This window comes from Cottoperca gobio, chromosome 17 (genome assembly GCF_900634415.1).
Source record: "Cottoperca gobio chromosome 17, fCotGob3.1, whole genome shotgun sequence".
In the NCBI taxonomy this organism is placed as follows: Eukaryota; Metazoa; Chordata; class Actinopteri; order Perciformes; family Bovichtidae; genus Cottoperca; species Cottoperca gobio.
Window position 1 is genome coordinate 11,335,003 of NC_041371.1, and position 209,348 is coordinate 11,544,350.

General features: G+C 39.9%; 17 protein-coding genes and 6 non-coding genes across 29 annotated transcripts; 6 read left to right on the forward strand and 17 right to left on the reverse strand.

Moving 5' to 3' along the window:
- Nucleotides 1-9,318: 9,318 nt before the first annotated feature.
- Nucleotides 9,319-13,180, reverse strand: tmem275a (transmembrane protein 275a). Its single transcript, XM_029452784.1, has 2 exons — nucleotides 12,671-13,180; nucleotides 9,319-11,863 (listed from the first exon to the last, which is right to left on the reverse strand). The coding sequence occupies exon 2, from the start codon at nucleotides 11,750-11,752 to the stop codon at nucleotides 11,135-11,137; it is 618 nt and encodes a 205-aa protein (XP_029308644.1). The 5' UTR covers nucleotides 11,753-11,863; nucleotides 12,671-13,180; the 3' UTR covers nucleotides 9,319-11,134.
- A 2,181-nt stretch (nucleotides 13,181-15,361) lies between these two features.
- On the reverse strand, nucleotides 15,362-21,387 carry kncn (kinocilin). 2 transcript variants are annotated; one of them, XM_029452788.1, is made up of 5 exons: nucleotides 20,963-21,387; nucleotides 18,926-18,961; nucleotides 18,745-18,816; nucleotides 17,587-17,680; nucleotides 15,362-15,532 (listed from the first exon to the last, which is right to left on the reverse strand). In XM_029452788.1, exons 1-5 carry the CDS (start codon nucleotides 21,108-21,110, stop codon nucleotides 15,460-15,462), a joined length of 423 nt encoding a protein of 140 aa, XP_029308648.1. In that variant the 5' UTR covers nucleotides 21,111-21,387; the 3' UTR covers nucleotides 15,362-15,459. The 2 variants fall into 2 exon arrangements, with proteins under 2 accessions (XP_029308648.1, XP_029308647.1); XM_029452787.1 differs by having other exon boundaries at nucleotides 18,926-18,994.
- Nucleotides 21,388-22,733: 1,346 nt separating this feature from the next.
- trnag-ucc (transfer RNA glycine (anticodon UCC)) lies at nucleotides 22,734-22,805 on the reverse strand. The gene has a single exon. It is a non-coding gene; the product is annotated as a tRNA-Gly (tRNA).
- A 621-nt stretch (nucleotides 22,806-23,426) lies between these two features.
- Nucleotides 23,427-23,500, reverse strand: trnai-aau (transfer RNA isoleucine (anticodon AAU)). The gene has a single exon. It is a non-coding gene; the product is annotated as a tRNA-Ile (tRNA).
- A 204-nt stretch (nucleotides 23,501-23,704) lies between these two features.
- Nucleotides 23,705-23,776, forward strand: trnaw-cca (transfer RNA tryptophan (anticodon CCA)). Its single transcript has one exon. It is a non-coding gene; the product is annotated as a tRNA-Trp (tRNA).
- Nucleotides 23,777-23,960: 184 nt separating this feature from the next.
- On the reverse strand, nucleotides 23,961-24,032 carry trnap-agg (transfer RNA proline (anticodon AGG)). The gene has a single exon. It is a non-coding gene; the product is annotated as a tRNA-Pro (tRNA).
- A 2,482-nt stretch (nucleotides 24,033-26,514) lies between these two features.
- Nucleotides 26,515-44,625, forward strand: gigyf2 (GRB10 interacting GYF protein 2). Its single transcript, XM_029452722.1, is given in 30 exon segments — nucleotides 26,515-26,623; nucleotides 29,314-29,365; nucleotides 29,535-29,694; nucleotides 29,858-29,953; nucleotides 30,198-30,306; nucleotides 31,304-31,409; nucleotides 31,514-31,554; nucleotides 31,651-31,686; nucleotides 31,854-31,955; nucleotides 32,441-32,652; nucleotides 32,855-32,990; nucleotides 34,296-34,538; nucleotides 34,650-34,819; nucleotides 35,044-35,191; nucleotides 35,298-35,464; nucleotides 36,411-36,505; nucleotides 36,818-36,946; nucleotides 37,607-37,655; nucleotides 37,657-37,750; nucleotides 37,871-37,971; nucleotides 38,248-38,388; nucleotides 38,491-38,649; nucleotides 38,741-38,992; nucleotides 39,075-39,197; nucleotides 39,333-39,653; nucleotides 40,039-40,244; nucleotides 40,397-40,548; nucleotides 40,651-40,868; nucleotides 43,555-43,690; nucleotides 43,771-44,625. Coding segments are annotated over 29 exon segments (4,008 nt in total). The 5' UTR covers nucleotides 26,515-26,623; nucleotides 29,314-29,327; the 3' UTR covers nucleotides 43,839-44,625.
- Nucleotides 44,626-45,099: 474 nt separating this feature from the next.
- snorc (secondary ossification center associated regulator of chondrocyte maturation) lies at nucleotides 45,100-52,804 on the forward strand. The gene is made up of 4 exons (XM_029452789.1): nucleotides 45,100-45,487; nucleotides 46,290-46,427; nucleotides 51,549-51,710; nucleotides 51,797-52,804. Exons 2-4 carry the CDS (start codon nucleotides 46,352-46,354, stop codon nucleotides 51,904-51,906), a joined length of 348 nt encoding a protein of 115 aa, XP_029308649.1. The 5' UTR covers nucleotides 45,100-45,487; nucleotides 46,290-46,351; the 3' UTR covers nucleotides 51,907-52,804.
- A 1,901-nt stretch (nucleotides 52,805-54,705) lies between these two features.
- On the forward strand, nucleotides 54,706-58,708 carry LOC115021996 (G-protein coupled receptor 55). Its single transcript, XM_029452775.1, has 3 exons — nucleotides 54,706-54,809; nucleotides 55,549-56,323; nucleotides 57,108-58,708. The coding sequence occupies exons 2-3, from the start codon at nucleotides 55,592-55,594 to the stop codon at nucleotides 57,312-57,314; spliced, it is 939 nt and encodes a 312-aa protein (XP_029308635.1). The 5' UTR covers nucleotides 54,706-54,809; nucleotides 55,549-55,591; the 3' UTR covers nucleotides 57,315-58,708.
- A 710-nt stretch (nucleotides 58,709-59,418) lies between these two features.
- Nucleotides 59,419-67,348, reverse strand: itm2cb (integral membrane protein 2Cb). Its single transcript, XM_029452776.1, has 7 exons — nucleotides 67,102-67,348; nucleotides 64,551-64,824; nucleotides 62,351-62,488; nucleotides 62,027-62,218; nucleotides 61,810-61,920; nucleotides 61,516-61,666; nucleotides 59,419-60,667 (listed from the first exon to the last, which is right to left on the reverse strand). The coding sequence occupies exons 2-7, from the start codon at nucleotides 64,635-64,637 to the stop codon at nucleotides 60,576-60,578; spliced, it is 771 nt and encodes a 256-aa protein (XP_029308636.1). The 5' UTR covers nucleotides 64,638-64,824; nucleotides 67,102-67,348; the 3' UTR covers nucleotides 59,419-60,575.
- Nucleotides 66,197-68,700, forward strand: hes6 (hes family bHLH transcription factor 6). The gene is made up of 4 exons (XM_029452779.1): nucleotides 66,197-67,019; nucleotides 67,114-67,200; nucleotides 67,346-67,427; nucleotides 67,768-68,700. Exons 1-4 carry the CDS (start codon nucleotides 66,945-66,947, stop codon nucleotides 68,193-68,195), a joined length of 672 nt encoding a protein of 223 aa, XP_029308639.1. The 5' UTR covers nucleotides 66,197-66,944; the 3' UTR covers nucleotides 68,196-68,700.
- A 2,203-nt stretch (nucleotides 68,701-70,903) lies between these two features.
- Nucleotides 70,904-87,366, reverse strand: per2 (period circadian clock 2). The gene is given in 26 exon segments (XM_029452720.1): nucleotides 70,904-72,782; nucleotides 73,166-73,322; nucleotides 74,450-74,582; nucleotides 74,877-75,129; nucleotides 75,469-75,585; nucleotides 75,962-76,750; nucleotides 76,752-76,864; nucleotides 77,215-77,419; nucleotides 77,421-77,455; nucleotides 78,220-78,344; nucleotides 78,693-78,867; nucleotides 79,022-79,112; nucleotides 79,392-79,511; nucleotides 79,687-79,801; nucleotides 79,921-80,074; nucleotides 80,164-80,270; nucleotides 80,419-80,497; nucleotides 80,695-80,837; nucleotides 81,388-81,427; nucleotides 81,730-81,931; nucleotides 82,091-82,212; nucleotides 82,699-82,853; nucleotides 83,086-83,178; nucleotides 83,677-83,964; nucleotides 83,966-84,224; nucleotides 86,811-87,366. Coding segments are annotated over 25 exon segments (4,119 nt in total). The 5' UTR covers nucleotides 84,106-84,224; nucleotides 86,811-87,366; the 3' UTR covers nucleotides 70,904-72,614.
- Nucleotides 87,367-93,720: 6,354 nt separating this feature from the next.
- Nucleotides 93,721-101,586, reverse strand: LOC115021974 (solute carrier family 12 member 9-like). The gene is made up of 14 exons (XM_029452731.1): nucleotides 101,248-101,586; nucleotides 100,513-100,647; nucleotides 100,096-100,233; nucleotides 99,820-99,914; nucleotides 99,277-99,478; nucleotides 98,932-99,039; nucleotides 98,516-98,627; nucleotides 98,014-98,171; nucleotides 97,489-97,571; nucleotides 96,504-96,628; nucleotides 96,180-96,372; nucleotides 95,923-96,097; nucleotides 95,514-95,660; nucleotides 93,721-95,387 (listed from the first exon to the last, which is right to left on the reverse strand). The coding sequence occupies exons 1-14, from the start codon at nucleotides 101,456-101,458 to the stop codon at nucleotides 94,447-94,449; spliced, it is 2,823 nt and encodes a 940-aa protein (XP_029308591.1). The 5' UTR covers nucleotides 101,459-101,586; the 3' UTR covers nucleotides 93,721-94,446.
- Nucleotides 101,587-103,395: 1,809 nt separating this feature from the next.
- Nucleotides 103,396-105,276, reverse strand: thpo (thrombopoietin). The gene is made up of 5 exons (XM_029453304.1): nucleotides 105,177-105,276; nucleotides 104,971-105,095; nucleotides 104,736-104,822; nucleotides 104,335-104,568; nucleotides 103,396-103,539 (listed from the first exon to the last, which is right to left on the reverse strand). Exons 1-5 carry the CDS (start codon nucleotides 105,187-105,189, stop codon nucleotides 103,396-103,398), a joined length of 603 nt encoding a protein of 200 aa, XP_029309164.1. The 5' UTR covers nucleotides 105,190-105,276.
- Nucleotides 105,277-113,475: 8,199 nt separating this feature from the next.
- Nucleotides 113,476-145,851, forward strand: clcn2a (chloride channel, voltage-sensitive 2a). Its single transcript, XM_029452723.1, is given in 26 exon segments — nucleotides 113,476-113,534; nucleotides 122,373-122,480; nucleotides 122,482-122,542; nucleotides 127,297-127,428; nucleotides 128,386-128,514; nucleotides 128,867-129,000; nucleotides 129,267-129,347; nucleotides 131,028-131,051; nucleotides 131,500-131,578; nucleotides 132,357-132,482; nucleotides 132,834-132,918; nucleotides 133,901-134,002; nucleotides 134,891-134,975; nucleotides 136,070-136,225; nucleotides 136,312-136,381; nucleotides 136,899-137,009; nucleotides 137,470-137,683; nucleotides 137,838-137,971; nucleotides 139,740-139,984; nucleotides 140,321-140,432; nucleotides 140,577-140,623; nucleotides 141,557-141,619; nucleotides 142,161-142,199; nucleotides 142,291-142,395; nucleotides 143,492-143,578; nucleotides 143,925-145,851. Coding segments are annotated over 26 exon segments (3,054 nt in total). The 5' UTR covers nucleotides 113,476-113,525; the 3' UTR covers nucleotides 144,441-145,851.
- Nucleotides 119,621-122,028, reverse strand: LOC115021988 (zona pellucida sperm-binding protein 4-like). Its single transcript, XM_029452764.1, has 8 exons — nucleotides 121,696-122,028; nucleotides 121,409-121,596; nucleotides 121,099-121,196; nucleotides 120,854-121,011; nucleotides 120,572-120,764; nucleotides 120,339-120,486; nucleotides 120,173-120,248; nucleotides 119,621-119,787 (listed from the first exon to the last, which is right to left on the reverse strand). The coding sequence occupies exons 1-8, from the start codon at nucleotides 121,967-121,969 to the stop codon at nucleotides 119,669-119,671; spliced, it is 1,254 nt and encodes a 417-aa protein (XP_029308624.1). The 5' UTR covers nucleotides 121,970-122,028; the 3' UTR covers nucleotides 119,621-119,668.
- Nucleotides 145,852-146,949: 1,098 nt separating the features above from the next.
- Nucleotides 146,950-152,392, reverse strand: fam131aa (family with sequence similarity 131 member Aa). Of its 2 annotated transcripts, none has more exons than XM_029452774.1 (5): nucleotides 152,250-152,392; nucleotides 149,694-149,805; nucleotides 149,438-149,614; nucleotides 148,043-148,180; nucleotides 146,950-147,895 (listed from the first exon to the last, which is right to left on the reverse strand). In XM_029452774.1, exons 2-5 carry the CDS (start codon nucleotides 149,782-149,784, stop codon nucleotides 147,366-147,368), a joined length of 936 nt encoding a protein of 311 aa, XP_029308634.1. In that variant the 5' UTR covers nucleotides 149,785-149,805; nucleotides 152,250-152,392; the 3' UTR covers nucleotides 146,950-147,365. The 2 variants fall into 2 exon arrangements, with proteins under 2 accessions (XP_029308634.1, XP_029308633.1); XM_029452773.1 differs by having other exon boundaries at nucleotides 146,950-147,898.
- Nucleotides 152,393-154,713: 2,321 nt separating this feature from the next.
- Nucleotides 154,714-173,128, reverse strand: eif4g1a (eukaryotic translation initiation factor 4 gamma, 1a). 3 transcript variants are annotated; one of them, XM_029452710.1, is made up of 32 exons: nucleotides 172,695-173,128; nucleotides 170,699-170,825; nucleotides 170,512-170,598; nucleotides 170,242-170,274; nucleotides 169,614-169,634; nucleotides 169,098-169,277; nucleotides 168,718-168,817; nucleotides 166,429-166,580; nucleotides 166,087-166,179; nucleotides 165,132-165,207; nucleotides 164,122-165,045; nucleotides 163,945-164,033; nucleotides 163,575-163,755; nucleotides 163,261-163,394; nucleotides 163,052-163,171; nucleotides 162,556-162,945; nucleotides 162,182-162,328; nucleotides 161,859-162,092; nucleotides 161,571-161,675; nucleotides 161,072-161,371; nucleotides 160,110-160,227; nucleotides 159,923-160,025; nucleotides 159,275-159,687; nucleotides 159,027-159,148; nucleotides 158,734-158,906; nucleotides 158,494-158,619; nucleotides 157,819-157,900; nucleotides 157,541-157,639; nucleotides 157,104-157,247; nucleotides 156,887-156,968; nucleotides 156,558-156,698; nucleotides 154,714-156,176 (listed from the first exon to the last, which is right to left on the reverse strand). In XM_029452710.1, exons 2-32 carry the CDS (start codon nucleotides 170,771-170,773, stop codon nucleotides 155,995-155,997), a joined length of 5,226 nt encoding a protein of 1,741 aa, XP_029308570.1. In that variant the 5' UTR covers nucleotides 170,774-170,825; nucleotides 172,695-173,128; the 3' UTR covers nucleotides 154,714-155,994. The 3 variants fall into 3 exon arrangements, with proteins under 3 accessions (XP_029308570.1, XP_029308569.1, XP_029308571.1); XM_029452709.1 differs by having other exon boundaries at nucleotides 166,387-166,580; XM_029452711.1 differs by lacking the exons at nucleotides 169,614-169,634; nucleotides 170,242-170,274.
- LOC115023192 (small nucleolar RNA SNORD66) lies at nucleotides 161,788-161,837 on the reverse strand. The gene has a single exon (XR_003834004.1). It is a non-coding gene; the product is annotated as a small nucleolar RNA SNORD66 (small nucleolar RNA).
- LOC115023193 (small nucleolar RNA SNORD66) lies at nucleotides 162,460-162,519 on the reverse strand. Its single transcript, XR_003834005.1, has one exon. It is a non-coding gene; the product is annotated as a small nucleolar RNA SNORD66 (small nucleolar RNA).
- Nucleotides 173,129-174,901: 1,773 nt separating the features above from the next.
- On the reverse strand, nucleotides 174,902-184,549 carry tfa (transferrin-a). The gene is given in 18 exon segments (XM_029452737.1): nucleotides 174,902-175,251; nucleotides 175,409-175,601; nucleotides 175,817-176,001; nucleotides 176,094-176,161; nucleotides 176,847-176,997; nucleotides 177,402-177,566; nucleotides 178,302-178,322; nucleotides 178,421-178,517; nucleotides 178,634-178,794; nucleotides 179,580-179,733; nucleotides 179,891-180,054; nucleotides 181,108-181,163; nucleotides 181,320-181,449; nucleotides 182,013-182,204; nucleotides 182,327-182,429; nucleotides 184,276-184,305; nucleotides 184,307-184,410; nucleotides 184,510-184,549. Coding segments are annotated over 18 exon segments (2,061 nt in total). The 3' UTR covers nucleotides 174,902-175,204.
- Nucleotides 184,550-188,925: 4,376 nt separating this feature from the next.
- ubxn7 (UBX domain protein 7) lies at nucleotides 188,926-200,540 on the reverse strand. Its single transcript, XM_029452751.1, has 11 exons — nucleotides 200,412-200,540; nucleotides 198,302-198,455; nucleotides 197,974-198,038; nucleotides 197,789-197,854; nucleotides 197,554-197,666; nucleotides 195,844-195,990; nucleotides 195,350-195,440; nucleotides 193,949-194,079; nucleotides 193,145-193,649; nucleotides 192,963-193,042; nucleotides 188,926-191,587 (listed from the first exon to the last, which is right to left on the reverse strand). Exons 1-11 carry the CDS (start codon nucleotides 200,515-200,517, stop codon nucleotides 191,426-191,428), a joined length of 1,620 nt encoding a protein of 539 aa, XP_029308611.1. The 5' UTR covers nucleotides 200,518-200,540; the 3' UTR covers nucleotides 188,926-191,425.
- A 433-nt stretch (nucleotides 200,541-200,973) lies between these two features.
- Nucleotides 200,974-207,818, reverse strand: ppp1r7 (protein phosphatase 1, regulatory (inhibitor) subunit 7). 3 transcript variants are annotated; one of them, XM_029452769.1, is made up of 11 exons: nucleotides 207,688-207,818; nucleotides 206,861-206,956; nucleotides 205,984-206,039; nucleotides 205,605-205,670; nucleotides 205,239-205,369; nucleotides 204,933-205,095; nucleotides 204,673-204,789; nucleotides 204,468-204,572; nucleotides 204,239-204,325; nucleotides 204,108-204,163; nucleotides 202,985-203,116 (listed from the first exon to the last, which is right to left on the reverse strand). In XM_029452769.1, exons 1-10 carry the CDS (start codon nucleotides 207,725-207,727, stop codon nucleotides 204,116-204,118), a joined length of 909 nt encoding a protein of 302 aa, XP_029308629.1. In that variant the 5' UTR covers nucleotides 207,728-207,818; the 3' UTR covers nucleotides 202,985-203,116; nucleotides 204,108-204,115. The 3 variants fall into 3 exon arrangements, with proteins under 3 accessions (XP_029308628.1, XP_029308630.1, XP_029308629.1); XM_029452768.1 differs by lacking the exon at nucleotides 204,108-204,163 and having other exon boundaries at nucleotides 200,974-203,116; XM_029452770.1 differs by lacking the exons at nucleotides 204,108-204,163; nucleotides 207,688-207,818 and adding an exon at nucleotides 207,506-207,619 and having other exon boundaries at nucleotides 200,974-203,116.
- Between the last annotated feature and the right edge of the window lie 1,530 nt (nucleotides 207,819-209,348).

Here is a 209,348-nt window from a genome sequence, read left to right on the forward strand (position 1 = left end):
GCTAACTGCCCACTGCGAACGCCTACTCGCAGAGTTGTTGTAAGATGAACTTTTCAACTCTCTCCAGGTCATTTCGTCTTTTAGTCCCTATTGTCTAGCTCCAGTGAGAATGAGATAACTGGGACTGTCATTAATGAATGTGAAAACAAGAGCTTACAGTCACGCTATAGCAGCTCTGTGAGGTTGAACTGAGGCATGCTTATGTTCAGCAAGTATAACGTTTACCATGTTCACCATCTTAGTTTAGCGTGTTAGCTAGAGTCGCAGCGATTACTTGATTTATCAGCTAGTCGATCAACAAAATCAACCAAAAAATAACCAATTGTTTATTAAAGTAATTGTTGATGCAAAAATGCCCGAAAATGGTTTTCAGCATCTCAAATATCGAGATTTCCTTCTTTTCTCTTTTATATCATATTAAACTGAATATCTTTTGGACATCTAAAGACATCATCACTTTAAGAAACTTGGAGGGACATTTTTCACTATTTTCTTCCCAAACGATTAATAAATAAGATAATTGGGAGGTTAATCAATAATAAAAATAATTATTTGTTGCAGCCCAATTGTTCACATGCTAATATTTGCTAATTGGCACCAACACAAACCCCATGTGAGGCTGAGGGAAATGGTGTTTGTACTATCGGACATTAAATTGAAGACAGGTTAAGGAATGACCAAATTTATTACAAATCATCCTGATGGGGATATGAATGTCTGCACCAAATTTAATTGCGATCCATCCATTAGTTGTTGAGACATTTCACCCAAAAACCACAAATGTCAGCCACAGGAAAAGTCAGGACATCACCAAAGTCCGGTGTCTTCATTCTATGGGGAGCAGGATATTTCATGTCGGCATAAATGCAGAAACACAAATAACAAATGAATCTAATCATTGTTTAATTAAATATATATTGATTTCAGTTATTTCCCGTAATAAATTAGAAAAGAAAAAGCTAATCAAATCAGATGCATGTTAAAGATACACTGAATTGAAACAGATAGTTAGGACAGGTAGACATGTAGTTCATTAGTTCATCATACTTTCACTCAGTCCTATGAAAGCAGCGGTGAGCATTTTCCCAGCATGCATTAGGCAGATAGCAGGGCAACGTCCTCAACAGCTCCTCCATCCATCACGCAGGATTTTAGATAACAGAAGAACATCCAAAGATTAAAATATGACCTAGTTACCTGCAGCTGCAGCAGAAGTTTTCAGTATTACTTTACAGTCATATTGTATGACACTAATGTTTTAAAGGAAAGCTTAGACAGAGCACATACCTAACACACATACCCTCATGATTGGTTACAATACACACACACACACACACACACACACACACACACACATAGAAACACACACACACACACACACTCACGTACACACACGTACACACACGTACACACACGTACACAGTAGGCTCAGTGAGGATTTATAGCTACAGTGTGGATTATTTTTTATTACACATGCCATCCCTGGCTGTAATCCACTTTAACAGGGCCTTGTTTGCTGACACATTGCAGAAAGAACATACAATTGGAAGAGAGAAAGTATTCACTTAGTAGTCACAGCTAAAATTAGCATCGTAAACCTATGAAACCTTGAACCTTGTGTCATTGTGACTCACCACCTGTGCAACTCAATGAGACATCGTGTCTCAAACCAGGAGTTAACAGTTAAATAAAGTTGACAAATATTTGACTTGCTGCTGACCTTTCACTTGAATAAATGCTTTTATTCACTGATGAATCACTCGATGATTAGCTGATCATTCAGATACGACAAAACAGGGTAATCACAATGAATATAAATATTTTATATATATATAACTATATATATAATAAAATAATAACTTTGATAGTGATTTATAAAAATAATAATAATGATAACAAATAAACAAAACTAAAACAACACCAATATATGTTTATACAATTAAAAATACATAGATATAAATATACATCAATCAGGAACTGCAGGGAAATGTAGTTTCTCAACATAAGGAAAAAATGGGGCCTAAGTGTGTGTCTGATTTTGAGTAGGTGTAACATTTAATAAGGCTTAAAAACATGATTTCATCTATTTATGGCAGTAACATGGTTTATACTTGGTATATTCAGTTTTCTCTAGCGATTAAAGTTGGAGAAAGAAGCTACAGTACTTTGCTTGATACGTCTTAGAGGTTACATAACTTGCTTTGAAATCAACATTTATCATGTGGATTGTTTGGAGCAATGCTTACATTACTAAATGTGTATATCAGTCCAGAGTCACACTTTGGTAATCATTCATTTGTTCATCTGTCAACAGGCGACTCCAGCAAAACAGATGATCCTTCGCAAAATATTTTTTGGAAGGAGACAGTGGCCATGTGATCGTAGCAAGCCACTTAAATCACAGCTCTGCATATTTGCTTTTATAAACCTGCCAACAGAAGATCTAAACAAGAACAAGTACCTGGAAACAGACAGTTATGACATTAGATGTGAGGGAACACATTGCCTCATGTGTTTGCTTTAAGCTGGCTGGCTGATGGGTCAGGGTTTGTTAGTGGCAGTAGGTGCACAAACCCTAGTTTGGGTTTGTGGAGGTTTTGCAACGTGACCATGTGTTGGATCCAGAGGAACAATCAAACCGGGATAAGAGAGGGAGCTGTGGGGACAATACCGAGGCTGTCCCCTGTAGGCCCCATGCCACATAAAGACCTGATTATTCCCCCCCCCCCCCCCTGTTGGCTGGCCTTGCCGAGTGGACAGACAGTGGACTCAGTATTTCCCTTCCTCTGTTGAGCAGTGGGGACTCTCCTCTAGGCTCAGCCAAGGCAAAGCAATTTAAGGGGAGCTGTTGTTTTGGAGAGCCACTGTGGGAAAGTCATTAAAGTGTAAAGCATCTCTCTTTTATTGTGTTCTAAAGGAGTCCTGGAAGAGAGGTCCACAAGGCGGTGGATGGTAATGAGTGCTGACACAGACCGGCCACCCCCACAGTGCCGTATGTGCCGATAGCCGCTGCCATGGCAAACCGAATCTCTGCTATGAAACTGGCCTGAGGGACGACACGGCAAGAAGGACTTCCCCTCTGTCACAGGTGGCCAGTGTCTACCAGCAAAACACTAAATCAGACCTTTTCTTACAACCGGAAAAGGACTCTTTTTTTCTTCTTTATATTATATATTTGTGAAATTGTGATCCATTACAGAAGTTACTTACAGAAGAAATAAAAAGAGAAGTATCAAACAACTATATAATAGCTACTGGATATCCCTCCCACCCTATCCCACAGTCCCAAAATCTAAAAATAATCAATAGTATTAATGAAAATAAATCAATAAAGAATGATTATAATAATTATAATAAAAAGATGAATGAATAAAACATTCATTAAATAAATAAATAAAAGTAAATAATAATAAATAATACATTAGATTTGGTTCAGGGAATATCTTAAAGTATATAGTTTTATATTTATTCTATAATATTAGTTTTCTGTATTGTCTTCCATCTCCAATCAAAGCTAAATTTCTAATCCTTTGATTTATTATCTCCATTTTATAGATTTCGTTAATTATATCCTTCCATTTGCTTAGTTTTGGCGCCAGTTTCTTGTTACTGTATCTGTTTAAAAAACTAAAAGACATACTTATCAATTTGTTGAGACAGTGGCTGCGACCCTTTTGGTCGGGCCCCAAAAAGACTGCGCATGGAAAAGTGGTAGCTATAGCTTCACCTATTTCTGTCCAATATTGCTGCAAAACCGGGCTGGAAAAGAAAAAAAGGTTGTGGTTCAAGATTCAAGATTCAAAACTATATTACGATACAACTTAGTTGTTAGGAACGTGTCTTAGTGTGCTCATGAGAGAGCAGCAATAAGACACATAATAAGAAATAAAAACACATAATACATAACCCCTTTTCTTAGAAAACATTACATACATCCATGGATGTAAGATATTGTGATATGGACAGTCCAAGAGGAGCCTAGTGCAAAATGAGAGTAAAGTGACTTTAGTTAGTTAGTTAGTGCCTTGCTTGGTGTTGCCTCCTTTATAGTACTTTTCTTGGATGACAGGTGTTATAAAGAAACATAATTTTCCAAGAGTGCTCTCCCCAAATATTGAACTTGAAGAGGGTTTCAGCCACTTTGTTGGCCTTTTGTAGTGTGCATTCTGCTCCAAAGATCAGCCTGTCATTATTTATTTACTGGTGACTTAGTGAATACCTGATACGCAACACATGGCTCGTAGGGATCTTGAGATGAGACCTTTAATTTAATCAAGGGGTCATTCCTCAGCCGTCTCCTCTTACTGATCATATGATTATTATTCCATGCAATATATATTTAAGTGGTGAACTGAACAGTGCACAGGTACAAAACTACCTATCATCCTTTCTCCAGTGAGATGACCCACATGGAAGGCTGTTATCATGGCATTAAAGAACCACAAGAGGAGACGTAACAGCATGTGAGGACAAAGGCACAATAAGTAGCTATTTGCACTGCATTGTAATGACAGGAGATTGTCTTTACTGCAAAAAAACACATCACGGGAGTTCCCTTTATGCAACTAATGCTGCATGTAAAACAATCAGAGGTGATTCACTTGTCAATTCATAACTTATGTCCAGATCACATTGGTGCAATAAGGCACAGAAATAGCTGACAGCTGAGTCCAATGTTGAATTTCGGAGGATGACGACCTCCCTCAAATGTGGAGCACACAAACCGGTCTGAAGCAGTCTGCTGTGGGGAAGTGTTATTCATTCAATGTCCCTGTCATTTCTTTGAAAAATGGGGGCCTCTACTGGAATCCTTTGGGACCACATGTTGTTTATCAACGCTTTCGCACACCAGGTCCTCCCAATACAGTATTCGATTGACTCATATTGTCTTGCATCATAGCATAGCGCTACCTCAGCAAACATTATCCAGACAAAACAAAAGCTTTCCTGATCTCACACCAGGGATGTACAGTTTTCTAAAAATCATGTGCAACTCCCCTCTGTAATAGTAATGTCAACTTCACAGACTCACTGAACACCCAATGTTGTTTTGACTCACAAGTTAAGTATTTGTCGAACGGTCATGTTTACATATTGGCACACCCCCGTTCTACTTCCAGTCTGTCTATCAATTGGCTTGGTTTTAATAGTGGGCCACATGCAACAGGATAACATTCACAGAAAAGGTCAAAGACGCCCAGTGATGGTGAAGAGAAACAGGCCGAACTGTCCACACAGCGTGCATGCTATCCGAGCATTCCTAAAGCAACTGAAAGCATTGAGCGGCTTTGTTAATGACTGGATATAGGAAAGAGTGATTGATTTGCCAACCCTTACAACTCACATCAAGCTTCACTATGTCCTGGTGGTCACATTGTTACATGCAATGTTTTCTTGTGCTTTTATATTTACCCGGAACTGCAATGTGATCCTCTCTCTCTGTGCACTACTGTGTATGTTTTCTTCTCCCAGGGCCCACTTATAGATGTGAAAAGCAAGGTTATGCAACAGCCCGGCCACTTGAATAAACTGCTATTTACTGAGAGTGAATGGAGGAGTTAAGAATGCAAGGGACCCATTGTCAGCAGCTATTGGTATGCAGAGTGCTGCAGCATTACTATTAGGCCCGTCGTTGGTTTTGATCAAAATCTGCTGTATCTTTACCCTTTGATCTTTGGGGGGCTTTTTTCTTCATGTCACCCTCAAACTGCTCCTTTCATAGAGACCAACATAAACAGCACAGTAGTCACAATGTTTGCACATGCATCAAATCCAATAACATCTTATGTATATAGCCTAATATCAAAAATCTAAATGTTGCCCTGTTGGGGGGCTTCTCAATCTGTACAGCATAGGCGCCCTCTGTCCTTCGTCCTTGCATGGTACATGCAGGACCAAAACACCACTATCAACATTTGGAAATAAGTCTGTCTGATATGTTTTCTGATCATATCACGTGTTCAAAGGTACTCTGAGACCAATCTTGAGTAAACACCTGCAGGGTTGCAGACCTGAAATATGTTGTTGTACTCACCAGTGCAATGAAGCAATAACCAAAGGTTGACTCTAAAGTCAATAACAACAAATCATTAGCATTCACTCCAGCTCTAAATAAGGTAAATGCTTTTATTGTGACTCACTGTAACCTCCTTATTGACCTGTAGAAACAGAGTTTTTAATAAGAATTGGACACCCATTGTCATCTTAACCGACAGCGTGTGCATATAACCAATGGTCACGGTCATTTTGGTCAAAACACAAGGATTCTCCCCAGTTCAGTAAATCCCCCATCCCCTCCCTCCCAGTCCGTCTTTAGAAGCAGAGTGAACTGGGTTAGGGTTATATAACCAATGTCTGCTCCCATAGATACTCAGCAGCTCGTCTTCCCCTAATCTTTTCAGCTTGATTACACCCTCCATCCCCCTTCTCTGCCGACTCATTCAACTGAAAGTGTTCTCACACACAAGCACATCCACACAGGACCACATCAACAGCACGTTGAGATCCGCCACGCTCCGGTTTAGAGCGGATGGGATGCTTGTGATTGCAGGTTGTGTGTAGCTGCAGCAGTGTTTTGTCTTGTGTGCAGCATCTCGTCATTATAAACAAGAAGACATCTGAGGTTAGCTGTGCATGTTTGCCTCTAATCTCCAGACCTTTACAGCGTACACTAGCATCATGAACAGTGTATCATCGCCGCAACTTGATATCTGTGTGAACAAGAGCGATGTTACAATCTGCTTAAAAATGTCAACAAAGAGAGACTGTACATTGATAATATTTGACATAGTAGCAGCCTGTCAGTGGTTTTGCTGAGGGAAGCCTGTTGATACCGGAGGTGTTTCTGCAATTCATCAATATGGATGCAACTTGCAAACAGAGTATTTTGAAAGAGACAAACAGTGGTAGTGTCAACATTTACTATTTTCTGAAAGAAGTCAAACACAGATCTCTGTTGTTGTTGTAAAGCAAACATTTTGCAGTCACAGGGTACATGTGATAGCTGCTGTGATAAAAGAGAAATCCAGGCCAAAGGTTTAGACAGTGTTTCTGCAGAAAACAATTTACCTTTACCCATAATATGGCAGGAAACAGTCACATCGAACAAGCTAACAAAGAATAACTTCATTTAGTAATAAGGAAGACTGTAGTCTTGTACTGTGGAACTGTGAAACGTGTTGGCCTTTGCTAAAAGGGATTGAAAGGCCAAGAGTAGTGTATGGAGTAAAAGTGCTTATAAAAATGGATTTTAAAAGAAGTCTGAGGACACAAGGGAGACATGGAGGTCAAGGGGTGTGTTCAATTTGGTCCCTTCTTTTGTGAAAAGTAAGCTTAACTGCAGTGGCATGACCCCTCTCCCTGACCTTTGCTCACCAAGAGCATAAACATGGGAATATTCTCCTCAGGCTGCAGTTTACCTGCAAACCCGTCTACCTCCAGACAGCAATAAATCTTCCAACTTCCAGCTGGCTAAACATTTAATATGTTTTATGAGCCTCTTCGGTGAAGGCCAACAGGCAGAAGATGCAGGAAGTGGGCATATTTCACAGTTGTAACGCAACATAAACCTAGAAGCAGTTGAAAGGCGGGGAGAGAGGGGGTTTGAGTGGAATAGCAGTTCAGTAGTTTTCACGTGTAACTGTTCTGTTGCCAGCTTAATCACAGAAAATCCCATTATGTGCTGCCGTCCGGCCTCAGTGTTTTGGTCAAACGGTGACTGGTGACAGTTTTACTTACCTCGTCGTTACTGTATTTAAAAAGCATCATTGGGGGGGCACAATCTTGTTGTTTTTGTATGTATTATAAAAGCAAAGTAAAAATAGCTTTTCTTCAAAACGTCTCCTTATAAATCAATGTCTCTAAATCCCTATAGCCTTTAATCTGTTGCACTGCCAACCAACACTCACTGGATGTAAAACTCACACTGCATACTTCTGTTACATACTTAAAATAAATCGTTTAAAAAAAGAAAAAAAAGATCCTGATTCCTTTTTGTCATCTGTGGGCTGCCTCAGAAAGTAGGCCACCTCAGCTATGTGTTGTCATCATGTTTGTGAGCACTGGGGGAGCTTTATCAGCATCTTGGATACTCAAAATGATGCTCTCATCATCTTGGTGTCATTAGTGCTATCAACTGAGATTACTAAACACAACCCACTCTAATGTTCTCACACAACGATTAGAAATCTTCTCGAAACATGATATAGACGAACTGACACTTCTGGCAGGTTTATCTTGCAAACTACTCATCGCAATGTTTTGTGTAGACAGCAAACAATTGTGCATAACAATCATCAATGTGCAGTTTACTATGTCACCAAAACCACTTAAATGTAATCTGCTACAGCATTTGTTCTGTTGACAGCCTCAACAGAGGTTTGTGATGATCTACTGACATCTATTGGTGTGATATAGGATGACGGACACATTTTATATAACTTCACTGAAACTCGTAGATGTGGCTCTGCCGCCCTCCAGTGTTAAAAACATTAATCACACATACACACTTGTAGAAGAGCCAGATGGAGCTCATATTGAGTTCTTTACTCAAGGGCATCTTGATGAGATGTGTTAAAGGATGAGGAGCATTTCTTGTGCGCCTCTTCAGAACACATTTTTCAACCTGCCAGCCTTAGATACATTTTCACAGCAGAGGTAAAGCTGATAAATGATCAATCGATTGACAGAAAATTAATAAGCAACAATTTGGATAAACGATTAATTAATTTTTAAAAATGGAAGGAAAGGAAAAATGCAAAATATTCCAGGTTCTCTCATGAGTTTTGTAGCTTTCCTCTGTTTTATACCACTGTTGGACTGTTTGACCAAATGGTAAATCGAGTATTTGAGAGAATAATCAGCTATCACTAATGAAAATAATCGTTAGTGGCATCCCTAGATGTGAAACTGGAAGGAGCCTTGCTTCAAGTGAACAGGAGGCTGGTTTGGCACAGGCAGATAAACTGAAGCGTAAAATCTCCAGCTGTTTTGCACCTTCTTTCTGACACATCTGGAGAATCATTTATGCTTTAGGTCTTGTTGTTTTCCTACAAACAGCTGTTAAAGAATCTTTATAGACTCCCTCTTGGAATAAATAATGCTTGTACAGAAGATCGCGCCTCAACAAACAACTGTTGTCCTATAAGATCACACTGAACTTGTTTAAAATGTAAACATATAACCAATCTAGTTGGACATTTGAATTCATTTAATTTCATGGTGACACAGAATGCAGTGTAGCAAGAACATGTCGCCATGCCACGCATACATAATGAGCAACCTCATGTTCTACTGAAATAACCTTCTCTCGCCTTTTGTTTTGGAAAGAGCCTTTTTTATTTATATCTTTTGAAGGATTCACAATTGGATCGTCATTTTTAAAATAAACAAATTATAATCTTCACAAAAATATTCTATCCTTTACATTTTTTGAGATTTTTGTAGAAGTGCTACACAAATTAAAACACACAGATAACACCAATAGTTCACAACAGGGTGTTTGCAAATTCCATGACTCAGTTCTCTGAACATGCAAACAAATAAGCTCAGCACGACCGAGAGCTTTGACAGATAAAACTGGTCCTTTTGAGGAGCTGTGTCACAAAAAAATGAAGGTTAACACTGTATAAGGAAACGCTCTGGTCACTGCAGGTGTTCACTCTCCTGCTACTCTATATACATTTCTGCAGAGATGGAACATTGAAGCCATTTGCACGCATTTGTCAACCCACAAAAAAACAAACTTGTTGAGGCTTTCCTAACAATGTGGAATAGAAATCCAGAGCCAAACAGAGGCTTTCTAAAGAGAAACGCTATTGTGCACTTTTGTTATAGCCCTCATTAGTTTGATCCTGATGTCTCAGTCTAAGGCAACTTTCCTTTCAAAGGAAATCAGGGTTTGAATGTCTCTTGTCAAGAAGACATCACAGTGATGGGGAACAGATTTTGTTATACAATCTGAATATCTAAAATGTGTCAGATTTCTTGGCTTGCCCATTGCGTGTAGGCTTACAAGGTCCAGGTGGAGGTTAACTTATGTTCAACATGAAATTCAATTTGTCATATCAGACATTAAAAATAAGGATTAAATACTGTGAATTACACATGTTCACATTTGTAAAACATTCCTGTGTGGAGTTCCACTGTAAATTCTAATTCATAATGACAAATATCATCATTATGACACATTTCTAAGCCTAACGGTGAGGTAAGTCCCTATTCCCCTTGGATCATGACCTAAACTGCATTGCACTTTATATAAATTAATGAAAATATCATGATGAGCGTGACCTTAAAACTGACACTACAGTACCTTCAATGAAAATGTACATATGAAATTGAAAAAGAATGTGGTGAGGAACATAATATTCACAGTGTTGATGTTGTTGTAGTGACAGATGTTTGTCAAACTGCAAGAAAAACACTTCCATGATCCAACATTGTACACAGTTACATATAAATGTACTGTAACATATGCACCATTGTTCATCACAAATGTATTGACGAGTAGACGAGTAGACGAGTAGTGTGTACCTGTGAAAAGAACTATAAATGCAGAGGATTTAATCTCAGGTGAGAGGATATTGCTTTGGGACCCCTGTGACCTATAATATCTTATGCCCCCAAAACAAGTTCAGCACTGAGTATGGCACACAAAATGCCAAATGTCACTACAATTGTAACTGTACATTTCACTATTGACCTTTCACATCTAATCTTAAAGTTTTCAGAACAAATCCACAATCACATTTTCCACTCCAGCCCTCTGAAATCACTGCTGACAGGTGAGTTTACTGCAAACCAGAGTAGCAGTGAGAGATAAATGTTTATGGTTTCAGACTCTTCTTTTCATAATGCCCCACTTTAAAAACAAAGACCTGTAGGAAAAAATAAACGGCACAAGAGGTAGGAATTTGAATTCCAACACCTACGATCCAAAAACACTTGGATGTTTCATTAACTTTGCATGCTAATTACCAGTTGGCTGCACAGCAAAAAAAAATAAAAGCATACTGTTCACAACCAGAAATATGGCACTACGTAAACTAGAGGAAACAATCACACTCAGCAAGCCCTCGGCCCAGAAGAATATTTACACTGGCAGTACTCCGGCCTTGGAAGAGTTTCTGCTCTGCTAGGCGACCACTTCTTCACGTGGCAGGTTGAGCCTCACCTCCCCTCCTGCTGCTGTGGAGGCTGAGTACACTGCGGTGGCGGACACAGATGAAGGACCATTGGTCTCCATGGTGAAGAGCGTGCAGGGTCCTGGTAGGGCCGCGTCCGGAGACTCCTTCTCTGGGCTGGACGCCTGGGATGATCCAGGAGAGGATGTGGGGCTGAGCTGCACGGCTGTAGTATCCTGCAGCGTGTGCTCGCTGGTCTCTATTTCAAACGCTGCCCCACCAGCCAGCTCACCGTGTCCCATCAGCCCTGCACCCCGGCCACCCACCTTGGACCTTGAGCTGTGGGGAGGGGGGAGGCGGCTGCACACGCAACAGGCCCCGAAAAAGGAAAAGGCCAAGAGCAGTAGGATAGGTCCGATGATGATCGGGGGATTGGCAGAAGGCACCAGTGTTTTGAAGGCGAAGGCTCCCACCAGGGTGATGTTGAGTCCAGCAAGCATGATGCACAGGCCACAGGCACAGCAGAGAGCCGGAGAGGGCAGGCCATGAGGGCGAGTCTTCCTCCTCGTCTTCTTTTGGGGTTCCTTTTTAGGTACAGGGGTGGCGGTGTTTCTATCAGTGATGACCATGTCTTCACCTCTCTCTCTTCCACCGTGTTATCAAATCTCTCCGCGCTTCAGTCCAAACTCTTCCAGCATGGCAATGTTTAAATAAATTCACAGCCAGGACAACATCTTTGTCTGTAAAGGACAATACATGACAGCTGTAAGACTTTCTCACAATGAAAGAAAATAAACTCTCATAAGGTCACTCCTTCACTTTGCCCTGCTACTCCTATAAATTATGCATATCATGATTAATATCTGGAATACACTGGCCACTATTTGGTACAGTTAAAGTTGGCTCTTACAGTAAAGCTGTAGTCTATGGCGACAGAATAAGCTGTTCCCATATTTGAAGGACTGCAGGGAAAAATGTACATTGAAGTTAAGACTGTTTTAAAAAACAATTTTGCTCAAATTCTATGTAAAACAATACATAAGACTTAGGAAGACAAAACACATTGAAATAAGCAATGATAGTAGAACAGTTGAAAGGTATTGATGGGATGTTAATAGGGAATTCCACTATCTATACCACAGTATAAATGAGATACATGTATTCTGTGACTCTCTACCAAAAAAAGTCACAAGTTCTGCTTAATAATTTTGATGCTTGATCAGAACGGCTATTTATTGTTATCTTGTTTTGTGAGGTGAAATGTGAGCAATGGCACTGCAGCTACTCAGCCACTATGTGAGTGTCATTTCAGTGTTTAGTTGCAATCAAATCAGCCCTTTCATTCCAGCATGCAACCATTCAAGAGCATGCAATGCAGATGAAGAGAGGGGATGTGAGGAAAGAATATCATCTTTGTTAATCACTAAATCTATGACCCTGAATATATTGCAAACAGTACGTTTAATAATAAACTAGGCTTTGCTAAACGCATGCTTATTGCAGATGTTGCATTCTTGTCAAATGAACCCGTAAAAAAATCATCTTACCCTTTATGTCGATATACTGAAGGTGTTTCCATTGTTTGATCAGTAGATTTTGACGGAGATTCCCAGTCTAATTACCAGGTGTAAATACTGAGAGGTTGAAAGGACGCATAAAAACCAAACGAGGGGTTTTCCTCCTGCTTTCGTGGCGTCACAGTCCTCAGGGCACAAGTCATGACAGCCATTCAATCACAAAAACGGGGCGATCCGACCTGATGAGGAATATAACCTCCGAGGAGAAGAGAGGAAAGATCACTTATGTGAGATTGCATTTCTTCTGAGTGAGACACACAAACGCAACACCGTGCGCATCTCCTGATGTGGACCGAGACGCACGTAGCACCTGACAGGTCATCCTGCAACGGAAATGGAGGGAAAGCGCTAAAATATGCGAGGCATCTCTCCGGTAGTCGGTGTGAAGTCGTCATATCTCATCATTACATGTATTTGATTTGCCGCGCAGAGCATCTTTTCTCTTCTGTGGACCTCTGGATGCGACTCTCAGCCTCCTCCTCACCGATCCATCCTCTAGTGTTCAACCTGTGTGTGCATGTGTGTGTGTGTGTGTGTGTGTGTGTGTGTGTGTGTAGGGGGTGATGAAGGTGAAGGCTGTTGCATCTCGCTTGTAGCTCTAGCTCACCATCTCCCCTTTATTTACTTGTTGCTAATGTTTCGAGAGGAAGACACATTTTAAATATATTTAACCTTTTTTTTTTTTATTTAATTTACACTTAATGGTGTCATACCCTTAAATACTATGGTTGTCACTTTTTATAGAGGGTTCAAAAGCTGTAACTAATGGCTAGCCTTAATTAATGGTTAATAAGTGAATGTTAAGTCATTAGTTAGAGTTGCCAGGTGGTGAAGAATTTATCTGGCTGTTGAATCATTAATAAATAAATAGGACAACAAGTGTGCAGTTATAAAAGTTTGCAAGTCATTATAAAATGGTCAAGTCACCAAATCAGCCAACAACAGGAGTTAGTAAGTCCTGTGTAATTAAATGTTTTTAAATTACTTGTAAAGTGTTCAGAAGAGATCAAACTGTCATGCGTGAGGAGGATACACATCACCTGGCAACCCAAAAGCTGCTCTTAATACGGGCTGATAAATGTTAATAAAGCATCAGTAAATTATTCATTAACCATTATTGGGTTGAGTTTGTTGCAACTTTAGAGAGGTTGCTGTATTAGAAATATAAAAGCCAATAATACCTTAAAGCCTGAGAGTAAACAACAGAAATCTTTGTAACTCAAGGTCCACTTACTAACTTATTTTTTTATTCATTGCATGTTTTATAATGTCAGTTAAAGCAGAAAATGGGACGACTTCACCTACTTCCAAGGTGCATGGAGCAGGGAAATGAACTTACCTCTTCAGTTTGTGAGCCAAAACATCCCAACACAAGGTTCCCTTGCACTCCGGTGCTTTCAACCAAAAGACCATAAACACCATATGGTTTGCATTCTAACCATCGAAATCCAATTTACCTCCATTGTGTTGTGCAATTCTAATAGATGGACACCTGCAAATCACTTTACATCAAACAAAAAACTATATGTGGCTGCTATTTTCTTAAGTAAAAAACACTGTAAAAAAAATACTCCAATACAAATTATAGTATACAAGTTCTTTTTTTTTATAGTAATGATTATTATAATAATGAATTAATCTGCTCATTATGTTTATCTCAATTAATCTATTGGTTAATTGTTTGGTTTGTAAAAATATTGAGAAATGCTGTCACAGTTACCTAGTGTGTGACACCTTCACAGTGTTAAACAATCTAAATTTGTAAAGTAAAATAATTGTAGTGGAGTAGAAAGTTCAACGTAGTGGAGAAGAAGTACAAAGTGGCCTGAGAAGAAAATAGTAAAGTTCAAGTACCTCAAATTTGAGCTTAAGTACAGTACGTGAGTGAATTTCCTTAGTTACTTTCCACCACTGTGTGGCTGGACACTCTTGGAGTAATTGGGACATTTTGGGGTTTTGTTTGTAATTTGGGTGAACTGACACTTTAAATGGTTCCCATTTCTGGTTTCAAGGTGAGTTCAGGGTGTTTCACTGCCTTTTGACAAGAGCATGCTGGGACAGAAAGCTGGGTATGGCTGGTTTTCATGCTGGCTTTTATTAAGGAGAGTTTTAATTGTCAATAACTTGAACACATTCATGTGCAATTAAGTGTTTGCTATGTGCCCTTCCGTTGTTAATCTCCACACCAAGTGATTTGAGGCCTGACAATCAAACTGCCAGTTGTCATCAAGGCCCCTGCGGAGACCTCGGGCTTCTGTGGCCGACATTATTCAGCCTCACAGCACGCCAAAGTTTTTGTCAGAGCACAGCGTTCTTCCCCACGCTACTTCCCATTCTGCCTGTGCTGACCTGAATATCAATGTTTTATGTTTCACTGCGGGGGTGCAGTTCACTGTGTGCATGCAACGGATGTAGCTGTTTGTGTCTGTCTGTACACATGTACCCCACTTTGTTATATGTTGCTCATGACAAATAAAAGCAGGGGAATTGAGACGATTCTGGTACGAGTCCCATCGTCACATAACGACCGTAATCATTTCCTAATTGGAATCTGAAACATTGTGAGATGATGAGATGAGCGGCACAAATGGGATTACTGGGCTTCATTTGCTTCAATCATTGGCAGGAAGTTTGGAAATACAATCACACTTTGATCTTTGGAGATGTTTATTAGGTCACATAAGTACAATACCGTGAGGTGATCTCAACAAGTTCAGGGGAAGTTGAATAATATTGGTCAGTCAGGTCATGTGACGACGTCATGGCAGGTCTTGATCACAAGGCGGCTGCTTAAGTTTTCGTCTGGATAAAACATCTGGCATGTCTGAAGTCCTGCAGCACACCAGAGCATTTCCTTTAGTTTGTGACAACCTTTATTACGTTCATCCCCCATATATATATATATATATATATATATATATATATATATATATATATATATATATATATATATATATATATATATAAATCGGTCCTAAGACTAAATAAAGCATTTTACATGATCTAACACAATTTATGGCCTCTTTGCATCGTAGCTGCAGCTGATGTAACCAGTAAAGAAGGCTTTCGAAGGACAATGTACATATGTACTGTATATCCAAACATTCCAAGTTTGACTGTGAAAATGAGGTGATACAGTTTGTACAGGCAGCAAAAAGGCATGTCTTATGTAAGGTGTTATGATGACTATTCTATCAACAATTTTGCTATGATGAAAAAAGAATATATTAGTGCAGCACATACAGATTAATAGAGACGAGATTCACTTTCTCATGACTTAAAGCATAAGACATAAGGCTCGTACATACTTTCCATGTTGATCAACACAATGCCCTTTGTATTAAGTGATTAATCTGTTCATTTCGGCACCTCATCACCTTTTTCTTTAAAATAAACTAGAATTACTGCCTCATGGTTGTGTGCCTCCGTCAACCAGTCAAATTGCAGTTTACAAACATGTCTGTCCAAAATGTCATCACTTCATCATTTTATCCTATTAGATATTTGTGTGAAATTGTCATAATTAACATGTGAATTCTTGAGTTACAGCCAAACGTGTTTTGTGAGGGTACAGCGACCTTTGACCACCAAAATTTAATGAATGCATCATTAATACAGAAACATTAGATAAAGCCAGGTTCAAAATCCATTTTGTTGAAATATTAGAGTCAAATGTTTTTACATAAGTAATTTTGGATATCTCTTTTTATCACTCCTAAAGCCATAAAACATTTGTTTTTTTAAATTTCGCCATGTTTTTATAAATAAAATGTTATAGAAATCAAGCTATGAATGCAATATGAACAAAGCCCTCTGGTAAACCTCCAGAATATACTGTATATAGGTATCAATAAATAAATGTCTAAAAACATACAGGTATAAATGTATAAACTAATTAATAAAATAATAATTATATGCTGAAATAAATACGGAAACAAGTAAATGCATAAATAAAAGTTGATCATTAAACAGGACTGAAAAAATAATAATATCTTAAATCTATTTTTACACTTTTGTTCACCTACTTCTATTTATTATTATTATTTTCTCTTTCCCTTTCTTCCCTTTCTTCCCTCCCCCTAACCCCTCCCCCCACTTCCCCTACTATTGTAAAGCGGCTTTGAGGTCTTGAAAAGCGCTAAATAAATTCAATTTATTATTTTTATTATTATTTTAGTATTTCTGTATCTTTAGGTTAATGAGGTAGGAGGTCCTAACCTCAGAATACAGCAAGATTCGGCTCTACTACTTCTGCCTTGATAGGGGTGCAGGCACAGCAAGGGTTTGCCGCCTTGTCGAACCTTCTCCATCGACCATGTGTGTTTGTCACACAGAAACAGGCTGTAACTAGTACTAGAAAACTAGAATTACTGCCTCAGGGTTGTATACCTCTGCCAACCAGTCAAGTTGCAGTTTACAAACATGTCTGTCATCATTTAATACTATTAGAAATGTGTGTGAAATTAACATAATTAGAATGATGAATTCTTGAGTTACGGCCAAACATGCGTTTTGTGAGGTCACAGTGACCTTGACCTTTGATTAACAACTTCTAATTAATTCATCCTTGAGTCCAAGTGGACATTTGTGCCAAAATGTAGATAATTTTACATAATGCTACTGTCACTGGCGTGGAGGCACAATAAGACTGCAGGGAGCTTCAGTTAGTATTGCACACTTTACTCACTTTTACTGTTTAAACTTCATAAATATATTATCTTATTTTTTCCCATTTTATTTTTAATTCTCAATGTATCTGCACTTATTTCTGTCTTTGTGCTGCTGCAACACCTGAATTTCCCCTCTGGGGAATGAATAAAGGTTTAACTAATCCTAATTTAGTTGCAAATGAACATAATTCCCAGGATATAATATTTGCCTCGTACCCCTCCTCTGGGTTGGTCTCAGCCATCGGTCCGCCCTCCACAAAGGTTCCCATTCGACTCTTCGAACGCTCCAGATTGAGTTGACTCTGAGTCCCTGCCGAGAGCAAAGGAGAGCACATCAACACGCTGCAACATTCAGCCAAACATTTCATGTTTCACCGGTCTGTGGCTGTCTGAGAGCCGTATCGGGCAATGAAGGCTGGCAGGTGAGAGGAAACATGATCCCAGGGGAAAAGGCACACACATACTTGGTTTTTCCCATTATGTTGTCGTCACTATTTATCCGTCTTCACCACTTAAAACTAGATAAATGAAAAGCTGTTTCTGGCACGTACAGGCAACTGCAGCTTCTAAAAACAAAGAAAACATCTCCATCTCATTTGAGTGTACGGGTGCAGTGAAATACTGGATTATATAAATGAGATAATGCCCAAACAATATAATAAAAATACTATTAAGATATGTATTTTTCATTTCCTTTTCATGCAAAAAAAACCCAGTGTGTTGATAACCACCGATTATTATGGAGAGTTACTTTAAATGTCTTCAAAATGTCTAGAATCTCTGAAATGAATTAAAAATCTAATATTCACTTATTCACGAATACATAAGATAGAATTGCCTTGCAGCGTTTGAATATGCATACATTTCATTGGAGCACTTTTCAACTTTATATATATACTATACTTGGTTTGCTGCTAAGTACTAAAACAGTATGTTATGACTTGTAATCACAGTGCATTGCATTATGATGCTAATACATTTTAATGAACTACCATAATATGAACAGGTTTACTATGTGTCACATTGGCACGGTGGCTCTTTTCTCTCACATCTCTTGATCTCATAATGTTTTCCATCTAGGTCAAGAAAAAGTGGTTATGAAAGAAGCAAACATGTTTTGGTTTTTTTTTACTTTTCAAACTGCACCCCATGAGATATTAGAGAGATGACTGATGCTCTGCAATAACTAGACACAACACCTCTCTTGCTGGTGTTAACTCTCCAGTGAGCAGACAGGTGTCAGATATGCTATCAACAAAAAAGGAACATGATCTTGACGGATCACTATCAAGTAGAAAACAGAAAAACATATCTTTGAATGTTATGATACCTGCCTTTCTGCCGAAACATTAAGGAAAAGGATGGCTCACTCACCTTCTCTTCTTAGTGTGTCTACAGGTTGATCGGGAGCAGGATTAGCAGGTGAGGGGTGCACTCGGAAGTTTCCTGCGAAGTAAAGACATTTCCAAAGCCAAAATAAGGTTTTACTTTAAATACGGTTCAAAGTATATAAATTGAATGTTCAAACAATGAATAAAAATATCAAACAACTTACCAAAAGATGGAAGAATATGGTTGATGTTCAGCCAGGCTTTTATGAAGGGATAGATAGATATGAGCAGGCCTGGAAAGCAGATAGCATGAAACTACTGTAGTGTCCTAATCACTATTGGATGAATAAATAAGAAGTAAGAGCAGATTATCTGCATTGTTAATGTGAATAGTTTTTACAATCTTGGGTTCTAAATGATAATCATTATTCTTTGACCAAAGTTTGCACTATAGTCGACTGAAACAAAAGTAGAAGTGCAGAGATATCTGCTAATCAATCTACTAACCGCATTTGCTCGAATGCCATATATTGCATGCGAGACACACCAGAAGGTATGAAAACTCTCTTCCCCTTTTTCATAGAAGTGTCCATGCTTATAGACACGACAATAAGACTCCTCGATGAAACAGCCTTCAGATTATTTTTAGTGTACCAGATACAGTGTGTGATGTTTCTTCCTGTTCAACTCAAAGTATAAAGTAATATCCGCAGGGCTTGTGTGCCTCTCAGTGGCACTCTGCTCCAATTCAACACAGTTATTGATTTCACTTATAAGCCACAAGAGCTGGCATTAAACCCTGGCTGGTCCTGAGGGTGACTGTGATGCATGCATGTGCTTAAAATGTCATGAAACTGCAGAAGGAGTGAAAAGAATCTGCCGAGGACACTCTGTTCATATTCATTAGTCAGACTATGTGTCGGAGGAGGCATGAAGGCACATAAGCCCCAAAACACATAATGAGATGCTACTTAGTTACACAATGTCTGCCAGAGTGAATATCTCAGTCAATGCTGCTAAGCACAGTTTTTGATTTGCCAAACTTTTTGCGCACATTAGAAAGAAAAATTCATTTTTGAAAGCTGATCAAATCATCATTGAGAAAACATTTGGCATTAACAATGCATGCTGACGTTGTCGTGCTCGGATCAAAAGCCTTGCCCTTAGCTCTTTCTCTTCCTCACTCCTTTATCTTGGCAGTGTAACTCCTCAGGCTGGCAGTCGGTTCCAGTTACACTGTTGTATCAAATGATCACATGGTGTGTTGGAGGAAGAATGTCACAGGCCACATGCTTTCACTTTAATATTTATTATATGGGGTTTTTGACAAACATTCCTCATTTTGAGATTTAAAAACAAATGTTTTACTTTGTCATTGTTTGGGGTCTAAGGTAAAATTATAATGATCATTGTTATTTATAAAAAATATATATATATATTTCTTATTTACCATAAAGCAATGTTACAGAAAATATGGAAACGTATAATGTTTTATGGGCTATGCACGAAAAAATATTGTTTTACTTTTGTTTTCTTGCAACTCATTTGTAAAGAAATACAGAGTAGGTTTTTCTACATTAGGGCTGCAACTATTTTCAATATCGATTAATCTGACATTTATTTTCTAAAATTAATCGATTCATTTCCATATTTGAGAGGCTAAAAACAGCATTTGGTGCCATTTTGCAAGAAGCATTACTTAAATGACTTACTCACTAAATTACTTAAACGATTAATTGAATCGAAGTAGATGCGGATTATCCTTTTGATCTACTAATCAGTTATTCCAGTAAGTGTTGCAGCTCTATCCTACATAGTGACGTAACTTGATGTTTGGCCTCAGTCATCTCCCTGTTCGAGCAAAATATTATAAAATTCAACTTTACTAATTGTAGTGCACCGTAAAAAGTGCTTTCAACACCAATCACAGATACAGATTATGTGACCATGAGGTTTTGGGGTTATTATGGAGTCTCTGAGTCTACGAGCAGAAGTAATGTGACATTTTCTATATCGGCCTCCCTAAAATTGTTATCAAGTCAAATCATAGTTAAAAGCTTTTCTTGTAAAAGTTAGGAAAAGTCATGAAGTATCAAGGTGATGTTAATTATGTTTTTAAAGTTTTTAAATGTTTACACCAGCAAATCTTCCATCAAAAGACTACAGAAAAAGATTCATGCAATCATGCAATCAAGACAACCCATGACTTTGAACTATATTACCTTTCTGTCAATAGTTCCTAAAAGGTTTCACACACTCACCAAGGCCTCCCGCTCCCAGGAAGATCCCTCCTACAGCATCAGCGTCACACTCCCTGGACACCCCAATGATGATGCAGCCCGCCACAATGCTGAGCACGGCTGAGCCCACCCGCAGCCCATGGTACTCCCCGACACTGACGGGGTTCATTCAGCAGGTGGAGGCCTTCGGGCCTTCACTGCCACTGACAAATACACTGTCATCTGCACAAGCCTCTCCCCTCCCTTACTTTCATTCTCTCTGACACAGAAACACTTTCTCTGGCGGAGCCTCCATCTCTATTCTCCGTAGTTCAAGACATCTCATGCATCTTTAAAGATGGAGCTCTGGTTTCTATCGGCACCGAAAATTAGAAAGCTTGGGTCGCTGACTCTTACATGACAGCGATACGCATGCTACAAATCTGATCACAGCCCTCTTCCTACCAGCACTGGCATCTAGTATCACGTACGCAGTGAATGGCTGGAGTGTAATTTAGGAAATATGAACAGTCAAAGGACAAACAGCTGTGTGGCATGTCTTGAGCATGGGCAGTGCATCAAGGACTCAGTGGTGTGAGTACAAGGGCAGAGCAGCACAGAGTCACAAAGAGAGAAAGGGGGATGGAGAGAGAAAGAAGGGGAGACAGTTAGAGAGACAGAGTTAGAGTATGTGCTACTTGTGAGATTTGTCTCCAAGCTTGAAGAGAATGTGTAATGAAAGGTTCAGAGAGTCCTCTACGGTGGGGGCCCGAGGCCATCCACAAAGGCCTGCAGTTGCCATAGGAATAGCATATCCATGGCAACAGAGGGAAAAAGTGGGTAAGCAGGATTAACACCGGTGATAACAAATGAACTAAATGGGGAGAGGAGAAACAGTGACACATTTCCTGTTCAGCAAGTCTACGTCCACATCTATTATTATCAATCAATGCTGATGATATGGTGTGTGTGTGTGTGTGTGTGTGTGTGTGTGTGTGTGTGTGTGTGTGTGCGTGCGTGCGTGCGTGCGTGTGCGCGTGCGCGTGTGTGTATAAACAAAAGTTTATATTCTATGTGTCAGAACTTGAAAAAGAATGTTTGTTACCTTGTTCAAAATTCAACTAAATTTTAGAGAGGTAAAACTATCCACTATTTCAAAAGAAAATAGCAAAGATGAGAGAAATGCTTGAAGAATAAACACACTTTTATAGCCAATATGTATTGTTAATCATTACCGGACCCCAACAAATCTATCTTATCTTTCTGAAGAAGGTATGGTTTTGCTAAAATTATGGAATTATGTTTGAACCGCATATCCAGTACTCTAAGATGCTCCCACTTTATTTAAGTTATTATACTGACTATGTTCTCTAATGTCTATCAGAGAGTCAAACACAACTCCCTTTAGATGTGAGTGCATAAGCTATCTGAGAAGGGAAATGTTATCATATTGAAGCAAAATCAGTTTTAGGAAAATGTCTGCGCAACTAAAAAGAAATCTGTGGCCTTGAATGGAACACAATAATATGAGATGGTAATTAAATACTTACAGACCAACACCTACAGATGTACTAAATTAGCACTACGTTTAAATCAACCTACCTTGAGCTATCAGTGTGGGAGGCTGACCAAAACCCATTACTTGTGAAGCAATATTGTATGTATTGCATATATTCCTTTTTTATATGTTAAAGGAATTGTTATTTTTCTACATTAGAATTGTGCAGTTTAGCTCCGTATTATGATGTATGCACTGACGTTATAATTTGTTGTAAACAACTTTGCAGCTGCGAAAAACGAAACGAAAAAGGTTTGCGTTGGCCGGGAATCGAACCCGGGTCAACTGCTTGGAAGGCAGCTATGCTAACCACTATACCACCAACGCGTTCATATCTTCCTAAGAGAGATGCATGATTTTTTCCATCTTTCAGATGATATGTTGTTTACACCGTGCAATGTTCTTGCTACATATAAAAAATGTTAGTGTCTCTTTCCTCACATTTAAGTAAAAACAGTGATAAGATAAGAAAGTGTGGTCAAACAGATGGAATACTTATTTTTGACATACTTTAAAAATGATTCCAGTTCTGCACATTATAGTTGTCAGTAAATGTTGTATACACATGTTGTATTTAAGCACTTGATATATTCAAATACCAAAATATGAATTGAGTTAATTATGGATTTTATTGTTAAATATTGATATAGTCCACCAGAGGGCGATGTAGGCTTTTGAAACTGTAGACACGATAGCTGTGTCTCATTTCATTTGCAACAAAGACACAGTCACTGCCAATTATAGATTGTAAACTATGCAGTTTTACGATTACCGTGCATCTCAAGAGTGCACCCTTACTTTTATAATTTGTATACACCAATCAATAACTGGTGACGTCCTCGAATAATTCTATTTATATTTTGAATTTGTATATAAATAAACAGGAATACCAAATACCGACTGATTGTAATGTATAATGCAATCAAGGTAGTAGCTCACAAAAAAGGTTGGCCAGTACGGGGATCGAACCCGCGACCTTGGCGTTATTAGCACCACGCTCTAACCAGCTGAGCTAACCGGCCAATGACAGGACCATTTCCGGTCGTATTCACATATGACAGTAGGCTATATGTGGTGATATCCATGACTGTGATCCATCCATGATATGTCTACACATTACAATCCATTAAAATTGATAATCTGCTACTTCTCATCATTTTTAAGTAATAATTATTCATATAGTGATATGTCTATTTAATGTCTACGCTGTCCATTAGCTTAGATTAGACCTCGTGGCGCAACGGTAGCGCGTCTGACTCCAGATCAGAAGGTTGCGTGTTCAAATCACGTCGGGGTCATTTCTTTTAACCTTTACTTTGTCTTTGTATTTTCTATTTTTAATACATCATACATCAACTCACATTAGCTGTAAACATTGAACTTTGAGTGATTGCCAGTTCTACTCTCAACACTGCAGTACAAAGGGGGGATGAAAGGGAGAAGCAAGCAAGAAGCAAAAACGCATGTACAATGCAAAAACAAGGGCTCGTCCGGGATTTGAACCCGGGACCTCTCGCACCCTAAGCGAGAATCATACCCCTAGACCAACGAGCCAATATGCATATGCACGTGCTGTTCGGCATCAGGAAATTGCCAAGTGCAAGAACTCTTTGTTTTATGCGACGTGTTACTAAACCTCTTTTTAAGTAGGCCTACCCACGAACACAGAACTCAATCAATGTCACCAGATCCGCAACAACTACATAACAATGTGGATTGACACACAAGTGACGATCATTCATGTTTTATTAAAACTAACAGCGCCAGAAAACCACGATATATTAAAATATAATATGGAAATTTAATAAACATTTGTGAGAAATGTACCTTGAGTTTTGTTTTTTAAACACTTAAGGGTGACATTAATGTTAAAGTTACCCTTAATTTGGCGGTCCCCAAACAGGTAGCTAATCGACGGGAGAAAGTCTTACCTAATTATTAGCATTATGTTAGCTAGCTAGCAACAGTATTGACTTCTAACGTTAGTTGGTTAACATATAATAATGAATGCATGTATTGTTAGCAAACGGTTTGTAAAAGTGTCGTTTGCTATTAGCAATATCACATACCTGAATCTATAACATTCGTTTGCTTATATATTCGTTACCACGCGAATAGGCGCGCCTACTTGATGGCTAACTTGCACCTGGCTGTTTGTTGGCACCTGAATAGGTTAGCACCTGTTGGCACTAACTGCATTTATAGCAGTAAGAGTTTAGGAACAATTCAGCAATCAGGTCAGCCGAAAGGTAAATGTATTATACTGATGCTGAAGTTACTAGACAATAATATGGTATAATTAGAGCTAGCCCACTATGCCAACTACCTAACTAATGACTTTAATAACTAATATAAATAACTAATATAACATTAACTTACCTAATGACCTGTGTTATAGCTTGGCCGACCAACATGTTGGAGGGCCAAAGGGCAGAAACTTGCTGTTTGGTTTATTCTCCCAACTCAACTCAACACAATTACCTCCAGGTCTTCATTAAGTAAAGTACAAAGCAGACTATACATCGTAGTAAAAACTATTAGGACTACTCCTGTAGGGGAATAATACAACTTTACTACAGGTTTCCTGTGTATCAAATGTTTTTGTGGTAATTTCTGGAATATGGATCATGTGAGCACAATATTACTAAAATAATAAAGTGTTAGATGTTGTCACACAATTAGCTAATAATGCAGGGCCCACCATGGGTGATATTGTGTTTTCATGATGCAAAATCCCTAATAAATTAGCTTGTAATCAAATGACTTAAAACCAATAAACATAGAGTGGGTTTTCAGAGCAGAACCATAGCTACAAGTGTTACGGACGTAACCGTGTTTCCTTACCCAATATACTGCCAAAAAAAGCCACAGAAAAGGGTTTCACATGGCAGTTTCCCATGAGGTTTCTGTTTGATGAAGCTACATGTATGACAATTACACTAGGATCATGAACATGTATCAAATCAAATCAAATCAAATGTATTTGTATAGCCCAATATCACAAATTATACATTTGTCTCAGTGTGTTTTACAGACTGTACAGGATACGACACTCTCTGTCCTTAGACCCTCGCATCGCACAAGGAAAAACTTCCTAAAAGAAACTTCATAATTAATTAATTAATTATATTGGAAGAAACCTCAGGGAGAGCAACTGAGGAGGGATCCCTCTCCCAGGACGGACAGACGTGCAATAGATGTCGTGTATACAGGATAAACAACATAGTACAAATACAACATTTGACAGAAATGATGTCCAGGAAAATGTCAAAAAGGCTTCCCGGTGTCCAGCAGGACCAGGGCAGCAGTATCTTGTAGCAGTATCTTAAATCCTAAACATTTAACATTGTCAAAACCCTTTGAAAAATAGACCCAGTACATGATTGTCATTCTCTTCTCTTGCATCAGGGACAATGTTTGGTTAAAAGCAAAGTAACTGTAAATCATTATATATATATACACTAAAATTAAAAAATGTAAATAAGACAAGAGTGAATCAAGAAATTCCTGTTATGTTAATGTTAAGTTAAAATGCTTCTAACTTTTATCTTATTGGAAATTTAATTTAATTTAATTATAAACCTGTGGCAGACAACATACTGTTCATAGTCTATCTTTGTCATCTCTATGTGTTTTTAGCTAGACTTAATTTATTGACCATAGGATGAACCAGTAAATAAAGCAGCAAAGAGTTAGTGGGGTCTTAGCATTTTTGTTAATTAACTGGTATAAACATAGTTGTTTTGGTGGAGCAGGATGTTATCATTTGTTATGGGGAGAAAAGTTTTAGACTTATGTTACATTCAAAGGGTGTATATGAGAAGTCTTATTTATGTCCTGTTTAATTATCACCTTTACTTTATTTCCGGATTCATTTATTTATTCATGCATTTATTTATATATTGATACCTATCATTTGTGTGTCCTCCTTACAGGCGCATATAACATGAGATGAGCGATAAATACAATGGTAATATTTACTTCGTTGTTTGTGAATACTGCACAAGTCAGCAAATCTGTCCACGGCATACGGGTTTTTATCAGTTGTCATGTGACCAACACTCAGCCATCTTGTGGAAAACGAAGAGAGAGAGAGAGAGCCACACAACTCGCATACAAACCTTGTGCTGTCAGAACAAGCAGAGGTAAGACAGCCAAAGTTTAATACACTAGCAGAGAAAAATCGTACATTTAGGTAAAGTGCCATGTCAGAGAGTCATATTGTGACGAGCTGGTGTGTTTGGGACTGTTGTTAAACCACCATGTTTACTTGGCCTTGCAGCACCGTGCTCCAGTGACTCTGTATGCGCGCCCGGACCGAGTGAAGTGCGGGACGGTTTGACGAGGAAATGTTGTTATGGATCCAGGCTGCTCGAAGGCCGCGTGTAGCTAGTTAGCATGCTAGTGTTAAGGATAGGGATTAACTCATGTGTCAAATCAGTGTTACATTTGTTATAAACGTTAGACTATGTGACAAGGCGTCTTCTCATCTGTTAAACTAAATTAGTGTCGATACATAATGTATATCTTCACGTATGACATGCATACATTAGCTACGTTTGGATATAACGCTTATAGCTAGCTAGTTGGCCAAATGCAGATAGCTAGCTAACGCGCTAGCATAACCAGCGAAAATACCCTGGTGTGGCACCAGCATGTAGCAAGTGGCACTTTAAGTATAACTCTGCTGCCATTTTTTAAATATAACAATAACTCTACGATCAACTTGTATCCCTTAGTAAATGTGTTGGCTAATGTCAATTACTAGTGTCATGTGTTTAACTCAATTATCCATGTTGGCTTTTTATTTGACTGGTTAGCTTGCTACGTTAGCTAACGTTAATGTTGGTAACCGAGGATTTCCACTTAACCTTCCCGAGTGACCATCACGGCTCTAGACAACTTTAAAATCATCACTTACGTTAGCTTCAAGCTACAACAGCAGGGCGGGTCGGAATGACTAACGTCAGGTAGATGTGAGTTAGATTTGCGTTAAAGTTACACGGTGTACTTAAACGTTTTAAGTTAACAATCCAGACGACTATGAAAGAACATATGAAAGAACATAGTGGACCGTCATTGTTTTCTAATGCCGTTCCCCATCATAAAAAAATAAAAGTCAGAAGTAAACTTATAAAAGTTCTGTTTTGAACACCTTGTCCAGTTGACGAGTTTTGGCTCTTAAATCATTTCAAACAAGACACAACATGATGTAAACGATTAGTTTTTACTGTATGTTAACAATGGTAAATGTGCGAAGTGTGCAGGAGAATTGCCACAAATGTCGCTGACTTAAGTTGTCTTTATTGCTTTAACTACCAAGTTACACGTGGCTTATCCTGATTTCCATATGGTCAGTGGTACTGTGTTTCTACTGTCGCCGTTTGTGCCCGATATTTGAAGCAGTCTCGCTATGTAATAAATCATTGCTTTCAAGCCTAAGTGTTCAAGGAAAGTCTTGGCAGTGGGTATACATGTAAACAAACTGCTAATCTTGTTGGCAAAAACAATGATTATTTCTCTGAAGTTTATTAGCCAAAGGCAACCTCCGTTGTCAGTTACAGGTGTCTGACGATCCCTCTTTGCAGAGGGAGACTTCCTAAAATAGCTTTAGCAGATTGAAATTGTACCCTGCTTGTGTGCTGGTTGGATGGGCTATATATCCTAAGGAGTTATAATAGATTAAAGCTGGTGATACAAACTTAAGTATTTTTCCAAATTATGTTGACCGTATGCTATGATAAATTAATTGTGAAATAAAACATTTACTTAAAATGGTATGGTAAAACAATGTAGGTTAGGTAATAACATCTGTGTAGATATGAAATGATTGCAAATATCTTTGTGATAGTAAAATTATTAAATTTTTGTTGTCCTGATTTTAAGATATTGTAATTTATTATTAATGTGCTCAACCCGGGAGCAAGACGGCACTGTAGTTAAATTGACAATAGCCAAATCTAGTTTTCCCAGGGAATTTTTGAAGAGGTAATACAGCTAACTGTAGGGATGGGTATCGTTTGGGTTTCAAAGATTCCCATTCTGCTTATTGGTTTTGGTTCTTCGTTTCGATTCTTTGAGGTGGTCAAAAGAGGTCATATCCTTATTTGGCAGAAAAATGTGTTTATGAAGACCTTTACACAAATGTATATTCACTCTATAGATTGTGGAACCTGTAAATTAAATCCATACAATTGAATTTGATGTTTAATTAAATAAGATGATTCTATAATAATTATTTTCTTCATTCACAATTTAGTTCCGATTGGTGCATTTTGAGATGCTACAATTTACCCTGATCTCCCCTACTATAACACTGAAACTTTCCTAAGTGACACAGACATACAAACAAAACATTTGACAGCGTTGAGAATAATGACTGGTGTTATACAAGTAGCAGAGTCGTTGTGGAGCGAGCGAGTGAGAACCTGCGGTCTATGGCGCATGGTCTCCTGTGCTCGCAACTCTTACTAATCTTCCTATAGTGCAGAGACGAAACAAAATGCATTGCTTTGAGGAGAGTCATCCAGTTGAAAGAGAGCGCCTATGCGCGTGTTTCGGAACTGATGAATAGAACCGTAATTCTCTTTTTCTTTTGGGTACCTGGCATTTTGGATTTGGTTCCCCAACCCGAGCTAACTGCTGCAGCAATAGCATATGAACACAACTAAAATCACAGACCACTAAACGTTTCGGTGAAATTTGTGGGAGAAACTACCACACACTAGTGATGTGTACTTTTACTTTGCATTTGTTTTTCAACAATAGTACTACTATACCATAACAGTATATATTGAGTGATACTAATGCTTTTCTTCCTTTTCCATATTTGTAGAACTTTGAGGAAGAATGGCCGAAACCCAGACACTTAACTTTGGACCAGAATGGTAAATGAACTGCCATGATTATACAAATTTATTGAAACTGATTTTCTTTTACGGCCCCATGCAGCTTTTCTATACATGTTCAGACATGTCACGTGCCACCTCAGCTTTTTAAGTGTTTTCTCCCCTTCCTCTGTCCCTTCTGCTTTTTCTATCCTTTCTCTCTCTGCAGGCTCCGTGCCTTGTCTGGAGGTGGTAGCAGCGGTGCTGGTGGAGGAGGCGGCTGCGGTATTGCCTCTCCACCCCTCTCACCTGCATTGCCAAAGTATAAACTTGCAGACTATCGCTATGGAAGAGAAGAAATGTTAGCACTTTATGTAAAGGATAACAAGGTTGGTAGTCCTATAGCTTCTCAATTTTAGCTATTGCATACAAATTATCTTCCTGCCGAGATTAGATTTACATCCTCCTTGATTTAATGTGTTATAACACATTCTTTTAAACCCTTATGCATCTTGACGGCAAAGCCTGTGATTGTTTATTTATCTCTGCCAGATCCCCATAGACCTACACGACAAAGAGTTCCTGCCCATATTGCAAGAGGAGCCCTTGCCGCCTTTGGCACTCGTGTCTTTTACAGAGGAGGAACAGGTAGGAGTACTTCTATCAGGTCTTTATCTTGATGAGAGATGGTAAGATCAGAAACAGTTTCTGAGTTATCACTCAGACCAAAAATAAATGTCATAATGTCATCCGGCCTGTTGGCTTCTTGTAATTGCTGAGATTATACAGTACTTTTGGCAATTTGGCTACCAAATACAGACCAGGTGCAAAGAAGAGAGCTGAGAGCTTGTCTTTTCTCCCTCTTCCTCCCCTCCCCCGTTTGTGTTTGCAGAGAAATTTTTCCATGTCTGTAAACAGTGCAGCTGTACTTCGGCTGACAGGGCGAGGAGGCGGTCCGATAGTAGGGGCACCAAGAGGCCGAAGTACCTCAAGGGGTAGAGGTAAGAATTTAACTAAGATTATACATGGATCGAGTGTTCTGTTTCCTTTCTCATTTCAGGATAAGTAGCTACAGGTGGAAGCACTATGGTGGAATTTTTTTAAATGAGCCTTTAAAAAAGCTATTTAGCTATTCTGTCTATGTAGTTTCAGAAGTCGCATCAACTGCCTATAGTTAGATGCCTTTGAAGAATCCCACCAACTGGGACAAGGAGTGTAATATTAGCACTCTGTAGGTATTGTGCCTACTCAGCACCCTCTTCTGCAGCTGCTTGAACTATTGATGTCTCAAACATGGAGAAACCTGTTTGAAATCAGACTGTTGGTAGCACACGCACACTCAGACGCTGATATACATCCTCCAACGAGTTAAAGCTGCATTCTGTATTTTACAGTTGTGTTTAGACTGCTTAAGTTACAGGTGAATAGCCCTTAGTGTTAAGAGAAGTTTAGTAAATAGGTGCACTGTTATCGGGTGGCCCATGTGTTTACTGCCACAGAAAATAAATGAATCTCTTTATGAATCTCTACTGACCAACTCTCAGCTCATCATAATGTTGCAAGTCATTGGCCACGCCTTTTACCAATTTATAATGTGCATGTTACCCATTTTAAATTCACTATATCTTCACCACTTAAGGTCATGTTCTCTGTACTGTTGGCACTGATGGGACATATTACTTAATAACCACAAGAGCTGGTATATTGTACATCCTTGGATGAAAAAGGAAAGGGAAAGTACAGCATCATGATTCAGCAGAGTTTGTGCAATTGTTGATGTTAGTTTAGTGTCTGTGTGTCTCTGTCTGTCTGTCTGTCTGTCTGTCTCTGTTCCTGATCCTCCTTCCAATTGGTGGTGGAAAATCCAAAAAATGGTCTTTGGATCACAATGTTAAATATCCCACCAAAATCTAATTCATGCTTAACAGTTGCACATAGTCAATAGCATTTGACCTCTTCAGCTCATGTTAGGTCACGTCAACCTGTGGTTGTTTTCAGGCCGGGGAAGAGGAGATGGAGGGTTTTACCAAAGAAGTTTTGATGATGTGGAAGGTTTTGGTCGTGGAGTGAGGGAGATGCATCGCTCCCAAAGCTGGGAAGAAAGGTATTAAAATGCCCATTTGTGGTGTCAAGTTTTGTTATAGAAATCTGCCCTTGTTTTGACCATGTAAAGAAGTTCATTCAATATGATTTATTTGTTCTCATCAGGGGAGAAAGAAGGTTTGAAAAGCCAGGTCGAAAAGACCCAGGTTGGTGTTAAATTCTGTTGTCCCAAATAATCAATAATTGATGTATTCATTGGCAAATGCACTGGCTTATCTACTTGTTGCTCTCTGTCACCTCAGTAGAAGTTGCTCCAGGACATTTCCCGATGAATCACAGTAAGTGTGCCTTTGCAGTTTAATAATTGCCCTGTGAGTTCAGATTTCTTTAGGTGTGAATGACACAAATTACATTTTTTTTTTTATAATATGATAATCTATCTTTAAATGTAAACTAACAATATAATGTTGACGGATTCACATTTTAACTATCCCCAACCCACTAGTCGCTGTAGTTCGAAGCAACTATGAGGATGGTGTGACGGGCCTACCGAGGAAGCATGACTTCACGCGTTCAGAGAGTGAGAACTGGCGTTCTGCTCAGAATGGTGAGGATGACGAGGGGGGCTGCCGTCCGGCCGCGTCTCATTGGGACAGTGACCGGTGGTGCCCCCCGAGCCCAGGTGGGGCGTAGCACTGACCATATGACCATTACGTTTATTATTTAAAACTGTGTACTACAGTGTTTGTTGTATGGCTCGTTTCAGTTTAAGGTACATTTGTGTACAGCCTGTAAACTGTTGTATGGGCTGTTATTTTCATTGCAGCACACAGGAAAATATATGTATTTCCATATAAACTACTTGAATTAAGGGGTATGCTCCACCTCCACTTTTTCTTTCTGTATAGTGGCAGGTTTGTCCGCTTGGCTATCAGAATAATATTACACATACCTGGTACTAATTAAGAGCACATGTTTAATGTAAGAGGGATAATTCAATGGTGGCCAAAATGTTTGCTGTCCATCTTGATGAAGCTAAGGTAGATAAGGAGATTAAAATTGGTTGAAAACGCTAACGTATTTTTGCCCCAGATGGGCCTCGGTCTGCAGGATGGCGGGAACACCCAGATCAGCGGCGCCGTTTCCCATTTGATGCAAGAGAAGATGAGCGTGGCTACAGGAGGCCACGATCAGGCAGCGGTAGCCTGGATGACGAGAGGGACAGCCTCCCAGAGTGGTGTCTGGAGGACGCAGAGGAGGAGGCGGGCACCTTCGACTCATCAGGGGCCTTTCTATCACTCAAGGTGAGAGGAGACCTGAGAAGAGTTTTGAATAAATCCATTAATTACTTTTTAATGAAGTATTGATTTGCCATTTATTTATATAAATGGCTCGCCTTCACAAGATAATATGGAGCAGATCATCCAATTGCTACAAAGGTTGTAGGTTTTATGGGACGATACTAGTGTCAGAGTTACTGTAATTGTGTTCTTTTTGCGTATTCAGAAAGCCTCCAAGGAACCAATCCTGGAGGAGGGAGAGCTAGACTTCAAACCCTTGGAAGAGTGTGAAGAGGGCCTGGAGGAGGACGACTGTCAGCTCAGAGAGACCAAAGAAATGAAAACAGAGGCCGAACGAAAAGGTCAGATATGGTGTTTTCCATACACATGCTTTGACTCTGCAAATCAGCCCAGTATGGCAGGGATTTACATTTCCATTACAACAGGGCTACCTGCTCCAAGGTGTGTCTAAACTCATTCATGGCTGTGACTAGTCAAAGGAGTGGCTGTAAAATGATGGATAAACACAATTAATTTTCTATATATTCTTCACAATTATAGTCCCCCATTACTCTTCCTCCTTGCAGTATTAGTAGTCTTGTTTTTGTTGACGAATAGCCGCTAACAAAGCTCTGCTAATTCGATGACTCATTTAATTTCCTATGAATTCTTCACAATAACATTCCCCAGTTATTTTTGTTATTTAAAGGCTTTTATTATGACGCTGCAAATCAGAAAATGCTGGCTTTTTCCTCAGTAGAAACTTTACACGACTCCTAATACAGCTGAAAGCAAAGGTGAATTGGTAAAATATAGCGGATAAACCGAATGTGTAAGCAGGAGAGAAACGACATTTCTAGCAACACTGTTACAGTTAGAAACTACAAAAGTACTGAGAGCTGAACAAGCAGACTTTTAAAAATGTCTCTCTGACGGACACTGATTTCTGAACCTGTTGGTCTTTTGACAAAATTGGTAAGCTGCAACTTGCAGCATGAGAATTTCCTCTGGTGTTACTTTTGACACATTTACCTATTCAAAAGAAACTATATGATATGTACAAGTTCTAGTCATTTGTAAATGGGATGCTGGCACAGTTAGCAATCTGCGTGTAAGCAGTACTCTCAAATTATTTTTGTTAAACGGGCCACTGGGTCTCACAGCTGAATGGTATTCTCTTAGTGGACAATTTCTTTCGGTTGCTTTGACACCAAAATTTGGCCCAAATGATCTTTTAGAAAACGGTACAGTAACATCTCAATTACTACTGAAATAAGATTTGAAAGCCACACGGCATTAAACAAATCTTTTTTTGACAGGTAAAGGTTTTTGTTAAGGACACACTAATCTTGCCTCAATCTAGCTCTCTAAAAAACACTGACGCGATTTACTATTTTATTGGGCTTTATTTTATTACAGGATGAAGTTGCCAAGGAGGAATAAAAAAAAAAATGGGTTTTGTTTTTACAATGGGTTTTTTTCAAAGGTGCTCCCAGGTCCACAATCGTGCAGCATATGTTTAAAAAATACTTTATTTTAATTAAAATGTTAGAACCAGAACGTGATCGATTGCTCGGCAGATGGTGGCTTCTTTGTCTTTTTTACTTGAGGCTCATAGTTGGTTATGATCCCATCTCATAACTTTTTTTCTCATTTATTTTTTTTAGAGTTTTCGAGAGCATCAGAGGAGGCTTTACCTGATGAAGCCCCCCCGGTTTCGGAGCCCCAGGCTTCTGCCCAGTCTCTGTCCCTAATCCAGCCCAACAGAACCGAAGAGGCTGAGAGGCCGACTGAACGACAGCCACCCATGGAGCTCCCACCAGAGCCCTGCAAAGTCCCCCTGCACGTCCCCATGTCTAACACCATGCTTGAGTCTCTACCCATGAACCACATTTCTACCACCCTTGCAGGTGAAATTTGAGTCTTAATTTTCACTTTAAATAAGACTTTCTTTGCCAGTTGGTTCCACCTACCAGGAAACCTCCTAACATCCCTTTTTCCCCTCATGCTGTTCTTTGCAGAAGTATCTGCACCATCACCCAGCGTCCAGCTACCGAAAAAGCACATGGCGGTTCCTGTGGCGATGAACAATTGTTTGTCCTTTTCTTCGAGTATAATGGCACCTATTGGAAGGCCCACCGCTGTGCCACACGACACAGATGAAGATGAAAGACTGAAACACTTTGAGCAGGTAAGTTAGTAGAATTTTGAACATGAAAATCTTTCATGAGACGGTCGGGCTGCCCTCTAACAGTCATAAGATTATCTTAATATAAAATTACATTTCTGTGCTATAAAACCCCAGCAGCCAGCAGCCCTGTTCCGTTTGGTCTTATTGGTTTTAAACGGGGTTATGAGTAATATGATATCTATCTGAAATTCTTTCTCTGTGTCTTTGCTCCGACGCTTTACCAGGAGGCAGAAAAGATGGTAGCATACTTACAGGTGGATGATGACAGACTTACAGCAAAGACTTCAGAGAAGCCCAAACCTGCAGGCCTGCCGCTCACCCACGAGGCTGCTCTCAAGTGGTTCTACAAAGACCCCCAAGGGGAGATGCAGGGTGAGTGATTGGAAAAGGTTTCATCTGCTCAAAATGACTAAAATACTGTACACAATATTTTCAAATCTGCTCTAGTATCGCCCCTGAATCTTCTCTGCTCTCTCAGGTCCATTCAGTAACCCAGAGATGACTGAGTGGTTCCAGGCTGGTTACTTCACAATGTCTCTCTTAGTCAAAAGAGGGTGTGATGAAGTATTTCAAGCACTTGGAGAGATCATAAAGATATGGGGGAGAGTACCGTTCACTCCAGGCCCTGCACCACCTCCTCTACTGGTATGTGTTTGCCAAATGTGGCCCGTTTAATTCTTTCCAACGGTTTGCTTTGTTATCAGCACTAGTTGCAAGTACTAACGTTGACCTGCAGGTGGTGTGATGGTCCACTTTTTTTTACGAGTAAAATGTGTTAGAGCAGGGGTGTCAAACTCAATCACAGAGATGGCTAAAATTAAAAACTGGGAGAATGTCGAGGCCCAAACAGGGTCATTGAACAGGATGGATATATTGGATAATATTCATATTCAATATTATTGTGGGCCAGATATAATTGTACGGCCTTGAGTTTGACATGTCTGTGTTCGAGGAATCCCTCATGTATTTAATAATTGTTTTAAGACCTTTTTTCTCTTTGAGTTTGATTTTATTTTATTTTGCAAAAAATGCATCTGTCTTTCCAACCCACATACACAATGTTTGCCCCACCCATAGTATTATAATATAAGCAGTTTGATCTTTGTCTCCTTTTTCCTTTTAATGATAGTGGCAGCTAAAGTTACACTTCAATTGAAATTAAATTTGCCGTTCTGTCACTTTACATGTAAAAATGTCTCCAGCCATTTTATACACACATCATTTAAATATTAAGTTGTTTGTTTGTTTTTTACATTGATATGGTGACTGTGAATATGTTGTTTTTTGGTGACTAACTGACTTTGATTTCAAGTGAGAACTAAAGAAATGTTAACTGATTTGGTCTATATCAAGTACAAATGGGAAAAAATCCATTGAATAAGTAATGTCCTCCCTTGAAGTTGATATTTGGTAGATGCACCTTTTTAGTGTCAATTGCAGCATTGGTCGAAGGAAAGGTCTGTATTAGCTTTTGAACAACTGAATGCTGCAGCTCTGTCAAAGAGACTGAGTGAACAGCAGTTTTAAGGTCTAAACTCGTTTGCTTGTTTGTTTCTATGATTTATTCCGACTGTCTTCTTATGTAATGCAGGGGGATGGTGATCAAGAGAGGTTGAAGAGGCAGCAAGAGCTCACTGCTCTCAACCTTTACCAGTTACAGCAGCTCCAATATCAATACCTCCTCAGGTACACCACGCTCAGATCTGACACTTTTTTTGGTTTGCCGTTGCAGCATGTCATGTATCATGATGGAAATATGCAAATGCACACGTTTATAAACTGCCTCACTTCCTGGGCTTAATACAGGAATAGACTTGATCTATGCCTCACGCATCAAAATGCAAATAAAGTAGTAAAGAATATACTTCATAACATTCAATCACATGACTGCATATATAATATAAACATCTAACATGTAGTGTGCATAATTCATGCACTGATATTCTCTTTTTTGCTGTTTGTCTAATTTTTACCATCTATTTGTTTTCCACCGGTCAGGCAGCAGTATGCTCAGGCCCTGGCCCAGCAGAAAGCGGCAGCTCTTAGCTCAGCTCCTCTTCAACAGCAGCAGCAACTCCAACAGCAGATCAACCTGCTTCTACAGCAATACCAGGCTCTGAAGCTAAGGTTAATACCCTACCTCTAAATACATCTGTACTTTATAAATCTTACCTTGCATTCACATGAAGAGAGTATTGCATGTATTAATAGGGCTTGAGCGACTCATCGACATAATCGATTATGAAAATTTGGATATTTGCACAACGTGCGTACGTGGTCCGCAGGAAGTGTTGCTGTGCTCGGTCAAAGCATGGATTCCCCTAGAGAACAAGCTGGAGCTAAATGAAACCTGTTGCTGTATTTTAGACATAAACTCAACAAATTGCTTATCACAGCAGTACAACTGTTATGCTCACTAAACACTTCCAAAAGCAAAAGCCTTCCAGAGCACTTTGTTGAGATGGCTGTGGCAGCAAGACGACACCGTGTCCCGTTTACTGCAAGTGATCATCCAAACTGCTTTTTACTGCAGCGAGGAAAAAGCATGCACATCATAACTATATAAGTCAAGTACTTAAGTAAAAATACTGATTCTCCATTTTAGGGAAAGGGTTTATATGACATACTGTGACTAAATTAATCTGTGACAAGTTTTTGATATTTATTTCAGTAAATTCATTTTTTTATTAATTGGTTAAAGAATAAATAATCTTTAGATGAATTAGACTTATCGTTAGGTTCAGCTTTATTTATTAATATGTGTATTTTCTTATGTTTTTTTTGTAGAGCGTCTGAGAACCTCCTACCTCCTGTTACCCGGTCCCTGTCTGTACCAGGATACTGGTTCTGTGTGGGAAATGCAGAACGCGTCCTCTCAGGCTTCCTGCACACCAAAAGTTCAAAAAGCTGTTAAAAAAGCTGTTCCAAACAGTGAGTCTCTACCATAAATATTCTGCTGTGTTTCTTTTTGACTCACATTAGAGAAAAAGTCTATATCATGTTACAGCATCATGATCTTATTATAACGCATCATGTTATATCACTCAACAGCGTGGGATGGCAGCAGCGTGTGGGATTTACCTATAGACTCCGTCGCACAGGCTCCAACCATCGAGCAGATGCAACAGTTGGAGAAGTCAAAGTCTGCAAAGGTAAACAGTATTTCTGTTCAGTTTTGTTGTCCGTGTGAAATTGGTTCTATAAAAACCGCAATACAGCATCTTATGTCTGACTGTTTTCAAAGGCTGTAGATGTAGTTTATTGCTTCTTGATTTGTAAGATGAAATTGATCGTGTTAAAATAGTCAAATCTTAAAATCAAGACTGTGAATTTTCACTTTTAAGATATGGGATTAGTCCGAAATATACTGTAATCTCACATCTCTGCAGATGATATCATGAGCATGGTTTTATTTTCCTATCCAACAGTTGGAGTTGGAAAGACGTGAAGCAGAAATGAGAGCCAAAAGGGAGGAAGATGATAGGAAACGACTGGAGGAGGCCCTGAGGGCTCGACAAGAGGAGGAACGCAAGCGCTTGGAAGAAGAGGAGCTGGCACGGCAAAAACAGGTCCAGCATTCAAACAATATCAAACACTTAAAGCCTTTTGAGCTGTTTCATTATGAGCCACGTTTCTTTGGCGTTGAGGCTGACAGTGTTGTAAATCTTTAGGAGGAGGCATTAAGGTGGCAGCGAGAGCAAGATGAAGTACAGCGCAGACAAAAAGAGGAAGAGGAAAGAATGGCACAAGAGGAAGCTCTCCGTAGATTAGAGGAGAGGCGGAGGGAAGAGGAGGAGAGAAAGAAGAGGGAGGAGTTCCTTCGCAAACAGGTAAGCTAACAAAAATATGTTGCATACTTCCTACCTCCTTTCTGGATTAGTGAAATGTCTCCCTAAATTGCAGTGTTTTTTACCTCAACAGGAAGACGAGCGCAGAAAGCAGGAGGAACTTGAAGCATTGAGGAGGCGTGAGGAGGAGAAGCGAGCGGAGGAAGAGGCAGCGGCTGCTGCGGTGGCAGCTGCTCTAGCCCAACAACAACTGGAGGAGCAGAAGAGGAGAGAGCAGGATGCCCAAAGACAGCAGGAGCTTCAGAGACAGCGGCAGCAGCAACAAGAGGCCCTCAGGAGACTTCAACAACAGCAGCAGCAGCAGCAGCAGCTTTCACAAATGAAGGTAAGGGCACGGAGGATTAGTCAGCAAAAATAGACTGTACAAAATAAATGTAGTTTATAAAACACCTTGTCCTGCTCTGCAGCTTCCGTCCTCTTCAAAATGGGGCCAGCAGTCAGTCAACTCTATAAACCAGACTCAGAGCGCCCTGTCACTGGCTGAGATCCAGAAACTGGAAGAGGAGAGAGAACGACAGACGCGCGAGGAGGTAAAGACGGCGAGCAGCCTGCTTGTGTTTGGTGGCTCTATCACCAGCAATGTATAATTATTTTTCGACTCACCAAATGTCATTTTTATGCACACTACTAACTCGTGTCTTCCTTTTCCCTCCTCACCTCCAAAGCAACGACGTCAGCAACAAGAGCTGATGAAGCTACAGCAGCAGCAGGCCTTGCAACTGGCTCAGCAGCCCCAGGCCAAGATGTCTAGTTGGGGTAGTTTGGCCAAACAGCCAGCTGCTACCAAATCTTTGCTGGAGATTCAAAGAGAAGAAGCCCAGCAGATGAAGCAGCAGAAGGAGCAGCCTCAACAGCAGCAACAACAGCCGCAGCAGCAGCAGCAACAACCACAACAACAACCGCAGCAGCAGCAGCAGCAGCAACCACCGCAGCAGCAGCAGCCACACCCCATTGTCCCCCAACAGACCCGCGCTCAAAACAGAACTGTATGTCCCCGATATGATACCCTGTCTTATTGGCTAAAAGAGGACATTAGAAATTTAAATGTCCAAAATATTACTTAAATGCAGTTTACATTTCATTTGGCCCAGTTACTCTGAGCAGTTTATACAGTTTAGGAATAGCTGCTTGAGGATATGACTGAATAGTTGTGTCGCTATGTTTTCCTGGCTTCAAACCTTTCCACTTCCACGCTGAAATAATTAATAGATCAATTGATATGCTTTTTGAGTATTAAACTGATGGGACAACCTTGGGTTTTAAGCAATTGTGACGGGCATTTTTATAAACCAAACAACTGAAAGTAATAATAAAATGTATTGTGGCCTAGAAAGGAGCGTTGTGTCTAACATTATCTTGCTCTTGTCACAGACGTCGTCTCTGAGTAGCTCAGTGTGGGGGTCTATGAACACGAGCACCTGCACTAACTGGGGCTCAGACTCCAGCAGTATCTGGGGTGACACCAACAACTCTAACATGGGCTTCTGGGATGAAGCTGTGAAAGAGGCTGTCCAGCAACCTCCTCCAACCAAGAAAAGCAGCACGCAGAAGAACAATAAAGGAAATGCCAACCTCAGGTATTTATTAAGAATGCCAAAATAGAAAAAACCCTGTCTTAGTCACAACTTCCTGATGAGAAGCATGACTTACCATATGAAGGATATGAGTAATACACAGATCTTAACGACTTTTTTTTGTCTTTGTCCTCGATTTTTATGTACATGTAAAGTAACTCCGGGAGTGGGCGGGTCAATAAGAAAGTAGAAGAGGAGGAGAAGCTGCTAAAGTTGTTTCAAGGGGTCAATAAGAGCCAGCAGGACGGCTTCATGCAATGGTGTGAGCAAACCCTGCACACCCTCAACACGGCCAACAATCTGGATGGTAAGACTTTTTGTTCTTTGCAAAGACACTCCACCTACGACTATTGATTAACTATTCTTGGAAGCCAAACTCACAAATATTCTCCATCTGTCTCCCTGCCAGTTCCAACGTTTGCGTCCTTCCTGAAAGAAGTGGACTCTCCATATGAAGTGCACGACTATGTCCGGGCCTATCTGGGGGACACTCCCGAGGCCAAGGACTTTGCCAAGCAGTTCCTGGAACGTCGTGCCAAACAGAACGCTAATCAACAGAAACCAGCTCCGCAGAACCAACAGCAAGCCCTCAAGCAGCAGCAGCAGCAGCAGCAGCAGCAGCAGCAGGTGAGCAAGACTGAAATGATACCAGCGAGTTAAAGCCTCAGCATATGAGGTACCATGTGAGTCTTGTAATGTGATCAAAAAGAGAGACCTCTGTCCCTCTCTGTCCCCAAAAATAGATTGCGCTCTGGGGCATTTCTGCCTGGCATGATCAGAGCAAGTCATCTCTGACAGTCAATACCGTCATACTCTATGGCCACATCTGCTATTTACATTTCTGGTGTGACTCTCTCGCTTCACCCCTTTTGGATTGGCCCCAAAAGATGTTATTGGGACATCTTGGGATGAAGACCAAACATGTCCATGTGATTCTATTGCAAAACCGGTCTGGCTCTGTATCTTATACTTTGATACTGCTAACATGACAGATTTTTCTGGTCTGTCTCCCTTTTAACATTTCTAGGTGTTAAATCACTGATCATAACGACTGTATGGCAACATCTTAGGAATGTTTTTTGCGGTCTGAATATGCTTTACTCAACAGCTTTTGGATTCCCTTTATTATATCGCACTACATTTCGATGAAGCAATATATAAATCACACTTACTGTTATGACGGACTTTATCCATAATCACTTTTGAAGACAGCATTGTCTTCATCTTTAACATTCTGACTGTCTTGAGGCAGCTACTTTAACTCTCTTCAACCATCAACACTTCCTCTTTGCCTGGCACAAGTGGTACTTTGACTCATTGAAATTACATAATCGCCACACTGAGATAATTTATTCCAGCTGGAAAAGTTACTTTGTCATTTGTTGGCAAACTATCTTGCCATTAAAGAAGCATCAAACACCACTGCTTGTGACAATATCTGGTGCTAAGAACTTAAAATGCACTTCAATACATGTTTAAAGGAACAGAATGTTGCTGTGTATCTCAATCTGATACTATCAAATCAAATTTATTTGTATAGCCCAATATCACAAATTATACATTTGTCTCAGTGGGCTTTACAGACTGTACAGGATATGACACCCTCTGTCCTTAGACCCTCGCATCGCACAAGGAAAAACTTCCTAAAAGAAACCCCATAATTAAAGGGGGAAAAATGGAAGAAACCTCAGGGAGAGCAACTGAGGAGGGATCCCTCTCCCAGGACGGACAGACGTGCAATAGATGTCGTGTGTACAGGATAAACAACATAGTACAAATACAACATTTGACAGAAATATGTCGTGTTGAAAAAGAGAAAGTATGGATGAATTCTGGAAAATGTCAAAAAGGCTTCCCGGTGTCCAGCAGGACCAGGGCAGCAGGCGCAGCCACGATTCCTGATCCTGACGTAAACTTTATCAGTGGCAACCTGCCACATGAGAGACAGAAACTCCGGGGATGATACCCCGGATGATGAGTTAGTAACATACATTTACATAAATGCATACAGATAGAGAGGGAGAAGAAGGGAGAAGAAGAGAGGGGAGGGAGGGGAGGAGGGAGAGAAGGAAGGAAGCAGGGAGGTGTCCCCCGACAGTCTAAGCCTATAGCAGCATAACTATGGGCTGATCCAAGGCAAACCTGAGCCAGCCCTAACTATAAGCTTTATCAAAAAGGAAAGTCTTTAGCCTACTCTTAAATGTGGAGAGTGTGTCTGCCTCCCGAACACAAAGTGGAAGCTGGTTCCACTGGAGAGAGGAGCTTGGTAGCTGAAGGCTCTGGCTCCCATTGTATTCTTAGAGACTCTAGGAACTACAAGTAACCCTGCAGTCTGGGAGCGTAATGCCCTAGTTGGGTTATAAGGTACTATGAGATGTTTAAGATATGCTGGAGCCTGACCATTAATTGCTTTGTAGGTCAGGAGAAGGATTTTGAATTCTATTCTGTATTTTACCAGGAGCCAGTGCAGAGCAGCTAATACAGGAAAAATATGATCCCGATTCCTTGTTTATGTCAATACATGTGCCGCTGCATTTTGGATCAACTGAAGAGTCTTAACCGACTTTTTGGACAACCTGATAACAATGAGTTGCAGTAATCCAGCCTTGAAGTAACAAATGCATGGACTAGTTTTTCTGCATCATTTTGAGACAGGATGTGTCTTATTTTTGCAATGTTACGTAGATGAAAGAAGGCAGTCCTTGAGATTTGTTTTATGTGGGAGTTAAAAGACAGATCCTGATCAAAGATGATGCCAAGATTCCTTACGGTGGTGCTGGAGGCCAAGTTAATGCCATCCACAGCTTCTATGTCATTAGAAAATGCGTTTCAGAGGCGTTTATGGCCAAGTATAATAACTTCACTTTTGTCTGTGTTTAACATCAAAAAGTTGCTAGACATCCAAGTTTTTATGTCCGTAAGGCATGATTTGAAGTTTAGCCAATTGATTGGTTTCATCTGGTTTAATTGATAGATATAATTGGGTATCATCCGCATAACAATGAAAGTTTATAGAGTGGTTCCTTTTAATATTGCCCAAAGGAAGCATATGCGCTATGTTTTGTGATCAGGTTGCATGAAATTCTGAAACCAGTGTATCACGCTCCACATAACTTTGAATAATCATGAACCTAGCTCAGTCTTTGCTGTTTTGTGTGAGACATGAGTGGTTTTGGTATCCCCCTCTTCCACGGCGCATCATGATTGTCATGAAGATTTTCAACTGGTAGTGAAATCAAAATTGCCACAAATTGTCACAAAGTAACATATTGACTTTGCTGTCGTATTAAATCCACATTTCTCTCTTGCCCAGGATTCTGTATGGGGTGGATCTTCATCACTCTACCAGTCAAACCATACGAGTGCCCAGCAGCAGCGCTTTGAGACCGTCACCTCAGGGAAGAAGAAAAAGAAGCAGAAGATGGTCCGGGCAGATCCCAGCCTTCTAGGTAAGAGCAAACATAAATCTTCATTGACGTCACTGCTTTTTATCTCATCTGCTAATTCAATCTTTCTTTCCATTCTTCAGGTTTTTCTGTGAATGCGGCATCTGAGAGATTGAATATGGGAGAGATTGAGACTTTGGAGGACTTTTAAGGGACCACAGCCAAACAAACCCCACTGACTGTATCCGTTTTGAACAGCAGCTGTTTTACCCGAACCCCCTGCCACAGCCCTCCCCCCGACTGCTTCCACAACTTTCCCCTTTTATTTTCAGTTCCATATTTATCAGACAAACTGGTAATCCTCCATAAATTCCAAATTGTCAACAAACGGTGATCTCTGAGGCAGGGTGTGTTTTCCTTTTGCTTACGGACCTATAATCTGTTGAAAACCAGACTGGAGCAAACTGGCCAGTGAAACATCCCACAAGCCAAGAGAGCAATCGCCAAATGAACTTCTCGACTGTCTGTAGGAGCGATAATATCTGTTTAGGCTTCAGCTGCTTGGCCCCAAATCATGTCCTGAAATTCAGTGACTTCAAATTTCAAATTTGGCCTCCATTATATGGGATTTTAAGTGGATATATGGGTAGGGTGGTTGGGGTGTTATGGGAAAGGTTAGAGAGATTATATTCATTGTTTTGTTTTATTTATTGAAAGTTTACACTTTAATTCCCCCCCCTTCTCTTACCCCTTCCTGTTTTTCTGCTGGGTGTTCATGGATCATGAGGAGCCCAAGGATTCGTGGCCACTTATGTCCTGTTTTAAGGACATATCAAAAGTTCCAAGTAGTTATCTATTTCTTGTAAAATACTAGGCTGTTTAAAGAATAAACTTTCAATTCTGCATCTGTATTATAATATATGAAAATGATCTGCTGGAGTCATACTTTTTTTATTGCAGTATGAAATAATAAAACAGTCTTATGTGTTGGCTGTTCACACCTGTGTCTGAACTATTTAGAAGAACACGTGCAAAATCTGATTCACCCAGAACTCGGTATAATTATTTGTATTTTACACAGATCCTGTTAAGAGCTGGAAATGTATAAATGGAAATAAACCTTTGTCAGGTATTAAAAAACATGAGTGAAACCAGGTATTGGTATTCACAATGTTAATGATCTAAAGAACATTTTAAATTACTCTAAGCAGGAGAATTGAAACTGAGTAAATAGATCACATGCCTTTTATGCCATATTCTGCTGATTTTATTTAAATTTTTCTGATTTATTTGTGTTAAACCGATTCAATCCCATTTCGCTACAGGACATGAGATTGATGTTCAAATTGGAAACTAACAAGAAGTGAACATATCCTCTCACCGCTCTGTTGTAGTGCATAGTAGACATTAAATTAGTCATGGTTGTTGAATCCACAAAGACGAAATGGAAAAACACCAAATGAACAGCAACAACTTTCTAAGCATGCACAGAGTCACCATACTGAAGTTTCAACCTTTATAAAAAGCCTTCACTGCTAAAGATGAGATGTAGCCCCTTGGCCATACACCAAACCTTATTTTGTAGGACTAATTGCTCTTTAGGTGAGACGACATTCTTGACTTGATTCAAATAAGTAAAAGTGAGTACATTAACTACATTATGTACTTGTTTACACATGGGATACTTGAATGGCAAACATTTGATTTTTTACTCCACTACTTTTATCTGACTGGTATCATTTTGTTATGTTAATTAGTTGCATGGGAGATGTAGGACCCACCATTCTTACAGCTTGATCCACGCTGGGACGAATGGTCAGGATATCTCGGCACCTATAACTTCTGTTGGATCTGTCTCTTGTGAGTCCCCCAACTTTTTTGGAAGTGCAATACTAAATTGCTGGAGCACTTCTTTCAAGTGTTGTTTTTGTATTTATGCATCAGTAGGGCTGTACCGAATAGTTTGAAAGCTTGGAAGCTTCATTCATAATATTCAATGACTGCTGCACAGCTCATTTTCTTTTTTGCGTGTCTATTGATTCTGTCGGTTTATACTATTTGTAGAATTAGATTCCAGTAGGATTGTTTCCGACTCTTGCAATCCAAATATTTCCAATAATTCCTGAGTGTTCAAAAGTCTTTCAAAAACAACAGTTTCATTATGGTCAAAAGACTGTTTGCTCTCCAGAGTTATTTTCATTAAAGAAAGTTGATTTAATAAAAAGGACACTAATTTAATCTGATAAATCCCTTAATTGGTGATAACGTCATAAAATAATCCAATGATATAATGCAGTACAAGTCATTCTGTATCATGAGTTTATTTTTGAAATTTAACATGGTGCTGCTAATATTCCTTCTAGATTTTGGTACTTTTAGATCTCAATACTTCCTCCACTGCCATCTTTTGATTACATTTCTTTGCTGTCACATTTGTGAGGTGACCTGGCCAAGGTCAGTGGCTACCAAATGTTTACCCCTCACACCCAACTATGTGGCCGGAGGAGTTTGGAGTGGGTGGGCCCTGCGATGATGTGCTCACAAAGTCCACACTGTCCAGACAGTCCTGTGCACACCTAGTCCCACCCCTTCGCTCACCCCTCAGTTGCCTACCTCTCCCCCTCCTGCGCTCCCCTGTTCTCTTCTCCTGCTCCTCTTCCAGGGTCAGCTACTCGTTTGAAGTTTGAGGAGTTTTGGAGACTCATCTTATCCCTCACAGCCACCATGGTTCACAGCAGCAGTATCTGTAGATTCCTCCTCCTGGTGCTCCTCGGCCTCTTGGTAGCATTTGTACACACAGGTAAACCTTTTTTTGAGTGTGATTGATATGTTTATTTCCTCTCTGTGGTTGGGTGACAAGTATACAACCTTACCTGTGTGTGCTACAACTATTTATGGTAGAAATATTGCAAGAAACCGTAGAAGATAAAGCATGCAAGACCTCAGTCTGATTTATAGAAATAAATTGTTACAAATAACGTGACAAATTGTATCAAGAAATTCTGAATGAAGTCAAACGCCTCTTGTTACAGAAAAATGGGGTCATTTTAAATCATTGCTGATCTTTTTTTGCACTGAATGCTGTGACCTAAACATTTTAGAATAGGTAGGTTTAAGGTTGTATATTCTAAACCCTTATATTTTATTATCTGATGTATGTGATTCATGGGTCCTGTGTAGGTATCAAATCAAAGATGTGTGTGTACGTGTCATTTTTGCCCTCTTTTTCCATACACACACCCACACATTCACAGGCCTGGATGTGTCTGCAGTCCGATGTAAATGATGCAGTTGTTGAGACTCTGAGAGCTGTGAAAGCTGCTCTTTGACAAACAGGATGATTTAGTTGCTTTCATGATTCCTGATGTTCATACGGAACTGAATACCTGCCGCCCTCTGACTCCAGCTATTAAGTTAAAGTGATTCTGTGTAGTATCGGTTTGAGGTAGTGAAACGTCCACAGGTTTGGAATTTATTTCATATATGCGGAGAGATTTGAGAGGAAGAAGCAGGCACAGATTTAATGTCCTCATCTCAACAGGTCTCCGCATGAATGCTATTTAGAGGGGAATCATGCCCATTTAAAAGATTCATGTTATTACTATGATTTTAGACAATCAAAAAATATTAGTAAACATGAACAACTCTCCCTAATCCAAAAACTAGAGACTTTGTGATGTGATCAAGTATAAAGTCGGGATATTCTCCATAGACAATGAATTGGGAAAACACTACAATAGAATAAAGCTCATTTGGGTATAAAAAGAAAACAAACATTCTTAGGGTCCACTAAGTCAGTCTGCCATTCATGTATATGGGGCATTTTCAGGTTTATACTTGATGACATCACAAGTTTTAGACTTACTGCGCTGGTTTCTGGCTTTGAGAGTAGCTAATGTTCACAAATATTGATTGAACTTTCCTAGGCCATAGAAATACCATTTTGTAATTCTTAATTTAGATTCTGTTTCCCTTTAATATTTGACAGATCAGCACACTCACTGGTCTTTCTTTCACTTTCACTTACTGTATTTCTCTGTTCCTCTTTATAACATCTCTCAAATATACTTAAAAAAAAGCTTTGGACATAGTAGAGCAACTCTCAGGCACAAAGGTCACAGTAGAGGTCAAGAGGGCGACGGGACCACAGGGGTGTAACAAGTCGATGATGTCCACCTTGTCCTGTGAAAAGAAAACACGATGTCAAGGTTTCTAACATTGAGGTGCCATGACCTGCCTATACCTTTCTAAAAATATCTTGCGGCCTCCTCTGCCTTTGAACAACTTTAAGGTGGAAACATATGTTTAATGCACCACAACACTTGGTAAACACAGACAAGAGAAATGTTATTAAGGATGTTCTGCTTCACACGGAGTCTCCACCCTGCAGCTGCCTCTTATCTGTCTGTTGTTGGCATGTAGAGTAGGCTATGTGATGTTTTCAAGTAGTGCCAGCTAGCTTGACCACATCACCAACCAACCCAGTGACTGAACCAGCATGACATCTGAGCCTTGTACTGCAATACAGAGAAGGGTTCATCATTGTGTAACCCCACGCTGGTGATTTGTCAAATATTTTACTATGGAAAATTCGGCCACCACTTATAAGTTAAAGAGGGTAAAGCAAGGACACACAACACCACCGATGTCATGTTTGGCCTACGTCGCTCGCGGTTTCGATGCTTGGCCAGGTTGCTTTTCACACACACCCGTCTGCGCGTTTTGTCATCTCTCTGGCTGGTGTGAAATCCTGACCGAAGAGGCCAGAGGTAACAACAAATGGCCTTCTGTGTTTCCAGTGTCTGAAATCAACCTGACAGTCTGTCAGGCTTTTATGAGTCTGGACTTGTGTATAGAGGGTTTTTGATTGACACGTGGAGTCATGTCTTTAAAAAGTGTGACTTTAAAAGTGTGCAGTGATTCCCAACCAGAGGTAGCCTACCCTAGAGGGTAGCCTACTTCTGTGGTTACCAGGTGATACATGGGAAGCTATAGCCTACTAACCTCAACTAAAAAAAAACAATCATATGAAATAGTGAGCTGAAAGTAATGGATAAACAGTTAGCTAAAAGTAATGGATAAAAAGTTAGCTAAAAGTGATAGATAAACATTTAGCTACAACTAATGGATACATAGTTAGCTAAAAGTAGTCTAATGGATAAACAGTTAGCTAAAAGTGATGGATATACAGTTAGCTAAGTGATGGATATACAGTTAGCTAAAAGTAATGGATAAAAGTATGGACAAACAGTTAGCTACAAGTAATGGATAAACAGTTGGCTAAAAGTGATGGATATAGGCTTACAGTGATCTAGAAGTAATGGATAGGCCTATACATTTTTCTAAAAGTGAATGGATAAACAGTTAGCTAAAAGTAATGTATAAATAGTTAGCTAAAAGTGATGGATAAACATTTAGCTAAAAGTAATGGATAAACATTTAGCTAAAAGTAATGGATAAACAGTTAGCTAAAAGTAATGGACAAACAGTTAGCTACAAGTAATGGACAAACAGTTGGCTAAAAGTGATGGATATAGGCTTACAGTGATCTAGAAGTAATGGATAGGCCTATACATTTTTCTAAAAGTGATGGATAAACAGTTAGCTAAAAGTAATGTATAAATAGTTAGCTAAAAGTGATGGATAAACATTTAGCTAAAAGTAATGGATAAACAGTTAGCTAAAAGTAATGTATAAATAGTTAGCTAAAAGTGATGGATAAACATTTAGCTAAAAGTAATGGATAAACATTTAGCTAAAAGTAATGGATAAACAGTTAGCTGAAAGTAATGGACAAACAGTTAGCTACAAGTAATGGATAAACATTTGGCTAAAAGTGATGGATATAGGCTACAGTTAGCTAAAAGTGATTAATAATTTGTTTTTAAAGTTAGCTGAAAGTAATGTAAGCTATAGGCTAAACAGTGATCTAAAAGTAATGCATAGCCTATAGGCCTACAGTTAGCTAAAAGTAATGTATAGGCCTATAGCCTACAGTTAGCTAAAAGTGATAGATAAACAGTTGCAATAGTTAGCTGAAAGTAATGTATAAACAGCAAAAGTTAATGATAATGATAATAAACTGATTAGTTATTGTTAAACCGTGAGTGACACACCATGATGGATGATGATGAAGAGGTAGGCTCCTTGAGCTCCTCTGATAGGGCTGTGGGCTACATGAGACAAGAAGTATAATGTTGTTTTTTCCTTGAGGCCTCAGTTATGTTAATTCCATGAAACAGAAATTACAAGCTTGAGTGACCTCCTCGTGGAAACAAACATCAACGGAAAACATTATGTTATTATTTTTTGCCTTATTAAATCAAGCTGTCCAGAAGGCACAGCCTTTTACACACATGGACTGTTTAATAAACAAGTTTGTTTGACATCCAGTGCCCAGCCGGTGCCGGTTTGGGCCTGGCCGGTTGTTACTGGTTGCAGCCCGCCGCCCTCCATGACCGCACAAGCTGCCTTTTGTGCCCTCGGCTGAAGGCCTCATTGATGGCTGAGCTGGCCAGAGGCCCGGGCCTCCAAACCTCCAGCCAGCAACAGGACAGGAAGCAGCACACGACTCAGAGTCAACACATCAGCATCAAAATACTCACATCAGAAGTGCATATCAGAATTTAAAAGATACCGCAGCTAACATGCTGACATTAAAGACTCAAGAGATTATAGTATATGCACTAGTTTCATAGTAATCTTGAAGAGAGATACTAAAACACTTCTTTGACAATAACAGATTAAGACAGCAAAAGAAAGATGTAAAGCAGGGTGAAGGAGTTTACTTAGGGCGTCAGAGGCTACAAAGTAAATATGTATCATTAAATAAACTGAGTGTAAATATGTTTGGATAATGGTTTTGTTGGTATGAGTAGAGTTGAGGATAGGATAAGTGAATCACTGAGTGGGTGGGCTTGTGCGTGAAGAGTTTGTTTTTTGAGGGGAGATGAAGATCAAATGTTTCCCATGTTCCTCTGAATTTCAAAAGAAAAACTATACAACTGCCCTTACCATAAAGATGTCAGCAACCGTAATCGTCTTTTTGGTGGTATATCAGCTCTAAAAGCCATGCTAGGAAATAGAAATGTGGCCTAGAAAGAGACCTTGTTTCTCTGGCTACTGCAGAGGTGTGAAAAGTCTCAGGGTAACTTCATGCTCAGATGGGAGGAATGTCAGAAGACAATTTGGGATGGAAAGAGAACAGACGTTAATTTGGCAGAGACGGTTGTACACACCTTAAGCTTCATGCACCAATATTTGCCTCTCCTGCAAGATGTTTGTGCTAAAGCATAAAATGTCTACAACTCCAATGAAATAATTAACCAAACCTTGGCTGAAGGAGTTTTTTAGACAATGGACAAGCTTGGTTGAACCTTTGAAACATATCAAGAGGCTACCTGTAGCTCAAACGGACGAAATGTTCATCCTCTACAAAGACGTCCTTATGCCCAGGCCTGAGCCGTTAGCCCAGTGGGACAGAGAGAGGCTGTTGGGGTCATTACAGACGGGGCCATGTGTGCAGCTCTGCTTCCCTGTAGGCCTGCACGTCCAGAGAAAAGTCAAACAGAGCTATTAGCAAATGTGTGCACCTCGTCAGTGTAATTACTACCTCAAGAACACATACAGTAAATCGATATTGCACAGGGGATAAGAGACTGCTTCTAGATCAGCCATGTTAAAGGGATAGTTTGGATGTTTTGAAGTTGGGTCGTTTGAGGTATTTATCCTTCGTCAGTGTATTAAAATGCTTTGCTCCCGTGCTGGTACTCCTGTCTGTTTCTCCAAACGGGGGTCGTGCAGATCGTCATCTACTGTAGGTAACACACTGACTATGGATGAGTTCCTCATACATCCGACTTCCAACAATCCGAAGAAAGAAACACAAGTAGTGATTAGTTTTTTTTGTTTTGGTCTGCAGAGACAGTCGCAGACTCAACAACCAGAGACAACCAGGACACCATGTCTGGAGAACCACCCAGTGACGTCACGACCAAAGACCCTTTCCAGGACATGACGGAGCAGTCCTTCACATTCGACTACGAGGACACCACACACTCTCAGACTCTGGACGAGGAGGAGGGTAAAACCAACACTATATGCACCAGATGTGTGTCAATCATATGTATTCAAATTATTAAAACTGTGTGTATGTGTTTGCGTGTGCAGGGGTGCTGGGGCCAGGGGCCATCACAGCCATTGTTATAGCGGTCTTCCTGGGAGCGTCTGTCCTCCTCGCCCTCATCGTCATCACACTCAGAAAGTTCACCGCCTCCTAGAGTGAATACATCCCCATCTTGTATGCATGTGTGTGTGTTTGTAGGTTCTCTTTTGCCTCTCATCTCAATCTTTCAACTCTTTTTTGCAAAGATGAGTTGTTTCTTTTGCTTCGCTGTAGATGCTGAAAATTGTGGCAGGTCCCTTGACTGACTTTTTACAGATTTCTTCCTGTAAACACACTCTTCTTGTTGCTCAACATGTCCACTTATTACTGAAGGTATAATGTTAGAAACTGGCTGGCTCTTCCAGTGGAAATCATAGCAGGTCCATGTCATTCACTTTGTTTTTTTCTTGATCTTGCATGTTCTAAAGGGGTTTTTAATGTTTGCGGGCTGTTTGTTTCCTGATGTGAAGTATCCTGCATGTGTGTTTGTTTTTATTTGTCCATGAAGTGTGTTTGTTTTTATTTGTCCATGAAGTGTGTGTGCTTTTGTCAGTCTGTGTCTTACTTTTATTCCTTCAATAAGAAAGATACACATTTTTTTATTAGTCTTTCACAATGATTTTGCCAAAATCATGTCTCAAATATTCCATTGGTGTCACCCGTGTACACGTTTGTATTGCACCATTTACAAACATTTGTAGAGTCAAAATAAGAAGAAAACATTTTAGAAAGGCTTCTTCGATGAATGTAAACAGGGTAGTTGGGTTGTTGGTTTTTACCTGCAGACCAAATATTAAGTTAGAACGTGGATGAATTTGTGTTTGCACTCAAGTGAGTGTTTGTAGTTTTTTGTCGTTGTTTTATTTGCAGAGGGGTGGAAATTATTTTAGTAACATTATTTTATCGTTTTCTGTAAACCTCAGAGTCCACAGCCTTACAGCTGGATGTTGCTATGGTAATGTCACTGCCCAATTACTTTGCAAGATTTTAATTGAATAAATAAATAAATCAGATGCCAAACCTCCGTCACTACTTTGTGTTTTTTTTTTAACACATGACCTCTGAATCAACACTGAACAGAATGATATTTATGGAGGATTTCTTTAAATGTATTATTATTATTATTATTATTATTATTATTATTATTATTATTATTAATAAAATAAACTGTTATTATTATTATTAATAATAATAATAATAATAATAATAATATAACCATTTGTTTAAAAAATAAAAGGTAATTTAGGTATTGTATGAAAACAGTTTGTACTACCAGTCCTAGTGATAAAATAAAATAGATTGATACAAAAATAAACACGCCATCTTTTCACAGGAGATAACAAAGTGCCTGCACAACATACATTTTTGTATTTTCTATACCCGTAATCTCTTTATTCTATTGTTGTTTGTGTTTTGTTTAAATGTACTTAAATCAATCAATGTAAAAAATGCTGCAGCATATGTTAATAGTAAAAGGTGTGTGTTTCAAATAACTATACAAAATAAACTGTTTACAAAAGCCATCATGGTCTCAAAACACAGAGGAGAATGTAAAGTTGTGCATTTATGGTTTATCTACAGCGACGGCTGACCTTACTTTTGTCCCTCACAACAGTAGGTGGCAGTGTGGCTGCCAGCTTCATTTGCATTCACAGGAAAAAGGTTAAGGTTTTCCCAAAAATGAAAGCTACCTCACACTAATGTGCCCTAAACCTTCCTGATTTATTCCACTTGAAAAACATTTCTTTGCTGACCGAGTTCAAAGTTCAAAGTGTCCTCCACAAACATCATCATTAACAAGCTTTGCTTCTCACTGCTGAATACGAAGGGCAAAAACAATCTTCTCACACTTTGAATACAGTTAGGGCACCTCAAACATAATCACAAATCTGCCCCTGCAGCTTCTGACAGACGTGACAGGAAGACTGGTTTCCACAGACACACTCATACTAATACCAATGCTGATGACAGCAATGTCAGTATTTGAACCATCAACCTTTATTAAGGATCACTGCTAGCTGTATACTTTGATGAAGAGATGGAAACTAAGTATAAACAAACTTGTCTTTTGACCTACAGAGTGTAATAATCATAATAATGTATTGTATTGTAATGTAATGTCATAATATGCAAGAATATAAAGTCTACTGAAACAGGCTTTTTCTTCACACATGTTTTAACATCAAGAGATGGTGTCACAATCTCAACAGCCAAACATTAAGTTTGGTGAACACATACAGTCACGAGATGCAGTTAACGATCACAACCAATATGACGTCATTTTTATATAGTCAACGCAATTCCAGTCTGAGGAAATATAATACCACAATCTTGACATGTTGTAGACAGACATGACAGACATGTGGTATCAGCAAATAATGAAGTAAAAAAAGTCTAAAAACATTGACATTTTATATAATTTTATCCTGTTTAAGTTTGTGTCCTTTTCTATATTTGTGCATTTTTAGTCTTTCAGCCCATTTCTAGTCACACCGCTAGAGTCACAACTTTGGTATAGACTAAAATATCTCAACAACTATTGGATTAAAATGTCTATTCACATTCATAGTCCCCATAGGATGAATCCAATTGACTTTGGTGATCCTCTGACTTTTCAACTAGCGCCAACATTTAAATTTATGAAACACTTTTGTTCATAACTAAATACCTGCAAAACTATTGACATTTCTATCAGTCTCAGCTGTACTTTGTGTTAAGTGCTAATTATCAAATGTTAGCATGCTAACACGTTGACTAGGATGGCGAACATGGTAAACATATCTGCTAAACATGTTAGCATGCTGAAGTTATCATCTAGCTCAAACCAATGCTGCGGCTAATCACAGACTCAGGAAGTGGTGATGAAACAACAAAGGTAGAATAGCAGAAGTATGTCTGGCACAGCACAGACACACACACACGCACACGCACACGGAACGTTTAACTCAGAGACAGGCATCTGTGGGGTAAGAGAGCAACAAGATTTTCTACTGCACAAGATACCAAAGAAAGTGCCAGGTTAGTGTTGCAGTTAAATGTTATTGATTTTGTTTTGGGAATGAAATTGATCTAAATCTATGTGGAATCAATACTTATTGTAGTATATATGTCTGCTAACAATTATCTGTGACTTCTAATATGCTGTACGCCTGTACGTAGATGATTTTTTTGATTTTCTTCGAGATACATGGCCGCAGAAATATGTAATGTATATAATATGTAACCATTTTTCACTCCTCAGAGTACTAATAGTTTAGGGTTTTCTGTCACAAGTTCACATTTTCCTTCAGTGACGACAGCAGATAAACTCCAGGTTCTACCAAAGGCCTGATTATTTGTTTTGAATAATGTTTAAATCAGTAAAGCCTCAGATCCTTATGGTACTCTTCATTTTTGATTAAACACAGTTGCACTGTAAATGTCAAACAGCCGAGTCAAGATCAAACAATATTAATACAAATACAAAAATAATTCACCAATTTTTCTCAACCTATACCCGAGATATTACTTCTAATTTAAACTTACATTGAACATACACGTGATTAAAAATAATGTGTGTTTGGCCTATACATCAGAAAGCAGATACGAAAACAACTTCACAGCAACTGAACCCACACAACTGAGACGTTTCACGTGACACTTGGTACAGTGGTGTAGTTTACATATTTGTCTGTGTGGGAACAATGACAGGAAAGACAGATTCACTTTGAAATCATCACAGACCTGTTGAAATGAAATCAAACTATTTCCCCTGCAGCAGCAGCAGCAGCAACAGCAGCAACAGCAGCAGCAGCGATACCATGACAAGCAACTGTTCGTTTGAAGGGGTGGACCACCTGATGAGATATTTCGAGCTGGCCATCTACATTCCCATCTTTGTATTTGGTCTGATTCTCAATGTTGCAGCACTCTTAGTGTTCTGCGTCTGTATGCGCAAATGGACAGAGACAACTATCTACATGACCAGCTTGGCTCTGATGGACCTGCTTCTCCTCTTCCCTCTTCCCTTCAAAATGCACGCCACCAAACACCGCTGGCCTGCTGAGTTTCAACCTCTCTGTTCGGTCTTGGAAAGCCTGTATTTTGTTGGGATATATGGCAGCATCTACACCATCATGTGTATAGCGGTTGACCGATGGGTATCCATCTGTTACCCGTTCAAAGCCAGGATACTGCGTTCACCCAAAGCGGCTCTGGGGACCTGCGTGGTGGTCTGGGTGCTGGTGCTGGCAGCCATCTCTCCAACCATCTATCGCTTCAGGGAGGCCGGGCAGACGTCAGACTTCCACTGCTTCCACGGGTTTTCAAAGAACAGTTGGAGCCCGAAGGTGATCATCTGCTTGCAGGTGTTTGGTTTTCTGGTTCCTGCGCTGGTGGTGGTTTACTGTTCAGTCCACACCATCTGTGTGCTTCAGCAGTCTGGCCAGAACAGCCCCCAGAGCAAGGCCTGTGTGAAGATCATCTACAGCAGTCTGAGTGCCTTCCTGCTGCCTTTCACCCCCAGCCACTTGGGCATCTTCCTGCAGTTCCTGGTGAGAGAAACTGTCAGTCATTTTAAGTAAACTGAACTCTAAAGTGAAAAGAGTGAAGCAGGTTAAAGTAGATAACAAATTAAGGTGAAAACAATCTCACCTCAAGGTCCATTTAGTAGCTGTTCTGGAGCTTTCGATCACAACACATAATCTTCATCAGCAGATGGAGTTTGGAACAGTTAATTTGTAGATGTTTACATATTCTTGTCTTATCATCCATGTTGGCTCAACAAGAGAAGGATTTCATTCCAAAAATCTGAATTACTTGTGTAATTAATGAACAATATAAAAGATAACTTTGTGTTACATTGCAGTCAGAAGGTGCGCTTCCTCCTTTGTTTTTATACTACTCCTGTAAGCGGGTAATACTTGATCATTTTCACACATCTCTAAGGTGACTCATTCAACTCACTCGTTCATTTTCATTTTCGTATCAAACATGGCATCTGTGGCCACAAAAAAAGGCTGTGCAGAGTTATAACACTTCTGTTCTTATGTGAGATAAGAACATGCAAAACCATAGCAGAGTTCCCCCTGCTGGGTTATCTTTAGTGTAAGATGTGAACATGTTCTAAATGTGTCATTTTAAAGGCACTTCTAGAGACGGGCATTGGAAATTAAAAGTAGCTATAAATTGCTGTGCAATTCTCTACGTATATTGTATTTGTGCCTATCAAATAAACAGTAAGTAAATATAATATGATCATGATTTTCATACATGTAGGCAGGATGGCTGACTAATGTTTCTCTTTTCCTCCATGTGTGCCCCATCACATAATCACAGGTACACCAAGGAATGATTCAAGACTGCGGCAACAAGACCAGGATCAGCCTGTTTATACAGGTAGCTATGTGCCTGTCCAACATCACCTGCTGCCTGGACGCTCTGTGCTACTACTTCATCGCTAAGGAGGTGAGGGACACCAAAAACACCTTCACGATATCAATGAGAAGCCAAAGAAAAAACACCTTCAGCACTTCAGAGGTCTGACAGCAAAGACAATTCAAGTTAAAATATATACATTTGTTGTCAGAGGACGGCTGGCGGTGAATAGGAAATCTGGCTTCTTGAGTTTTAGCAGGGCAGTGAAACTGAGAAAGAGCTGGCATCGTTTCCAGTAGCAAGTGACATGCACAAGAGCAACGGGTCAGGAAACAATCTCAATTAACCACAGGGCTTGAGAGTTAGACGGAAAGAATCTGATGAGGTCTGATACCTGATTTGGTCCAGTGACAGGAAGCACAAAGACCTCAGAGCGGGGCAAAAAGACAACCTTGGTAGCTTTTTTTCTTTTTTTCTGATGTGGGGTACGGTTCATTTTAAAGCAGCACCTGCAGCTCATTGCAGAGCTTGGTAGTCTACCACATATGCTTAAGAAGTGAAAAGGTGCTCTTCCTTTAAAGACAAACTGTCAAAGATCAGGGCTGACACAGTTCGGACCGATTTGGTTCAATAGAAACAGCAAGTACATTTTGAAACTTATTTTAAGACACAAATAATTATGATAACAATCCTAGGTTTTAATTATTATTAATTATTATATTATTATTATTTCTCTTATAGAAAATGCAGAATTACATAAAAAGTCAGCTTTGAAAAATAAATAATTAAAATTGAAGCAATTTCTCTAAATGAATAAACTTACATATTCATACAAATAATATTCAATATTCACTTACATAGTACATAAATATAGCAAGACATCGAATGAGGAAGTAAAGAAGAGGAAAGTTCTGCTGAACGTTTTAGGGATGCAAACTGACTGACTGTGTGTGTGTGTGTGTTATCAACTTCCTAAGACTCACCAAAATGGTGTCCTATATTATGCAATCTGCTTTTAGTCATGGCATATGAAAATGTATTATATATGTTTTATTTTTTTACAATGTAGCTTTAAACGTGCAATATTATTTAAATTGTTAAAAGTCAGCTGTTAATGGCAGTCTATGTACTAAGACTGTTAATATGTATTTTGATATTAGTATGTTTAGAGGAGGACATTTGATTTATGTGAACGCTGTCAAAGCTAAACCCGGAATGTAAAGTTGCACATGCAGTACATGAGAAGCTCTCTGTCTTGCTTTGCTCATGTTGAACAGAGTCACCTTGTAGTAACAGTGTGAGGTGTTCATTAGTCTCGATTAGGGTATTTACCCTGTATTAATTCAGTTTTTATTGTATAAAATAGTATGTTCTAAAACCAGAAACAAGCTGCCATGTTTTGGTTTACTTGCATTGCTTTTGTCTCAATACTTTAATTTTCACACGAGCCTCCTCTTTGTCGAGTTTCAATGTTGTTTGTTTATGCTCAATTCAGTTTTGTTTCTGTTTTAATTTCTGTTTCTGTTGTTTTTCCTTTAAAGTGAAATTAGTTTTTTCATGAAGCCGTGGAGATGTTTGATCTTTTCTTTTTCTGTTCTTTTGTGCAACTGATGTGTAAAAGAAAGTAAGCCGAGACAAAAACATAATGATGTAAAAATGTACTAAAGAGACGATAATGTAGATTTTGACATATTTTTATACCATATGCTTTACTTCAATGGCCGATGTCTGTTCTGAAACTTGAAGCTCACGTTTTCATTATATGACACAAGGATCAATTTGGCTGGTGAAAAGAAATGACAGAAATAATCGCTTTACTCAGCTTTTCTCATCAACATGACATTCATTTTAAAACCAAATCTTCCTCTTCCATTTTAAAGTGAAATACTGTTAACCACAGGATATGCATCTTGTGACGTGTGTGTCACATTCACCACAACGACGCTGCAGTGTTATGTTCTATGAAAACATCATCCACGGATCGGAAGCAGCTGGTCCAACAGAAACTGAACTGATCCGGACTTTGTGTTTGTCCCAGTTACATTATGTCTGTGCTGGCTGTGATAGTCTTTGTTTCCCTTTATTATTATTTTTAAGTTATATTTTTCGGCTTTTTATGCCTTTAATGACAGAGAGAAGTGTCGGTAGTGAAAGAGAGCCTTTGTGTCGCCTGTGCTACCGGGACGCCCTGTTTCCCTTTATAAAGATTAGTTGGACTTTAACAATGTTTGATTTACTGAAACTGCTAATGATGAAATTTCAAAAGCCAAAAAAAGTTTGATCATTTATTCTTAAAGCAGCAAGATATTACAAGAAAAATCGACACAATGTACAATGAAACAAGGTAATCCAGGACGATGTCAGCGCATATCACGGGTCTCTCTCAACAGAGACTCATTTGCTCCAGGTGGTACATTACATAGGACACCCCAAATCTTTTTTTAAATTGGGACAAATTAACATTGTAGAGATTAAAATTTCAAAATAGGAAGGTTTGGGGACTAGCAGGGCTAAAGAAAACAGGAAAAATCCAAGTAAAGAGGAGGAAGAGCAAGACAAAATGATTTTTAACCTTTCATATCATCTACAGTAAGTGATCTAACTAAAAAGCATTCTTTCTAAATATTTCATATATCCTTAAGACTAAGCATAGTATCGCTGACTGCAGACTTTGGTTCCTTCAGTCCCTCTAAAGCACTGCTACTAAATACAGTCTAAAGCCATTGTATCCAAGAAGTAGGAAAATGTCATACCAAAGGAAATAAAGACACAAACCATAAAGAAATAATTCACGAAACAAGTCGATTTCAGATAAAAATCTATGCATGTAATAATATGAAATCCAAAAGAAAAATTAATTTACAGTATATATTGCTTAGGAACAGTTAAAAGTTATATACACCATTCATTAATGATACGAACCAGCAAAGTAACGTCTAAACTACATGAGGTATGTTTTGCCATTTTCTTTCATTCAAAACAAAACAAAAGAACAACCAAGAAACAAATATTAACACATGTGCACCGTGTAAGCAGCTTTCAAGTATCCTAACCATCACCCAGAGTGCACTGGGTTGCTTAACAACAATAAGGACAAGTCTAAAATGAAATTAAATCAGGTTTTCTGACGTAAGTGTAACAAACTGACACACATTAACATTGTATGCACAGCTTAACAAGCTACAGATATATCCAAACACATTCATAACATCATTCAAATATACAGACTGACTGAATAAAAAAAGACATTAACATTGTACATGAACAAAAAAAGAGCATTTCCAACTTGAGACAAAACAAAAAGGAAACTGAAAGTAAAAACTGTTGGAAAAACACTTGCTCTTAAAGTGCAGTTACAAGCCTAAAGAATTCAAGAGGTATGTTTTAAATTGGCTTCAGAGTTGGATGGCTGTGATTTCCGTCCTAGATTTAGAACCTGTCGCAGATGACGGTTTCAACCACAAAAGTGTTCTCAAAGTGACGAATGCTATGGCACCGCTTTGTCTCGCGCCTGTCAATACCTGGAAGAGAAAAGAAAAAGCATTTTTTTTTTAAAAACAGTTCCGTAGTAGAGGTTTGCAGTGTTCATATTATATTATATTTGTCCATCTTGAATGAGCAGTGGTGATCCCCACAAATCATATCCATATATGTACTGTGTATTGCATCATATCTCTCAAGCCAATCAAAAGGCACCAACGACGGATATATCACTGAAGCGCATCACTACCTCCTCCATAGTGTGTGGATGTGTCAGTGACTCACTTAGCAGGAAGTTCCCAGGCTGCACCCACACACACACACACACACTGGCATAATAATCAGGCTGGCAGGCTGTTAGAGGAGGATTTTACAAGGCAGACCCAATGTTTGAAACGTTCACTAGGAAGCCCTTATTTGGTCTGGTTGTATTTTGTTTTCTGCATGGTCACATGACTCAACATCTCACAAATGTTGGTGTGAAAGAGGCTGATGAATTATCGGAAGTGATCCATCACTCAATACTCAACATATCATGTTGCCTGTAGAGCTGCAACGATTAGAAAATAGCCAACTATTTTGATAATCGTTTAATCGTTACAGTAATTGGCAGAAAATACTGTTTTTGGCCTCTCAAATATGGAGTTTCCCTGCTTTTATCTGTTTTATGTCACATTAAACTGAATGTTTTTGAGTTTTGGACTGGCGAAACAAGACATTTGGACTTTGAGGAACTGTGATGGATATCTTTCACTATTTTCTGACATTTTATAAACCAAATGATTAATTGAGAAAATAATCGGTAGATTAATCGATAATTTAATTAATTATTAGTTGCAGCCTTAATTGCCTGAGTAGACTAGAAAAGGAACTGGATGTGTACACTTACGTCTGTGCTGGTTGCGGCGCCTGAGGCGGTAGGTTTCTTTGCCGTAGCAGAGTCTGTGGATAAACGGGCCCAGCTGCCTCATGTTCCTCACCCTCCCTGTCACCGTCATCTCCTCCTGGATGATGTAAGTCTGGGGAAGGTACGTCCCTCTCTGTGGCAAAGAAATACAAATGAATCACTCAGTCGATCGATGGGAATATGCTGTCTTTCACTCTCGGAGACAGCTATTCATCTCTAACAATGCTGTTACAGCTTCATCAGTGACAACAGCAGCGGATGTAGTGGGTGTCTCACCTTGACATTGACGAGCAGCTCCCACAGATTCCGTGGAGGCATCACCAAGGTTGTGTTTAGCTCGGTGATGTAGCATTTGTCCAAAGCAATGTCATGATAAGCTGTGAGGCCCTGAAGTCAATATAAAAAAAAGGTTACAACCTAAGCGATAAGGAAACACTTCAACGAGAAAATATAATGAGAGCAAATCGGTGAAAATATGGAAGAATTAACCTACCCTCTGAAAGTCGTGGATGATATCAGCCGGGTCACTGCCTCCAAAGTGTGGCACAGGTACACTGATCTGCTCGTAGTTGTCGTCAAGGTAGATGCCCACATTCTCCTCGAGTTCTTGTCGGCCCCTCAGAGGAGCGTATACAGAGTCCTCGTAGACTACCCGGCAGTGGAACAAGCTGTCTTCTGGGATCTGCTAATGGGGCGCAACAGAGCTGAGTTAGCATGTGATAGTTACTTTAGATTGTATCTCTTTTAATATTTGTGTTCATTCTGTGCCACTGGGTTCAGGATATAATGTAAGAAAGGGGAAGTAGAGTGAACTGACCTGAGGTATAAAGTAGTAGCGATAGACGTAGATAGAGGCCAGCATCAGTCCTGACATGAAGACCACCAGACCAAAGGTGAGGCAGCAGAGGCCAATTGGAAAAGTCTTCTTGGGCCTGATGGGAAGAATAAGCTGCTCCTGTTAAAAAGAAAAGCAGTTTGGTTAGTAAAGTCAAGGAAAATGTCAATATTTTGTTTCCCCTTTGATTCAATGCATTATTGCTATTTATTTAGAAACATTTTAAATAAAGGACCAAATTAAATAACAACTACTACTAGGTTTTAATGAAGCGCCGCAACAGAAAACTGTAAAAAATATATTTTTTACTTTTTTTATCTAACTGAAGCTACTTAAGGAATAGATTTGGAGCACGATATTAGGAACATGGCTTAGTAGTTAAGTTTAAGTAAATCATATCCAGTTATATAAGTATCAGTGGACATAATGTCCTCTCACACTGCCATGCTTTCCTGTACAAAGTCGAAAGTTAATTCTGATGGGAGGCGGTTGCAAAGTCGTCAGTCAGAAGAGGAGATCTGATAGACGTAGGATGGACTGGAATAATACATGCCAGATGCCCACCCACAGTCTCTCAGTCAATCTGCTGTCTCTCCATACTACTGTTGCTATGGAGAGCGGAAGTAGAGAGAACAGATTGTGCCAGGCTCTGACGAAGATGCTTGCACGTGGCCGTCTGGATCTATTCTTGGAGGCCTACTTCCACGCTCCATATTTGTTAGTTCCCTAGCACCCACAGTGGGAGTCAAAGCGAGAAGAATTGCGTGGAAGAATCCCTCAGCAGAGGCGGACATATTAATAGATCTACACACGTTGGCTCTGACGCCTAGCCTAGTGTTGCAGCCAATCAGAATCCACACAACCTTTTAGATCATTATTATTCTCCAGTTGATGTAACAAACAGGTGAATTTGTTTATAGAAGGCATTGATGGGTCACGGATTGGTTTTCATTTTGTGTACAGTGTGTTGGGGAAAAAAGACAAGGCTTAAGACAGCCGGCGTACATCCATTGTGTGCGAGATATTTAATTATGTTTTACTCATGGGAGGTAGTCTAGAAAGGTGGCTAAGAAAAGCTGGCCTAATTTTGAAAGCCTAAACACAAGGTTTAAGACATTCTACCCATCATGTGCACAATAAACTACTCTATATATTTATCTATCTATCTGTCTATCTATCTATCAACTTTAAAGCACAGTTTAATTTGGTTCAAAATGTTGGTTAAGCAGGCCCTATGTTTCAGAATTGGAGCCGAAGACTAAGGACTTGCCATCTACCATGTTGCAAGATAAGGTTCAGGGACACAATGAGATGTTCAGTTCCTCACTGAACCCCCCTTTGAGAAATAAAAAAACCTGTACCCAATCATGCCCACTGTCTACATACAACACACATAAACCTGGATTACCACTCTCAATCACAGGTTCATGCCCTCTAAGGCGCAACCTGCAGGATCCACGTGGTATAACACCTCGTGACGTCACTTACTGGTGCAGTGACCGCATCTAAAAGCTGTTTTCTCATTTCGACAAAAACTGAGGCTATGTGCACCCCTACCGCCTATACTGAGACATGGGAATATTTTATACATGCGTACTCATATACAATTATATTATTTAAGCCTATACATATGAACCATTTAGAGTAATGGTGTCATATTCTGCTGAAGGCACAATTACAGGACAGCCATCTGCAATGTGTCCTCTCGGTGGCAAAACAAGGTGACGTAATGTCAACATCCCCGGGCTTGCATAGCTTGCAATGATCGTTTCCCTTGTTTTATAACGTTGTAGTACAATACGATTATTTCTGTCAGAAAAATAGTGTCCTATAGTAACTGCACCAGCTGAAGCAATATAAAAAACTTCAGTACATGGAGTGATTTTCAAACATTCAGTTTTGCAATAAAAAAAACATAACTGCAATATAATATCTTAAGCACATACTGGCTTTTGTTTACAAATAAACTTGTTTGCATAATTAAATAGATCATGGATCACCAGATAAAATCAAATTCCATCAATTGACATGATGATGCATGGACAGACAAATAAACGTTACAGCAGAGAACAATCAGATGAACGTTACTCTACCGATGCAAAAGGTGTAGTAATGCAAACATTGAGAAACGAGAAAAATGCCACAACACGAAACAAAAGAAAAACAAAGTGTGCAAACTCACGTGAGCCTGAGGTATAATGATCTTTTCTCCATCGATCTCTTTTTCTTGCTTCTGCGCCGAAACTGTCTGGAAAGTGATCTTCACCATGTTTGTTTGTTAAAGTGTATGTTTGCTTTATCTCGTAAGAGGATTTTAGTGAGCTGATTTCATCCACCGAGCCGGGAAGATTATATAGCAGCAGACCAGTCTCGCCCCCGGGGCTCAGTGACCTCAGAAGAGCGTCTTCTCTGACGAACAAGCACTGTGTGGGTCTGGAGGAAAAGCCGCCTCACCGCTGTCAAAATAAAAGTTCAAGTCTGGCTACAACGTCTAACTTTAACACGAAATACGCTGTTTGTGGGTGCTTTAGTACATATATAAATATACTTGAATGTTCAAAACTGTTTAGGATGAAAAAAAACCTATTTTATCTCCCGTTTGTTGATATTAGACTACATCGTGCCCTTATTCTGAAGGCAAGTGCCCGATATGGAAGTGCTTTCCGTATTTTATTTAAAGCTGCATCTCCTGTTCTGTTCTCAACACTATCATCCGGAAATGTAGGGATGTTTCAAACTCTCAGCCAGCTACTAGACTGCTATAAAGTTTGCTCTTGGTCACTATTATTGATAATAATGACACTAATATTACTACTAATAATAATAATAATACATTTTTACACATGTGCATAAGCAAGGCATGTAATGCATACAGTATTGTACAATACATTACAGTGTACTGTACAATGTGTGCCTTGGTTTGAGTATTTGATTTCTAGTATAATATACAGTATAATGTAATGCAATGTTATTTGAGTATTTGAGCATTTAGCATTGTATAAACCTTGCACGAGGACTTTAAAGAGCATTTAGCATTGTATAAACCTTGCAAGAGGACTTTAAAGAACATTTTACATTCCTAAAATAGATCACTTCGTGTGGTAACAAAGTGGGGTATTAGTGTTGTAGATAACAAAAGTAAAAAATATATATATTTTACAAACTCTAAACTAAGCTTTAGTCGAATTTCATGAATAAATCTTGGTCAAATCTGGTCATTCTATGTAATTATTATTATTTTATTTACCTAAACTAACTAAAAACCTTACGGCCACCTTTTTAACACCCAGCAGCAAGACTATTAACAGTGTACTGAAACAATTAAGCTATAATAGTGGATCACTGCAAACCAAATTACATACCAACTAGTGCATATCTACCCTCAAAATGAAAATGACAAAACACATGTATATTTGCAGACATGCACACAGCTCTCGTCACCATATGTGGATAGCCATATGACTCACTACATACATAAAAATAAAAACCTCTACTTGAAAGGCTCTATTTACAAATTATACCAGAATAGGCAATAAAACGTCACAAAACCTTCCAAATACAAGGGTTTCAGGCTGCTTGTTCATTTGGAGAGGCCAAAGGCTCTTTACACTCTTTAACATGAGTAATGTCCTTGACAAATGGCTCATACCGTCCAATTCACATTAGTTGTTTTACAGAGGGAGTGGAGCACTTGACCGTCCTCATAGGTGGACTGATGGCTCACAATCAAGCATGAAATAGGCCCAGCTGACTAATGATGCAATGTGAGAATTAGCAGATAGGTGGCCTATAGACATTAAAAGAGAGTGCTTACGAATGTTAGTATTAAAGGGTACATATTAAAGTACAGAGAGAACAAATGGCAGTAGATTGGCTGAGGAGTGCTGTATCTCAAAGGCAGGTATCAAAAACATCACCTTGGATCTAAAGACATATCATGAGACCAAAACACTTTTTCAAGGCTTAGTATTCTTATGCCCTAACCTTTCTAATTTTTTGGTAAATGTTGTTTTTGCAAGAGGAGCGTGACATACTGAAATAACCTAGATAGGAAGAACTGATATATATATATATATATCTTGGTTTTTAGAGCGATCAAGAGTGGTTGTTGTCATGTATTTCTATTCAAACAATGATTTATATGCCCATTCATTTAATTGGTTGTATCTTATTTGTTTCATCTATGTATAGAAGTTGCATATTATATTTGTAACACCTTTTTGGTCGAATTTATCTTAGAAGTTCATGTTTTTAATCTGTATGTAGGTCCAGAGTGAAGTTGGGGACAAAAGCTAACATGACTACTGGTGATTTAGCGGGTACGAGCGTTGCGCGCTCTCGATGTGTCTTGCTCTCGGAGCCAGTTCCCCCATTCATATGTAAATCAACCGTCATATATACCTAGTACATGCCCCCACGGAGCAGCATTAAGAAGCCCAGTCCCTCAGCAAGCTTTGTTGGCCGCTGGGATCGCCCGGCCATCTGTCCCATTAACAAACTGTAACGGCTCTTTGGATTACACACCAACCTCCAGTCCAGTGGGTTTCTGGCAGCGCCTGGGTTAAACTTTAACAACATGGCCCCCATCCGTTACAACTCAAACGACATGGACAGAGGTGATAACTGCAGTGAAATCAAGTCTGACAGAAAGGTAAGGGCCTAAATGAACACGTAATACCAATATGTCTGTTTAAACTTGGCTGGTAACTGTATGTTAACTCCATTGTCCTTACTGTTTTTGGCAGATGAGAAAACCTCTGGTCGAGAAGAAAAGAAGGGCTCGCATCAATGAAAGTTTACAAGAACTCAGAGTTCTCATGGCGGATGCAGACGTAAGATACTATACATATATTTTCAGCCCCCTGCTTCATGTCACGCTAGTGTTGTTACTTAACATGACCTACGTTTGTTTCTTGGTTTAGCTAGCTTGTGTTGCCAACGCTTGTTACTTATTTTTGTCTGTGTCACCCGCTGCAGTTACAATCAAAGATGGAGAATGCCGAAGTGCTGGAGATGACAGTGAAACGGGTGGAGAACATCCTCCAAAACCGGGCTCAAGGTATACATTGTGTTATCTACGTTTACTTGGGAGTAATTTACGCCATTAAGCGACAGTTCATGGAATATATTACTTTTCCCCAAAAATATTAAACTAAACTAGCATATTACTTGTATGTCATCCTCCCGCCGAACAATATAGTGCTTTAAAACTGACCCACAAATACATTTATAACGGTTAGTGCATTAATATTCTAATTAACTGTGCTGAGGCCACAGGTGCGCGTGTGCATCTCCAACCGCGGCTCAACCAATCAGAACAGAGAGTTTGTAACTGTCCGTTGGTGGTTTACTTTGGCTAACTTCTTAGCTAACGGTTGTTTTATTTCATCTCTCCGTAGAAGTGGACGCCGTTAACCGGGAGGCCTGTGAGCGGTTTGCCGCAGGCTACATCCAGTGTATGCACGACGTGCACACATTTGTGTCAAGCTCCCCGGGAATTGACCCAATAGTAGCCGCGGAGCTGTTGAACCACCTACTGGAGAGCATGCCCCTTAACGACGAAGACCGCCTCCGGGTGTTGCTGCCGGACACGGTGGCAGAGTGCCCCGGCAGTAAAAGCAGCACTTGGTCCCTGAATGAGAGCATGTACACGGCTCTGGTGTCCCCGGCCCCCTCCACCACCTCCACCGATGACCTCTGCTCTGACCTGGATGAGACTACAGACTCGGAGCAAAGTCATCTTTCTTCAGAGGAGGAGGCTGACTGCCATGATGTGTTGAGCTTGCCTTCTTTAACTTACTCCAAGTCAATGTGGAGACCATGGTAGATCATTAAAAAAAAAAGAATAGCGTGTTTTAAACTACACTAGATGATTTAATGCTTTGTGTTAGGCTGTTTTGTGGGGGAGACCTCAGTACAACCCTGCTGAGATGACAACTTTGAAACTTGTTGAAAGGCATCTAAGAAGCTCTTTGTATAATTATTGGGGAACTACAATTAAACTAAAGTGTATTTAATAAATAAAGTATGCAATTAAATCTGTTTTGCAGAGGTCAGAGACTTGTAGGGTCTTCATTTGGAAGTGTATTGGCCTTGTATGGGCCTGCCTTCAGTGAAGGGGTAAATGCATATGTAAATATTTACTTGTTACATTTGAATGGGCTGTATAGAAGATAGCTGTCCCACTAGAAATACATTGTTAGTTGTGTGTAAATTATTTTGTATTTAGGGTGTCTTTAACTTATAAGTGTCCAATGACTTTTAGTAGGCTACCTCATCTGATTTGCCTAAGTTTCAACTTTTCAATAAATATCTTTGTCTTTTAAATTCTATTTGTGCAGCTTCTTCAAGAAAAAAAGCCACATTTCGCACACGAGGATCCCACTATCCACCCACCCACGGCTGTCAAGATATTGGTTATTACTCTGCAAATGTGGGCCATGTGTGTGCACTCTCTCTCTCTCTCTCCAAGATCCCTTAGCACATCGTAGGCATTTGTGAGGTGTGAAATGAGTAATCCACTCACTCCTTATATAGGCCTAGTTGACAAATGGGTTTTATAACTCCACTAGACTTTAGCTTTCTTTTTTACTGATGTTACAGTTCAAAAATAACATGGGAACAAATAACTTGCTCAGTCATGGAAATGGGCTTTTTACTAACAAGGCCACCACTGTCAGGTTATCAGTTTCACAGAATATTGTACAGTACTGCACTGTATGGGGCTTTCATGCAGGGCAATACAAATGTGATCTTTTGAAAAATAGTTCAGTGCATATGACTAATAACAATTATATATTTACTAAGAATATACAACTACATTCTGTACATAACCCTATACTAGGAGCCCCTTGCTAATTCACACACACTTTGAAAGCTTGTGTCTGCACCCTCAGGCACGACCTCGGTGTTCCTGGTGAGAGCCACAGACACTGTTCTGTCTCTGCACTGTCAGCTGCTGCTACTATAAATGAATACGAAAAGACAGCAAATCCTCAACTCAACTCTTAATCCATTTCTAGTCAGATGGTGTTCTTGTGATGTCCAAGTGTCAGTTCTTACACTTTCTAACCCATACTGAGAAGGATCTTTGGTCAAATGACAAAAAAAAGGATTAATACAGTGAGCATGCAATTAAAGTAGATCATTTATCCGATTTAGCATTACATGTTGGAAAGTAACTAAGTATTTAAGTGCTGTAGTTAAGTACAACTCTGTGTGAAGTACTTGTACTTGTCTATTTTATGCTTCTGTTTACTTTCACACATTACATTTAATTGGGGAATACACTGTAGGGGTTTTCATCCACTAAATGTATCTGACAGCTGCAGTTAACAATTGCTTTGCAGATTATTCAAACAAAACATAGCTTTATTTAATTATCATGCTAAACGGCAACAATATATAAATTCGTTTTTAAAAGATCTCAATCGACCCGCTACAACATGTACTGGCATGTATACATGTATTCATTAGATACAAACAGAACAATATTATATAATATAACACTGAAAGAAGCATAATGAGTACTCTCACTTCTGATACTTTAAGTATATTTGGCTGAATATAGGCTAATTCTGTACTAATTTACTTAGGTATGACTGTGGTATTACTACTTTTACTGAAGTAAAGGATATAAGTACTTCTTCCGTCATTGCATACTTGTATATTTCCATTTTATACTACTTTATACTTCTTCAGCACATTTCAGAGGGAAATATTGCACTTTTTACTGCATTCATTTGATAAACTATAGTTAATAGGTACTTTGACCACTGAGACTTTAGTTGCACCAAATGCTGCTCAGACGTGCAATAATATAATAAATGATATAAACTTTTGAATGGGGACATTTTGCATAATGAGTAAGTACAATATGCAGTCATTTTACTCCTAAAACACCATCTGGACTATTTTCAAATTTCACACGACATGACTGGATGACGAACTTGATGCAGTCCTTCAGATCAGTGTGGTGACCACACCGGATTTGCGGATCTCCAGAGGTGCAAATGACCGCTGCAGGAGGGCAGCTTGTTAATTTTGTTCAGGTGTGAACCGTGGAGGAGGGCAGAGAGCTCGCTTTGATCCGGCTTGCTGAGCCGTGGACTGTCTGCAGAGAGAGACGATTACATCCCGGCTATTGTTTCAGTGTCAGGGCAGACAGCCATTTGCATTGGGAAGGTGAATGTCACGACTTCAGGATGGAGAATGAACAAATTGCTTAAGTTATTATAACACGAGGCCCATATGTATCGTTTATAAACATATTTGTAGGCCACTAGTTGTTATAGTTCCATTTAAATATTTTCATTTTTGAAAGTATATTTTCATCCAGTTCACGTCAAAATGAATTGCTCCCTCATTTTTTTGCCAAGCGTCGATCTGCTGCAAACATCCTCGAAGTTATTTATACTCATTAATTGGTCCCATTAACTAGCTAATATCCTAAATGAGTCTTGTATACGTCCATTTTATATGCGCACTGAAACGTGCAAGAAAGATTTATGCAAACATTTCACAACACACTAAACGTCACTGTAAATTTGGCAACATTTTATTTAGACAAACATCAGATTATTCGCCATTAAAAATAAGAACAGTTAAGTAAAAAGGTGCATTGTTGTCAGTGTCCAATAGTTCAAATAACAGAACGACACATGACAGATTCCGGAAAATGTTCAAGAAGAGCACAGCTTCGTCTCAAATGACAGCACGCGAGCTTCAAAGTGAAGGAAGGCTCTACACAGTCACTTGACATCTGTCTGAGCTGCTTTATACCCGTGCAATAACCCTAAACTTCCACTTCTGAGGTGACCACACAAAACGGTAATGAGCTTCAGACACTTCCACAGGATGCTCAGGAGGCTCTTTTCCATATTTATGAGGGCCAACTTCAGACCATTTCAAGTGTTATGTGACACACTTTTAAAACTGGGAAAACAATATTCTCCTCAATTTATATTTATCACCCACCATAAACATACAAGTATTTTCCAGTCCATGGTGGGATTTGTCCTAATGTCGATTTCACGACTCATTTTGCTTGTTTTTTTTTTTAAAGATAAATAACTTAAAACATACAAATCTCTTTATACAGAAACAATAAGTGTATGAACAAACATATATGCTCAGAGTCAAAGACTGTTACAAACATTCACACCAGCATTGAAATACATTACATTTTTTAAACGAAAAGGCAAGTTTCACAGCTGATACTGACACAAATGCTGAATGGAAATATGCAGTGAAAACTTAAAGCTGCATAATGTAACATGTGAAACAGACGGTTCGAATGATACATTCTCATAAACAATATAACATGGCGGGTTGGTGAGTAAATGTAACTTTACTATTGGATTGTCCTTTCTCCGTCTCAAATATCTTTTCACCAGCTACATCGTGGGGATCCTGGGGATCAGTAACATATGTACTTTTCCATTTTATGCTACATCATACTTCTTACAATATATAATATTGTACTTTTTGCATTGCTTTTACTTAAGTGAAAAATCTGAGTAGGTTTTCCAGTGGGGGTGGAGGTGGTGAAAAGCTTCAGACATCGCGGGTGAGTCCATGCATCTTCACTGCTGCAAACGGGAACACGTTTTTATTTTGCACTTTCATTTTCTATAGTGACTTAATGCAACACCTCTTTCCTCTCCTTTCAGTGCAGCCCACAAAGTGCACGTGCGCATTTATTTGGTGCTTGATGGCTATGCATGACAAGACAGGAGTGACTGAAACTTAACTGCACCTGTTCTCACATGCTGACTCAGCGTGAGGTTGTTGTAACTGAAGAAATCATGACACAAAATGCTGAATTTGTTCATTCACCGCAGCAGGAAGAACACCAGAGAGCCTCTTCCTGCCATGTGAATGAAGCAGCCTCCGGTCGGTTGGTGTATGTTTGACCTCTACTGCACTGCCTTGTGTATGGGCACATATTGTGTTTCACCTATTATTATCAGTGCATATGCTGCGCTTTGTTAAGTGCTACACAAAACGAGTGAATGAACATATGCAGTCACAGAGTCCAGCACTCCTATATTCACATTTTACAAAAGTCTTGACTGTTTGCAACAGTTTTTCTGTAACTTCTGAAAAGCAAGGCAGAGACTGTAATGAAGAATGTTGTTTAAAGAGCAAAGACCCGCTTTGATTCTTCACGTAAGGTCCCTCTTCACAGTCATGCAGAAAAAGAGGCTGATGGGTGATGAATGTCACTTTGAAAATCTCAGGCAGTTTATTGTCTGACTGGTTGTCTCCGAGAGAGAGTATTTGAGGGTTCCTCTCTGGGCCTCCGCTGGCAGCAGTCCTCCCCCGTCTCGGTTTCACCGATGTCCAGGTCTGCCTGATCCTCCGCCGCCGTTGCGGCTGCTGCTTCTGATGTGCCGTCATAGCAGGAGCACGCCTGGGCAGCACAGACAAAATGAGAAGGTGAGGTGACGTAGAAAAATGTGTGCCTTTTGTAATTTCTTGCATGAAAAATGATAGATTGTCAAAGTAGTTGCCAATTATCTCTCCATCGATTAATTAATCAATTAGTCGACTAATCGTTGCAGCAACAGTCATACATTAGGAAAATACTGTTTCCTTAAAAGACCACATCTTCAAATTAGTTTCACCAGTTTGATATAACCTAATGTAATGTATCTAACAAACTGGTATAAATAAAAAATCTAAAATTAAGTGGTAGATAAACCAAGAGTGTAAAACTATCTTAATTAAAAAAAACCTGATTTTCCACATATTCCATTTTAAAGCCAAACTAATATGAAATTAATTGACTTCTACCTTGATGTCTATCGCCTTGGGCAGAGCTCCCCTCCTAATCCAGGTATGCACCTCCATCAGCTCCTTCTTCTGCTCCTCTGAAAAACTTGGCTGGCTCTTCTGCAGCAGTCTCAGCTTCTCTCGGTCGTCTTGGAGTACTCTCTGGATGTCACTGCAGCTACAGGAACACACAAACAGCCACATTTAATACTCGTCCAGACAGTCGTATCTGACAAACCTATCATGGGAGTTGGCTATTATCTTGAGCTATCAAGCGTTTGTTACTAAAAACCTTTGACAACCAAGTTCACAGTCTATTTCAATGTCAGGCACTGTTCATGTAAGGTTGCCATCCTTGTGGTCAAAAACTGTCCCTGCAACAATCATGCTTAAGAGTTCCTGATTCTTGTTTCTATTTCATATGCACAGTCCCTCACATATGAGACAATGCAACTGCAAAGAAATAAGTAAGTTAACCCTTTTTGGTCACACACACACACACACACACACACACACACACACACACACACACACACACACACACACACACACACACACACACACACACACACACACACACACACACACACACACACACACACACACACACACACACAGCGGGAGTATGCAATGGTCTTGAGTAAAAAAAGTATTATTTTTGAATGACTTAATAACGAATAATCAATTATCAAAATAGTTGCCGATTCTTTTCTTGTTAATTTATTAGTCAACTAATAGTGGCAGCTCTATTTCATGCACTGCTGAAAACACAGACAGTGTTGAACTCAGAATCAACTGGTCTGAAAATGATGCTTAACAATGGCACCATAACTAGCCACTGATTATTTCTAATCCAACAAATTGCAGGATTCACTCTCTTTCCACATTTGTCTTACAATTTGGGAAGTTTAGTGTAGAGAACAAACACCCAAGACATGTCTAAGCTCTTTTATCCTGTGACAATCAGAGCGCATTGCCCTCCAGCAAGTTATGGTATTTCTAAATGCAGACCACAGAAACTATCATGACACCTCACTGATACTGATACTGACACACACATCCTCTATAAGCAGGAAATGTGTCTATTAATAAGGAAAAGAGGAGACTTTGTCCGGGTGCATGCTTACTCTTATCCTTCCATAACAAAACAGATGGTTGATAAACTATCAAAGAGTAGTTTCTACAGCGCCACTATCCTACTCCTCATCCTGTCCCGCTTCTCACTGCGAAGGCAGCTGAGAGGTCATTATGACCATGTCATGCGTGTTGGCAGTGAGCGGCCACAGCGGGTCCTGAAGTACGTACTTGATGAAGTATTCGCTCTGGTCCATCTCCACGGGCCTTGCCTCGCTGCTGCTGCTGCTTAAGTGACCTTTGACCTTCTGGCTGGTCTGGGACGAGTCCACGCTGCCAAAGTAGCTACTGCTGTTATTGCTTCCTGAGAAAACACAAAGAGTAAAGTATTTATACTTTGGAACAAAGATTGTTTCTACAAAAAGACAATAACATTAACGGACAAATCAGTAGTTACAGGTAAACGTATTCACACTGCACTACAGTGTATGTACATACTTCTGAAAATATAGTATTTCTGGATATGTGGCTATAAACATTAGCTAAAAACACCACTAGTAATTGAATATTAAAATGAGAACAAAATTTGGTGTTTTCTATTTCACATTATGCTACTTGTATTCAGCTTTTCTATAAGATTGAAAACATAAGTTCATACCTGTTCCACTGCCAGACTTCCCACTGGCTGACGTCCTGCTGTTGGACGTCCCGCTGTTGGACGTCCCGCTGTTGGACGTCCCGCTGTTGGACGTCCTGCTGGCTGAAGTGCCACAGCCGTTGGACCCTGAGCCCATGGACCCCGAGGTGGCTGAGCCGGTGCCTGAGTAGGAGTCCTCGTGGAGAATAATGTCCAGCATGTCGTTGGACAAAGAGTTGACGTCACTGTAGTTCCCATTGCCACGTGAACTTGCCTGCAAAAACAAAAACATTGAAGCACTACTATTAAAGAGGAGCTTGACTTCACAGCTTTGTCCAGCAGACTGAAGTACATCCTCCATCTCCTGCAGCTCTATAGACATTGGTAGATATGTTTAAGTTACTCAAAACATCACTTGTTTTTCACAACGACAGACTGTCTTTTTAAAGTTTCTCAGTCTCATGCTTGAGTTAACATCAATGCCACTCTCATACATTCTACTGAACAAAATCTTAATCATAAGCTATGAAAAGTAAAAAAAGGAGGTACAGTTATAATTGACATATGGATTTAGGGAGGAATGGGATTGGAGGTCTTCTGATGATTTGCCTACCTCTTTGCTGCAAGCCCTCAGCCTCGAGCACACTTTATCCCAAGAAAAACGGTCACAGACACGGGGCGAGCCCTTGCAATACAAGGTTCCAGGTGGACGAAGGAGACTGAGAGACAGCTAAAGGGTGTAACGGATAATAACATCTTGTGTTAACAGCCTGGGCCACATTTCATCTGAGCAGACGAGACTGACTTGAATTTACACATATAGCAATACAAATGCAAAAAGCTGCTCCACTTTAACACTGTGAATAATGTGGAGGAATCACCGTGACGATGATATTAAATTGCGAAAGTCTGAGAGACGTTTGAATGAATGTCTCAGGGGAACATGCCACAGCCTACCAACGGGAGTTCAAACCACCCACAATGATAAAGTTCAGCAAGACATTGACATTTTATCCTTTAAGAATTTTACAGGTGAGGAACATCAATCATAGTCATTGGGAGAATTGGGGGAGGAAAATCAAAAGAAGGTTTGTGTATTTCTTTACCTGCTTCAGCTCTCTCTCCTTGCCCTGGTTTCCACTGGCTCCTTTCTCCCTTTCAGCCGTATTATTTCCTTGTCCTCCAGAGGAGAGCACTGTGCTGTCCTGCCGGTCGACAGAGAGCTCCAGCTCCAGCAGGTTTAGGGGTGAGCTGCAGCGGGACTGGAACAGGGGTGGGGACGCGGGGCCTCCAACTCCTCCAGACTGCGGCGTAGAGGAGCGAGACTGGCTCTCCACCACGGGAGCCTTTGAGGTTTCCGAGACTGGAGGGAAGTAGAACGACGGGGTCATGTAATCCGCTTGAAGAGCGAAGTGGTTTTGGGAGTTGAACTGGTTCTGAACATTGAAGGAAGGTGGAGCTGTGAAGGGGCCCGGAACTGGAAAGGCAGCTTGACCAAAAGGCTGGGTGGGGAAGCCACCAGTGGCTGCGTGGTACACTGGCTGTGGAGGTGGCAGTGCAGGGGCCAATCGAGGGTAGGGCATGGGAAGCATTAGAGCCACAATGGGGGTGACCATGGAAGCGGTGTAGGGAGCTGGATGGATGGGTGGGGGGCAGGGAGGGGGCTGGGTGCCCTGATTGTCCACAAAGCCTTGTAAAGTGGCGTCTGTGCGGGGAGCTATGGAACTGGCTCTGGGGTGAACTGGGAGGGGGTAGCCTGGCATCACAGAGGGGTAAGCCATGGGAAAGGTTGACTGTGAGGTGTCGGAGCTAAACCAAGAGGTCAGGTTAAGGCCGGGGTTTAGAAAAGGAGGCCGCAGATGTTGCTGTCTGTGACGGGACACTGTGCTTTCTGAAGGACTCCATCTGCTTCACTCGCTTTGACTTGGTCTTCTTATTCCGTGTGCCTCGCCGTGCGGTGGGCTCTGCACTCGGTCCGTCTTGCTTTGAGGGTTGAGCAGCGGGTACAGCTAGAGGTTTAAAAAAATAATTTTGTTAATTAATTTGTGAATTTGACAAAAGTGATTATTATTGAAAACTTTAAAATGCCCCAGTAACACGCAAGAAAATTCCACATCGATTAAAAACTTGGGTCTAATTTTTCCATGCTAGTGTTTGCAATTACTTTGTTGGACACAGTGTTATTATAGAGGTCTGAGAACACAGTGACATCCGTACAACAAAGTCCAACTTAGTTACTTAACTTACGGAGTAAAATGTTATTAAAACAGATGGAAACTACAAAACCCAAGTTGTAATAAACTGCCATTATCCTTTAAAGGCTTATGATATGATGTGACAGTGTGGTGGTCCGAGGTACCATAGCTGGCGATCTGTTCTCTCTGACGCTCCAGGTACTGAGAGCAACGATGCTCGTTGAAGCGATACAGAAAGGTCTGCTCCTCCTTCTGCGTATGGGCTGCCAAAACCTGCTTGGTCAACCCGAGTTTCTTATAGGATTCCCTCTCCTGACTGGGAGGTAAAACAACAGAGAGAGGAGCCCTGAGGCTCTGGCTGGATTCTACCAGTCTCTCCTGTTCCTTGGACATCCCCTATGATCTCTATATGTCAGAGGGTGACAGCAGAGAAAAGGACTTTAACATACTCTTAGGCAATGAATAGTGGTGTTTTATGTAAAACAACTGTTAAGCATTGGCAGTGACGACGACAAAAGCAGTGTTGATCAAGCATTGTAGTAGCTTGAATTGTCACATTCACGGACACCATTGAAAAAATGCCTTAAAAATAAAAATGGAAAAAAGCGGGAACCCTCTTTCAGGGTCACAGATATTCTTCACTTACATATTTCCATCATGGGGTAGATCACTCAGCGGCACAATGATCACTACAATGTCTATTGAAAATATTAGTCGAGTTTTATATTTGCACTAAATGTACAACTCTTTCTGTTCATCATTGTTGAAGAAAAAAATATCTAATGAGGTTCAAAGTTGTTGTCAAAGTATGTATTCTAAAAGGTGGTGAATTACTGTGTATATGCACTTTATATCAGAGTAGCCTTTGAACAAGCTGCTTCCCTGACGCTCACAAAATTGCTGATTTACTGCAATAAAGCACTAGATTAGTATCAGTTTTGCCAATTATTTCCAAAGCGGAGAGAGCAGACTGATTCTTCTGGTTTGGCAAAACCAGCCTTGTTGAAGAATCAGTTCTCAGAGAACAGAGAACAAGAGATACGGACAATGAACTGGCATTGTAGAGTCTTAGAGAGAAGTTAAAAGGAAAGGCCGTAGCTTTGTATGATGAGGTGACAATAAGTGTCTGCTATCCTTTCTTTGGTAGGAACTGAAGTGGTGACACATACCTTGAGACACCTGCATGCTGTTAGGTCCTTTCTGTCTGTCCTCGTCCGAGTTAGAGGACGTGGTGTTAGAGGAAGACTGGCACTTCCTCTTCATGGTGATGGGAACATTACAGCTCTCCAAGTACCTACAGGAACCACAACAACAATCAATGGTCAGTTATAATAAACTAGTCATCTGCTAGAGTAAAACACATCACAGCTTTCTGTTAAATATTGCTTGCATTTACCATACTCATTATGTGTTACAAGGTGGATAACCTATACAAATTAAGTCAAGTTTATTTCTATAGCAACCAAAGGCCATTGAAAATGTGTACGTCTTGAGTTTTATCTTAAAAGTGAAAATGGAGAGGGATCATTTGATCGAAAGTGGAAGGCTATTGCAAAGCTAAAATTTATGTGTACAAGGTATGAATTGCATCCTCCACAGGTTCCCGGTTACCATTCTTCAAAATCATGTCTGTCTCCGGTACCTGACAACACTGTCCAGACAGCTGATCTGCTGGTAGGAGTAGACGGTCTGATCTTTGAAGGCCGCCTCCTCCTGGGAGGAGAACCTGCTCTCCTCCATATTGGCTCCGGTATCTTTCCAGTTGTGGAGAGTTGAGTCTTTGGGCCGCTCCACCGCTGAGCTCTTCTGTACAGACTCTACTGGAGAAAGGCCAGGAGTTAGGGGCTTCCCCAAGATGGGGTCAATTTCACAACAAATATGACATTTTCCAAACAACTTTCTTACCGTCTCTGACTCAGACACACTTTCTATTTACACAGAAGTTAGCAGGTAGTTATCAGTTGGACTTACTGCCATTGCTCTTCTTGATGTCTGCTTTGGTTGTCTGATGCTCAAGGCTCTTCTGAAGATGTATTCCTTTACAGATTTGCTGAAAGGTCCGCTGTGAAATAGATACACAAGAGTCAAGAATTATCCGATTTCAAATGTTCGTAGGACATTTTACTAAAACCTTGTAATAAAAACAAAACAAAACAAGAATATAAAATAAATTGGTTCCAACTTGGTTACATCAATTTAACTCTGAGGCTCATGTAGATTTATTCTGCAGTTCAGTTGAAGAACAATCAGGTTGTGATCAGTTATCGTGTACAAGTCCAACAACCCAGGACATTTCCAGGACAACACTGTACTAAACTGTGAGTGTTTGAGTTTTACTCACCGGTCTGGCTTTGTCGCTCACTTCCTCCTCCTCTTGTTGGATCTTGTTCCTGCTGCTGCTGACAAGGTGGTCATTTCTGTTCAGACTACTGTAGCCACTGGAGCCACGGTTATGGACCGGCTGATTATAGATACAGAGAGGGAAAAAAGTTGAAAGAAAGTTGTTTTTACAGTTTCCACCCTGGTGTGTTTTCTTTTACTTCTTAATTTTTTACTTTTTTTTAAAGTAATATGTTGCTTTAATCCCTCAGCTTATATATCTTCTTTGATTTCTCAACCTCCTTTTCCTCTCTCACCTGTAGCAGGAGCCGATGGATCTGCTCAGTCATCTCCTGGATGTCAGAGTCCATGGTCTTCATCTCACGGACAGTGGAGACCGGGGCCAAGAAAACATCTTCATTCACGGGGCCCCTGGTGAACAAAAAGCACATGAGCACATCAAAATGCATCAAACAGCTGCTGTGAAATTCCTATCTATTCAAAGAATGGCTCATTGACAGCGGCTATGACAGCCAAACAGTAACACTCACATGCGCACTTTGTGTCTTCCGATAATAAAGGACACTTTACGGCTCCAGGGGTTGACAAAACTGGACCAGCTGGTGTCAAGAGTGATGTATTCTCCATTTCGCGCACAGAACCGGATGGAGGAGTGGTCGAATGGTTGTCCTGCAAATTGAAGAACTGCACAGAAAGCCAAACCAATATTGTCAGATCAATGTTTGGGACGTATTTCCTGTGCAGACAAGGGAAATTCTGAAATCTGGACTCACTCTTTCTGTGAATGGCCAACATAATGGGTCGGTCATTGGGATGCAGGTGGAGGAGGATTTGTGTGCCAATCAGATCCTGGGGGAGGTACCCGAGGAGAGGAACCGCCCTGATACACACAATACACAAGACAAATTGCTGTGTCAGCTGGCAAGCAAGAACATGCTGATTATTATCCTCTTAAAGTTGAGTGATGCGTGCACAAATACTCAGAACTTTTAGCTCAGAAGTAAAAATAACATCCTGCAATCGCTTACCTCTCATCCACATCCTGAAATACGCAGCTTGGGGTGTGTGTGGTGGTGAAGATGCGCTTGTCTGTTGGAATTCTGGGTACTTTAAGAAAGAGAAAGGATTTGAATTATTAAGGTTTCTGGTCTCAAAGTTTCAAAGACATGAGCTGTCAAAAGGAGTACAAAATTAGATGTTGTGTGTTTTATGGATTGTCAACCCGAGTCTGACAAATTGTGTAAATGTGTTTAGTTTCCTCGTGCTTTTCTGCAATTTTTGTAGAAGTCATGAATCGTTCTTACCATCGTAACCAGAGTGAACTCTCTCAGCCAGCAGGAGGCAGCAGAACTGGTCTTCAGCATGCACGGTGTCTTGGACCTTCATCCGGTAGGGCGTCATGCGGAACGGATAGTACTGCAGAACGTCCTTGCACCTCTTACCACCACTGGAAATGAGTTAGAAGTTAAATTAAACCAAATGAAATAAGGATCATCGGTTTCATTTAAGCACAGGTCTTCAATAATCTCTGTCCAGGTTTGTGGATTTTAGATTTCCACTTATTGAACACAAGGGGGCAGGGTCTAGCTATGTTTCCATCCAAAGCTGTGTACAAATAATTAAAGTGGTGTGTACATTCTTTCATTTCTGTTCTTCAGAGTTGTAACACAATGTTTGTCATTTCCATCAAAATTACAATTAGCTTGATGGTTTGGTATGAGGAAGTGTTTGAAGTGAAAGAACAATAAAGTCAATGGAAAGTCCTAACAAGTACAGTAATGTGTGTGTGTGTTTTAAATGCGTGTGAGTCTGTCTGCCGATATGTATAACACTGGCCCCGAAAAAAAGCATCCGATTACAGTTCACATATGATGTCACAAACCAATTGAAAAACATCCAGAGTGGAATTAAGGTATTGATGAAAACTACAAACAGGTACGAGCAACAGATGGCCCAACGCCATTTTTGAACACACACACATACACACACACACACACCTGATACGAGAGAAGAAGGAGCAGTCAGGCGGCGATGAATCTGAAATGGGAAAAATAAATGTTTTGTTCAAAACCAACATGATCCAGCCGTATCTGGGTATCAGCTCCAGCAGGGAAGCTTTGATTAACTCCATATTAAAACACCACTGGGGTGCGCAGCTCTGCACTTAAATGCAATGAATTTAAACAGTCGAGGCTCAGTTTAGTGTGCAAGACCAAATATATATTGTGACAGCGTGAATTATCTTCCCACATCACAGTCCTCCTTACGTAACTATTACTGTGATTTATCTTGAGTATTAGCAACAGAGAGCGAGAGCCATGTAGCTGCTATATATTTACCTGCTCCAGTGCACATGCTCCAGGAGGGCAGGCGGTACGGTGTTGTGAAGCTGTAGAACACACTAACATCCTGCGGCGTCAGGAACTCCACAAACTTGCTGTTCTTGAACACTTCTCTTTTGCAGTTGAGGATGGAGGCAGCCTGATCAGAAATGTAGACTATCCTCCCTGTGGTGAGAGACACTGCTACTGCAAAAATGTCCTGTTGAGGAGACAATATCCAAAAAGGGTGGGTTACATGAGAAAACTGCTAAAAACACAATCAATTAAAAGTATTTTTGATGACAATCTTCACGCCAGTATAAGCAGCTAAACAGATTTAAATATTTCTGTTAGTTTAAAAGATAATTCAGGGACTCACATTGTTTTTAAGAGTGTATTCTGAAGTAATGCTGTCAATCTCCTCTATCGTATAAGAGGATACATCCAGGCCTGAAGGTTGACTGTCATTGGTCATCAGCAGCTGGTAATACTCCTCATTGGCTGCAACACACAGATAGTGATTTTATTAAAGTCTGGTCACAACATAATATACAATACAGAATAGACGGTATGTGGAAACTGATACTGAAAACAACAATGATTCATGCTAAAGTCACAGAAAGGTTTTTAATGATAAGAAATGTCTTAGTGCTACTCATATTCTCTAACAATTGAACAGACTGTACTGACGAAGCTCTACCCGCCCATTTGTAAACATTAAGGCAGGGTAGAATTAAGCCTTTACAGACCGTTACCCATAGAACTGCCTACACTATGTTCCCTTGCTACGTCTTTATTTTTTTATGACTCATTCAGCCACTGCGTTTCCTGATTTCCAAAGAAATAATAGCTACATTTATGAATGTACTCATGAATGTGGAGTGCAATATGAAGCTACAGCAACTTAAACAATTGGATTAGACCCTAAAGCATTGTGTAGAGGCTGGCATTAACACACAAGACAGGAGCAGAGAGGAGACTCTTTACCTTTCACTTGTTTGACACAGCGCAGTGCGTTCTTGAGGGTGTTCAATGTGGAGGACTTGCTACTGTGTCTCTTCTCAGCGGGCAGGTGAAGCTTCAGCTCTTTGAGAGTTTTAATCATCTCCTTCTGAGTCTTGGCCTTGGCAGACTCCTGACTACTGCAGGTTGCACAATCACACACAGATGCACAGTGGCAAATCAGATGTTGCAACATGGAAAACCTTCCCTCAAATAATTATTTTAAAAAGCTTATTATAAGGCGTATAATGTAAACCATATTTTAGGCATTAAGTCATTTAGTTAGAAGTATTTGTGGTAAACTAAGTATGAGACCATTGTCCAGTGAAGTGACAACAAGTGTTTTCAGTGTGCAGTGGTCGGTGCACTAACCTGCATCCACTGGTTGAAGGGTTGTCCTGCTCTGAGCTCAGCAGACTGAAGGCGGTTGAGCTGCTTGGAGGGGACGAACTGTGAGAGTTTGAGCTGTGGAGAGAAGGACAATTCAACATTTTGCAACAAAAGAGTGCACCACTGGCTCAAAGGGTGCACAGCAGGAAAGCAACATTAAGAGTTAGAAACTGCTCAAGCTCTGTCAAGTTGAAGGAGGACAGATATTTTCACATGTGGCCCCTCTGAGGTCTGGACTGGGACTTGGCCACTCCAGAGGAACAATATTTGATATTTTGAATCTTCTCAAATGACTGTAGATATGATGGCAATCAAACACACTGTCGGAAATGTGGGACCGGTACATTAGCCTCAACTTGTTTTAACACTAATACAACCACTTTTTCTTTCTCCATCATACTAATGCACAACTGATGGGTGATGCAGGATCTTTGTGCCACCATATTGTAATGATTTTGAGTAGCTCTCAAGTCTAGTCTCTCTCTCTCCCTCTTTTCTTCACAATCACAGTAAGCAAGCCAGAAAACAAACACGCCTGCTAATGGCTTCATTATTCCCACAACCACCACTGACCTCTTGTTGCTTTCAGAAGATTCCAGCAATGCAGAGTCTTTACTGTTGCTATTGGAGATGCCCATTGACGAGTGGCCAAGGCTCTCGTTGCCATGACTCGCATTGCTGTGGCTTTCATTGCCGTGTGATTCCGTTCCACTGCCGCATGACCCGTTGCTCTTCATCTTCACGTCCTCCTCGGGGGGCGATCGGGAGCGGGTGTTCTTGCGATGCTTGTGGGGTGAGGCGCGAGGGTCCTGACCGCTGCTGTCGCTGCCCGACAAGGGGAGGCCTAAGTCAGGACCACCTTGGCTTGTAGCCACCCATCCAGTGCAGCTGTGCCATGGCGCTGCACCCTGAGGCCCCCATGGGCATGGAGCTGCATGAAGCTCCATCCTGGTCCTCCAGCACAGAGAAGCGATAGGGCTTGGAGTCTGAATCTTCCGACATCTGGACGAGAGTTGTCTTGGCTTGTTCCAGGTTAGTTGTAATTGGTTTTGTGATATAACACAATCACTCCATTTCCATAAGGGTGTCACCGGAGAGAACAGAAGAGGACGTGGATTGATCTGTTGAGAGAAGGAGATTATACATATTGGTAATGAAGTAACGCTTGTCGATTTCAAAGTTATGCATATTTGAAATATTTAGAAAACAAATGATTGAGTGGACATACGTTGGAATCATATGACTGCAACAGATAATTACCCTAGTTAATTAGTGTTCAAGTGAAAAACCTGGCTAATCGGTGGCACGCTTTCCTTGTGCCCAGCAATGGAAAAATAATAAATGTTCTACTCTGACTGAAGACACACAGCTCTATGCCCTGCCCTCTTTATTTCACTCCAGATCTATGGGGATGAGAATGTGTTCATTTAGTCTAACCAAGTTAGTCTTCAAGCCCATGAAAGCACAAAGTCATTTCTTACGTAGGCTTTTCATAGTGTGACGCTCATGTTGTGCAGATCTGCAAATGATCGGTTGAAAACTGTGAGGTTGAGTGTGAAATTATACAGACTGTACTCATAAGTAATGAAAAAGCATAGACAGAATTGGTCATTTTAAATGTGTTTAAACATTAAACAGGAAATATTAAAAAAATTAAATTGACAAAAATTGAGGATCACAGAAGCAAAAATTACTCATATTGGCAATTCTAGAAATACTAGTAGCTACAGGTATAGAAAGGTAATTAAAAAAACTGAAGTCTGTTCTATAAACCAGAATTTAAAAACCGATCGCTAGAACTACCGATCATTAGAACATTTCAGTGAATGTATGAAACCCCAGCTGCAGCTGATGACTGGTATCATCTGGAAGTCTGACCAATGAGTTACACAACATGACACAAAAGGTCATGATTTTGGCAAATGGCCGTAGGAAAAATATTTTCATTAATAATTAACCTGTTGGTCCTTTCAAATGGCATAGAGAAGCGAGTTCACAATAACCAGTCTGCTAATCACTGACCTGCTACAAAGTACACTGTGTAACCAAGACGATCAAGAAGAAACAACAAGGGTTCTATAGATGGAGACTGATCAGATTAAAAGCCACTTCATAGAAAGCCTACTAATACGCAAAGTGGACCATCTAACTGCGAGATATTAATCAACCAACATACTGTTCAAACTGAACTTTCTGCACAAACCACTGTCTGACAACTTTTTGTTGCATAGGAGGTGTGTTTTGCAGGCATAGCTACTCAAAGTCTGCTCCAAAGTTAAAGAGCTGACTGCCAATGTGCCCGATATCGATATGGTCCAAGAGTTCACAGTAGTTTAAAACTACAGTAACTGCTAGACATTAAACTCATGAGCTTGTTATCATGCCAAATCTGTTGGCTCAATAACCGACAGACAGTCAGAGAGAGAGAGAAGAGAGGAATAACATCTTGTGCCGACCCATCACAATTTCAAACTGAGTTATCTCACAGGGAGCTTTATGCCAAAGGTCTAGTAGTGGTTACATCCTACTTTGCGGTCAGTACAACAGGTGGCTAACAAGGTAAGATGAGAAACATAACAATAACAGGTTATATAGTGCTCCTCTTGAGCCCGATGAGTCATTTTAATGTGATCAAAAAATCAATCTGGGCTATTGAGGGACGAAACAAATCTTGACCTGTTGGGAACATGTTGCTCACATGGCCTTTCTGATTCTTAGGGGACTTTAAGGGAGATCATTTAAAATAAATCGCTTTTTCATTGCAAAAAATGATGGAACAGCTCAATTTAGAGATGGCTCAAAACCATTATAGTTAACATCGTAATCAGGATTGGAAATGAAAATTGATTATGTTTGGTCGAGCCACCACTTCAGTGGTTATGTTTTCGTAAACTGGTGGAAAGAGAGCTTGTGGTAGATTTCCCAATAATCTTCCTGTCTCATATTCATTTTGACACTTGTTGCTGTTCTCAATCATCATACAATGTAATTTCTAAAATTGTAACTAAAGTTTAGTATTAAAAGTATACTTTCAAGTATACTTTCACGTAAATACTTAAGTTCCAGTATTATAGTAGTTGACTTTAAGCTCCACCTCTGTCATATACAGTTTAGAGATAAGTTTCAAAACAAATAATAATGAATGAATGCTTCCAAGAGGCAATGTTTTCTTTTTTACCTCATACACAAACCGCATGTCCCGAGCATCACAGCATGATGACAGTCTCACACATTCTCTAATCGGGGCTGCATATAACCTCTGCCATCCAGTGCTGCAGTAGACTCTTGATGTAATGAGTTATGTACAGTAGTTTTCATGTGACAGGGACACCAGATTGTGGGCAGGGCTGGTGGCCTGATGTAGTCTACTGACCGGGATTTAGTCCCACACTGACACAGTTATGCAACTTTCATGCTTCACATTCATATATATATATATATATATATATATATATATCATATATTCATATATATATATATATATATATATATATATATATATATATATATATATATATATATATATATATATATATATATATATATATATATATATATATATAATACTTTACAGAATTCAGAGCACAGCACGTTAACCGTCATGGTGTATTCATTTGACGCACTTTAAAACATCTGTATTAGACAGCAACTCTGATAATGCACGTACACGTTACAGCTCAAACGCATAATAATAAAACTGCACCAACCTTACAAAAGGAAAATCTTCTACTGATCCCGCTGTCTCTGTAAATATAAGCCTTGGAAGAAATAGAGACTAGAGAAAGCGTATGGATAGCGACAGTCCTGGGCTAGTCTGACACACTGTTCTCCCCGGTTCAGGTTTCTAGATACAGCGACAGTCTGCCCTAGATCTCCAGCGAAGGAAGTGACCTCAATTCGAGCCACACCTCCTCCAGCTCTTCGCCCATTGGTCCAGAGAGCCTGTAATCTCTGACTCACAACGCTCTTAACCAATAGAGGCTGCCCACCCCGAGGAGGGCGGTTACGGTGACTGCCACTCCGCGCTGCTACTGGTCTCTCGTGCTGTCAGTCTTTTAAAAATACTCTTTTTACATAAAGATAACACAGCTTTCACGTAGGAAACCTACGGCTACCTATCTCGTGTTTGAGGCAAGAGCAAATCACTACGACGCTGCTGCGGGTGAATGAAGCTGGTGCTTGGCTCAAAGCGGCTCTCCACGGCCGAGTGTTATCGAAACGGTTATACAAGTGTGTGTGTGTGTGTGTGTGTGTGTGTGTGTGTGTGTGTGTGTGTGTGTGTGTGTGTGTGTGTGTGTGTGTGAGGCTAATGTGGGTGAACTGTTTGTTGTGCACAATCATTCACTTTAGCATGCAAATTCCTTGACTTTACAAAAACAATGTGATATAATACGAGATTATAGACATACTTTAATTATGGCTGTTATCTAATTTAAACTCATTCTTACAAAAAATCACCGCAATGCTGCAATGACGTTTTTGCAGCGTTGTTTTTGCAATTACATTGCGTATTTTGTGATGTACATATACATAAAACACGTTTTATTGTTATTGTATTGTTATTTGGTTTTACTACCCGAGCATTAGCAGATTTGTGTTCTGCCCTATTCCAAAACACATATACAAATAGATGAATACAAATGATCAATAGAAAATGTAGCTCTATATTTTATTCCATTTGCATTAAAAGCTCTGCTTTTTCATCTTACTTTGTCTTATAGTGTTTAGTTATTAGTAGTTATCAAGCCTGTGGAAAATAAAGTATATTTAAACATCAGTGCTTGCATATTAATTGGCCAATGCCAAAACGAAGACTGCACATACATAAATAAAATGTTCATCATGTCTAATTACAACAATTGTATTATCTCAAATGAATGTTTGGGATTGTTTTGAAGTCTGTTTTTCTGAGGAGCTACTCAATTGTCCCTCTAGTGGCTGAGTTTGGACTTATGTTAGCTGCTGATCAAACCTCTTGTCAGTGGTGAATTTATGACCTGGCTTTGGCACCAAAGGTTTGGTGACAAATACAAACACTCATTACTCTAATACCACAGTCTGACAATGCATGATGGAATTTAAGAGTTTGACATTACTCAATTTATCATATTGTGTGGCTGTGTTTATACTTGTATTGTGGTATTATTTCTTCCTGTCCTCTGTTTGCAACATATATCAAATACTGCCAGAGGGACAGTTACCAGTCTGAAATGTGCTGCAATGGAGTGGCTGCTATACCAAAATATTTTACTAAGTGACTGCGTGTTTGCAACTTAACCCAATAAAATAATTGATACTGACAGAGCAGGATTCCACAGACTATGCATTTTATCAGCATTTTGGATTTTGGCTGTATTTCAATGCAAACATGAATGACTCTAGAGGGTTTACAGTATGTGGAAGACACATTGGTCAAATGTATGTGATCAGTGATAATCTTTTTCTTCCTCTTTTGTAAAAAATATCAAGATCAGTACTATGCTGTGTGTGCTTATTTTGTCAATCTGCTTTATCCACTGGAATTACTGCATATTTAAAATGTGAATTAAAAAGGCCAATAACACAGACACAGTTCTTTGTGACAAACAAACTTTCATACTTTTTTTAAGGATACTTTTAAGCCTACAGGAGAGTGTCTGTTCCTAAAAAGTTAGTTTTTGGGTGGAATAAAATGTAATGATGCACATCAATGTTAACTCTGCATCAATAACCAACAGTGCTCCATAATAGAAACTGAAAATAAACTGAAAATAATATAATATAATTCAGTAAATTCACTCTTTTCCTATTATTAGTACCTCCCCTCTATCCGTTTTAAAAACCCACTTAACCTGTTCAGAGTCGTAAGGGGCTGGAGCATATCTCGGCTCACATTGGGCGAGAGGCGGAGAACACCCTGGACAGCTCGCCAGTCTATCACAGGGCTAACACATGCAGACAATCTGCATTTCTGGACTGTGTGAGAAAAGGCTGGACCGGTTGGCTGGATTCAAATCTAGGAGACATTACTAACCATTGAGCCCTGCCTCATATTCCTTCCATAATAAAAACAATTATTTATATAGCACATTCCACAGTATTATAAAGTGTTTCACAGACACAAAAGAAGATTAAACTGAACATATACCGTAGGAAGTATAAAGCATGACCCAAAAATTAAAATGAATCTTGCCTTTAACTCGTCATACACGTTTCCATCCTTGTGTGAAATTAACATATCTCTCACAGTTTACAGACCTCTGTTCACACATTTAGAGATACTGCTGTGACACTGTCATACCATCTGCTCTAGAGAGACACCTTGCGTCCACTGAACGTCAAGACAAGGCAGTGTTTCATGGAAAAGAGTCAGCTTTAAGAAATCATCACTTCACAATTATCAAAAGATGCTAATTTTCATTTGCATTGATCTGTAAATGTGACAATTTGCCATGTTGGACAAAAGCCACAAAGAAAGTTATGAACATATATGATTTGTATGGGTGGGGCAATCACTTAAATCTGATTAAGCAACATACTGCATAAATATAAAACAGTTTGGGGAATTTGATTATTCATACAATTAATATATTGTGATTGTAAATGAATAAATCCAGTCAAAATCGTTGTCTTGATTCCGTCATCAATATCTGGGCCGAAACACAGGCTCTGTCGTGTCGTCTATACTTGCACAGACAAACACGTTTCCTCATGAGGAACAGACCAGCATCAGATGACAGGAAGAACTACTCAGTATTGATTGGTTGCCCTGTGCTCTGCGTCAGTCTGAGTCAATGCAAAGAGAAAAGGTGAGAAGTGTGTCGCAGGTGCAGATGCACATATACAGCCACATCCTCTTCATTTCACACATTCATGTGAGGCCATTGAATTAATGAATGGATGCATGAATGGGTGGATAGATGGATAGAATTTTTGTAACAGCATTTTACCATTACATTGCTGTTGGCTGGGCTATAAACTGGAAGAATCTTCATCTAATAATATAAACTAGGGCGGCAGTCGCTGGGTACATTTTTCATATCGGATATGTCATCTTGTATACTTAATATAGTCCATCAGAGTCATTGACGCATGCCAATACAGTTGGTTTCGATTAAGAATTTTTGGACTGGTACCAGTTTGCCTCCTAGAGCGAGGCACCTTCCTGTACAGTTTGTGTGCTGTGCTGTGTACATGTGTGAGGATTCAAAATCCTCCATTTGCAAACTAATATAAACTGCTAGTAAAGTAAGGGTATATATTAGTTTTTCCAAATCCATACTATCGGTACTCTGAATCATGACCTGTTGATGGAGTAATTTTATTCAGCAAAGCCTGATTGACCAGTCGTTGGCATAAAAGGAAAATGTACGGGTCACTACAGCTAATTCACCTTTAGGCAGTAATATGTCACTGGACTAGGATTGATAATATCCAGGAAAACCATTGATGGATCAAAAACATGATGAGACTCGATGATGAAATGTAAATGTTTCCCTTGTTTGATGCCGGAAAGTACAAGTGGGAGAGTGACGCAAATCAGCTCAACCGATATCAATGCCTCTATGAAAAGAAGGGCATCCCCGGTATGAGGGGGTGGAGGGAAACAGCTACCATATACGATCATCCGTAACACTACTTGTGTGACTCAAACAGCATGCTGAAGGCATCAAACGGTGATTTGAGTGGGATCATCTTGCAAGTTGTTTGCAGTGAATACTGATATGAAGGCACTCAGAACAGGCAAATATACACAGCGGCTATTGGCCTTTATATTGACCTTTTGGCCAGGGTGCCACTATTGTGCCAAATCATCACAAAAGTCTTTAATTATTTCTTCTTTGGCCATGGGTTTCTGCTGAATTCAATTGAAATCTGATGTTTTTAAGACGTCCTACTAACTAACTAACTAACTGACAAACGGGATACAAACATTTGCAGTCAGTTACATTACTTTCAAGATATTAGTTCTTCACTTGTGGCTGTAAAGGCAGAGAAGAATGGATTGGAAACTCAGCAAATTAATTATCGCCACCAGGGAGAGTGATAGAGGCAGATTTTGAAAACTGATTTTAGAACAGAAAAAGTAAAAAGATCTTGTCACCCCAGCAGCACTAAACCACTTTTGTTTTTCATCAAGCGTCACCATACTGGTACTGAGGTACTTCAATCATTATTATTTTTACAAAAAGAAACACAGGTCAATAGCATTCTTACTCTCACGTCTTCACGTCTAGTCAGTGTACAAGACATTAACCTCTACAGTTTTACCTGATAGTCTGCAGAATAAGAGTTATAATACTTCAGCGGCATGTAAAAACTTCTTATTTTAGGTATCCACCTACTACTCTTGGATTACAATGGGTTTATATTTGGTTACATAATGAAACCAAGGATTCTGTTTGGGTTCCCATATCCCAACAAATGTGACCTAAGAGATAACCCTGTGCACAGGGTGAAAAACACATTTTTCATATCGGATATGTCATCTTGTCTACGTAATATAGTCCATCAGAGCCATTGATGCATGCCAATACAGTTGGTTTCGATTTTTTATAGACACATTGTCCATTTTATTGATGCCCACTGTCTGTCAAAAGATAACTGACAACACTGTTTGTACTACCCAATACAAGTGCCAGCCTAATAAAGGCCCAGAGACTGCGTTCTTTACGCTTTTCATACATCAGTAACACCCCTCTCTCATGCATGTAAACGTGGTAAACATCCCTTTATAGCACTTGGATCCCACTCAGCCCAATCTGCCTCTCTCTGTGAAAACGCTCCCTCCCACGTGCAGTTTGTAAGTGACATGTAGGCGGGTGTCAGTACCACATGAAATCTTTCAGGGGCTAAGTACGGAACTCTTGTGCCTAAATTAGGAGATATGTTATCTACCACAGTGTACTGAAGGTACCGATCCAATGGTTAGAAGTTCCTGAGAAGTTTTTCATTATTGTGAAAGGATGTCCGTGTCCCTTTTATGGCTCAATTCCTACTATTGATCGGTGGATGTTTCACGAAAACATGCAGATCAGAATTATATCCATGTCTAGAGTCTGAGAGGACCCCTCTCCCAACATGGTAGTCGGAAAATAAAGATATTAGTCAGCAATGCCACTTCACACCTCAAATTGTACTCTTGTTCAGCTCCTCTTCCAATGAGGATCATTCATGTAATATTATTATTATTATTTGGACTTGCTGGCAGTCTCTGATCTGTCAAACTTAGTACTGAAGGGGAAATTAATATATGTGGCATATGGAAATCACTTTTAACAAAACTACTATTTCAGGTACATAGTAAAAGGTAGACCAGGATATATAAAATAAAAGTCCCACCTCCGTTCTCCAAAATCATTCAAATCTGTTGCTCCATCTATTTATACTCAACATTTTATATTGTCCATTTAATTTTAAACAAAAACCCTTGCCGGGTTTTTCAAGTATCTTATCCCTCTCTCACAAAACAGTACCAGCCCAGCTGAGAGCCACTGTGATTTTAATATTCAGTTAATTATGTTTTTTGTACGCCAGTAGGCAGAAGTGACAGATAACCCTCAATCTGACACCAAAAGAATGCTCTGACAATTTGAATGCATCTACAGATGTACTGTTGATTCTATGATTTCCAAATAAAGTTAGTCTTTAAAATGTCTAAATGAGTTAAGATTCAGGCCATTATATCTTAGATGCCCATGTTTCCTGCTACACTGAACGTGGTATCCATATATGGTACTTGAAGCCTAATCTGCCTCCATCTGTGAAGACACTCCCACACGCAAGTTGTCACTGACGTGTATGCGGGAATGTTTTCTAACCTAACGTGACATATGCTACAGATGGTGTCTGCGCTCTAGCAGCAGGTACAGTCTCGCCATCGCCCACCACACACTTCCTATGCCAAATGATATACTGCGTCAATTCAGGTAGTTCGATGAATAATAAGTAATGGAACAGCCCAGATGAAAGGTTGCTTCATTTGTCAAATGACAAACCTGATTACTTACGTGGATAACATATCTACATGTATACACAACAAGGTCTTCTCTACAGAACTGAAAGGTGGAAATATTACAGATGTGATTCAAGATGATAATGTTGGATACCTGTTTGGAGTGTGCATGTCAACCGACTTTGGTGTAAGGATTTGTTTGGAATCAAAGTCACTCGATAATACAAACTAACCGATGGAAAATACATTTTGCTCCTGATATACTGCATGTAATGTAGATAATACACAGTCTGTGGATAAGCATCTCACACAACCGCACTAGAAAAAACCTGAACTATCGCTTTAAGTTTTATATATGAACCATGAGCTTGGTTATACCCACAGGTTTCTTCCTCTTGTAAGTGTCCATGCGAGGTGAACACCAAATTTCATTCCAATCAACCCCATTGATATGTAGACATTTTGGCTATAGCTGATCGGATATGTTCTGCTCCTTTGGGGAGGTAACAAAAAGCAGCCACACATACTTAGAATAGTTATCTAATAATCATAATAAATATTTTTGTGCCATTTACAACACACAAACACCTGTGAAACATTACCTCTCACCGTCTGACAAACGTGTACATTCTGAGATTTAAATATTGTTCAGTCCAGCTTGAGAGCCAGTCAGCAACAAGTCAACCAGTAATGGTCTTTAATAGTGACGACACTAGTTTGAGATCCAGAAAACGTGTGACACATCAGATTATTCTACATGTACAAGTATAGATTTATATTTATTAACTGTCATTAAGACTATTACTACAGTACACCAAAGGCCTAGTTAAGGCAGACTTGGCACATCGGCACAGCCATGATACTGACATATCTCTCTCTGGAGGCATTCAACAGCCAAGGTGTACCTCGGTGGTGCCCTAAATAGACCAAATATAAATACACATATGACTAATGAGTACTAATGGCAGTCTTTATTTTCTCAATTCTAAATAAAATTGTAGGAACGATGGAGGTAATACAACAATTAATTTAAGAATTTTTTCTATCGACAAAGTTAAAGTTGACAATGTTCAAGAGCAGTCCCTGTAAAGCAATAGCACTAGGGAACTGCAAGGACTCCACAAAATGTGCAAATCATACATCATAGAATGTCACTATAGAAGCATCTCCAAGTGAGGACTACACATTCATAATCATCAGAAGTAAACTTGACATTATCAAATCCATTTTCCCCAAGTGCCTTAATATAATAAGGGAACCATGAACTGTATAAATGCTAAATGTGTGTGAATCAAGTATAATACTGGTTTGTTGTGGAGTCAGTGTCAGGTCTGATGTTGTGGACAGCTTGATTATCAGGTGAGTAAATTGGCAGATCAGGGTTGTTGATGGATCAAGAGTTTAGAGTTTTAGAGGTCAGTAGTGACCACAGGAGTTACCCCCTGAATGAGCAATGTTGGGCCCAGGTCTCTACTCAACATGTCCACCTGGTGGAGGTAGGCACAGTAACGGCTCGTGTCTGCTGGTGGCCGGGGCAAATACAAAAAACGCACAGCAGGAACAGGGGCACCGTGTCTGCGAATCAGATTGTTGACAGCACAGATATACTCATCAGTCAGCTGCGCAGCATTATTGGGAAATGTTTGGATACAATCTTCTTTCTTAGCTTCCTCTTCCTCGGTGCTCTCACTCCTCTCCTCGTTCTGTGCAGACTCTTCCAGATTCCCACCCACTCTTCCTCCTCGTCTCTGCCAGTGCAGGGCCACCACGTGGTCCCATGCCACCATCTGCACCTGAGCTGAAATCCTTAGCTCTTTTAGCATCACTCGGAGCTTCTTCTCCTCCTCTTTCTTCAGACTGCAACCCGCCTCCACACACAGGAAGAGGCGGAGTCTCGCCTGTTTCCAGGCCCGGGTCTCTTGAAGCACGCAGGCCAACTGCAGTAGGAACAGTGAGCAGATGTCAACGTAACCGTGGCTGTCTGGTTGAAGTAGATTCATAGGCCACACATCAACAAATGGCCCCGTCATGCTTCGGTGGCCCCGAATCTTTATTCCTGACCCCAAGACCTCTCGGTTGAACTGGTTGAAGTAACGAGCCAGTGTCACATTCTTCCCCATTTTTACAGCGTCAGCAATCACTGACACATATTCCTCTTCCTGAAGGTTTTTGTGTTCCTTAGCACCCCGCACATTAGGGAAGAAGGGAGACCGTTGCTCTTGGGGGTCTAGGGACGGAGTCACTGCATCCAAGCCGTGGCCTGTAGGCAAGATAATTTTACCCTGGAGGTCATCTTCAGGAGTGCAGTCATCATAAAAACCCAAGACAAGGGTGTTTGGCCTCATTCCACCTGGATGCAAACATACGCATCAAATGTGTGTTTTGGATAAGAACTGTAAAGTATGCAAGTTACATAATCATAGTTCAATAATGGAAAACCAACATCATCATACTGCAGCAATTAAAACCTGCCTACCAAAGCCTGTGATAAAAAGAAGGTTTTGAACTCCATGTCGGAAAGAGTCAGCCAAGGTGAGGTTGACGAATGCCTTTATGTTTAGATGGTCCACTAGAGACAGCCAGGAGTCATAACGGCTCTGCAGAGGATCAGAGGGCAACCCATCTGCAGAATCACACACACACAAAAGACACACAAAATGTCAAAGGTGTGGTAAAGAGAACCATCTCATTTTGTTAAATGGCAGCATGGGTGTGTTTGTTGCGAGACCACCTCCGAATGAGCTATAGCTGCTAACATTTAAAACTGCCACCTTTAAAGCCTGCAGTAGGCAAGTTTAATACTAAACACCTCAATTTTGGGTTAGTATGACAAATTAAGACATTAAAATATATATGCATCCGTCTCCTACGTACACAATTCTTACCAAGTAAACCCAGCTTTACATGTCCCAGTACATAGAGGCCACTCTTCTTCAGGTCATTAATGAAAGTGATGAGACCCGTACAGCTGCGAGGGTTTGCCACCATTAACAGCAGCTGGGGCCTCCAGAACTTCACATGGTCCTTACGCACATCCAACAACAGCAGGTACTTGCGCACCTGAGTGAATAAAGATGATGTTATTAATGCAAACTTGCATCATATTGTTGCTTCACAGAGAGAGAAGGGTTGTGTGTGACACCTGGTGGAAGATGAGAGCCTGGCTGATGTAGCCCCAGTTGCTGATAGGACCGAGGTAGTGGATAAGCATCAATAGCAGCAGCATAAAGGCTATGCTGCCAAATGCATAAATGGCATTGATCAGGAACATCATAACCACGGAGCCTAGAATGCCCAGAGCGCAGGTATGCCATGTAAAACAACGGAATGAGGGTCTGAAAAAACAAAACAGAACAAAGACAATGACTCATCCATCTACATCTGTACCTATATAGAAAGAAAATGATCTTTTCAACCATGATTGTGCAAATGACAACAGAAAGCCTGCCAATATCCTGCACCGTACCTGAAGTTTGATGCAGAAGCCCATTCGAGAGCCAAACAGGCCAAGTTCACAGCAGCATAGACCAACAAGAAGAAGATAGTTACAATGCTAGCAATGGTGTTCAATTTACCAGCGAACAGCACCACCTAGTGGAAGGAATAAAGGACATTAATTTAGCTGGCATATCTAAACCAATAGTTTTTATCTTGTGCTGCTTAGAACTCATTCAGGTTGCAGCTACAAGTTTTAAACATTAACTAAAATATGTTATAATTGTAGCAGCAACATGTGTGCAAGTTTTCACGCACACGGTGTTACTGAGAACAATGTATACAAACAATATAACTCCCTATATCTAGAATACATGAGTAGCTTGAGACCTCTGGATGTCACTTGATCCCAATACTAAAACACATTGATAAACAGCTAAGCTGGTTTAATTTACAGATATACTATATTTGCCCATAATTTCATAAGAATGTAAAAAAACCTTACTATTATGCAATATGCTGATGCTAGGTGGAATGGTAGTGAAATTAATAGTTCACTTACTAGTGGAAGGGAAAGTAGCCTGCTCTGTCGCCCTGGCAAAACCTTTCAAGCTTTTAGTGGTCTTCATTTGTCAAATGCCAATCCGAAGCAGAGTACAATGTTTCGCAGAGTGGTAGGTGAAGGACCACTACATCCAAATGTGGCTGTTATCAATTAAATGTTCTGCTGCCAATTTATTTGCCTTGAGGGCAGCACAAAACAATCAAGCAGTGGCAATACAGTATAATATCAATGGTGAAATTATTTCAGCAATTGTGGATTATACGATTAGGGCAAGAATGTTCAAACACATCTTTCTCAATACTGAAATGGACACCTCCTGTTACCATTAACAAAAACATATAAAACAGGAAGGGGTTGAGGGCAAGAGAAGTTTAACCATTTAAGCTTTAGTAGAGCTCAAGTAGAGTCACTCTAAAAAGGAAATATGTCACCACTCCTATCACTAGCTTACCTGTACAAGCAACCAGGAGACAAGCACAGAGGCCCAGGGGTTCCCACTAGGAGAGGTTTTCCTCACCAGAGCCAAGAATCCACCTGTCGAGATTTTAAACATTAGCAAAAGCAGTAGTCACTCAGTTATTGCTCATGGTCCTAAATCATATAAACAATCGAGTCATCCTGCACTCGCCCTTAAACCCAACACACAATTAGAGAATTGTGTCAGTTTCTCACTTTTGAGATGGGATGCCTCTTTCAAGATTATAAAAATGTTGACTCAGCTTTATGGAAGACCAGCTGGAGTTAGTTATATTTTCTTAGACTCTGGATAAACTATTTAGCCCTGATCTTAACCTAAACAAGCAACATTGTAATTCAATTCTTTTCACTACAGAAATGATCAGAGGCAACTTCAGTTAAAACCCCAATCTGCCAACAAAACAATAATTTGCTGATTTTTCTTTGGTAATTAAGTTTTAATGTTAGGGGCAACAAACATTGGGCAGCAGCACAAATGCATGTTGTTCAAGAATCCCACCAAACAGGTTGTCTTTGGACAGGGCATACAGGATCCTGGAGGCTCCTATCAGGTTACTCATGGCAGCAGACATGGTGGAGGAGTAAACCCCAACTGTCACCAGCGGCGGCCATATGTTGATGTCGCTCAGGAAACTGTAGTCTTTTTGGAGCAGGTGACTAAGGATAATGGTTAAAATGAGAAAATTAAATGAGAAAAAAATAAGGATATTAGCAAATTAAATGTGTTAATAAAACCACATTATTTTAAATCACTCGGCATATGTACAAACAAAACAAGCCCAAGTAAACCATAATATTCCATCTCTGAAAAAGACAGCAAAAATATGGAAAAGCCAAAGTGTTTGAATTCCAAAATTTAGTTTGAAAATTCCTCTATTAAAATATTTAAGTGACCACAAGGTTACAGGTATTTTTTAATAGATTCAATTGAATTTCAGGGTATTTTCTCTAGTACTATATTTGTTTGACTGCGTGTGTGTGTGTGTGTGTGTGCGCTTTACCGGTCACAGGACCCCGCAACCAGCAGACTAAGCAGATTGTATGTGATGAAAGTTGTAAAAACAGCCGCAAGCGTTCCTCTTGGGATGGAATAGCTGGGGTTTTTCAGGTCGCCTGGAAATCAGACACAAAAAGAATTGCCTCTTCAAAAACACCAAAGCTATTAAAACATCTTGTTGAAGTTCTGTCAAATGTTGCCCATCCCCAAAGGGGTACACATGTACAGAGTCTTAAATGGGGGCTGGATCCACCAAAGCCCACATTTCTAGTCCAGCCTTGATTGGTTGTTAAAAGACTCCCCTCTAAATGTTGCAGAGAAATGTAGCTTTCCCCCCACATGTCTTTGTGAAGTGACATGTAGCTAGATTGTTTGCCCTTTAGTTATGTACTTATTCAAGTTATTTTAACACCATCTTACCTGACATGTTGGATCCTGCCATGATCCCAGTGCAGCCATTGAACATGACTGCAAACACTTTGGCAAAACTCATCATGGCACCAGTGGTGTAGTCCACTGTGTAATTGGCTAGAAGGAGTGACAAGAGGCTTGATCATTCATACAAATCAGGGATCACAAATACAATCCAACAGTGATTTCCATCATGTTTGCTCGTTTTTTTGTATGTACTGCTTAAATAATCAAAGTACTAAATGATCAAATCAGAGCTAACATAGGAAAAAGGCTGTGACTTTCCCAAACAGATCCAACATTGTTTAACTAAGTCTAAGATTATCAAAGCATACAACAGATCATAACACTTACGTAATAGGTTGCCCTCCAAGGTCTGGTGGTGGAAGCCAGTATAATTGGCAGTTCTCAGGCTGGTATCATTTCGACCAGAACTCCCTGGCAGAATCACCACAATGGGCCCCACGATGAAAAAATTAAAGAAGATGGTAGCCAAAACCGCCGCGACTATGATGACGATAATAAAGGTGGCTTTAGCATAGATGTGGGCTCCCACCTGTAATGACAGGCCAGTTGAATTAAGGAACTACCGACTAATTATCCCAAGGGAAAATTGTTGGAATGGAATAGACAGAAACATCTCAACAAGCCTTCCTCTTTCTGGCACCATGAAGCAAATAAAGTTTGCAACTTTGCACTCAAGATCTCCAATAGGTCAGACTGCCATGAAATGTATTATTATACACAATCGTTCTCTGAAAGCGATCTACTTTTAAAATTCTAATTATGCGTAGCCTATCAGTGGTTGCAATATGAAAATACATCACATAACTCTATTTGTATAAGCCAGAGATGAGCGGTCAGTAAAAAAAACAGTTTAAAAAATTGAAGTCTCACCAAGCACACAATGAAACACAAGAAGAGCAGGACAGTCCCATACAGCAGAGACCACCAGTATCCTGAGGGCAATACCTGGACACCTGCAGCACCCTCTGAGGGAGAGTAAAACAGGGTTTATTATTAATAAATAATAAATATATATATATATATATATATATATATATATATATATATATATATATATATATATATATATATATATATATATATATATATATACACACAAACACACTCTCATGCCTAGATGTCCCACCATGTCCTAATGTATCTTACCTTCTGGGATGCCAAAGGTAGACATGATGGCCTCTACCAGACCCAAAACATAAAGAGCACTGCCGCACACATTGGCAAAGAAAAACATGATCCCAATGCTGCCGCCAAACTCTGGACCAAGGGCTCGGCTGATCATATCTAGGGATCCAAGTTGAGGGAATCCTGACTGCAGATTTATTTATAGATGAAAACTGGACACAATATCTCACCTTTATAAAGAGGTTTAAAGATCAACCACTGGACAGATTTAGACTAAGAGGAAACCTGTGCCATTGGTGGATTAGGCAAATCATGGGGAGAAATTAAGAGCAAAGATATTACCTTTTTCTTAATCCATTAAGCAGGTTTAATCACAGACAGACACCAAAGTGAGGCTTTTAAGATACAGCACAAGTCTCTCTCAGCAGTAAAGGATACAGTAGGCACCTCCAGCATCTAAAGCCCCATTGGTGGAGATGGCACAGACAGAAAGCACAGTCATCGTGATGATAAAGTAGGCCACTAGGAACATGAGAATGGACTGGTAGAGCCCTGCTTGACCCACAACAAATCCTGCAAGGAGGAAATCTTAGTTTGCAAATTAATATGCAGAAACATTTTTTTTTTCCAATCTATTCCATTCTGTACATTATGGACACAACAAATGGAATAAAGAAGAGTTTTGATAGTACAATCTATTAATAATTTTTACTAATTTCTTAAGAAATCGGTCAAACGTGCTGCTTCCAGCTTCCTAAATTTGAGAATTTGCCACCTTTCCCCATTTATACTTGCTGTAAACTGAATTTGATTTTCAACATTTGGCCAAACCAGCAAACTGAAGATGTCACCATGGGCTCTGGGAAACTAATCAGCATTTTTCACATTTTATTGACTAGCTGAACATTTAATTGATTAATGATAAAATAGACAATAATCAATAGCAATGACAACTATTTAATGGTTACTTCCAAATGGGTTGTTCCCATGGATGTAGAAGTTATTCCACCGACTTGTTCACATCGACCTAACCGCCAACCTGGTTCAAATGTAACCAGAAGGACCTTTTTAAAAAGAAAATTGTTTATTTATGCTTTAGTTCAGTCTAATGTGGACTGTTTAGGACAAGACTTTTAGATTCAATATTAAAGTGTTTTGGCCTCTTCTACTCACCAATACGCAGAAATACAACGACGCTAAACATGGACAGTAAAGTTGGTATGACCACGCCAAACACCACTCCGAGCTTCTGGGCGGTCTTCTCCTCGGTCCGTCGACCGTCTTTGCTCGCCTTGTCCCCGCTATGTGTGGACACATCTTTCCTCTCCAGGCCGATACTGCCGCTGGTAAGTCGGTAATGTAGAAGAGGAGCATTTTCTGACATGGTGGGGCAATTTAGTGGTAATTAAAGTTAACTAACGTTGCCGCGTAGCCGCCATTAACCCCTCACCTCCCCTGCACAGAGCCCGGTTCACTTTCTGCAGGTAATGAAGGTTTGCTAATGAAAAAATGACGCCGCCTCCTGTAATGGGCTCATCCAATCAATTACAGTTTCTCCTTAATTAATCCACTGGCTAACGTTACTTTGTTTATATCCGTTGATAGCATTAGCAAATAACTAGTTAGCCTAAAACAACTTGACTATCTACCTAACCTTATCTTTTGTTGTTTCCTTATATATATATATATATATATATATATATATATATATATATATATATATATATATATATATATATATATATATATATATATATATATATTTATCTTTATCTTTATCTTTATCTTTATTTATTTTTATTGTGACTTTATTAAGGTTTTTATTTTATGCAACTGCCCTATCACCTTAACATAGTCCCAAATAGCTCTTTTGTCGGTGCATAGCCAATGTCTGTTTCCTGTTTGTTTTTACCTAATATATGCCTAACATCAAATTGCCTCTGTGGATTAATAAAATAAAATTGAATTGAATTGAAATCCTACCCATACCTACCTACCTACCTACCTACCTGCCTACCTACCTACCTAACTAACTAACTAACCAAATAAATACACCTGTATTTACATAAATAGATAGCTAGATACTTTATTGATCCCGAGGGAAATTTAGACTGTAGTTTGTTTCATATTATATTGCAAATGGTTTGTATCATAAACATTCTCATCAATATAAAATGTAGTAGAGATGTGGATATTTACATATATAAATTCACAAAGGCACCTAAGGTAGATGTCCTGAATTGAAAAAAAAGCAATACATGCACTACAGCAAATCAATAACCTACAAAATAAAAAATGTAAACAGAGATACGATCTAAAAGTGCATTGAGAATAAACTACATTTTCTCACTGAACTCACACCAGAAATGTATAGCAACGCTTTTCCAGTCTCCATTATTCCTCAGTAAGTGTCATTGTTTTCTTTAAATTTAGCTAATGTGCACGGACATTCTAGCAATATTTGAATAAAAAACAGATAAGGAACTAAACAAATCTGGCATGAAAACATGAATCCAAACATCAAGTTTACTTTTTGGTTCTGGCCACGTTATCAAGGACAACAACCTCTGACGTGAAACAATCATTATATATATATATATATATATATATATATATATATATATATATATATATATATATATATATATATATATATATATATATATAATCATTTGGCATCCAGAGGAGACTTTAAGAAGCTGCCTGTAGACTACATACTATAATAAAAATATATCTGCCTTTTGGCAGATTGTATGGGTGTGGTAGTGGTTTAGTGGTCAGGCTTCCAAATGGAAAGGTTGTGAGTTCAATACCAGTTCTGCCACCATTGTGCCCCTGAGCAAGGCACTTAACCCAAGTTGCTCCAGGGGCACTGTCCCTATACTTAGTTCACTGTAAGTTGCTCTGGATAAGAGCATCTGCTAAATGACCTGTATTGTAATTGTAGGCTTGTATTGGTTGTATTGGCCTACAACCACATTTAAAGCATCCCTATTTTTATGTAGATTGATAATCTGCCTTCCTGTCATACATTCATTTGTCTTAATGACCAGCAGAGAAGGGTGTATTACCTCTTTTTACTCTTAAAGAGTCTACACATCATATTATAACAAAGCAAAGTTTTCACATATTAGACATTTGAGATAGACAACAGGGTGCCAAAAGACGTATCCAAAAATCAGGGTGAGGATAATATCCAGATCACTCCGACAGTTTTGCTCTGGTGGATTTTCAAATCTTCTTTTATTGCCCTGGGGGCCCCATTCAAACTGATTCACCAGTTTGTGAAGAGCATTGGGTCCACTGTAGTTGTTGTTTGTGTTAATGGGAAATGCATCTGTCTTCCAGGTTAATCACAAACCGCTCCAGTTTGCCTGAGATCAGTTGGTTGTAGTTCAACAGGACTGTGCTCAGACTCTGGGTGCTTCGAGGAACACAAGACAGTGTTGGACTCAACACTGGCCCCTGCTGGTCCAAACAGAAAACACAACAATGAAGATAGTTTTAAAAATGAAACAAAAACACGAACAAAAGAAAAGGAGGCTGGAAATTAAACCAAAAAGGAAGGTGACATAACAACCAACACAGACTTTAAAAATGGCACTATTTACTAATAGGAAAACTTATAAAAAGTAATTATTGACAACAGAAGTCCACAAGTTAAGTTCCCGATTTAGGATATTTTATAAAACACAGATTACATCTTGCACTGTGGCTCACTGAGAAAGTATGCACTGCTATCTTCTTCTTGTCCTGAGGAAGGAAGGCTTGGGGTCACAGAACATAACATCATCATTCCCCCGGAAAATATTTTCCAGTTAAGCCACAGATTTATGAGAAACAGGATATTTCCACACTGGAAGAAACTGATAATGCCTCTAAATCAGATGCAAACCAGTGAGAGAGAAGGCCATTAACACTGTTTCATTCACTTGAATGTTCTTCTGATATCAGACAACAAATATTCATCTACGCACTGATGCATTTTCATTTGTCTCTCTTTACATGTGTCAGTGAAGAAGACAGACTGCGCCTGGTTAACTTTGACTTGGTGATTTACAGGTCAAAAGGCTTGATTAAATCAAAAGTAACATTTTCTTAGTAGCCTAGGCTGTTTCAAGAGCATAATATTGTCTATATTGTGTGCATTTAGGAGCTTCTTAACTGTGAAATAGATATGTTCCAAAACATTCAGAAATGTTACAGCTTAATCTCAAGCATTTTCAACCTCAACATGTATACTGATGATACTGATCTGACTGACAAATCACCGAAATGAGTGGTTTTGTGCTTGTTTGCATGCAGTTTGTCACTGTGAGCGCTACTTACACTCAGCTGAAGGTGTGTGAGAATGAGCAGGTAGTTGTTGATGTTGTTCTCCAGTCTCTGCAGTAGGGAAGTGACACATCCTGGCAGGCCTGGGGCCTTCACAACCTTCACACCTTCATTAAGAAGCCTCAAGGATGCAACTATGTCTCCTCTCTTCTCCTGCTGCTGCGGTAACACAAACACACACACACACACACACACACACACACATATAGAAAATATATGTTTTTAGATGATATTATTAAAGACAAGATAAACCACTTAAACTAATAGTAAGAAAACAAGAAAACCATTGTGCTAGAGTATTTTGGATTCATATATGTGCAACATACTGTTATGTTTTCCCAAGATGCAACATGAAGCTCAGTACAGGGTAGCTGAACCGGTGTGGAGAGCGTCGTCAAGCGGTAACATTCACTCTGCAAGTGAGGAGACATGGAGTAGACAGATGATAGACAAATAGTTGGACTATGGAGAGACAGACTGATGGGAGACTACAGGTCACAGCAGGAGGAAGAGAAACGGAGAAATGTTGGTAAAATGTATCTGTAACAGTCATATCCTCACCAGTGCACTCTCCATCTCTGCCACAATATTCATAGCCCGCCTGGCGCCTTTATTACACACAAATTCTATGGGTTTGGTCTCAGCATCCAACAGCTCAGAGGCTACCATACAGAGCAGAAGGAGTCCTGGACAAACACATACACCACAAGTCAGCTTGTTTAACATTAAAATCCTCACAAGTAAAACTTTTTAGGCTCACTACTCACTGCTTAACGCCATGCCCTGCTTGGCCACTCCTGATGAATCCACATTTGTTCCATTAAGAAATGTGCCTGGTGGAAAATGCCCTGTGTCCACTGTAGAGGAGCTGTGTGTCCTTTTTGTCTTATCCCCCATTGATTTCCCACCTTCTCATTCAGTAGTGGGAAGTGCAAGTGTTATCTAGATTGAGAGCAGGATGCGCGCCAACTTCCCTGCATAACAAAATGTTAACGAGTGAAAATGTCATTTCACACATATTTTGCTTCTTGTTTGGTTAGAGTTGGCTTTCAGAGCGTTGAGGGAACAGCATGCTTGCTGACTAAAAGGTTAATGATTTATTATTGTGAAAGACTCCATTTGCACAACTGACATCCAACTGCTGGAGGCTATTTACCTTTTGTCAAGGTTTGCTCCAGCCAATCGAGGTATCAGCTAGGTTTCATGTAATTCACAAAATTCGCGTCAGAGGAAGCTGCAGCCCATATATAGCATGTGGACGTGTAAATTACACATGGGTGTTATTTTGGATTAGTTGTTGGTTGTACAGGTGTGTAGCCTTTTTGTGAGATGTTTACCCTTGTGTGTAATACACATAAGTGTCTTGGAAAATAATGTTTTTTAGGATTTCATTATTTACCATATAAAAGGTTGTTAAGCCAGGTTAAAACATTTTGTAACTTGTATTGTATTGTATGTGTTCTTACAGGCTGGAGGACAAGGTTAAATCATTGCCAACGTGATTACCCCTATGAGGATTGTTTAATAGCCTCACTCGCTGCATTTATCACCCAGGAGGAGAAGTGAACAAGCGATCTTCACCTGGATATATACAATCAACCATCGGGTAGTAATGCCTGGAGGGCGCAGCTGGAAGACGCGGTGGGCTCCAATTCAATTGCCATGTGGGGGGTTGAGCAGGTATCGCTGTCAAATAAACAAGAAAAAACACGGGGCAATGCACCATCCATCCTCATTTCAGACACAAGCGCTCAACACCATCACCCCAGCCCAGCATGGACATTGACTGAGCCACTGCTCTCTTCTTTTTGCGCCAACACGTTTATGCGTGCCATAATTAAGACGCATGCCGTCTAATATTAAACCCCAAGAGTGTGTGTGCTTGTGCGTGTGGTCACATACAAGGAGGGAGATGCAGAGAGAGAGAGAGAGAGAGAGAGAGAGAGAAAGAGAGAGAGAGAGAGAGAGAGAGAGAGAGCATGAACACTAAACACATGCTTTCTTTCCCCCCCTCCAAGCCTCCTGCTATCTCTGCAGACAATCCCGACCGCCGTTAATTAAGACGAATGTGCGCCGCGGCTCCGCAGACAATGACCGGAGCGCCTGGATTTCTGCACACAAGGAGAAAACTACGGGACATGGCACTGACGCTACCCGCATTGCATCACGGACACGACTCCCGGTACCCCGCTGTCTCCCTCCCACCTCAACTGGAGCCGTTGAGGAGACTGTAGCATCTTATCATAGAGTTTCTTTGCTCCACAATCCCATGCAGCCGTGCTCTCAAACGGCTGGCTGTTGTCGCTCCTGGTCTCCAAAGCCAGTGAGCAGCTGTCTGCTCCACTGTGCGCTGCTCTGGAGGCGCACAATCGTTAATTACGCGCCGTGTTGACTAATTTGGCGCGGTGCTGCACGGATTGCGCATCAGCAACGGACCAATTTTTGGGATCTACTGAGCTTTCTGAGTGAAGCGTGATTCTCCGGGAGTCATCTGCTTCCCAATCACATCATCAATTTGTGTGCGCACTGCAACCTGTTGCTCTGTGCCCCTTTATTTCAGTCTTTGTTCCTCCAAAGCACAATGGAGGGACACAGCTGACGGTTTTGAATCCGTAGCCCGAGGAGGAGAGGAGAAAAAAAGAGTAGGAAAGCAGACTCAGGGGAAACCGTAAGTATGCTACGTCTTTTTTCTCTCTCCAAAGTGTCTAATTCATGTGTGTCTCCTGAACTTTGTCCATATCTGGCTCAAGGGCAAATGGTAATTGAAGGTCTGATTGGGTTATGATGTATTTTCTGCTTTTTTGGTGTCATTTTGTGACAGTTCAAGTATTTTCTGTCCGCTGAAGCCAACAGGAATGACTGACAATTAAGAAACTTGCCATGCAAAACAAAAAGGTGCACAGGTGGTTGTATGTTGCCACTAAGGACTCAATGTCCTTGTAATACTGTATATGTATTGCAGTAACATTTATGTGTGAGACAATGCATACATTCATGCCTATGGTTTGTCAGGATAAATAATTCTTACTGTTACTTTCAGGCTGATAAATAAATAATGGAAGGTCTGAGATTATAACTCTGACCTCCCTACATTTAAAACATATCTTTCTCTACAATGACACACAATTAATATAGAATTAAACTAAATCAATCCTTCACATTATTCTAATTACAACTATAAATTCTTTAAACCATTTTATAATAAGTCTGGAAAATGGATGGGACTATTTTCTCATGCTTTCTCATCACGTGGATGTTGAGCTCTCTTAAGACAGGAAGAGCATTGATCTTTGTCTTCACTATAACCCAGGACTGGGGATATGTTGTTTTCCCCCTTGTATTTTGGTACCAATCCTCCATGAAGAGGTCGATAGTTTATATGTCTCAAGAATCCTGTGGAGATGGAGAGATGTGGGTCAGTGTGCTGTTGCTCAGGGCTGCAGAACACCCAGTTCCTCTGCTGCCGAGGTTACAGCACAACCCCTGCCTGTGTGTCGGTGACGCTCTTTACCCTGGGTGGTGACGGCCTATTTGGTACGTCTTCCAAATAGAACACCGGATGGTTGTGACTTCAATACCAGGGTTGCCACCATTGTACCCCTGAGTAAGGCACTTAACCCTGAGTTGCTCCAGGGGGACTGTCCCTGTAGTTAGTTCACTGTTAGTCTCTCTGGATAAGAGCGTCTGCTAAATGACATGTAACGTAATGTAATGTACCCTCAGTTATGAGAGAGGGAGATGATGTGACGACGAGGTGCATATGAACCTGAAGTGCATGAATAATGATATTTGTGAATGATGTATTTGTGAGAGTATGCTTTTGAGTGAAATCCCTCCCATCACTCAGGGGTGTCAGAGGCCTTGGTTCACTCTGGTGCCTGTAGTCCAGCGCTTTGAACTAGTTGCCTTGCCAACAGCCAATCAGCTGCAGTCTTGTGCAGGACCGTTTTATCTGTCAGCTAGTCACAGGCATTGACTCCCAGAGGAGATGAGGTCTTTTAACCTGTAAAGGATCAGAGAGTTTGATATTCAAATGCACGCTGGCCTGTGACCAGTTGAATTGTTTCATGTTATGCCATCCATTTAAAGCTTGAAGTCATTAGCGACCTGCTGCTTTGGTGGTGCAATTTTAAACCAATTCTTGGAGTGGGTAAGGCAAGAATATTTGTTTAGGCCTGAGAAAGTTCTGAACAATTTTAACTTCCTGAATTTCCCATCCAACTGACGGCATATTGGCAAACATAAATGATGTTTGGCTCCTGACAGAGAGGCTGTGAATCCTCGGAACGGTGGTTATCTTTCAGGTGCGAGTCTCACTTGGCACCACATCTTTAGCAATAGATTTCACAGCCAGTAAGTAGCACCTCCGAAAAGCCTTTAGTGAAAACCCAGAGAGATTATCTTACTATTGTAATGCATGTGTCATCGGAGGAAAAGGAAGTCATCTGAGAATGTAACACATCTTCATATGTGAGTTTTCTGTGTTTGATACAAGCTCTCCTGAGAAGTGTTTCTGAAAGTACACACACGCACACACACACACACACACACACACACACACACACACACACACAAAAGTCCCTTTCACACATGCAGTCTATCACTTAATGTTCAGGAACTTTTCCTGCATTGGGTAAGATATTACCATGGTAAAATATTATATCTATAAAATGATATGGCAGAAAGGACTACCCTCTTTCTATACTTTTAAAAATACCGATTTGAAAACGTATTTGACTACTTTTGAAAAACCTCAAAAAGTGTAAATTGGCAAAAACTATTAGATTATTATTATTATTATTATTATTATTATTATTATTATTATTAGAATATATTGTTTAGTAGATCCTGAAGTCTTTTGTTTTTGTTATTCCTATTTATTTTCCCTACATTTAGTTATTTGTTGTACAATATATTTTATTTTTATCCTATGACATATTTTACTGCTATTTTTGTATTGATTAATTGGAGCGTGTATACTCCATGTAATGTAAAAGACAACAAAAAAACACCAGAAAAACATTTCAGGGTAAATGCCAGTGTTCAAGGCTGTGTTGCCAATGAAAGCAGTGACATTGTCGGGACAAGCACGTGAAGGGTCACGTCCGTCTGACGAAAGACGCTTTCACAACCATTAATAAGACTCTGCTGATAACTTTTTCTTTTTAGCATTTACGCAAATACAAGTTCTTTTGTTTGGAAACAAATTAGCAAAAACAGCTCCTTGCCCACCATGTCACGTAAATCCGGCCTTGCCCCATCTTCTTTCTGTTATGTTGAGTTTTATGGAGTTCGGCATCCAAAATTGTTGCATTACTGCCATCTGCTGGACTGTCGCTTTCCCCATCTATTCTATCTATCTTATGCCATGTCATGTGGTAAAAGGCCCAACACGGAAATGTTCCTGAATGTAGTGCATGTGTGAACAGTAAAAAATCACTTGCTCTGCCTGAAAGATTATCCTGTAGATTACCGGGAACTGTCTGTGAAAGAGACTTAACACACAAGACAGTTTTATGGCACATGAGAACAGTGACGGTTGTGGTGAAGACTGTGGCTCATCTGTTAAAATACACTTGAATATGAGGCAATGCATACATTCAAAGTGTTTTAGTAAGGTGTTGGATCATTATGAGAATCATTTGCATTGACTCTAGCCCTCTCATCGGAGGGATGAACACCATTCTCCCACACTATTCAGTTCAGTTGGGTTGAGATCTGGTGTCTGTGAGGACTAGTGTATGTAATTCACACAATTTTCATACTCGTCATTTACCCTATGTGCTGTGTAAATGGGGCTCTTGCTGGAAGAGACTATCACATTGGGTTTTCGCTTTCCTGCACACCTTGTGTGTGCGTGAGAAAGTAAATGTGAGGCAGGCTTTACATATTCTTCACTTTGGTATTGTTGTTATTCATATCATCCATCATCCAATAATCACATATATTGTCCCCTGATAGCACTGAATACTTCTTGCTTCCATTCTTTAAAAAGAGTTACTGTTTTTCCAGTTCAGGTTGTATCAACATGAGAACTTTTAAAAGGGCATTCCACCGATGTTTACACATGAAGTAACCTATGAATATCATTATGGTTTTCTTGAGATGGGTTCTGAGACTCTACATTTTTAAAGGATACAAGTAAGATTTTTTTTTAATAGAATGAGATTTTGAAAGATGATCTGAAATCCAGAAATTATAAACTGTACAAAAATACTTCCCTTGAAACTACTTATCCTGTTAGGCTACATGCCAGTGAGGTACGGAGATGAGGTAATGGCTACTTCTAAAGTCACTAATGGGCGCTCAGCCACCATTCTTTATTCACTTACTTAAGGGATAGCCGATTATATGGTTGTGGTAGGTGTCTTTATGACATTGACAGAGCCATATAAAGTTGTACAAGCCTAACCCATATGAATTACACATCACGAACAATCCAGTGATGACTCAAATCGGGAGCAAAGGACAGTTGAAAAATACCACGCAGAAAAAAACTATCATCCCCTACATATCATAATGTGTCTAAATAGTCTGTCATTACACCTGCACGCGCCTCCGCACAAACACACAATTACAAAATAAAACCATCAGATCCAGTAACTCCAGAGAGAGACAGTAGCACAGATAGTGGAGGAGGCAGGCAGTGCTGCGAGGCGCCAGTCAAACCGCACCAGCGCTGCTTCGAGGCGCCAGCCAGCTATAGAGCTATTGAATCCTCTCATCTGGCTCACACACACACTCACGCACACACACTTACACATCGCGGTAGCGGCGGCGCTTTTCATCATGCAGGAGGGTTAATGATAAGAAACCTGTTACACGCTGCTCATGTGATGGCAGGCAGCCGCGCCGGTCGCAGATTAATTAGCGAGTGCACTCGCAACTCCTAAAGATTTCCGATTGGGTGTCTTTTATGAGGATATTGCGGCAATGGTGAAGGACAAGGCCGAAAAGCGGACGCTTCAGTATCAGCAAACTTTGGTGAGTTTCGGATGAGGTCATAGCTGATGTTTTCAGTCATGTGTGGGGCATGTAGGAGTGTCATGGATGCCGGTTTGGCCGGAGGATGGAGACTCAGCTGCTGGTCGCTCAACTGTGTCCTGCATGATGACAGGATGAGATTGTGTGCAGCTTTTTATGAAATATTCCTTTATAACAAATCATAGTCAACATAGTCTCGGCTGATTTTATTGCAGTTTGGTATGCTTTCCCTGGAGTTGCTGCTATGCCGCTCCATTCATTTCCCCTGATCCACAGGTGTTGCATCACTCAGCTTCTTTATAATTCAATTTAGACTTAACTAGACCATGTCAGATTAATTTGTTCACCTCGAAGAAATGCATGTATGGCTATCTCTGATCACTTTATGTGTGGCCTAATGGGTCATTATTAGGATGTTAATATCCTTGAAATATGAGATTGGAGCCTCACTCTGCTTACCGAGCTATAATGTATTTTGCTCACGTCCTGTGTCTTCTTTATCTCCTCTCTTGCCCCCTCATGTATTCATCTATCATCTTCCCCTCAGCCCTTCCTGCTTATAAACCAAAAGTGAAGTTTTTCTGAATATTAATTGCTTCATGCACCAGTTTTCACCACTAATGTCATTGCTGACTCTGATTCCCCGGAGCACTCCATGCAGGGATATGTATATTTAGATGAAGGGACAGATAGATGGCTGTCAGGCAGACCAGTGGATACAATTGTCCTTCCATCGTGATTTGTGAGTCTGTGACTGCAGTTATCGCTCATCTTCCTTTCTGTCTACATGTGCACAATCAGTCAGTCTGTCTCTGTGCAGCTGTGTTGGGCCTAAGCGGTACAGAGGTTTTTTTTCTGCTATTTGTTGGCGTGAAGATCGATGCCGTGCCGTGTGTCTCAGTGCAAAGATCAATAGTAATGTAAAATGGCAGTCGGAGTCTCTGAAGATTGGAGCGTGTCGCCTGGCCCCTCCGTCTCCTTTGACCATACTGCTCAGATCAATGGTTTTATCATTCACTCCCCGCATACCAGTCCATTACCCTGAAAATATATGCACATGTGTTTCTGTGTGTCTCTGTGTGTCTCTGCACATGCAAGTGATTGTGTAGTTTGTGTCCCAATACTTTCTAATTCTAGCCTTTAAATCAGATGAGTGAAGGCTCACAGAGTTTATTGCTTGTGTAGCTGCAGTCTAAAATTGGATTGTAATGTTGACAAAAGGATCCTCTGTGTTTTATTGTTTGCCATCAGCAAGATTTAGAGGATTTTCTGTCATGTGACAGCACAGTACCACTGGAGCTGTAGAGCAGAACTGAGCAGATGACATGATGCAGATAGAGAAATATAGAGATCTGTCTGATAACTTTTCCACAAGGAAGTGGCACAGAAATGTCATCTCCTCATCCACAGCTACTGTACTAAAAATTGCCATTTCCCTCCAGTATTTATACATTTCTGGCAATAACATTTGATAGAATCGGCAGGTAATTGTTTAAAAACGACAATGGAACAAAAATAGCCGTTTGATTTGTGGCTTCTGTTGGTGCTGGAGTTTTACAATCAATGAGCATTGCTGTGAGAATCCATTAAGATAAAACGTGGTGAGTATCACAAACGTATCATATGAATTAGCTGAATGGCTGAATAGTTGATATAATTACTTTGCAAATGGCCATGATTACATTGTGCAAAATCAACCGTAATGACAAACAATTATTTGATATGTAGATGATATTCATTCATGAATTGTGCACAGCAGCACTGATGCTGTACAGTATTTTCAGCCACTGCACCAAACAGATTTCTTCGAAAGCATCCCCTCTAACCTCTCTGAACTCATTATCCCAAGGCAATAGTCAAACAGAGAATAAACAGGCTATTTTTAACAATTCAGATTTTCATGATTTAAGCAGTGTGTAGAAACTCTTCATTGTAGGCAGCAAGATGTTTTTTTCTGGTTCCTGTGCGGAGATGCAGGAGAGATCCCTTGAGCAGCGACTGACAGTTGGAAAGCAGCCAGAGTTTGGTGCATGGGTCACTGACTTCTACAACTGCTGTCAGTTGCAGTGCATGCTGGGACAGAAGGCGGTGGCTGTGTGCCTCCCCGCCCCAGCGTCTCGTGGGATGGAGGGATGGAACAGGTAAAGTGGAGAAGACGTAGATCAGAGACTGAAAAGAAAAGAGACAGACGGTGTTGTTGAGTCGAAGTGTTTCAGCCTTCCAACTGAATTCCTTTCAAAAGCTTTTTTCAGAGGTGTGGGAGGTCTCGATGTGTCAGAGGGTTCTTGTGTGTGCATGTGTTTTCTCTTTTCAGAAGAGTGGGCATGTTTGCTTCATAGGTCTTGCACGTGGGTGTGTGTGTGCGTGTAGGTGTGTACCTGCCTACACTTACGTGCTTAAATGAGTGAATGTGTGGCTCTGTCGGACCAGATGTTAGAGACGGCATGTTCATGTCCTTCCAGCAGTGGGAGGCTTGAGGATTTGGCTGCTGCAGGGATCAACGTCATGATCCACCTGAAGAGGAAAAGCCTCCACCCCCCCTACCTTACCTCACCGCCCCCACTCCTCACCACAGGGCACTGCAGCACCACGGAAACGATACACTGCACACAAGCTGCCGGCCTTTCTGAATCTGTTCATATGTGTGTTTTTTCTGAGCAACCTGCTGCACTGACTTTGAAGACAAGTCGCTGAAAAGATCTCACCCTTTTGTATTTCTTTCCATATGTTAATGAATATTTAAAGCAACACCACTGCAACAGAGATTCATGTAAAATACATACAATACAATACATAAAGTGGTCTCTCCTGTCTCATTGAGACAAAGTATTAGCAGCCGGTTTGCCCAAATGTATTAATTCTGTTTTTTTGAGCTACAAAAATGTTTTAGAATGGATAGAATTGCACACAAAGTATTAAGACTGCACATGCAAACACAGATTGTCTCCTGAACAGCAGTGAGCGAGAACTCTGTCCACACAAAACTGGACTGTGAGATCTGTTGCCTCCCTCTTCTCTTTTGTATCGTTTGGTGGAAAGAGTCACAGACATGGGTTGGTAAACATGAGCATGCTGTTTGTGGTTCCATCGCTTTTAATGATTGTTCTGTGTTTTGTAATTAATCAGTGTTACCGTACATCTCATCACCATTTGGTGCAGCTCCAATGAGAAGCTTTATGAAGAAAACTCTGTGAATAGAATTTGACTTTCATACACATCTCTGTTGTATCTCAGCATCTCTCTCTGTCACTGGCACACTCGCACTCACACAAAAGCGCTGTCTCTAAAGGGGGGGTCTGGTTCCTCAGAGTCAGCACTCTGTCGGTTTCTCCCACACAAACGCTGGCTTGAGTCCATTTCAGCTCCTGTCACTTCCGAATAGTGCTGTTACCTGCGCGTCACTGAACGGCCCACTGCAGAGACTGCAGACAAAAATAATACGTATCAATTTATTTGACTGTTAAAAGTATCGAAGAGCTAACTGCCAAGATACAATATACTTGTACACATTGTTATAAAAAACCCTCAGAGGATGAATAAGTAAATAATAATAAGTAGTATTGTGAAATAAACAGTATTGAGATCCTTTACTTGAGTAACAGTATGAAAGTATTATCAATAAAATATTCTTTATGCAGAACAGCCCTTTTTAAGCATTTTGTATATTATATTATTGTCGTATTATTACTGACTTATTAGTAATATAGACACATTAACATGTTAGCAACCTTTTAATGCTGCAGTAGGAAATCATTTTAACTTGATATACTGTCAGCTAGTTTATTCTAGCATCATATTTAGTAAAATTACTATATGTTTTGTATGTGTGTTATTTATTCTTGATTAATTAATAAAAAGATAAAAATGTAGTCTACAAAATGTCAGTAATGAAAAACGCTGATCTCAACTTCACGGAGCTTCACATTTCTTGTCTTGTCTGAAGCCCAAAGATATTTAGTTTACTATCATATAAGACAAAGAAAATTATTCATAATTAATCAATTATCAAAATAGTCTCCAATTTTTTTTTTTTATGTTGATCGATTAATCGAATAATCTCTTCTGTCAGGTAAGTGTAATAGAATAAAACCTTCTTGATTTCTTCTGAAATGGGGAACATACAGTATGTGGCTCAGCGGGTAGAACAGGTTGTCCATTAATCACAGACCTGGTGGTTCGATGTCGCCGTGACCTTGAGCAAGACTATGTTGACCCCAACTCCTGATGGAAGGTGCCATCTGTGTTTGAGAAGCGCTGTGAATAGAAGCACTGTACATTCAAATGTATTGGAGAATATAAGTATAGAAATACAAAGCAGCATGAAATAGATCTACTGTAGTACCTCAAAAGTGTACTTTAGTACAGCGCTGAAAACGTAAGTACTTAAAATGTATATACCACCACAGGGGCGGGAAATTATATTGCCATTTCTTAATGGTGTGCATGGTTTATGTTCACAAAACCACAGACACTTTCAGTGTGTTTATTTCCCTGTTCTGACTGCCGGTAACTCTCATTTTACAACCAGCTCCCCCCTTCAAGTCTTGTTCTGACAAGATGTCACTCTCTCAGCTTGATCCTCCACTCTCTCTGACATCACCCCTCTCTTTCACAGCCCTCCCCCATCTTTTGCGCTGCTTTCTACTAATATGATGATGAGTGTGTGTTGGTGTATTTTCACTTATCCGGGTGCACAGGGTCTGCTCGACAGCATCAAGGTTTTCCATGTTTATTTCACCATCTGTATGTGTGTGAGAGCTCTGACTCATAGGTAACTACTCTAAAAGCAGCCGCCTCTACCTATATTAATGCAAATGTAGACTGTGGGGTGAGTCAAATGTGTCACTTCCTACTCTTAATTCAATTTTCAATCTTGGCCCCGGAGGCTGCATGGCTCAGATTAGCCCGAGTGCTTTAGTCCTCCTGTTATTCCCCCGGTCTCATCAATACACACACACACAGCAGGCGTTTAAGTAATCACACCACCACAACAGTATGTAGGAGTTTAAGGGTTTGAAACATCCTTTTTCCTTTCCGCAGTGATGGGTCTCTTCACTCTCACGCACACATTACAAAAAAAGAAGAGAATAAAAGCAGCAAGGATGAGAGTTTTAGGTGTTCAAGCCTTCATCATTAGATTGTTAAATATTTGTCCTTGCTGTCTTCAAACAATGAATTAATTATCCTGCAGTGCCTGTGGAAATAGCTGAATGATAAAGAACTTCTGTTGCAAGCCTTGCACATAGTCTGACTGAGAAAGGCGGCAAAGTGAGTTATGTAGCAGTAAAGTGGGGGGTCTGACGCAGTAGAAAGTTGGTGGACACGTAGTGCTTTCTTTGTTCTACTTGAAAGTTTTCATCCGGTAGGTGGACTTGTGCAGTAAGTAGCGCTGTAGAGTAATTGCTGGTAATGATGAAGTACGTCAAAGTGGACAAAGTATTTAAAGGTTTTCTAAATGACCTCAAACCTAGTTTTGAATTTCAGTTCTTCAATTTCATGTTACTTATCAACCAACATATACACAACATGTCCGATAGCCATAAGTCTTCTATTATGGTATTTGATACGACGGTATCAGCATGATATAGTATATTTTCTGGAAACTCATTTGAGAAACTTATTTATAGATACAATAACAATAAGAAGCCTTTTCTGGATAATCCATTTAATTACATTTCTGACAAATGAAGGCGTTTTATCACACTGATGCAACAATTGTGTGAATCCTATATTTGATTGATTGACAGAGGACGCAGCCATGTTAGCTGTCAAAATGTAAATGTTCTGCATCTTCAGTCTGCGATTGTCCAATTGAATTAGTTAGATGAGTGTGGATTGGATTGCCTTTCATCTTTTCACACCAATTTGTGTTTTTTTTCCCCATGTGAAAATGTTTTGCACTGGAACTCTACTCTCTGTGGGTATTACTGTCTATGACAAACCAGTCAATAGCAACCTGTGGGAGGCAGTGGGAGTTGAATCAGTGTAGAGGGTTGTGATGTGGGAGGTAAACTGACTAATGTAGATACAGAAGTTGGTCACGTGGGAGGTGAACTGGTTACAGATAACAGCTCATTTAACCCACAGGGTCCCACCTGCTGCTCTCCCAGGGGGCCGTGGTGCAGATGGCCAGTGTTTACTTTCACACAGGCCAAAGAAAGAATCACAGGCCTCGTTTATGTGGGTGTTTGTCTGGTGCTGGTGGTCGGTTTTGTGTCTATACTGTATGTGTGGGCACATGAAAATGTGTTTGCCAACTCATAAGATTCAGTAAGAAAGTTGGAAGTCACTGAGGCTGTGAATAGATTTTAATTTTCCAGTGTAGGAATGATAGAAATATAGTCTGCAACTTTCCTCTATGCATTTCTTCATTGGGCAATATTTTTAGAAGTTGACAGATGTGGGCCATTTAATTTAGTAAATACTAACACAGCCATGTTGATTCTCTTTGGATGAAGAAGTGAAACTGCCCTCCAAACAGTCGTTTTTTCAGATTCTGTGTGAATACTTTTTTCCAATCTTGTGCAAAATTAGATTTTTGTATTAAATAAATAATCGCAACATCACTGGTTTAGTTCTGGCTGCAGGACCTTGCTGCATCTTCTTTCCTGTCTGCATCTCAACTGCTGCTTTTCAGCAAAGGCAAAAATCTGAAGAATATATAATTACTAGCAATTATAAAAGAACATTGTTGCATATTTGAAAGCCTTACTGAGTTTCAGAAATTATGCTGACCACAGTGGTGTGAAGGTTGTGTTGTCTTTGCATTATAAGCCCCACAAAGCTTTAATACTAAGTTTCACTCCTTAATTACCAGCCGTGACATGTGGCTGGTTATTAATTGGGGAAACTGTTCACCTTGTGACGCAAAAGGTGCTCCTGGAGACACCTGCTGCAGCGGGATCTACCACAGAAGCAGTTTTAAGTACATTGGCTGGTGTTTATACGTCTGTCTGGATGTGGGCAGATGTCAACGCAATAGGGTCACAATTATGCAAGACGCAGTCATGAAACTATACGGGTATGTAGTTAAGATCAAGCTGAACGCTGCGTTTAAAAGACGGGTGTGTTACGAGCAAGGACGCCGGAAGTAGGGGTGCAAGAAGTGGCGAAGAGGCCCCCGTGTGATCTGATTGAAAGATCTGTTTTCCTTTCAGCTTCAAGACTCAACAGAATCCACTTCGATAATCTAAAGAAAAGCAGACAGAAGGCTTGAAATCAAAAGTTGGCCATTAGAATTTGCCAACGATTTTATTTCACAATCATTTGAATGCAAGAAATAAAATAGACAAGATCTGGATTCTTTGAAACAAGGGGGATAATTCGGTCTAATTTAATGAGCCCGGTCTTGCCTGAATAATATTTAATTCCTTTCATACTCCCATATTTAGCATGCCACACACGCAATCTGCTCTGCATCCACCAGTTTGCGTTAATTGACAGCTATTTTTAACGAAGTGTCAAACATGTTTATGCACAGAAGCAGTTAGTGTTAGTCAGCTGGCACCTTGGCTGATTCCTTAGAAATTTTATGGTAGTATATAACAGCAGGTTAGCGCGGATGAGATGAGCATCCCCGACAGCATAGTCCTTCTACTTGCCCGTCAGATTGAACCTATAAGCCTGCTCTGCTTTCCCTCTGCACCTCCTGTGCATGCGAGCAGAAAGAGAGAGTCTGTAGGAGTCGTGATGCACATCTCAATGAGGGGAGGGGGTGGATGGGTTGGAGTGGGACAAAAAAGGGAGGTGGTGAGCAAAGATGTTGCAAGTTGTAGCATACAGAGAAATCTAGAGGGACTGTTATCAAAAAATAAAGAGTGAGGAGAACATGAGGAGAAAAGCAGTGCGCCTGGAGGAGTTGTGATGCTCATCTTAATGTGGCATGCTAGAAAAAGGGTTTTTGAAGGCAAAATATTTGACTCATGTTCATACCACTGTACAACTGCACTGTCTAGTTAAATGGCAACATTCTCTAGTATCACTTTTTTATTTCACAGCTGATAGTTTTGTTTTAATTATATATATATATATATATATATATAGTTAGATTTCAGTTAAATTTAGCCTTGCTGCAAAGTATTAAATTGTAATGGATCCTTGTGATTTCTCAGCACAAGTCAAGGGGGTTGCATTACATGCTTGACTGCACAAAAACTACCTCAGCAAAAAAAAAAAAAAAAAAATGTATAGAGCGTGACCTTCAAATAGCATTTTAGACAAGACCAAGTTGTTATCATGAGCTTTTATTAAAATTCAGATTGGGCTGCCAGTAGACTCATCTCCTTGATGTGGTGTTGGGAGCGGATGTCATCTGCTCAGTCAGGATCACCTGTCCGCTTGAGATTATAGCCCTCTGACTTGAGGAATCGTTCCTCACTGCAGCTACAGCTCTTCCTGCAAGAGAAGGATGGAAAGTGCATCAGTCACTTAGATTTGACGAGTTCATAATCTGACAGTGCAACAGCAAGTCAAGAGTCAGGCAGAAATGCCAAACAGTCTGGTTCAAGCGCCTCCAGAGTGAGGAGCAGTCTTCAATTTCAGCTCATGAAACATTTCCCGTTTATACATGGCAGATTCCTTAAGTGATTTTGTCACCTGCCCAATTTTAAAATGTACACTCAATGTGGCATTTTTTTTTATTTTAAGTTATGAAAGGCCACAGATTAGACAGCCTCTTATAGCAGGAACATTAAATGTCATGAAATTGATAAACTCCAAAAGTCTAAGTTTGACAAGCCATAATTGTTAGTTGCAAACATTTTACAGTTGAGCTACTCACGTTGCCGTTGGCATTGCTGTTCACAGGAGTTGGTGTTGCTGGGATAGCACACAGCTGTTGCGCAATGGATGAAGACCTGTAAAGGTTTTAAGTTGCACATTTCGTCAAGGAAACAATACAATTAAAAGTGTCACTTAAGGTTTATGTCAGTGTCATGAATAACTACCATATCGTTCAGAGTAGAAAAGGTGTGTTGATCCACAAAAGTGAACATTTTGACAATGAAACGTTTGTAGTGCGTTGGGTATTGAAGTCCAGAGGAGGCATCCACAGACACCAGTGTGGTCAAGTAACGGTCGTCATGGTAGGGACACCTTGAGACGACAAGGGTCATGGTTAACACAGAATACACACCAAATTGCTGAAAGTTACACAAGTTAATAAATCTTTTAAATATACCCAGCAACCAGAAGGTCCCACTGAGGCTGACTGTGAGGGCTTGGGGTGGATGTGGCCCAGCAGTGCTCCAGGGTCAGGACAAGGTTTGGGTCAGACCTCTCCATGATGTTCACCTGAACATAGACTGGTTCTCTCAGCACTTTAGTGATTGGGTAGTCGGCTTGAGAGTAGAAGGAGCTATACATTGCCACTTCTGCAAATCAAAACATCAGTGTTAGTATACGGAAAAAAAACCCACAACTTACTAACTAGTCAGCATAGTTAGGAGTTTGTGACACTAACCTTCCACACATCCCATTGAGTGACACAGACCATTGCCCAGTCGGAGCTCCACTCTGAAGGAACCTGTAGCAGCGACAGCCACTGGTGGAGGAACAGCATTCACCTCCATGACGAGAGACTCTACAGCTGTGCCAGAATACCTACACTGAAACAATAACCTGTGTGGAGAGAGCAGAAGACTTTATAGCCAAGGAAACCTCAGTCCCCCACAAAGCCAATAAGGAAAACATTTTACACAAACTCACTCAAAATGGCTGTCCCTGGTGATAGAGCCTCTGGGTCCAATTCCTACTTCATATGAAGAAGACATGTGGTTCTCGTACACCACGTAACCCCGTTCCTCCTGCAGGAGGAAAAACATTTGTTCAAATTAGTCAAGACACAAGAAAGTGAGAAAATATTCATTAATGAAGGAACAGCAAACAGTTTCAAGCTTCACAAATGTGAACATTTGCTGATTTCTCAGGTTGGGCCAGGGGCGAGCATGTCTCAATTTATAGTATGAAAAGTTAATTTTAGACTTTAACTAACTAAAGCAAAGACTAAATCAACCACCTTGAGTGTAGTGCCACACGCAGTCGCAGGAAACTGGAAGATGGCAAAGGCCGCAGTGACGCCCACAGGGCTACACGAGGGGTCGTTAGATTCCAGCAGGCTGACTGAATCCAAATCTATGTTGGGCATAGTGGCATCTCGAGACATAACCACTACAAACTGGCCATCCCTGGTACACTGCACAGTCACTGGGTGAGGAACACAATTGAATTTTTCAGTTGCAGCAGATATTTTACAGACATTACGTAGCATTTGTTTGAGAGACACTAGAAATTGAGCACAGATACCTGCTTTCCCATAGTAGCACTGTCGGCCATCAAAGCAGCAGTTTATGCTATCACAATGCTCAGCAGCGATGTCTTGAGTCCCGCACTGGATCTTGTCAGCATGCTCCACCTGGCATTTATCAAAGGCAGCTGTAGGTGGCAGAACCGTCATCGGTTGAGGAGGAAGAGTAGTTTGGTGTTTCTGCAGCGGCAGAGTCCAGGGATGCTGAGCAGTAACATCACAAGCCAAAGCCAAAACAACAGCCACACTAAACAGGCACCTGAAAAGCTCCATTATGGTATTAGTAGGTATACACTGCAAAGAAGCTGCAACACTACCACCTAAGGCTCTGACTCAGGCTTTATACACAATCGATTATGTGTCGTTTGCTGAGAACTCCGCCTCTCGTCGTTAGTAGTCAATTGTGTAGCAGCCCTGCAGAGTTAATCAGCTGGGAGCTGACAAGGTGGAGCTTATTGTCTGCTCATCTGTCTGAAAAGAAGTAATTTCATGACTGTTGAGTTAGATCTGAGAAAAGCTGGAAGTTACAGACAGTGAGTTTGAACCTCAGTGTGTTTACACAAGCTGACTATCTTTACTGTGACCAAACACTGTATTATGATATTTCTTTCCCTGCCTTCTACTTTCCCCACCTGTAGCTATAAAATATGTCTTTTTCTTTCTTTCATGCACAAAGATGTATGGGCGGTACACCCAGGAGCTGGGTGTGTATGCCAAGGAGGAAGCGGCCCGCCTACGTGATGGAGGTGTGCGGGATGGCGGAGGACTGCGGAGGAACACCAGCTGTTCGCAGTCGTGCTGCAGATCTGCTGGACTATGAGAAAGACCCTTGTGCAAAGTGCCATTGTAAGTGATGATCGTGCAACAATCCCAAAATCTTCTTCAGAGTGTGCTTGCAGGGACAAAGTGTGCAGGTAGTGTTCATTTTGTGAAGGTCAGACCAATGCAAGTGTTTAATTCTCATAAACAAAGTGGATCTGGTGTGTGTGTGTGTGTGTGTGTGTGTGTGTGTGTGTGTGTGTGTGTGTGTGTGTGTGTGTGTGTGTGTGTGTGTGTGTGTGTGTGTGTGTGTGTGTGTGTGTGTGTGAGAAAGAGAGAGAGGATGTGGCACTTCAGCACGGGTGAAAGCTGTGTGAAAACATTGACTCCTTAAAGTACAGCAGAACAGCTACCTGACACAAGGGAGCAGGAGAGGATGTGAACAAGATTAAATGGGACTGATGTGAGCAATGACCTCCAGCCAACAAGGCTGTCTCAATGTCAGACAAAGACAGCCCCCTCTGCTGGTTGCCTGTGGCCCACTGTGTGTGCGTGTGCGCGTGTGTGTGTGTGTGCGTGCGTGTGCGTGTGCGTGTGTGTGTGTGTTTTTTTCTTTGTGTGAGCAGAGCTCTGATCTGAACTGTCAGATTATTTTATGTCTAGTCTTCCCAAACGACTGCAGATCAGGGAGTGGCACCAGAAGAGAGTTCCACTTCAGAACTGATGTACTCCACAATAAAGGAGTCACACACATATTGTGTGCGCGTGTGTTTGCACACTCCAAACGTGCTTATTTTTATTTGTTATTCATTCAACCTTCATTTATGAAATGTACTGAAATATATATATGGGATATTATTTGCAAGTCAACAGAGCAGCAGTGCATTTCTTAAAGGGTCAGTTCACCTAAATTAAAACATTAGAACTACTTTCTCCCCTAAAACGATTCACTCTGATGTCTGGGGATTATCCACTGTAACAAAGACACTGCTTTAGAAAGACATGTTGCAATGTCAATGCTGTGAGCTCCACAAATGAATTTCCCCTCGCCTGCATTATATTCATGTGGTAGATGAAACTTGAACCACGTTTTTAAGTTTTCTTCAGGTGCAAATCCAGAGGTAATTGTTTGTACATCCATAGGTTCATTACAAACTAATAGCTAATTCATACTTTTAATGGTGCCAATTTGTCAAAATGTAAACCAGCCAAAAATAAAAAACTGGGCTCAAGTTTTATTCCACAGTGTAACGCATTGAATCCATTGTGACATTATACATCCTGTTTACATCCCCTAAATTATGGGAAATGTAGTTACAGTTTGCTCAATTCTCTCGAACTACAATTGTTAGTTGCACCTCCAGATTTGGATAAACCGACACTTATTATCATAAAATAAGCTCAGTAAAAGTGAGAAAAAGGAAAAAGGAGAGAAAGGCAATTTGTTGTTTGCACAAGGGAGCCAGTATGGCTGTTTTCCAGGATCTGATTCTGCCTTTTTACCCTTGTGACTAGTGATCTGATTAAAGCTCGAGACATTGCACCATAGGTGAAAGCTGCGCTATATCAGCTTGGCCTCGCTCGCTATAATGGGAGCCATTTAAACAATCACCTTCAGATCAGGAGCCAGAGTGATTTGTGTGCTCGCTGTCTGTGTGCTGTGTGCTCGTAGATCAAGCTGTGTTTGTATTTTTAGACTTGACTTTAGACGCTCAGGCTGGACGGGTTTTGCTGTGTTCTTGTTGAGTAATGTGTAAGGAGAGAACCTTCACATTTTGGTGGAAATGGGAGTTTTTAGTGTTTTCCTCTCATGTATCTGTGTGGGAGCATCATCTCTGTGGGTGATGGACTACGAGTGTGTGCCTCAGATCAGATCGGTAACTGCAGCCTACACATGCAGCCAAGGGCTCTGCTACCGGTGATGGAGAGCTAAAAACATGTACTGCCTCACTGTGTTTATTTTGACTCACAGAGTGAATCTTTGTGGGATTTTGAAGCTGACGTTACTCAGATCAACTTCAAGCGTCATTATGTATTATGTCATGTTATGCATCCAGTGGCTTTGCACCTTTTTGTACTGTGTATAGGTGAAAACTCTCGTGTATTTTTAGTATTATTCCTGGTTACAGCTATTTGGCTTCAGGTGATGCAATGTACTAGCAGAGGTGGAGAAAATGTCTGGCATTTGGTGTGATTTTTATAACGGGATCAGGAGAAGACATCTGTGATCGCCACTGAGCCTGCGGATGTGAGCACGAGCCAAGATGCACACGGAAGTATGTGCAGAAGCCAGACGAGGTGTGTGGGTGTGTGTGTGTGTGTGAGAGAGAGAGAGAGAGAGAAGAATAAAGAGAGAAGCTATGGGAATGTCAATTTCCCCAGCTTCGTCCACATGGGAATGTCCATTGTAACAAAACCTCCACAATGATGGATCCAGTGAAGAACATGGCAGTCCAACCTGCACAGATAGATTTATCTTTAAATGTTTCGCTTTGACATGTTTCTTTTTTACTTGTGTGCGTTCACTGTGTGATGGGTTTGTCTGCACATGAGTGGGTTTGTGTGCAAAGTTCTCTATTGGCAACTGACCATCCAGCAGGTGGCCCGGCTGCCGGGCAGCTTGCTTGTCATGCACACAGTTGTGTCCCACCTCCCTCTGGAGACTCAGCAACCCCCGTGACCTGAATCCTGCACCAGAAAGATTGCTGCAATGTCTGTCTTTTTTCATTTAGTGTATCGTTTGTCATGTCTGTAATATTTGTGAACACGATCATGAAGCGAGAGTACTACTTCTGTCTCTAATTAGAAACATATTGTACAAGCAGCAGAGTCACACATGTAACTTATAGTGAAAAGTACAATTATGAGAGTTAAAACAAGTAAAGGATAAGGGGGATACCAATGTATCTTCGATTTACAGTATGACACATATTATATTATTTAACCATTCTTTAATTTGTAAAGCTTTTTGAAACTTCCCATAAGTAAAATGTCCAAATGAAACTTTGACCGTTTATAAAGTGGAACTCCGCCTTAAAGGATAAATCTGGCAATATTCTATATTTTTCTTTTTGTCAACAGATCACATGCAAGAAAAACAAAACCAGCGATGTGTTAATCCCTCTCTGACCGCCCTTCCTTGTCTGTGGCACTCAGCCCCGAGCCTGTAGGTTCCTAATCCAGATGTAAACCTTTTAAACTGCTCGCATTTCTTTTTTAAAAAGGCTCAGCAATTTCCTAAAACACCTGGGCACTATCGTTTTTAGCTAACGTCAGTCAAACAGGAGTAAATAGGGCATTTGTTGGGACTATTTTCAGTGGTGGATCAATACACATGTTGTTGTACAAGTGAGTATTTATGGCAGGTGTATGTGAGAGTCACGTAAAATGTACGCCCTTGTTCATTTGATCAAAGGAGCATGTAATGAAATGAATTGATAGTTGCAGCACTACATGTCACATGTCACCCTGTTTTACTGTCATTGCATTTGTTGCTCTCTCGGTTTCTCCTTAAATACGAAAGTTTTCCTCATGGCGAACGTCACTATATGACTTCCAAGCAGGACATTAACAAATGAAGTATCTTGATTGTCTGGACTTTTTACGAAATATGGATCTGGAAAATGTGTTAGTAGCACATTTTTAGCTTCTCTTGGGACGGGCACATCTATGAATACTCTGGATGTTGAAGGGAATTCCAGACTCTGGCAGAGTACGCAGACAAGAAAGAAGAAATGAGTCCAGAGATGCTTCTTTTAGCTGACCTAACTCAGAGTTATGGATTATAATGTAATGGTATAATTTATAACCGTGACCCAGCTATGTTTTGTCTCCGTATTCTTTATATTTTGGGGTGGATGAAGATAAAGTGATGCTCTCACTCAACATATTCTACATGTAATAACCTCCTTTTGTTTGTTATTGTTCTTCCACGGCTCACCCGCGCTGCACAAATAGATTACATCTCTCTGTCCACTCTACTCATTGTCTCTATAATACACCATTCTTCTTCTTTCGTTTTCGATGTGAAACCTTTATTCACACAGCATGAGTCAGAAGATTGGTTAATGATTAAACCTTGTCCACACAAGGTTAGACCAATGTTATGGTCTTTTCACTTTTTAATGCCCCCCAAATAACTTTACGGAGACTTCAGTTAATTCAGAATGATGCTACCAGAATATAATAGAATATTTATATATCTATTTATAGTTTAGGACCAAAATACATTTCTGACATTTTACCACATAAAACCTCTAATCTGGTAGCGGTCTGCGGTCCAGACTAAACATGGAGAAACAGCATAGTTACTATTCATCAAAGAGCTGAAACAAAGGAATAGAACAAGTCATATTTTAAATTGAGAGACCATTTAGAGATTCAAATAACCATACACTTAATTTACCTGTTTGGCTAATCTGGTTAATTAAATACCTGACAATTGTACATTGATCACTCCTATGTATCAGCCCCACTCATTGAACACTGTCTATACTGGCCTGATGTAACTGGACATCTATCTAAACCTATTTTGTATTTCATCTTTTCCATTTATTTTGTGTTTCCTTATTATTGTTATTAAGTAAATGTACTTAATATATTACAGTGTATAAAACACTTTGTGTTTGAGATGTACTAGCTTTGGCTTCATGGCCTGAATCCTTCCATTTATTTCCTTCTCCTCTGTCACTACATATTTGTTTCTTTCTTTTCCTTCCCCTCTGACACAGCTGGTTCTTTTTAGTCTCACACCCACAAATATCTTTTCACTTTAAAGATTAATCTCAGAGAATTGAACTTTTCATCTGTTCATCTGTCTCCTTCTGTCTCTGTGCCCTCAGTGTGTGCGTCTCGCTGCCAGAAGTTCCTGATCTCGCGGGTGGGGGAGGACTGGATCTTCCTCATTCTGCTGGGTCTGCTCATGGCTCTGGTCAGCTGGGTCATGGACTACGCCATCGCCTTCTGCCAAGAAGGTAGGAAAGAGACAGAGAGCAAGAAAGAGAGAGAGGAAAGAGCTACAAAGACGAATGCATAGACAGACAGTGAATCAAGAGCTGCTCTCACAGAGGCAGCAACGTATTAATCCATGAGGCGCCATGCTTTATAGCAAACAGCTAAGAGGACTTGTCAGGTGTGGTGTTAAGGTATAAAACACAAATTGCCCGTCACTTTACACTTCTGCTCCACTACAATTCAAAGGCAAATATAATTATTGGACAGCTAATTAATCTATTAATTCTTTGGTCTATAAAATGTTAGACGATAATGAAAAATGTCTCAAAGCCCAAGGCGATCTTTAAATGTCTTGTTCTTTCAGTCCAAAACCCAAAGACATTCAGTTTAATATGATATAAAACAGAAGCATGAAGATAACAGCATTCTTTGCCCTTTTTGAATGAAAAACTAATTTAATGATAAATCAGCTTTCAAAAAAGTTTTGATTATTTTTCTGTTGATCGTCTAAAAGTTGCAGCTCTAATACAGGACTGAATACTTTTTCCTCCGCTGCCATGACCAATGCAAGAGAGATGTTTTCTCATTTAGCTACTATAGGGAATGTTTTTGGAAAACCTCTTCTTTTATGTGTGAAAAATGTGGGCAAAATGGAGAGAAAAGTCAAGAAACTCTTTCTCTGTGTTTTATGCAATGGTAAATGTGATGCTAACAGAGCTGGAAAATGAATGAGGAGGCAACCCAGATGCTCTACAGTAGGTGAAGTGAAATTCATGAATAAGGCAGAGAAGGGAGGTCAAAGGGCGGTAATGAAGAGCAGAGGAATCTGGTGAATATATTCACAACAGATTAATCTTGCTTGAAAGGGAGACTAGTTGTTAAGTGGTTTAGTTTTCTGCTGCATTATACTGAGGTGAAGTTACGTGTGTGTGTGTGTGTGTCTGTGTGTGTGTGTCTGTGTGTTTGTGTGTGTGCAGCACAGAAGTGGATGTATGGTGGACTGGACAGCAACATGCTTCTGCAGTACATCGCCTGGGTCACCTACCCTGTAGTGCTCATCACTTTCTCAGCAGGATTCACTCAGATACTGGCCCCTCAGGCTGTGGGTAAGACACACACACAGACTTACACACATGTCAACAATTCATGCATATGTATATGTATTCATATCTCTAATTTCAGGTAATGCAATTGACTCTTTAATGCACCATAAGGCGTCCAAGGACATATGCTGTAGGTGTCTTAGTGGTCACGTCCGCTGGAAATCCATACAGTAAACCTCTAATAAGATGTGCATACAGAAAACTATATGAATATCAATCAGCTTTTTTCCCCTCACCCACCTCCCTCGCTCTTCATTTATTCCCCTCATCCTTCTCTGTAATTGCTTTCTTTCAACTCATCTTTTCTCTCCACTCCATCAACCCACCTGGCATCGGTTTCTTTTTCATTTCCCAGGTTCAGGTATTCCTGAGATGAAGACGATACTGAGAGGTGTCGTACTTAAGGAGTACCTGACGTTCAAGACGTTTGTGGCCAAAGTCATCGGTCTGACCTGTGCTCTGGGCAGTGGGATGCCTCTGGGGAAGGAGGTAGAGTTTTGTTTTTTTCATCTCTTGCCTTCACAGTCTTCTTGGCTGCACAAATCACACATGACAGATTGCTTGACAGTTTTTTAAGTTTCCCGTCGGGGAGGATATAATAATCTTGCCTCCACTAGTCTCATTAAAGTAACGGCTGCGAAATTAAAAAAAGTGATTTGCTGTTAACAACACTTGTATTTCCCCATTTGGGGGGTTATAAAGTTGTTCGTATCCTGACTTCTAACCTTCTAATCTCTCTCCATCCTCCCTCTCAGGGACCCTTCGTTCATGTCGCCAGTCTGTGCGCCGCTCTCCTGAGCAAGTTCATGGCTCCTCTTTTTGGTCGGATTTACATGGTGAGGACGGTGACCACATTTACAAAAGGAATGATGCATACATTTAAACCTGTTTGATGGATTGAACCTTTATGGAACTTCATAGATTATGTCTCTAAGTGGAATATTTACTTTCAGATAAATGTACTCTTGTTGAGATTAAATCATTGATGTTTCTTAATTAAGATATCTTTATGTTTACAGTAGTGGTAGTACTCTCTGCCATTGGGAAATATTGATCATGTTTGTCACATGCGTCCTGTTGACGATGCAAATGAAAAATATCTTAGAACCTAATCACTTCAGTTCAGAAACAGCAGCAACAACAAGATCACATTCCAGATTGCAACTTTAAAGGAATAGTTCGGCATTTTAGAAAACTTTGCTTTCCACATATTTACATTAAATCAGCTGTAACACCTGAACACTACATGTGGCAGGTATGTAAGAGTGTGTAAAAGTTAGTTAGTTAGCAGTTCAGTTGTATGAAACAGTTTACAATATCCAATTTTATATATTGAATAGTGTTCTACATTTGTAACACGCATTGGGAATCGATGAAGAGGTACGTGAGTTTATCTGACAGGGCTGTGGGGGTATCCCACATCAAAGAGGTTGGGATCCACTGCGTTAAAGAAAAATCCACTTAAGGTACTTTGATATAGGCAGCAAACACACACACACTCACACTCACACTCACTCACACACACACACACACACACACACACACACATTTGTTTTCCTCCGTAATCAAACAGGGGTCATACTTACAGTGTACTGAAACACAAGGACGCATTAAATTGCATCTTTTTGCAAGCTCCATTTATAAATTATGTTTTTTAGAAAGACGATCTTTCCATTGACCTGGAGGAACTTAACTTGTGTTTACCAATGATGATTTTAAGGAGTTGAAAACATTTTTTCAGTCAAAATGAATTGTGCATGCACTGGCAATACTGTATCTCAACATGACATCTTTGTCTATGTTGAACCAGTTTACCATTATTTAAAAAAAAAAGAAGAAGAAGAAGAATGGATTCAAAGTGTTGCAGGGTAGTGTTTTTCTTTTAATCCTTCCACTTATTGTAAAGCTGAGGCCCAAATAGTTGCTGAGAAGAAATGAGGATGCGCAAAATGTATCCACATGGGAGGAGTTTCTTGATCTTTGTATCTTTCCTTTTGGTTTTCAAAGGTGCGAAGCTTCAAGAAAAACACACACAATCACACTTATTCTTTCAAAAACGTCTTTGATTTTTTACTTTACTCTCTGCCATTCCCCAGGACACACTCTCACCTCCACTCATGTGAGACCACACCGTGGGCTTCTGTCTATTTCTGCAGTGGACAGTGTGCTATGCTTCTCCTCCATGTACCAGCAGCGCCAGTGTCACCATCAGTACGGAGGAAGATAGACTGCAGTGATGAGGAGGAAGATATCAGCGCAGTTAGAAAGACTTGAAATAGTCCAGGGGTCGACTGTGCAGACAATAAACATAATAAGTCTGGGAAAATGTTAATTCAGTTCACTGCTGTGTCAAGACTGTGTATGCTGAAGCTCGTCCGCCGCTTGTTTGGTTTTGTGTGGTTTGGATAATAAGCTGGATGTCTTCCAGGAACAGAAATCAAAGGTAACCTCCACACTCGCACAGATGGCACTCACACATGTTTCTTTCTTCTTTTCCTCCACTTTCACTGCTAAAGGAAGAGCCCTTTGAGGGAAGCAAGGTATGAAATGCACGAGTCAGATAGTTTCTTTATTGCCAATTCCATCAACATTAATAATCCATGCTGTCCATTTCAGAAGCAGAGAGAGATTGATGCTTTTCCATTTTGTCTGCGCTGTTTTGATTCTGTTTAGTGAACCGTCACAGCGAGGCATCGATCCGCGCCATCTTTGCTTCTATACAAACATCTCATGATTTCTACACTCAATCCTTCAGTTTTCAATTATAGCCTCCCATATCCCATTACTCATATATGTAATCTCATTGAATGTGCAAAGATACAGCAGCAGTTTTACAGTAAAGCTGTTGAATTTGTGAACAGTTGATGGTTTTTCATGACAAATGCATTTGTTTTGTGTTGTGTGTTTGTGGCATTTGCATGTACATGTACACCCTTTGGGATTTGTGTGTGTGTCTACCTGTGTGTATATCTGACTCGGGTCGGACAGAACGAGCTGAGGAACACGGAGATGCTGTCGGCTGCCTGTGCAGTGGGTGTGGGTTGCTGCTTCGCTGCCCCTATTGGAGGTGAGATAACCATGCAAGCAGGACAGTGATTGCCAATCTTGGTCAGTCCGTCTGTCTAACTCTTTGATTCAGAGCAAAATACCTTATCTCAGAAACTATTGGCCAGATTGACTTTACATTTTGCATAAATATTCAGGTCAAAGGCTGTTTGCCATTGGTTTAGGTGACCCTGGCTCTTTTGCTTTAGAGCCACTCTCAGTTACCCTTTGATCCAAACTTAGATCCATGTCAAGAAATGTAGACAACTTAACATTTGAACTGGCTCCAATGTAGACCAATACTAGTAGTTGAGGTATCTCAGTGACAAGTATGCAAGTCAATGTGCCATAGTTAAGACGTGTGTTGTATTATTTTTATTTTATTTTATTTAAGTAATTATCAATATGATTATTATTATTATTTTTATGTGTATATATATATATATATATATATATATATATATATTATTAATATTTATAATTCATTTGATTGTTTCCTGTGTTTTGTATTATTTTTTTGTGGGAATAAGTTTTACTGTTCTTGCATATTTGAAAACTTTAAAATAAAATATTCAGAAAATAAGAAAGAAATGTAAATAACAAACTGATTTGCTGCGGTTATCTGTGTTGTTCAGATGATGAATCCTAATTGATAGAAAACACAAGTTGCACTCAGTAGCTGTTCTGGAGCTTTCAGATTGTATCACAGGATCTTCCTCTTGCAAACTTATCAAGGAAAATGTAGATTTTCCAATTAAAATGATGGCTTTTTTCCATAATGGCTTGTTTGTTTGGTGCAGGGGTGCTGTTCAGCATTGAGGTCACTTCAACGTTTTTTGCGGTAAGGAACTACTGGAGGGGCTTCTTTGCTGCCACCTTCAGTGCCTTCATATTCAGAGTGCTGGCGGTGTGGAACCAGGAGGAAGGTAATTTAAAACAGCTTTCTGCATTTGTGTGTATTTGTGACTTTTCTATGGTGTGGTTTTTTCAGTTGAGCTTAATGCATTTACCTAAGAAAGAAAAACTTGCCCTGATTTTCTGAATTAATGAGATTATTATCTCAAAATTCCAAGAAAAGTTTTCTTAGAAAAGATGCTGTTTTTCTTTTTTCAATGGGGTAGATTTTAGCGTAAAATAATTATATGTGATTCTGTATTTGTAAGCAGAAATGTTATACATTATGCCCATATAAACATTTGATCAGAACAATCAGTATCTACATCTGTGACAAAAAGACATATTGCTGTGCAGTCTACAACAATTCTCTTCTTCCTCAGAAACCATCACTGCTCTCTTTAAGACCCGTTTCCGTCTAGACTTCCCGTTTGACCTTCAGGAGCTGCCGGCGTTCGCCATCCTCGGGTGAGTGTCTTTTCACGGGACTGGCGCCACATTTAACCAAATCCTGTTCCCAGAGCAGTTACTGTTACTAAAGAGAGCCCCAATCTCTCTCTCTCTCTGTAGTCTCCTGATACTCACATTCACATTCCTGCTGCAGTCTGAAGGTTGATTTGTATTCAAAGAACAAGGCATGAAATGAACTTCTTACTCTGCTGATTACAAGTAGAGACTGTATCCCCATCATAACATGCCACATTGGATTTGTTTGCTGCCAAATCGTCTTTAAATAGAGAAAAACAAAGGTTATCATTGAGAGGCTTCCTGTCAAAGAGTGCCAGAAAAGTGCCGTTATATAACAACAGTTCTATGAGAATTACCATCCTGTTTTATTGGCAAACTTGTGGGCCTGTTAAGCCCTTTGAGATGACATACTGTGATTCAAGGCTCACTACAATATCGGCGAAGTGTTTCAGTGATGGAGATTAAATGTTGCTAATAGTTTAGCCTCCTGCTAACCAAAGCCAAAAGCTCATGGCTATGGTTAGCAGAAGGCTAAACTATTAGCAAGATTTGCTCTCCATCTCTAAAACGCTTTGCCAATATTGTTGGACACTCTTTATGATAAGTCTGTGTACCTTTTTTTGGTTTGCTTTGCAGTGTAGGCAGTTGTTGCCAATGCTGGAATAGTAACTTTTCCTGCAGGATAGTCTGCAGTCGACTTCACCATTTAAAGCGACGTGCACGCACATCTACGTTTGTAGAACAGCCAATAGAAACGCCTCTCTCTGAAAAGTCGCCCGTCAAGGACTAGATTTTCTAAAGCCTGAAAACAGAGCCAAGAGGAGGTGCAGAAGTGAAGTTTTTCTCAGACCACTTGAATTAAAATATGCTGAAAGATTATTATGACATTTACAGAATAAACTGCCTACCTCATCTTTAACCAGGAACCTTTTCATTGCAGCTGGTTTTGTTTGTCCTGGGCTGCTTCTTTGTCTGTCCGTAGGATTGCCTGTGGTTTTGGTGGGGCTCTCTTTGTCTACCTGAACCGGCTGATTGTAGAGTGCATGAGGAAGCAGAAGACTATTAACAAGTTCTTGCTGAGGAAGTGAGTATCTGATTCCTAATGTTACAAAGAATATTTTACAGCTTTGTGGATCGACATTTTTTCTCTTGCCAAGAGTTAGATGAGAGGATTGATATCACTCTCATGTCTAAAGACTGGTCTACATCTTCCCATCTCGACAAGACAGCGAATATGCATATTTCCCAAAATATTGTATTATTTCATACAATCTCAATAAATATTGAAGATGCAACTCGAAAAGCCACATTTTAACGAGTTAAACTGTAAATAAGCCCAAGAAGGATCAAAATCCTGCTAATAGGCCCCTAAAATGGGCTTAGTGTCTTAAGTACAAGGCGGTCGACACGCCCACAGTTTGGAGAAACAGAGAGAAGTACCGGAAACCTGAGCAATTGGATTTAACCTTTTAACGGATCAGGGTAGATGTAGACCAGCAAATCCTGTGTTCTGTGAGGTAAAATGACTGTTTTTGTCAATGGAGACTGGTGGCTGTGAGGAGAGCATAGATAAGAGCTTCCTGTCTAAAAAGGCCATCTACCTGCAAGGTAAAATGGTGAAAATCTTCTAAATATAGCGTACACTGATATTGATTTTTTAAGGTTGGCCTTTTTTCAGCTGCCTATAATATGTTTTGCTGCTGCCACCCTGTACCCAGCATCACATTGCCGTAACTCCTGTCTGTTTCTCCAAACTGGGGGCGTGCTGACCAACATCTGCTACTGACTTTGGATAAATACCTCAACCCTTTAATATAGTATTGGGAAATATAGGTAAAGTCTTTGTTTGAATTGGGTTAGTTTCACACATCACAGGAAACTATTTATACTTCCCCACCCAGAAGTCAAGCATGCATATACAGTGTGACAAGCACACCCATTAATGACCCCGCAGTCCATCTCTTCCTGTCAGGCGTCTGGTGTATCCCGCACTCGTCACCCTGCTGGTCTCCACTCTCACGTTCCCTCCGGGTTTCGGGCAGTTCATGGCCGGACAGGTGAGAAAATCCTTTCACGCTCTCATGACAGCATGAAAGCACGCTGACTGTTATTAGATGATTGATGGTCATTTATAATGAAGTCAGAGTTGGTGCTCCTCTTATCTGATAGCATCAGCTGTTCAATAACTGTCATATTTCCTGATATGGATTACTATAAAGAAAGCAAATTTTAAAAACAAATACGTCCTTTTTGTCTTCATCTTTTGAACAAATGCAACCAACAGAAAACAGATGTTTATTGTCATAGTGTTCGTATCATTAAATATTTAGGCTTTTCTACTCATGCCTCTCAATTGATGAATGTTAAGAGTTTCTATATACACAACTCGCTGCGACACTGCAGTATCTTTGCAAAAATAAAACAAAGAAGTAAACCTTTGGTTCATATTAAGTGGATGTACTGCCACTGGAAACGTTTGACAATTGACACAACAAAGTGAAATGTAGTTTCACTTTGTTGTGTCAATCTTTTTTTAAAGACGCAGAGCCAACCATTTTTGAGCTGGTGTTGTCTGTGCACCTGCCGCAAAGCACAGTTGTCCTGCATAACAAGCCATTTAGATTCATTTGAAGCCTTTCAGACTGTCAAAACGAGAAGAAAACACATCTCCTAGTGAGTTTAGAGAATATCTTTTATTTGTCCAGTGCAGTTTTACATTCATCCTCATTTATTGAAAAATTATTTTGCACTGCCATCAAGAAAGTTGCACTTCTTTCTAGGCAATATTTGAAAAAGTGGAGTTGTATTGTAAAGCAGATGACATTATCCTGAGAGCAGTTATAATTTAATTTAAAGGCCAATAACACACAAAATAAGTAATAAAAATAAAGTATCTTTGCAGTGCACATATTACAAAAAAGATTAAATTCCATTCAATATACTTTATTTCACCAGGGTAATCCCCTCAGTATCATTAAAGCTATCATTAAAGGAATCCTAATATGTATCAAATACAAACTATACCAGAATAAAACTATTAAAACATATCAACCAGCAGCATCAAATGCAGCATGTTTATCCCAACACAGGTTTGTCATGTATGGTGGAATAAGAAATGTGAGATAACTTTTCTCTTGTGTCGACCCGTCAGCTGACGCAGCACGAGTCTCTGGTCGCACTGTTTGACAACCGCACGTGGTGCCGCCACGGCGTAGCAGAGGAGTTCGATTACATCAGCCACCACAACGGCTGGAAACACCCGCAGGTCAACGTCTTCATCACACTCATCCTCTTTATCATCATGAAGGTAGGCCTTTGACAGATGTCTAGAATACGTGTAGGATTTGATTTACTTTTTACAATGTGTCACACACACTTGTCTCTCCGTCTTAGTTCTGGATGTCTGCCGTGGCCACCACCATGCCTGTTCCGTGCGGAGCCTTCATGCCAGTTTTTCTTATCGGTGAATAAAATATGTGTTTTCTAATGTTTCTACTGCAGTGGTAATAACCCCTTTATACTACTGCTGGCTTATAAAGCACTGACAGGTTTAAGGCCAAAATTGTACCATATAAAAAACAGAGTTGCTATATATATATATATATATATATATATATATATATATATATATATATATATATATATATATATATATATATATATATATATATATAGAAACAAACTCCCAGAAAACTGCAGGTCCGTTGCAACTCTGTTTTTTTAAATCAAGGCTGAAGACTTTTCTGTTTGCCACTGCCTTTTATTAAATCAAATAATTCTAATTTCTTTATACCTGTCTTCTTTTTTAACTTTTTGTTTTCTAATCTCTTGGCTCTTTTATAATTGTTTTATTATCTTTGAATGTCCTTTTGTAATGCATTTCTTTTGCACTTGCTTTTATGTAAAGTTGCCTTGTTGCTGAAATGTGCTATACAAATAAACTTGCCTTTAAATAACTTCTCTGTGTGTGCGACGAGCAGGTGCAGCATTTGGCAGACTTGTTGGAGAAATCATGGCAACCATGTTTCCTGATGGCATACATGCTGACGGCAGCGTGTATCCCATAGTTCCTGGTGGTTATGCTGTAGTCGGTTAGTTCTTTTTTTCTTTTACACACTGCACTTTAATTTACCATTTTGTATCTAATTTGCCTTGATAACTCATTTTCAGGCCATATTTCCTCTCTCCTGTGTGAGACCGATGAAAACTGATGCCACTTAAATTGAACACTACACTTTGGACTGAAGTAAAATAGAAAATCGTTCCATACAAAATTGCCACGGTCGTGACTCACTGGTTAGTGTGACAGGGTGGCACTAAATGTTATGAATTAGAACGACATGCTGCAGAAAACCGTGGATTTGCCGTCTTGCAGGAAACTCTTCTCTTATTAATATGCACATTTAACATACATTACATATTAAACCGTTTGATTTTAGATGCCTGTTTAAAAAGAATCTTGATCACACACTAAATCCTTCTCTATTAACTGTGAATGGCTTTAAAAGAGACAAGACAGAAAAAACTTTTTTTTAATTCCCTCCTACACAGGCGCTGCAGCGTTGTCTGGAGCCGTCACCCACACTGTATCCACAGCAGTCATCGTGTTTGAGCTGACTGGTCAGATCTCCCACATCCTGCCTGTGATGATCGCAGTGATCCTGGCCAACGCCGTGGCCCAGTCGCTCCAACCATCACTGTACGACTCAATCATCCGCATCAAGAAACTCCCTTATCTGCCTGAACTCGGCATGGGACATCACGAGTGAGTTTGTGTGCAGCGTTTGTTCATTATCCACCTGTTTGTTTTCAGTGAATGCTCAAGATGGACATATATTTATTATTTGAGTGATTCTGTGCTCTCGCCTTTCATTTCCTTCCCTCTCTTGTATCCACATCTCCCTGTTCCCATGTTTCAGGAAGTATAATATCCGTGTGGAGGACATTATGGTCAGGGATGTGCGCTACATCACTCTGAACTCTTGCTATCGGGACCTGCAGGAGATGCTGCTGACCGGTCAGCTCAAGACACTGGCTCTGGTTGAGTCCAGTGGTAAGTGCATGGCAAAGAAAATCCATCTTAACCAGTCGAGTGGTTCAACTATATATTAGTACAGCAATCCTAACCATTTTCAGGACCAGGGCTGATATAATACCTGCATTTTTATATAGACACCAATGATAATTTATCAATACCTTACTTTCTAGAAACACAAGCAGTCTTAATAAAAAATTGTTTATGTGGCAAAATTATGATTTAGAAACTGTACTGAAGCCATCTGTTCCAGGAATAACTTGAGGAGAGAATGAATATTTGGCACTTAAAATGTTTTCTACTAAATGCAACAATCACTCAGGTTAGATACTTTCATATTCAGGACAAAATACTCAATTGTTTCTCAGGTCAAATATTAGGAATATTGAAATAATATAAGCAACCCTGCAATAAATCTTAATGAATGTTGTTTTCCACCCCGTTTACATCAGTGTGCAGACTAAACATTAGAAACACCTTACTTACTATAACACAATACAATTCAACAGCACCACAAATTGGATAAAGTTTGGAGAGCAGGACAGACACAAATACAGACTCAGGCTGGCAGATTCAATGAATATACTTAAATAAAGCAAAGCAAAGCTTAAAGGCTGAGATTTCAAAAAGCAGGAAGCTTACAGACAAACACAACTACATTCAGCAACAACAAACAAAGGAACAGCGCTGGTCAAAGTAGTGAATGACTAATGGAGAAGTGGGAACAGGTGAGCAGAGGTCTGGTGGCTGCAGGACTAACGAGGGACAGGTGAAACTAATCAGGGTGGGGCAGACAATCAAAACAGGTGGGAATACACACTAGTGATGGCGAGATGAAGCTTTACGAAGCATTAAAGATTTCCAGCAAATTGGTTCTCAAAAGGGTTAATTTCTCGAGGCTTCATGTGCACACAAAACCACCTGTTGGTGAAAGGGTGCAAAGCAGGCAGATACCATCTCTTAACCATGTGATCTTTGATAGACTGTATTTTGTGCAAGTAAAGGAGAATAACTATAAACAATGGGAAAGAATTGTTCTCCATATAACTCATTTATATCAATATAGTTTCTATTTTCTATTAAATATATTAGGATTGTATAACATAACTATAATAATACTTTAATTCATATTTAATTAATAATACAACTATTTGTCTCATGAGTAATGTATCCAATAGCCTATGTGTAAATCAATTATTTATTGATCATAATATAATGATCGTGACATTATTATCATGATGAATGGCAGCAGAGGTAATATTAGTGTTGTAATACTGGAAAGTGGCAGTTGGTTTAACGGGATCTGAACAAGTCACGTGGTATCGACGGGCAGCGAGGTTTTGGACGACATCAATGACGTCATTGATCTAAAATGATATACAAGCCTCGCTATGTGCTTCACAGAAACGTCCCTGATCACTCGTCACACGCTCCGATGCCTCGGCACAGCACGTAACATCACTAATACACACAAAGGCAGGAGGTGAAGTGAGCCGGAACAAGAGGAGAGGTGAAATAACATGAAAACAAAACATGCCCTATGAGCAGGATCATAACAATAACCTTCATAAAGTAGGACTTATTGCAGGACTTTTGTATAAGTTTTAGTCTAAACAGCTTACTGAAACTGACATTTACGGTGCTGTATGCTGACACAACCCCTTCATAACAGTTATTTTAAGTTCCACTTCAACCTCTGTAAGTTTTGTCTAAATTGCCACTTTTATCGAACTTCCTCACATATTTCCTGTCACCTTTTTCTTCCTCTCCCCTCCTTCTCCTTCAGACTCTATGATCCTGCTCGGCTCCATAGAGCGACTGCAGCTCCAGTCGCTGCTCTCTATTCAGCTGGGCCGCCAGCAGAGGCTGGAGTACCTCCGCCAGCTGGCCCAGGACAACGGCATGCACGATCACCTGGCCAGCCTGACCACCGACAGCACGCCCAGCTCCCCCTGCTCTCACACCAACATCAACGCCTCGACCAACACCAGCGCACGGCAAGCGGTCCGCTTCCTGGTGAGCACCCAACAGGTGTGAGGCGTCCGGGGGCGCCAGGGCTGGGCTGGGCTGGGGAAAAAAGTCTGGCTTGGGTTGGGTTATAGTGGTAGACTAAAAGTGGATCAGACACAGCATGTATGAAGCATGCTGCAGTAGGTAAAGGCACAGATGGAAGTGTCCTGGTAAGTGTTAACTGTTAACTATGTAAATATTCTTTATTTCTACAATAACATTAACACATGTCTTCTGTGTCTCTGTCGTCTGTGCCCTTACCTGTCTTGTTTGTTTATGTGCATGTGCTCGTATTTGTCTTTTCTGTTGCGGCGCGTGTGTGTGTGCGCTTTCTTTGTTAATATATTTTCCATGTAGATCTCCACAGAGGAGTCTTCCTCCTTCAGCCCAGTGGTTTCCAACGCTCAACTTCCTCTGAAATCTGCCTTGAAAACTGTGTCTGCCATCAGCGACACAGAGACGCCAAATAGTATGTAGCTGCAAAAACATACATAGACATTAAGACATACAGAGTAACGGTGACGCCCAATACTGAGAACAAACAGATTGAAAATAATCCGATTTCAAATCCAAATGGAATAAAAAAAAAAAAGAAATGTCTTTTCTCTCCGAGGCTCTCAGACCCTGTCCTGTGCTGACCACGACAAGGAGGTGCTGGAGGTGAGAAAGAGAGAGGGTTACATTATATGTGTGGTTGCAAGTGTACTGTATGAATGTGACGCGTATCGTATACGTGGGTGTGTGTGCTCTCTCTGAGTCCGCAACATCTCGCCCTCCTGCTCCTGCTGACAGGCAGGATCCACCCACAGGCAGCAGGGTTTTCCTGTGTGATATCATGCTGTGGAGTTTTGTTTTAAAACTTCTTTGAGTCATTGCACCCTCAACACACAACACTTTCACTGCCAGTTAAACGTTTTTGAGCATCCAGCATGTTCACATGTTGCATTTTAAGGAATGCATGATGGCGTCATGCAGTGTAATAAGAAATGTTTTGTGTATCTTTCATTTCTTAAACATTGTGACGCAAAAAGATGTAAACTCAAAGTGCGGCCGAGGCTGATGGGAGCGTCATTAGTTTTCCAGGTATTATGTGATATTATATGAATTATTGGACAAATTAAAATATTGGCCTGATGATGGCTCAAGTCAAAGGATCATCAAAATGATTATAATTCATCCTGAGGGAGACATGATTGTGAGACAAAGATGTGTGGCAATCCATTAATCAGTTGTAGAGATATTTCACTAGAAACCAAAAAGCTGATTTAATGATGTGTGAAATAAGATGATTGAAGGAAACATAACGACTCAAACTAAAATGTTCAAATGTAAGGTGTTCAAAAACCTTATTCTGGCAGTGTATATCCCATGTTGTATTAAGATTGGGTTTCGTAACAGATTGTGTGCCCTCACCTTCATCTGTGGTGTAGTAATTATACCCTTTCAGCAGCATTGTGCCCACGTCACGGGGACTTCTCCCAGTAGAAGTCAGACTGGGATCCAATGTTGCAGTGACACCATTTAAAAGGGTTAAACTGTCTGAAGCTCTGTTAATGTTTTGTTGTGTTGATGCCTTCTCTCCTCGTCTGCAAGAGCCCAGCAGGGCCGGCTCCTTCTGAAAACCGAAAACCCAAACGAGTGAGGATCTCCATGGCGGTAAGATTGTCTGCCGCCTAGAGACTGTTGCCTAGTAACCGTTGCCTTGCGACATGCACGTAGTGAGTGCTGGACCAAAATATTTGTGGTGCACCAGACAAAGAGTGACTTTGCAAAGAGAGAGAGAGAGAAAGATCGTCGTCATCGGTGTTAAACCAAATGGTTCATCAGCTTTCACTCTAAACTTAATGTGTCATTGTGTGTTTCGGAGAATTAGTTTTGTGTTTAATTAAGGTGTTTGTTTCTTAGATGTTATTAGTTTTCTGGGTACTAGGTTAACTGATTGACCCGTAAACCCAACTTTTCTCTCACCTTTCACCTCAGAAACTCGAGATATAAGTGATTCATTGGCTCTGTATTTCACACAGTACTCTGACACCAACAAACTGAAAATCCCTCAGATCGCTTCCTGTGTAATGTGTAATGTGTATATGTTGGTACGCTATGTAGTGTAAACAATGGTGTCATTCTTACTTTGTGTATATAAACCTTTTGTGTGTATCTTAACATGATAATGTTAATGTCGATGTTTGTCTTTTAGGACTCTACTGAAGTGGAAGATGGCATGACCCCATCAGACGTGAGACTTACTCTGACAGAAAATATACAAACATTAGTTTTACAATCCAAAGTTTAGAGGTTTTATTGTCTTGTCATCCTTTTCATTGCAGATAGCAGAGTGGGAGGAGCAGCAGCTTGATGAGCCTGTGGATTTCAAGAACTGCAAGATTGATCCCGCTCCCTTTCAGCTGGTGGAGCAAACATCTCTGCACAAGGTAAGAAAAGCCCTAAATGACATTAACCTTTTCTCATACGATATGAATATTTAACAGTACATGCCCTGAAAATGTGACAACCTTATGTATTTTTAACACAGTTTTTAATTTCTGACAATATATTTAGTCCTCTTAGTGGTCATATGTCAAATTACTAACACTTGGTGCTTTCAAAATGTAGTTTAATTGTGAGTTTAACCACGAGACTAAATGGCCTCTCTGGTGTTACAGCTAACAGGACATGGCACTAAAACTGCAGGTGTGAAGAGGTCTGTGAACACCTGAATACTGTGAACAGTGAACAGTGCTTTGAATGAAGATAATGACACTTAATTATAATGTAATTCGTTATGGTGTTTTAATGCTTTGACTAATGCTGGGATCAGACTGCACAATATCAGCCAGATGAGCATCATGACGGACAGTTGCTCATTGTATCTTGTGTAGTGTGCAGTGGTGGAAGAAGTATTTAGATCATTTACAGTAAAAGAAGCAATGCCACCGTGTAGAAATAGATACTACTCTGTTACAAGTAAAACTCATGTATTCAAAAATGAAAATATCAAAATATACATAAAGTAGCAAAAATTAAAAGTACTCAATATGCAAAATGGACCATTACTGGATCATAATAATTGATACGTTGGAGCATTTTTCCAAGTGAATCACATCCTCTGCACATGTATGTTTGCTGCACACCATCCTTCTACCAACTGGGAGGATAAAGACGTAGCACACCTTCAGAGCAGAGTGACATTGAATGGTTTCACTTTCATTCATAAAACTGTGATTACATACATTCATATTGTTATTTTTGTTGCCATGTGAAACAATAAAGTCGTTCCCTGGCACCTTCTTATTACCTATTTACGTCACACAAGAGGAAAAATACAGAAAGCTATGATTGGTTAGTGTCCAAAGCCATATTTCACAGCCAGAGTTTATGACTGTAGGAACGCCCAGTTTGACTCGGTGACCATCTCAAAATACAAAAATATCATGTTGTCTGACCCTGATATAATCATTTCCATAACCCTGATCCAAAATGCAAATGAAGTCTGTATCCAGGCCATGACCCACCTCTCGTCCTCCACAGACTCACACCATCTTCTCTCTGCTGGGTCTGGATCACGCGTATGTGACCAGCATGGGACGTCTGGTTGGAGTGGTTTCTCTCAAAGAGGTGTGCATGCGTTTCCTTTACTTGTTAAAGCTTCTGATAGATTTTTACTGTACGTGATCATTAAAGGGATACCTTACCACCAAAATGATGATTTGTATATCATCCCCCCCCCGTGTCAACAACTCGTGCCGTATGATTGAAGTCTAATTTTTCCAGTCGCACTGTGGAGGCATGTAAGATATATAAAGTTTTCTTTTTGAATACAGGGTGACACAGGGTTAATATTTGATATACAAATGGTGGTTTTGGGGGTAAAGTATTCCTTTAATGCTCACCTTCTCTTTCTTAACCCCTTATTTTTTACTGCTTTCTTTCTTCCCTGCCCGCTGTGGCTCTGTATCTCCAGCTGCGCAAGGCCATCGAGGGCTCAGTGACAGTGACTGGAGTAAAAGTGCGCCCCCCGTTGGCCAGTTTCCGTGACAGTGGGAACAGCACCAGCGTATCCGAGGTAACAGAACTACACAAGCTGTGTATCCGCCACAGGGGGCTCTCGTTGCCAAGGGAACCCAACCCTCCAGACGTGGCGGACCAGCCAGATCTCTCGTACAAAGAGATCCCCGTCAACTTCTCGGACCAATCAAATTTGCAGTTTGAAACCAGCCCCGGGGACGTCTCAAGTCAGTCGTCGGAGCTGGTGCTCCAGGAGAGTCCGTCGTTCACCGAGGACCCATCGGACTTTACTTTTGACTGCAGCCCCTCCCACACTGAGGAGTCAGAGCTGGCCTGTGACTATGACCCCCCCACCCACACTCCAGAGCCGGACGACACGGAACAAGCACAGGGGAGTCCATCTCTGAACAACGACCAATCAGAACCTGAGGGACAGGGTATCCCCGTCCACACTAAGGACCAATCAGAATGATCAGAGGGGATCCATGCTGCCGCCTCATGAATGTTGACGTTTCTTACATTTGTAGAGGTCACTCTCACCTCCAAGTCCAGCCTAGATACCCGTGTTTCTAACGTTGTTGTGTGAGCGAGCGAGTGAGAGTGAGCATGAGTGCATGTGACATATCACGATCGTCTTGTGTTTCTTTCAGTTTTAAAGGATGAAGCTGGTTTTATTCTATATTTTTATTACTGTCAACAAATCCCATGAACACAACAAAACCTTTAACGGGTTTGTCTTTTTCTGACTTCCCTGTACCGTCTGTGGCTCTTTGATTCCTATTGAAGACGCACATCTTTAAAGAGGAACGCCACCGATTACACATCAAAGTCTGTTTTCAGGTGTTGCGGTGTACTGCTGCATAAGTGAAAAAAAAGCTTTATAAAGCCTTTTGTGAAGTCTGATAAACTGATACAACTGGGTTAGGACTACAAATTTGAAAATGTGGAGGTTGGAGCATAACGCACCCAAATCACCGACCCAACTGTCGGCGGTCGAGTAGCATTGTGGGTAATGTAGGCACCAGGTTTTGACAATCAAGTAGAAAAAAACAAAACAATCTTTGAACCTTGATTCAAACTGTCCATTGTGAGACTGACAATGTTAAAGGAAAGCATCTAATAATGGACCTCAAGGTGACATTATTGAAGTCAATTCCTAAACAACCTGGACACTGTAGGTTATATTACCCAAACAAGAGCAACTCGTGCATTTGTTGGGGACTATTTTCAGCCGTGGATTTGCTGCTCTAGTGAGCAGAAGGATGGTTTATGTGAGATTTGTCTCTGAAATAAACTACAATGCACATGTTTATTGTAATGAAGGAACATGTGTTTTTTGGAGCTCTATGGCACATTGAAATGAACGCTAGCAGGCTTTGGCTACAAAGACAACACTACTTTGGTCTTTTCATGGCATTTGTTGACAATAAGAAAAGTCTAGAATATTGCTGTGTGTGTGTGAGAGTGAGAGAGAGAGTGAGAGAGAGAGTGAGAGAGAGAGAGAGAGAGAGAGAGAGAGAGAGAGAGACTTTTTGACACTTTCCATGGTCAGATCTTTGACTCTTAAACATAATTTGAGTCTTCATGCCAAAATAACATTCTGTAAACATGACGTCAACTACATTACAAGGACAGAAGAAGAAAAAAAGTCAGACACAAATAAAGGAGGGGGAACAATAATAGATCAAATAATAGACAAGAAAGCACAGAAGAACAAATGAGCACATGATGGTATGAATTTAAACTACTACCTATTCACTAGCACTGGACCAATATACCGGAAAGTGGCTGATAATATTAAGATATAGTGGTGTTGGTTTATATGTTGGCTGATATGCAATACATTTACAGTAATAATGCAGTAAAAGGTGGTTTAATAGCAACCGTGTCGTCATTAGTTTATCTCCATTGTTTACAACACATAATTTTACTACAAAATATGGGCGTCCATATGAGCCCCTGAAATCAGCTGTGATCTACTGTTGAAAGGCAGCTTCCAAAGGTCCGCCAAGCTTAGTTACAGAGCTCCAAATAATTGTGAAGCACATTGTACTTACTATGAATATAATTTACTGCACATGTAGCCTTGTTTGGCTTTTTAGGGGCTGATTCAAGAAGGTCAATGTAGACTAGTCAGTCTGTCACTTGAACCCTCTACATTTTCTGCTATGTGAATTTAATTGTGTGTTTAACGAGTTTCTAGCACGATAAAGGAACAACACTTGAACTCCAAGTGAAAGCAGGATAACCGGCTGTTGTACAGAGCATACAAACACACACACACACACACACACACACACACACACACACACACACACACACACACACACACACTTAAACGCACACATGTATGCAGCCTGTAGATATTTACACCGTGATATGTTACGCGTACTGTATCTTTATGAGAGTACATTTAATTCAGCCTGGCCTCTAACGTTGAGAGAGCAAAGTGTGTGTTCCTTGTTACGAACCTCAAATGGATGTAAGTATTTTTGCTTCATGCAACAATTTTCGAGCCATATTTCAATCTTATGTGATATCATCGCAGCGCACCAACTCCGGCTCATTTTTTTCTGTGTAAACACTTGTGCAACGATTTATTAACGTCTTAACTTTTCGTTTGCATATAGAATGTGAAGTAGTGCTCGCCATATAAGATAACGTATAAGGAGTTAATTGTAGAGAGTGTATAAGCTCATTTGCAGCGTATCTAGTTAAGCAATAAGTCTGTAGTATCTCCCTTTATATGGCACACTGGCCTGTATATGCTCTGTACATATGAAAATACACGGATGAGATATACGTACATGCTATTGTACATAGGAGAATTATGCATTTGAAATCCAACAGCCATCGTTATTTTTCAGAGGACATGAAATTGTTTTTGTACATGAGTGAATGATTAAATTAAAAAAACACCTTTCAAAGAGAAGTTGTTTTTCTTTGTTCAGTTTGTGGGGTAAAAAAAAAAAGACAAAATCTTATCTACTAAAAAAAAATCATTTATTTATATTCAGGACATTCAGACATTCAGTATCAAACATAGCCCGACACACATGACACAGCATGACCCAGAAAAAACAACACTACAAAATATCAATAGAAATCCAATGCAACACATCACAAAACATTTACAAAACTCAGATTGAACAACAGCTTTACATTCTGGTTGAACTCTCCAATAAATACATACTGTTTACGGCAGCGATAAACGGTGGAGCGAGATCAGTACATGAAAGGCTTTGAGGATGAGAGACAGAAGGCAGCGAGTGGAGAAGAGATGATCAGAGGAGCAGGAGGAGAAGAAGAGGAGAGGTTAACAGTGAAAGCAGAATAGATAATGTCATCATATCCAGAATCAACACGGACTCAAAGAGACATAAAGATGGACAACACATCACATCAAATCATCTTTCTTCTCCTCGATTTCATCTCTCTCCTCCTCTTCATCGAATGATGCCACTCCGGAGGAAGCCCGGTCGGAGAAGAAGCTTCTCCGGCTGGATTGCCACGCTCGAATCTCGTGGAACACGCTGCTTTCCTCCTCGTCGTCCTCGTCCTCCTCTCCAGGAGACTCGGAGTGAGAGGTGGAGTAGCAGGAGTCGAACCTGCTGCTCCGGGCCCGAGGCCTCCACTCAGACTTGTGGTGGATGCAGACCTCGCCGTGGTGCTCCTGCAGAAGAGCCGGCTGCTCCTCATGACCATCCAGCCTCTCCTCCTCCTCATCCAGGAAGGGGCTCATGCACTCGCTGGGTAAAGTAGGTGAATTGGTCTGGGATGAATGTGGGTCATTGTGAGACGCAGGCCTACCACAGAGCAGGCTGCTGCTGCTGCTGCTGCTGCTGCTGGAGCACAGGGGACTGTCGGAGGGCGGTGCCTCACCGCTATCAACCTCAGGCTGGCATGGCGCTCCTGAGGACGTGGCGCCTTCTGAGAGAGGAGTAAAAAGTCAGAACACCTGGAGATGGATGGATAAGTGGGGGAGTTGGATGGAAAGATGAGGCATTTTGTCAGTGATGATGCAGAAATGAAGACAATGATTGATGAAATGAACAGGGTGGAGACGGCGTGTACCTGCGCTCTGGCTTGAGAAGTTTTGAGTCTGTGCGTTGGTGTGGGAGTCCTCATCGTTGGAGTCTTCCTCGTCGTCGTCATCTATAGACGCCCAGGCACGCAGCTTAGCCTCAGCGATGGCAAACTGCTCAGCCACTCCTAGCAGGACCACAAGTCCAATAAATGAATGACAACCTTAAAATTAAGGAATATTTGTGTGTAATTTAAAAGGGTAATTTTCTTTCCTTGTTTTATTTCAACTTTCAGATGTAAACATTAATAATAGTTAAAAGAAGTAAAGATTAAAGTAAAGTCTGAAAAAAAGCATTTGTTTTTGTATCATGTCTTGACGCCTCAGATTTGTTGTGACTCGAGGGAATCACTGATTAATGTATCTAATGGAGCGGGTGGCAGGGAAATCTGATTGTTCTGGTGTTTCTGTCAGTACATCAATGTCTATATTAAACACGTTTGGAGTGATACTACAACTCTGTCTTCTACCTCTTTCTTGGATGTTCATTTGTTTCCATATTGCCTTTTTTAACAGAACATTTTATGTCTGAGATGGATTAGATAATGTCATACATTTTCTTCCCATATGCCAATTTCAATCAATTTCAGGAACCGGCAAATTCTTTGTCAAACTGAGTCAAAGGTAGGGCTTCATAATCAACTGATTATCGATAATATGTGTGTCTGAGCTTCATTAAAGAAGCTTGTATCAGCACATCTGCTTGAAAAGTGACTCAAACGAATTATTGATTATCAAAAAAGTTGACGTCAATATCTTGTCTATCTAATATTCCATAAGCCGACTAATTGTTTCAGCTCACAAGCGTTTGAAATCTACAAATCAGGAAAAAGTGTATTTATTTATTAAAAAAGACTTGATCATTCGCCACCTCTCTCTCCCCCTCTCCCTCTCTCTCTCTCTCTCTCTCTCTCTCTCTCTCTCTCTCTCTCTCTCTCTCTCTCTCTCTCTCTCTCTCTCTCTCTCTCTCTCTCTCTCTCTCTCTCTCTCTCTCTCTCTCTCTCTCCCTCTCTCTCTCTCTCTCTCTCTCTCTCTATCTATCAAACCACGCCGTCACTAGCGCCAGAGAGGATGAGTCACAGCATAGCAGCAGGAGCTGATGTACCATTGGTGGGCAGTGAAGTGTTCTGGGAGAGTGTCTAATAGGCCACCATCTGCTGCCAAGACAAGACATCACCCAAGAGACAGCGTGGTGGGCGGAGCGGACCACTGACATACAGGAGTTTTAGAAGATTAGGTGCATGACAGAAGGTGGGAACCAGCAGATGATGCTGGAGCTAAACCAAGCTAAGAGGATGCACGTGCACACACAAACAGAGAGCTAGTTGCACAGTGGAAGCTAGATACAAAACATATCCTTGGTTTAAGGTCACAGAAATTAATACCTGCAGCAAAGCGGGCCTCCTTCTCTCCTTCAGTCAGATGGCAGTAGGAGCTGAAGTGAGCGGCTGGCGGTGGGTCGACAGGTTTGGGCCAACCTTTCCATTCAATGAGGTGGGCGACCCGGCCCTGAGCCAGGGAGGTGGGCTTCGTCACATGGTCCCTCACTGCCTGAGAGATACCTGGAAACAGAGAGGTCTGAAGCTGTAACTCAAGACACTTCATCAAGTAAAAGCACAATATATGAAAAAAGGTCATTACCATTTAAGGACGATCTGGCAAGTGCTGCAAACTCATGGATGCCGACACTTTTCCTCGAGTCTGCTGGAGATTTTCCTGACTTTGGAATCATTTCACTCTCCTCAAATTTCACCTGCAAGACAGAATCGATGTTTTAGCAAAACTCCTTGTTTTGCACCAAATGCACGGAGGCAGCATTTTTCAGTTATTTTAGGATTCAACAAAACTGTATATGTTTACTTTGACATTATTTACACTGTGAGAAACATTCTAATAGCATCTAATTGAAAAGCTCAAATTCAAATATGAATCACAGGACAAACATACTGACAGACACACGGTTTGGGCCAAAATAAATGTTTCATCCCAAACAGTGCTTGTTCCTACCTTATCCTCTCTTAGTTTCTCCCTTCTTTCTCTACTCCTGGGTCTCAGCCTCATGGTGCAGAAATGTTGTCACAGCGCAGCAGACCAACACAACTAAAAGTCACAGCTTGGGTTTTCTAGTTTAAACCACCAGGCAGACGAGCAAACAACTATGCCCTACATTTTACTGCAACAGATGCTAAAGCCACAGTAAGCCGGTGAAACCTGTTAGAATCGTTGGGGTTGAGGGGGTTGACGGCAGCGGTGACACTCTCCAAGCGTTCACGTATGGCGTTTCACCGGCTACGTTAAGCAGGCCTGCGGCTGATATTGCTACCCAACTAACTCCATGTCCTGAACAGATGCACACATGGCTGCACCCAGTAGATCTGGTGGCTCAGCTAAATCTGCTGGAGCTGCTTGGACACTGAGCATGTGCATGACTTTATAGATATCCTTAAGCAGATCGGCTCCCAAAGCAGCTAAGGAAAGAAGAGGCTCCTGACTGCGGTTAAAGGCTTATGTTAAAGTCAGAAATGACAGTAAATGTGTGTCAAAGGCACACAGCGGGAGGCAGTGAAGCCCGGGTGACGTTCACCACTCTGAGTGAGCTTCAGCTGCATAACACACCTGTGAGCACAGCAGACGTCTGACATGCTCAACACTGATAAAAACGTCACATGACTTTCAGCACCGTGGACGTCTTGTCATGTTGACATAATAAGACACTTCTACTTTGAACTGTTGTTGAAATGTGGATTATTTTTAAGTCACATGCCAATTAGCAGCATTTGTCACCACCTACACACAGTAATACCAGCAGTTCCCTTCCCAACCTTTTCAGTTTATGTCTCCATAATATTCCATGTCACAGATTAGATACATATGTCTATTAGGTCTGCTAAAATTACAGTTTCCACTCCAAACATTTCACTTGGATATTATAGCGACCGGACAAGGTTGAGGGAAGAAAAGAGAAAGAATTTGAGTCAGAAGAAAAAAAGAAAAGAAATCTATTTAGTATGACAATGTTTTTTCACTCTATCCTATCTAATTAATTAGAGCTGTAAAGATGAATCAATCAACAGAAAAATAATTGACAACTATTTTAATAATTGATTATTCGATTTTTCATGCACAAATTCCAGTAAATGCAGTTTTCAGCCTCATCTATGGAGATTTCCTGCGTTTTATATTTATTAAACTAAATATCTTTGGGTTTGGACAGACAAAGACATTTAAAGACATCACCTTGGACTTTGTGACACTGGGATGGACATGTTTCACTATTTTCTGACAAATACTCAGATTTAGGTTGTGACCCACTTAAGGTGTCTCAACCCCTGGTTGGGAACCACTGCTAGCTATATATATATATATATATATATATATATATATATATATATATATATTCACTATTTTCTGACAGTTATAGCCGAAATGATTTATAGAAGAATAATTAAAAAATATATCAAATGTATCAATACTAAAAATAATCATTAGTTGAATGTCTCCAGAGTGTTTCCTTTGATATTAGCTCTTTTTCTGTTTTTGAAGCAGAGCACCTGCACATAATTTGGCCTCTCTGGAGCAGTTAATCGTGAGATGTTGCTTTTTAAAAGACTCGCTCTTCAACATGCAGACTGCCAGCTGACACAAATGCTGCTAATTGGCATTCATCATAACAACATGTGCTTTGCAATTATGATCATGTTGCTTGAAGTCCTTTCCTCATGTGGGGATTGGATTATGTTGTCCTCTCCCTGCAGAGGCAGCCTGCTGTGTGTCTTATTGACATGAACATGCCTAAACATGTCTCACAGGATGATCGTCTGACTCAATGCAGCCAGTGATGTGGTTTCTTATAGGACCAACAAGTGGGATCGCCAAACATCTGGCAGGAATGCTGTGCTGATGTTTTTTTCTCTGGAAATTCAAGCAGCAGAAGCGACACGCTGACGGCTGAACAACACATCACCCCGCCACTGACGGGTGCAGGCCTGTAGCCTACAATTATGGGGAAAATAACGCACGAGATGCTGCAGCAGGTCTCCTGGCAACCTCTGAAGTCTTTATCTTCATACCAACTGCTCCATACCTGCATCGGGTAAACACCTCGGAGCTTCCAGGAGCCCCGTGCCCTGTATATGCACCTTCACAGCTCTAGCGATGCTCGATGTGCTCGTAATGATTCCTCCTCTCGGCACCTACCTGGAAGTCGGACCGCAGCGGCTCATGATGATAATGCGCTTAATTGTCTCCAATCCGATCAACAGATGATGGCGCGCGGGTTGTCCCCCAGCAGCAGGCTCTGCAGTGGAGCATTAATGCCACTCAGTCGGCGGAAACATCCTCCTAACTCCAGCATCAGGTCTCCTCCAGCACAGACGCACCATTTGTTGCTCGGTATATGGGTTACATAGGCTGTCCAAATGTCTCCCGATGGCAAGCGTCATCAACGCGATGCGGTGTCACATCCCATCTCCCCCTCCTCCCCGAGCAGCCAACATCAAGATACAGTAAACCTGCAGCTATGGCCCTGGAAAGCACTGCAGCTCATTATCTCTTGCCTTTTTTCTTTCTTTCTTTTTTTGTTTTTGTTTGTAATATAGGCTACTTTACCGCACACACACGCAGTCATTTGGTAAACAGTCTCAGCAGGGTTCATGCGGTTCATGCGTGGGAATTTACTGCAGTCTGATATCAAGAGAATGTTTGAAAACAAAAATGAAAAAAGGACTGCGATCGTGGCAATTTGACATTATTTGTTCAGTAATATATCCTGCAAAAAGACTCATTTGAAAATAAAACAAAATGCATGCATTCTTCTGTATATGTCCCTTATTTCAAAGTACTTTGTGCTACATTTATTTTATGAAAGGTGCTATATAAATAAAGTTTATTATTTTATAGCCCAAGGCTCGATTACCAGAAATACCCACATTCAACCCACAAACCGTCTGTCTGACGGTTTGTGGTATTTGTTTTAACATAAACACCTAATACATTAGTTATAACACTATAATGTGGGTAAATATATATATATATATATATATATATATATATACATATATATATATATATATATATATATATATACATATACATATATATATTATATATATATAATACTATCCATATATATATATATCATATATATATATATTATATTATCTGTCTATGTCTATTCTATATATATCTATCTATATATATGTATATGTCTTATCTTCTCTGTATTTTCTACCTTATATCTACTATCTCTCTATCTATCCTATCTCTCTATACTATCTCTCTCTCTATTTTATCTTGTCTATTGTCTTATCTATCTCTGTGTTCTTCTGTTGTCTCTTGTTCTCTCTGTCTATCTCTGTTATCTGTGTCTTATCTCTATCTCTCTATATCTCTCTCTCGGTCTTATACATATATCCCATATATATATACATATATACACATATATACATATATATACATTATACACATCTATACATACATATATACACATATACTATATATATACATATATACATATATATATAATATATAATACATATATATATACATATACATATATATATATACATATACATATATATACATATACATATACATATATATATATATATATATATATATATATATATATATATATATACACACACACACACTATTACTTTGACTTATTACAATTTATTGTAGTAATTTTTAGTCTGGCAAAAAAAATGTTTTACAGTTGTATGAAATGTGCTATGAATAATTAGTCGAGTTGTTAGGGTTAGGGTTAGTAAATACAATTTTAACACCTTTTCCCCTTATATCATTTACATGGAGCATTTCCTAAATAATTTTGTTTCATTGAAATAGTAGGTAAATAATGAATGCTACAGTGATGAACTGATAAATGTCTCTGACATTAAATAAATATGCAAATTATACTGAAGCTACGATGTATGTGTGCACTGTATATTCTGGGCGCTTGAAGACAACGAGTGCATTAACGAGGTTAATCCAGCCATGATACAACAATTGCATCTCCCTTTCTGATACCTACGCTATTTTTCACAAACTAAATGTATATTTCACTGCAGGTAATTGGAATTATTCAAAGGTTACATGAGACCTGGGATTGCATCTGATGGCTGTGACTGAATGAATGACTGATGACAAAACATTGCATTTTTATGTCCTTGACTATTTAATGTGGATTTGTGACATCATGGCCAATAACTAGTCTCCTGAAAAAAGGTCAAGTCAACTTATGATAGTGCTCTTAAATATCTGATTCATTATTCTATAAACAAAACATTTCACAAACCGAAATGTTCCAAATCACTACCTATGCTTTAACAAAAAAGAGCAAAGCTTTAAAAAAAATTGTGGAACAGTTCACTGAAATCTCTGTCGATGTATGAACTCCCTTTTTTATGTATAGTGTTGATATTCTCATTATTTGTATCACTTATCTTTTCCAACCTATGGCGCTATAATTAACCAAATTTTTGGATATTCTTTTTTTCAATAAAAAAGAAACTGCATAAATGTACTATTTACAGTAAGACGAAAAGGTCAGTCAGTCTGTACAACCATAATAACCATATATACACACACGCACACACACACACACATAAAACCACAGGGGTATCCGACATGTTTCAGACAGACTTATGCAAAACTCTGCTCAGCAACTTAGTAAGTCCTTTATTTGCAATGTTCCGTTCCCCCAGCTTTCCAGTTTCCGATGCAAAAGAAGCAATAATTTCTTAAATAAAGAAAGCAAAAAAAAAAAATATTTACAAAATTCCAATACAACTAATAATCAATGGATTATCTAAAGCACCTCTCTGCATCCGGACAACTGCTGTTTCTGTTGGAAAAGGGTTATACTGCCATTACAATTTATCGCTTCTGAAAAATAAAACTGAAAAAAAGAAGTTTGTTTTTTTAATTATCATTATATATTTACAGAACGCTCCTGAAATAAGTTTCTACTTAAAGTAGAAAAGGCTTTCGGATCATTTCTGTGTTGCTGCCTTTTTTTATTTATTTTTTTACTTTATATATATTTTCATCGTCACTTTTCTGTAGATTTCAAGTTTTAACGGTGATTGGGTCATTAAGTGTCCTCTACGACAGCTCAGGTTTAAGTATAGAAGAGGTAAAGATGAAGAGTCCCGTCAGTATGGTTCACTACTGGGGATGGGAGAGGATGGCTTAGAGGAAGCATTAAGACCACACCCCCTAGTAGTCAAAGGTCAACACCAGTCCTCCGTGTTTCTGTATTTTGTAAGTTCATGGTGCGAAACGGGAAGAGAAAATAGACAACCTTTGCTTTAAAAACCCCATCCATCAAATTAAGATTAGTTCATGTACATTTGTCTATCGACGTTTTGTCCACTGTATCATTAATAGAAACACACTTCAGTCATGCTGCACACGCCAGTAAGGGACAAAGACATAAGAGCGGAGTTTGGGTTGAACACACATTATGGCATGACGTATCAGGGAACCCACTACACCACACGCCCTGCTGTTTATTCTTGCAGATCAGATATTGTTGCCAGATGTTAGGCATTAGAATTATCTAGAACCATAAAAAAGCAGCCTGTTGGTTTGTGTTATTGTGAGAAAAAGAGGTTTTTTTTTTAGTGATGTGAGATACTTCACACCTTGTTAACAAGCAATCCTGCTGAATCAGTTTTCAAGTTTATTTGATGAGGACACTTGCTGTGACAAGCAGGTGGGGAAGTAATGAGGAAGCAAGAGAGGGAAGGTAGAGAGAAATTATTGTTTTCAGAGTCCATCCCTCAAAGAAAAGAAAAAAATAATAAAGATTTATCCTCATTGAGGATTGATTTGAGTCTGCCTCTCTGGCAATATTGTCCATGACTTTCTGCAGCCGCCTGCAGAGCCCCCGCCTTGCCAAAAGGGGAGCGGCAGCTTTCAGTTCCGGCTTTTTTTATTATTCCTTGTCAGACTCCTCCTCGGCCTCGCGGAGCCAGGTGAAGAAGGCGGTGACTGATTTCAAGGCCACACCCTTGCCTGTTTGCTCCGCAGGGTCTTTGCTGATTTCCCATTTGTAGAAGGCCTCCTCTTTGATAACGTCCTCGTCGTACAAGGCGTCAAAGAACATCCGCAGCAGGTCTGCAGAGACAGGACACAGAGGTCATTATTGATCTAGCTTTGTTAATGAAGAACTGTTTGCTGCAGAGGAGGAGAAAAAAATAAATAACACAAGCCTGACTGCAGTAAATATAAACTTGTACAGTTTCGTTTGTGCTGCGTGTTAGTGTTAATATAACCCACACATTTTGAGCCGTTTGTGGGATTTATCATACAATTTAGACTCTTCCCTCGTCACATCACATTATTTGGCACTTGCAATTGAGAAATGGACTATAGTAAATGACACTGGTCAAATACCAGTTAGCACCAAGTGTCAGTATGGATAAGTGGGGTTATTGACTGACAGTCCGGTAGTAAATAAGGTGCAAGATGAAGATGAATAATAAGATCAATACTCACTCGCTGGCTGCTCCATGTGCACCATCAGAGCCTGGAGGGCGTAGAGGGCCTGCAGCTCCTTCTGCTCATCAGCCAGGTATCTCTGCAGCAGACTGGCCCTCTGGTTGATCTGCTGAGCATCCACCCTGTACGGGGTGTCACCTGAACCAAGGAGAGACAAACGCTTGAAAAACTAAAATCCCTTCTAACAGAGCTGCAAAATCAAATCACACATTGTGAGTCTCCAATTCATCGTCACAGAACATTAATATATCAGCAATACTGAAAAATGTTCAACATGCATATAGGATCGTTTTTACCCCAAAACGGACGCCATTATTCACACTTACATATGATGGCAGACTGACACACTGAAGTCATCAAAGCTCGTAAGAACTGGTTGGAGGCAGTTTGCTGCTCGTCCAAGTTAGCCTGAAAAAAGAAAAAACAGTTAAAAAAGGGGAAACAATTGACTCATGCTATTTTCATATTGAATTAAAAAAATCCACACGTGACAATCAAGTCTGAAGTAAAACATGAGCTACGTCACTAGTACGTTTAACACACCTCAGCCCAGTCTCTGATGCGCTGGTTGTTGGCTTTGTCCTGGATGAGTCTGTCCAGCTGTTTGCCGAGCTCCTCTCCAGTGAGGACCTTCTTCTCATCGTCTTCCTTTGACTCGGTCTCCTCTCCTGTGGTGAACTCCACTTTCTAAATTACGTAACAAACAAAGAATATTGAAGATACTCTTGAAAGGCATCAACTTGTAAATTGTTAGCTTTTAAAGAGTAATATTAAAAAAAAAAGATGTTTGGTTTACATGAGTGATTGTGTAGATAAAAGACATTTCTAACATTGAAAATGGTTCAAATTAAGCATTTTCCAAACGTACAAGACTTTGTACAAACCCCGATTTAACTCTTTAAATAAAAAATCCACACACACACACACACACACACACACAAAGTGCTTGTTTTCAGTTGTTTGTGTCTTGCACTACCAACCTGCTCAGTGACAAACTTGTTGACGTCTTCATCCTCGGGCAGAAATTCACTCCAGTTCAGGCCACCCTCTGCCCACATGGCCCCGACCTTCTTAGGGGTCTGATGGGGAATTTAAAAAAAGAAACATTCAATCCAGTACGTCTAAACTGTAAATCTGCACAAAGTATTACGATTTTATTACAACAGGATGCAATGACGCAATTGTTAAAGTTTGCATTCAATGTGGACATGCCTCATCCAGAAGGTATGCGTATTTTGGGGGTTTATGTAGGACGTACCATTTCTTTGCAGAGCAACTTGAGGATCTGTATCAGCAGCACGCTGGCCTGCCCCAGAGGCACGAGAGGCTTGGAGATCTCCCTGCAACACGCAAACACACATATTATATTAATTATGCTTTCCACTTTTTTTGGACCAAATTATTATTAAGTAGTTTATTTACTACCATTAATAGTGAAACCAGTTAAGACTCGAGGCAACAAGAGTAAGTTGATTGTTGTGAAAGGAAAAGGAAAGAAAGAAAGAAAGAAAAGGGGAAAGATGGACAAGAGACACCTCCGTCATATTTGTGAGAAGCTGACAAGCTGACAAGCCTATTGCAAAAGTATCAGTTTCTGACAGATCTCAATCCACAGGAAGGAGGCTGCTTTAAGTTGTGTTCATGCTCGCTGCATGCATACGGCTCGTCAGACATGACTTCCACAAATACTGATAACATAAATTAAGAAGTAAAATAATGAATACATTTTTACTATAAATATTTCTCAGGGTTTTAGATTCATTTTAAATGCTTTAAAAAAAGGCAGAAGATCTTAGAAATTTACATCCAAGTAAATAGTTTGTCAAATGATTAACAGGATATCAACTTTTCACTAGAATACATTTGTTGTTCTAAATATTTGACTGGCAATTAGACTTATTTTATTATTTTTGCTGACTTCCAACACACTCACCTGAAGAGCTGTCCCATAGGGATGCCTCCCTCGTGGAGCACGGGGGTAATGAGTTCAGCCAGGTAGAGCCAGACGTGAGGTATATCTATGGCCATGTCTTCCGCAACCTCCAGGGTCTCTTCTAGCCTAAAGTCCCAAAAAGCAAAGTTAAAAATTAGTTAAAACAAATCAGTCTGTCAAGAGTAAATAAAAGACACACTAGAGGTTAAACACTTTGATGTTTTTCCTGTTAAAACTCACCCTTTGTAATAGTGCTCTGTGAGCAATGTCCCTGCCTTTATAAGTTGGTGCAGCAACAGGCCCATATGCTCTCTAGCAAGGGTGCTGCGCTCAAGCGTCGACTCCACGCCGTTCCGCACAAACACATAGAGCAGTGAGGCACTGTTGAGTTCTGTCACACACTGCAACGCCTCCTACAGCAGAAGAAGAGAACACAGAAGATGTTGGCCATCAGAGCGGTTTCGCATTCAAATGCCTGACAATATGCAAACGTTAAGTCAAATTCACTTTGTTGCATGGCATCATGTTTGTACCTTCAAGTCATTAATGTGGAGGTATTCTTCAATGATGGCGTTCGACTTCTTCTCCAACTCCTCTTCACTCAAGGCAGATTTTGAAAGAGAAGGAAGAGGAGTGGGGGCGCTCTCACGCTTAACTGCAGAGAAAAAGAGTGACACAGAGTTAAATATTATTCCAATCTCTGTGTGTACACAACCTTTCCTCAAGGTCATCTTTCTACCAATATATCCATTTCAAATCTTCAATTTTATTTATTTTTTACCTGGGAGATCTTTGCTTGGGGCCCGTTCTCTGCTTCCTTGGTCCCTGTTTCCACGGTCCTGACTACCACGGTCCCGGTTGCCTCTGTCCCGACTGCCACTGTCCCGACTGCCTCTGTCCCGACTGCCCCTGTCCTGACTACCACGGTCCCGGCTGCCCCTGTCCTGACTACCACGGTCCCGGCTGCCTCTGTCCCTATCGTCAGTCATGCTGGCGACGCGACGCACAGCCTCAGTCGATGCCCGGAGGTCTCCAGTCCTCCCACCACGCTCCTGAGACTCTCTGCTGAAGCTTCTCTTGGTGATTTGGTTCCGGGTGCTCCCGTCGTCACGACCTTCCCGTCCCTCGCTGCGATCGAGTCGCTCAAACCGTTCCCTGTCGCGGTCTCCACCACGCTCACGGCTTGAGCTTGACCTAAAGTTTGTAAGAGACACAAAAAGTTCCACATTGCTCATGCTGTGCCATAAAATCTGATCTTAAAAGTAGTCACTATCAGGTTGCATGTGCAAACACTTGAAAAGGAAATGCCTAAAAAACTCTTACAGGCCATTTACTTGTAAACAGTGGAGGTGGTAAAGAAGACAATAGGAGCAAAGCATGAAGATAAGACCTTTCACTTAATGAGAAAATATATGCAGCTGCTTAATACCTCTGTGGAGCTCTGCGATCAGAGTCAGTGGAAGACTGTAATGAGCCAGACTGCTGCAGGGCTGAGAAGCGGTTGACGGTGCTGGTAGCTGGACGACCAGTATCTTGAAGAGGAAGAGGAAAGAATAAATTAATATTTGAACCATTAAAACACTTTAAAACCACACTGTTTGAAGAAGATGTTTTACCTGGCTCTCCACTGGCTGGTTTAGCTCCAGTTCCTCCACTGCTGCCTTTGCCCCAGCTACCCCACATGCCTTTTCCCCCTGGAGCCAACAGCTGATTGTTGAAGTCCAGAGAACCAGGCTGAAGGTAAACACAACATTGACATTAACAAACAAGTTACATGCACAGTCAGGCAAGTCCCAAATCATCAAGTTAATCTGAAGACATCTTAATTCTAAAGGCTAGTAGTGATTTCGCAGAATAATGTGCAAGACTGGGGTGATTTCTTACACGGCACCCAAAAACACTTCAAGACTTCAAACGCTGTCTTTGACTAAGTGTCAAGGTCTCGAGTTAAACAGATTCAAAAGCTGAAGCTGGGGGGTTTCAGAGAACAAGATTTTATATAATAAATGTAGTGAGTGATAATTTAGTTAACGCAAACCATAAATATGTTTGTCGCCCTTTTTTTACTCGACTAAAACGAGAAGATGAATAAACACTTATTGTGACGACATCAAGATGCAATATTGTTGACAAAAAAAAAAAGACGACTTAAGTTAAGAATTTTCTTCTTTTACCAAAATGTCTTTATATTTCTTGGCACAAAAAAAAAGAGGAGACGAAATATTATATTAATATAACTTTTTTCCCTTTAATGCAGTAGTTTCGTGTCCATATCAGGACCGTCAGCACACAATGGCCACAGTAAGGAGGACTTACCTACTAAAGATAAAGCTAAAGCTAAGAAAGACACAAGGTGATATATGGCTGAAATGTTTAATATAATCTGATGACTAAAGAAAATACTAAAATGTCAAGTTTTCATTGACTATAAAATATTGGTGCCCTTACTTATAGTCAGCTAAACATTTAATTAAAAACAGGATGAGGTTGAATAAATATAAAAAAACAAAGAACAAGGACATTTGACAAAAGGACCAAGACTAAAACAAATCGGGAATAATTAACACTTAGACGTTACCTTTGTGATCTTGCTAAGGCGGGAGGCGTCGATGGGTCTGTTCTTGGAGATGGGCACAGTGTTCCAGCCCTCATCCTGAGGCAGGCTAGTCCCGCGGCCTCCTGATGTGTGAGAGCCTCGGCCCCCCATGTTCCCTCCCATCCTGCCGCCGCCGCCTCCTCCTCCTCCTCCTCCGTCCTTCTTGAACAGAAACTGCTGCTGGACTTTGATCTGTTCCCTGTGCTCCTCCTGCTCTGCGTCCTTGTGTATTTGGTCGATTGTTTTAGGCCCCTGTTCTCCTCTACGAGGCACCCAGCTACACTGTAGAGCAGATATGGAAGATTGTTATAAAACAGTCTGTAACTGTCATAAATGACTCATAATCCTTACAGATTACTTCACACACGCAGTACAAAACAATTCCACTCACTCAGGAATACTTCTTGGCATTGGTCACCACCATAAATGATAATTATTGGCTCTTTATTGCAATATCCCGTTATGATTAATTCATATTTACCCTTCTGAGGTCCAAGTTGTCCTGTAGCATGAAGCGGATTCTGGATGAAGTCTTTTTCTCATTGATGATCTTGTCCATCTGGGCAAAATACTGATCCATACGAGGCTAGGAGGGACACAGGGGGAAAAAAAGGAGCTTTTACGAGTCATGGCTACAAAATGTCAACCTCAGTATAAATGAATAAGTGAGACTGATTTACATGTTGAGAACTGTCTCCTCAGTTCCTCAATCCCATCACTAATAATCAGAGGCCCAGACACGTGGCACCTGTGTTGATGCTTTTCTTACCTTGGCCTTCTCAAAGTCCAGGTCTTTGCCAATTGTGGCGAACAGCCTGCAAAGACACTCCAGAGACTCTTCATCATGATTCTTCAGTAGTTTCACTACGCAGTCGTGCATGATGGCCTCCGTCAGCATCTTTAGCTTGAAGAGCTCGCCAATAAACTTTATGTTACCCAGAGAGCGGCGGCGGGCCTGGTCTCTGGAGCCCTGCAGCTCCACCCTCAAACGCTCACGGTCCTCCTGAGGGCAGATACAGGTGGTGCTTAGTAATATGATCAGTTTAGGAAGAATAACTAACAAAATGAGGCCGTCGCGATCACATTTCTTACTTCTTTGGCAGCCTCTATCTCTTTTTGCTTTCTCTCAAAGATTTCGTCATCATCCTGGTCCTTCTCAAACTCTTTCTGGCAGCGGTTGAGCAGCAGTTTGCGGAAGTTCACAAAAACTCCTGGTTTGTCTGTGGTCGGGACTTTCAACTGAAGGAGCATAATTAGACATTTTTAATGATTATAGATATTTCATCTCATTGATAATAATAATAATAATATGGATCAAAACCTTGATTATAGGAATGTTAAACAGAAAACAAAGCAGTGACTAAAGTGTGCTTCATCAAGAACATTTAGAGGCCCAGACACCTGGCACAAAACAGAAGTCATCATTGGAGAAAATGATCATATCTGGACAAAATCACGCAACTTACCCCCATAAGGCAGCGGCACATGTTGGCGTAGGCTACAGAGAAGTTGGGCTCTGAGATGGCCTTCTCAAAGATGAGGTCAATGGCTCCCTTCAGCCTCTCCTCTGTGTCTATCGTCAGCTCTTGCACTTGCTTCATCAGCTCCTGAAACTTCTGAGGAGTCAGCTTGTTGAGAACACTGCGCAGACGCTTGAATAGCTCTCGAGTCTTGGACTCTTCGGAATCATCGTCATCGACTTCCTCCGCGGCACGGCTTCTAGTAGACTTTTTCACCGTGGGCTTCCAGGCCTTCTCAGCCTTGTTGAGCTGCACGTCATCACCGAGGGACATGGTGCTGATGATTTTCCGGGGCTCTTTCCTCTGACCCTGCTGGGAGCGACGTGGCCCAGGTGGCTAAAAGGAGGCGAAGGGATGCATATTTAGAAAAGGAACATTATTCAACAAAACAAATATATGGAATTATGATTTCCATAATCAAAAAAGAGACAGATTCACTCACCGGGCCTCGTGGTCCTCCCACTGATCTGCTCCCAAGGTTCCCCAAATAGGAAGGAGTAAAATCAGGACCAACATTCATCATTCGAGCTGGGTCAGGAGGCCGCATTGGAGTCTTGTTCGCCTGAAGTTAGAAGTTAAAGTAAAAATGACCTTAGTGTCCATAGAAAAATATTAAACACTGGAAAAATGATATAAAAACAATTCCCATACCGTGTCCAGGACGACATCACTGATGGCAGGCAGGCCATCAGGTTTGTTCATACTGGCGCCGATAAACTGGAAGCCCAGAAGAAACTCCCTGTCGTACCGCTTCTTGTCTTCTGGATCTATCGGCTTCCATTTTTCTGAAAGAAGCAAGATAAATGTTTTTATGCACCATTTGATTTTTCACTTTTGGGTGCATTTGAATATAAAGAAACATAGCTACAAGTGTACATCAACATGGCAGCTGTTTCCGTTCAACTAGATACATTTTCTTATTCATTTTAAAGTGACATTCCTTGAGAATCTTCCTCACAACCTACCTTCTTTGTACTGGTATTTCTGCTCAGTTGGCTCAGATGTGGTATTAGGCCCTACGTTCTGCTTGTCCTCTTTCTCCTCCCAGGTCTCATCTACGAACTCAGCGGGAGGTTTAGGTGGAGCAACAGGGACAGGGTCGGCCTGAGTGGACGAGGGTTCAGGAGCAGGCTTGGCTTCTTGATCCTGCGGCAAAAAAACACACACAAAGAGATGAAGAAGTATTATGATAACCCAGTTACTCGTCAGAGAATGTTATAAAACTAAATATCCTCAAAAGATATTATTGATACAGCTGAAACTGCTGAGGCACTTGAACATCATGACCTTGTGTTAATTTCAATCTTTCATCTTGTTATCTGGACTGATACCCACCTCTGTGAAGGCATCCAGGAGGTCTCCAATGGCCTCCTTCTTGTTTAACTCCTTCATGTTCTTCCTCTTCTTTGGCACGGACGTCGCAGCTTTAAGAAAAGGACAGTGCGGACATTAAAATCTAGCACGGACACATGTGGCAATCATAAATGTGAGTCAGAATCAACACCATCCTACCTTGCATAGTAGATTCCTCTGGGCAGCTAACAGAGGCAGGAGGGGCATCCTCACTTTTTTCCTTACTCTCTTCCTCCTCTACTGCCTCCTCTTCCGCCTCTACCTCCTCTACATCCTCTACATCCTCTACATCCTCCTGGGCAGGCATTGCCGTTTTAGCCATAGGTGTGGATTCCTGAGATTGAGACGCATCAGGCTTGTCAAGGGGTGTAGTGTCTGTAAATGCCCCATCATCAGACAGTTCCTCGGCGTCCTGAGGAAGGCCGTTGGAGAGAAGAGGCTCTGCAGCTTCAGCCTGTGTGGGCTCAGGTTCAGGGGCAGAGCTTGGGGCGACCCTCTGAGTCTGTGGAGCAGCAGGTTCCTCTGCAGAGGGTGGAGGCGGAGAGACTTCAGTTTCTGTCTTTGTAGTCGTTTCTTCTTTTGCCTCGTTATCAGGGGTAACTGTTGCAGCAAGCTCAACTGCAGGCTCCAACTTAGCGCTGGCCACCTGGTCCTCTTTTTGCAATTTCTTTACTTCCTCCGTTTTCTTTACTTCCTTTTCTGGAACCTTCTCAGCTGGAGCTGGGGCAGCCTGTGGTTCTTCCATCTTGACAGGTGCCTCTTGTGCTGCTAATGATGCTGAAGGTCTGACAGGAGCGTCTACTGTGTCACCAACTTTAGTATCAACTTTATTTTCTGCCTCAGCAGGAGTAGGAGTAGTAGATTCAGCTGCTGCAGGGGGGGGAGAGGGAGACGGCAGGTCCTTTAACAATGGGGATGGCACCTCAACAGCGACTGCAGGAGCTACAGATTTTGTGGCTAACTCAGCAGGCGGTGTCATCTGGTTGTCCGTTTCCTGTTTGTCCTCCTCCACAGGCTCTGCATTTGCTGTGACAGGAGGTGGTGGTGGGGTTTCAGCGCTAACAGGAGGCTCAGTGTTTTCATCTGGGCAGTGAAACACATGAAATGATCACAATAAGGTAAATGAAGAATATTTTTTATGTAAACCACAACTGAGAAAAAGTACTCACCTCTTCTAGTCACTGTAGTGGCAGACTGTGTAACTTCCCCGTTTGTCTGTGCAGCATTCGAATCTGCTGTGGAACCCTGCAGTCACAAAACAGTATTAAGTGTTTTTTATGAATTACATCCATGCATTTAATGGAATCTTTCTGAAATCATTTTCAGTTTTAGTTGAAGCTCTATGTGTCATTTTTCAAGACGGCAGTGTGTCCTGTGTATTGTATGTACATTATGTTTAAAAGTGTTTGAAATGTTTTGCCCAACACAGCTGGCAACGTGATGAACTCAGAAAGCAGAGGCAAACTAGCCTGAAAATATATCAACAGCTCAAAAACATCCGTGCATATTTGTGTGTATTTTCTTTGTATCTTTGAAACTAGCTAGATGTGTGCTGTGCTGATAAAGATATTAGCACAGAGATGTGATGCTAAGAAAAATAAATAAGTTGGGAGCTGGTGTGTAAAGAATTTCAAAGCTGTGTCCTTTATTCACACAAACCAACCAAATGGCATTTATTTTCTTCAAAATGCTCAAGCTATCGTTTAAAAAATAAATAAAAAATAATCGGTTATGTTGTTACGTGTAATTAAATCGTAAGACATAAAACTGTAAATAATACATTTTTGTTTTACTATTGAAAAATGACTACGGTCAGATAAGCCAGTGTAGAAAAATAGTCGGAATTGTAGACAACTCGAGCTTCACAGATAGAAACGTCTGTCCTTTATATTTTCCACACACACTGTACTTTCAGTCAGTACAGAGTAGATGACAACTATTTAGATTCTAAAATAAGAAAAACTAACCCTTTATCCCAGAGTAACACAAACAGGAGTCATTATTAGTTTTCAAGACTTACAATTAAAAATCTATTTTGTCTTTAACCATAAACACAAACGTGCCTGCGTAAGATCAAAGTTCAAATGAGTCAATAAAAACTAGTCTACACGAAATGCTTCTTACCTGTGGGGGAGTCGGTGTGGTGGTGGATCTTCCACCTGACATGATCTCCTCTGTGATATCACGCCCACCCTGGTTGGGGTCTCGTATTCTTATCTATAAAAAGACAGGATGCCTATTGGTTAGGTTTCCACAAAACATGCATCCAACATTAAAATACAGACAGTATGCAACGATGTGGTCACTACTGATCTATAGCAGCCACCCATCATGATGAATACTATTGTTATTTTCAGGTAAAAGGGAAAGTTCTACATTGAACAGACAATACACTTTCTGTCCATTCCAAATTTTTTTTTTGACCTCAGACAAGAGGCGCGCTGCCCTTTTGTTGTGACACACTACCGGTTTGCGTTCCCTCTTTGGTGGCCCTTGTGGCTGTGCCGGTGGTTGCTGAGGAGGCGGGGCTTGTTGCTGTTGCTGGGCGGGGTTGATCATGACCGGTGCCGGCTGGACAGACGGAGAGTACTGTGGCTGAGCTGGATAGTATGCTCCTGCTGTAACGTTAAAATGAAACAAAAGAAATTAAGCATAAATTAGAAGAAAACAATACTCTACGTGTAAGACGCAGCTTCACACTAAGATAACCGTCCATCCAGGAGTCACTTTGTTTTTGCCTGTAGCGTTGACCAAAGATTAAACATTTGCCGCGTTTTTCTGAAAACAAGGCTGTTTATTGCTTGTACGCCCAATTCACATGGAAAAAACAAACACATGCTGCATCCTGTAGGAACACAAAAACCAGAATCCACACAGAGCCTATATGAGTGTAGATCAAGATCTAAGCAAAATAAACATTATTATACATATAGGCTAATCTGCAACTGACCAAATGAAACCACAGATGTTAAAAGGTAGCCTGTGTGAATGTAAAAGTTATTCAATCTCAAAAACACTAGTATGAAATTGGTTATGACACAGGCTTTTGAAGTAATGACCTTCACATCCAGACTGAAGGTCAGACAGAAGGGGCATGTTAAAGTGCTGTGTAGCAAATCAACACAGCCAACATGACCTGCTAGTTTATGATTATAAATCAAGAAACCCATGATGTTTCATATTGTAATCACATGAAATACATTGCTTAATAAAAATGTTTAAAAGTGGAATTTCGACCCAGCTAGCAAGAAATCTGCTGAATCTTAAGCAGTAAATTAGGGGAAGATTAATTTCAGAGGGCTTGTGGTTTTGTTAAGGATATTGTTAGAGAGACTGCTAACAGCACTGCCCAATAAGTGTGGTTTTATTGAACAGTTACGTTTTTTTATTGTTCACTTGCTACCAACAGAACTTTAAATCCATGCACACCGTGTAATATAGGTTAAATCAGGTTGATCATCATTCAGAGAAAACAAAAATCTCAAATGCCTTTATTCATTTTGGTAAGACTTCACTATTTAGTATTTACAGCAGAATGATTTTTCATTTATTTTTTATGCATGTGACCATCACTTTTTAATTCCATTTGTGTATTAAAGTAAACGCGCGTGTTACCAAAAAAAGAAAGCACATATACAACACTATCAGAGACAGGAAGTGCCACAGAGATTTTTGCCACTAAAGCCTGCTGACCAACACACAAGCACACACACTACTCACCAGGGTAGCGCTGGGAGGTGAGAGGAGCACCGTGGAGAGAGAGACGGCCGTTCTCTCGCCCGCCCCCTCTCCCCCCACCACCCCGCCTCTCCCTCGCAGCAAGAGAGGGCTCTGAACCAACGCAGCAAACGAGAGGAAGGGAGCAAGGGACGGGAGAGGGAGGAAAGAAGGAGAGAGGGCAGGAAGAGACAGATGCAGAATGAGTTAATGAGAGGATTCAGAGGAAGCAGGGTGTTAAAAAGGTCCCATGAAATGAACAACGTCTAACTTATTCTTACCTTGTGTTCCTGGCTGCATCTTATACTTATGTCAACCGTTTCTTTTTAAATATCTTTAAATAAAAATCATAATTCTTCCTAGAAAGTTTCAAGTTCTGTTTGAATCATTTTACACTAAGGGTGTGTATGAGCCATTAAAATGGGGAGGTTTTAGTTTTACCCATCCAATGCCTCACATTTAAGAACAATCTGTACAACTACGTTTGTTCTTCAGCAGCAGTAACACAAATCACACAAGATGTGTGTTTGTAGTAAAGTAGTTGCAGCAATACTCAAATATTTTCCTTCCATTTTGGAGTGTTTGTCCTTGACACTTTTGAACTTAATATTCAAATTCGATCCCTCTCAACATTTATCCAGCAAAAGGACAACTTTTTTTTTTTCCCTCAAAGCCATTTCATGGAACCTGCAAGGCAGTGTCAGGTGAGACTGCAGATAGAAAGAACACAGGCCAAAGCAGAATCAAGCCAGACTACATGCAACTGGCACTTCACCACATACAGCAGTGTTTGACCCACAAAGACATTACACACACCAACCAGCCAAGCAAAACAAAACCACGACACACCCGGCGATACCTTACGGGCAAAGAGGTGCGCAAATGGATATAGGCTAAAACTACATGCCTTAACCTAAATATGTTCAATTTGGGCTTCTGGTGTTTAAGATTTTACCCATTTTAACTGATAATCCCCCCCATGTTTATCGTTGTGCTTGGTTGTTGTTGTTGTTGTTGGTCTTGGTCAAAAACCCTTACCATATGCAGGGTATTCAGCAGGGCTAGTTCCTGGATAGAAGCCTGCTGTACCACTGGTCACAGGATACTGCTGAGTAGGAGGCATATATGGGGCCCGGTACTGCGGAGACAAAATAAAGAGTCAGAGAGAACAATAGATGCAACTCTATTTTTCAATTCTCTACTATGAAAGCAAGATACACCGTCACTTATGTGAGGATATTCACAATTATCCTGAGAATGTCTCGAGAATGAACTCATTGTGGCGTTTTTATCACGATCTGCAATAAAATCCTATATTGTCCAACACTTAATACTTAGTGTCTTGCGGGCAGGTTGTTAGGTAGACCCGTAATATGCATGTCAATTTAACAAATGGATGATTACTAATGCGAACCAACCTGTCCAGGGGGGATGAAGTAGCCCTGCGGGGAGCCAGCAAAAGAGAGCTGCTGCTGGGAAATCATCATCATCTGGGAGCTGGACGGGTAGACGTGAGTAGGTCCGACAGGTCGTGGGCCACTACTCGTCTGTACCCTTGGAGCACTCGTGGCCATGGCTGGTCGGTTCTGATAGTAACTCTAGAAAACAGATGAGGGAAAATGCAGGAAGAAAGTTGAAGAGTGTATCACAGCACAAGCAAACCTGTTGCATTGTGTACATTTAGTGTCCTAACTTTTGTGACCCTAACCCATGTGTTGTGTGTGTGTGTGTGTCCAGTCACACACACCCCTAAACTCAGCTGGAACGCTCACAAAGACTGCCAATGTGTACTTTTTTTCTTTGGTTACAATGAGTCTAATTTGTACTGGATCTGAACGTCATGTCTCTCTGCTACACTGAAGTTAGCCCGAGTTAAGAAGGGGGGGGGGGGGGGGGGGGGGGGGGGGTAGAGAGACGAAGGGAAAAGCTGTTACCTGTAATGCTCTGTATCCCCCCTTCAGCAGCGCAACACATGAGCAGAGAGCAAGAGAGGGAGTGAGATTAAGGTGAAAGTGAGGACAAGAGACAATGTAAAAGATTAAGATTACAAGGTGTAAGAAGGACGAGTATGAGAGGCAGCAGCAAAATATTTTTTCAGCCATGAACAATAAGCTCGAACTACCACATGCAACTCTGTACAGGTCTGCATAGAAGTAAGATCCCCTCAAGTCCTGCGGGTCCTAGTTTTGAGTGGTTAACTTCACAGGATGCAGGCGAATGCGAGCAGTGAAACAATGTTAGAATGCTGCAAGTACTAAAATCAGGTCAATATAACATAAAACTTTTAGGTGCAGAATGGATAAAGAATAAATAAGGCCTTGGTGAACTCCGCTATTAAAAGAATGTGACCCGGCAACAACTTAACAAAACAACAACTTCGTACAGAGAAATATGCATTTCTAGAATGAGATATAGAACTCATGCTACTGGACCTCAGGAAAATTATCTCATCTAATAAAAGACTACAGCGTTCTCATCTAATTCTCCAATATGTGGAGCTGAAAGCATGCATTACACTAAGGAGACAGTGGGGATGTAAGGAAAAGTGAGGGGTGTTAGTACCTGTTGGTGTAAAGTACGGGGGCCTGTAGCAAACTGGGAGGACAGCAGAAGAGAGGAAAGAGGTCAAGATTGACATTAAGGAAAAAAAAATGGCAAAAGGCCAAAACACACACAGACTTAGCCAAAGCCTTATAGCCGAAGAAGCCGTGACAGAAGTCTTTGTGAAAGAGTAGGAAAGGCAGGGTTCCCATACAAGGCAAAATATTACATACTTAAGAAATTGAATTAAAAAACTTTAGCCATATGAAAAAAACATGCTGTGAACAATACCTGTCTTGGCTGTGGTGCAGAGTTCATTTGTGGAGGTGGAGGGGTGGCAAAAACAAGAGAAGGGGGCTGTCCAGGACCGTATGCGGCCTTGATAGGAGAATAAAAAATGTTACCAAAGTTTAATCTACAAAAAAAAAGAAGACACACACACATTCTCTCTCTCTCTCTCTCTCTCTCTCTCTCTCACCTGTGTCAATCCAGGGGATGGGGAAGGGTTTGGGACAGAAGTGGGTCCCGTTATAGGCTGTGGTGGTTTGTTCATTTCACGTTCTTTTATGGTTCTGCATTAGGGTGGTTTTGTGTTGCCAGCCTTTCTGAAAAAGAAAAGAGCAAGAAACACAAAAAAAGAACAATTAGACACTAAGAAAGTGTTAAACAAAAGCATCAAGAGGACATTTCTTTCAGTTCAAAGTGGATATCTACATACATTAATTGCAGTCATACAGGTTAGATATCACTCAACACTGTATGAAGACATGAACCCTTCGTGTGGCATCATCTAACCAAGCAGTGAGGGTGTGGTCTGTGGTTTCGCCCATGACAACACCACCACCTCCCACAATGTTGGTCACTTGCATATTTCATGGCTCATGCATGCAGCCTTATGAGCAATTAGTGTTAACTTCATCTGCGGAGTCATTGCTCAAATCAGATAGCAATGAACTCATCTGCCTGTTTTAACCTCCACCCAAAACTATCAGATTGAGTAGAAAACGGGGGACTTTGACAGTAAAAAATTTAAAAATAAAATAAAAACACATTTCTAAATGAAAATGACTGAGCCAAACAGCAAAACGCAAATGGAGATTCCTTTAATGTTTGTAATCTATTTACAGTTCATACCTGCCTGCAACGAAATCAGGTGGACTGGTCTGGTATTGAGAATTTAAGAAAATGGATACCTCAGGTCAAAGTTCATTTACTGTGTTAACAGTGGCTTCAATGCCCCCTGGTTGTGCTAGCTACATGTGCAAATAGTCCACTCAAATACCGTTAAATCGATATCCGTTTCGAAACGGACTGCAGTTTTCTCATCAAAACGGTAGTTGTATAGGAGCTGGAATAGCTAAGACATCCTTGAATTAATCAAATGTGGTGAATACTACTAGCAGACGTGTCATCCACCATCCACCTGCTGACACAGGAACTATCGTTAGCTGCTAGCTAATGCCATGCTTCTTTTAGACAGGGCATCAATGTACAAAGCTACCATATGGGTCTGTCAGCAGAGATGACCATGTCTTATGAACCTTCAATAAACGTGACAGGTAGTTAAAAAAAAAAAGCTTCATATAGTGTCTTAGCCAAGTTATAGGATGAAAGGACATTTTACTGGCCCGCTAACCAGCCAGCATTCCCGGCCGAAGGAGGTTAAATCGTTAGCCGGCTAACGTTACGTGTCCCACTATCAGACATTTCGCTTGGTTACGCTACGTGGCTGAACGTTGAGTCCACATTGAATCTTAAAGTACACAGAGCTCAGTTTGATAGTGTTACTGTGCTGATGGGACAATATGTTGACTAAACTAAACTCGAGAAAAACAGATAAGCCGGTCCTAGCAAGGATGTTGCAACACTTGACAACGATTAGGTTACAGTTAAGCTAATGTTGGTTAATGTTAGCGGTTTAGCCCAGCCCTGTCCTACGAGGTGTATTTAATTACAGGCCCAGCAAATGAAACCATCAACCTGACATTAAACTTGAGCTAATATTATGCTAACAAGACAAATAACATCATGTTTTTAGTCATATCGGTACAATCGAGGCGTTAACTCTATAACACATTGAAAAAATATTTTAAAAACTATGACAGTTAACGTTAGGGCTAACTGGCGTTACCTCACGGAGCCTTCGGTGATAACGTTAACCAACTGAAGATTAGCCACGAGAGCGAGGGACCCTGGCTGTCATTTTAGCTAGCGTCAGCTCAGCAGCTCGAAATAATGCCTCCAGATTAAGTACCTACCTTTTAACTAACGTCTAAACATTCAGTTTCCTTTAGTTTCATCCGTTTTCGTATTCTGGGAAAGATTAGCAGGCTAGCTATCCTAGTGAGATGACTGACAGCCGGCAGGGCCTGTTCAACCAGCTAACATTTGCTAGCTAGCCTGTGTGCCTTTGACAAAAATGAAGCCAGGCTTGTACTTCAAGCTAGCACTACCACCGCCAGTTTTATTCTTACCAGCAATCAATAGTGAATATGTTGCAAGATGGGAACTCGGGGAATCAGCCTCTGATCAGTCTTCTGTAAATTAAAGTAGTGGTGTTGTAGTTTCCTTGTCCTTTACTCCAAAAGAAAAGTGATGCCCTTCTTGGCTATGGACTTAGCGAGCTAGCTAGCTAGCTGACCGGCAGATGGGGTGAGTGCTACTACTGTCACCTCGGTTTAAATCCCCGGGCGTGCAAAAGTGACAGTGCTCAAAATCAAATAATATAGTACTTCGGGAGTACTAATGACAACTCCGATGGCCCCGAAAAAAGCCTCTGGACCAGAGGTCCATGATCAGGGCGTCGATGGTGACGGATTGCCGGTTAGGTATGTACACAACTGTCGCATCAGGAGGCTCAGAGCGAGGCCATAATGCGATGTTTCTGTCTATGGAGCCGGTACGCCTCACAGTCGCATGGGTAACTTCCGGGAAAATTGAATTTTGATGCCGTTTCCTTGGTCATGTGATACAGGAGCTCAGATAAATGTATCAATGCCTCTCAATAATCTGATATTCAAAATAATGGTGGGATGGAAGAAGTATTCAGATCTTTCACTTGAGTAAAGTAGCAATACTACAGTATAAACTACTCGGTTACAAGTAGTCCTGCATTCAAAAATGTACTTAACTAAAAGTACAAAAGTATTAGCATCAGAACATAGCCTACTGAAAGTACTAAAATGATCCATTATGCGGAATGGCCAATTTCTGACTACTATATATTATATTACTGGATTATAATTAGTAACGCATTAAAGTGTTAATAACTTTATTGTTGCAGATGGTAAAGTTGGGGCAATTATTGCTGTGTAGCTTAACATATTAAAATATATTGTCATGTATTAGTTGATTCATATTTTTCAGATATTATCTAAATCTGCAAATTAATTAAAGATGTCAAATAAATGTAGTGGAGTAAAAAGTACGATATTGTCTTCCAAATTATATTGTAAAAGTATAAAGTAGCATAAAATGAATACTCAAGTAAAGTACAAGTACCTCATCAATGTACTGAAGTACAGTAGCCTACTTGAGTAAATGTACTTATTTACTTTCCACCACTGGTATTATATCAGGTGAAACAAATACAATATACTCATGTCATGAATTTCACAAAATCTGTAGTCCAATTTTATTAGTGGTTAGAAAATTGTCTACATTTTCACGATAGCTGGTCAAAAGCTACCAAGTAGACTATGTGGTTGTGGTGATTGTTTCTTCTTCCTTATCTTGTTACAGGAGCTTTGATCTTACAAACCACAGTCTACTGAAAAAGACAAGTTCACATTTGATGAGTAATTAGTTATTAATTAATTAATTATTTCCTAATGGAACGCTTAATCTTTTTTCTTTCTTTTTTTTATGTAAGAAAAAAGTAACATTTTCATTTCTCAGAGCCCAAGGTTAGCTTTTAATATTAAAATTACTTGTGGTTGTAGGAACAATGCCATTTCTACTTAGAACATATTTTAAATGAATGTAAAGGATAATATTCATAAATATTTATGAATTATAAATATTTTGGAAGAGCGTGCGCCCATGAACTAAGGCTAAGTTCATACCGCAGTGGCCTGGGTTCAAATCCAACCCGTGGCCCTTTGCTGCATGTTGTCTTCTCTCTCTTCCCCTTTCCTGTCTATCTTTGGCTATACTGGCTATACATCAACTGAAATGATTATCCAAATTACCTGTGTGGACTACATAATTTGTAGAGGGGCCCTGTGTCAAAATGTACATGGTTCTATTTCTAAGTAAATTTGAGTTGGACCAAGCTACCACAAACAGGTCAATGAGGGCGCATAGTTAATTTTTTACCCCAGGGCCTCACAGAGTTCTTATTTGCACATTTGACTTCCCTCTCTAAAATTGTGTCTAACTGATTATTTTAGTGATTATTTAGTTGTAAGAAGTGTTATAGTGCATCTCTTATCATAATGATTTACCTTTTACAGTACTAGTTTTAATGTTTATCAAGTCAATGTACTTACTGTACTTAGCTGCCAATAAGCCACAGCGTTTGTTCTTCACTGTTTTTGGCACGGGAAGCAAATTGGATAATACTGTCCCTTTTTTATATACTCTTTTTATTATGATACTACTCTGTACCATTTACTGATATTTAAGATGCATGCCTAAACATGACACTATTACAAAAACAAACCATACTGTCACCACAAAAGAGCATTAAAAAGGCTTTATTTGAGAAAAGACAGGCACATGTTAACAAAACATAGTTGATCCAATAACTAAAGTTAATGAAACCTTATCTTTCAACAGCATGACAAGCTAGATGTGGACATGATTGGTCACAGGATAGTTGATTTGTAAATGGTGGTATCTGTCTTTTGGTTGTACTTTTAAAAACAGGTCTACAGCAGGATCAGTAAGAAAATACATTATGCAATTTTTGGGTTCAATGTGGGAAGTGAGGTGTTTGAATCACTGAGGGCTGAATGATGCACCACATGGTCCATGGTTGCCACTAGTTTTTTTGCTGGCAGGAATGGAAAGTGCAAGATTTCTCCAGATCTGTTGTGAACAGAAAAATACATATACAATGACTTGTGAATGCAGAGCAGACTTTTATGGTATGTGTGATGTGTCTAGGATACAAATATACCATTTTAAAGTTAATCTGATAAATCACTGTCCTGTTAATCTTAATTTGACCAATAGTAGTACAAACCTGGAGTGCTTGTATTGCACTTTCTCAGTGAGTCCATTGCATTCATGTAATCTGGTCCCAAAAAGGAGTTATAGCTTGTTCCAGCCGCAACCTCCTGGAGACACTTGGTGGAGTCCTTGAAGAGGAGGTTCTTCCCTGAGTCTGAATTGAACATCCTGAATGTGGAATCAGTGCCGTTGGAACCAAACTTGATCTATAAATACAGATAAAATCAAGATTTAAAACAGACATATACCTTTTTAAGATTTAATCTAATGATGGTATTTAAACATACATATCAAGGCCAAAAAACAAGAAGGGTTTAGGGTTAAAAATGCTAAAATGCCTGTAAAATTAAAGTGTGCAAAAAATGCCCTTTTTACTCTGTATCTTTGTATTTGTATCTGTATTTTCTAAAAAACCACTGACCTGTTGTTCCTTGAGAATGCGTACAACCTCGTGATGGATCTCTGGACGAGTCACCACAGCGTGAGCGGGCACGAGAGCCAGGTTACAAGAGGTGAACTGATTGACTGGCACTGCAGCCTTCCCGGGGCAGATCAGCTCGTAGTCATTAGAGTTCACATTTCTAGACCATGTTGCTTGACCATTGCCTTTGACAAGAAGAGGTGGAAGAATGTTGTAGTTTTATACAAAACAACACCTTCGTAGTTGAGATGAAGACAGGTCAGTGTCAGTCTCTTACCGTCACTGTTTTCTGCAACAATTGTGTGTTTGATGAAGGCAACGTTGCCGGCATCCTCAACCAGACATCTATAATGATATTCAAAATAACAATATGAAGATGAGGTTTCCACCCTAAACAGGGTGCTGTGAAAGAGTAATTAAAGGAATAGTTTGTCTTTTTGGAAATACCTTTTGATTTCTTTGATAACCCTGAGTTTTAAGTAAAGAGCTGGATTTGGGAGGCAGTTAGTTAAGTATAAAGAATGAAGCTCCAAAACTCCAAAACTAAAACAAATATGCCTATTAGTGCCACTAAAGTTCACTAACTAATACAAAGTATCATGTTTATTTATGCCATACACAAACAAGAGTGTAAAAATGACAATTTTTGGTTTTAAGGGGAGTTCCTGCTATTGCCTTTTCTTGGTAACTAGTGGAGAAGCTGCAAAAAAGTGCTGAACAGATAGATAAACTGTCCTTCATCAAACTATTGTAGTACATAAGTCCCCCTAAAACCACAAATTGTTGTTTTTACATGTCCGTCTATATAAATAATTAGACAAATGAGATACAACTTGTAAGTGAGCTGGGGAGATCCATGCTAGCTGTTTCCCTCTGCTTTCAGTATAGTCTAGGCTAAGGGCCTCCTAGTTCAAGCTCCATACTTAGCACACAGACATGAGAGCGGTATTTGCCAAAATGTCAAACTATTCTTTGAACATACATGTACATGAAATTTTATGAAGAGAATAATTGCACTGTTGCGTCCTACCTAAAGGCTCCAGCGTAGCCGTAGTACCGCTCTTCAGAACTGGGTTTGCACTTGAACTGATCTCCCACAAGCATTCCACTGCCGATACAATTCTTACAGAACGGAGAGTCGGGGGCTGATCCGGGGGCACAGCCGCTATTGAAGAAATTGGCTGAGGAGAGGTGACATAGTGTGTTGGTGTTACACACAAAGGTGTGAAAAAAGGAAATGATGTCTCCTAAAAATTACATTTCTTAACTACTGTCATTTTTAACACACAAGTCATTTGGAAAGGGGAATGTCGCATGAAGCCCCATTTCGTAATACAGCGAATGGGACATAGACTTGATTAGCATTGTGTTACCTCATTGGGCGATAGATAGTGACTTATCAGACATTTATTTAAATGGCAATCTTCAAGATTATAATTATTATTATTATTTTAAAACATTTCCTTATAATGTTGATCGTGAACATAATCTGGGCAGTATAACATTTCTTTCTTCCTGTATTTGCTCATTTCAAATGAGTAGAATATGAACATAATTTGTATGAGAAGAACACACAGTCACTTACCGAAGTTACAGTCTTGAGTCTCTTTGTAGATTTGACCCATGGGGATGTTCCAGCCAGCAGTTCTGCCGAATCCCGTGTGGCAAGACTTTGTGCCCTTCAGGTTTGCCCAGGTCAGACCTGAATTCTTCTTTACCACAGCAACAGCATAGTAAGAGGAGGCTGTGGCTACAAGAGTGGAAGTACAGAAGGAGATGAATCAGAAAACAGTCCGCCAGATAACTATAAATTATAGTTAATTTAATTTAAAAGTTAATCTTAAAGCTAATACACACATATTTACTGTATACATTATATATATATATATATATATATATATATATATATATATATATATATATATATATATATATATATATATATATATTGAATAATTTCAACAAAGTGTCCTGGAAAGAACTATTCGTTACTTGAATAAATACACAGTGTTGACTTGGTACACTTCCAATCATTTAAAGTCTGATAAACTGTTAATCTAGAACATCTTTTAGCCAATGAGTGCACAGCAGGTCAGCTAAACATGCCAAAATGTGTAGTTTGTCTACAGTAAAGTGTACAACTCTGAATAGATGGAGAATAAAGTTTCCAATAATACATTAATAATTAATTGGACTCAAATGGAGCTTCTCTTTAAAAAAAGATCACAATAACATAGCTCTTTTCAGGAAACGTCTCCAGAAATGATTAGGAAATGAAGACAAAGTGTTATCAACTAAATGTATTGTAACATAGTGACACAGATTAAATGTTTTCTTCTGATGGTCCTCAAGCCTGTATTAAATCTCACACTTTAGTAACCTAATTGTATGGTTCTAAATTAGTGAAAGCTACCAGGTAAATATGTTTTTTTGTTTTTAAATATACTGGTAATAATATTTTAACATTCAAATGTGTCTATTTTACCTCCAGGAAAGCTGCACATCCCTGTGGAGAGAGACAGATTCAAATATTACTCACGTAGAAAAGGTGAAGTAAAACAAAGGATTGTATGAGATAGTTTCTGTGCTGTCTAAGCCTCATACCTTCAGTATACTGCTCCACCATAGCAGGAACCAGACCGCATTTCCCTGCTACATACACCTGCCCTCCATCCACTGCCATTGCGTCAGCCTCGTTTTCCTACAGGATAATTGAGATGACAGAAAATCAGAGACAAACGTCACAAAATGTAACAAAAAATAAATAAATCGAAAGCTTGTGACCGATTCCCATATTTTCATCCAAGACTGTTTTACCATAATCTTTTTCAGGCACTCTTCAACTGTGGCGCCAGACTGGCATTCAATGGAGGTGGTGCCAACACCCAAACTGTTGATGCTCCATATGTCACACTTAGCGGTCTCAGCGTGGCCCACAGCGCACCATTTAATGCCTTGGTATGCAGGGCTTACCGACTCTGGAAAGTGAAGTACAACCATAAGTTAGTGTCTGCCGTCTAATAAATGTGTTTGTGTAAAGGTCTGTATGGTAAAGGGAGACACTCCAGGTAAATAGGGTATATTAATAGTAGATTAATTACATAAAGATTATACTTTTTTGTGTTATAAGTTTTCTGAAATGTTATGTTTAAATGTGCAATATCTTATTAAGTATGTGCTAATTTGCATAAACCTGAACATTGGATAAAGCCTTGTTCAAAGGTTTTAACAGAGGGAATTTTGGATATCTCTTTGTGTCACTCACTGACACTAACAGCCATAAAATCCATTTTTGCCATGTTTTTAGAAATTAAATATTATATAAATCAGGCCATAAATGATATATGAACAAACCCCTCTTTAAAAACCTTCAGAAGATAGATAGGAAGCCTTTCATGTATGTAAGTGCTACTGACCTGGAGATCTCTGGCTCAGAGTATAAGAAAAAACTAATTTTGAGAAGACAGCCTTTGATTATGTATTGTGAAACTCCATACTGAAATTCTATATTTAAATATGCAAATTAGTCTTTATCTAATGCTAATCTTTGGAAATTAGGAGAAATCTACGGACACAAATGGACAAAGTGTAGTGAAATAAACACCTAAACGTGGTTTCTGAATGTTTTCTTTCCATTATTCTGAAAGAACACGTTATGGAAACAAAATAGCTCAAACATTCAAAATTGACCTGTGAATGAAAAAACAATGTTTTCGATGTCTCCCCTTAATATGTGTGTTTTATCTGCTTATGTTTACAGTACCTTTCTTAAGGGAACGGACAACGCTAATGTATTCAGAACCCAAATACAAGAAGGAATCTGTGTTTGCGGGCACCTGCACCAGCCTCACTGCTGAGTCCTTAAACATCAGGTCTTTGTAAGGTGCATAGTCTACAGAGGAGAAGAGGTCAAAGTCCTGAAAAGACAAAAAGTAAACAAATTCATTATGTAAACAGTGAAATACATAGTGAGGCAACTGAAAAACAAGTTACATGTTTGAATTAATCATTTTTATATTTGATGATTCACTGTATTTCTCACTCTTTGTGCAGTACAAATATTGTGTATCCTACCACTACTGAATTGAGGGTTCGCCAGATTAAGTCAGCCAGCTGTGGGTCCTTGCGGCTGACAACAGCATGAGCGGGTACTCTGGCCAGATTGCATCCTTGATAGCTGTCCAATGGAGCTCTGGTGTTATCCTTGCACAGCAGCTCGTAGTCGTTCTTTTCGGAATCTGAAAGTGTGCCACAACAATGATTTAAATTTCTCTTTTCCTCTTACAATCATCACATTCTAAATAAATCTCTTACCCATTTTCTCAAAGACAAGTCAAAGTTAAGCAAAGAAGTATTTTGTCCATATAGACATATATTGCAAATCCCAAAAATGTTATATTAGTTATGGTTAATCTTAGCTGTGATTTTTAGTTGTAATTTAACAGTCAAACTGAGTCTCATTAAAGAAAAAACATTGGAGAGCGAGCAAAGCAAGCAATTACTCTTAAATAGTTACATCTTGAGCCATCTACAACAGATAAATAGCTTAATTCTAAAATGGGAATGTGGATTATATATCAGTTTGAATAATGAAAATGGGAGCTGGTTTCTTCTCTAAACTTTTTTCCTCCTTTTTTTCTTTCTGTTGTATACTATCATGTAATACATACATGCAAAATGTTGCTGTCCATAATATTCAGTGATTGTGATAAAGCTGAGAAGATGCCAGGCAACAGTGCTGTTGCTTGTTTTATTGTTATTGAGAAATATAAAAATATCTAATTTATAAATAAATAATATATGTAAATGTAAATTATAAATCTAATAATCAGAATCTGAATTTGTAGGTTTCCATGTACAAGGAAGTTGCTTTGGTGTAATTGATGCATAACATAAAAATAAAAAATGAAATAAAAAATAAAAGCAAGCACAGCTGTGCAGTTTTTAGAAGTGATAGATTTGTGTAGAAGTGTGCAAAATTGTCCAAGGAATGTGCAAAGGTTCACAATATTATAATAATAATAATAATAATAATAATAATAATAATAATAATAATAATAATAATAATAATAATAACATAAAATAAAATACTAAATATTGAATCAACCCATTAAGACGCTGCAACATACAACAAAAAGCTAGAAAGATTTTGGCATTTAACTAAAATAAATAAGACTGTATTGTATAGCCTAATAACACAGATTTAAAACAACTGAACAGTTTACTTGTCTGACATTACTATGAGTCCATAATTCAACACATATTAGAATAAAAGATCATGTGATACTGACCAGGTACAGTAAGATGGTTCACAAAAGCTACATCTCCAGCATCGTCCTTAAGACACCTGTTACAAATCCACAGGTGCATCAACATTAGAGGTTTTTTTGTTACCAGCAGTATAGTGTATGTCCACTGGGGTTAAGAAAGCATCAAATTCGAGAGAAAATGTCACAGGATTGAGCTGTGATCATATTTGAAAGATGTAGCGGCGGATACTGACTGGAAGGCTCCATGGTAGTTGTAGTAAGGCTCGTTCTGGGACTTGGAACAGTCATTTTTGCACTGTTCACACAGTTTGCTGTCCTTTGCTGCCCCTGGAACACAGCTGGCAAAGAAGTACTTGATCACCGCTGCAAAACAAAAGACAGGGGCGTGGCAAAGATTTTAGAAAAACTGTACTGAGGTCATAACTTTGACAAGACAAAGAAAGTCTCAACATTGTTTTTTATTATTTGTATTTTTTCAACTTTGTTTAGTCAACTGTTACTTTTCCAATATGAAGCTGTAGTCACAAAGTAGTCACATTTAAATATATTGAGTATAAAAACACTTGAATCAGAATATAAAACCTCCACTATGTTAAAGGAATAGTTCAACATCACAGATATGTTGGTAAAACGAAAAGTCAATGTTTACTTATTTTAATTAACATCCTTAATTTAAATAACGTTACAAATGTACTTATTTTAATCAGAACCACGATATTTTACTAACCATAAGCATGTCGTTTTGATGCGTGTTTGTTTAAATTTTAATTGCAGGTGTCTAAAATTAAATAAAGGAAATACTAATTCCCAGGAAAAAATACCGAGGAGATAAAATCTTATTTTTAATTGTCTAACCTTTGACACAGCTAATGCACACATGTCACAGTGTGATCAGTGGTGACGTATTCACGTTTAGTGTAACTCACCCTCCTCCACAGGTGAGTCTTCAATGCCTGTCCACTGAATATAATTCATGGCCACCAGAGTTCCTATGGGGACGTTCCAGCCTGCAGATTTACCCAACCCAGTGTGGCAGGATCTCTTCCCCTCGAGTTGTTGGAAGTTAAATGTACTGGTCTTCTTCACCACAGCAACAGCGTAGTAACAGGTTTCGGAAGCTGGATGTATGCAGAGTAATCGTGAGCAAAAAGTTCAAACATGTTGCACATACAAAAAACTAAAAGACATCCTCTTTCTTGTGCTAATTTCATCAGTGAAGACGGCTGATTAGTAAATTTACCGAAAGCGTAGTCCTCAGCAATAATGGGCTGCAGGTCGTAGTTGATCAGTCCAGCCGTGTAGATGTCCCCTCCATCCAAAGTGATGGCATCTGCCTCACCAGCCTGATGAAAAAAGCACAAATGATTAGCAACCAGCAACATTGATGTTTAATCTCTCCAACAGCTCACAGATATGTGTGCAAGGGTTTCATGCATATCATGTTTGAAACTAAATGCTGTGGTGCAAAGTAACACATTTATTCAAGCACTGTATACTTTTTATAATTCTTTAATTTACTGCTACTTTATACTTCTAATTTATTACATTTCAGGGGGAAATATTGTACTTTTTGATCTTCTACATTTATTTGATGGCTGTAGTTAACAGTTATTTCACATATATACAACATTTAACAAACAGAACATAGGATTAATGTATTACATATTAATGCATCAATAATACGATTGATATAGGCTATACATAATTATTATATATTGCATTTATATATTACTTTTACTATTGATACTTTACATAGATTTTGCTAATACTTGCAAGACTTGTTTGTACTTGTTTCTAAGTATTTTCACATTGTGGCAGTGGTAGAAAGTAACATTTACTTAAATACTCAACAATTTTGAGCTACTTGTAGTTTACTTGAGTATTTCCATTTGATCCGTAGTAGATTTATTCTTCTCTGACACATGATCTCCAAGCCTGACAAAATACTTTCTCCCTTTGATATATGTTCTGAACCAGTTTAATACACAGTCAGAGAGACCAACCAATTTTTCTAGACGATTAATTAGGATGTCATAGTCGATCGTGTCAAATGCTGCGCTCAGGTCTAGCAGGATAAGAATTGAGACCTTGTTTGTATCAGAGTTTAGTCTGAGGTCACTAATTATTTTAGTCAGAGCAGTTTTGGTACTGTGGCATGCTCTGAAGCCTGATTGAAATTCCTCCAGGATGTTTTTTTCTTTAAGAAAGGAGTTTATTTGGACCGAGACTAATTTTACTTTAATTACTTTTCTAGTATTTTGCTGATGAATGGAAGGTTAGATATGGGCCTATAGTCGGTCAGCGTATTACTGTCTAGGTTAGGTTTCTTTAGCAAGGGTTTTACAACGGCTCTTTTGAAGACGTCTGCGAAGATGCCCGTTAGAAGAGACGTGTTTATAATATTTAGGACGTGACTTGAAATGCTGTCGAATATCCGCTTAAAGAAAGCTGTAGGTATCGGGTCAACACAAGAGGTGGAGGAGTTACATTCCATCACAGCTTTATGAAGCTCAGTTAATGTGATGCAGGTTAGAGGGTTACATCACAATGTTTGCAGATGTTCTCTGTGTCTGCATCATACGTGATGCTGCCTTGAATTGAAGTTATTTTATTATTGAGGAACGATGCGAGTTCTTCACACTGTGATGCAGAGGACTGCGGAGGGGTGGGGGCAGTGTTCAGTAGCTGGTTAATAGTCGAGAATAGTTTCTAGAATTTCCAGCGTTCTCTGTGATAATCTTAGAAAAATAATCCTTTCTTGCCAGCTGCATTGCTTTACCATAGGCAGCCATGGATTCTTTGTAGATATGATAGTTAACTGTGAGCTTAGTTTTCCTCCATCTTCGTTCAGCTGCTCTACATAGTGTGTACTTTTACTTATAAAGTATAAGTATATTTTGCTGGTAATACTTCTGTACTTCTTACTCATCAAGAGTTTGAATGCAGGACAAGCTTGTCAGTAACTTGTAATGACGTTTTGTACATTGTGGTGTTAATAGATTTTCATAAATAGATGATCCTTCTTCCTTCACTTGTTAAATCATCATTTAACAATAATTTAACAATCTCCATTTGTATAGACTAAAAGATTAATTCAAACTGAAGAGCTTTGAAGAATACTTTTTTGACGTGAATATTTTTGGAGCACATCTCATTGAGCGTATGCTCTGGATATGTCCCTCTACTCACCTTAATGGCAATGATGCAATTGATGGTGTTTATCTTTCATCACGCAGGAGAACCCAGGAGCTTTGGCTGCGAGGTCGACACATTTCTTATGTTCTATGCTCGATATGACGCACCATCTCACTTTGTCAGCGGTGGCTGCAAATGCAAAAATGAATTAATAACAATGCAAATACATTTTAGTTGAGTAAATCTGTGATTAAAAGATGCCTGTGCAAAAATATGAAATGCCTTTACCGAGGCACGCGAACAGCGCTACAAGGAGGAGAGACTGCATGTTGGACTGCGGGGGTCACAGAGCATAGTGTGCAGGAGGCAGCTCGGGCTTTTATAGCAAACCTCTGACAGAGCTGAGAAAAAAAAAGAAAAGAAAAAGTTTGCTCAGGTTTCATAATATGTACGTGCATGGGCGCGTGTGTGTTTGTAGCCTCGGCCTACTTTAATGTGCTGGTGCACGGGATGGCAAAAAAACTGAGAGGTTACTTGAAATTTCCACATAATGGGAATTCACAGACTCTCCTCTGAAACTATCACCCGGACGACTAATAAATAGTTTAATATGCCACAAAGCACAAATAGCTTTAAAACGTTGTCATATTCTTAATGCTGAACCAATCTGCTACTCTTAGCAGCATTAACCAGTGGTGGTACAAATATTTAGATACTTTACATAAGTAAAAGTAACAACAATGAAAAGTAAAAGTAAAAATCCTTCAAAAGTTTAGTTCAGTATTATCTGTGTGAATATCAAACGTAAAGTATGTCACAGAATGGCCCTTCTCAGTGTTATATTATTATATATACTATTATTCTATTAATATTACGATTTCATAAATGTGTGAGCCGCATTCCACTCCTGTAATTGTTTATGGTGGAGCTGATCTTAACACATACGATGGATTAGTTTAAATTATTGCCATGCATTATATTTCATACATTAATCATTGGTTTTGTAATAAAAATAATATTTAATAAAATAACCGTATAAAGTGGCATAAAATGGAACCACAACCTCAAAATTGTACATTATACCTAAGCTAAGGTAGTGAACTTAGTTATTGCCTTTGGGGGGGACTAACGTACTGCTTTATGGGGACAATGAGAAGTATTGTAAAACCTAGATTTATATACTATATTTGTAAATAATCACCCAGCCACTGTCATATTAGTAACTATCAGAAGAAAAGGCAAAATTGCATTTTTCAGTAGTATTTTACTGTTTTTACTAAAGCTGCAGTGTGACCCACATGGTGTAAAAGTCGTGTTTACAGAGTCAATGTTGCCCAACACAAGAGCAAAGGTTCCTGTTGATTTGTAAATGTAACCAATGACACCTACTTTTTTGTTCCCATTTGCCAAATGTTGAAATATCACACAATAACTTTCACAATAGAGTTCATGTTTTATAAAGAGCCTTTGGTGGTGCAACTTTGGAAGATCCTAAACTGGACGAGTTGATAGATTATGATTACCAGCCAGCCAAACTCTTCGTATGTCGTATGTTTTAATTTCTTTTTGCCTCTCATTATCTGCCTTGTGAGTCTGGATTTGAGTCTTCACCCCTGTGGCAGATCACTGAATCTGTGTTGACACTTCACTCAGCAGCATCCCTGTAATCGCACCTCTTGATAACACAGCCCACGAGCCAATACCATTACTGTCGTGTGCTCATTGCACAAGTTGACATTTACGGCATGCTTTATTTATACAAAAATCATGCAGGGTTTTTATTCTACTGAGCAGAATTTCAGCTCGGAGCACCAGATAAAACACTATTTATATGACTTATATATATTAATATTTAGGGCAAATAATAAATAATTTTTAATATATACTTTTTTAATTTTCTAAAAATAACCCAGCTTCCTGGACTGCCTCTGGGACTTCCCGCATGTCTCACAGTGATTACAGTCCACGAGGCCATCTTGACTGTGCTAAATCAGAGCGGATAAGCTTATTATCGATGATTGTCCTCCTGAAACATGCAGAGCAGGGGGTTAACAACCACATTATAGGTTGGACATTACACACAAACACTGTTTCAGTCTGTGACGCAGGGCTCTGTGTGAGAGGGGGAGACTCAAGTAAAATAAATTATGGTAAGCTTTGGGGCTCTGGTGCATCAAATAAGCAACTTCAGATGTACATAAAATATTGTAAAAAAGGCCTGCAAATGTGCTACTACATGAAAGGAAAGTGTTGCCAAGGGGAAAGGGTAAGGTTGTGTATTTTGAAGTTGATTAAGATGTAAAAGTCGAGAATAAATGCAGGAGTGAGCCGTGACATAATGCTCAGCTGGTGATGATTCAGCTTGATACCCACACATGACGATAACACTCTTGATCAGAGCCTTTAAAAAGACACATCTGGCTGGTTAATCAGGAAACACAGACAAAGCTGGTCCCAGTTGTTCACTATTGTTAAGATGACATGAACAGTGACAGCAACGGTGAGTTTTTACCACACCTTTGCAGAAGTGGAAGAAGTACTCAGTAAAAGTACCAATACCACAATGTAAAAATAACCAATTAAAAGTCCTGTATTCAAAATCCCACGTTAATAAAAGGACAGAAGTAGCATCACCAAAATGTACATTAAAAGTATTAAACATTAAAGGTAATCGTTCTTTTTATTTGATTATTAAAGCACCAATGCATTGAGGTAGTCTTTTACTGTTGTAGCTGGTGAAGGTGGAGCTATAGCTATTTGTAACAACTTTGTTAAAAGTTTGGTTCCCAACCTGGGGGTCGGGCCCCCTCCAAATGGTCACAAGATAAATCTGAGTGGTCGTGAGAGGGGTTTTGAAAGATGAAACACCCTAAATTATGGCAAACAAATGTGTTAATTATTGGACTAATGTTCTTTTTGACATTATTTTTGTGCTTCTTTTTGCATGTATTATTGTACAGCGTAAGAGATGGGGGAGAAAGAGGGGACGGCATGCAGCAAAGGGCCGAGGGTCAGATTCTAAAATGGGCCAGTGCTTTCATATGCACATAAATTAGTACATTTTGTGTGTGATTCCTGCTTCTTTATTTTTATGAAATAGCTTTACCTCTTTTGGTAATTATAATTAAACACTGTGTTTAATCCTAAATAATGCATTGCATTTCATAAACTTATCAAATGTGTTTTTATTATAAAATCTTAATCTGAAAAGTAAATAGTAGCTTAAGCTGTCAAATAAATGTAAAATACATATTTCCCTCTGAAATGTTGTGGAGTAGATGAATGAAATGGAATAAAGTCAAATCAACTCTTTTTCGTATTGAAGGACTGTATGCACATAGTTAAAGCTTGAGAGGAGAGTGAAATTAATTTATTTGATCTGGTCTTTGACTTTGTTTCATCGCTTTACTTTTGAGTACAAACGTGATCCTATTTTATTTGTAGTTACATCCAGCTGTTTTTTGAACAATGTGAAAGACTGCAAATGAATTTTATCGGACGAGTGTGGTGATTCAGATCTTCCATCCACAAATGTAACACATTAACTTCAATTGACTTCTTTCTGAGAACTAGCCGACAGGTCCCTGGGGTCAACATCCTTCTTATGCAACAGACAAAACCTCAAACGCAGCAGGTTGTGCAGGGCAGCCGTCCTTACCTCATCAACCTTTAAGCACTGATGAATAAATTCAGGTTTCAAGTGAAATGAATGCAGGTTATCGCTGTTAGGTGGAAACATTTAAACCTCAACATCCAACATTTGCAGGACATTAGATCAGTCTTGCTTTTTTAGCTTGCTGTTATTTTTCCAGCTGGGTTTTGAAATGTTTTTATAACCTCTTATAAGAACTCAAAATCATCAAAACAACCTCACATGTAAACTATCCAAAGCAAAGTAGATCGGTCACTGATTCAAAGATGACATTTTGAGCTGTGATTTTGTAAATTCCAGAAGCCATAGTACAAAGAAAGCCTAGATATCTTTGTTGTTCTGTATTTGAAGCAGCAGATCAAGGCAAATATGGTGTTTCTGTGGGGTTTTTTAAGTTAAGGGGGAACGGGTTCAGTACTTTATTTAGTACCGTCCTTTGCCAACATTTCCCCTCACCCTCCTTTTGTCCATTACACACAAAAAACTCCTTTCACATATTCCAGTACAGTGATTTTCAACCACTGAGAGATCGTCGGGTGTGCCGTGGGAAATTGTCCAACTTTTTAAAATCTGGTTTAAACTTTTGTTTTGTTTTTCATCAATCCATTGTCTCCGACAGCACCCCCCCCCCCCCCTCGCACCGGAGCTCAGACAGCATACATATATATGATATACATATGCATGCAAATTCAAGTGTTTTCTTTTTTTCTTGCCTTGCGCATTCGCATTCACATTCCCTCCTCCCGCACACACATACAGAGCGGAGGTAAGGAGAGTAGTGAACTACGGGATTTTGCACAGATATGAACACAGGTGTGCCTTGATATGTTGGCTTGGCCTTTGTGTGCCTTGGCCACAGAAAGGTTGAAAACCACTGCTCCAGTATCCACACAGCGAGGAGAGTGTCCTCATCTGGTAGCACAGCTGCAAGCCCTTTTGTTTCACCTCTGACCTTTGCGCTGTACAGACACTGTTATCAGTTAACATTATCAGTTGGAGCCCTCACTCAAAAGGGGAAAATAATTTTAAGATTCTAACAAATGACTGATTTCTTTTTTTTTTTTTTTTTTCTCAAAGGCTTGACACTAAACGTTATCTACAGTAGGAATCAGAGACAAACTGTTACAAAAGATCATTTGTTTCTAAATACAATCGATTACATCTTCCTATTTTTATCATTGTAGGATTTTAAATATTTATCCAGTAATTTAATCATTGACGTCAGTGATAACAGTTAAAGCGCCCTTGTATTCATCACATTCTTATGTAATGTAATGTGTATTTGAATAGCTGTTGAGTCAAACTGCAAACAAACTCCCTCACACTGTCTAACTTGCAAAAATACACTTATTTGCGGCGTTTCGGTGCTGGACCTCCGTCAGGCAAAAGGGTTGTGACAATGAGCCATCTTAAATAGGGAGTGGCTGCAAGTCTGCATCCAATCACACATTACATCCCCCACGTGCAATAGGAAGGCATAGATACCAAACATCAATTTACTGTATGACAATCAGCAATACCATATATGGAGCTAGAAAAATAAAACAATCTGTATAATAACAATCGTAATCAAAATGCTAACATTAAATGGGTAGATTCCTATAAAAAGATGAAGCTCAATTTAATGTATAGCTTTTGGAGCTTTAAGCACGGTCCATCACTGAAATGACGCAAATAAATGTATTTTTTGCAAGTTAGACAGTGTGTGAGTATGTTTGGATCTTTTGATCCGCTCCCCCTTCTCCTACGCACCTGTCTCAGGAAAGAGATGTGTGAAGTTTTCTTCTGATGTGACAGTTTAACAGTTTGTTCTGATATTAGTAAACTGACTTGGCAGCACACATCACCTCCATTTGTGCTTAGTAAAAAAAAAAACTTTTAAATATAGAAAAGTTGAGTAGAAAAGGAAAACAGCTGCTCTCCAAGACCAATTGCGACAACTTAGTTTTTTTTTTTGTTAACAAAGATTTTGGTTTCGTCAAACATCCCAACTGCAAATACTGTATTAATTGCTTACTTAATAAAACATAAGTAAAGCTCATTTAAAGTTTAAAACCTTCATTATTTACACTGGCTTGTAGTATTCATTTGTTTCACCTTATTTAATGAAGAATTGTTGCCATTACAAAAGGCACATTACTGCCACCAACTGTCCATATTCCAGCTTATTAAAGCCCACATGGTATTTTATCCATGAGCTCACGACCTCATGACTCCAGATCCTGTCACAAATGTTGAGGCATCAGTTTAAAACAGTTTGAGTTTCACTCAACCTTTTACAGCGGTAGGTTTCATTTCAAGCAATCTGACATGAAACCCTAGCTAGAAAAAAAAAAAAAAAAAAAAGTTAAATGTGCCTTACTAAGATAATTTGATTAACTAAAGTCAGCAGGGGCTCAGGGTTAGCTAGGTGCATCCTGAAATACAGTTTTAAAAACACAATGCAGAGTAATACACATTTGATTTTTAAGTTGTGGAAGTTGATTCTCAAGAGTTGCTGCTTTTCTCTTTTCATAATTTTTCTATATTTGTTTTCGGTTTGGGTCGTTACCGATGACATTTGACATTCTGCCTGTGAAGTTCATTTAAAATGTGACAAAAGACCAAGCAGAATCGCCCTTGGTTTTGGTGGTTATATTTCAACATCAGCATATTTTCTTGGCAGCATATAAAAAAAGAAAGGAAACAATGACTACAGCTAAATATCAGTCTCTCTAAGCCATCTCTGTACAGTGTAGGTCCGACTGATGAGATGTACCACCCTTCATTCATTCCCTTCTGTATCAAAAATTCAAACCAAAAAACAATCTACTAGTCTCTAATTAACCAATAGAAACTGGAGTAAAAATGTGCAGATCAACCCAAATCCTCTGAGATCTACACAAGTGTGTCACAGATGTCCGACACATTTTCTTGACTTGTAATTTCCGGACCTTTTTTCTTAGTGCCTTTCAAATAATTACAATTGTTCAAACAATGACCGTGTGAGAGACCAAATTTGGGTCAAAATAATCTAGAAGGAGCCTCCCTTTACCTGTATCCGGGTACAGAACATAACAAAAAGAGCAAGAAAATAAACTCTGACATTTAACATCCTTTCTGGGAGGTAAAAGTCTTTTTGTACAAGTCTCTGGTGCCTCATCTTCAATCAGTGATCCATTATTTTGACTTGTTGTATTTTTTTAACATGAGCTATCGTATATATATTCTCTCCCGATGTGCCTCAGTGTTTACAACAAAATGAAGCCTGCATCAGAAAAGAATAAATCACATTAAAAAAATGAAAGAGTGCCGGCATCCGTAACCTTACTGGCCAATTGTAGAGCACTACAAAGGGATTAGGCTGTCAGTAGAGACGTCAGTATTCAGACTAGTGGAGTGGCGGGGAAAGTAGTCCATCCACTCAGACTTGTCTTGGCAAAATCGGGGCCTAATTCCAGGAGAACTGAAGTTTATGGGATCAAGGCCAGTGACATTGTCCCAGGTCATTGGTGAAAGGGTGAGGTCTATCAGAGAGATACAGACAAGCAAAAGTGAGTGTGTCTGACAAGGCTAGTTCCTCTCTTGAACAAATACAGTCTCCTGTGGACAAAGTCCCGCCTCCTGCAGCGTGATGTCATAGTCCAAGTGGGCGAGCTTCCTTCTGGGAAAGTTGGTTACGAGTTCGAAGCGTTCATTAGGGTAACCTTTGGACTGGACGTGTCTTACCAAGGCCTTGATGGGAAAGAGATGAGACATTTTAAGTAACAATCAGTATTCATGTGATCATGTGATCATGTGAACTGGGCATACAGACAAATTGCTTACATTCATTTTACTTAAAGTTCCCATGAAACCGAGTGCCATTTGATTTTGAATATTTACGCGTTTCCTGTGAAAACAGTAAGCTAGAGAGAGACTTCTCGCCGATACTGGTATTAACAGTAGCCGATTTTGTCATGCCCCCCTGACAAATATCAGAATGACAGTATCAACTAGCTCAACATGGAGGACATTCTGCGCTCTGTTGTTGGGGACTACTCGCCACCACCAGCACCTACGGCAGCGGGTTTTAACGACGTATCGGACAGGGATGAAATGGAGGAGGAAGTTTTGAAATGAGGCCATACACGTCTGAGCCGATATCCGAAGCAGGCGAAGGACAGACGCAGGTTCATCGCCACGATGGAGCAGATGGATCTTATTGGTAAGCTTCTGATTAAAAGCTTTTTATTGGATGCAAAATTAGTATTCTTACCCGAGTGCAAGATGAGTCAACATTATTTATCACTTTGCAGGAAATTACAAACTCAAAAACACCATATAAAATACGGACTAAACAATTTATTTTCTCATTGTTGGCGTACAGGTGACGACCAGTGCAACATGTGTGATAAACAAAAACTTCTGTTTTGATTTCATGGAAACTTTAAAGCCAGTTTAACATTTTGGGAAATACGCTTATTCCCTTTTTTGTCGAGAGTTAGAGTACAAGTTAGAGTACAAGTTAGATACCAGGTCTGTACAATAAATATGAGCCTGCAGCTGGTTAGCTTAGCTTAGCATTGGAACTGGAAAAAGAGCTAACCTAGCTCTGTCCAAAATTGAAGTACTAATAAAAGCCTCAAAAAGTAATCTTAAAAAAATTAAATAAAAAGTCCACTTATCACAACCACGAAAGCTCACCAATTAACACGTTATGTCTCATTTGCTTAATCTGTACAAAAAACAAAGTTTAAAAATTACAATTTTCCGCTTTGTGGAGAGTTTTGGGACCAGAAGCAGTAACTTCCTGAAGTCTGGCAAGGGGTGCAAGACAAAAATAGTCCAACACATAACACAGTGTTATTCGTTTTACAGATTAAACAAATGCAATACAATGTGTTGATTTGTGAGCTTTTGAGTTGCTTGTAGGAAGATTTCTTTTTAACCTTTTCTTCCAGTCCTAATGCTAAGCTAAGCTAAGCGCCTCTTGGCTCCAGTTACATACTTGGTGCACAGACGTGAGAGTGGCATCAAGCTTCTCATCTGACTCTCTGCAACAAAGCATTGAAGCGTATTTCCAAAAAAAGTATTTCTTTAAAATAAAGTTATTGTTGTGTGTTCTCACCAAAAGTTTTGCTTTAGAAGACAAGGAAATTTGCTCTCTCTGTCCATCCGGGTAACGGAGCATCAACCTGGCTTTGGGACCTTTGTGGGAAAACAAACACATGGTAGTAAACTTGCAGCCACTCCCTCATACATTAACGGGCATCATAAATGTTTGAGGTTTAGAGTGACACGTCGACGTACCATTGTCGTCAGGACAGTCCACGTCACAGGTTTCGGCGGTGCTGCTGTTGGAAGGTCCAGCGCTGTCGGCCGCTGGGGAACAGTGGTTACCTCCAGAATCTGCTTCAGGTTGAGGATGACGAGGACCTGCAGCTGAGGGCTCCAGGTGATTCTTTTTGCTCTCCTCCTTCTTGTGACTGTGGTTGTTTTCTTTGTATGGAGACTTTCTATGCGAAGAAGTAGAACTATCTGGATGTAGACGCTGCTGGGCCGCAGTGGCCGCAGGAAGTGGGGTGTGTTTGTTGGTAAAACTTTTTTCTTCGTGGGGTGCTGACATTTCACTGTCTGAGCAATCAACAGAGATGGGACCCTCGCTGTCAGAGAAAGGCTCTGCATCCGATTCCTCATCGGATCGGGGGGAATCAGGGGGTTCGGGGGCATTTGAGGACTCGTAGTGGGTCTCCTGTAGGGAGGCTCGGATCGCTGCCTCCAGCTGACTGTCTTCACTGGCATCAATCAGACTCTCCTAGAACAGAAAACAGAGTGTGCAGCTGTAGAAAACAAGTCAAAGAGCTGGGTAAAATAACACAAAACTGTGGTAAACATTAACACACTCGCCATGAGTGTGTATTGGTCAATACTGATGACAACGTGACAATCTTTCAGGGTCACTAACGGTGCTTTCAGACAGCGCGCACACTTTGAAAAACTATTATCAGTAATAAGAGATTGATGACCAAGCAGATAGAAGCATTCACTTTTCACACAGTGTAATAAGTGCAGAAAAGAGAATTAGCGGGGACACAGATGAGATGAGAGACCCACCGAGCGAGCTCGTTTGGCAGGGGGTGCGTGACAGGATGGCCCATCGAGCTGCCCGTGCTCTGCCAGGAAGCCAGACGTCTGCTCCAGGAACGACGCCACGTCAAGCTGATTCCACTCCACCATTTTCTGACCTGAAGTGAATGTGTTTTTAACAGTCGATAACATAATCAATTATAGAACATTTAAGCAGCAGAAGCAGATGTGTTCAGCTTCATCGAGTTAAAACTACTTGGCAGATGTAAACAGCGAGGGCGACCCTTCTGCTCACTGTACTGTTTACATAGTTACACGGATGACAAGTTCATTAATCTTCATTATTTATTTAGTGAAAAACCTATTGTTGGTGGGTATTGATCTCATCACTTAATCATACGAGGAACTCTTGCTCAGTCACGCTCCATTATTCGAAGATATTGTATAATGCTGTTGTGTTGTCTCCTAAATAAGGCCGAGTAGTTTAAAGCTTCATTCATTTATTGACATTCAAATTCTAAATAACCATACCAATGCTGTGCAGCTTTTTCTTTTTTGCATGTCTATTCATTGTGTTTAAAACTAGTATTTCTGCACAGTTGCAGATAAAGATTAGGCTACACTAATATTATAAGTATAACACCATTTTGTGGAATTATATTCCAGTGGTGGCTGCGTAGGATTATTTCTGACTCGTGTGATCCAAACATTTCCAATAACTGCAGAGCCTAGTAAAGTGCAAAAGTCTAAATGTATTTAAAAAATATAGATGTAATCATTTCAAAAATTCACAACATGCATTTATCTAACAAAATATTCTGCTTCAAATGTGTTGGCCTTTCAACAACAGTATTTTCCCTGCGATCAAAACACTCCTCTTGTGCCAACTCACTCATCGAATCTGATGAATCACTTTATTCAAATTGAGGATTTTGAAAAACCTCATTAGAAGATTTGAATGTTAAAAAAAATGGCATTCAGTTCAGCCCTACATGGTGTGTGTGTGTGTGTGTGTGTGTGTGTGTGTGTGTGGTGTGTGTGTATGTATGCGTGTATGTATGTATGTATGTATGTATGTATGTATGTATGTATGTATGTATGTATGTATGTATGTATGTATGTATGTATGTATGTATGTATGTATGTATGTATGTATGTATGTGTGTGTGTATGTATGTATGTGTATGTATGTATGTATGTATGTGTGTGTGTGTATGTATGTGTGTATGTATGTATGTATGTATGTGTGTATGTATGTATGTATGCGTGTGTATGTATGTATGCATGTATGCGTGTGTGTATGTATGTATGTATGTATGTATGTATGTATGTATGTATGTATGTATGTATGTATGTATGTATGTATGTATGTATATATGTATGTATGTATGCATGTATGCATGTATGTAACTTCCCACAAACACTCACCTGTGCGGGGATCGAGGATGGAAATATAGGGAAACTTGTTCAGCTTATAGAACTGGATGTATCTTTGTCCCTCTTCACTATCATGATATACCTGTAATGAAAGAAAATACAGACATAAACATAGCACCGCACAAGATACATAAATTGAGTGACATACATGTTAGGATTAGGATAACACGACTTCAGGACAAAGTGGGACTACAAGGATTTTCTACAGTAGAAGAAGTGGGTACGACAACATCATTGTGTACTTAAAAATGTTTGCACTGTTAATGAACTCATTCACGTATCCTTTCTGTTGCTGTACTGTCGACGGTCTCAACTTTTGCATCTCTGACTAAATCTATTTCTTATATGAATAATGGAGTTCAACTCGACCTTCCCATCAAATGAGTTTAGCAGCTGGACCCTTGCAAAGACCTCAACACAAAGTTTGCAGGAATATGAAAGCATTACACAGACTGCGTATGACCCTGGGATGTGAAACTACATACCTGCCAAAATATGAAGTGTTCTCTGATGATGGTCTTCACTGCATCGTTACTCCAAACGTCCCTGTTCAGGCATTGGCAGGCAAAGTCCTGAACATTTTGAATGTTGATCATTAGCCACTTGTTCTCTAGTTGTCCACAGTCTTTTGCCTGTAAGCACAAACAAAGTCTGATTTAGTCAATTAGTGAGCAATGTGAATGTTAAATCGTCAAGTCTGGATGAAGACCGAAGGGCATATGTCCACCCATCCACCGTCTACCGCTTATCCGGGGTTGGGTCGCGGGGGCAGCAGCTCCAGTAAGGAACCCCAATCTTCCCTTCTCCGGGTCACATCCTCCAGCTCCAACTGGGGGATCCCGAGGCGTTCCCAGGCCAGTGAGTCCTGGGTCTTCCCCGGGGTCTCCTCCCAGCTGGACGTGCCTGGAACACCTCCCTATGGATGCGCCCAGGTGGCATCCTTACTAGATGCCCGAACCACCTCAACTGGTCCTTTCAACGTAAAGGAGCAGCGGCTCTACTCCGAGTCGGATGGCTGAGCTTCTCACCCTATCTCTAAGGGAGACGCCAGCCACCCGTCTGAGAAAACCCATTTTGGCCGCTTGTACCCGTGATCTCGTTCTTTCGGTCATGACCCAGCCTTCATGACCAGGTGAGGGTAGGAACGAAGATCGCCCGGTAGATCGAGAGCTCTGCCTTCTGGCTCAGCTCTCTTTTTGTCACAACGGTGCGGTAAAGCGACTGCAGTACCGCCCCCGCTGCTCCGATTCTCCGGCAGATCTCTCGCTCCATCGTCCCCCTCACTCGCGAACAAGACCCTGAGGTACTTGAACTCCTTCACTTGGGGTAAGGGCTCATTCCCTACCCGGAGTAGACAATCCACCGGTTTCCTGCTGAGAGCCATGGTCTCAGATTTTGAAAGGGCATATGTGGTTAAGCTTTATGGAAGAAAAACAACTACATTTACCAAATAATATCTATATCAGTGGTATGTGATCACATGGCTCGGTGAGTACTGAGAGCGCACATTCACCCAGAGAGGGAAAATGCATGCATCACAAATAAAATCCTCAAAAGAGGCTGTCACAAGTAAGGGGCTATAATCAGAGCCACCCACCATTGATGAATGGATAGTGATATAATATGAAATATACATTATGGAAAGTTGTCATTTTCCCTCAAAGTCCAAAAATAGTTTTGGGAAATCAGGATTTGGACCGAGAAGATTAAACCTATATATAAGGTCAGACTTTTTCTGCCTTGATAGAATAAATGAGCGAGAATATAATGTGATTTATATTATTCTATCGCATCAAACAGCTTGCTCTCAACTAACTTTTTCTTTTCTTTTTTAGAATATCTAAACTAATAACTTCCCATATTCAAGTGTAAATAACTCAAGCTAATGTTATAAAAGAAAACCTCTGGAAGAGCCAGGCTGTAAGGTAGTCATCAAATGTCCTGCAAAGGTTTATGTTTTAAGTGTGCACAATGCTATGTGAATCTACTTGCAGTAATACTGATACTATGTACAATGATATGAATGCTTTATTCGGGGGGAAAATACAATCTACAACACCTGCCCTTTCACACATGGTAGACCTGGTTTCCCACCTGTGATCTACACAGTCAATCACCATCTGAAATTTCACTGAAGGTTCACACAGACTGAATAAAGACGTGTGGTGCAAAGTGTCCGGTGAGTGACTCCTCACCGTCTCAAAGCTGCCTTTGTGCATGAGCTCAATGGGAGGACGGAAAAGGTCTGCCAGGGTGCTCAGTTTCTTATCCACTGTACCACCGTTACGCAGCTCCTGTTCCTGCCGAACTAGGAGAAGAAACAATTCAAAGTCATTACAGGAAGTATGACAATGAAAAAGGGTGAGACAGAGAAATCTTATTGGTTATAACTACGCAGGACTATACCACACAAAGGTTGAATTTACTCACTTGTTTCTGTTTGGAAGTCTCGGAACCCATCAAATATAGATCGAGCTGGTCTTCTTCGCTTTGGCACTGCATGTATAACAGACACATCAAAAGTCACATTCAGCCGATGACTGAAACAGCACAGCCAGAAACAACAGTTAAGTTTAACATCTGTATGCATGAAGTCGAATAAAAAAGTCTAATACCTCCAAACAATGGTTCAGGTTCCACCAATATGTCCTGCTTCTGGGGAATGGGTGCTCGTACTTCACTGAGACATAGGGAAATATATAAAGTATTATTCTAAGGAGCAAAACAATCTAGAGCTATATAGTATCAAGTTATAAACACATTCCCAGCAGCAACACCGCAGTGTTTTGAACACTAAATTCTAACAACAACAACAACAACAACTCTAAACAAGGAGTGAAGTTACGACGCACTAAATCAGAGAGTGTATCTTTATCATATATGGCAAAAAAGTCTAAAGACTGTGTATCTGATACAAGTTTGTGAAGAAAACTAGCAGCTTACTCTGAAGGGGGAGCTCTGCTGCTTGAAGCTGCTGAACTGGAGCTGGTGCTGGGCTCCTCTGCAATCCCGCCTCCGTCCAGAAACATGGTCACTGCCATCTCCAGGTTGTTGCTGCATGCTTCCAGCATATGTTGTCCGACACTCTCTGTGGCTCCTAAAAGAGTGATGAAAAACATTACGGTTATAACTGTAATGCTACAGGTGTTCACACTATCCATGTTAGACGAGAAACAATTCATGTATGATGGAAAACTGGATAATCAGTAACATATCGGTTTCATATTGAAACAACCTATATGGACTATATTGAAGCTTGTTTACTAAACATCATTTATACATAAATGCTAACTTTTTTGTTTGATAATTTGCCTTTAAGAGGTCCCACGGCTTCAATTAATGTAACTGTTGTGAGCCTGACCAACACTGGATTTTTAATGAAGACATTTGAGAATTAAAAATAAATCTGATGATATATTGGCCAATATTTATTTTTAATATAAACAAAACTATTTGATACAGATCCTGTAATGTGGTTACTAAAGAACCAAGATGTGTACTATTCAGACACTTAACAGTTGAACAATGTACTTGTCAGTGCTCTCAGGGGGAAACACCTATGTATTAGGGGACACTGTTTCTAAATGACCACAAATGCTGCAATTCCTTGTTACTTATCTGCACATATCTACATCAATGATACATCTGTAAACATTATAAATGCAACGTATATTTATAAAGAAACATTTAAACGTGCCACACAGTAAAACTGATGGCAAGCTACACACAAAACATCGGTAACAGAATACAATTTGATGTCTGCAGCTCTTCTGTTGTAACCAGCCTATATTAAGTTAATCCATTTACAAGTATCAAAGTAATGTATGCATGTTTTTAACCGGTTAACTACATATCACGCATACATACTTTCATTCATTTAACTTTTTAGTGACAGTGCATACTTGCACACAAGTAAAGCAGGTTTGTCACATACCACGTCAATGTGAAATCATATTAAGTATTGTTTCGTGAAAATGACGTCCTTGTCTAGTGTAAATGTACAATTAAGCTTTCCAACAATGGGGTTTTATGACATGCAACAGTGCAACTTCATAAAAGGCAGAGATGCTGTTCACTATCAAAAAGTATTTGCAAGTTGAGTGCAACACTGTAGTGAAATTAATGAAAACCAAAAAACTAAGTTAAAGTTAAGCATTAAAAAATGCATCCGGTCTAAACAAAGGCTATGGTATGCTTTAGGAAATAGTAAGCAGTGATGTAGCTAAAGTATAGGCTACGTGACTTGTAGGCTACACATAGGATGCAAAACACCAGAATTGTACTTAAATGTCTTAGGATCATGAATCGACACAATGAATACAACTATGGAAATACTCTGGATGTGAGAAAACACTAGATCCGAGTGTAACTTTAGTCTTTTCTAAGTGAGCAGCACCGTTTGGCTACGATTAGCTTTCCGTGTGTACTGCGCATGTCCGTTTCACTTTCCAAGTCTAGCAGCAGCAGCCCCCGAACTGAGTCTCCTCTCTTTTCCGATAAATAACTTAACACAGAAACACTGTCCATCGTGTCAAAGCACACATAAACTAATGAGGACATCTGAACGAGTAGTCGGAGACAGACATTGAGCTCATCCGAGTGTGGTTAGCGCCACAGTGAGAGTGAAGAGTAACACAACGTGAAGCCTGGCTGGTGATGAAGAAGGGAAATGTTGTACAGCCGACGTCCATTCCACATTATCAAACAACATGCAGTGGAAGAAGAACAGAACATCAGCTCTAGGATAGCGAGATAGTGTCTGTTTTGAGCACAACAAAGAAAATAAGATATTTTATAAGTGGCTGTGACAGATAATATTCAAAGCGGATGGCTTTATTGTCCTTTTTCGAGTCTTTCGCTTGAGTTTAGCAGATAACTGGCTGTGCTTTTTCCTCTCTGCACAGCATTGACAGCGCAGGGGCCAGGGCAAGACTTAACGTCCGTTTTCTTATCTACGCACTAATTTCGTGGTTTGTTGGACAAGGGAGCTATTCCTGTTGGATAACCAAAACCTACTTAATAGATCAAACGTAATATAAAATGTTATTTTTACCTGTTATAGCTGTGAATTGTTGTATTAACCCATTCACCCCCGGAGCTGAGGTGTTTCCGAGCGCCGCCATCTTACCGCCACAAACAACAACATAAATGTGGCGCATGCGCTAGGACGTCCTTTTCCCCCTGCCTGGCGCGGCGCGAGGCCGAAACGTCACCATAGGATTGTGCTGCATTGTGTGTTATGTAGTTCAGTCAGGGTTGGAGTTAGGAAGTACTTTGATTCGATCCAAATGTTATATATAAACAGTAAGAAATGTGCTCATATAGTTAATTTGCTACTTGAATTTAGTGTCTACATTTTCTGTTAAAATATTGTATTTCTAATTTTTTTACAATATTACATTAACCCTACGTCCTGCTAGCATGTTGAATGTATGATCATATTAAGAGTGGAGTCATGCAAGTTATGTTATCCTTTTTTTAATTATGATTCCTCTATAATCCCTATTGGTCTGCTTATCCTGATATTATTGATACTGAAATCAAGACAAGTTGACTATTCAGTTTCAAAATTGGACTGTATCGGTCATGACAAATATAATACCTCATAGACTTTCTCTTTAAGTAGTGTCATTTTATTATTTGCATAATACATTCATTTTGAAAACAGCATTAACCAAGTCCAGAAGCCGAAGACTCAGTTCTAACAACAATCAAGCAATTTGAATAATTGCTCATTCAGAGACCAATAAAGGTCAAGTTATCTTAATTACTCTGTCTCACACAAATCTGCTGTGTTGCCTGGCATTAACAAGAAAGAAAAAAAAACGATTTTGCTTTACAAAGGGAAGGTGATGATGGCACTGACTTTCTACATGACATGTCCAAACTATATTTACAAATACACAAAGTGACACTTACAATCCCACTGGGCAACTGTTGAGTAATTATAGTTAAGCTGAATATAAAATAACATTACATTCATATCAATAATGTCCTTCAGTTTTTCCGATAGTCTGATATCATAAATATTCCAGTTGAGTTACAATTGGATTTATCGTCATATTTCAATTCCTTTGAATGAGATCAATTTGTCAGCAACAATACAAACCAGGATGTTGTGCTGTCACTTTCTAGCCTACAAACGGAGATGCGATATTAACTGAGGCCGCTTGAATTGTTTGCAGGTGCACTTTAGACCCAGATTAAAGGAATTAGATGATAACGGTCAGTATTTTATATTGCACAGAAAGCACTTAGTTTAGCATTCTCCATATAAACCCAGAAATGCATTGAAATCTGATGCTTCTGTGCCGTCTTCAAATGTGACCTTTTGGGAAATTATTCTCATGTAAAAGATGCGTCACTTTTTAAATGTAACCCAGGAGTAAATCAAGTGCACTCAAGCATTATATACAGGGGACCATAAGAATAGGTCATTCAGTTTTTGTTCAAGGTGTTCATCTTAGTGCTAAATAAGAAATCCTATGGCAAACGTAAATACACCTGATTATCTATTTTTAAACAACAGTGAAGACCAAATGATAATATTGAATGGGTGACTGTAGTGACCTTTGCACAGCTGAACACTTTAAACCACAAAATGTTTTTAAAAACACAATTTATCTTACATTAGTTAACAACACTCCTGCCATTAGTAAGTAAATTCACTTCAAAAACAATCTACAGTTTAAATAAAATGTATGAACGCTCTCTCTCAACAGAGAACCAAAGCTATGATCAGTGATGTATTCAACAATGGGTTGTAAAATATCTGGACAAGGCTTAGACAAGGATGCAGGACATGAAGATTTGCCCTTCATCAGTAATAATACCGGTTTATTAAAATGATTAATCAGTTTCAGGAAGATGTAAGCAGGAGCCACTTTACTGAACGGTCTTGAATCAGCAGGTGTCGCTGTGGCATATTAGGCTTCTTCATTTGATATATTTCTGTTGCTGTAAAGTTGTGTTACTAGTCCAGGACAGCTGTGAAGCGTGTGGAAACCAAATGACAAGATAAACTGTATTCTGAAAATGTAAATATGTAAATGATATTGTATTATGGACTTTCCCTTTAATGTTAATGTTTACTTCCTCTTAGCCTACTGTGTACCTTAAACTTGCAACAAAATCCCTTAAAATAGTAAGAAAGCCAGCCTTTCCTCTCAAATCACAGCAGTGCAACTTTAACAACGTGATAAATAAAACTGAGATCTTATTTTCCTGATGGGCACTGAATGATCGAGGAAATATGCATCTCACATGCAAAACAATAAAAGAAAAAGTGCAGAGGAAAAGTTATGAAATGAGCGTAGGGTGCTTTTTAAAAATACTTTTCACAGTTCATATCCAGCTTAATAAATAATTGAGCTTCCACACAATAGCATAGATCAAAGGTGTGAGTGAGTGCATACATGTATGTTGAGTGAGCGTGAATGTTGGAATGTGTATTTGTGTCCGGAGTGACTATTTGATTCAGTGAGGCCAGTGTGTTTCAAAATGAAGTTTGTTTTGTAGGTCGGGCAGGCAGGGTGGTGAGGGGAGAACACTGAAGTTAGCAGGTGACTTTTACACTGCAGCTTAGAAGCGGATGAAGGTAGCGTCGATCTGGCGTACACTGGGCAGCGCCAGCATGATCTTTCGCCGGTACTGTGGATCCTTCTGTAGAGGGTTTCTTTCGAGGTAGACCGTCTCCAGAGACTTGGCATTCTTCAACTCATCCAGATCTGACCAGTTATCTATCTGATTATCATTCATCTGAGGGATTCAAAGAGAATATAACCAATAAGAGGACAGATTTCGTTTTTTCTTGCAAAGATGGATCAAACACTAACTCTTGCAACATACATGGAGGTTGTGGAGACGAGCATTAATAGGACTTTAATAAATTACTTAGGTTTTATAACCCACTATTCCATAGTTGTAAGTGAAGATAAGTGTTTATTGATGTATTTGTTAACAACTCTAACTGCTCTTGTGGACAACAATAACTCGATGCTGGTGTGTAAACAGATCATTTACCGCCATTGTACAACACAGGGTTGTAAGACGAAATGTAGTCATATGCTTGATAAGTAAAACAATGACTATATAATAAATAATGAATGACAATTTAGTAAAATACAGCTATAAATATATAAAATATATATAGAAGTTAGAATTATTGACAAAATACTTACTTTACAACTACATTATAGTGTGTTATAAATCATTTATTAAATGTTAATGTCCTGCTTCTAAATGCAAAATAGAGGGACTGAAAGTAAGTTTCCTGTTGAATTAGTAAATCAACTACACAATGGAGTTTTTGAAGAGGGAAATCAAACTGGGTTATTTTATTGTAAAGTACACTTGGTTTTACCCATGCCTCTCTCGTAGTAGTACAAGCTCTCAATGGCCGTCACCAGAAATAGCCGTTCTTCATCTAATCATGTACTATTACATACTTTTAAAATCTCCTTTAATAAATCTAAAATGTAATTGTTTTCACCATCTATGCATCAATTTCAAATAAAATTAGTTGATATATTTTAACATTCTATTCATGTTTTTTTAGACACCACTTAGATATCAATTAATCAGATGCATTTTACATGTCATAGCAGGACAACACAGGTGTAATTAATAATGCAATGATTGCTGCACTGCACAGGGCTCTGCTATTGCAGTGCTGGCTCTTTGACATGAGACTTTGTTAATGTTACTCGTTTTTATGTAGTTAGTTTATTAGTTTAATTTATTTTATTACCTTTCCGTCTATGTCAAGTCAAAATCTCTGCTGTGAAAAGGTGTGTTGGTAAGACTCTGTAATAATGTTAAAAGATATAATAAAAAAGACAATCATGTTACATTCTACTTAACTTCACAAACTATCCGTACCCAGAACTCCTGCAGGTCTGTCAGATGGCTGATGTTTTCAATTTTCTTTACTCGATTGGCTGCAATGTCCAGGGTCGTGAGCTTTTTCTGTGAAAGAAAAACAAACAAGTGTGTGAGTGTACAGAAGAAACATTTTACTGTATATGTTTACACAGTTAGCGAAATACATCATGGACAGTTTCAGCATTCAGTCCTTTCAGAAACAGGCTGTGAAATGTCTATAACTCACATTGTTTTCCAGGCCCTCAATGACCTCAATGCCATTGTGGCTCAGATAGAGCTCTCTCAGGTTGGTAAGATTCTGTAGACCCTCAATTTTAGTAATCCGGTTACTCTGCAAATTAAAGTACACACAATTATATATTTGCATTACCACACTTGCATTTTACTGTTGGAACCACTCACACAGGTGTTGAAGACAATTTGTGAATTACCTGAATGCTTAAAACAGTCAGGTTGTGTAAACCCTCCAGATTCTGAAGCGTCGCTATTTTATTGGTGCCAAGAAACAAACTTTGCAGAGATGAAAGTGTATCCAGGTTCTCTATGACCTGTGAACACAACACAATGAAAGAGACACACATATACACAACATGATTATTTAAAAAGAAAAAGTGTGTTTCTATATGTGAAGTATCGATTTGCAAAGTTTTAACAACATTTCCCACTCCCCTGTAGACTCTTTATGTCTTACCCGGATGCGATTGGAGCCCAGCTCCAGCATGTCCAGGCCTGTGAGGTGTTCCAAGTTGGCAATGCTGCCAATTTTGTTGTGAAGCAGAAAAAGTTTCTTCAGCAGAGTCATCTGCTCCAAACCCTCCACCTTCCTCAGCATGTTGAAGGACATGTCAAGCTGCCTGTGGATCAGTCAAAGTAAGCTCATCAGAATTAATTGTTCTTGAGATTCACTTTATGATTTGCCATTAATAACGTGACTTTTCCCCCCGTTCTGAATGGAATCTCTATAATATGCGTAAATAATAGTTTTCTTCAGACTTACTCCATCTCTGTGAGGTTCTGCAGGTTCTCCAGTTTGCGAATCTGATTGTCATAGAGATCTAGTTCCCTCAGTGAGCTCAAAGTTTGAAGGTTTTCTATCTTTTTAATGAGATTCTGTCGTAAGGAGAGTGTCTGTACAAAGAGATAGACGGAAAGAAAACAATTAGCAGATACAATCAATAGCTGTGTTTTGTCATAGACCCTAAACTCTTAACATGATTAACAAAGAAAAAAGAAAATGTCGTTGCCACCAAAGTTCTGTCTGGTAAATAAAAATAAAGAGATAACTCCAGATTCTGAGTACCTTGCTGCTAACATTATTTCATCACACACACTGACAGTTGCACTAAATACTGAGGTTACTTACTTTAGCCTTCCGTAGCACCTCCAATCCTTCAATCCTTCCAATACGACAATGAACAAGATCAACATCCTAGAAGAAAAACAGACAGTTTAGGATGACATCCTGTCTATAAGTAAAAGTAGTAGATATCAGAGAAGAACTTTACTTTTTAACATATAACATTGCATTGCAAATATAGAACTTTGTCTCCATTCCCAAGCTCTTGAAATAAAATCTAGCACAACATGTTACCATCCTAAAAGACAACTGAAGTATTTTATAATCATCCAACCAAATGGAGTCATTAGAGAAGGAGCATATTTTACTAAAAAGCCTTAAAACTGAAACTTTTTGACAGAAGCTAAAGCCAAACAGCAGCTGTGTTTTTAGACCATCTTCTTACTTCTTCATCTGGGTCCAAGTTTATGGTGTCCATGTCAACAGGAGACACTTCTTTACCTTTAATGAGAGCAAGAATAAAGCAGATAAACTAATGACCACAGGGTTTTTAAACAGTAAAATCCAAGCACTTTCAAGGTTCCTAAACCAAAAAATGTCCAGACTCTTGAAGCCCTTCTCATCACAAATAAAATGTTGCTATAAACGCAATTGCAAAAAATAAAGTTTACATAATTCCTTTATACCCACAGCAATCAATGTATATTGTCACTTGTTGTGTTAACTTTGATTGTATGTTTTGATCATGATTATTTAATGCTTAGCTAGCTACGGTCCGCTAGGCAATCGGTGTGAGAATCCAAGACACAAAAAACTAATTATGACGACGTAATTGTTTAATTTCAAATATTACATTTTAAGCTACAGGATGCCTAAATTTCCCCCGGGATCAATAAAGTATCTATCTATCTATCTATCTATCTATCTATCTATCTATCTATCTATCTATCTATCTATCTATCATTAAAATAGTTTTGGTTTGCATGGATGATAGTGAAAATGAAATACCAGATTATGTTGAAAATCAAGCATTTTTCAAGGGGTATATTCCAATCAAGCTCACTCCTAAACTTGAAAACATAACCGTTAAAAGTTTCCAAACTTTCTAAGACTTTGTACAAACTCTGTGACCATTGAATCAATGTAGGGTATTTATAAACATGACAAAGACACACAAGGCTGTTGTTTTAAAAGCAGTTGAGAAGACTCATAGTTATGTAATACTGTCAGGAAGATCAACCCACAAGTGTCACACACTTGATCATTCACATTGAAATTACATTACAGCTGAATTATGTGTCCCTGTCGATGTGAGGAGTTACCTGTGGTTGCGGGCTGGTTGGGATCCACGTTGCCATTAATACTCCTCCTCCTGGTCTCATCATCACCAGACTCCTCAGACTCACCCTTTCGGTCCACTACAGTCAACAGACAAAGATAAGAGAAGCTTACTTTCACCATACAGACGCAAAACTCGTGTATCAGTGACGCATTTAGCTGATGGACGTGTAATGTGATGCAAAGACAAGGCCCAGGCTCCACCACTGAGGAGTCAGTGGATGTAATGTGGAGCATCCAGCCTCAAACCATGGCTGTAAACTAGATCATTTTTATGCAACATTGCGAAAACATGGGTGCCAAACCGGGATTACACGAGTACAAAATTAAATAGGTTAGTTACAATTGCTATGGATGTAATCACAGTTGTATTTCCAACCTTTCCAGTTTACAGACTAAATCGCAAGCTAAGGTTAGCTTACTCACATTAGCATACGGGGTAAACACTGCTAACAATGTTAGCTAGCTGGGTAGCTGATTGGACCACAGTAGGCATGTTTACGATCTAACATTGGAAACATGTTGATTAGTTAGATAAGTTAGTTAGATAGTTTCAGAACATTAGACTTGACAATGCAGCTACATACACTAAAATTAGATGTTGACTAGCAGGACAGTGTGAGTAATACCGTTAGCCAACGAGGATTGTTGTTAGCCTGTTAGCTTGCCAGCCAATGATGGTGTGGTTATTAACAAGGAAAACAAATCGCCAGATGTTCTCATATAAAAACAGATATATTTGTCTAAATAAATACCGGTTCACTCAGCTAATACGACCATGGTACGGCTGCATCTTTACATATTTACTCACCTTCCATCTCTTGAAGCTCTCCAACAGACCGGGAAGCCATCTTTCCTGTAAACAGTCCTGACAACCGCTCAGCCAATCCGGTGCAGGCTCGTCCTGCGGTCCGACACCAGAGGGCGCTGCAGCCACACACTAAAAACATGTTGAAGGACACATTGTGCTGTTACTGTGTATTAGCTAAAACAATACCATAATACTAGTGGTGGAAAATCAGGTGGCCTAGGTATCATGGCTACTGAAATGTGAAGCATATTACACTGCTTTACTAAATTTCAGAGGAAAATGTACTTTTGACTCCATTAGAGCTATCTGACACAGCTAAAATGTTATTGTTATTACTATTATTATTATTATTATTATTATTATTATTATTATTATTATTATTATTTCTAATAGTTACGTTGCAGATTAGCATTTACACAGTGGTTGAAGAAGTAACCTATGCAGATATTTTTACTTAAGTTAAAGTAGTAATACCACAGTGTAGATACTCTGTAACTCTGTCTCCCACATAATAAAAACTGTAGCTTTAAGACCTGCACTGTCTGTACTTACTTTGGACTCATAGTAATTGCACATAGACTCATATATTAATTCATATACATATTTATGTATCTACATACTCAATGTATCAAATAAATGTAGAAATGGCATAAAATGGAAATACTCAAGTAAAGTACAAGTACCTCAAAATTGTATTTAAGTACAGTACTTAGCTACTTTCCACCACTGCATTTACATACAAAACATGTGATTTACCATTTACAGTTTAATTCCTGATGCAGATGTATGCAGTGTAACAACTGACTATAAATATAAGAAGAACTACATAAAAAAGAAGAAATATAAAAAATGAAAGCAAACATAAGAACCATATTATTTAAAGTAAGCAGGATCACAAGCTTGTGAGGTAATACATAATTGCAAAGCCTATGAAGGATGAAGCATAAAGCATAAAACAGCCAGACTCCTAAAATCTCCCCTCTCTCTCTCTGTGAAGTCACCTGCACTTCCACATCAGACTGTTTACACAATCTCTTCCATCTGCCTTGCATGCCTTCCATTTTAAGAATCTGCCTACAAATGAGGCACTGAAACAGGTTTAAATGTCTGGAAAACATCAACACACATAATGATCCTTTATAAAATATACTGTAGCTCAACATATCTAATCATTAGTATTGCTCCTACGTCATTTATTTCTGATAACATACACTTTTGATATGAAACATCAAATATGATTAAAATAGGAACCTGGAATTCATACGTGACCTATCCCTACCTCCCTATCTTAAACTGGGAGACTGAGATGAACAACATGTACCTTATTATCAGAAAAATCAAAACAACAGACTGTATCAACAGGATAACAATACGTTTAAATGTTTTACTTACTAAAATGAAAAATAATGCAGCAACGCACAACATGTAGGATCCTGCCTAACTAGATCTGCATGTCACCGACTCATTGACAAGGCAGACAGCAGTTAGAATAACTAAAGATTAACTTATTTTTAGACATTCCCTGTATGGGAATATATACAATTATATATAAAAAATGGATACCATAAAGGCCAATAAAGTCATTGTAACGAGACCTCAAACATGCCTTCAGTTATTAATATCTGTAAGTAATCCAGAGGAAAGTACTTAGGTACATGTAT

Bases quoted from the DNA above. Each gene is read 5' to 3' on its own strand.
- kncn (XM_029452787.1), bottom strand. From the start codon at position 21,110: ATGAACCCCGTCAGTGTCGGGGAGTACCATGGGCTGCGGGTGGGCTCA. The intron at 18,817-18,925 runs GTAAGTTGTTTG...TTTACTTCGCAG, and splicing joins CCATATTCTTCCATCTTTTG to GAAACTTCCGAGTGCACCCC. The intron at 15,533-17,586 runs GTACGAGGCAAA...GGTGTGCTGCAG, and splicing joins GAGACCAACCCAGAGGAGGG to GACTTCAGACATGCCAGATG.
- itm2cb (XM_029452776.1), bottom strand. From the start codon at position 64,637: ATGGTGAAGATCACTTTCCAGACAGTTTCGGCGCAGAAGCAAGAAAAA. The intron at 62,489-64,550 runs GTGAGTTTGCAC...TCTTTTTAACAG, and splicing joins TCATTATACCTCAGGCTCAC to GAGCAGCTTATTCTTCCCAT. The intron at 61,921-62,026 runs GTAGGTTAATTC...TATTGACTTCAG, and splicing joins TCATCCACGACTTTCAGAGG to GGCCTCACAGCTTATCATGA.
- hes6 (XM_029452779.1), top strand. From the start codon at position 66,945: ATGGCCCCCATCCGTTACAACTCAAACGACATGGACAGAGGTGATAAC. The intron at 67,020-67,113 runs GTAAGGGCCTAA...TGTTTTTGGCAG, and splicing joins AAATCAAGTCTGACAGAAAG to ATGAGAAAACCTCTGGTCGA. The intron at 67,428-67,767 runs GTATACATTGTG...ATCTCTCCGTAG, and splicing joins CCTCCAAAACCGGGCTCAAG to AAGTGGACGCCGTTAACCGG.
- LOC115021996 (XM_029452775.1), top strand. From the start codon at position 55,592: ATGACAAGCAACTGTTCGTTTGAAGGGGTGGACCACCTGATGAGATAT. The intron at 56,324-57,107 runs GTGAGAGAAACT...ACATAATCACAG, and splicing joins GCATCTTCCTGCAGTTCCTG to GTACACCAAGGAATGATTCA.
- tmem275a (XM_029452784.1), bottom strand. From the start codon at position 11,752: ATGGTCATCACTGATAGAAACACCGCCACCCCTGTACCTAAAAAGGAA.
- eif4g1a (XM_029452709.1), bottom strand. From the start codon at position 170,773: ATGAACAAACCACCACAGCCTATAACGGGACCCACTTCTGTCCCAAAC. The intron at 160,026-160,109 runs GTAAAACATCTT...TTCCTCTTCAAG, and splicing joins ACCAGCCAGTGGAGAGCCAG to ATACTGGTCGTCCAGCTACC. The intron at 158,907-159,026 runs GTACAAACATGA...CTTCTGCTGTAG, and splicing joins TCCACATTAATGACTTGAAG to GAGGCGTTGCAGTGTGTGAC.
- fam131aa (XM_029452773.1), bottom strand. From the start codon at position 149,784: ATGATTCCAAAGTCAGGAAAATCTCCAGCAGACTCGAGGAAAAGTGTC. The intron at 148,181-149,437 runs GTATTAATTTCT...TGGTCCTGCTAG, and splicing joins GGAGGCCCGCTTTGCTGCAG to GAGTGGCTGAGCAGTTTGCC. The intron at 147,899-148,042 runs GTACACGCCGTC...CTCCTCTCTCAG, and splicing joins CTTCTCAAGCCAGAGCGCAG to AAGGCGCCACGTCCTCAGGA.
- ppp1r7 (XM_029452768.1), bottom strand. From the start codon at position 207,727: ATGGCTTCCCGGTCTGTTGGAGAGCTTCAAGAGATGGAAG. The intron at 205,370-205,604 runs GTAAGTAACCTC...CTCTTTGTACAG, and splicing joins AGGTGCTACGGAAGGCTAAA to ACACTCTCCTTACGACAGAA. The intron at 205,096-205,238 runs GTAAGTCTGAAG...ACTGATCCACAG, and splicing joins CAGAACCTCACAGAGATGGA to GCAGCTTGACATGTCCTTCA.
- snorc (XM_029452789.1), top strand. From the start codon at position 46,352: ATGGTTCACAGCAGCAGTATCTGTAGATTCCTCCTCCTGGTGCTCCTC. The intron at 46,428-51,548 runs GTAAACCTTTTT...TTTGGTCTGCAG, and splicing joins GGTAGCATTTGTACACACAG to AGACAGTCGCAGACTCAACA. The intron at 51,711-51,796 runs GTAAAACCAACA...TTGCGTGTGCAG, and splicing joins GACTCTGGACGAGGAGGAGG to GGGTGCTGGGGCCAGGGGCC.
- LOC115021974 (XM_029452731.1), bottom strand. From the start codon at position 101,458: ATGTCAGAAAATGCTCCTCTTCTACATTACCGACTTACCAGCGGCAGT. The intron at 98,172-98,515 runs GTAAAGCGCACA...CATTATCCTTAG, and splicing joins GTTGCGGGGTCCTGTGACCG to TCACCTGCTCCAAAAAGACT. The intron at 95,661-95,922 runs GTAAGAATTGTG...GTGATTCTGCAG, and splicing joins TGTAAAGCTGGGTTTACTTG to ATGGGTTGCCCTCTGATCCT.
- LOC115021988 (XM_029452764.1), bottom strand. From the start codon at position 121,969: ATGGAGCTTTTCAGGTGCCTGTTTAGTGTGGCTGTTGTTTTGGCTTTG. The intron at 121,597-121,695 runs GTATCTGTGCTC...TTCCTCACCCAG, and splicing joins GTGCTACTATGGGAAAGCAG to TGACTGTGCAGTGTACCAGG. The intron at 121,197-121,408 runs GTGGTTGATTTA...TTCCTCCTGCAG, and splicing joins CGTGTGGCACTACACTCAAG to GAGGAACGGGGTTACGTGGT.
- thpo (XM_029453304.1), bottom strand. The intron at 104,823-104,970 runs GTGAGGATATGA...CCTCACTTGCAG, and splicing joins CAGAGATGGAGAGTGCACTG to AGTGAATGTTACCGCTTGAC. The intron at 104,569-104,735 runs GTATGTTGCACA...GTGTTACCGCAG, and splicing joins CATCTTGGGAAAACATAACA to CAGCAGGAGAAGAGAGGAGA.
- ubxn7 (XM_029452751.1), bottom strand. From the start codon at position 200,517: ATGCGCCACATTTATGTTGTTGTTTGTGGCGGTAAGATGGCGGCGCTC. The intron at 194,080-195,349 runs GTGAGTGTTTGT...CATTCACTTCAG, and splicing joins CATCCTCGATCCCCGCACAG to GTCAGAAAATGGTGGAGTGG. The intron at 193,650-193,948 runs GTGGGTCTCTCA...TTTCTGTTCTAG, and splicing joins CTGCCAAACGAGCTCGCTCG to GAGAGTCTGATTGATGCCAG.